This window comes from Lycorma delicatula, chromosome 13 (genome assembly GCF_047948215.1).
Source record: "Lycorma delicatula isolate Av1 chromosome 13, ASM4794821v1, whole genome shotgun sequence".
NCBI classification, from domain to species: domain Eukaryota; kingdom Metazoa; phylum Arthropoda; class Insecta; order Hemiptera; family Fulgoridae; genus Lycorma; species Lycorma delicatula.
Window position 1 is genome coordinate 52,871,829 of NC_134467.1, and position 243,793 is coordinate 53,115,621.

The following is a 243,793-nucleotide window of genomic DNA, read 5'->3' on the forward strand; positions in this document are numbered from 1 at the left end:
AGACACATCCCGAATTAATGTCCAATAATCGGCTAGCGTGTTAGCATTCCATTTCCCTTTATAGCGGCTTTCCGTCACCGAAATGTCTTGGTGGAAACGTTCACCGTGTTCGTCACTTACGTCTCCGAGGTCGTCCGGGAAAAAATCCAGTTGCGAGTGGAGGAAATGTATTTTCAAAGACTTATTACTTCCGAAGCTCTGTATAAAGTAAGAAGTCGATTAACAATATCGTGGCGATTGTCGGATTTTTGTTCGCCGAGAAAAATTTTGCAAACGTCTTTAAATGAAGCGCAAACTACATTACTTAACGTCGAGTTAAATACATCATCTTTGACCGACTATTCTTCTATAATATTTCCTTCGCTTACATTCGGAAATTTCTGTCAGATGTACAAAACTCCGGCGCTATGCTTCTTCATTGCTTTTACAGAATTTTTCATCGGTCCTGACTTGATATGGAGAGAGGGTAAAAATATTTTTTTGGGTTCAACTAACGGCTCGTGAATAATATTTTTCCCGTTTGGAGTTAAGTTGTCTCGTTTCTTCCGCTCTTTGGTAACATAATGTTTATCCCTATTTCGGCCGACCCGGTCGTAAAGAAAACAAATGTATTTAGTGTAGCCTAAATCACCACATATGTTGCAGCTATATTTTTTATAATTTATTTTTTCAAGAACGTCTTTCATCACATGGTACGTCTCTTTCAAATTAATACCGTAAGCGATCCATATCGAAGGATATTTGTAGTAGAACCGCTTTTAAATTTCACTTGGACAAATCTATGAAAAGGCGTCAGTCCTCAGGTTTATGAACTTGTCCTGAGTGCGACATAAGCTCATCAATATTCGAGCGATAAACCGATTATTTTCATCCGTAAAGTGCTGAGAAAGTTCTTTTTGTCGGCTTCGAAAGCCCGAACTTTTTGTATTCTTTTGAAGTAAATTCCATCCTTGCGGTCTTGATGCTAACAGTTCGGATGATTTTTTGATAAATTTAAATCTCTAACAAAGTCATTTAATTTACCTTGTGATATAAGATACGGCTTATCGGAAGATAATTCAAAATCAAAATCGTCGTCGTGTTCTTCAGTACTACCCGATTCTTCATCGCTGCTTTCGAAACATACATTCGCAGACGGCTCAGGAACCGGATAATTTCACCGTGAGGTACAGGCCTGTTTGCAGATCGCAACGAAGTATGTTTTACAGTACGTTTAGATTCTTTAGAAATTGCACACACACTTGCTAAACAAAAGTAACAATCGGTTACACGATCCTTTGGTTCAGCCAAACGGCAAGACAAGTACAAACGATACTTTTTTAATTAAAGGTGTAATATTTTTTTCTATTTGATTTTACGGTAAACTCACCGCATACATAACAAAAGGCATTCGCACCGTTTACACAACTTCAAGGCGTTATGACACTGCACCGTTAACAAACTTAAGATAGCAATAAGACTGAACAAAATTAATTCACTCCTAAATCCAGTGCTTAATACAAACAACACAGCGTGTTTTCAACTACATGATTTGACCTGCAAGACACGATTAATCTTGTCCATGAAGGCTCGCTCTTCATCAGTAGATATGATGCCGTAATATGATTTAATTCTTTGTCTAGTATTGTTTATTTATAGCTTACAAATTACGTTAACAAAGTTAAACGATAAAAAACGAGCTAACAACATATAAAAAAGGAGCTTAAAATGCTGACTGTACGTTGAAAACGGAAAAAATCCTTTAATTAATTTTTTTCAAAAACGGTGGGCGTTAGAAAGATTCTGAGCTCATATTCGTTTCCGGCATCAAAAAAACAGATTAAAATCACGCATCACGTGTTATTTTTTGAAAGCTCATCGATAAAATAATGAAATCGCTTCAATAAGAAGAGCGATCGGCGTAATTAAATTTAAAATAAATAAGCGAAAAGGTTATTTAGATTTATCAGAATTTATTAAAACCTTCTCTTGTACGTCGAAGTAATTCCTCTGATTACACAAAGCGGGGCCGTTTTCCGGTCTGTATTATTATTTTTAAGAATAAGTGACCGATACATATACATTCAAATTCATTAAATATCGATCGGTTGACGAGCGCCAAACTGCAATCCGGCAACCGGTTTAGTATCTTGAAAACTTATAATTTTCTGTGGAAGCCCCAGAGTCATTCGAGGCATGACTCTGCCAGGTCGAGCACATGCAAATAAGAATATACAAATATAAAAAAAAAAATGGTTTTATTTTCAAATTCAAGTACTGATAAAATAACTCGAGTTCAAAAATTATAACTTTCGCAAGTAATAAAAGCGTAACGTATAAAGCAAAATAAAAGAGCAGAATGCGATAAACAAAGTTTTTAATGCGATAACCGCCCGACACAAAGAGCCTCGTACACAATTTCGCCCGTCGACCGCTAACCGCAACTTCTAAAGAGTACATTTATTAAAAGAAAAACGTTAATATTTAATTTACTTATTCGCTTGTTATTATTTCCTCCGCTAAATGTAATAAAAATTATTAATAATAATAGTAATTATTAAAAATTATCAGCTCGCATTACGGCGCGCAAGCGTACTCTGCCGGGTTAATTGTCTGCAATAACTCGATCGTTTGTCCACGAATTTTTATAAATAAGGGCGTGATTTTGCGCAAAATAAAACGCTTAATGAATTTTGTAATAAGTAAAAATTCGATCGAACAAATAATCACAAAGGAATCGAAGATTAAAAAATTAAAACGGCCGCCGTTTTGAAATTTTTGAAAGCGACTTCAATTTTTTTTGTAGAATAAGACGCTAGTGTTAGATTCCCCAAATTTAATTAAAGTAGTTTTAACCGTTCCTGAGAAATAATCTTTTAGGTCATATCGATATAAACTTTTTTGCTCGTTTTGGTGTCCTGAATCGGTTCCTGAAGTTCGGCTATAATACGTCCCGGTAAACGATTAAATAATTATAACGGTACTACTAGTAAAATTCTTTAACGATTCTATCGTAAACGAATCGGTTCCTTACGGTTAATCCCAAAATAATCTAAACAAATAATATAAAATCTCATCTATTATCTAAAAATATATTTTTCACAAAGTTAAAGAAACCGGATCCCGTGAGAATTTAACGTGCAGTAAGGTACCAAAACGATAGATACTGCGGCAACTATAGTCACGACATCAAAGGCGTCGTCTTTACTTAGGCGTTGTAATTATACGCGTATTTAAAAATTAGACCGCTACAATCTAATCGAGAATAAATTTTCGAGTCCTCTTAAACCGTTATCTTCCTATATATATATATATATATATATATATATATATATATACCGGTGGATATCTTCCGATATAATCGCGTACGAAGAGCGTAAAGATACGCGAGAGTAACTACGGCCATACGAAATCGGCAAATCACGATTCGAATTGCCGCCCGGTGCACTTCGTTGTGACATTTCGTAAAGCCCCGTAATCACTCGATCGTCTTCGTCGGTACATCTGCGGCGAGATCAAGGAATCCGTAATCGTACAGCCGGGGCAAACTCTTCGTATGTGTTTCTGCGGTAACCCCTTAAGCCGAATCTATACGATCTCGAGTACTGTAGCTTATAAAACCCGATCTTGCCATTCTCATCTCCGTATATCCGATTATCGGTAGATTAATGATTAAATCGATGTGTTAAAAGACGACCCACCGATCTGATTATACTGCAGTATCGATTTTGTAATCGAGCATATATATTTTAAGAAAAACTTTGCCGATCCAAAGCGTTACGATAAAATCGGATACCGGCATAAAAGCTCCCCGCGCATTCAACTCTCGATTCTTTTAATGTTTACCCCGAAATAGAAAAATTCTTTAACTTTCGGTTTATTAATAATATTTATCGTCTTATTTATTTTATCGTGTACTCGTTAAATTCGTTTATTAATTTATTTATTAAACGCATTTCTCTCCTAGCGATGAAACAGCGCCAGTATATCCACCTGTTAAAATCGTTAAAGCCGCCCCCGTATATTAAATATTATTTAATTATTCGCAAGATAGCGAATATACGCTATATACGTACTATAATATCGATTATTAAAGATAAGATGTTTTTTTGTTTTCTTCGATCGCGCGAACGATCGAACTCAAACGCCGTCGTTTAACGTTTGACAAAATGCGAACGTATATTTTAATAGCCGACGACGTGTAAGGACGCTGGATCGACCGCGGTACTCCGGCATCACCGACTCCGTTATCACGGCCACCGTTAAGTCGCGATCTCACCGCACCGGACGATTCGTTATAGGGAATTATCAAGGCACGCGTATCTACACGTCGCTACACCGCAAATGCGTGACGCTGTGAGGGACTCCTGTAATGTAACACCAGAAATGCTCTGTCGCACGTCACAGAGGACGTGGCGAAGTATAGAATCGTGCGAGCAACACGAGGGCGAACACAAAGACCCGCTGGACCGTAAAAATTAGTACTACGTATCGAGCTAGTAAATAAAATAATTCGTTATGATATCGCGTTATTCGTTTGTAAGTCGTTACAAATTTTTAGTTCTAACTTTAGGGAGTATACGTATTGCAGAGTGTAAAAAATATATATCGGGGTTTTAAAGCCGTATAATACCTTTTAACTCCGACTTACGTTAATCGATAGCAAAAAAAAAAAAAATGAAAAAGTAACTCGTAAGGGTTTTCCCTACGATTGTACGATGCGAGCTCCTTTCGTCACGCGGCACACGTTCATGCGATAGGAGAGTTTTATCCGGTATTAAAGCGACAGCCGCTTCGATCATACGCAAGATTCTGGTCTGGTCGGAAGTCTCCGCAAACGAGTTTTGTCATCGGGTCCGTGTTCATCGATCCGGCATGGGAAAACATCATTATGCCGGCGAGGAGGCGCACCGTCTTGTCGCCGAATAAAATTCCCACGCCCATCTTGCGGCGGAGAAAAGAGCCGTTTACTCTGCATACTCGAACAAGCGACTCCTGTTACGCCGACTTCGGCGAAAAAGAACGGCCCGTAAACTTACATTCGGAATATCGTACGAAAAACATTTAACTCTGGGAAATCTCTTTCGCGCTGTAAGAGTTCACGGGTTTTTTCTGATCGCCGAATACGGACGTTATGCGCGTTAACTTTTCCGCTACGATGAAACGTTGAATCTTCAATAAACATAAAACTATCGACAAAGTCGTCTTTGTGCCGCGACAATTCGATCGCAAGTCTGCACGCACAGCGTAATCGCTAGGTTTGAACGTCTGTAAACGGTATCGACTTACACGCAATCTTTTTCTTAAAACATTCCACATCGTCATCACTGGCATCGCTACAACAGATTTTTACGCAGCAAAGACACGAATGTGTCAACAAGTCGTATGTATACGACTGCGTACGTATACTAATATATATATTTATTTATTGTGTATTGTGAATATAATTTTTTGAATTATTTTTAGATGGAATAAAGGAAAATGCAATCGATAAGGATGTAAAAGAGATGGAAATAAAGGGAATATATCTAGCTGAATCCGGTGACTTAAAATCAGCAGAGAATTTGTTGACTCGAGCCATAGATAAGTCACCAAAGTACGCTTCTCTTTACAATAATCGAGCTCAGGTCTACAGATTACAAGGATTAACATCAGGTTCGTATCGACGGTACTTATAATTACATTTTTTTTTTACGACTGTAAAAGGCTAATAATGTATTAGACGAACTCGAATATAGGAAAGTATAGTTCCTACATTTAAGCTTCACGTTCCCTACGCTTTAAAGCTTCAAAACAGCCGTACTGTTAATCAGTACGGCTGTTAGGTAATAATAGGACTCGCTGTTTAAATCAAAATCCTATCCGATCCTATAAAGGGCAAACGAATAACACAATAACCGTAAAACATTAAGTTACAACCTCGCGCGAAACAGACACAACATTAACGTATACGTTGTGCGCTTCGATAGTCAACGCAGTGATAATCGTAATCGCTACACGATTACACGTAATTACATATAACCGCATCTGTTTAAAAAAAAAGAGTAGTAAATGAAGTACGAATTGGTTTTTTGTCGTGATATCGATAACGGACTAAATATCGACCGCAAAATAATTTGAAAACGTTAGAGAAAGGCCCGATAAAAAGACTTAACGTTCTGGCGTCGCTATTTAACGGAATGAATTTCCAACTGCGAAACGTCGTTAAAACGGAACGAAATCAAACGGTTTTTAAAACCGTTCGTTTTTTTTGCCGGCGATGAAAAACGGATCGCGTACAAGAATATATGGAAAAGATCGCGGCCGAAGAGAGTCGAGGCTCTATAAACGGTTCCGAGGCTAGGAGTGACGCCGAGAAAAGCTATGTCGTGCGTATGGTGGGGTTCGTAGTGCTACCGGCTTCTGCCGCCCGGTCGAACGATTTATTCTAACCTTTACCGTCAATAATCGGAAATATTACGCCGAGCGATCGAGATAAAGCGACTGGAATCGATCGATGTCGTCGTCTTCTACCGCGACGACGCCAGATCCCGCATACCTTCGGCGAAGATACCGGAGTTCTACGGCGGCAGGATATTATGATTTTAACTGAAAACCGGCGAGTTGTGGACGATCAAATCGGGACGTATTCGTTTTTATAAATTTCATTTGAATCGTACAAAAAGCAGCGTTTTACTTTCGCATTAAAATACGAAGAAACCTTTTCCCCCTTTTTTAAATAGAAGTATTTAAAACCGAACGTAAAACGCTAACGCTTTAAACGCGCTCTTGTAAGTGTGCGGTCACCATCCGGGTTCGGTTCTCAGTCAGAGTTTTATTCTCGGTTCGGTCACTACCCGTCACGGACGCTTTATCTTTCTCGCTGTTCCGCTTCATACTACGCATCGCCTCCACTCGATATCGGTTTCGGTATCCGCCTCGATCTCTGTATCGAAAAAATCGTGGACTGCGTTCGGGTTCCCGCTGTAGCGCTTTCGTTCTCGGTTTCGAGCAGGTCTGAAAACCGGTCTAGTTTCGACGAACGAGAAGGAAACAAGGCCGACGAGTCCTAGACGGTAAAGAAGGAAAGTCGGCCCGACAAAGAGAGCGAGTTGAAAACTCCGACCGAGGCGAACTCGCAGCCGCGATCTAGTGCGACAAAGAGACGGAGAACGTGACTGATGACGGGACCGCGAAGAACGCCGAAAGCGAGATGGGAAACGTAGCCCCGACCGAAAGACGAGTTCTACTCGGAGACAAAAACCGAAAACGATATAACGATATATAGAGTCCAAGATCTAGCCTTAAAACCGAGAGATAAATAAACACAGAGACCGAATTCAAGACAGAGGCAGCAACACCTAGTTCTAGCCGAGAAACAGACCGAGAACGAGAAGAGTCGTTTCGACCCCGATCGAAACCCGTTTCGACGCGTAGACTATTTGAAGATTTAATTCAAATCATAAATTCTGACCTATCGAATCGTATTTCGAACGTCGATCTACCGTGAATCACGGGTCTCCTGGCTTTTTCCTGGGTGAAAAACGTCAAAGGAAAAACGGCTTTTTCCTGGGCGTTATCGTCGACCGAAGACGATATATTTATGCGTTTCAAAAAACTAAACTTTCAAAATCCACAATTAAAAATTACATAAAAACGCCCGGAAAACAAAACGTGAAGTGGAAATAAATACAAAACCTAATAGAATAACAAAAATAAAAACCGAAATTAGAAATTTAATAACAAAATCAAAACAAACTAAAATATTAAAAACGAAGACAAAACAAAAAACTTAAAACTAAAATGTTAAGACGCAAAACATACAACTACTGTAAAGTATTAGCACCCGGGAGAAACAAAAACAGCTGGTCCAAAACTTCTTCCGAACAGGATATTTGTAACGATTATTTATAACGCATTAATTCTAATGAATCTCATTAAAGAAAGACCGATAAAGGGTTAATGTAAGTTTCCCGCCGATGCCCTGAGAAGTTTTTATTTCGAATACGCCGTAAATGTTATTAAATATTAATCGATTTACTTTTTTTTGTTTTTAGTTTTAAGGGCATCGATTGCTACGGTCAGCTACCCGAACGACTATTATTCAATATTTGGAGTGAGATCGGAAAAAATATCAAAACGTTCGATTAAACGTCGGGTTTGATCGAACCCGTCGATCGAATGACGACGCGGTATTAAAAGTATAATCGAGAAAAAGTAAAAGTTCTTTGTAAAAAATGTCCGATCCCGTTTGACCTGTTGCTCGACGGCCGCTTCGTGCTACATTTTTAATAACGTTGTAGAAATTAGAAACTTTTTGTAATTTGTAACGCCGTAAGTAATGCGGTAATATATTTTAAGAAAAGTACGTATTATGTTTTTGTGATTGCAGATGCGTTGAACGATTTGAACGAAGCGATAAAATTAACCGAAGGCGGTCAAGGGAAGTGCGGAAGTCAAGCGTTGTGTCAGAGGGCGTTGTTATACGGTAAACTAGAAAGAGAAGAAGAAGCGCTGAAGGATTGGTCAACAGCAGCTAGAAACGGCAGCGAATACGCAAAATCCGTGGTAAATAATACAGTTTTTCATTACAAGGAGGTAAGTCTTGTCATTAAAGATTACTGCGAAAATAACGGCCTTAACTTAGCCTTCTGCCGTCCGATATCGTATCGTTTACATCTTTTGTTTTTAAACGCGTACATATTTGTCACCGCGTTCCAGATTCGTAACTCCAGACGCGTAATTTTGTCGGTCGTTACGATATACGATGTTGAAAGTTATACTTCTGCGCGATCTATTTCCGGTGACGTCTCGATAAATATTAAATCGATTTTGACCCTCGCTGTTCTGAAGGTATGAAATTTGCTGTCACCGCCCAAAACAGTGGTAAATCCAAATATATCTTTGATAACTATCGTATTAATTTAATACAAAGCGCATTTTTTTTTGTATCTTTTTCTATGCAACTTTTTCTTTTTAATCTTATAAAAACGACGGATGCCAGAAAATAAACGGATCGTATCAGATAAACGTTTGAAAACCGTGCGTTTTATATTTACCGATGAACGTTTGAAAATATGTTATCTCTGCGGCCTTTCATACGGCGGTTTCGGGTCCGAATCCCGGTCAGGCGGAATTCCTTTTCCGAATTCCCACGTAAAAGCTTCTCTGTAAGTTTCCGTCGTCAACCGAGAAAAAAAAATTCACTGCACTATTGGTTAATGACCTTGATAACAGATTTCTATAATTCGATTTACACGGCTTCTTTTATATTACGCCGTATAAACGGCTTTATTTATTTATACATTTTATAAAGATTATCCGAACATTTTAATTTCTCATTCGAAGGAAAAATGACTAAACAGGTCGTCTTAGTACGATTATCGACGTAAAAATATGTTTGGCGAGCGAAGGATAAGTTGGTCAGATTATATTTATAATTATAAGCAATAATGCTTATTACACCTGTCTCAGGTACATTTGGAAGACCCGAGTTTCAATAAAATACACGAGCAGAAACAAAAAAACATACAAGACTAATCCTAGATAGATTGTTAATACGGAAAATCGGTCCTTTTTCGGCGAAAATGTTATTTGGTTATCGTTGTATAAATGTAAAATGCGCGTTTTTATTGTTATTTTTGAGAAAAATCAGTGGTACCCGCCTACCGAAAAAGGTCCGAAATAAACGAGTTAAAAGAAAAAATTATTGTGAAATCGTTACGTTACATCAGTTCGAGGACGACCTAGTCAGATTAGAATATTTAAGTATTAGGTCGAGGTTACACACCGATAATTAAAGCGTAATAAATATTTCCTTTACGATGCGTGTAATAGACGTCTTTTAAATCTTGAAATTTTTAACGATACGACTACATATCTATAATATTAAACGATTAAAATTCTACTGCGCGATTTGAAAGTCTAAAGAGATTTCTACTTTTTTCGCGTGTAAATGAGCCTAACGATCGTCTCCGTTTACATAACCGATGCGAACCTCGTACCTGGACATTCTCTGCGCGATTTAAAAAAAAATTCCATACTCGTATTGTTCGCTTCCTGATCGACAAAATACGAATCGCTTTAACATAAGTAGCTATTTATTTTTTAACCGTTACAACTGCAGAAATAAGGCGTCGCATTTAATCGCATTTTGTTCAAATATCGCATTTGTTTCATCTTTTTATCTTCAATAAAAAGATGAAACTGTTAAAAGCGGATCGCCAAAATTACGCGGTCTCATAATTTTGCATCCGTTTTAGCATACCGATTATTATCGGAATGCTGAATTTCTTCTATGGAAGAAATAATTTATTTTTTATTCCGTTAGCGAAGGGAATGAAAAAGGCGCAAACAGTGAAAAAGTTGCCAAACAGCGTAGTTCATTCGATCCGCTTTAACAATTTCAGCGATTTCTCCATCGTTTATCGACCGACAAACAATAAGAAAGGCTTAACAATTTATCTCGTAAAACATTATTCGATAAAACTATCGTTTACAAAGCGATTAGATTAACGATCGATAAAAAGTTTTAACGGCTGCCGTTTTCGAAGGTAAATTTAAAAACTTATTTATTTTGAGAAGATATTAAACGGTTTACGCGTACGAAATTTTATTCAATTATCTAAATCGGTTCTTCAGACGTAAATTTGTACAGAAAAGAAAACAAAATGAATGCGAGGTAAAACGAAAGCAAAGTAGGGCGTTTTCACGCCAACTTATCGTTTAATTTTGATGGATCGCATCGATCCCTTAAGTTTAGGCAAATCTCCGTGGCGCGAGCGGTAGCGTCTCGGCCTTTCATTCGGAGGTCCCGGGTTCGAATGTCGGTCAGGCATGGCATTTTTCACGCCAATTTGGTTTTTAAATTAATACTAATTTTTACTTTAAATAAATTTAAAGTAAGCGGTCGATAAAATTTACTTATTTTAACATAGCGTTTTAAACGGTCGCGATCGTATTCGATATCACCATCGAGCGAAACCCACAAACGTGTTTTTTCATTTTATAACAGTTAAATTTTAAAACTTTTCGTCGAAACATATCGACTTTTCATTAAATTATAATATAAAATCGTTATTACTCGTTTACGATATTACATTGTTTTATTAGTTCGTATCAACGACAGTCGGAAAACGGTATATCCAAGCGCCTTATTTCAAAATATAATAAGATATCGAGAGCGTTCGAAACGCTTTGAAAAAGCGTTTTTTACAGGACATCCTGAACTGCGAGCGGCAATCGGCAACGTACGTTAGAATTTCATAGGACCTAATCGAATGACTTTTCAAAGGTGAACTAGACCGTAGCGCTTCGGTTACGGTTTTGAAATAGTAAATAAAAAATTGAAATAGAAAAAGAACGCAAAATTAGGTTATTAATATACGGAACGCGATTAACTAAATATCAAAATTTACGACGGGTTAATCTTATTAAGCGTATTAATTCTTCTTAGAACTACATTCTTGTCATCGCCTAGGTCGGCCAGATCTCCCTCGGCGATTTAAATATGTAAAGTTTAAATTTCATAAAGTATAGACAAAAATGTAATCGTGTTATTTGTTTGAACAGGTTGTGAAGAAGAACCCGTATTCCGCTTTATGCAACCAGATGCTTCAAGTTATAATATCCGGTTTAAAAGAACAGACTGCTGAAGACGAATAAGTAATATTTATACGGCGTAAAAAAAAATTAATTATATCGTTTAACTTTGTAGAACAAACAATAAACCGGCAAGAGTTGCCAAAGGATTTTTTATTTTTTTAATTTGCTATAACTCGTTACAACTTCACCTTCACCGTATAGAATAAAATAACCGGTGCAACCGATATGTCCCCTCCGTTACAAGAAATGAAATGTAAAATTAAACTCTACCGTTACGGTCGTCGGCATCACAACACTTACATATTTATTTTTCATTATCGTCGCCCGAACGCAACATATTTGTTGTAAATAAAAAAAGTTAAAAATCGACAAAAATTAATCAAAAACTAAAAGCTAATTAAAAACGAAAAAGCCGTAAACGTATGCCAAAAGCGAAATAAAAACCAGAGCCGATACGACATTAAAAAACTAACTTAAAAGAATAAAAATTAGCATCCGGCGAACGTCCAACGGTACGGTAATTAAATTCTTGAATAGAGACGCACGGGCTTTATAAATCGCAATACGGTCGATAACATCGCTACGTCGCTCCCAGACGTATTTCACACCGGTTTGCACGGCATTTCTCCCGCCACCGCACCGTTCGGTCGCCCTAAAGCGTAAGACCGAAGAATGTCTGTGCCGCAAACGGCTACCGAGCCTCGAAGTATTTCGCACGTCAGCCGCTAACTTAAACTTACGACGCGATGTCGCCTAACAGATACGATCCACAATGTGCGGTGTACTGTTAGTCGGCAGTCGCAGCGAGCGCGAACGGATGCATCTCGGTCATCAGATAGATATCAGTGAGCGAGCCTGGTGTACCCTATTCGCAAACGGCAAAACCTCCTCTCTTAGGTTATTTCTATATATGGAGCTCCACGGTGTTCTTAACCGCATGAACTTAGACGTAACGTTAGAAGCAACGCGATCGGTAAAAGTACGCGGAAACAAGCCTCTTTTGCCGCAATATCTGCGCGCTCACCGCCTTAAATTACAATACGGCTGTGGATCCGGCAGAGACGCACCGTTGTAGATTCGCATAACAGAATTTCTTTACGTTATTTTCCACCGTAGCGCTAATTCAAGGATATTAATTAAATACACAAGTAACCGCATTTTGAGTAAGTTCTTTAATAACCGTTATACGTATAAGCGCTGCGAGTGCGATGCGTGTCGTTTGATATATAGACAGAATAACGATAGTTACGTTACCGTAATAACGATAGTAACATAAATACGATGTAACAATATAAGTTTGTTTACATTTATAAAAAAAAAATAGCAAACATCTTGATACTACAAGTAGAGATGAAATAAGCCACACGGGACTGACCGTACACCACTACCTGCCAAAAAATCATACAAGATTTTTTCTTCGTTTAAATTAAAATCAAATTGACAAGTAATAACGACGGTAAAAATAACAATTTTTGAATTTCAGGTTCGATATACGTATATCAAATAGCGTAGACGATGAAAGTAACAAATAAATAATCTACACGTTATCGACAAACAAGTTACGATTAACACCTTAAATGTAATGCAATAACATCACGCGATCGTACGTAACTAATAAAATCGTAGCGTTGTATTTATTAAGACAACAAAGTTACAAGGCGCATATTGCAAAGTCACAGTGTAAACGTCTAAATTCACGTTTACAACAAATTATGATCGCTCGTGAATCACAAATAGCGTGTAATAGTTACCTCAAAACGTAAATTGAAATTACATTCGCTTATTTAAATATACAACGGATCAAAGTTATACAATCGATTATAAGATAAATCGTAATGCTCGTAAGGAGATCGGTTTACGTAATAGGCATAAGTAATTGCCGTAACTCTATAAATAATCTGATTATCTTAATCGGTATGCACAGAGTTAGGATTTTTTATAATGGAGGATGGAAATTACGTGTACATTATCTGGGTAGGCTAGACCTCTATAGCGATTGTACCTAGCGCCACAAACATCTAGGATTTCTTTAGTAATGTCGTTTGTGAATGCTCACGAGTCAAGATATACCCGTTGGCCAGAGCAATCGCATGCCGATGGCAGATTGTACCTAGAGTCGCACAGCTCTAGGGTTTCTTTAACGGTGTTGTTTGCGCGGCCTGATGCGTCAAGATGTACCGAGCTTGGGAGTCCAATCCCAAGATGGATATACCATCTTGGCGCCTCGGTGCAACCAAAGCGGCTTGGGACTCTAACCTCAAGCGAATGATGAGTATACCATCTTGCCTTAATGCAAGCTAATTAGCCTTTAGGCTGGTAGCATGTAAAGAATAGCGTATATGTTTTGTATGTATGTTTGTATCTGTATGTCATACAACGGTCTCCGTATTGTACAGACGTATGGGAGCGATATGAAAATGAGAATTACAATTACATCGACGTAAGTATCTTAAAATATACATAATACAAAACAAATAAAATTACACGATAATATCGAATCGTAAATAACAAATCGAATAAATTATCGCTACAGTATCATTATGACCTTAAGAAATATGTTATTATTTATTATATCGTTTAATTCAATCGCTTAAAATAGGTAATAAACGTACTTTATAAATAGGTCTTTTTAGCATTTACATCGCCGCTCTTACAAAATAACCGGGATAAAATCGAGTGACGATGCCGTGCTTCCGTTGCGGTGGAGTGAAACGTTTGCCGGTGATCAAAACCAAATCGCTAAGATTTCGTTCGGGGAAAGCCAGTTCATATCGCTGTTTTCCCAGAGCCGTTCTACAACCGGCCTTTCCAGCGATTTGCCGATTACCGGCAAGAGGCTGATGGGTCGATAACTGCCGACCTCACTAGGATCCTCTCCTGGTTTTAAGAGCACCCTCACCAAAGCCGCTTTCCAAAAACTCGGGAAGCAACCCCGGCTAAGGCACCCCGTGAACAGCCTGCTAAGCGGCTCTTTTATGACAGGCTGCAGATGGTAGAATACAACCGGGTCAAGTTGGACAAACCCAGCTGCCTTTTTCAGCACCATTCGAGAAACCGCTCGGTCAATATCTACGGCATCCACAGCCCGTACGCCAGGGAAGGGCGTAGCCCCCGCTTCACCCACCGGAGCATCTGGAAACAGAGTATCTAGGAACGCCTAAGTCGCCACAGATGTTAAAGTGCGGTCACGACCGCCTAACCCGCATCGAATACCGGACAGCACGTGCAATGCCTTTGGCCGGTAACATGATTTTGCGAGCTGCGACTCGCGCATGGAGTCTTGCCGTAACACGAGTCTGGCTTCCTTGATGGCATGAACGTATTCATTACCGGCGCGCGCCGGTAGATTCGCAGATGTTAAGCGCGCACGTCATCAACGATAATCCCCGTTAGGGGGCGACGCTGGTATCATCTCCTAGCGGGCCTAACTCTTGCGCGCAGCACGCTAAGGTCAGAGGACCACCACTTTTTCTATGGTTTCCGCCTGCGTTTAACAGACGACGGCTATAGGCACTCCCCGATCGGCAGACTGGCCGCTTCCTAACGGTCCGTCTATTGCAGAGGCCCCTATCGCAAACAGTCTTGATGGCCCGGCCGAATCGTTCAGTCATCAATTTCACCTCCTCTCTGCGTTCCATGCACCATTCCAACCCCCGCAAGGCAGCCGCGCCGCAGCCTGTGCTGATCCTGGCCCCTTAGGTTAGAGCGCCCAGAATCCGGAGCTCTTAGACCGCCTCCGTAAACGATCTCATAGGTTTTAACCGTATGATCGCTCACACTGGCCTCGGCCAGACAGTCCAACTACTTGTAGTTCGCGGTAAGTCGCCCAACACCGAAGTGACGTCGCTGTAACTTTCCCCCAGATCGGAAGAGAAAGTCGGCGGTTGTTCCCCATCGTTAATCAAGCAGAGGTTCCTAGACCATCGCCTCTGGGGTGGTCTCGGAACTCGGGGGTAGTGAACCCCAGGCGGGAGACTTGGCATTAGCGTCCAGAGCAACCGGCACTCTGGTGCCTACCCAACTTCGCCAGCAAGTCATCGATACTCTATCCGATCAGGAAGTATCCCGACACTATAGCTGGAAGTATCCCAAGGGGTACGATCGAGCGTACCCCTCGTGACTCGCACGACGGTGAATTGCTCATCGGACCGACGGGGCAAAATTGACACGTAATAGTCTATGAAAAACAGAAAAAAATCAATTTTTATTATTGTTGTTTTTAGTAGAATAAATTTAGACCTTCAAAAATTAAAATACTTTTGTTTTACTGTAAAAAAAAAGAATTCTGTTTATATTGTATTAATTTTCAATAAATATTTGAATTTCACTGACATCGATGCACATTTCAACTCATTTACTTACACTTTCGGTCTCCAACGTAATGATATCTTCATATACTTTGATGACAGCAGCAACCAGTTCATCACATGTTCTCCCCCCCTTTTTGCTTGTATACCTCACAACATTTCACCCATCTCCATAAACAGTAATCTACAGAAATAAAGTCCTGTTATCTAAATGGCCAATTAAACAGCCCTCTACATAAAATCCATTTATTTACAGTATATTTTTCAACTAAAAATTGTCTTACCTCATTTGAGAAATGCATTTGTGCTCTATTAAGTCAATAGTACATTCAATAGTCAAAGTGAAATTTTCAAGAAACATATAGTAATATAAAAAATATGTAAAAAATACATATTTTATAAATTCCAAACAATTTCTCCCCTTTGATGTTTTTTTAATATGAAAGTGCTAATAACCAGTCATAGATCGTGCCACACCAAATATCATAGCTGGAAATTTGATTTGACTACAGTATGTAGGTTTTCTTCAGACCGCTGTGAATTAAACAAGTTGTTTATGCAAAAGACGGGTAAAAGTAGCTTTGTTTGAAAATGTTATAGACAGAATTAAGCGGTAATTATTGTTAACCCGTTGATGAAACTATCCATATATAATGTTCTCCGTATTGTACTTTATGGAATGTTCAATTGTGCAGAAATTCTTCCCACGCTCATGTAGGCAAAATTGTATCGCCTGAAGAATGTTTTCACTTTCATCACCGCGTACCGGTATTAATTAATTTCAAAGGATACGATAAGCGATGAAAACCTAATTTTTCAAAGATTAAATTTATAAATTTAACCTAAATTTATTGCGCTAAAAACAGCTGTTTTTAATTTTCACAAATTTTCTTGTAAACTTTATTAAATTTTCACAGAATTAAATAATCGATAAGTTTTGATAACAAAATTTACGCGTTTATTAATCGTTCGACAAAATTGTTGTACTTAAAAAATGTGTTTTTTCATCACCAAATTTTACTGTTTTACATCGGATACCGTGACGAATGCATTAGATACAGTTCCGGGACCTATTTTATTTGATTTTTCAGGTCAAGAAATATAAGAGACCGTTAAGTTTACCCCCTTATAATGCCATAAATGTTTCAGTATCATCTCATTTCAACAGGAAAACTGAAATCCAGGCAAAATATTTCACTAGGCATAACTGAATAAAGCGTTTTCAGACATATGTTTCTTTTTCCTTATTTCCAGCTCAAGAATCAGTTCCCAAATTATTTCAATTCCTCCTGAATCAATCAATCTCTCTCTCATTATTATTATTATTTTAAATGACCGCATAGGATCACTTTAGTCAGTCCATTATCCAAGTCCCTTTGATGGGCCGGTGTGGGCCTTGCGGTCCTGCTAGGAGTTTTTCATAGGTTCTGATATTTATGCCCTTTCTAGTGTTGAAAATGATCGTGTTGTTAGTGTGACGACTGTTTTTGTTCTTGATTTCCTCGTTCAATTTTATTTTATCTGCGGTGTCTTCTGGTGTAAGGCCGATTTCCTTCAGATCCTCTCTTATTTCTCTGATCCATCTGCATCTTATTTGTGATTTTCAAATTTAGATTGTACTTACTAGATGTTTCAGAAGTCTAGAATTCTGCATCCTCATGATACGTCTAACGAATACCTCTTGCACATAGTACCATATACATATATATAAGTACATTTGCCGAAGTAAAAATAAACTTTTTGACAAGGAAGTAGATAGTAATGAACACAACGAAACTGAAGAACCGTTTCTTCTGCCTTGTAACCTAAGAAACTGATGAATCGTAAGCGCCAGATCGGGGAAGGGTTTTTCATAAATAACTCAAACTAAAAATCTTAAGTAATCAATTTTTTTTGAAAACTAGATCAAATGCCCGGTAATTTTTTTAGAACTTAAAATACTCTGCTACTTCATAAAAAAGGGAGAAGTAGTTTAAAGAAGGTGGGTCAACTTGATCATAGTTAGGTTTTATCGGGAACTTAATCTAGTTTTCAGAAAAAAAAATATTGATTTTAGATTTCATAATTTTTAATTATTAAAAAAAACCCTGCACGGCACTTAGTATTCTTCAAAAGAAAACATTTACCCCTAATTAGTTTCTTTTTACACCACTATGTTTTCTGCTATCGCTACTGTACTAATTGTTCTAAAGACATATCTTTTTGTTGTCGAAAGCAAACCGCTCTGATCAATCCCGATCAAAGGTAGGAAGTATCTGGGGATAACCCAAAAAAAAGAAGAAGTAAACCAGCACCTATCAGGAAAAACTGGGTCTCCTATTCCTGATCGATCGATAAAATATTTAACGGGATAGCATTTCATACCGATTAAAATTTTAACTATCCAGTACGTCTTCGCTCTAAGACATAACACCCCCGCTTGCTCATTGACGACCCCCTTCTGGAAAGAAAAAAGCTAAACCTGCTCGCTTTTTGATGAAAAATTATTTACATAGGATAAAAATCATTTCAACAGACAAAAACAAAATTTTAAACAACTTTACTGTAAAGCATTCCTTTCATAATGAACAAGAAGGAAGGTTTTCTTTCTTCCTTTTGGAAAACATATGTGTGCATTACACCGGAACCAGATCAATTACTTAAATGTCAGCCTTGATTTTATTTATAGCACACCGTTCAAACTTAATTTCAAGGACATTTCAAGTACGGCAAAGTTTATAATTATAACAAACAGTTTGTAAATTGTGGTAAAAAGTACTGTTTTAACAATATTGTAAAATCCCTTTTGACCTCAATTTTTGTACTAAAACTTTACACTTTATATTCTTCTGTGTTTTTTTATGAACCGGATACATCAGTTTTATTTACAACTCACCTCAATTAAAGAGTTATCTTTTCAAGACCTTTTTTTATTGTGATTTATTGTCAACTTTTTTCATATTACTCAATGCTCTTAAGTTTCGTTTATCATAATTTATTAAAAGCATAATCTTAACGCATTCATACAGTATAACCAAAATGAGAAAATTTTTTTTAAAAAATTGGCACTACAGAAGCATATGTAGTAACAATTACTTTTAAAAAGTCTGACAAGTAAAACTGTAATCATTAATAATGTAAAAATGCAGGTTACAGGGCCAACAACTACTTTTTTGAAATACTTTTAAAAAGGATTTTAGGAAAAAAAGCGTTAAGAAACTTCTTGTTAAAGAATTATGTAATAATTCTTTAAAAAAATTAACAGGACTTTTTCAAGTTTTTTTTTTGAAAGATTAATAATAAAATAGAATAATTTGTTTCAAATTAGGTTGTGTTTGTTTTCTTTTGTAGAAAAATATACAACATTATGAGAAACAAATATCAACGTAAATATTTAATAACAAAACCTACATTAAACTGATTTTTATTTGTCACGAATATCAACAAACCTGATGTATCTTTAACAATAAAAATTTGAATAATTTACAGACGACAAAGTACCAAAATGTAGATTAAGAAAACAGTCAATTGCATAACTATACAGCACTTGGTTCAATAGAACTTTTTTTTTTGAACGATAAAAAAGAGTTGCATACCGGCAAACTGTAACTGAGATACCGAATAATGCTCTTTGAAAATATTAACTCTATATTAAAATATTAACTTTCATCAAATTAATACAAAATTCAAGGCGGTTTTATAAGCGGTTGTTTTTGTATTTTTTTTGACATACAATTATAAATTTCAGTGCTTCGAAAAAATAACTAAAGCTAAAAACTTTTTTCAGTCAATTTTGAGCGTATGGAGATAGAAATATTTAAAAAATGTTTTTGTTTAAAAACAGCCATTATTTTTACTGAAATTTTTTCCTTCTGAAATATTAAGAAAAAAGAAAGAAAAAGTGGTCCTGTTATTTTGATGATAAAGCTATTTCCTGAAGCATTATAGAACCATATGATTTCTTAAACGTGTATTTCCATATTCAGTCCTGAAAAAATAACTGCAGACAATTTCATTTTTATTTTAAGAAATTTTGGTTCGAGTTATAATTCCACATAAAAATTAAGTAAAAGTAATCGTATAAATATCTGAAAATTTTTAATAAAATTGATGAATAAAAATAGAGATACTGTACTGAACTGTACCGCTTGGTGCAACAAGTTTAACAGCAAAGTGCAAATCAATGCAAATCTTATGCTGCAAGTTGCATTCTCAAATTTTAATGGAAAACAATTTTTACAATTTATATTCTTTTTATACCGGCTGTATAACAGTATCGGTGGTTACATATGTTACTACTCTCATTTGCTGTTGTCAGATGTAAATCGTTCACATTTCATTCGTTTCATTTTTTACAGTTATGTTTTCATAAATTGCTTTGCTTGATCAAGGAAAGGATCAGGTTGCTATATCGGAAGCTCATCTGCATTCAGGATCCTTTTTAAGAAACGGGTCAAATATTCACTAGCATTTGGAAACCAAATGCTTGTATCTGAGAGGCAAAGAGTAGCACGTTTCGTGTAAAGATGGTGTACAACGGGGTCGGTTTTAAGCACAAAATAAAATTATCAACCTTTCTCCATTAAATTCCACAGGCCATGATGGTATTCAAAGAAGAATTTCTGCCGATCCAAAAAATCTGTATGCAAGTTATCGCAACAAGTGATGTAAAATAAAACATCATGCTGCAAGATTTTTACAATTTAAATTTGAAACCGTACCATATAACAACTGAGCAACAACTTAGGAGAACAGATAATCCAAAATGTCTTAAATTAGAAAAGTTCTGAAAAACATTATCGATGAACAAATAGACCCGATGCTGTACTTGCTGACAGACAATTCACAAATTCATTTATCTAAACTTATTTAATTTCTCACATCTGGGCATCTGATGGATGAAAAATCCTCAATAGATGTCTTGTGTCCACTTCACAATCGGTACGGTACAGTGTTTCTGGAATCATATAGCAAGATCAATTGTATAACAGCCGATAGCAGGATCATATAACAGTGATCGACTGTTAAGACAGAAAATTATAGTACGCTAGTTTAACAGTGAAAAAGAGTCCAGCTTCCAGCAAGATATTTACAAGAGTAAATTAACAACTTTGGCGCTTTTTGTGTCTAAAATTGTCTGCATAAAGACTTATAACAGTTCCAGAAAAAATAAAATCCATTAATATCAATTTCTACTTAAATATATCTCTCTCTACACATGCTATCAAAAAACAAGACCTAAACATTAACAGAATGAAAAACAACAATTTCATGCTGAGCAGTACATTTATAATCACAGCACAGAACAGATACTGGTCTGTTTAAACACATTTCCAAACCGGTAGCAATCACCTGGAGTAAATCATGCTGCTCAGAACCGCTACGTGATCTGATACCTAACAAAATGATGGCACGATAGCGATTAAACAAATGAGAAATTTAAGGCCAAAAAAGAAATAATAATGAAACAAAATGTGTTTCAGTGCTAACAAAATCTGTGAAAATTCCTTTTCCTGTAATTAAACATTAAAAAATTAAAGATAACAAATTGTAAAAATAGTAAGGAAAACATAACAATTATAACCAGAAAAAGAGTTTATAAATTAACAGCTAAATCGTTTTATGACTCGTTAAAGAAAAACACACTGAACATTTTGAAAGCGACCTTAGATTGTCATCAATTATTCCCTACCAAAGCTTAAGACTACAGCCAAGAAATCTTTTAAACAATCTTACATATCCTATGTTTTATCCAACGATGTGTTTAGGAAAAGAGCCAATTAAAATCTACTTGAATCCCAAAATAGTGCAGATACAGTCCTAAAATTTTGTTATGGAAAACAAGCGTAGATTTTAGAAAAAGAAATCACAAGTCGCAGCAGAAAAAACATCAATCATCTAGGAAGTGGCATTTTCATATAAAACCGTGCAAACGTACACGCTTGGATTTTGCTATCAAATAACAAAAATATTTTAATTCAAGAATGAACACATTTATCAAGGCTAGGAACAAGTCCAGAGTATAATCAAACAAAAAAAAATAAAGTTTTGTTGGGGTATGGAATTGTGAAACAAAAGAAAAAGAGCAATACGGGTAAACAATCCGCTGTAATTTTATAAAGATATTATTAATAACAAAGGCAGTCAAGAAGTAGATAATTATTATTAGTAATTAATGATAAACATTATCATTAATCATTACAGTTAAAAATCTAACCTATCCTTCTTGTTTTGGTTTCCAAAATACTAATCGATTATGTCTGTGCCAAAAGTATCTGTGTACATAAATGTAAATCGTTCAAAAATTAATTGCAAAAGTTGCATTTTCCAATTTTTTAAATGAAATCACTAGCTCTCCTATAAAAGGATCTTTTTAAAATTTTACAATATCTATTTTTAGTGAAGGTAAGAAGAAAAAAGAATTACAACAACTTTTTATTTTAGTTTTGTTTACTTCTGTGAGTTTCAACCGCCGATCTCAAAACCACTAAAACTAAAGAATGTGACTTTACAATGTAACATATACACTAAAATTTCAACTATAAAATTCTAAATGGTCAAAAAAACTCTGCAGAAAGGCAATGGTAGCACCGCTATAATTATTCAGGCCAAAACATAAATTGTCTGTCACCTGCTTTATTTCGATAAAGATTAATCCATAATTAATTTATAAAGATGAGGCTAGCCAAGATATTTTTATAGATCGATTCAGGTGTACATTATACAAAAGTATTTTTATTTATCTTTTCCCTTTAATTTTTATTAGATATTTTATAAATGACTGGCCCAGAAACATCTGGATTAACGGGATCAAAATAAAATTATTTATAGAAATATACACGAAATAACAATGTAGAGAAAACAATAAAAATATTGTACTTACTTTTGTATATAAATATATATTGTGTGTTTATTTATAAATACGAATATTTATATACTATTTATAAACGAAAATATATAAATACAGTAATACAATACATAATTTTAAAAAAAAACTTTGCAACAACAATGACAGTCACTGTTAAGATTCTTGTAGATCGGCTTTGTCAACTATTTCAAAATCTTTACCAGTCTGTGACTGTTGACTGCTACCTTCTGATTCAGTTTCGGTTTCTGAACCTCTATCTTCTGTATTATTTGTATCGACATTGCTATTATTAACATCGCCACCATCCTCACTTTTTTTATCATCGTTTGACGTTTCATTACTTATACTAATTTCCCTGAAACAAACAATTTGTTTCTATTAATCGTAAAATAAACAGAGCTTATATTTTAAATAATGTAAAAAAAGAATTAAGTAACATTAGGCCGGTGAGATAAAAGACCGATGTAATGTTGCGATCGTAATCGACAGATTGTGAATCTTAGATTTTTGTGTACAGCTTATGTTAACAATCCGCATATGTTGTACTTTGTCAACAAGGTTATTGTTTCTCAGAATTTCTATATATATATATATATATATATATATATATATATATATATATATATATCAATTGAGAATAATTTTATTCAGCGTTGTGAACAATGCGATTGAAAGCCACTATTAGTTTGCATTTATCACAAACATTATTGTCGTTCTAGTTTTCAGTTTTGATTGTTCGACATCAGTTAGTTTAAATACAGTAATTACTTCATTTTAAAAGATCTTAGAAAATTATTTTATTTTAGAGTCTGTGTTAAGTTCATGTTGTGTTTTAGGCTAAATGTATTTCTTATATTTTACATGTAACTTTAAAGTGAAATACAACTAACTTGAAGACAGAAATAAGTGTTCTACATTTTTTAAATATGTGTAAATGAAAATTGTTCTCATTACTGCTCTGGTAAATCAAAATTTATACGGTAAACAGAGTATTCTCTAAAAATAACCTATTTCAGTTTTACAAAAATGAGTGAATAATGTAGTCTACATACAGCGCATAAGTTTCTGAAATATTCTGAACGTATATCGTTGTCTAACTTCATTTTATATTTGTATAATTCACATCAAGGCACTTCAGAATAAATTAGCTCGACTTTTAATGAAACTCCGCAAGACCTCTTCAAAACAGACTTCTTACTCAAATGTATCAGATTCTGTTTTGGGGAAGTTTTACTGTATAAAATTCCTTTAGAGACTTATATACTCTAAAATTGATAAAAAGAATTTAATTTTCTGATAAACACAAGACAAATGTTCTTGTTCCAATAACATTAATACTTTATATTTGAAGATGATATTATATTTATTTCTTCTTTACAAAATGACTGTGTATCTCCCATAGTTATTTCTCCATTTTTACAACATTAATTATTTAAGAATGTGACTATTTTAGTCTTTCTAACTCTTAATAATTGAACTTGAAATTATAAACTACATAAATTTATAAATAATTATTAAATATAAACAATCAAATCTAAATTATTGTGCAATAGTCTATAATTAATACTAATCAATGTAAAATATAATCTAAATAAATAAACTATCTAACTTATAAAGGAATTGTTTTCTTTCTTAATGTATCCAGCACCTCAAGGTACAATATATTGCCGATTGACTAAATTTGAAACAAGATTCAATAAACTAAACTTATGTTAGTGATTATTATCAAAAACTGATATCAGTAACACAATAACACAGTTAGGGAAATGCAGCAAACAGCGAACATCTGCAGAAATTAGTTTTCCCTCATCAAAGGCAACCATTTTTATTTTTATTTTTACTTGAATATGGTGTAATATTGAAAAATAAGTACATTTCTTATGTCTTCATATAAAAGCTTGTTCTATGATTAAAAAAAGGTTTATTTTACGATATGAAATATAAAAAAAATGTATGTTAACCACCATTAATGTAATAAATAGAATAACCCACGATTTTTAGAGCATCTGAAAATATTTAAAAAAAAAAACAAAAAAAATTAAATTTTAACAGAGGACCTAAAATCTTTTATCAGATATGATTAAAAACTCTCTTACTTGTTAAATGAAGATGTATCGCCAACTGCGGTTTCATCTTCATAGTCATAATCATCATCGCTCTTCTTACCTTTACATTTACTTTTATTACTTTTACTGCTGTCATCTCCGTTATCGTCATCGTCTTCATTGTCAGAATCTTTTTCTTTTTTCTTTTTTTTACTGTATTTTGTTGTCGAACCACTTTTTCCTTTATACTCGTACTAAAATAACAAATTAAAACAATAAACAAATAAACAGCTGTTCAATATAAGACCACAATAACTATACCGATACTTAAATGTTTCATTTACCGAGAGGTATCCTAAATTTTAAAGTAGACTAAAACGGAATACATAAAATTATTTTTTATTTCCTCGGTCAATCAAATTGACTTTTGGGCTATTTAAATGATTACAATCTAAGATAAAATCTAGGATGAGTAGCTATTCAATACAATTTTGTGGACAGATGCAATTTGGAGAACCAAAATTCACATGTTAAAATAAAATAAATTGAAATTACTTAAGAAATAATTAAGGCACATGTTAGGCAAAACATTGTGCCAGAATTCAGGACTCCCATCAGTAATACAGTGACAAAAAATTAAGTCTAAGTGAAACCGTGTGGCTAATATATTCAACAAAAAATTACAGTTAAAATCTTATGCATTTCCCTCAAAGATTTTCCTTCAGCCGCTAATAAAATACTTAATGATTTCATAATTTACGTACAAAGATCAGTGTTAGCTATGAAAACCAGTAATATTAATAGGATGTCAACAGCAGAAATGCTAGAGCTATTCATAAACTTGTGATTTTGTAAATTTTTGATGAAAACATCTAACAGCCGCTATCTACCGGTCTTAAACACATTAGATTAAATATTTTATTACATTTAAAAATGAACTCTAGTGAAAAACATTAGTTTATGGAATTTAATAATAACATTTTTTCATCAATTCCTTAAAAATTAAACAGATTTTTGTCATGAAAACATTAATTACTGCCTGCCGTCAACTGAACCAAGCAGCAGTGCTTGTTGTTTTTGTATAATGGACAATACATTTCAATGTTAATAAGTTTGACTGTAATTTTATATAATATATATATATATAAATAAATGTTTTTTGTCCCATATGTGTTCCTATACCATTCATCCAATTGCAGTGAAACTTTCTGAATTAGTTTCCTAGTAGACCTACTAGGAGGCACTGGGAGTTGGTATTTCAAAAAACTTTATTTACGGTCTGATTTGGCTCATATTCAGAATATACATTAGTTACATGAAAAGAAAATTTTCTGCAAAATTTTATATGACCTGCTAGGCGGCAGTGTCATATTGATATTTACAAAATATCAGTGGCACTGTATGAAATAAACATAGAGTTTCTTCTTCTATATATGTAAAAGTTCATATGTGTGTGCCCACTATAGACTAAAAAAAACTACTGGACCGATATTTACATGCGGGGAAAAGAGGAAAAGTAAAAAGAGAAAATCAAGAAATTGAAAAATAGAAAAGGAGGAAGAGGGGAAGAAGTGGCAAGGAAAAAGGGGGAGTTTAAAAAAGGAGAAAATTGATAAGAAGAAAGTGACATGAAAAAGGGAAAAGAGAAAAGGGGATAAAATGAAAGGTTAAATTTTGGGAAGTTCCGTAATGTTCATTTTTTTCTGTTTTATCAAACTTTCAATTTTGTTCATTTAATCTATATATAAATATTCAAATCCAGCAACAACGAAACATTGCTGGGTCTGCTAGTATTATATACTTATGTCGGCCTAACAAAATATTACTTGTTATGTTCCATTAACTATATATATATTAGTATTTATAAACCACCAGATACACACATATAAAGCAAGATTGATCTTACCTTCAATCTAATAAGGCCTTTTCAAATCCTATAGATTCATCATCAGTTATTAAAATACCATAATTATCATTAGCATCGAGTACTTTCTCAACCAATTCGTGAAGATTAATTAAAATTATTAGTTAGATGTTAAAAATCTATTATACAGGCCTACCAATTTAAACAGATCCTGCTAAAAATTTACCCGGTGGTTTATTAAATTGTAATTGTAATTTTTATATTTATAAATATAATTTTCTCAAAACGCTCCAGTTTGTTTTTAACGTTAAAAATTTCTATTATTTTAACATTATTTACTAAATGTGTAATTTTATGTACATTTAAAATCAAGTGATCTGCCATATTTGAAAAGTTTTTCTTTTTACTTTTAAATACTCTAGCTGTTTCAAGAATCTTGCTTTAAATGATCTATCATCAGTTTTACTTATATATATGGAACCGGTCTGTACATTTAATTTTATATATGCCAATTTAAATTTATCCTTGTCATAAACTTTGGTTATATTTTAAACAATACTATCGGTATAAGAATATTTTAAGTAAACATTATCAACTTTCTGCATGTTATGCATCGGTTTTAAAGTTGTTGTGCTATTAAGTTTTGATATTTGTTTTATATATATATATATATATATATATATATATATATATATTATCAATTAAATAGTTAAAATCTGAACCTGCATATAAAACTAACAAGCACATAATAAAATATTTATACAATTTATGTGGGGTTTATACGATAAAGTATAACGATTGTGAGGATATTTATATAGGTAAAACCAATAGATCATAAAAATAAAAATAGTTTAAAAAATAAAAAATTTGGCTTTTCTAATGTTGCGGATCACCTTATAAATAATAAACGTTCTATCTCTGCTGTTAATACTAATTTAGAAATACTGGAAATTAAAAAAAGGAAATATAAATAAAAATTTAGATATTTTAGAAAAATATTTTATACATAAATATAAGCAAAGATTCAACTTAACCTACAGACAGATTTTGAACAAGATATATTCATAAAAGCTGCATTAGATAGAAGCACTTTGCTAGAACATGAAATTTTAATTTATTTAAATTGCACAGTATTAGTATTTGGCTAGCCACATATAGGTTATTATATATGCTTTTATTTTATTTTACTTAATGACTTCACATGACTGCGTATATGTATATGTAATTTTAATTTTTTAATATTTTGTGTTTAATGTGCAATTGTATACAAATTTTATACACGACTGATGATGTGGGATCTCGCAAAAGTACTATCGTAAAAATTATGAAAATACCAAATAAAAATAAGGAAAGAGTTTTCTTATTTCTGTACTTGATTTATATTTTATATTTAAATTATCAGTGCAGAGGTGACACGGGTCTTTAAAGGATTGATTTTAAATATATATATATATATATATATATATATCAAAGACAGAAGAATAACACAGTTTTCCACCAACAGTACCGAATCCAATACAATTCCTCCTACTTTGTACCTTATGCTTATTGTTTTTCCATTTTAAGAGCACTTTCAAGGGTTTCCTTCATCATCAGTTAATAAAAACTTTTTAAAATCACACATTTAACTCAAAAACATTAAAATTGTCGCATATTACAAAAATATGTAGTCAAAAAACTAAAATGAAATATTTCAAGCGGCCAGCCACACATACGGTACTCTATTAACATTACTTAAAATTTTTATTTAATTAATTATACAAATGGGCTGTTATCTATGGCAGTTTTGATAAGAAAGTCCTTATCAAATTCTGTCTGTACATTCATCAAGTTAACTTGCATATATAATAGTTTATACTTGTATATATAATATTTTTCTAAAATATTTAATTTTTATTATTATTATTATTATCACATCCTTTTATAATTTCAATTATTTTTAAATTTGTACCCGAGTTTGTGATTGAATGTTTATCGATTATTAAATGGTCTGCAAGATTGGAGAAACCTAACTTATAAGATCTTAAGTGTTCTACAAACTTAGCCCTAAATGATCTACTAGTTTTGTCAATATAAATTTTGTTGCGATCATTGCACGTCTAAGAGTATTTTATATAAATGTTTTCATCATCACATTTATTATTTATAGGTATCAAAGTCGCATTGAATTTCAATTTGTTTTTTATAAATATTATCAATTAATGAGTTATATCCATTTTACTGCAATATATTTTATATCTATTTCTGCATTTAGTTTTTCTTTATTATTCTGCGTGTGTATCGCTCTATTTAACATGTTTGTAAATGTATTGATTTTATGTGCCCAAGGATGACTTGATCTTCTGTTAACAGTTAGTTATTTTACTAGTTGTTCGTTTCCTATATACAGATGTTATAATTTTATTAATTTTACTAATTTCTATGTCAACATCTAAAAAATTAATTTTTCTGTATTTGTCTGTTTCGAAGGTAAATTTTAAATTACGATAAGAATTAAGTTTTTTTTAACATTATTAAACGCTGATTATTTATAACAGGTTCATAGAATACCAAAATATCATCATGTACCGAACCCGTAATCGAATTTTATGAATGCGGGTAGTAATACCATAAACCATCCTATTCTCAAACTTCTGTAAATAAATTTTGGACATAACAGTCGGTACTGGAAATCCCATGGGCAAAGTACTATCTTGTGCGTAAGATTCTTGTTAAATTCAAAATAAATTCGACATATATTTCTAATGATGGTTATAATATTTTATTGTTAATTTTAGTAATAAAATAACAAGGCGCGGTTTTCAAATTAATTAATGGAAGCATTGGGTTATCTTGCTTATATATTTTAGGAAGACCAGAAAGTTTGGGAACAAAAGGTTTAAATGGATATAATCTAGTGTGATACCTCATATTATAATTAAAAATTGCATTATAATTTGTTATTAAACTTTTTGTAATTTTTTGAAATTTACTTGTCGAGTATTATTTTTGTAAAATTATTTTCCCTTTATATTTTTCCATTAAATTATTATATTTATCAATTAACATATTAACTAGCGTGTTTTGTTTTGTGTCTGATTTAATTACAATACAATTATTTTATTTAAATTTTTCTTTTAAATTACACACTGCTTTTTTTCTGAAGCTTTCTGTGCTTACACTCCCAAGTCGAAACAAGCCAGTATGTAGTGGTAGGCAAAAGGGGAGGCAGCCCCAGTGAAAGCCAAGACTTTACTATCAGCCGGCAAGGTTCTTTCAACAGTTTTTTCGACGGCGAGGCATTTTGCTCCTTGATCTTTTGCATGAGCAACACACAATCAATGCTGCTTACTAGTGTGAGCTGTTGAACAAGGTGAGGGCTTCTTCACCGCAAAAGACAAGACCAACCGATTCAAGAGGCCATCCTCCTCCACAACACCGGGCCCCATTCTGCAGCTCTAATGGTCTCAAAACTAGAAGAAATGCACTGGACTCAACTTGAGCGTTACTTATTTTTTTTGTTTAGAGAGGATTTTAGCTCTTGTCTATATACGAGGTGTGTTTAAATTAAAAAGTAACAAAAAATTTGAAATTTCGGGGACTGTATTAGTCCAATTCTTGGAATTTGTTGTTGTTATATTGGTAAACATGTCTGAAAAGTATCTGTATATTTTTAGCCATATTGGATGTTTAGTCTGTTGTCAACTGTCAAAAGGATAACATGTGTTTTGGTATGATCAGCAATTTTTCATTTGTATAAATAATGGATCAGAGAATTTGTATTAAATTTTGCCATAAGAGTGGAATAAAGTGTAGTGATATTTAAAAAAAGTTAAATATTGCTTTTAGTGAGTCTGCTATGAGTAAAGCAAGGGTTTACGAGTGGTATAAGTGTTTCCAAGAAGTTAGTGAAGACGCTGAAGATGACGAGCGCCCAGACGCCCTAACACATCAACAACCGATGAAAACATGGAAAAAGTGAAAGAAATGATTATGAATGATCGCCGAATCACAATCAGAGAAGTCGCTGATGATATTGGGATATCAATTGCCTCATACCATGAAATTTTTTCAGATGTTTTCGGTACAAAATGTGACAGCAAAATTTGTTCCGAAGTTGTTGAATTTCAAACAAAAACAGCGGCGAATGGAAGTTTCTCAGATGTTGCTAAATGAAGTCAACAACAATGCAGAACTACTGAAATGAGTCATAACAGGTAATGAAACACGGGTTTACGGATATGATGTCGAAACTAAAGCTCAATCGTCCCAGTGGAGGCATTCTGAATCACCAAGACCGAAAAAAGCTCTACAAGCACGGTCAAAGGTGTGAAGGTTATGCTCACCATGTTCTTCAATTTTAACAGCACAGTGCATCATGAGTTCTTGCCACAAGGTCAAACAATCAATTAGGAGTATTATCTACAAGTTCAACGCAGTTTGCATGAAACAAGCCAAAAAAATGCCCAGATTTGTGGTGAAACAATTGATGACTTTTGCATCATGATAATGCACCTGCTCATACTTCATTGCTTGTTCATCAATTTTTAGTCAAAAACAATACTGTAATGATACCCCAGCCACCATATTCGCCAGATGTGGTCCCATGTGACTTTTTTCTATTCTCAGAAATAAAGAGAACCTTAAAGGGCTGTTGTTTTAGAAGCACAGATGAGATTAAAGCGAATAGCTGAAAGAGCTAAACACTATTCCAAAGATCGAGTTTCAGAAGTGTTTCGGGGATTGGAACAAGCGCTGGCATAAGTGTATAATATCTATTGAGGACTATTTTGAAGGGGATAACAACATTAATGTATACAAATAAATAAAATTCTTTCCAAATAACAAAAATTCTCGTTACTTTTTGAACACCTCATATATTAATATTAATCCTAATTAAATCCATTATATAATTAAACATGACATTACCTAAAATTTTTAATAAATAAAGTTGTGTATTTATCTGTGTATTTGTGTATCTCTCTGTGAACATTTTTGTTTTGGTTAAGGTTTTATTACGTTGGGAATTCTTTATATACATTTCAGCTATGCGGTTATTATATTTAGTTTTAAACATGTTTTGTTGAAATTTATTAGACATATAACATTTCGTAATTTAATGTGCAATTTATAAAAATAATGACATATTTCACTGGTCAGCATTTATAATTAACTTAGCAAAATAGATTATTTTTTTATTTGTCCATATTACCTTCTGTACCAATTATGTCAAAGACAAAAGTATAACACAGTTTTCCACCAACAGTATAGAATTCAATTTGGTGAACAAATATCGCACTTGATAAGGATGAACAATTTATTGCGGCTAATGCATATAAGTTTAATCTAACAAAAAATGATAACGACATTCAAGAATATTGTAGTGGATTTTTAAAGTAAATATAAATAAAGCAAACACTAATGATAAAGATATTTTACGGAATACCATTAGTAATAAAATTATTGATGTAAAACAAGGAAATATAAATTACAAATCCTTTATTAATAATAATAAAAAATAATCTACAACCTAAAAAATAAATTAAGTTATAATAGTAGCATTATTTTAAAATCTGATAAAACCAATACAATGGTCATCATGTATTCTTATAAATACAAATATTTAATGAAACAATATATAATAGATAATGGTTTAAAAGAAATAACTGACCCTATTAACAAATTTTTAAGAATTACTAAATTTAATAATGGAATTTTGTAATATTTTGAATTATAAAAATAATTTAATAAATACTACATTGATTGTACCCTTATGATCAAAGTGCACCTATATATTAACTGGGTTACCTAAGTTACACAAACAGGGTATACCTACGCGTCCTTTAATTTTAAAACCGCTCCTTACTACATTATAGCTAAAATAATAGATAAAATTCCCATATGTAAAATAAAGTTAGAGTATAAATGTAATATAAATAATTGTTACGAATTGCTAAATAAACTAAAGTTCTTAAATGTAAATGATAAAACTAGGACTGTTAGTTATGATATCTGTAATATATATCCTAATATACCCATAGAAGAAACTATTAATATATTAAAGAAAAAATTAGTAAAAAATTATGAAGATCCCTTATTTATTGAAAATATCACTGTTATTATAAGGAACATACGCAAACAAACTTATTTTGATAACAAATATTACACCCAGGAAAATACACTACCGATGGGTTTTCCTTTTTCATCCGTATTGTCTGAGGTTTATTTACAGGATTGAAGATAAGATAGTTTACAGGATAACACATATACATGATATTTTAATGCGGACTAGATATGTTGATGATATTTTTGTAGTCTGTAATCCGGTGATAAGTGATGAACATTTAATAATCTTTAAGTTCAACTCATACTGCAATGATTTAAAATTTATGTTTGAAATTGATAAAAATAGAAAAATAAATTATTTGGATGTTAGTAATGGAGTTTAGAAAAATAATCTATGTATAACTTCAGTATATAGGAAACCAACATCTAACAAAACCACTATACATGAGCTTCAATCACCTATGGTCACATAAGATTAGTACTAATACAAATATGATAGATAGAGCGATTAATAATACGAAACATAATGTAAATAAAAATGAATTAAACATTAAATTAAACATAGAATTAAATATTATAAAACAGATTCCTATGTATAATGGTTACGACAGTAGAGAAGTAGATAAAATTTTAAATAAACAAATGGTAAAAATTAAAAATAAAACAAAAAATTGACAACATATATTTAAAATATGTGTATGCTGATAAAGTAGTAGAACGCATTACAAAGGTTTATGATGATAATAAGTTTAAACCTGCATACCAGATGAATAACCACATAATAAAACACCTAATAAGTAATAAATGTAATAATACTTTTGATGTATACAATTGAGTGGTATTTATATAGATTATGATTGTCACCATACTTATATTGGTAAGACTACTAGATCTTTTAAAACCAGATTCACGGAAAAATTTAGAAGTTATAAAAATGGGTAACTGGGTTTTTCAAATGTATCAGATCATTTGATTAAAAATAAGCATACAATGTCAGATATTCAAACTTAAAAATATTTTAAATTAAAAAAATGCAATATGGATAGCAATAAGGGTTTTGTTAGAAAGATATTATACATATAAACGTAGGAATAAATTTAATATGAAACACCTTCATACAAAGTATGACGATGACTGTATTATAAAGGTTACGGTAGATAGCACCACTATCTGTTTTCATAATAATGTTGAGTAATTGATCTTCCAACCCGGTTAGTAAAGTAAATTCAGTGAAATGGATAGCATATAATTTTTCTTTACTTAAGTTTTTGATTTTACTTTAAAGGTTTTTAATTTTAATTTATTTGTTTATATTGTGTCATGTTGTTGACATACGTAAAAATTTTTACATTTTAATTTTTTAACTTGATTTTAATTAATTAATATTTATAATTTTTAAACAATTTTATGTTTTACATCTTGTGATTATAATGTTTAATTTAAATAAGTTTTTTAAATTTTTGAATAAACTTTTAATGATAAAGTAAATTTAAATTTAATTTGTTTAAAAAAATTTCAACATAAAATATAAATGAATAAGCGATATGATATTATGAATTGCGAGTTTGATGTTTTTTGAAATATATATATAAATATAATGCAGCTGATGATGCGAATTAAGTTCACGAAAGTGCTTCTGCTTATGTAATGAGATAAGGTAAGTCATCTTATTTCAATTATTCTGTACTTCGGGTGAGCTATTAAATATAAATTAATAAATATATACACACACACATATTTTTATTGCTTCACATATAAGTCAGTCTTGGGTGTTCCAGAAATCATCTTCCCTGATAAACTATGCTTCTTGTAATGTCACAAGGTAAAGTAAATGGTTTTTTTTGCATAAGTTCAGATAAGTACACCATTAATATTTCACAATTCAATATTCTTTTCTTTTCTCTTCAGAATAAATGGTGTTTAATTCATTTTTAATATCTTTTGTTCTTATTCTATCCAAATGCCATTTACTGTGCAAAGAAAGCTCAACTCTGTTATCCCAATTTCATTTCAGTTTCCTCTGAATGGTACCCAGATCTCATTTTCATACAATGCCACCAGAACTGCACTTTTACAGAATTTTATTCATTTTTTTTTTCACATTTCCATAATTAAAAAACTATTACTTCACCCTTTTGGATGATATTTTAACCTAAACACGGTTCATATATTTTTGTATAAAGCACACTCTCTCTGAACCAAATCTTCAGCCTCTTGTAAAATAGCATCGGTTACACGAAAAATAATATTTAGTTTTATCTCAAGAGATAAATCCCTCCTGGAGTCATAAATATGCCAACAATATGGAATAGGAAGTTACAGAGTATTTCACCACAGATGATGAACTGGAGGATGTAGAGAGGTTGTGAATCGAGGAAAGATTGTCAGTATTAGTCTTCATTGACGGAATGAAAACACCGGCTCATAGTCGGGAGAAATGTGTGGCTAAAAACGGTAACCACATAGAAAAGTAAATTTAAGTTTTTGTAGCAATAAAACATACTTCTACGTCTTATCTGTTTCTTAAAAATATCTCTTTTCATTTGTGAATTATGAGCTACTGTGAACTACATTCAGCAACAATAGTCTGTGAGATTGACAATTTCATTTTAATAACCGCACCACTATCATAGAGACAAATAGTTACTGCTTCTAGGCGTTAGTAATTTTGATACACGTATATGCTTCATTCTTGTTCAGGTGAAACAGTTAATGATTGAAATCGGTCGTTTAACTTTACTCTGCTTAGTTTTGGATGATGGTTTCCTCCATAGGAATCCTGGTGCCACCACACTAACAGCAATTTCTACTTCTTAACTGAAGAAATTCATGCGGTAATCAAAAACCAACAACCTCTCATTGAAATCCTCTTCACCACCTTGACTGTAAACTTCATGCAAAATTCTTTCAATTTATATCCAATTGTCTGGTTTGATATCTCGAAGGCTTTTTTCGTTATTCATAACTATAACAAAATTGCAAACCAGGTACCGATTGTGATGTAATTCTACAGTCTGTCTTAATTCTACATGTCTTCCATATACGCACCTTTGGCCCTGAAAATGACGATTTGATTTGCCAGGTGGATCAGGGACGTTGTAGCCATCACAGATACATACACACTTCATTGATCGACTTTCTGGCAGCCGGATGAGAAGATGGTGCATTTTCTTCTAAAGTAAACTACACATATTTGAATAATAAATAGTGAACAGATAGAGTTTTTGGACATCCCTGTTGTAGATATTTATGTTGGCCTAAAATAAAAGATTTTAATACAGCTTCCACTGGCATTTGCATACAATAAAGTGAAAACATGTTTTCTTACCTTTCTTCCCATATATGGCTTTTATCAGTGTTCAATCAATTAACAGTCTCCAATAAAGGTTCAATAATTTGAATGACTGCCAATAATTGAAAATTTACTTTCTTCCTGTGGATCAACACAGTGAACTTCATACAGTATAGTGGGTTCATGCCCAAACATACATCAATCACATGATACGCTGTATACAAGTTCCAAAACTAGCCTTTTTTATTATTACTTTTAACATTATTTTTTTTTTGTTTTTATTATTCACTTCATACTAAGATATATATCTTTTTCATTCACATTTACTTTTATAGGCAAATGCTGTTATGAAGCAATTTAAAAAATTTAGGCACTCAATAATAAAAATTTTCAATCTTGTATCACATATACATCAAAAAAATTATTTTAGCAATTGCTGCTTACTACTGTGATCCTATGGGCGCTATTACAACTTAGGAAACCACAATTTTACCGGTTAGTTTTAAATACCAAAATATTTAGACACGATTATACATTGGCTATTTGTTTGATACTTAACTATATTTAATAAAATAATTTCATATAATTAGTGTTAACATAAATAGACATCGACTTAAAAAATACAACATACCTGATAAATGGGCCAAAATGATGCAAAAAATCCAACATCTTCAGTCAGATTTGGGAACAACCATAAGTGATGAGCGCCTAATGTTAACAACCAAACAAGACAAAATATAATAAGTCGTATGACAGCCAGTGCGATAATTAACATAAGAAACCCAGCTGTGGCTACGCTAAGATAATAAACACCCATTCTGACAGTAGGAGGCCATAACGGGAACATGCATATCGCTATTGCACCTAACACCAATAAAAATCCACACAGCCAATAGTAAACAGGAATGGGATCATATATCCAAACGTACGCGTCCAGACTGTCGACAAAATACTGGTCAAGATGCATTTCTAAACGTATTTTGCGTTTCTTCTTTTCCCTTTCATCCTGAAACAAATAATTCAGATAAATAAAATTAAATTAATCTGCACAGACAAATAGAAGACAGAAGGAAAAATAAATATCTGAAAAGTTACATGTAAATGCGGCAATGTTTTTTAAGGAGTAAAGCCTGGTTGTAACCGAGAGGTTCTTTAACCACTACAGGCTAATTTTTCTCCTATAAGACTCCCTGAATCGGCTCACAGGTCGATTCCTTCCTAACCAGATAATGTGCTCAATACCCAGGCTAGATTAGACATTAATTTACTACAATGAATACCACTAATTACTAAAAAAAATTTATATATATCATATATAAAAGAAAAAGAAAAAAAAAAGTGAAACCGTATTAGAAATCAGTTTATTTTCTCAGTGTTGTTATAATAGGTTGTTATAACTTTTATCTTCTACGAACAGGTAGTTCACAGATCCTATGTTTAGTTAGGTCCTTTCAGTCTTACTGAAAGTAAGACTAGTGTTTTGTTTTGGGTTCATTAAATAGCAGTACACCAATGGGAATGGCACTCATGGCATTCGCATTGGTGGGATCCTGGCCTAGGCAGACTGGAATATGTCAAAAGCCGAGATTTCGAAGATGACCTTCAAAGTTCATAAAGGCTAGGAACAGAGGGGCGGCGAAGGGTATCTTCCCCTATGGAGATCAGGATGTTTACAAAAAAAGCTTTCAACAGAAAGTTTTAAACAGAACAATAGATTATACTTGTTTACCACCTCTAGTTGAGAGGTGAAGTTTTTTATTCGCTTTTATTAATTGTTTAATTATTCACTAAATAAGATGATAAAATGATGTAAATAATAATAGACTGAATAAATTCTATGCTGAATTTTTATCGACATTTGCTTTTTGTGCAGAATAACTAAAGAATCAAGGATCCTCACAAAGACCGATATGGCATTCTTTACATTTCTATCTGGATTCTTAAGTTTTCCTAATGATGGTTTTGGCCAATTATTGGTAAAAACTGCTACAAAAATATCACACATATGCACACAATTATCAAAATATAATTTATCAATATTACAAACTAAATTAATAGAGAAGAAAATCAGACAAGTGAGGAAAAAACATGATATAGGATAGATAATAATATGTTATAAACAGATTTTATGTGGTCAAAATAGTTTTGAGCCACTCGATCATGGTTTCATAAAAACATCTTTTGCACAGATAATCTTATTCCTTTTGAATTTAGTTGAGAATGTTTTCCAAAAGAAACTGAAGACGAAAAAATCAATATGGGATTTGTTCTTACAATGGACAATTTAAAAACAAATACACTCAAAATTACTTTTATATATAATTGGATTAAGATAATATTTTTCTGCGTAGTAACAATTTGTCTAAACGCTATAATTTTCCAAGCTATTACAAGAGACCAACAAATTTTTGTTACTATAATCATAATTTTTGCAAAAGGCTATTTTTTATCTGGAAGGTTCTTATTCAAAACCAGTTAAGGTTTGGCAGTTTTTCACATTCTACAAAATTAATCTCTCATCTATCATAAAAAATACCTAACTGTAATTGTGCCTGATGCGCAATATGATTGCTACACAAATAAATCCATTAAAATAACTTTAAAAATTCAAGAAAATTATTACATAATATATATCCTAAATACTTGGCATTAATAGACCTAGAAAAGGCATTCAATAACGTAGACTGGAATAAACTGTTCAGCATTTAAAAAAAATTAGGGTTTAAATACAGAGATAGAACAATTGCTACATCTATAGCCCAAACAACAGAAATTGAAGAACATAATAAAGAAGCCGTAATAAAAAAGGGAGTCTGATAAGGATGTTCCCTATCATGGTTACTTTTTATCTTTACATAGAACCCTAGCAGTTGATGTTAAAGAACAATTTAGATCCAGAGTAACAGTACAAGGTGAAAGGATAAAGATGCTATGATTTACTGATGATACAGTAATTCTAGCAGAGAGTAAAAAAGATTTAGAAGAAACAATGAACGGCATAGAATTAACACCTATGCAAGAATTAACACATGAAAATAAACAAGAACGAAACAAAAGGAAAGTAAGGAAATGTAGTAGAAATAACGAAGATGGATCGCCGCTGAATGTAAAAATAGGAAGAGAAAAGATTATGGAGATAGAAAAATTTTGTTATTTGGGAGTAGAATTACTAAAGAAAGATGAAGCAAGAGAGATATAAAATGCCGAATAGCACAGGCAAAACAAGCCTTCAGTCAGAAATATAATTTGTTTACATCAAAAAATTTAAATGTCAGGAAAACATTTTTGAAAGTATATGTTTGGAGCGTAGCTTTATATGAAAGTGAAAAACTTTCGACGATCAGAGTACCTGAGATGAAAAGATTAGAAGCTTTTGAAATGTGGTGTTATAGAAGAATGTTAAAAATCAGATGGTTGGATAAAGTGACAAATGAAGAGGTGTTGCGGCGAATTGATGAAGAAAGAAGAATTTGAAAAAATATAGTTAAAAGAAGAAACAGACTTTTAGGCTACATATTAAGGCATCCTGGAATAGTCGCTTTGGTATTGGAGGGACAGGTAGAAGGGAAAAAGTGTCCAGGCAGACAACGTTTGGAATATGTAAAACAAATTGTTAGGGATGTAGGGGGTACACCGAAATGAAACAACTGGCAATAGATAGGGAATCTTGGATAGCTGCATCAAACCAAATGACTGCTGAAGACAAAAAAAAATATTCTAAAATAGTAATATTATATTTATTTACATAAATGTACACATAAGCCTATGTGCAGTGTTCATTAAGGAAGGGAATCCTTAAAATAAATGTTGAATTGTTCTACATAGAAAAATTAAATTTAACAAATACATCTTCAAACATTGTGTTTTTTTCAATATGATAACTATACCCACAGCAACAAGGGCCCTGTGAGGGACTAGTCAAAATTTGAAATGGAAAGAGTAGGGTTATGACACATCATCTTAAAAGTTCTCAAAAACAAAAATTTTGTTCTAAAAATCTTCAGACTACAAAATGATCTAAATCACGGCTATTAAACAATTTTCAGAGTATTTCAAAAACGGTCTACATTAACAATCAGTACTCAATAATGAAATAATAAAAAATAAATGTATTAGGGTTTCTATTTCACAGCAATCCAATTTTTTTACATACAGCCTGTAGTTTGGATGTTTAATAGGTCATTTTATGATCAAATTCCTAAAACTTCTATTTGTTTTCTATTCATTTTATTTATTTTCTCAAAATAATTTTTGCTTAGAAATTTTAAATACTACCCAGATCCACCAATGAACGAAACAAAATATTTGATATAAATTTCATGAAAATCATCAAAACCTGTTTAAAATAATTTAACATCTTCTGAGACTGCACCAAACTCAACTACATTTTGATAAATCACCAATTTTTTGGTTCAAATATCATGATATGAGCCTATCAAAACACTGCACTCATCTGCTAGCTTCTGCATAGTTAACCGGTGTACATACAACTTCTTTTGAGATATAAAAGGCATCTATAAATGCTGGCAGAATTCCCACAACATAGATAATTAAATATTTTATGTCAATTTTTAAATTTTGCAAACCACTAGCTCATAACACACCTTATAATAATCATTGCTATAAACTTGCATTAACAACTAATGCATTCATATACCTCGCTCTTTATAAAAATTAAAGAAAAACAAACCAACATACTTGGCGTTTATAGACCTAGAAAAGGCATTCGATAACGTAGACTGGAATAATTATTTAGCATTTTAAAAAAATTAGGGTTCAAATAAAGAGATAGAAGAACAATTGCTAACATGTACAGGAACCAAACAGCAACAGTAATAATTGAAGAACATAAGAAAGAAGCCGTAATAAGAAAGGGAGTCCGGCAAGGATGTTCCCTATCTTCGTTACTTTTTAATCTTTACATGGAACTACCAGTTAATGATGTTAAAGAACAATTTAGATTCGGAGTAACAGTAAAAGGTGAAAAGATAAAGATGCTACGATTTGCTGATGATATAGTAATTCTAGCCGACGGTAAAAAGAATTTAGAAGAAGCAATGAATGGCATAGATGAAGTCCTACGCAAGAACTATCGCATGAAAATAAACAAGTACAAAACAAAAGTAATGAAATGTATTAGAAATAACAAAGATGGACCAATGAATGTGAAAATAGGAGGAAAAAAGATTATGGAGGTAGAAGAATTTTGTTATTTGGGAAGTAGAATTACTAAAGATGGACGAAGCAGGAGCGATATAAAATGCCGAATAGCACAAGCGAAACAAGCCTTCAGTAAGAAATATAATTTGTTTACATCAAAAATTAATTTAAATGTCAGGAAAAGATTTTTGAAAGTATATGTTTGGAGTGTTGCTTTATATGGAAGTGAAGCTTGGACAATCAGAGTATCTGAGAAGAAAAGATTAGAAGCTTTTGAAATGTGGTGCTATAGGAGAATGTTAAAAATAAGATGGGTGGATAAAGTGACAAATGAAGAGGTATTGCGGCAAATAGATGAAGAAAGAAGCATTTGGAAAAATATAGTTAAAAGAAGAGACAGACTTATAGGCCACATACTAAGGCATCCTGGAATAGTCGCTTTAATATTGGAAGGACAGGTAGAAGGAAAAAATTGTGTAGGCAGGCGACGTTTGGAATATGTAAAACAAATTGTTAGGGATGTAGGGGGTATACTGAAATGAAACGACTAGCATTAGATAGGGAATCTTGGAGAGCTGCATCAAACCAGTCAAATGACTGAAGACAAAAAAAAAAAATAAAAAAGTTTATGAAACGATAAAATGCTAAGTTTCATAAAATTCTCAAGACGTTATCATGGCCTAAACGGAATGATGTAAAACTATTGCCGAGGGAAGGATATTGAGATGGGAGCAATTGTGTGGCTATCCCGCCAAGAAATATTAAGATTTTCAAGACGTATTCTACAACTGAAAATAAATTATAAAGTTCATATAAATATTAACCTAAAAATGTTTTGTTTCAAGTTATAGCCTATGAAAAATGTTTATCCTTTTTCTTCTCCAGAAATTATATAGCAAACCCAAATGAAAATTCTTTAAACTAACATTAAGAGATAAATTTGCTTAAACTTTGTTGCAAACTTTTATTTGTTTATTGACAACATAACAAAGTTATTATGTCAAATTAAAAAATTGTGTTTTGATATACCAATTTTTTGTTTTATAATAACTTACTCAAGGAGATTTAGCCTTGAGACCATTTTTATTCAAATTTTAAGTCAAAAACTATATGAATTTTATACCTTAATTTAAGTTACATGAATCTCAGTATGTTTCATGCATGCGTAAAATAGAAATCAGGGCTAGTTTCTTTAGAAGCTATTATTTTTAAAATACAAAGATCATGTTAAACTGTTTTATTTTAATATTCACTTTTTATCATATTCTGGAATGTTTCACATTACACACACACACACACACACACACACACACACACACACACACACACACAATTACTTTAAAAATCATTACTTTAAAAATAAGTAATATGTAGTAGCACAAACAAAAATGATAAGAATATATATTTACATGCAAGATATTAATTTTATAACTTACATGTGTCAGTGCTTTTCCACTTTCAGATTCTTTACCGCCTTCAGCATGACTACTCTCGGCGGTTTCCTCTTCTTTTCTTTTTTTTATTTCATCTTTATCCTTTTTTTCATCTTTATCCTTATCTTTTTTCTCTTTTTTCTTTTGTTTAGCTTTTAATTCCTGTTCAGAAACTGGCACCTTCTTAGCACGGTGAAAAAATTTATGCCGTAACATCCTGTAAACAATTTGAACTTTAAAGGTTTCATTTAAAAAAACAAAATTTTCTCAATGTGGCAAAAAATACCTTTTAATACAGTTTACTCCAATAACAGCCTCCATACACCTAGTATCAGAGAATCACATACAGTTTGGTAGAATCATGTACACTTCTCAGAATTTTCAAGATTTTAAACTTTGTGTTGCTTATACACACCGGTAAGTAAAACGTATTAATTTTTTTTTTTAATTTATAAAATTTTAACAAGGTTGCATCTTTGTAGGTAATAATAGATTCTATGTTTATTTTATAAAATCCACACATCAAATGATTTATATTAACATTTTACATTATTCACAACAAGGATGAAATCATTTTCAAGATTACAACAGTAGGTAAATTGTAAAAACAGAAAGCAAACTAAGATGTTGTGAAATAGGGGATTTACTATGATATAATGAAAGCAACTGAATTACAGTCTGCCAAGTAGTTGCAGACTATTCTCACACTCTACATATAGGTTTACATAAGCATGTAGCTCAGAATGGTCTTTCTTACAATTAATTTGAATTAACTAATTTTAACTGTGATTACATAGTATTTTCTTCTATTAAATAATTTTAATATTACGGGTATAAACCGTGCTAAATTAACAACCAACAGTATATAAAAGTTTTCTCCTGAATATACTACCTAAGTTCTATGAACGATGTAATTCATCGGTCAAAGAGTATCAATAATTGAAGAATGTGTATTACAGATTACTTATTTTTGTAATTCGTTTTTATTTACTGAAATTGTTAGTATATAGTCCTTAATACTTGCATTATCATTTTAGATAAATTTTATACATCCCTAATGACAACACTACATGCACGGATCTAATGCAATTTTCTGAATTTTAATTACATTAGGCAATTTGAGCCAAATGTTTGATTTGTATATTAATGACAAAATGAGAAAAACTATAAAATCACTTAATTCACATTTACAAACCAGAATGATATTTTACCAATAAAATCTCATGACTCTTACTCCGCTTTTTAATATTCACAGTCATCACTTTCTAATATCACTGCATTTAAATTTTAAAAAACCGTATGATAAATTGTAAATAAGTTTTTATACATCTGTAACTTAAAGTTCTTCTAAGTCAATCTTTGAAGCGATAGGAGGTTCTATTTTAGTTAATGTTATTTTACAATAAATAAATAAATACCTGTCCAAAAAATCAGATACATCTTGCCTGGTAGCAAACATAGGTTCTTCATTTTCTGAAGATTGCTTAGCCCACGGAGATGTAAGAAGAGCATCGACTGCTTTTGAGCCTGAAATTAAATGGAAAACAGATTTAAAATAAAAAATTTGATTAAAAATTTCAAAACAAAGAACCTGTGAACTTTACTCCGGCATATACCTCAATAAAGCCACAGCACATTGCCTAATACCTATCAACATATTTAACACACTCGCCGGTAAAATTTTCAATAATTTATTTAATCCACCAACTCGATTACAACATATACAAGGCTGTTCAAAAAAAAAAAGTGTATAATAGAATAGCTGCTGTATTTTTTTTGTATTAAAATACAAAGGAAAAAGTTACAACACACACAGTTTCTTCATGCTATTTTAAAATATTCTCCAACTGCAACCAACAATCTGTGAACACTTTTGACCACAATGCTGTATATTCTTAGTGATGTCTTCCAGAGCAGCCACAGGCAGATTGCTTCACAAATTTTTCAATTTCATGGCCTACTTCCACTAGTGACCGTTCCTTCTTATTAAATACTACAGCCAAACTTCAACACATGACGCCGATGGGATCGGATATGTTTGTGGTAGCAACTCTTCCTAGGGTCTGTAATAGTAGATTCTTTGTTATTAATTAAAGTTCTCTTATGGTCTTGATTTTTATAGGTTTATACAGGTCGGTTTGTTTTATATTTTAGGGATCCAAGTTAATTTTTATTATTAAATTTTAGGATTTTGGTTTTTGAGTGGCTTATATGCTGGCTAGCTGCGACTACTTTGGAAGAGTGGTTTATAACTTTTTAAACCACTCCCTAGGACTGGACTGCGTCTGTTATTTCATTTAAGTTCTATTTTATAGTTTGATAATTTGTGGTATTTAATTTCGATTTTTTATTTATTTGATATTATAGTCTACTCAAACAACAAATGAAAATTTGTTGTTTGACATCTTGTTTTCATTGGTTCCTTTGTTTACAATGATTTTGATCGGTTCATTTACTTTGTTTCAATTGGTTCATATTGTTGTTTGGATGGATGTGATTGGTTAGTTTAGTTTTATTTTGCGTTATTTATTTTGTTTATTTCTTTGTGTTGTATTTTGAGGAGAAATCATTGTATTGTAAAAGATTTTCATTGAAATTTTGGTTAATTTGACAGACTCATAAATATGAGCAGCTTTAATGTGTCTGCTAGGAGACGAGAAAATCGTATTAAAGTAGAGCGATCTGTGGCATTTCAGATAGCAGCGGGCGAAAAGAAGGAGATTGATAAGCGAACTAAGGCTACAGAGGCCGAAAAGAAGTTGCAAAAAGAGCAAAATTGAAATTGCAACAATTCCTCATCTGAGGTTGGCCGAAGCTGCTGAGAGTGATAGTGACATTGTAAGTGTGGCCAGCGCAGCATATGGGTCAAGTAGGAAACAAATGTGGGAAAAACTTGAACAGGGTGTGTCAAAGAAGGAGATTTCTGGCTCTTCCGCAACTCGGGTTAAACAGTTAGGTTAAACAAGCCCAGGTAGGTACATGTTATACAGTAGACAGTGGCAGCTGTTGATGTGGCTGACATAGCCTGTATATTGCAGGATAAAATATAGGAGAAAAGCATGAGACACAAGGAGGAAAAATGGATTCTGGTTCGGACTCGGATGATGGGCTCATGGAAGAGTTGTTTGGTCCTGTTGTGGGTCAGACAGTCTGTCTTGCTTCCTTTGAGTGCCTAAAGGCCGAAGTCGCTTCTTTGAGGTGGTTGGAAACACAATTAGCCTCCACCTATCTGGTCTCCAACAAGGTAGTGACTGAGCTGGTATATATGTTCAATGGCTTATGTACTGAGGTTGAGGAGTTTGCAGGAAACTTAACAACATTATAGAAAAAAGTGCCACCTACAATCTGTCTTGGATGCAGTTCCTACATTTGCTGACTTCAAAAAGGAACGATAGATTATAGGGGCTTATCGAAGGGGTGGCTGAGCGGGCTAAAACCAATCTGTCACAATCCTCTAATAAGCTGGTCTCTGAAGTAGTTCGATTCGATCAAGGGTGTCAAAACCGAAGATTTGATAATAGACAAACTAGTCGGTGTCACTTATGTGGCCTTTAAAGGCCAAGTGGTGGAAAAGTTAAGAAGCCAAGAAAGAAGGTTTGAGGATTGTTAGCACCAGATACACCTACACGAGTAGGATCATAGCAAATGATATCGACATGGAATGTAGCATCAAACATAATGAGGGGATCAGTCAATATCCCATTAAGACGGTGACCACCATGTCATTGAGACCACGTATGATTGTATATAATATTCCTCGTGACTTGGGGGAAGAGGGATTTTTGGAAGCAGTACGGGTCCAGAACACATAATATTCTGCAGAAAAATTTGCCACAAAGATCAAGATGATTTTCAGAGCTGGTAAGAAAGAAAACAGCACAGTTCATTACGTCATTTAGCGAGATAACCAGCTGCTAAAGGTTGTTTTCATAGATTTTTCATCCTGTAAGATTAAGAATTATTTGAATGAAACATGGTGTTTTAGTGTTGTGGTTTGGAGCATTTGGTGAGAACTTGTTCTGGTAAAGAGCTCTGTTTGCATTGCGGCAAGGAAGGCCATTATGCCAAGGACTGCCTAGTATGGAAGGACGGGAGGTTCACAACTCTGTTAAAATTTTTCATGTTAGGAAGCCAGCACAGCACAATTGTAGATCAGACGAATGTCCAACGTGCAAGTACGCATGGGAGGCGTTGTGAAATTAAATCAATTTATAGATACAGACAGTCCTGTAGAAAATGGCAGTGGTTTTTGGTTCTTTGGTTAGCTTTTAGTTATTGTTTTTGTTATACATTTTTCATTGTTTTGTTTTTTCTCTTGAGAGTTGTTTTTTCTTGTTTTTATAGGCATTAGGGTTTTTTGTTTTAGAATAGTTGTTTCGTTTTATATTTTTGTTTGTTTTGCATTTTATGTTTCTGTCATTTTTGTTGGCATCAGTGTTATCGTTATTGAAATAGTTGTTTATGGTGTTATTAATTTGCCTTCTGGATTATTTTGTTGTTTTCCAATTTATGTTTTCTGTGTTTATGTTTTGGATATAATATTGCGTTCTGATGTTTATTGTTCTTGGTAGTTGTTTTTCTTGTTAGTGACTTTCTTATTAGTGTGTTAAGTTATTGCTTATGTTTTTGATTGGTTTTCTTTCAGGTGCTGTTGCAGGTTTTCATCTCTGCTTCTCTTGTTGATGTTTTTGTTTTGGGAATAATTATTGTTGGCATCAATGATTTGTTATTTTGGTGTTTGATCTTGATTTATGTACTTATATTATTTTCATTATTTTTCTATAAGATTACTTTGATTGTTTTAGTTTTATAATGTTTTGTTGTCATCTTGGTGGTTTTGTTATTTGTTTTTGATTAATGCTATTGTTATGTTTTTGTTTGTGTTCTTTATTTTTAGTTCCATTTCTATTGACGTTGTGTGTTGGCTTAAACCTTTATGGTAGTCTGCGATGATTTCAGCTTCATCGGTATAGTCTTGTTTAAGACTACATTTTGATAGGATTCAGTAATGTAGGATCCATTAGGCATTTACACCAATGGTAATGTCATACGGGGCATTCGCATCAGTGGCATCTTGACTGTGGCCAGACTGCAATATGTCTTGAGGCTTTGAAGAAGACCTACGGTAAAGGCCCTAAGGGCTAGGTATGGAGGAAGGGGCATGATGATTGGATCAATCACATGGCAGGTGTCTTCCCTTCAGGGTCAAGATGTATACTACATCTATGATGATTCTCCACAAGTAAAAATCTATGACTTAAATCAAGTGTATGGGGGCGGAGGCACTAATCAGGCCCCTTTAAGCTATCCAACATCCAAGTAAGCAAGCACATCTGAATGAAATTGTGGCACAGGGTGCCACCTTGTTAATAAGAAATGGATCACCAATCAAAGCCCTAACTGATGGTAAAATTAATGCATCCAACATCCCATGTATTCGTGTAAGCCCAGCCGGTAACTGTACCTTGGAAAAAGAACGGTCCAATTAGTTCCCTTAATGATAGCCCAAACCAGACCAGCGTTGGAGAAACGACTCCTTAGGTGTGTCAGCTGTTCAGTTCCATATTCCTACCTACACTGTCATTCACAGGCACTCTCAAGCTTATGATACTGCTTTAGAATGTTTTTTTTTGCTTCTTGAATGACAGCAGTGTTTGCACTAACACTGTGTGTTACTGTTGCTGAACAACAATATTACATAGTGAACCGGTAACCGATGCAAATTGAAGTATACCATATGTATGATTTAAAATGTATACATTTTCTTGACCCGGTACATATGAATTCGGATAATAATGACTTGAAATAAATGCAGAATACTTTTAAAATTTTACAGACTGAAACTTCAGGGAGTCCCTCTTCGTGTCCAATTGTGCAGATCTGATGCTAATATCATTAAATTTAGGACAAGGTCCTCCCTACAGATATGGAAATAGGGATCCACAAAGTGAATCCGAACATCATGGTTTTTACAAAATTTGTTTAGTTAAGATCTTAACAGTCTCTTTTTCTGTTTAGCCTTTGGAACCACTGTAAGGTATTACTTCAGAGGATGAATGATGATGATATGTATGAATGTAAATGTAGTCCTGTACAGCCTCAGGTCAATCGTTCCTGAGATGTGCAGTTAATTGAAACCCAACCACCAAAGAACACCGGTATACACGATCTAATATTCAAATCCGTATAAAAGTAACCTAAAGCATCATAAAATCTAAACCTAGATGGCAATTTTGGTCACAAAACAAACATCAGTAAACTCTACAGAAAAAGTATCGATAAAAAATAAATTGGCACGTGAAAAGCACTAACAAAACACTTCAAAAAAAAACTTGTCATTTGAGTCAATCCCTACAAAAAGTGTAAATGAAGCTCAATATCTAAAGCACTTAACACTTTCTACCCCAAACAAAACATAAAAGAAAAAGAAAGGGAATTCTAGCTGAAATTGGACTTTGGATGCCACATAACATTCAGACTAATCATTATTAATATCTATCAGTTATATTCACTTTCAATAATGATTTTTTAATTTTGATCTCTTCTTAGTTTTAATTTTTTTTATATAGCGTTCTTTCTATATTTATAAAGTTGGACTTTTTTTTTTTCAAAGAAAACCATTTGGTTTGTTAATTTAAAAAAATAAAAATAAATAAAAACACTAAAAAGAAAACAGAAAAATATTTTTTTTTCACACAGTGTAAACAGTTCCAGCCATACGTAGGCAAGTAATTCTTTATTATTTAAATAAATATTTTTAAAAATTGGCATTGCACAAGTCAAAAAGTCTCTTCAATTAGATGGGTAGGAAAGCATTAAGCCTCCAATTCAGACTGCCCATCAAAATTTAATGCATACCTCTCTTATAAAGGTCAATCGTGAGAAAGATAAAGATTACATGATCCTTAAATGGAACAGATATCTCCCTCCATGAACAAAATTTAAGGTAAGGGTTAGCAGATTAATGTTCTTACAATTGAAACTTAAACAAAAAAGTGTTAATAATTTTAATTTAATAAAAATAAATTTTCAATAAAATAAAATACAGCAGAAAGATAGCAGTAGGCAATAAAGACCTGACAGATAGAAATGTCATCCAAGTTGTAAGGTTTCTTTTATTATAATCTGTATAATATGTAAAAATGTTTATCATCCTAGTGACTTTGCAAAGTTAAATAATAAGAAATACATAAGCTTGTGATCTGTGATGAGCATCAGAATTGTGACCGACCTCAAACAGGGAAGAGGATATACCTAAATGAGGCAATTAAAAGAATCATTGCATTGACAAAAAGGCTCATGAAAACAGTGATAAACAAAAAATACTAGGTGATAAAATGAAATTATTGAATACTAGTGAAAAAGATAAGCAAGAAAGTAAGACTGAAAACAATTGCGATAAAAAAATTCTGATAAGTATATAAAATGAAAATTCTTTGTTAAAAAACTAAATACAGTACTAGAAGATAAAAACTTAATTCTAAGACAGTTATTAGAATACAAATTGAAATTAAAAAATAATTAATTAAATAACGTTATTAATTATAATTAAATAATAATTTAAAAATAATATCTATAAAAAACTTTTGCTGAATTGTGAGAGATGAAATCTATGCAACCACGTGTTCCTAATCTAATTGAAGATAATAAAAATAATTACGATGCATACAAATGTGTAAATGCATCATGTTGGTAAAAAAAAGAGATTTAACAATTTCCTGTGCTAATCAAAAAGACATAAATGAAACTGAAGAAATTTTAATCAAAAAACTAATTAAATCTTTGAATATAGAAAGAAAGGAAATCAAGATGTTATATGTCAAAGTAACTGGAATGGAAAGTTGGACTGCACAAATTTTTAGATATATGACTATAAAACCCACCGGGTTGGTCTAGTGGTGAACGCGTCTTCCCAAATCAGCCGATTTGGAAATCAAGAGTTCCAGCATTCAAGTCCTAGTAAAGGCAGTTACTTTTATACAGATTTGAATACTAGATAGCGGATACCATTGTTCTTTGGTGGTTGGGTTTCAATTAACCACACATCCCAGGAATGGTCGAACTGAGACCAAATCATCGTCTGGAGTAATACCTGAACGGTAATTCCCGGAGGTTAAACAGGAAAAAGAAAGAAAGAAGTACGACTACTGAAAATGACAGTCAAAGAAACTGCTTAGTTTCAAACGTGATGTTAAACGGGTATAAATAGATGAATCAATAATCACATACGCCATATGCCAGAAGGTCCTTCAGAGATATAATCACAAATAAAGATGAATAAAAATGGGGTTTCGCAGGTTATCAAATTTTCTCAGTTTATGATGAAATTAATATAAAACCTTCCTGCTTTAAATGCAGTAAATTTGAGCAAAATCCTAACAAATGTAAAAATCAAAATGAGTGCATTAGATGTGTTGGTAACATGCTGCAAAAAACCTGTAATAATCAGCAGAACATTAAACGTACAAACTCCTCATATAGTAATGAGTACCATACAGATTTCAAAACAAATCATACAGCTTGGCTTCAAACTCTAAAAAACTGCTCTATACTAAAAAGCAAAATAAACAAAATTATCAACTCAACAGATTTCCCGGTAATGTCACACATATCTGACTGTCTAGGATATCAGAAATCAACCTCATCATCCAAATCAGAATTCTAAATAAAAGACTGTCGACATTGACCCTCTTGATATCACAAGTTATTACTTCAGATATATCTGAAGTATAAGGTTGTCACACTCATTCTGAAAGTAAATGAATATTCTGGACCAGGTATATAATTGTCCCAGGTAGAAGGTATTTGAATCTGGCGTGCCGAATTCATTTGATCTCAACGATTTACTTGACAATTTGGTATTTTTGGTTAATATTAGAAACCTACAAGGAAATTATGGAAATTATAAATTTTTGTTCAAAACTGGCCTTTCATAATCGTTCAATATAAGCCTTTCATAATTATTTGTACTGAAACATAGAATTTAAATCGAGGGTTACAACATTTAATGATAGGATAAGTTAAGAGTGACGGTGTAATTGTTTGTGTAAATAAAAGATTTAACGTGAAGGTAGCATCGGATAAAGTGGATAACATAAAGATTATAACTTATGTAGTTTACACACAGAGTTCAAAAGTATGGAAATCCCTCAACAACTTTAAAACCGTTCCAGATAGAATACTTTCAGGATAAAGTATCTAAAGTCAACTACTTTACCTTACAAGAGAAATAGAATTTCAAACCCTTCTTGTATGATGAACCAGGGGTTGTAAGTCAAATATTTTAAATGGTAACACCCTTTGTGTGAATTTATTATTTTAACGGTCTCTTAAGACAAGAAAAACGATATAAATAAAAAGTTGGTACAATGTCTGTACCCAAAATGGCAGCAGGATAAAGTTTGGATTTTGAAAATTACTAAATTTAGTTAAGTTCAAAAATAAAATTAAATAAAAACAAATTAAACCGAATTAAAATAAAATTTTTAAAAACGAAAACATTTTTATTTTTTAACACAAAAAATTAATAGAATGAATTCATGTTGATTTATATTTTATGATAACTGAATTAAACCAAATTAATTCAAGCAAAGTACACAAATATATATATTTTAAGAAAAATGTCCCTTACAAGATATGCATGCCGATACTAGCACTTCAATTTTTATTAAATGAAAAAGTAACAAAATAACAATATTTTCATATCAGATTATCATAGGGTATAAAAACACTGGAAACAAACGTATCCGTCTGAGTGTAGAATAACCACAACTGACTCGCTTAACTGCTGGAGGAAAGTATAGGAGTTCTGTTATAATGGCCACTAAAAAACTTTGTACACATGTGCGACCAAGTGCATGCAAGGAATGACAGCCAAGTCGCTATATGTACGCTGTGGTGTATGTAAGAAGAACCGGTTGACATTGCATGCTCATTCTTGTTAGACGAAGTGATATGCATAATAAAATACTTTTGTTTTGATAATACATTAAAATAGTCTGAGAACCGCTGATCCACTGTATTAATGATAATAAATAAATACTAATAATAATAATAAATATCTCTGTTTTACTAATAATTTTGTATAACAATTATAACACAAAATTTTTGTATTGTTAGATCTGTTTGTGTAAAACCTTGAGAAACTCTGCGTACCATAGTAGTATATGTATCACAGTTTGAGAACCACTAGTTTATAACACATACTACATTTATGTTTATAATTTCAATTAAGTTTTATTGTTATTAATTAATTCCATTTTTGTTGGTAGTTTTAATAGTAATCCTTTAGTTAACTTTTTTTAAGCAAGACTGATCTTATATTATACTAATTATAATTAACATTTTTTCAAAAACTATTCAACCATGTCTTCCAAATTTTTACAGCAGTTTTATTAGGGATTTATAGACATGCTGTTTAAAATCTTATCACTTTTCCAATCTAGTTTGTGTGTTTTGTTTCTAATTAAAGTTGAACTTATAAACAATTTGTGTTTAAAGTTAACTAGAAATTTTTATTTTCTTAATGGTTAATTAACAACTCCATACCTAAGAAAGTGTATTTTGTGACAAAACTTAAGCGAGACAAAAGGTGCGAGACCTTCAATTTCTTAGATCGCATATCATAAGGAAGTACCAAATTACCCTTGATTTGTATACAGAAAAATTTTAATTTTAGTACAGTTTAATTTCACAGAGGAAGAAGAAAGCAGGGTTAAATGTTTCGTGAGCTGAAACTCTCTAACGAAAAATTTTCTGACCTATGTTTATACAAACATTTTCTCTTACTTTTGGCTACAGAATCACCTCCTGAGATTACTGTCAAATTTGGAATCACCCAGTACATATTATATGAAATATAAACCTTCAAAACACAGTAATTAGATAAGTTAAACTTACCATATTAATTTCCAATAACCAGTTTTCACAGTACCTTGTTATCTTTAGTTGTATTAAATTATATGTTTATTACATTAAAACATAATGTAATCAATCCTTATCTATCAATCCTTTTTTCAAAATTATGTTTTATATTGTGAAACTTGAAACGATACTAAAATATATTCCAGTACTGGACAAAAAATTACACATAGGCCTACACTATCATTTAAAATTCGACAATAAAAAACAAAATTTTTGAAAAACTGACAAATCATTAAAAGAATATGTTTTAATGTAATAAATATATAATATAACACTAACTGAAGATAAGGATACCACAAAAACTGGTTACTGGAAATTAATAAGGTTTCTTATCTAATTACTACTTTTTGGTGATAATATTTCATATAACATTAAATTTTATTAACAATGTGATCAAAATTTTAACAAGTTATTTGAATATTAAATATATATATATATATATATATATATATACACACAGAAGTGTAAAATATTATTTTAATATTTAATATCATTTTTTATTTTTTATTGACAACAAAGTTTGTTCTAAAAATGTTAATGTATCATGTATTTTAATATGTACATATAAAAAAGAAAAAATTAAAAAAATTACTGAAGATGGGCTTAGCCCCAAAAGCACTTTTAAAAAGTGAGGTAAGAGTGTTCTTTAATTCTATACTTTGTGGAGTGGCTGATTAAGTTGTATATGTATATATACAAACAAATATTTATGTAGACCAGAAACAAACAGATGAAAAATAATTTTAAAAAGAAGTAGAGAATGATATCAATGGCAATAATTAAAATTAAGTGTAAACTTTATTATAATAATAAAACTAACAGAAGTAGAAAAAAACTACTAATTTACTATTATCAATTTTAGGAAGCAAACCTTGAAAATGTTATGATACTAGTAATTTTCAAAGTATGACCTAATTTCAAAGTAAATTATTGTACCACCTTAACTATTAAACAATTTTTCTTAATTATTATTAAAATATATAAATTTTCTGCAAAGATTGTCACAATTTTTATATTGAGGATAATTGTCTACCTTTCTTAGCTTGGTCATAATTAAATCATGTTGACATATTTCAAATATACTTGGTTTTCAAAACTCAAACTTTCAAACTACTGTGAATTTTGAAAGTGTAGTATATCTGAAACTCATTCAACATATGATTTAATTATGATGAAGCTAAATAAGGTAGATAATTGTACTCTAAATAAAAATTATTTGTTTTTAAATTTATCTTAAAATCACGTTGAAAATACAAAAAAGTAAAATATCCAAAAAAGAAATAAATTTCAATTCTAAAAATTGCAGTGAATCTTAAAAACCTTAATATTTTACAAAAAAATTACTGTACATAATGCAGTTTATTACCGAGGAGCTATAATAAACTGACAAATTCAATTGCAACAGTCAAATAAAAATAAGATACCTGTACCAATTATGAGGATTTCACATCAATCTGCATGATAAATCACAATATAAAATATTTTATTTTTTTAGCAAAGGAAAATTTAAAAGTTGTCTCAGAAATTTTTTAAAAAGCAATAATTTTTAGTTATCGATCGACTTAACAATCGACACATATACACATAAAATATAAAAAAAAAAAACAATTTCTAAACGCATGAAAATGTTAATTCTCGCACATCATCATTTAGATTTATCACACCCAGAAGCAAGTCCTTGGCACTGAGTATTTATGGTTTACGATACCTTTCTTGTGTGTATTATAAACTAAAAACCAAAATTATGATTATAATACAAGCAGATACCAAATACCAGGAATCAAACAATTAAAAGGTTAATATGCTCTAGGAACTCTATAACAAAGTAGAATATTTTGATTGTAATGCGGTCATAGAGAATTTTCTTTTAAACTATTAAAACAAGATAAACCTTGCGAGCAGCAGAGCAAGTTTGTTATACAGGATGAGCAACATAAAACCCCGAACCCATAAGTAACCACCGTAGAATCTGTAGGTTATTTTGGGATGAAATTTTATGAATGATATGAATAAATTAAACAGGAAAACCATAAAACGTAATTTAAGTGTTGCATTTATTTACCTTATTGTTACAAAAGATGTTCAAAATGACCACTGTGGACAACGATGCACTTTTGTACTCAACTGATCATATTGAGTCATCTGACACAAAATATTGTCAATTGCGTTGATTTCTCGTTGAATGTTTACCTTTAGTTCATCAATATTGTGGAGATTAGATGCGTAAACTCTCTCCTTTAAGTAGCCCCAAGGAAAAAATCACAAGTATACAACTCTGGGGAATGTGGAGGCCACCATCCTCTGCTGACAGCTTGTTCATTTGTGAAAGCTGCATGAACGCAATTCTGTGAAACATTTAATATGTGATCTTGTTGGAAGAATCTGTATTCCTTTTTCATTTTCGGTTTATTGCACATAGAATTCATAAAAAATGGCATCTTTTGACAATTGTCAAAAATGGCATTTTGGCAATTGTCTCTGAATGGAAAGTTGGCTATTTTGTTTTGCATCTGAAACCGAACCAGTTGTATGCCATTTTTGAATTAAATCGTGTATGCTACTCTTCACTGGGATACAGGCATTCAGAAATTTACAAATACTTGACGTGATTCATCAAACAATCCAGAACGAATATACGCCTCGAACTATAGTTATCCTCTCCTGGATTGAATAAGACATTTTACACAAACACAACTGCACTGCAATAAAACATATACTTTCTTTCTTTTTCCTATTTAGCCTCCGGCAATTACCGTTCAGTAATACTTCAGAAGATGAGTGAGGATGATATGTACGAGTGTAAATGAAGTATAGTCTTGTACAGTTTCAGTTCAACCGTTCCTGAGATGTGTGGTTAATTGAAACCCAACCACCAAAGAACATTGGTATCCACGATCTAGTATTTAAATCCGTGTAAAAATAACTGACTTTACTAGGAGTTGAACGCTGGAACTCTCGACTTCCAAATCAGCTGATTTGGGAAGACGCGTTCACCACTAGACCAACCCGGTGGGTAACAAAACATTTACTGCACTGACATATAACCACCTGACAAACAGCAGCAACAATCAGTAGTAACATATACATCCACTAGTCTCACTAGTTGTGTGAGTCTTTCATAAATAGTGTTGAGTAGCGGTTTCATTATGGGTTCGGTTTTATGTTGCTCACTCTGTATATAAATGCACCTCTGATATATATATTAATTTTTTTGTTAAAATTTTTTTACTCAATAAAATGTGACTCTCGTATACTTGTATACTTTTATCCGATCAAACTCAGTTTAAATCTCAATTATATAATTAAAATACACTTAACTAATGTCCTTAGTTTTGCTGCAATTTTTTCCTACTACATTTTTCATTCTGTATATAAATTATATATACTGTTACATATTTTATTATTATATTCACATATTACATAAAAATACACATATATATTTTTCATAAAACGTATAAATCTATCTTCGGTCTAAATGTGAAAGTGTGAATAAAAACAAAAATAGAGAACACAGAATACCTTGACAATATTTTATAATCTCACTGAACAATCATGCAAACAAAGTTTGAATTTAACAAGTTGTTTATATTACAATATATACAAATAAAAATTACGTGACCTCAACCTGTCACTGTGCAGCTTAACATTAAATAAAAGTGTGCTGATCAGAAGCCGACAAAAACAGCTGAGCAGTATTATGAGAAAAAAGTCAAACTGAAATTAACAGATATGGTAATCCAGTTCCCATGTAAGCCAAAATGCTCAAATTCAATCTACTTACTAACAGCTTACTTCGTATTACAGTTCATAACAGAGTAAATACATTATGTATGACCAATGACTAGCGCATTCTCTGTACCAATAGACTCCATAGGTACAGAGTAATGTACATCTAGCCAACGGATTAATCACCAAACAGTAAATTCTTCAAAGGTTAGGAAAGAACCGGCAACTTCAATTTCTAGCAGTTAGAGTGAGATCAGTTGATCAGCCTATCCGGCTACTGATCATACATACAGATATATCATTTATCGTGGATTTATTAATGTTATTTTCAAGATTCATAAAATTTGATGCAATTTGAAATATTTAAATAAATAAAAAACCTTTACTGCCATAATAATGTAGCATATATGGAATTATCTTTTAAAAAATGGCAATTCCAGAACATGTCTATGTTTTAAAAAAAAAAAAAAAAAAAAAAACAGTTACTGTCACATTCTTATGACAGTCTATCAGAATGTAAACGCTTACCGGTAAAATATTCAACATTGTGATTGAGAAATTTTGTTCTTTTCACGGAAACATTTTTTCTCAGCCATTTAGCGACAGCATATTCCTCCTTTTGAGGTTTTTCAGCTTTTTCTTCTATCACACCTGGATAGTCCTGTAATTTTAAAAATACACAATGTAACAAAAAAAAGAGAAAAAAAAGACACACACGTATATAAATATGAGCATCTGTAAATCTACTTTGGCATCACTACTGAAAGGTAATCACTTTTAAAAGAAACTCACAAAAAGTTAGTAAGAAATAATTCTATTTTTATAAAATTTTGGAAGTTTTTATCCGAATGATTCTTTTAAATAATACACTTAGCACTTTTTACCATTTACAGTAGTTGTGCTGAGGGATAGAAATCACACAAAGAGTAACACAACATGATCATCAACCTGATTATTTTAATGCATCTTTGGAAAGAATAGATAAGTTTTTTTTATGAAATATGAGAAAATAGAAAAATTACATATGATTTCTAACAATAGAATTCTCAAAACTAATAAAAGCTTCATGAATATTAGATATAAAATTCTGTTTTGCCAGTTGGATCCGACCACAATTAAGACACTATTAATAAAATTTGAAATTTAAAAAAATTTATATCATATTGTTACAGACATATTTATTTATTCCATATTATGAAATTCATAATATTAATTCACATACTCATTTTAATTAACAAATTTATTGAAAATTTCACATTAATTTAATTTTTTTTTAATACCTTCATAATTTTATTAAACATGTTGTAATTAATAATTTCTGACAAAAAACCATCAAATTAATAGCCGGCTCAATAAACTTATTGAATCACACCATACATACGTTTTGAATTCATATCATCAGTTACATAAATATTATCTCAGATAATGCAGTGTTTTTTGATCTGTTAAATGCGATAGCTGTCAGATCAACTGACTTAAAATCGGTTACAATTAAGCCTGCTACTGAGACAGGAGTGTGCCGATTTAAATGTTACATTTGTTATCATTATGTTTACGGGTAATAAGTTATCAGCAACATTTGAAATATGTCTTCTTTCATTTATCTATATTTTCAAATGTTCTAAACACACTGTTGAATGGATATGTAAGTTTTACCAATGTATATTCAATACAATTAATTTTATAGATGTCACCATTTTTAAATTTATCCCGTGATATAACTTTATTGTTATTCAGATATTTTGCTAAACCATTTACCACTCTCTAAGAAATACTTCTAAGACATTAACTATTTTATTTCTACTTTTATTCGTACAGTTATGTCATACATAATGTGTTTCACAGGTTTAATTAAATTTAAATCTTTTTTCAAATGAAATTAATGAAGTTTATTTTTGATTGTTTTAATCTATTTGAAGTAATCTCTATAAAAATAATATATCTAAATTTGTTTTAATTTATTTACTTAATTTTGTTTTGTTTTATGTAAATCTGTGTGCTTTATTTATCGTACAGTAATAATATGAATTTTATATTTTTCTAAAAAACATTTCTGATTTTATTTGTGAATAATAATATTTTTTTATTATTTGTTGGTATAAGTATTATGAAGAGTTATTTATCTGAAAACTTCAGTATTTAAAAAATCATTTCATCGTTTTCATTCCTACATCCAAACACTTTATTCATTTATTGATCATTCTCTAAAACAAATTTTTATCTATTAACGTACAAATTTGATTTATTTAAAATGACTGAATTTTCATTAAAGTAATTTATCTATACTATTAAATAAATTGGAAGTAGGTTTATGATTGTTCGGGATAACCAAAAAAAATAATCTATCAGTAATAAATTTTTACCCGTGTTTCTTGGCAAAACTGAGAAGGTTTTTGGATGTATTTCATCTCCAAAAATCAGTAATATATATATATAATGTAGTAGTGGAGATTTACCGGTTGAAGTACAAATTTTAATGAATTTTAAACTGTGAGCATCTATTACTTTATGAGCTAGGTTTGTACTAATTGATTATGAACAACTAAAAATCAATTTCTAGATTTCTGAGTTTCAAGGGTGAAATTGATTTTTGAATTTTTTTTTAAACCCTGTTATTTTTTTAATTTCTCAGTAACAAATCAACCTGATTTTTGGTGACTGTAATCTTCGTGTCAATAAACCAATTACTACACTTTTAAAATTCAGCCTTGAAAGAGGAGGAAGATTGTTAAAACATTTTGAACAATGATTGTAAATTTTTCCAATTCAGATTACAGTAAACAGGATATTCAGATTTGGGCTTGCAAATTCTCTTCAGATAAATATTTAAAATCAGTTTTCGGGGTTTTTTTTAAATTCTGATTTGTTTAAGGGGTGCAGAGATATATGGCACTGTGGCTCAACCAACACAGCCACTCCAACCGTTACTGTATATGTGACTGGCTGCATCTGCCTCCAGTTAGTTATTTGACTATGTATGTGTGACTGGCTGCATCTGCCTACAGTTATTTGACTAATAAACATATAATAAAAAAACTGACCGCGACGGGAAACACAAATAACCATTTAGTGCAAGTGATTTGCGACTGGGAGCTAGTAGTTATATATTACTAAAATGTCAACTATACATTATCCATAAAAGAATAGGACTTTAACTATATGTCTGTTCACAGAATGGATTAGCTTTCTACAGATCGTGGTATGAACTTTGACCTTTAACGGGTCACCTGTTGTCCAAAGCTTTCAATCATTAGATCTTGTATTTTCCTGATCATATCTACTATGATATGAATGTATGAACATTATAGAAGTTCATCAAGTAATTACTATCAATTACTCTGAAATCACAGAGAAACAGTTTACCGCGTGGTGTTTATATTCACAAGAAAATAATGAGGTGATAACATATATTTTTATAAACATAAAATCATTAATTAAACTACAATGCAGAATTCAATCGGTGATCGTGTAACTTAAGGGTCATAAAAATATATATTTATATATTGTTTGATCAAAAGATGTAATAACTACAAATTATTACTAATTCTTTAAAAGTTAAAATGAGTGAGAGCATGTAAAATGTATGCGAGAATCATCGATTAAATAACTATTAGTAAATATTCATAAAACAAAAATGATTCTTTAAAAATTCATAAAATGAAAATAGTAAACGATTATGATAAATAACATTATAACATTTAATATTAACACATTGTGAACCAGTCACGAGAATTCCCGCGATTTGTCTAGTTTTGTCAACAGACCGTTCACGAGAATCATCGGGTTTTGTACATTGGTAACTCTCATGCCATCTCTTATATTTTTTGTGAACTTCTTATTAGTTCTAAAGGTTCGTAGCCTTGACTGAATATTCTCTGAATATTTATACAAGTGTTTCATTAATAAATGCCCATTCATATTTGACCTTGAGATGTCATTCATATCAGCTGTGTAAGAGGGGATTTACAGCCAGTCTAAAAATGGCATCGCGCAAGAAGATGGATTTAAATCGTAAACAAGACAAAAAGATAATGAATTACGCGAATTACTTTATGATATACTATCAGATTGTCCTAGTGAAGATGATGACATGGATTCTAGCGATAGTGAAAGTGTTGTACAACAGGAAAGTACTCATAAAAGGCCGATGAAGTTGAATATTAATTCGGACTTGAAATCAACCGATCGATTTAGCGAATTTAAAAACTTTTGAGGGTATTCCAGGTTGGATTCTACCTACTAATAATGAAAATATAAATGATATTTATATAACTAATTTTTTTGGAAGATCTTTTTGGTATGATGTGTAATAAAACAAACAGATACCACCAACAAATAATAGGAGTACATTAGACAGTCACCTACAATTCTACAAACAAACGAAAAGTACAAAAAGACCACATTTGGACTACTGGGCCACTGACTCATATTGAAACACCAATTTTTTTCTAAAATTATGAGCAGAGGTAGATTCAAACAAATTTGGCAGTTTTGGTATTTTAGTGTCAATGAACAAGCAAGAAAAAACACAGACAGGTTGTATAAAATTACACCTCTTAATTCATATTTTCTGGATAAATTCAAGACTGTTTATAAATCCAAGCAAAATTTGTCTTTAGATGAAAGAATGATTCCCTGACGGGGTAGGCTGCGATTTCAAACATACAATCATACTAAAATTATAAAATATGGATTATTAGACAGAACGGTATGTGAGAGTGACACAGGTTACGTTTGTAACATGGAACTGCACACTGGGGAAGGTAAAAAATTGGAAGAAACTATTCTTTCTGTCCTTGATTGTAATTTTGGTTTATGGCATCACGTATACCAGATAACTATTACAATAGAGTTTCAACTGCTGAAAGGTTATTAGAAAATAAAACCAGAGTTTGTGGAACAACAAGGGCTAATAGAACTTTAGCATGCACTTTGAAAGCGAAATTGAAAAACTTGAAAAATGGGGAATCCACATTTGTCTGTAAGGGTGATGTGGTACTTGTTGGGTGGAAAGATAAAAGGGAGATCAGAATGATCTCAACAATCCACGGTAGTCAACAGAGCAAAAAAATTGTAAAAGGGACAAAAACAGGAGATGATAATTCCAAGCCTGTATGCATTTTAAAATACAACTATATGAAAGGTGTAATCATGCAGATCAGTACGTGTCATATTACTAGATTATGAAAAAGACAAGAAAATGGTACAAGAAGGCTCCTTCCTAATAAATTGTGGTCTTTTCAATTTAATCAGAATATACAACTGTTTGAACCCCCAAAAAAATATTGTATACAAGTTTTCTTTTGGCTGTGGCAAAAAATAGAAACACCAATAGTAAAGGAAACCTCACAAGATTCTGACAGCGTTTATCCAGGTCCTTCCCAACCAGCCAAACGTGCCCAATTTAGACCCCCCTACATAGACTGAGTGGTGACACAAAGAAACATGCTCTTGATATTATTGTTATTCTGGAGGGAAAAATATCCTACAAGAGCATGTAGTGTGTGCTGCAAAAAAACTTAGAAAAGAAACAAGGTATATTTTTAAGTTTTGCCAGGTACCTGGCAAAATTATACTATAACTAAATTATAATTCATTTATTATCCTACAACAGAGGATTTTAACAAAACCACCTACTACGAATTTACAGGGTAATTCAAAATGATAAGACTCAATTTAGTAACTATGTATTCAAAATTAGGAATTAATGACAAATGTGAAGTAAATTACATCTGATAATACAATAAAATTTTCAGATACAATTCATAAATGTTCAATGTGACAGATTTGATTTAAATGTTCAAATGACAGATTTGTTGGTAGCAGTGGTACGTAAATTTCATCTATCACAAACCCCCCCCCACAAAAAAAAAGTCACATGAGTGAGATCAGGTGATCTTGGAAGCCAGAACAGAAAGCCAGGTCTTCATCCCTGATGCATTCTATTCATCACTGAGTTAGATTCATTCAGATAGCATCTGAATGAATCTATCTACATGATCTGAATGAATCTACATCTACGTGCCAACGAGAGGAAGAGAAATCTTGGGAATCTTCACTTAGATGAGAGAAAAGTAAGTTTTTCAGCTTGTCCTGGTACGTTATCCCAGTTAACTGTATGTTCCACAAAAAGAATGATCCATAAACCTTTTTTTGTGGTAGGGTGCAAGACACATTAACCTTGAGGAGTCTCTCAATAGCAGTTCGTTATGAGAATTTTGTAATCTCCATATGCAAGGATTGTGTCTATTCATTTTTCCACAGAGAAGGAACGCTGCTTCATCACTAAAAATTAAATGTGAAAGAAAGTGTCATCTTCCATGTCTTCAAATCTTTGTTCACAAAATTCAACATGATTTTGATTTGTCACCTCCACGAAGAGCCTGAAAAAGTTGTAGGAGATATGGTTTGAAAACTAAATGACACCTCAAAACACGCCAGACACTCGGTTGACATTCAAAAGTTCTATGCTTGCTCTATGGGTTGACTCTCTTGGGCTTCATACAAAACTTTCTTCAATTCATGCCACATTCTCCTCTACCACAAGTGGTCCACCCATGCTCTTGCCATTACACAGACGCCCTGTTTGTTCAAACTAGTGAAACCGACAACATATGCTCTTCCTTGTTGAAGGGTTAATGTTAAATCAGAGACAAAATGCACACTGCACTGCTGTTGCCAACTGAGATTTCCCGTACTAAAGAATACAGAAAACACTGTGTAGCCATCTAACAACTGACACATGTCAGCAAGCACTCTAACATAGCAACTGCAAGCACTCTAGCAGTCATTTATACAACAGTTTGTACTCTAGTAATGTTATTTAAATCTTTCTGATCAACTTTCTCAACCGCTACATAGATCAGTCAGATACATTTGTAGTTCAAGAAATATTTACTAAATTGAGCCCATCATTTAGAATTGCTCTATATTGTCAGCAAGCAATTAATTTATAAAAAAAGAAAAGAAAATCTGTAAAATAGCATGGTAATTTGCACACTAAACTCTGCAATACAAATAATAAAGCCTTATCACTGTTTGAATCAGTTAAGTGATAAAAGAAAATGAGGCTGTTTAAAATAATGTTCTGTGACATGGTTTGACATTAATAGCAAAATTATAAGATTTTAATAAACCACAGCTACTAAGGAAGTCGCTTAATGTATACATCAATATTTCCTTTGTAAAAGGGTGTGACAGCAGTAACCAGCGATTTAAATTGGTGCAAAAAACAAAAGCCAGTAGATAAGCACGCTGATTTCTTTGTAGATTTATACTTTTTTTTTTTGTCTTCAGTCATTTGACTGGTTTGATGCAGCTCTCCAAGATTCCCTATCTAGTGCTAGTCATTTCATTTCAGTATACCCTCTACATCCTACATCCCCCAACAATTTGTTTTACATACTCCAAACGTGGCCTGCCTACACAATTTTTCCCTTCTACCTGTCCTTCCAATATTAAAGCGACTATTCCAGGATGCCTTAGTATGTGGCCTATAAGTCTGTCTCTTCTTTTAACTATATTTTTCCAAATGCTTCTTTCTTCATCTATTTGCCGCAATACCTCTTCATTTGTCACTTTATCCACCCATCTGATTTTTAACATTCTCCTATAGCACCACATTTCAAAAGCTTCTAATCTTTTCTTCTCAGATACTCCGATTGTCCAAGTTTCACTTCCATATAAAGCGACACTCCAAACATACACTTTCAAAAATCTTTTCCTGACATTTAAATTAATTTTTGATGTAAACAAATTATATTTCTTACTGAAGGCTCGTTTAGCTTGTGCTATTCGGCATTTTATATCGCTCCTGCTTCGTCCATCTTTAGTAATTTTACTTCCCAAATAACAAAATTCTTCTACCTCCATAATCTTTTCTCCTCCTATTTTCACATTCAGCGGTCCATCATAGATTCATACAGCACTCCAAATTTTTTAGTTGCTGTGAAGCATTTTGCGTTTGCCAGTTTTTCTTTTTTTTAAAAAAAAAGACGATTCAGCAACTGTGACATGAATTTAGACACCATTTCAACAATAGAAGAAATGTTAGTCACAAATGATAAGACCCTTTAAATTGAAGGAACATGTAAAGGGTGTGAGTGGTCAAACAGTGATACACTCATAGCAATCAAAATTGTTTTATGCAACATAGAAATTCAGACCTACACCCAAATAAGTCAACAAGTTTAGGTCACCTAAGAAAGAGAACGCAACCTCATTTCGGTCTGTGCATTAGCCAGGGGAAAATCCCACACCCACACCCGAACCCATCATGGTGTCTCGCGTGGCATTACCAGGTCACAGGACTGCCACCAGCGGAGGAAAGCCACACTCCCGGTCGCACAGACCACCATACCACGGCGGCACAGCCACCCCCACCAGCGAAAGCCCCACATCAAATCACAAACAATATCAATCCACCATACCACAATCCACAATACCTCCAACCAATCCAATGCCAAAGCCGGAACCCTACCACCATCAAACTCCCTATGCAGACCGACACACCGCAAGGGAGCGGAGAAAACCAACCACTATAGACTACTCGTGGATCATCCAGTTGGTACGCAGATCCAGAAAGGACTGTATTCTCTCAAGTTCCCTAACAGCTCATGAATGTTTGACCTCATATCAGGGGCAGACAGAGAATGTGGTCCACTGTATCATCAGTCCTGCAATCTGGGCATTGACTAGAATCCACTAAACAAAACCTAACCAAACTCGACCGAAAGGCACCATGCCTGGAGAGAAACTGTACGATATACTGATCAGGGGAGACCCATCTAATCGCACCTAAATTAGACACTATGGAAATATATCATACGTGTAGCGACCTGTGGGGGATTCATGACCTGACCTGTTAAGATGCAAGGCCCAGGTCCTCAATCTCCTGCTTTCGTTTTGACGTCAATAGGTTATTTACCTTGGAAATGTAGCGTCCCTTATGCTCATTAGCCAAGATATCTATTGGTTTGACTCAGACTACAACACAGACTCCCTCCTGCGAGACTGTTCTGTAACCGCCTGTAACAGCCAGAAAGAGGAGTTGCTGGGCCAGCAGCAAAATGTCCACACAATACCTAAAAGCCATGTGGTGAGCCCAGACAGGCGTAGCATACAGCATGTATCCTCTAGAGGATACGCATGGTACAGTAATTCAACACTCAATTGGGATGAATGACTCTACGGATTCCACAAAAAGCATAGTAGCCCTTTTTGCTACATACTGTAGATGTTCCTTGAACCAAAAATTCTCATCAAGGATAACACCCAGGTATTTTTGAGTTGTAATATACCAAATAGGGAGGCCAGCCATCCGAACCCGGATTTGTCGGGAAGCAACCAATTGGCCCTTAAGTAACATCATTGTGGTTTTCTCTGGACTGAAAATCATCTTATGTTGGAGACTCCACAGTCAGAGTGTCGCACGAGCAGCTCGAAATTCTACCTCGTTACGTGAATCCCCTTCAGTCAGTAGGAGCGTGTTGTCAGCATAAGCGATGACACGACAACCACATGGCAACCTTAAACGCAACATCGAATCAAATTCTATGATCCAAGGAAGGGGACTCAGAACACTGCCCTGAGGGCATCCTTTAATTAAGGTCTTACAAACTTCCGAGCCGCCATCAAGCAGCATCTGATGTTTGAAATACCACTTCTGGAGCACTTCTAGTTAATTTTGTGTACGATTACGCTTCTGCATCTGAAACAGGGCAGGGACCACCATAAGTTGTTAAATGCCCCAGATATGTCCAGAAAAATCCCTAGTACATATTTACAATGGTCATACAGCGAGTACAGTCTACAATGTTCTGCTAAACATTCAGAAATATTATGCACATCAGATGGAAATGTTTGAATGATGTTACACATGGCTGTGCATTTTCATCCATTTAAAATTCAAATGGTACAAGAATTACACTGCGTTGAGATTTGCATCAGTAAGTAGAATTTTGTACAAAGTTCTCAGAAATAATTAAATGCAACCACAATTTCCAATGAACTTAATAACAAAGACGAGGCCCATTTTTATCTAGGTGATCATGTCAATAAACAGAATTTCAATTACTGCAGACAGAACACGTATCAATCTCCTCCACGTATCAAAAAAGTATCAATGTGTTATGGAGTTAGTGTATTTGGAATTTTGGAACTGTATTTTGTTTTTAAGGCAACAATGGCAGAGCAATAACAATATAATAGTGGGTAGCAATCACATATGTGCTTTTCTACAGTAATCAAGCCACTGATGTTTGACCACTTGATGTAGAATAACCTTTAAAAAATGACACTGTATGCAAAAAGCTTTGACAATAATTAATAATAATGTTGAAAATATCTACCTAGGATACACAATTCATTGATGTATACTGTCATCTATTAACACTTATAAAGATAAAAATAAATAGCAATTATTTAAAAAATTTTAGACAATGGTCTGGCATGAATCATAACATTCAAAAAGATTGCGATTATCAGAAACTCTTGGTTATTAATTCTAACCTGATATCTAAGTATAATATGTAAATGATTCCTATTCAAGATCTTTTTCATCAATTTAATAACTAAACTGAAAGAGACAAGAGTGAAATACAGCATTTCTTGGATTTCCTAACAATTATTTTATGAAAAGTATAACATGGAATTCAGTTGTGGAGTGCTTCTAGTCATCCAGAAAGGGTAGGTATTTTACAGAAATTTATTATAATTATGCATTCTCACAAACTCAATTCATGGCAGCAGCAACTGTTCAAGATAATGCGAATGATTATTTCTACAACCATGAAAATATAAAACAAATTAAGCTAAATTTCACCAACAGTAGAAGAAATGAAACCAAACACTATTGTAACAAAAGAAATAAAGGTAATTTATGTAGTGGATATTTCAGAATTACAAGGTGTGCTGCTACTAAATAAAAAGTAAAAAAAATCTGGAAACACTACATGAACTACATAAACCACTAATTAAGTAAACCTCCTATGAAGTGATAGTAAAATGGATAAATAATTGGCTAACCAGTTCACATAACATCAATGACTGTTAAATTATCATTTATTCATCAACTTAGTAAAATAGCAAAGGAAGAAAATGACTAACAATCAATAAAAACATAATCCGATAAAAAAACTAGAAATTTAACTAATAAAATTATTAATAAAGACACAAATCTGACAAGGTTATTATAAAGCTAGAACAAAGTTACAATTACTGATACACAGAAATCTATACTAATAATTTTATTTAAGAAAATATGGCAAATGAAATAAAATAATGGCTTATAAACTTAACTTCATAAACAAAAAAAAAAATCATGATTCAATACATAGGTAGAGAAACAAAATAAGTTTATAAGACTTAAGTTTGACGACAACTATAAATTAAATAAGGCTGGTGGTTAGTTTTCCTTCTGATATACATCAAAACACTGAAATGTAACATGGTTAACAATTAGTAAACAATGTTAACTAGGCAAAACATCAACGACAACTGAAAAGGGAACAAACATACGGAAATAACAGTTCATTTAAGCAGACAGAAATTTCAGGTAATTATGTAAAAATTATATCCTGCAAAAGAATTGACAAAAATATATTTTAAATGAAAAAGGAAAATTAAACTTTCGAATGTTACAATGGTTACATAATTTTCACCAGTTTATGTTTATAATTAATTAATACACAATGAAACTAAATCAACAAATACAACACTTAATCCGTCCCAGAACTTCAACACAAAACGCCATAATGTTTGATAGTTTTCACTTCAGGTATTAATTTCAATACGTAATAATTTTACCGTTAGAGCAAGCTGCTGTCGGTTCATACATTACGTACAGATCTTGTTTCAAATTATAAAAAATGGTCGAGAAACCAGGGAAATAAATTTATACGGACTTAGAATAAAGAAAAAAAAAATCAGTTCATACACAAACATTTCAGTATACAACAAATAATTGTAAATCAAGTTACAAGCCAACGTCACCGTTTGCTTTGTTCAAGATTTTTTTTATATAAATAATTCTTAAAAACTAAAATAAAATCTTTTTAACACTAACAAAAATTTACTTTTTCTACATAAAATTAATATTAAAAAGAAATTCAATATTTACAAATAGCAAAATATCGTAACTTACATCTTTTCTTTTCTTTCCTCGCTTCTTATCAGCCATATTGCTACCAACATAACTACGTTTTCAATTCCTTACAAATGTAGTATTTTAGAAAGTAACAAGCCATTTGAAAACATTGATATAATTTAAATTTTCTACGTTAACGAAAAACCTTATATATTTATTTTACCCAAGAATTAATAAGCAAGATACTTTTATAATAACAATTTAGTGGAAAAATAAGAATACGATTTTAAAGAATGTGATATATCACTATACATTTTGATAAGAATAGCAAAAATTATTCTAATTTATTTAATATGTAGAACTATTTAATAAAAAAAAAATAAAGTTATTTTCGAAAATAAAGATTTCAGAAGATACGAAACTTAAATAACCTTTAATCTTCACCATTCAACACGTTATAGTACAGCTGACTACATTTTAATGTTAAGTTTAAAATAACGGTACATTAGTTAAAAAAAAAAAAAATTAAGAGCTACTAAAAATTAATCTATTCAAACGTATCAAATATATTCTTGTAGATTAAAGTTTTATATATATTACAAGAAAACGTTAAACTATTACAACAAACAAATATTTCATTTGCACTTCAAGACATTATAGCAAGTCTTAAGTTTTGTTAAGTCGTCTGCGGGTTGGAAGAAGTATTTCAAAAGGGGGTTGGAGAACATACGGTTCCAGCGCTAGAGTTAGGCGAAAACACACGCGGCGCGCGCTCACATGAGCCTGTGCGTTCGTGTATGCCTCTGTAGGCAGCAGAGTGAACATTGCCTTATACTACACTCACTGATACTTACCAGCACTGATCCAGTGGCAAAGAAAATAAACTTCTGTGTGTCAACCAGCTACAACTGCACTTACAAAACTTAACTATTTGTACGTGTAATGCTCGTACAACATTTTTACATTTTATGAACTTAGAACACATTCTAAGACGGTACAATATTATGGATAAAATTCTCTCATTTTCACCCAGCAGTAATATGTCAAGAGAATTATGTTTTTATCAGTTAATATTCACCGGATGATTCTAAAAAGATTTTACAACTTTAAAAGCATATAAAAATTTATTGAGATAACTTACAGATTCAGTTGAGGTCTCTAATGTCCTATTATTAACAGGATGAAATATCTGAGATCTAAGCATTATAAAATATCTAATTGTTAAGTATTAGTGCAGAAATTATATTGAACATGTCATTCAATGGAACTGAATAAATTAAAAATAAATCCAATTTTATAAGATTTAAAAATAAGAAGAAAAGTATATTAATGTCATATTTGGTAATAATAATACTGTGTAGGTGAAGTTAGGTTATGCTTCAATAAAACTGGTGAAGTTTTTAGGTTAACAAAATTGATTATATAATCTTGGAATGATGATGTAAATCACACGTGGAAAACAAAAAAATAAACTTATACATTATTGCTGTAAGACTAATACTTAAACTTTATGATAATAATTGATAAGAGCAGCTTACCACAGATTAATAACATTTCACATTCAAGGACTTTTATTGGTCATCGTCAAAATACAATTTATAATTTCTATATTACAAAAGAAAGCTATTAAGTGTAAAATAAATATGAAACATATAAGCAATCTTTTAAAGATGGTTCCTTCATTATTTATTTATGAAGTAACAATCAATTGTTGATAGATAATTTTTAAAAGAAATTTAAACAATCATATTAATAATAATGAAAGATTTGCAACAAATATGTTTAAAAAGGTACACGAAACACTAAGTTATTTGAAATAAACAATCCTATGTTCAGCCAAGGTGCATCAAAAATACATGACATTGATTTAGTTACGATAGAAAATGTTTATGTGAACAATATTTAATTAAAGAAAATTTTTACTTTCTGTCGCCAATCCTAAGTTGGGTAGTCACATATTTAGCATTAGATTAAATTTAACTTTTGATTGTCCTATATTTGTAAAAAAAAAATATATATATATATATATATAAAATATTTTTGATGCGACAATTGGAACAGTAATACAGAAAGTTGACGTTCAATTGATTTTAGTCACTCAACAATGAATCTTCTGATAATGAAAATTAGTTAAAAAAATTCATAATTTTTAAAACTACTCATAGATTCTACACATTTTTTACAGTGAATGAAATGATGGAAACCATACCTCTCTATATTAAATTTTTTTTAAATTTCGATTTCCATTCCCATGTACATCAGAACTATTTTGTCATACATTATGATGAACCACAGATATGTACAAAAGTACTAAACAAAAGAAAGTGAAAAAATTATTATGAATTATCATATTTCAATTATTGTCTTTTCGCTTAGATCACTTTAGTCAGTCCATTAACCAAGTCTCTTCAGTGGGGTTGTTTACACCTTGTGGTCCTCTGAGTACTTTTTCCATGATATGGAAAATAAAAACAATTATATTTCCATTATAAATAAAGGAAACACCAATGATGTTTACACAATCTTTTTTCGTATATTTTTGTAAAGCATTTTATTCCAGTCCCTTGAAATCAGCTTTCAAAGAATTTTTCTCAAATACAAAGAACATTTATATCATTGTTACAAGCTATAATTAATTTACTTATCTTATTTTGTTCATCTAGTTATACTTTTATCTCATCGATTGAGGAATGGCAAGATTCAGTAAATCTAATAAGAAATCTTGTGCCAACATGATTGTTTAAACTTCCAATTCAAGATTTCTAGTTTCTTTATTACAAATTTTAATTAATACATCATTTTCTTACATCAGATCAGTCCCGCCATACCACTACTCTCTAACACTTTTATCAGACAACAAACCAGTCCTCGTTTTATTACTGTCCAATCTTTCATGGTAAAGGAAAAAATAGCGATTACTGCCCCAATATATAGCCGTGGATATAATATAACATTTAAATTAAAAAACTGCATTGTCTAAACCACTACACTGGCACTTTTCAATCCATTGAAAAATATGAGTATTTATCACTAAAAAATCATAATATTAAACAATTCATTTCTATTATATCCCAATAAGACCAGCAGGAATGAATGATGATGATGACTCCTGTAAATGTGTTGAATACTTTTTTAAATGTGGTATTTTTTCTTGATATATATTTTGTGGGGAATACGCTGAATATTTCAATATTAATTTAAATTTTAATGTTAATGTAAATTCTCTATATTACATTTGTTAGTTCAGCGACTAACAATTGAGACGGTTACATAATTAATTTATCAGTTGTGTTTTAATTAATAGGGTCTCTTGTAAGTGACAGTTTCTACTTTATTACAATTACATCTAAACAAAAAGTCATTTTTCTACATTTTCTGTTTTTTAAGAGATTTTGGATTTATAGAAGTCTTATTTTTTGTGTTCACTATTTATCACTCTTTTATATTAATAATAAATCATCCATCATCATCATCATAATAACTGATCCTAAAATTGAGGCGTTTGATTTTCAAATTTTTGTATATAAATCTACTATATAATTACAGATAATAGAAATTATATCTCTACTCGATAATAAAGCTTTTTTGAAGCGTAAAATAATTTTAAATATAAAAATTTCTTTTTACTGTCATTAAATTGTTTATTGTATTAATGTCCTCATAATTATTTTCTTTTTACTTTACCATATCCTTTATAAAAATTATTTACAAAAATTTCCTTTTAGCATGTACCATTACAGCCATATGAGAGGCTGTAAATATGATAAGCTAATAAAAACAGTTTTGTGATTAAATTTATAAATATAACAAAAAATTTCATGTTGCAGAAAGCTTTTTGGACATTATAGTAAACAAAGCTCTTTTCACAGTTAAGATTTAATAGAATGGGAACTTTAATTTCTTTAATAAAATTTTCTATTTTATGTTGTTTATTTCTTTTAATTATTATTTCAGACCTGTTGGTTTTGTTCAAATAAGGAACTTCATAGTTATCTATTTGTTTTAATTTATTACATGTTATGTTGACGTTTTTGTTTATGTGCAACAGCTATAAAAAATTATTCTATCCAAAATCATCATAAAAGATTGGTAGGGTTTCAGTACCTCAAATCAAGGCAATAATAGGACATCTTGAAAAATTATATTGGTAGCACTAAAATAGTCCAACTGAAATTTTGTGTAACAACCATTTTAACCACTGGACCAATCTATATTATTGTTGAGGTGTGTTTCTTTGTATTCTATTCAAGATAAAAGTGCGTTTGTGGTAAGCTGAAATGAAATCAGTAATTTTATTTTAACATGCATTTCAATGTCGTATTATATGAAAAGGAATCACCACATCAAATCGATATACATACAATACCAGTTCAAATAAACAGTATTTATTCTCAAACAGAAACTGCCTGAAAACTCACCACTATGAAGAAAGTATCAAACAAGTTAGTAATTCTTAAATTAGAAGTACTGCATTGCTCATCTAAGTTAAAAATTCCAATTTGATTTATCTTTACTGTTTGTAAAGTTCTATGTAAAAGATTGTTGTGTGCATATAAAACTCAACTACTGCAAGAAATAAAATATCTGATACAGAAAAATGTTTCTGGTTCACTGTAGTAAAAAAAATTTATTTATTTATATTTATTAAAAACGAAGCTACTTTTCACCTCAATATATATAAGTTAACAGACACAATTCATCAACATGGAAATCTGAAAACAGACATAATTTTTTATAAAGCACGTAACACTCCTAAACTAATGTTTGGTGTGGTTTAATAAAAAAAGACATAATCAGGCATTTTCCCTTTGCTGGAAAGACTATTAAGAATAATATTTATCTTGATATATTAAATGACTATTGTTTTCCTCAACCAGATGAACTCAAAAATGTTCATCAAATTTATTTCCAACAAAACAATGCTCTTCATCGTACACTTTAATACATCATTAGCCAGGCTTTGAATGAAATATTTGCATGCAGATGGATTCAAACCAAGAAAGCCCTATACCCTGGCTTTCAAGAAGTCAGCATCTAAGCTCTTGTAATTTTTTTTGTGGGGATACATTATTTACTTGCAAAAATTATGTCACCTGAATCAGTTAAAGAAGCAATGACTATCATTAAAGTTGTTACATCATATATGGGAAACAAACTTAATATAAATTGGTCAAATTATGAAGGGCTCACATATTAAAATTTATTGTTTATGTAATAAAACTGTTTGAGGTGGAGAATTTGACAATTTGCAAGCAACAGAGGAAATTTGACAATTTCCAGTTCAAATGACAGGGTATAAAGTTTCTTTGTACTTTAATACAAAAGTTAAACAATTTTTTTATATTTCAAATGAATTTATTAAATAAAATATTTTGATATAAAATGCCGAATAGCACAAGCTAAACGAGCCTTCAGTAAGAAATATAATTTGTTTACATCAAAAATTAATTTAAATGTCAGAAAAAGATTTTTGAAAGTATATGTTTGGAGTGTCGCTTTATATGGAAGTGAAACTTGGACAATCGGAGTATCTGAGAAGAAAAGATTAGAAGCTTTTGAAATGTGGTGCTATAGGAGAATGTTAAAAATCAGATGGGTGGATAAAGTGACAAATGAAGAGGTATTGCGGCAAATAGATGAAGAAAGAAGCATTTGGAAAAATATAGTTAAAAGAAGAGACAGACTTATAGGCCACATACTAAGGCATCCTGGAATAGTCGCTTTAATATTGGAAGGACAGGTAGAAGGGAAAAATTGTGTAGGCAGGCCACGTTTGGAGTATGTAAAACAAATTGTTGGGGATGTAGGATGTAGAGGGTATACTGAAATGAAACGACTAGCACTAGATAGGGAATCTTGGAGAGCTGCATCAAACCAGTCAAATGACTGAAGACAAAAAAAAAAAAAATTTTGATTGACCACCTTTTGAGGTAAAATCATATTTTGTTGCTATAAAAGTATGTTTTCTGGACAAAAAAACTCTAAATGATTTTCAAAGGCCTTATTGAAGCCAACTTTATTCTGTTGAGAAAGATTTTGTAGAGACCGAATCAAATGATAGTCTGACGGTGCAAGGTCAGGACTGAGCGGTGAATGCATCAAAACTTCACAGAAAAGATCTCTTAATTTTCACCTAACACATGTGGGGTCTGGCGATGTCATGATAGAAGATGATATTTCTAGTCACTTTATTTCTATTGTTTGTACTCTTTCGGTTGTTGACAGTAGAGGCTAGATTCAATTGTCCGACGAGTCGGCAGCAATTTATAGTGAACAGTAAAGAACTGTTCACTATAAATTGCTGCTATAAAGTGAGTTAGGATTGGAAAAGCCAATCCTAACTCACTTTTCTTGGTGTCAATTCAGGCTTTGCCATTGTTTGCAGTTTCATCTTCCTTTGACCACAATCTTTTCCATACATTATTATCACATACGATTCATTTTTCATCATCTGTAATGAGCCGTTTAAAAAATGGTTTGATTTTATTGTAACGATTCACAAATGGAAAGTAATACAATAAATTTTTCATTGCTCAATCGTGTAGCACCCAAGCATCAAGTTTTTTTAAAATTCAGCCTTCTTTAAACAGTTTAAATTGTTCTGCAGTTGCTGTTTGGTTTGTTACTGGTACCATGACTGCTAATGTGCCAGTCTTGCTCAAATTTTTCAATGATTTCATCAACTTTCTCAGCCATTGGCCGACCAGAGCAAGGTGAATCATAATCATCAAAATTTCCAGATTGAAAATGCTTGAACCAGCTTTGTGCTGTATGTATTGATACTGCTTCATGCCCGTAAACATCACAAATTTTTAAGCAGCCAGAGTTGCAGTGTTTCCTTTTTTGAAATAAAATTTCAAAATCTATTGTTCTTAATTTTCAAGAGTAACATTTGAGTTTTTAAATAAATAAACTAATATAATCTTTCTAAAAATGCGTTCAGCGATATGTAACCTTTCAAAAGAACAAAAGTGCTGCCGAATTTTTGTTAATATTACCAGAGTTGTGCAATCCTAAAGCCATATATCAAAGAATATGAAGAAACATTTTCCTCAATCCCAATGTAATAATATATACAATACATATTACAATCAGCACAATGACCATATCCTCTAAATAATTATATTAAAATTTTATGTTTCGAGATTTTTTAAATTTGAACACAGCAGAATAGTTATGACCCTTATTTACGGTATATAAATTATCCTATCAACCCCCTTCTCCTTAAGAACATGAGAGCAATGCATAAATTTTAAACGGAAATGTACCTCCTTTGGTGAAACTGTCTGTCGACAGGTATCAAGAAACAGCATTCTCCATGATAGTTTGTCCTGAGCTTTTTCTTTTAAATTATATTATCCTCGTCTCACTTTCAAATAATCCAGTATTCCCCTACTCACCATCCTCTTCCCTTCAATTATTACTTTTTGAATACAGCCACGTCTTAGGATGTGGCCTATACAATTAGCTTTTCATTTTTGTATTGGCTTAATCATACTCCTACTCACGTTTATATTTGTCAAGACCTGATCATCAGTTGATACCCAGAATTTTCTCCATAGCTGCATTTCAAAACTTTCCAGTTAGACTTTCTCTTTCCTTCATAATATGTTTCTGTACTATATAATACCAAACTCAAAAAAAAATCTTGAAAATCTCTTTCTCAAATCAATAAGTATAATTTTATTGTAAGCAGATCTCTGACTTTGCTCAATGTCATTTTACCATAGGTAATTCTGCTTCTACTTTCTTTAGATTTCCTCAGGGCAACTTTCATTAAACTTTATTGCGTTTCCAAGGCATTTAAAACCACCAACCGTTCTAATTGTTTCTCCTTAGTAGTATTCTCTGTTGCATTGTATTCCCTTGATATTTTCATTACTTTGAATCTATCAGCATTTATTTAAAATTATATCTAAAATATACATATTTTAATTGTATGGAGGCTATTTGGAAAGTAACTTCAGATTTGTTATTAAAAAAAACAGTTTATTATATACATCTTATAGTTACTTTCCTTCAAAATTTCCCTCCAAAGTAACGCACTTATCATAACAAAAACAAGTTTCTGAATACCCTTGTCATAAAATTTTGCTGTCTGTGAATTAAGTCAGGTAACAACACTGTTTTTCAACTTCTCATCATTTTTAAAATGCCGAGTCGCTAACCATTTCTTCATTTTCAGGAAAAAATTATTATGTCTGGGAGCCAAATCAGGGCTGGGTGAAGGATGGTTAAACAACTCCCATATGAAACTGTCAATTTGGCGTAACGTGGTATGCAGACTAGTGTTGTCATTAAGAAAACCGGTGCATGAACTTAGCATGCCATAATGTTTGTTTTTTGTGGCCCTCTTGATCACTCGACATCTCGCAGTAAATTTCAGCATTAATTGCCATGCCTCTTTCCATAACAGAGATCACATCTTTACGGTCCCAAAAGCTGACGCCATCAGCTTTTTTTGAAATAAGTGTTTAACAGACCTTTATGGGTTTTCGAGGACTGGTGTGCTCCCATCGCATCGATTGATCTTTTGTTTCAAAACATTAACAAATTTTAACCCGCCTGATCGCCTGTTACGATGTGGTGAAGGAAGGTTAACGCTGACCTCATCCTCTTTTTTGTGTGTTTGTCAGAAAGAATTTTAGGAATCTGGTGAGTTCACAAAATTTTTGGAAGCTTAACTAATCGGTTATCATTTCATTTAGCGGTGTTTGTGATATGTGAGGAAAGATTTGTTTAATTCCGTTATCGTGAATCGACGATTTTTCTTGAATTTTCAGATTGACACTTGCTACAAGTTCATCTGTGACAATTTAAAGTCGACAATTTCTTTCATTGTTGAACGTTTTTTCAACCTTACTGAAACATACAGTACAATTGTCTCATTGCACTGTCACTAATGATGTTCCCTACATATACTGCACAAAGTTCACAAGAATTTCAGCAGCTGACATTTTTTATGCAGGAAGCACTTCACAGTCAACAGGATTTTCTATGACAGAAGCCATTTCGAACAAGTTTTACAGGTACAAACAAGCGAGCGATATTTAAAACAATACTCCTAGAATCGGACTGAACTGGGCTATTCAACTGTGCAAAGATAGAATCGCTAACCCAACTCCTTCACATGAGGAATGGAAGTTAATTTCTGAGTAGCCCTTGTATTAATGAGACAAAAATATTAATAAGCAAGTATTATGTTTTTGTTAAAAAAAAAAATTAATAGATTTGTACATTACAAAAAAAGAAAACTATTTTTACAGTTACTTAATATTTTCTTCTTGTTTCAATTTTCTGAAATTATTTTTATAAGGTATTATAAATTCATAAAAACCTTACCTACGTGATTTTCAGCAGGACTCACTACAGAAACAAAATAATGTACAATTTTCTTTTAAGTCTGATAAATTAGTCTGGTTTTACTATCAACAAAAAAAAAGAAAAAATGCTCAGTGCATCAAATAAATTGAAACCAGGATGAACAAATCTTATTGAAAATTTAAAATAACATAAATGAATACCAGTTTAATTTACTATTATTTTATCATGATGAATAAGTTTATTAATAGATGATAAATATTTCCTATTATTTTTTGATAAATAATATATAATTTAATATTTACCGATGAATTTCTTTTTGGACATTTCAAAACTTTAATTCACATAAGCACCTATTTTTTAGTTTTTGTGATAAACACCAAAGTAAAAGTGTTTATTGCTTTCATGACATTATTATAATGTATTCAAATCTGAAGGTTGTAGTGAATCCAAATGTTTAAAGCGACATTTCAGTTAGAATTATCTGAGCAATGATTTTTCTTTTTTTTTCACGGTCAAAAAGACGTATACCTCGCTAATAGCGTTCATTTAAAATCAGTTACCGCCGATAACTCCTTCTCTGAGGGGAGAACATATGGAATTAATAAGGGCATACTGTATAATTATTATTCTTTTGTTGGTGATTTTAACCGACAGTTAAATTCATTTTCAATTTTTATATAATTTTCAAACTCGTGTGATGCATGAGAAGTCAAGGCCGTATGGAAAGTGCTTTTAGATTTCTAATGAACTTCTGCAACTCTTGAATCATTTGCTTTTCTGAAGACAATTAAGCATCAACATGAAAAAATATAATTTTCTGTGCGTGTTTTAAACTCATTTGAGTTCAATTTGCTGCTGCAATTACAATAATTTTGCGATTAAGTGATTTGTGAAAAAACAAAAGTTCCAAGAATGGTGGATCATAAGTTTTCTCACAAAATAGTATAATGTTTTTCTTTCACTACAAAATGAGATGATCGACTGACTGCATTCGTTGGATTTACAAAAATACTGTAATAAACATTTGATATACCCTCACCTGCAGCTTGATATATCCTCAAGCTAATCAGAATAAATAAGGAAACAAAATGAGTAAAAGTAAGGAAAACATTTTATTCATGGTATAATACAAAATAAAAATTAGAAAAAACAAGCAAAATAAATAAATTATAACAAAAAAATTCATAAGTAACAAAATTATATAAAACTAAAAAGAAACATTAGAATCCATAAAATCAAAGGCAAAAAAAAAAATACCCTGATTAAATAAATGTAACAGAACACATTTGTATAAATATTTAAAAAATTAAACATCATTACTATTCTATTAAATATTGTAACGGATTAGAATTCATCAACTGAGACATCTTTCAATATCTAGATCATCTTTTTATTAAATATCAGTTTTAGATTACTTAATATTGTCAATGCGAACCAAAAGTTTTTAGGAGGTTGAGATTAGGTTATGACAAATGTTAATTTGTGGATTTTATGGTGAGTATGTATGAATGCATGTGTGTGTGTATTTTTTTTGATTTTTGTATATTTTCATTTTTTCCATTTTCTTCTTGTGAAAATATACTACATATATTGTAGTTTTTATTATTTTATTTTTTGTCGACGATCACTTACTGTACGTGAATTGTTATCAACATTCAATATATGTATTTTTTTATAGACGCATGCTTTACTTTCAAAATAAAAGTAAAATTAAAAAAAAATATACCTTCCTGATGTGCTATAAATTTTTTTCATAATTGTAAATGATCGATTACCAACTTGGCGAGTTTTATTATATGATGTTGCAGTAATCTTTTGTTAATGTTTTCCTTTAACAATAAATACCTTCTTCTACTAAATATTAAATGGCCTGTGATCTGCCTTACATGAAACGGCTTTTTCTCTTGCAAATTCCAAGCCTACTTCTTCAATGTAACAAAATTTCAACACTCTTGCCAGAATTTTTTTCCTTTCTTCATTCTGTAATATTTTAAAGTAAATAATATTATTTTTCTTCTAACGCTGCAATCATACTTTATTCAACAAACTGGTTAACATTTTGTGTTCTTCCATTATAAAAAACTGAAGCATGTAAATTAAGAAGGCAGCAGAATTAGGCAGGAGTAAGGTGTCACATAGCTATATCACAAAAGAATGTAATCTAAAAAAAAGGAAAATAACCTGAAGATATACTAGTATAACTGTAATAATTAAAGTTTTACGAGTTCTAAAGAAACTTGAGAAATTTTTAACAATAGTAAAAAAATAACACCAAATTTAAAATGCACTGATATTTTAAAATGAGAATTCACGATAAAAGGTGTATTTTAAATTTTATGGTAATTCGTGCACAAAGAGGAAAATTATTTAAGTCTATGGAATATCTAAAGATTTTTCAAAGCAAACAATATTAATTTTGTCAGTTCACAATGAGATGTAAAACACTTCTTTTAATGGTAAATATTATAGTTATGATTATTACTGTGTTGATATGTTTCAGTTACAGTATGTAACTGAAATTATTAAAGATTGAAGGTCTAAAGATTGAAAGACATAATCTCCAAATCAACGAGTTCTTTTAAGTTACTTTATTTTGATGTTCATTTATTACAATTTCATTTAAAATAATAAATTAAACAAATAAGTAAGTGATGTTTTAAAAATGTTATTTACATAATGGTTTTATTTTTAATGAACGAATAGCAGAAATTAAATGTTTAACAAAACCTGAGATATTTATGTATAACAAAAAATAAACAATACACCAGAATGTAAGTGATAAAAACCGTATTAATATTGTTCTTAATAAATAATCTTAGCTTCTTAATACTAGAAATAATTAGGAAAAATCAAATCATAAAAGAATATGAGAGACAAACAAGTAGTTTAAAAAATTATATATATGGCAACAAATTTCTGTTGAGTTATAGTGAATAAATAAGATATTGAGAAAAAGAACAACTGAACAATTTTTTTTGTAAATAATTTGCATTTATTAGAAAAAGTTTTATACTTTAATATTGTTTTTTAATAGTTAACTAAAATATTACTCCCTAAATCAAGCTAAACAGAACAGAAAGTTACTGGTGTAATATGAATATAACAGACTTTATTTCAATAGAATGATGATGTGGCTTTCACCGACAAACATTTTTTTGTTTTATCATCTATAATGATAAGATTATAATAGTTAAGGTACAACTGTTTGCAGCAAAGGAATTGCATATTAGTTTTTTAGATTTTAATTACTCTAGGCCAGATTTGTATTAGCAATCTTTGGATCACTGGAAGAGCATTATGAACACGGTTAGTTTAGAAAGCAAATTCATTTACGCAAAACAGCATTCACATAAATAGGATTAATCATATCCTATATGCATAATTCATTAAATCCATAGTAACTTTAGAAGAATCAAAAGAACAATTACTTTTTGATTGTGCTCAGCACACAATCTAGTCGAAATTATGTATACGAGGTGTAATCAAAAAATACGGTGAATGAATTTTTATAGCAGTAACTGCTGACGCTACATCCATATGCTCTAATTTATCCAATAGCGTGATCAACTGAGACAGGCAGGGGCAAGTTGTAACACGTTCGAGCTTGCCAGTCAGCTGCCAGAGCCGCTAGAGTGAGGTTGTGTTTATAGTTTCTGTCGCGCAACATGGATTTTGAACAACGCATTAACATTAAGTTTTGTTTTAAGTTGCAAAAGAGTGCCAAAGAAGCTCACGAAATGTTAGAATTGGTGTACGGCGATAATGTGATAACTTTGAAGACTGTGTACAAGTGTTATGACCGATTTAAAAACGGAAATGAGTCTGTTGAAGACGAGTAGCGTGCGGGACGTCCAGTAACCTCAAAAACAGTTGAAAATGTGCAAAAAGTGGAAACAATGGTTCGTTCAAACAGGCGAATGACTATTCGAGAGCTATCGGAAGACCTTAACATCTCATACTGATCCGTTCAAAGCATTTTAACTAATAAATTGCAAATGAGACGAGTGAGTGCAAAATTTGTTCCCAGACTTTTGAGTGATGAACAGAAGGAAAATCGTGTGTCAATTTGCACGGAGTTGAAGGGTTGTCTTCATGCAGATCCGGACTTCATGGCCAAAATTGTAACTGGAGATGAAAGTAGGGTCTATGGCTATGACCCTGAGACCAAAATGCAGAGTTCCCAATGGAAAACCAGTTCATCTCCTCGCCCTAAAATGGCACTTCAGTCAAAATCCAACATCAAGGTCATGCTCGTTATTTTTTTCGATAGTGAGGACATAGTGCGATCAGAGTTCGTTCCAAGGGGAACAACTGTAAACTCTGAATTTTATAAGGGTGTACTGCAACGTTTGCGACACGATGTACAAAGAAAGCGACCAGAAAAATGGACCAATGGCTTCCTTCTTCATCACGACAACGTGCTGTATCACACCTCGCTTCTCATTCGCGAGTTTTTGGCTGAAAAAAGTGTTCCTGTCTGTCCACAACCGCCATACTCACCGGATTTAGCACCATGCGACTTTTGGCTCTTTCCAAAAATTAACTGTGCTTAAAGGAAAACGTTTTGACACCATTGCTGACATTGAGAGGGCCACGACCGAGCAGCTGAAAGTCCTTCTGAAAGACGCCTTCCAGAAATGCCTCCAGTCATGGAGTCAACGTTGAGATAAGTGCATTGGTAGCCAAGGACAGTACTTTGAAGGAGATTAAATCGAATTCTATGTAACCTTATTACTTTTTTTAATAAAAAAATTATTCACCGTATTTTTTTATCACACCTCGTATATATATCTGTGTTGTAGTGCTAAGTACGTTATGTTCAAAAAGAGGTAAAATAAGTTAACAGTGTAACTACGTAGAAAATGTTATGGGCTTCATGTGTGTATAATGTGTTTCGACTGATTCCACTTCTGAACAAAGGTATTCTCAGCGGCAATTACTTTAATTGAAAAACTGGTGAGGGGGAATACACGGTAAAGAGTATTAGTCTTTAACAGAGGCATATCACACTATACATAGTAACATACTTAGGCCATATCATTATCAGTGAGGATAGAGTGTTACGTCATAAATTTTGTCTTAACCCCCTCATATGCAGCTAAAATCCTGTTTCAAATATATTGTTTACACGTAAGTCACAAATATTTAGGAATTATTTTTTATTTTAATCTAAAACAGAATAAAGACATCGAGTACATTATAAAAACCTAAATATTTAGTCTACATTTTTCATAAAATTTCTAAGTTTATGCCAACAGAAACATTAAGGATGATATACTACTATGCTTTTTTCCATAGAATAATATCTTAGCGTGGTGTACATATAAATGAACGGTATCTATTACAAGATTTATGAATAAGGGAATTAAAAATTATAAACAAAAAAAATTTTATCATCAAACGCAACCCGATGAATTTGGAACAATTTTTATTTTTGAAGCACTAAAATATCATTACCCTAGCCTCAAAAACCAATTCCTCACATCAAACAATATAACAAGTCTAATATTACCTAGAAATAAGAAAAAGTTTAGCAATATATTTAAAAGCGGGAGCAGTAGATTTTATTTTGTTATCGCTCCGTGATATGTATGGACTCTTTTCATGTAGTAAAATCTCTTTGCTTCTCCACAAGATATTTATGGAATTTGGCACATTCTCTCTATAAAATGCAGGTTTATAATCTGTCTTTGTCTATTGTTTTCAACCAGTTTTTAAAATTTATCTTTTGCCACCGCTATAGTTTAACATTAACCCGTTTATAGTTCGAGAAATTAGTCAAGATAATTTTCTTGGCTTGTACTATTGTTTACAAGTGATCTCCAGCTATGCAAAGACATTGATGAAAATATTTTCAACTGACAAGAAGTAAAATGGCTTCGGCGTAGAAAGCATGAACCCGGTACGCTATAATTTAAAAATCTTTAAACGAAGTTCTGGACTGATTTCTTTTAGATGAAGAGGAAAGGTTTTATATACTGCACCTTGAACCCAAGGCTGCAGTATAAAAAACCGGTCAAGATAAAGCTACTTTCATTTCACCAATCTTTCACTGATACAATACTGCAAACATCAGATAGATTTGTGTATCTGCACCCTGATGATAATAGGGAAAATGTAAGAATAAAAAGAAAGAACAAAGATGTTACAGAACAAATAAGAGTTGTTACAGGAGAGCTGAAAGAAGAGTTGATGTTACAAGAAGAGTGGCAAGATGAACAAGTAAAAGAACTATGCCTAATTAAAAATTTTTTTTTGAAAGTTATTTTCATTTAAAATTAATTTGTTTTCAATATTGTACAGAGTGATTTTAAAATTTTATTCTTTTTTCAACAAATTTTTTTTTAATTAAATTTTATAAGGTTATTTAATTTTGTTTTAATTAACCTTATTAGCTAAATCTAATTTAGCTTTTTCAGTTTGTTTTATGAACAAACTGTATTTTCAATATGATTAAATTATTTTCAATTTTACTTCTTTCATTAAATAAAATGAACACTTATAGTAAAAGACATATGTTTATTAAGTCATTTATTACAGGGATTAATAAAAATCAATTGTGTTAACCGTGTTAAATTTAGATAAAAAAAAAAAATTATTATTTTTTATTTAGAGTTAGTTTCCAATTATTATATTTTAATGGTGTTGAAAGGTAAAACTACATTCTATATTTAAGGTAAGAACCAACTTTTGAGTCAAAAGTTTTCTCTTAGATGAAAAATCTACGTTTACATTACAAGCTCAACAATCAAATCTAATTTTCTTATTGTTAGGTTTTCTGATATACTTTACACTGTAAACACAGATATATTTATAACGCCACATCACGCATACAATAGTTTAACGGGGCTGAGGCTCTAATGTAAAATCTCATTTGGTATAATTGACTTAAAAACCTTAAATTATGTAATGTTAAACAAATATATACAAATAACAATATACAACGTACCCCACTACCTGAGTAAGTATTATACTACTGTGTTGTACCACACAGAAATTAAAATGAATTTCTCTTATTTAGACAAAGAATGATAGTTTATAAATAAAATGCATGAGCCCATCACAACGTAAAGAATATTTGGATACAGTGATTTCATACTGATTATGCAACCAATTAATTTCCTGTAGAAATAACAACTCTCAGCCAAATTCATGACTGTAAAGATGTTAATACTTTTAGTTTGAGTATTCAAAAAGCGTGAGAAAATACAGGAAATCCCATCAGATCTGATATTTGAAATGCAAACAAACTTTGGAATGGAAAAGAAGTTTAAAGCTCTGTCGAGATTTATAAATAAATGCAAGAAAAGAACGGTAATGAGGTTAAGAGATGAGTATGAAAAAAATATTGCATCATATTCTACAAAGAAAGATCGAACGACATTCATTAAAAGATTATTCTGGACAACCAAGATTTGTAATTGAAGAAAAAATCTACAACAATGTGTCAGTATCAAAGTATTATACAGATCATTTCCTCAGATTTCAAGGTCACTTTTACATATAATCGTCATTAGCAAATACCTAGTGTTCAAAAATATTTTTGCCGGGACACTTTTCAACCGATATAAGCAAAAATGGATAATTATCTTAATCGTATCGTTGGCGATGATGTAACATAGTTCTCTCGTTTACATAAACACTAATCAATGAAATGGCATCATTTAGGAGCTCTAACTTTCAAAACAGAAGAAAGCCAAGGAAAAGAACTCTAATCATTTTCTGGGTTCCTAAAGGCCTCTTATTAATTCTAAGGTATACGGATCAAAAATAAATGACGCGTTAACATTTTTATTCACGATAATGCTCATCTACACTCGGCCATAATAACTCGAGCGCCAGTTCAAAAATTTGTTCAGGGAGTAATCAAGCACTCGCTATCGTACAGATCTGATTTTGTGCACGATTATTTTCATATACTTCCAAAACAAAAAGAATTTACAGCAGTCATGATTTTAGAAGTAATGACAGAAGCAGCGGGTGGCTAAAAAAACTAGCGATAGAATACGATTAGCGTTAAAATTTAAATGGGGGCTACAGAAATAGTTTTGTTTTTTATCAGACATGCCAAACGAATATTTTTATTACGGTTGTTTGTTTTATTTATTACAGCCAAACATTTTTACTTTACTTTCAGAATGATTCTCATATATATAATTAAAACAAAAATTGTAAGCGCTAATTAAAATAATAATCAATAAACAAAAACAAATAAGATGTTTCTTAAATTAGAAAAGCACCAACAAAATGACTAATGAAATTAACACATTAATTTTTAATCACAATAGTCTTTATCTACTGCTAATTAAAAGAGATATCTAATAAATATAAGTACGATACGTAATCATTTTGTACAAAAAAAAGAACTTAAATGTGTACTATACACTAATTCAAAAAAATTATTTTACAGAACTACTGTAAAATCTGTGCATATACTAATGTTGGTAAATGTCACAAAATTACGATCATGTAAGTAGCCGACTAAAATTAATATTCAGTAAGAAATAGGAATTCTTGTACAAGGAAACCCTGATGACTAACAGTAGTAGGAGTAAAACTGATTCCAATTTTAAAACGGGATGGGAATACAGATCACCCAGGTGACTACTTTTATAGTCAAGTAAAGCAAGATGTATTTGATCTGTTCAAAAAGTGTTGCACTTTAGGAACAAAAGTAGGTTATTTTCCAGATTAGATGCTACAGATATTATCTAGCGTTTCAAATTTTAAAAGATTAACAATTCAGCAATATTTTATATTATAAATCTGAAATAAAAAAATAAATGAACTATTTGACGATCTACATACAAGATTTTACTTGCACAATATATTTCCCCAGTGCAGATAAGAAATTTCTCCAGAAAGTTACTTTTTACTCCACCTCAAATTTTAAGAAGCTGTCTTTATAATGAAATTAATTCTATGACAAATTTTTACAAAACATAACTGCAAAACCGGTTGCTGAAAATATTACCTTGGATTGTTTGTAATTTATATCGTGTAAAAGTAAATGAATACTGTAACTGTACAATATTTTTTAATTTTTCAAAATATCTTTTATTTTAAGATCTCAAGTTTTCTTTTGTGCGTGTTGAATGAGATGTAAAGAATTAGTAGGAAAAGTCAGAACCTTGTCAAGAATCGATCTAGATACAGTAATAGTTTAAAAAACTACAAGATAATAAACAGTGATAATAAAATACAAGATAACAAAAATAGTGAAAAAAACTACATATGAAAAGCACTCAGATTTCAGCATATTATTGGTACCATTACTGCTTTAAATTTTTAAAAACGTAGAGTACAGATATGGAATTCGCTACAATAATAAAGTGAAGCTAATATTTTCCTTTTTATGTCAAATATTTATAAAGTCAAAAGATTTCCATTTATGAATCGGGTTAATGATGACAATGAAGTATCCATTTTTTTAATAAAATAGATGTGAACCGGCAGAATTCAACGCTGGATATGTGAAGCGTACCATCAATGCAGTATAATGAAATGTTGAGAAATTTTGCTGGCGAGTTTCAGTAAAGGACAAGAGAAAGTACAGTGAGAAGCAACCGGATGTCTGTCAGTGGTGATACGGTAAAGTTTTGTACTTTTCAATCTCAAAACTTTACAAGAGCAAACAGATCAGAGTTTCATCTCTTGGCTTATCTTTTCTAGAAATGGTAAGGATCATTTTATGAATCTGTTTCATAACATTTAAAATATGTAAGTTGTGCAGACATCTGGAAACATACGTACTTTTTGAGAAGCATAAAATAAATTTAGATGGCAGTTTGAAATTTCTGATACGATACAAGGAGAAAGGTGGATTGATCGAGTTCTTACACCGATCATCACTGATGACACAACATGCTGCCTCATGCGACTTGTAGTATCAAAGTGAAATTCTTTACAATAAAGACTCACAATGCTGGCATAAATTTAGGCGGACAATGTTGACCTGCAAGATCATAAGTTGTGGATTTTAGGACAGGCAAAGAAATGGTTTTCCATGTTAGATTATTATGAGGCTTGATCATTAATGCTGCCTCTTACGAAGATGACTTAAAGAAATCGGAAAGAGTAGGTTTTGGGAGGTCCTGTAATTAGCATCTGAATATAAGCATTTTATGCAAGGCAAAGTTTATGGAGAAATGCGTTATTAAAATCTGTAATAATAAAAATTTTTTTAATAAAATTACTTAGGCGGTCTTTAACTGAAAAATATTTTATACTCTACTGAAGATTTTCTTTCTCTTCAGTAATAAGCTGTTTGTGTAGTTGTAAGTTTAGGATCATCGGTTTTAATTTAAAATTCTGACTCATTATTAGAGATGGTATGAAAAAATTACATCAGACAATTCAGAACCAAAGATAGGGTGCTTAGTCACAGACATGTTACTTCCTTACATTACTGCTAAAACTTAATAACTAATTTTACCAAATGGCTGAAAATAAACATTCACCCTCTATTGCTCAGATCTAGTGTGCAGACTGATTTTCACTGTTAATGAACTTAAAGAGATATTTTCTAGTTTGTGCTTTGATAAGATAACTATACCAAAGGAATATGAAGTCGGTTGTCTTCACTCCAGGTTTGTTATATGACCAAGGAATACAAAATCTTTTATGATAAATACGACTATAATGTTGGAAGCTAAGCTGAAAAATAGTATAACATGTCGGTAATGAGGTAAAAATAAATCAATTTTTTTTCAATTTTAACATGATTTCTGACCATGCAATAAACAAAATGTATGCTATATGTATGTATGCTATATCATAATTGTTTTGATTAAAGCGATTTTATTTCCAAATGTTATGGATGAATCGGATAATAAAATAATGTATAAATAATGCCGGTCTAAGCGATGTATGTGTACAAGCATAATTTGCTAAAATCATTAACCACATTCTTTCCTGTATTTTTAATTTACGTAAAATTTGGCTTGAAATGACAAAAGAGGACATAATTTTTGAAAATTAGAAATCTGGAGTGGATGTTATTTTGGAGAGATTTCACCATCATTAAGGGCATATCATATACATAAGAATCGGAACTTGTGGATTGAAATTTTCAAGTATTATGAACATACTGGTACATTTATCGCTTAACTCTACACATGTACCGATATGTATCCTAACTTTCTCTTTCAAATGATATTCATGAACATCTGCTTTCTTTTAACACAGCTAGTACTATCTGTTATTTATATGGCATGATTACTTCTACTTTAGTATTATTAATGATACCAATTTTTATATTTTCAAACTTTTTCTTACACCTCAATCTGTTCAGTTGTTCTTTCTCAAAGTGTATTTTATGTACATCATTAAAAAATAATTAGTTTTAGTGGTAGTTGTGTTATTGAAGATATTTTATAATTGCTTGCAAAATCTTTTTGTGCTAGTGAAAGTGGAAATTTTAAATGTGAAAAAATTAATATACATGTCCAAAAAAACTGACCAAAACATTTTTCACTAGAAATTTCAAAGTAATCAATGCTGGCATCAAAATTCTTCAGAAACAGACTATTTTCAGTCATTTCTTACTTATCATTAATTCAGTTTATAAGAGATCAGACAAATGTTTACATCAGGTATCTTGTCAACAATAATAATTCTCAACATAAAAAAAAGTTTCACTCCTTATTTTCACCTCCCAAAAAAAAATTATTAATGGTTTCTTTCATGTTTTTAAAACCATTAAATTTTATGTTGAAATAAACATGAAATTTTAAACATTAGTGAATTATAGGCAATTTAAAAAAAAAGTTGAATGTATTCGTACAGGAAAGTTAAAAAAATTAATTAAAATAAAACTTGGAAAAACATTCAAGCTAAAAATGGCTCAGCTAGGTTTGAATCCTTAAAAGATTAATATGCAGTTAATTTTAAATGGAAATCACTTTTTTTTTGACAAAATGTGTTGCTCAGAAGGAATGTTGCTGAACAGAAGTCTTAAGGGATTTTATTAAAACAAAAGTAACATCGGTCCTCAGGAATATAAACAACTTTTTTCTTTTCTTTAAAAAAATCAACACTTCACGATATAGAATCTTACAAAAAATAAATTTCATAGTCATAAAATACAGGTAAAAAAATTGAAATCGTGTAAGCTGTATCAACTAGTTTTTGCAAATAATAATCAGAGTTTGTAAACAAAGATAGGCTCATTTTCTTGTCGGATGAATGAAATCAGCAACAACAGTCTGTCCCACCCACATTTACAAGGGATGTTTAATAAGTCCTTAGAAAATCCAAGACATGGTGCTCGTACTATTGAAAATGGTTTGCTTTTAGCAAGTGTCATTTGTCGCTAGAGTGCAGTTAAAGTTTCTGCTGTATCCATCAAGTGGCTTCATTGTCATAGTCGATTGAAGCAATGTTTATTTATAAAAATGGAAAAAAGTGAGTTTCAAGTGGTGATTAAACACTTATATTTAAAGGGCTTAACACTGAAAGAGATCAAAGCTGAGTTGTATGAAGTTCATGGCATATCTGCTCCTGTGTTTACAACTGTTTACAGTTGGGTAAATGATTTTAAACATGGCTGTACATCCACAAAAGATGAACATCGTTCTGGACATCCAGTGGAAGTGACCACCGCCAAAATGATTGACAAAATTCATGATATGGTTTTGAGTGATCGACGAATCAAAGTGGGCGAAATAGTTGAGGCCATAGGCATACTGCAAACTACAGTGTTTTCAATTTTGCACAATAAATTGGATGTTAAAAAATTTTGGCAAGATGGGTTGCTCTCAGTAGAGAATAAACGCAACCGTGTGGTCAACTCTGAGGCTGTTTTGGTGCTTTTCTGTTGCCATCCTGATGAGATTCTGCATCAATACATAACTGTGGATGTAAAATGGATACACTACTACACTCCAGAGACAAAGGAACAGTCAAAACAGTGGGTTTTTGAAGGTGAAAGGGCTCCGAAGAAGGAAAAGATGGCAAGGTGATAGACAGATTTTTGGGTTGCACACGATATCATCTATACTAATTACTTGGAAAACGGACAAAAAATAAATGGAGACTATTATCCGTCTTTATTGCACCGGTTGAGCAAAGAAATAAAAAAAAACTGTCCTCATTTTAAAAAGAAAAATACCCTCTTCTATCAAGACAATGCATGGATGTACACCTGCGCAGTTGCAATGGCCAAAATTATGAAATTAAAGTTTGAATTATTACAAATCCACTGTATTCACCAGATTTGGCCCCCAGTGATTTTTCTTATTTCCAAACTTGAAAAAATGGCTCGGCAGTCAACAGCTCATGTCGATCAAGGAGGTCATTGCCCAAAAAGATGGTTATTTTGAGAACCTTCTGAAATCCTACTTTTTGGACGGTTTAAAAAAGTTGGAAAAACGCTTGGAAAAGTGTATAGAGTTAAAAGATTATGTTGAAAAATAAAAAAAATTCTACATAAAATAATTTGTTTTTCTATCTTTTCTAAGGACTATTGAACAACCCTCATAATATATTACAATTTAAATACTAATTGTACTTGTACAATTGAAAAAAAAAAATATTTTTCCAATATTGTATTTTATATAAATTTGTCACACAATATATTTATAAGCTTGCTGACATTTTATCATTTGCCAATCGAGTAATAAACCCATCACATATATTTATTCCATTATGTATAATGCACTTTGGTATAGTGTACAGTTTGTAAATAATATTCTAATTTTTCTAAATTTTATTTGTTTTATTTAACTTATTTTACACCAATATGGATCTATCAAGACAGAAAACCAATTTTTCCAACTTTTTGGGTCCATTTCACTAGCATGGTCAAATATATAAATATATAATTTTTTTTATCTGTTTTAAATCAGATCTTGACTAGAAGTAAAATCAATGGTTTTTTTATTTTCTGAAATACAAATAATCTTATTATACATTATTTATCATCTTTGTTGTAAAGTATACCTTAAGTTTTTACTTAATGACAATACTAGACATAAAAATGACAAGAGTCGCATCAAAACGTTGTATTGAAATCATCACCTGGAAAAATGAAAATAAAATTATATTATCATGTTCTAACATAGAGCAACATCTTTAACAAAAGAACAAAATTAGATCAGGTTGCAATGGTGTAGGTATATTTGAAATGAGAACAGAGTTCAAAGGTAAAAAATACAAATTCAGGGAAATAGATCGTCTTTGATTCCACAAAAGTTGTCGTGTTCTTTGATGACCACAAGTCAGGTTAGTTATTCATTTGTACAAACTATAAGAATTATTATTATAGTACATGAGATAGACATAAAAAAGGTCATGTACATTAGCATTACAAAAAAATTAATGTCTAATGCAAAATAAACAGTGAAGTTCATTTAAAAACTTTCTACATTTAGTATTAAAAAAACTATAACAGAAATAGTAATTATGTTTGCAGGTGTTTACCATCCACATGGAGAACCGTTTTAAAATTTTTTTACAAGAGAGCAGTCCACTTTCTCACTCTGGCAACTCTGTTTTATAAAATTTCAAACAGAAACTTATATTTAAATGAAATTTCATAAAAAAATCATGAATTTTAGTGAAAAGAAAATTAAAATCACTCTATTCTTGACTCCTGTGTAACAAAATACAATAATAATAGAATCACATGATAAAGTTTCTTAAACTTCTTGTAATGTTAATAATTTCTAAATTAAAAGTGATCAAATCATTTATTAAAAAAAAAAAAGAAAAGAAGATATTTCCTTAATAAAATCTTCTTCATCTTTAAGGGTTAAAACTGTCGCCAAATTGCTTAGCTGAGACTGTGGTCATCCAGGCAGTGGTGGATTTTTAAATAGGCTAGCTAGGCTATAGCCTACGATGGGAAATATTTGAAGGCGGTAATGGGCCACACAATAGTGGCTCGGCGGTAGAGTGTGATGGCAAGTCATTCAACCTATAGACATCACATATGTAAATCCACCTCTGCATCCAGGATCTCTTGGCGGATGTCAACATCCCTGCTGAAGTAGTAGGTCTGGCCAGCCCAGCAGGTCCAGTACGGCTAATGCCAGGTGTAGCACCGAAGATGGAGTCAGATGAATGCTGCCTTGGACATGTCAGCGGAAGATAATCGACGCTGACTTAACATTTCAAGGCTCTGGGAGCCACTACTACAGTGGATGCAGTAGCAAGGATCCGCCCTTCTCAGGGCTACTAAAAAAATCCCAAACAACCCTTTTCAGGGTTATCACAAGGTTCTACAGTGCCATGTGCTGTCTGAGTAATTCAACAACAAAACATAACTTTAATTTAACCGGTTGGTATGACATGTGGCCTCTTATCAGAAGCTTTGAGAATTCTAAATAATTTAGTATAAATATAATAAAAATTGGTCAACCTATATTAAAGACATGACTGAAAATATATCAAGTTTTTTTTTGTTATGCATGGATTACCATTTGGGTCAAGAATTAACATTAAAATTTACTCAAGGGGAAATGCAAGTAAAGGAAACATTTTAAATCTTTATTGTAACATGTTATCTCAGTTAGAGTGCAATTTAAATGAGGAAAGCAAATCTGAGGATATTCATGAAAATTTTGTAAGGCAAGGAGGAAATCTATTTAAAAATTAATATCAAACATATCGTAAAGTGTTTCAGGGGAAGGCTTCATACATCCTTCTATTATTCTGCTTTTTAAATCATCCTGGAATAGTCGCTTTAATATTGGAAGGACAGGTAGAAGGAAAAAATTCTGTGGACAGGCCACGTTTGGAATATGTAAAACAAATTGTTAGGGATGTAGGATGTAGAGGGTATACTGAAATGAAACGACTAGCACTAGATAGGGAATCTTGGAGAGCTGCATCAAACCAGTCAAATGACTGAAGACAAAAATAAACTAAATCATTGTTTTGAAAATCACCAATTTCAAAAATATTATCCCCATAAAAAATTGGAATTAAATCTCTCATAGTTGCTTCCCTTTTACCGATTCACTCACCTGGAAATTAACATTTCCATAGCCAACCAAGTAGTACATAATGAGGAGAGGCTTCATCCTGTTGATAATGGCAATGCTTATAATAATTAATAGATATGTATTTTTAATGGCTAGTGTTTATCTTTTAAATTCAATTTTTAGGTCTCAATTTTTGTTTAAACTAACTTATATTTCAATTTGACCAATTCAGTAGACACTTTTTTGTGAATCTTATATTCAGTAGCAAGAGAATCAATAAATAAAATACACCCTTTTTGTTGAAGGCCATGTACGTATGTGAGATTTTGTTTCAAGATGCTTTGCATCAAACAGTTATCTGGTGCAAACAACCAGATATACTTACTTATTCTTTGATCCATAAATAAAATTAATCTTTGTTCTTTCTCAAAATGTGTAATCAATCTTTATGAGATTCAATGACTGATTCTGATCTCTGTGGAAGAGCAGTAGCAGCCTTTCAGTTTCAGCCTTTCAGTGCAGTAAGTTTTGACAAGAGTTGTTCTGAAATGCGTCAACAGTAGACAAAAGAATGAAGCTAAGAACGGTAAAAGGTACTAAACATATAAACTAACTATGACATCTTTAAAAGATTACACATTAATGCAAATAATGATGAGAGATAAAAAATTAAGAAAAAAAATATTACAAGCCCAAGGGAAAAAATGGATGAAATAATAAATATAAAAAAATGATAAGTTGTTTAATTACAAGCTTACTATATCACCTTTTTGATATAACTGCCAAGCAGTCCATTGGAAAGTCTATAATCATATCTTTGATATCAGTTGACCGATTGCTCTTCTCTTTATATCAAATTACTTAGAACTCTGAGGGTTTTCCGATGATAGGTCATGCCATCCCATTAAAAGATTTAACGCTTAAAAGGCAAAATGTATTTTTTCATTATTAAAAAAAAGGTTTTACAGCATAGTAAATGATACAAAGGACAGATTTTTAATCTTCTTTTCATAAAAATTATGATTTTTGCAGGGTTTCATATAATTTATAAATTGCCATTTGAAATTTTTAACATGGGGCTGGTGGTGTGGAGGGTGGCTTGCCTCCCTTTGAGGATGATTTTAAAATAGTTCCCTGATACCCAATCTTCAACCCAAGTTAAGGTAGTTTGATCATCTGCAAATAATCCATCACTGCCCTCTCACACACCTCTTAATAAAGCATGTAATATTCTTTTGTCTTCTTAAAACTCATGAATAATAATTACACAATTGATCAATAAATCAAAGTGCTCAGCGTTAGAGTAAATATTGTGATCTATTGGTTTTTGGAAATTAGTGGAATTAAAAGATAAATGAGTTAATAGATTTTACTTGATTTCTACAAAAATATACCCTGCAAGAGGCTAATTTTGATGTCATATTTGTATAATTATTTCTTTTCAAATTCATAAGAAAAAATAAGTCTTAATAATAACATTAGGATTTATCAGATTAAGATTAATCTTAAGCTTTTCTTAAGGTAAGAAAAGATAAACGTGTATTATTTTTTATTTTATTTTTTTTTTAATTATAAAAACTCCTTTTCCCATTTTGTGTGACTAGGTCACAATTTTTTTAACTGAATATGCACAAAACATCTTAATCTTACTATCCAGATATAATTCACAGTGGTTTCTGGTCGTCGACAAAGCTGTAACTGTCACTTAACATGCTGAGGACATCTATGTAGACTTTGTAGCACAGTAACCTGGATTAAAGATCAAATAATAAGACTGAATAATATCTCCCTAGCGATTGTACTGGTACATTTACAGTAACAGATTGATAATAATACAGAAACCATATCAACAATAACATTAACATGTCGATAATTAATACTCCATAGAATCAATTCAATATTTCTATCACCTTAAAGAATAAACCTCTTGTCATAAAGACTACAGGGCAGCACTTCTATCGCAACAATTGTTATGAAATCCTTTTTCAGTATAATGATTTATCATTTTCTTTAAGTACTTATTAATTTCTTGATATATTTCCTTCTTGGTGACTTCATCTAATCTGTATGTCTGACAATATGCATGTATAGTGAAGTTTGCTGAGCTTGTATCAGGTCTGTAACAAAACAAACACTAATTAGAAGAAAAACCATACCGCATCACAAACCATACTACAGCGAGCAATTGCATACGTTAGCACCAGCTGTATTGACTATCCACAAACAGTGACACTGCTATACTTTTCAATAAGACTGCTGTTACATTTTCTATTTGAGAGAGCTATAAAAAATTTACAAAAGAAAATAAAAGCCTTGTGAATAGAAAAACTGATAAAAGCGATTAAATGTCTTAATGAAGAAAGATTACGATAGACATGGTGAAACCATGTATTACAGTCTACAATAGTGGGGTGCAGGCAGAATACTTTTTAAAACCAACTCTGATTCTCAAAAAGTACAGTGAAGTAAAAAATTAAGATTATAAAATAGTTTAAAACAAATCAGAAAGGGAAGGGTGATAAATAATACGATCGGGCTAATAAAACTATCATGAGAAGTACAAAGAAGTAAAGGAATCCAAGTGCATGTTTTACAGATATGGAAAACGCTAGATCATGTCAAACAGGGCAGATAAAAATATTAAGAGACTAAAGAGCAGATTGATAGAAGATTATTAAAAAAATTGAAATTATAAGAATTAGAAAAAAATAAAATAAAATAAAGAATTAAAATAAACAAGTGACCTTACTAGAAGATGAAGAGATCAGCATAGAAGGAAGGATAATTAACTGTAAAAAGTTTACGGATGACATATTTTTTTTTATGCAAATTAAAAACCCAATTAAATGATTTTAAATGGCGATTTAAAAATCAGAAGACACTATGATGAATACAGCATTAAATACATGTTAGTAAAACTACGGTAATGAGAATAAGAGACAAGAATATTTATTCAAAAGAAAACATTCAGACAAGAAAAACAGTATAGTACTAAGATACTACTGTGTCAATATAAGATTGTGTACGTGAAATTGAAATAAAAATTAAAAAAGTGAAATCTATAGCAGCCTTCAATAGAAAAAGAAACAATTTTACAGTAAGATGGAAATGAGGATGTATTTCGTAAATAGTTCTGTTCGCAACCTATTTCGGTACAAATGTGAACTATGAGCAGAATGACAAAGTAAACAGAAAAGGCATTTGAAATGCAGACATGGAAAAAATTGGAAAATATTAAATGAATTGATAAGAGAGAAAAATGAACAAAGATTCAGAATAGGAAAGCTAATCTCGATCAGAAAATATCAATTAATAAGAAGAATCAATTAAAACTGAGGTGGAAAGCGTGAAAAAAGAAATTAGACAAAAGTAAAAATTGTAGACTATGTAAAATGAAATGGGAGCTAACAGGAACTCAAAATTTTATAATATATAACAGAGAAGAATGTAGATGGATATGGTGCAACAAACTTGCCTCAGGCACATAAACATACGATAATATTAAAATAGTATATTTTAATTTATACCATTAAATACAAATTTTCACATAAAACTACATAAACAATGAATTCTAATAAAATTCTCCTTCAACACATCCATAAGGTGATTCATTTTGAGATGTATTAGTTGTAAGTTAAATGTGAAACAATATTACAAACTATACATACGCACACGCACACACACACCCATACCTGGTTTAAGCTCAAAGCCATTGGATCAGACTATTATCCCCTCATGATCTCTATTACCCAGTATTGTTTCTTTTCCATCAGTTCTCATAACAACATATTTTCTTCACATCCCCCTCAACAGTCTAACATGTATGCAGATCGACTATCAAAAACGGCCTTTCTTACATTTGCATCTTTCCATTTTCTTAATATTCTCATGCTTTCATCAGCGTTACATTTCTCAATCTTTTTATTATATTCTTTACAGTCAATACATTATTTCTTATGCCGTCCCTTCTTGTTTTGCCCGCTAACTGAATTTAAAAAAGTTTCATATCTCCCGTTTGAACCCTACTCTGCTCCCTTTCAGACATTTACAAGACTCTTTCACATATGCTATTACAAGAACTATTAAATTGTGATATGGGCATTTTTACTTTCTTTGGGATTGATCTATCCGTAGTAAATGCAATCTGGTTCCTTTCACCATCTCTTCTATCTCATTACCCATTGTTCCATCCATTTAATACCTGCCACTGAAGTAAGGAAATTTTTCTACATTTTACAAAGCCGTTTCCTCCTAAGTTGCATTCATTATTAACAAATCTTTACTTCCTACTCATCCCTCCTATTACCAACTAAATTAAATAAAATGTCCTGTGAAAGTGTCAATGAGTTCCTTAAAGAGCCAAATATAGAATGAAACTGTACTTAATGGCTTATAAGTTTATCATTTTTTTTTATATTTATAAATATAATTCTATTCTGCTGGTTTTAATTTTTAAAAAAATAATAATAAATATATATACATAGAGCATACATAAAGTAATTTTCTCCCCTATTCTTTTAAATAATTGTTAACTTTGATAATCCAGACAGATGTACTTATTTTGAACATGAACACTATTTTAATTTATTCTAAAATATTGGATTCTACACATTAGCCGTACAACACATCATTTCCATGCAAAATATTACCCTGAAAACCGTGCACTGATTGATATCTCTATCTGATTTCAAAGAATTAGCCATTAAAAAAATTACTAACTGAGGGTGCTTTTTAGGACAAAATTCTGACTTAAAAAACCAATACTAAAAAAAAATATATTCATGAAGATTTATTATGATGATTGATTTTTTCTTAAAATCTTTTGAACTGTTTTAAATAGATATTCGATATTTGTTTAACAGATGGTATTTTATACCATTGCAGATTACTTTGAATCTTTACAATTAGTAAGAAAGCGACACAATTCCTTTGTTACTGTTGTAAGTTTTAATATAAATTGTAATATTATTTAAAGAGTTGAATACAATACGGTGGAAACAAGATTGCGGTCAAACTATTAGAACAGGTTACAAAAATAGCATTTATTTCCAAAATGTGTATTATCAGAATTTAAATTAACAACTGTAAAACAAAATAGGGGCTGGAATTTATTTTAGATACAAAATGTGTATTATATTACATGCATATACACAGACACACATACAAGGTGTTCAAATTCATTTGTTTTCTTTGTCCTCTTGCTTAATGTAAACATCTCCTGTCATCATCTTTTTTCTTATTTGTTAATGAACCAGCTGATTTTAATTATTGTTAGAATTAATTATATGAATTTACTTTTCTTTAATATGTTTTAGCAACAACATCGCTAAATCTTTATTGTTCGCTAGACATATTTAATATATATTTAAAATGTGAACTTAACTAAAAACATAAATTATTATAACTCATTGCAGTGTTTAATTAGTGAAGTTGTAAATTTAGAAAGTAAATAAAGAAAATAATTATTAATAATCGGTTATCAGGCATTACTTAATGTATACGTTTTACACAACCAACGAATTGCTCTGCGGCTGAAATTATTGTACACAAGGGTTGTTACACAGAGTGGCACAGGGAAACGGGAAATTTTGAAAGTAGTAGTGGCAGCCCTGAGCAGATGGTAGGAAAGCAGGAGTGTCATCTTTCTGAGCACAACTACCTGCCATTTAGTAATCACGAACCAGTGGGTCGGTACACAATGTGTATTTGCCATGAAAGTATTTTACAAGAATGGTAAGTGTGACCGCTGCTCAAAGGGAATTATGTAATTACAATTTAAGACATTATGGTCGCATTCCATCTTGCCACGCCATCAAGACATGAGCTGAGAATTTTCAGAAGATGGGTTCAGCTCTAAAAAAGAAAACACAGGAGCTCAACAAACTCAACAGACCCCAGAAAACAATGAAGCAGTTTGGGCCTTAACTGGAAGGAGCCCACGGCAATTGACAAGGAAACAGAGCTGCTTTGAACCTAAACTGAACCGTCTACAGAATATTCCACAGTGATTTGAAGATTCACCATTACAAAATTCAATTTGTACAGGAAATGAAACCATCAGACTACGTGGTCCCATGAATTCCCATGGAAGTGTTTCAAAGTGCTATGCAAAATCTCAGCATTCACTTTCAGGAATGCGAATGCGTGCACTCAAACTGCCATCATCTTAAGGACAATGCTTTTAGAAATTTAGATTTTTTTGTTGGGGCACTAAATGACGTAATTTACTTTTTGTTTTCAACAATAAAACTTGTAAATTCATTTTTATTACTTTTGTGAGAGTTACTTCAAAATTTCTCATTTTCTTGTGCCACATGGTATAATTAGAGACAAAAAGAAACAGCAGCAAATCTATAAGAGAATAAACTGAAATTGTTTGATACTCAAGTCGGCATCCCTGAAAAAGAAAGTATCAGCTTTTCAAAAATATTTCCACTATAACATTTTTGCTTATTTCAAAATGTCAGCTCTGTTTGAAAAGTGTGCTGTGATAAGATTTTAATTTTTTTAAGGTGTGAACTAGCCAAAATTCACTCACAGATGTGAGAACTGTATAGTAAAAAGTCATACAAATTTTTGTAAGTGTTTTAAACTGTTTAAATCATCTATGTCACTGATTTTTACTGTAGCCGGAGACTAATGGAAGTTTTGACTGAAGCTTTACAATATTGGATTAATGATCTTATTTGCAAGAACAGACTCATAATAATTTGGGAATGCTGAAATTTGTAGGGCAAGTATCGACATTGTCTACTCCATTGTAAATGTTAAACTGAACATGCAAAACATATTCGAAGTGGTTTTCAAGTCGGTCAACTCAAGTCACAGATGTTAGGGCTGGTGAATAAAAGGTAGTAAGCTCTTATACTAGGAAGTATCTTACTGTTTACTAAGCATCAAGCGAATAAAATCCTTGAGTAAACATTCAAGGTCATCAGTCTTAGTGTATGCAGAGTAAGTTCTACCGTGCTAGTACTTCCTATTTTTATACTCAATTTATCTTAGTTTTTACTAACCTTGGGATGAATAAACAGCACAGATTGCTAAGCAAATTTAGTTAGTACTAGGCAATTCTGTAGGTAGGTTTCGAGTAGACTAGAAAGAATCGGTAACCTACTGGGTTGGTCTAGTGGTGAACGCATCTTTCCAAATCAGCAGATTTGGAAGTTGAGAGTTTCAGCGTTCAACTCCTAGTAAAGGCAGTTACTTTTATACAGATTTGAATACTAAATCGTTGATACCGATGTTCTTTGGTGGTTGGGTTTAAATTAACCACACATCTCAGGAACAGTCGAACTGAGACTGTACAAGACTACACTTCATTTACAATCATACATATCATCCTCTGAAATAATACCTGAATGGTAATTCCCGGAGGCTAAACAGGAAAAAAAGAGAAAGAATCAGTGATAAAATCATTGTAAAAAGTGGCTGCTTTTATGTAAGTACGCAATGTAAAACTTACAAGGAGATTAATCCAAATAATTCAAAGCAACTATTACAGTTTGAATCTGATAGCATAGACATTTTGTGTAACCACTTATTGGATGAAAGTGCTGAACGTTCAAGGTGGAGTTCCATCACCGCAGGATAAAATGGAGATATTTCTTCGTTATATTAGTGACCCTGATTATAAGGCGATGTCGGGGAAGAGTTCCGGGTGAATCGCACAATTTTCAACTTTGTACTTAACAAGATTGTTCGAAAAGCACACGAATGGATCACATTTCTGCAAACTGACATCAAAATGAATCCACCAAACAGAATTTGGCAAACACATTTCCAGATTCCTATTGTCATCGGTGCAGTACACTGCAATCATATAAAAATAAAATGAACAAATCGATTTGCTGATCGGTCCATTAACAAGAAAGGATTTCCAAGTATTCATGTGAACAACCTGTGATGTAACAGAAAAAAATTACAGTGTAGACATACATTGGCCAGGTAGTGTACATGACAGCAGGATCTGCAGGTGAGCAGAAAGCTGTTGGAGTTTAATAGATTTTTGTCTTCTTTGTGACAGCAAATATAGCATTTCTCCCTGGCTTTAGACCATTCAGAAATCCTAGAAACCATCAAGAAGAAAGATTACTTGCCGCATGCAAAGTAGAACACAATAAAAGAATGTATTTGGATAGCTGAAAATGTGATTTCTGATAATAAAAAAATGTTAGGTTATCTAATGAAAATATACCTACACTGATATTATGTTGTGGAGTACTGCATAATGCAGCGAAATACTTAAATGATGACTTTCATTTTGAAGAAGAATATTTTAACAACGATGAGCTTCTGGACTATGAATTTCAGGAAAATCAGCACGATATATGGCTTGCTGGTGAACAAAAACGCAAGAATATAATGGAAATCCTAACTCTTTAAAACAGTCCTTTTTTTCTTTCACTTATAAATGTAAATAATCATATTTACAGTATTTTGTAAATGTATTTATTAAATTTATTAATTGAATTTTTTCAAGTTATTTTTTAACAGGAAAATGAGGGTAGGATTACTCTTTATTTAAAAAAAAGATAAAGAAACAATTATTTATCAAATTGAAGATATGGTGCAAGTTCTGTAAAAATTGTTTCTTCATTTCTTGCAGTTTTGGGAAAAACAATGTTTGAGAATGCAAAAACTGATCTTTTTCAATTTGGATTCTTGCTGTCTTTAATTGCTCCCATAATACAAGGCGCTGGAGCTCTGGAGCGGAGAGTTTTAATATTTCCTCAGTTTTGCTGTCGTGCCGTGCTTTTCTTTTTGTTTGCTTGGATTCTGTTGTATGAATCGCTTTGTCAATTGACAAGGAGAATCAGAACCTGATTTTGTTGAACCCCTGTTATAAGTTTCCAAGCCTACTGTAACAAAATCTTCAATTTTAGAGAAGACTGGGTTTTACTTTTAATCATCTTCACAATTTAATAATTCCAAAAAATCTTTCTCCCAGTCTTGCAGTATTATACATTTATTTCCCATGGTGTTTGTTTCAGTCTTCTTTTTGATCTAAGATTTCATGTTGTTTAAACCTTTATCAATTGCCCAATCGTAACAATTTTTCCAGTCTTTAATATTCTATTACTATCTCTCCAGGCCTTCTCTTTTTCAGCTACTACCATCTGCAATATTGATTTTTTTTAGAAGAGCACAATTCTCATTTAAAATTCTAATACATTCCTTTTGATCAATGTTTTTCCCTAAATCATCACTAATGGTGAATAAATTAAGCGCAGTATAAAAAGCAGAAGTCTGATCAAATTAGCTACATACATGTGTGGATATGTTACGTGGCCAAAAATGTTGACTAATTATGACGTCATCATCTTAAAATGAAAATGACATCATGAAGTGTGTTCTATTTGTGAACTTCCAAGAGTTTACTAATGCCACTAGTTAGTGTGAACTAATTAATACTAATTTTTCCTTAAAAGTTACTATCTAGTATCAGTAAACATTTATTCACTTGAAATTAAGTAAATACTAATTTGTTGTTAGTGTACTTTTAGGCTATACTTTACTAGTACGGACAACTACTTAGTGTTCACTACTTTTTATTCATCACACCAATCATATTATTTTATTCAATTAGAAAAAAAATCTTGCCTGGTAAAAATAAATCACAGATTTCTTTCAATTGAAATAATCTGTAAAAACATGTTCTGCTGGTGAAACTAAAGACAAAAAGTTCATATCAACATAGATTTCGAAATGCTTCATTATTGAGTGTCAGCTGGTGAAAGATTTCCATCTGATGTCTATGCCTTTGGTAAAATTATGCCAGACTGTAATTTTTGGACCTAAATCAAAGAGTAAATTTAATAATTTTAGAAGAAATCTGACCCAAACAAAATACAAAGGTCCCAAAACTACTTTTATTAGTTTTTGAGAAATCTAGGGTAAAATACAAAAGACTGGAGTCAAAAAACATTATATTATTATTTTATATGTGGCATAAAATAACTTTGTTGAATAGATAATAAAAGCATAAAAATGTTGCAACAAAACTTGTAGAGAATGTGATTCTGAGCAAAACTGAATAAAGTCCACAAAAACTAAATATAAATGTAAGCATTTTGAGATTATTAAAAACAAAACTTATCAAAATGTGGCAGATTTTAATTAGGTATTAAACAAAACAAAATTTTCAAAATTACAAAAGAAAAGAATTAATTATTTTAGAAAAATAACAATCAAAAACGAAATAAAATCAACTTATAAACGATTACATACAGCTGAAAATGTCCACCACCACAGCGGATACATTACTCTGCCCAAAGAATAAAGTTTTTTGGTGGCTTTCAACAGGGTTGTTTGTATTATTGTATCACACTGAGAATTCTAATAACTTCCTCTCCTCTATTGTATTACACTTTTGTTCATATATTAATGATTTCAAGTGTCCTACAGGTAGTTCAGAGCTGTTGTCAGTCGACTTTGGAGGCCAGTCAATAGGTCTACAAAGTCTAATCCACTTATCTAAAAAAGTCACACTTAAGTGTTGTCACACCGTTAGAGAAAAGTGAGGAGGTGCCCCATTGTGCTGCAAAATCATCGGCCTTTTTTTTTTCAATAGGTCTGGCAAATAATTGCGTAAAAAGTTAAAGAATGAAGCACCTGAAAAATTCTCAACAAAAATAAATAATCCCAATTTCTTGTTGCCTACAACACCGCGCACCAAATGTTTAAAAAGAATCTGTTTATACAATTTCTACAGATGTTACGTGTGGATTGATTTACATTAACTCCATATGTGACTGCTTTATGAATTAAAAAATTCCACTTTGACTGAATGTGACTTAGTAAATAAAAATATAATTTATGTTAATTAACACTGTCCAGTGACTAAAATTTAAACACGAAGGGAGAGCTCAAGGAAATAAATTTCGTACCTTTTGTAAACTAAAAGGGTAGGGTTTATCTTTTCAAAGTATTTGCCATACTTAACTTTACGTTAAACCAGTGTAGTAAAAATTCTTCTGGTATTGATGCCCCGACATCAGTATCATACTGTGCTAAATTATGTTTTCTACTTCCCTGACAGGATTTTGTTCTTCCTTTCAGCAGTATATGAAGAAAATGCCAATGACCACTGTATGCAAAAACTGAAATACTGAAGCAAAGGTACTGTGGCCTGGAATCTTCCTATTTGGAAATGCTTGATAATATTTTTGCCGTGTAGCTCATATAATCCCAATGCAGAACACATAAACAAAAATGTCATATTCTTCATTGGAAAATTTATAAGGCATTGTCACATAATGACGTACATGTATTATTTCATTCACTTTATTTAAATGCAATACAAAACACTTAATTATTTGGATTCAGCTTTTAGTATTTTGCCAACTTATGAAATAAATTATTTCAAACAATTTAGATAAAATTAATTTTTAATTAGCTCTAAATATGTCTAATAAATTTTTTTTTACTGATGTGCTGTATTTAATTTTTATTATAAAAATTTTGATAGCTTATTTTTTAAAAATATCTAATTCCTTTTGTTTCGTACTGCAGTGACTTCTTAGTGGGTTGTAACTAATACAAAACAACCCTATTGAAATATGGAAAACCAGCAAAAAAAGTTGTTTGTTGGGCAGAGTAATGTATCCACTGTGGTGAACATTTTCAGCAGTTTATTTAATTGTTTTTAAGTTGGTTTTATTTTGTGTTAGTTATTTTACTAAAATATTTAGTTCTTTTCTTTTGTAATATTGAAAATATTGTTATGTTTAATATCTCATTAAAATCAGCCCCATTTTGATGCGTTTTAATAATATTCATTGTTTTTAATAATCTTCAAAATTCTTACATTTGTATTAATTTTCTGTGTCCTTCATTCATAACATTTTACTCAGAATCAAATTCTCTTTACAAGTTTTTACACGATCTACAAATGTAAATCTGTGAAAAGTAAGTCAACAGCGAACAAGCATCTTTTATAAAACGGGAATAATTTAAAAACACGCTCCTGGAAGCCATAGAGGAGATATCTAAAGAAGTACAGCAGTCCAAAAGCAAACAAAACTGTCCGACTTATAGAGGAACAAGGAAGAGTGAAAGGCAACCACCGGTCAGTCCTCAGCACATTAACAGAAATTATCAGCTGAAATCCAAAAATTCTTGGTGATAAAACTTCATACATCCAAGAAACCTGGAATAAAATTGAGAAGTTGCACAGGAATAATGAAATGCAGCCTACGTTTAAAGAAATAATAAAACTTATGAACACCTTCAAACCAAAACCTCAGGTTATAGACGACACAAACTGTAAACATTTTACAGACTATCAAGAGATTGGAGGAAAACAGAAAGAGTACTGCTGCAACCTTTACTCTGACGACCAAGCAGAGCTCACAGAAGCAGATTCAGTGCCTGACAGAGAACCATACATTCTCAAAGAGGAGGTGCAGAAAACAATAAAGAAGATGAGAGACAAATCACAAATCACTAGGCCCAATTAGCGTCACAGTGAACATGATCAAAGCAACTTATGAATTAGGTGTTAAGACTACGTACTAGATATATAAACACATATGGCTAATCAGAAAATAGCCTGATGAGTGGGCAACCTGTTTTCATACCCCAACATAAAAAAGATTGTATGCAATACTGAGAAAATGATAAAACTATTTCTCTGATTTCACGTGCGAGTAAAATTTTGTTGTATATACTCTATGTAACTATAGAGAAAGCCAGATAGTTCAATATTCCTCTTGTAATAAGCTTCCTAGGTTATGCCCAGGCCTTCGATTCAGTTAGGTGAAATATCTGTGGCAGGCATTGAAGGAGATCGCACTCCTGATTATTTGTTACCCTCATTCGGAACCTATATTTAAAAACAATGTGGTGATAGAGTCCTCTTATCTGTTGAGTGGAGTATGACAGGGTTGAATAAGATCAGAGAAAGAATACATTTCTTTCTCTGATCTTATTCAACATTTATAGCAAATATATCATGCAGAGGACATGTAAAACTGCCATGATAGTATCCGAATAGGAGGCCAGCATATAACCAATTTAAGGATTGTTGACGATACGACCCTGTTTGTATACTCTAAAGTTGAAGTGACGGAAATCCTCGATCATTCATCAAGAAAGTGAGGCGCTGGGGCTAAAACATCGGAAAAGCAAGAGTTATGATTGTAGATTGGAGCCAACAATCTTCCAGTCAGTGATATGCTGTGTGGTTTTGAAAAGGTGAACAATTTTATATATTTAGGACCACAATAAAGAATGGGGGTCATCAGCTGAAATATGAAGAATTATCTTGTTGAAGGAGGCACTTATGAAGTTCACAGCTATCTGGAAGGACAGGATAGAGCAGTCATGAAGAATACAAAGCTGAGACTGCTTCAGCTACTAATCTTCCCAGTAGTCAAGTACGGCATTGAGATCTGGACCACGAAGGTGGAAGACTGGAGGAGAATTGATGCATTTGAAATGTAGCCTGCAGAAGAACGCTCTGCATCACATGGACAGAAAAGAGGATGAAAAACTTTACTATAAAAAAACTGAGTGTATAGAGGAGGTTGCCTGTAATATGCTTCCAGTGAATACTCTGCTTAAAGACCATATAATCTGTGGCCTGGCAAAAATCTTGAGAAGCTAGTTGTATAGTTAAAAATCGAGGGCAGCAGTTCACATGGAAGACCGCCGAAAAGACACTGGACCAAATTGAAGAGGCAACTGGTGAAACTTTAGACACATTAATTTGAGTGGCAGAGAATTGTGAGCTATGGATATGAATCAGGTCATCTGCTCTCAGACATGAGAGGAGGGATCACTGATGTCACTGATGATTACCCATTTAACAATGTTATTTTACACCAAACATAAAGCAGTGTGTTTTTCAACCCCCAATATTTTTTATTTTACCCCAGATTTCTCAATAACTAAAAATACAGTTCTGGGACCTATTTTTCAGGTCAAATTTCACATAAATTCACTACATTTAGCTTTTATTTAGTTCCCAAGAATTACTATCTGGCATAATTTTACCAAAGGCACAAAAATAAGGTGAAATCTTTCAGCAGCTGACACTCTCTAGTGAAATATTTCTGAACTTATTTTTTATATGAACTTTCTTCTTCATCTTCACCAGTAGAACAAGTCCTGAAAGTTTGTTACATTCTATGTGAATCACCCTGATTTTATATATCTATACTATTACATAAAAAGGAAGAGTTTTTCTTTTGTTCAAAATAAACAAAAAAAAACTAACTTGGATCAATCACAACCAAATTTTTACCCATGTTTCTTGGCATAACTGAGAAATTTTTTAAATGTATTTAATCTCAAAAAAACATTAAAAAGAATAAAAAACACTTAAAAAGATAATGCTTTACTGCCTCCATAGATAGTATGTTCACTAGGCAGTGGATAAGTTGTGCACAGGCAACAGTGTTTTATGAAGTATATTAGCTCTCAGCTAGATGGCGGACATGTTGCGCTAAATTCAGTCTACTTAATCATGAGAGCGTAAGCTGCTGATAATGGATAATTATTGAACTTCAGACAATTTTAGTTCGTTTCTTGACATACATGCAGTAGTTAGGTTAATGCAGTTGTATTCGGTTTCTCAGGTAATTTGATGTATTGGTTCTGTGAGAGATGATAAATATTTGATTATTGAAATTTATAAAATTAAACTAATAAAATTAATAAACAACAATAAGTAAATAAAAATAATCTACGCTTAGAAATTAAGTTAAATAATCTGTAAATTAATTGACAAGGGACTGCTTCTAACGGGAGAGAGAGAAAAGTAAAGCTTTGCTTTTAGCATGGAGGGAACTGTGTGCAGTTGCCTGGTGCACCACCATTGGTCCAACCATGCACCATCATTTTTATAGAAAGTGAATTTGGTGGTATTTTTTCAGCAATAAATATTTGATTATTAAAGTTTATTTATTTATATCTATTTTGGGATTATTTGTCCAGTAATAAATATTTGATTGTACAAATTTATCTATCTATCTATTTTGGTGGTATTTGTTGAGTTCTTTTTCTAAAATCATGCTAAAACAGAAGAGATGGAATATCGGTAGAAAATCAAAACAGATGCGAGGCGATTGTCTACATCGCGTTTACATGAGACTATGGAAGAGCGTGAGGATCTATTTTATGATCCTATACAACATAGGAAAGCCGCTTTAAAGTTTGGATCTACTTTTGAATATAATCCTCATTTGGATTATATTAATAGTAAAGATTTAAAGATTTATAGTAAAGATAGGTGCAGTACGCAAAGATAATTGCAAATACGCAATTGTTTTGCAAAAAAATAGAAAGATGAAGCACCTGCCATGTGATGTTTTGGTGGGAAAGTTACACTTCCTACGATTAATGAGTTACCAGAACCAATCAACAGTTTAGTTTTAGGATCTCAACCTTTGTCAAAACATGATAATGTAGGAAAATATAACACTATTTCAGATGACTTCTTTTGGTGTTAAACCAATTGTAGAAGGGAATTTTATGCCTACATTTAGTGCGTTTTTAACGCACAGGAAGTTTATTGCTAGCAGTTGGTGTTGATCACCAATTTTGACAAATTTACTTCTTTTCTGATGCTGATCAAACATCTCTTCATACTAACTAATATTGTTCTGAACTTGAAGAAGGAACTAACAACAGCAGTCCAGCAAGTTTTGGTAAAAACATAATAATTTGATCAGAGTTTGAATGCAATACTGACAATACACTTTTGGTTAAGGTGGACGATTTTAAATTAAAAATTCATGCTGATTGAGTACCTGTTAATCAGCATAGGGGTCACTATAATGCTCCAACTACTAATGAAGTTGCTGTTTTACTGGTCGATGAAGATAAAGGGCCTAGATATATAATCTTACGTAGTCATGACGGTCAAATGCAACGTGTGTCTGAGCTTCATCGCTCTTATGATCCTTACAATAACCTCTTATGTTTTTGAAGAGTGAAGATGGTTATTATCTAACTACACTGCTAAATTATAATGAACAAAATAAAACAGTCACTTGAAAGCAATTTTATGCCAATTGACTTATGGTTCGAGATAACAATGGGAATTTTTTATATTATTACAGAAACTTGTTTAATCAATATTCTGTTGACATGATCACTGAAAGATGATTTTATTCGTAATAAAAAAAAAATTACATGCTGATGATTACAATCATCTTCAAGATATTGTGCAACAGACACATCAATGTTAATGCTAACAACATGGGTCATAGTGTCGTAGTTCCCTTATCTTTCACGGGTTTACTATGGTATATGCTTGAGAAATCTCAAAATGCTATGACAAAAGTGTGTACACACAGGTGTCCAGATCTATTTATAATTTTTACGTGCAATCCTGAGTGATCAGAAATAAAAAAACGTATTATTCACTGGTCAAAAATCTACTGATGCACATGATAATATATCCAGAGGTTTCCAATTGAAAATGAAAAAACCCCTAGACCTTATTAACAGAAAAGAAATATTTGGTTCGGTCAACTGCTATGCACTGTGTCAAGTGGCAAAAACGAGGCTTACCTCATTGTAATATATTGGTACGGTTAGCAACTAAAATACAACCTAATGAAATTGATACAATCATATCTACTGAACTCCCTGAGAAAAATGCTGACCCATTATTACGACATTGTTTGTAAACATATATGTAACGGACCATGTGATTATATAAATAGGCCATCTCCATGTATGATAAATGGAAAATGCTCAAAAAAGATCCTAGATCCTCGAATGTACATTTGCAGCACTCAAACTGCAGATAACAGTTACCCAACTTATCGCAGAAGTCCAGAGGACAGAAGTCATATGAAACTTTAAACATGCAAGGTAACATAATTGGTATTTATAAATAAATGGATCGAACCACATTGTCCACTGCTGTAATGTTGCTTTAATGCCCACATAAATGTTGAATTTTGCAACTCCATGCATGCGATTTTTATATATGCAAATACATTACCAAAGGTTCAGATCAAGCAACTTTTTCGGTTGAAAATCAAAGAGATGAATTGAATCAGTACATTAATGGTAGATATATGTACATCTGCGACTGACTGGGAATTTTTTGACTTCCCAATTCATCTATGTTATCCCACTATTGTTCACTTAGAAAACTATCAACATATTTATTTTACTGAACAAAATCTCTAATGAGTCCTTAAAAGTCCACAGAAAATCAGTATTATTGCTTTTTTTGAGCTTTGTGAGTCCGATGATCGCTAAGACACTGTTATATCCTAAATTTCCTAGATACTATACCTATAATAATAACAAGTTTTGCAGAAGAAAGTGCAGGACTGACATTGAAGGATTTCCTGCAATCAAAATGGATGCTGCTCTGGGTAAAGTATATACAATTCATCCAAACCAAAGTGAATTCTTTTATCTGCATATGTTATTACATAATGTTAAAGGACCTACATCTTTTGATTACTTGAAAACTGTTGATGGTGTACTACACCATACGAATAAAGCTGCTTGCGCTGTACTTGGCTAACAGGAAAATGATAATCACTGAAAAGACACAATTGGTGATACTTCTACCCGTCAGTCTTTGCCTAAACTGAAAGGAATATTTGCAATTATATTAGTTTTTTGTCATCCTGCCCAACTGGACGTATTGTGGGAAATGTTCCAAAAAGATTTTTGTAAATATATTTTATATCAAATCAGACATCAAACTAATAATGTTCAGATTACAATTTCAGATGAAATATTGAATATTGAAAGGTCTCACTGAGATTGAATATATTGTCGTTACGTTAAGCGAGAAATACTTATGGGATTTCAGTTTACCAACAACAACATATGATAATCAAGAAGCTATTAATGCTTATGATACAATGATAAGACTTTCAACGTCGATGAACAGAAAGAATTTGTAAGTATTAATCTTCCTAAATTAGTACCAGATCAATCTCAGGTGTTTGATGATATAAATGGAAGTGTTGCTAGCAACAACCCAAAAACTTTTTCTTAGATGCTCCTAGAAGCACTGGAAAAGCTTTCTTAATCAATCCACTTCTTGCTCAAGTTCGCTCAACTAAAAATATTACAATCGATGTAGCATTACCAGGAGTAACTGCTATACTTATAAATGGTGGGAGAACTGGACATTCCACTTTTAAGTTACAGTTAAATGTTGCATATGGGCAAGAATCTGTTTGTTCTATTTGTAAAAATAGTCCATTTTGACAAATTTTGCCACATGCTAAACTTATAGCGTGGGATGAATGCACGATGAGTCATCGAGCTCATATTGAAGTCATTGATTGAACCCTTCAAGATGTTAGATCATGCGGTAAATTAATGGGTGGTATAACTTTCGTGTTTGCTGAAGATCTTCGGCAAACATTGCCTGTCATCACGAGGAACTAGGGCTGATGTTGTTCAGGCATGCCTTAGATCATCACCCTTATGGAAATTTATTCTCACTATTAACTTAAGAACTAATATGAGAGTTCATCTTGGGGGTGGCAATGCTAACTTCCCCTTACAACTACTAAACATTGGAAATGGGACTCTTCCTCACAATGATGGTTACATTTCTGTCTATGAAAACATTGATACTATTGTGCAAACAATGGATGATCTCATTTCCAATATTTATCTACAAATTATTAAGCTTTCACAAAAACCATACGAGTAGCTTTGTGAAAGATTTATCATAACTCTCAAAATATTTCTGCATTGGAAATAAATAACATGATTTTAGAAAAAGCTGAAGTTTAGCCACAAGTTTAAGAAGGAAGTTTTATCAATTTAATACTGTTAGAAAATGGGTTGGCTACATTTTATTCTTGGGGGCAAAGTCGAGACAGGGATGCTATATATATATATATATATATAAAAATAACATGTCATGAGTGATCAATGCCCAGAAAAAACTACTGAAGATAAATTGATGAAAATTTATAAACACTTTCTCTTTACAATGTAAGTGCAAACTAAGAAAATCCACTTTGAAATTCTGAGTTTAATAGGTTAAAATGGAATAACAATGAAAAAGTTTTTTTTGTTTTGCTTTTTAGTAAAATACATAGATATCAACTTAATTTTTGATGTGTGTAATCAAATATGAACATATAAAAAATGATTTGTACAATTTTTTAAAATTCAGAGATTAAAAGTGTTAAAATGGATTTTTTATTTTTTTTGTTTCTCGGTAATAAATGAAGAAATCAACCTGATTTTTGGTAAGTGTAATCTTCATGTCAATAAACCATTTCTAGATTTTTGAAATTCGACCTTGAAAGGGGATGAAGAAAGGTAAAAAAATTTTGAACAATGATTATAAATTTTTTCAATTCCAAGTATAGTAAACTAGATCTTCAGAAGATTTGGGCTTGTAAATACTCTTCAGATAAATATTTAAAACCATTTTAGGGTTTTTCTAATTACAATTCTTTAAGGGGTGCAAAAGTATACAGTGCTGCACCTATCTCTGATTACTTGACTAAAGGACATAAAATAAAAGAATTGACTGCTGCGAGGAAACGCAAGTAACCATATAGCACAACACAGGTGATGCTGCGATGGGTAGCTAGCATATATATATATTTATTATATATCTGAAACAAACTATAATGAAGTACATTTCTCACACTTGAGACCTTCAAACACAGTGAACATATTTGTGGCCCATCTAAACATCACAAAAAAAAAAAAATAATAGTTTACCATTAAACTTATAATAATGGTAAAATAATATGTGATAAATAATTTATGTAAAAAAATAAAATTAAAAAAAGATTTGAAACAGAAGATTAGAAAACAATTAAAATTTCATTTTTTTTTTTAATTTTGGGGATCTTTCATTGGCTTCATAACTATCTGACACTGCTGAAAAAAACTTTTCCATCCTGATAAGCTCATTTAAAAAAATCAATAGAAGTTTTTAAGTAATCTGTCTATACAGTCAAAATTTAGATAAAGAATAAGTGTTCAATTTAATAAATTGATTTTTTGAAATATTTTGTTATATTAATTATATCCAATTTACAATGAAATAAATAGAAATCCACATACAATGAAATAAATAGAAAAACTATAATTCAAAAAGTAATATTGATACTTACATTTGTAAAGGAATTGGGTCAGCCAGACTGCGGACATCAATGTTTTTTGTTTCTAAAGGTGCGCTACAGTCTCTTTTTTTGAATAAGACCACTTTATTCAATGAACTGCTAATGTGATGGAAGAAATCCAATTTAATGACACAAAATCTTAGCACATGTGGACTGTATTTCATTTCATACTCTGATAATAATTTCGCTTTAAGAGCATGCACACTAATATTCTGAAAAGAAATAACCGAATAAAGACAATGTTTTCACAAAATCTGAAACTTCAAAACACACTCACACAAATCAGTTTATCTAATATCCTTACCCAGATTGCAAATTTCTGTCATTAAAATAATTTTTCCAAATTTTGCAAAACATCAAGAATTAAAAATTCTACCTCCAACTATTTATAATTCCCTCTTAGGTTATAGTAGAGTATTACTCTAAGTTTGCCTATTGAGAGGCTGCTGAAAATATTTTGTCTTTTTCACTATTCATACACACAAAATCTAATTTAAAAATTAAAATCTTACAAATATTTTAATCTAATAAGATTAAATAGTAAATAACCGTTAAACACAATAAAATAGTTAACAATCTTAAAAATTAAAAACATAGAAGGAATTTAAGTGATTTATGAATTTAATATTTATTGTTTAATTATAATTCAGTTTTTTAATCTTTTTTTATATCGGTTAATATATTGAAAGATGTAGTAGGAATCAGTGAGGTTCAATGGGAAGAGGAAAACGACTTATAGTCAGGTGATTTTAGAATAATTAACTCAGCTTCAAATAATGGGCAAGCAGGAGTAGGTTATGTAATGAACAAGAAGATAGGGAAGAGAGTAGAGTATTTCAAAATGCATAGCAATAGAATAATTGTAATAACGATCAAATTGAAACCTAAATCGACAACGATTATTAATGTCTATATGCCTATAAGTGTCCATGATGATGTCATCAATTTCTTTGTATACACACTACCATGAGGTAGTGTGTATACGAAGAAACTGATGAAGCAATTAAACACATAAAAGGAGATGAAAATTTAATAATAGTTTGAGATTGGAATGCAAGCATTAGAAAAGGCAAGGAAGGAAATATAATGGGTAAATATGGGCTGGGCAAAAGGAATGAAAGAGGGGGCCGACTTATAGAGTTTTGCATGAAGTATAATTCAGAAATTGCCAACATTCAGTTTAAAAATTATAATAGAAGAATATACACATGGAAAAAGCCAGGTGATACTGCAAGGTATGATGGTTAAGCAAAGATTTAGAAATCAACTCATCAACTGCAAAACTTACCCTAGAGCAGACACTGATAACGACCATAATTTAGTGTTAATGAAATGTAGACGGGTTTAAAAACCTGAAGAAAAGGTATCAGATGAATCGGTGGAATTTAGAGAAGCTTGAGGAAGAGGAGGTAAAGAAGATTTTTGAGGAGGGTATTGCAAGAGGTCTGAGTAAAAAAGATAAGGTAGAAAATGTAGAAGAATGGGAGAATGTTAAAAAGAAAATTCTTAAATCAGCAGAAGTGAATAGGCGGAACAAAGAAACTACTAGAAAACCTTGGATTTCAGATGATATATTGCAGCTGAACTTAGAAAATATAGGAATGCTAGTGATGAAGAAAGTAAAAGGAACTATAGACAAATAAGAAATACTATAAACAGGAAGTGCAAACTATTGAAAGAAGAGTGGATTAAAGAAAAGTGTTCAGAAGTGGAAAGAGAAATGAACATTGATAAAATAGATGCAGCATACAGGAAAGTTAAGAAAATTTTGGGGTGCATAAATAAAAATCTAAAAATGTGTTAAACAAAGATGGTATACCGATATATAATACGAAAAGCAAAGTCGATAGGTGGGTGAAATATATTGAAGAGTTATACTACTGGTAAACTTATTTAATGGTTCTCTTAATTAATTTCTTAATTGTCGATGATTCCTTTTACTTTCTCCATCACTACCATTCTTATATTTTCTATGTTTATCCATCAGCTGCAATATATCGTCTGAAATCCAAGGTTTTGTACTAGTTCAATTTGTTCCGCCTAAGTTCACTTCTGCTGATTTAAGCATTTAATGGACTTCTGCTGATTTGAATGGACGGAATACCTGTAGAATTACTGAGCAGTGCAGGTGAGGAAGTGATTGATAGATTATACAAACTGGTGTTTATTATTTATGAAAAAGGGGAAGTTCCATCAGACTTCAAAAAGAGTGTTATAGTCATGATACAAAAGAAAGCAGGAGCAGATAAATGTGAATACAGAACAATTAGCTTAACTAGCCATGCATCAAAAATCTTAACTAGAATTCTGTACAGAAGAATTGAGAGGAGAATGGTAGAAGGAGAAGACCAGTTTGGTTTTAGGAAAACCAAACAATTCTATTAATAATAGAAGGAAGATTAAATAAAAACAAACCAACATACTTGACATTTATAGACCTAAGGCATTCGATGACATAGACTGGAATAAAATGTTCAGGATTTAAAAAAAATTAGGGTTCAAATATACAGATAAAAGAACATATGAAAGAAACCGTAATAAAAAAGGAAGTCCGACACGGATGTTCCCTATGTCAGTTACATTTTAATCTTTACATAGAACTAGCAGTTAATGATGTTAAAGAACAATTTAGATCCGGAGTAACAGTACAAGGTAAAAAGATAAAGATGCTATGATTTGCTGATGTAGTAATTCTAGCTGAGAGTAAAAAGGATTTAGTTCTGTAATTGTTTTGATTACATTTTTCTGTATGATTTGATACGTTGTAATAATAAGTTTATTAATTTTTAATTGTACACTATGTTCATGAAAAATACCAAACTTTTTTAATTTTTACTCAAACACAATCAAGTTGCCCCTCTTCAATAATCCGTTTATATATATAAAATTAACTACGGTAAAAGGATTTAGAAGGAACAATGAATGGCATGGTGAAGTCCTTCGCAAGAACTACTGCATGAAAAGAAATGAAAGTTAGTAGAAATAACAAAGATGAACCACTGAATGTAAAAATAGGAAGAGAAAAGATTATGGAGGTGAAGAATTTTGTTATTTGGGAAGTAGAATTACTAAAGATGGACGAAGCAGGAGCAATATAAAATGCCGAATACCACAGACTAAATGAGCCTTCAGTCAGAAATATAATTTGTTTACATCAAAAATTAATTTAAACATCAGGAAAAAATTTTTGAAAGTATATGTTTGGAGCGTAGCTTTATATAGAGGTGAAACTTGGACGATCAGAGTACCTGAGATGAAAATATTAGAAGCTTTTGAAATGTGGTGCTATAGGAGAATGTTAAAAATCAGACAGGCGGATAAAGCGACAAATGAAGAGGTGTTGCGGCAAATAGATGAAGAAAGAAGCATTTGAAAAAATACAGTTAAAAGGACAGACTAATAGGTCACATATTAAGGCATCCTGAAATAGTCGTTTTAATATTGCAGGGACAGGTAGAAGGAAAAAATTATGCAGGCAGGCAACGTTTGGAGTATGTAAAACAAATTGTTAGGGATGTAGGATGTAGGGGTTATACCGAAATTAAACCACTAGCACTAGATAGGGAATCTTGGAGAGCTGCATCAAACCAGTCAAATGACTGAAGACAAAAAAATATACATTGAAATCCCAAGGAAGGTGGAAGGATTGGACTGACACACATTTAGGGCGGCTTCTTTTCACAAAGTCACATATGTGTTTCTGCACAATCTGAATGGTGCCACCCTGCAGCTTCTATTTTAATGCACAAACTAAAGTTGTTTCACGTAAGTTTACTTTTGATAGCTAGAGAACTACAGAAACCCAAAATTCTCCCTACATTTTGTTCCCTTTTAAGATGCAATGCAGTACTCTTGTAATTTCAGTAAAGATATTACCCATCCCTTGTTGAACAATATATACATAAAGTTGTCTATCGGTTAAAAAGTGAATTATCTGAATATTCCAATCGAGTAAAATTTTTCTCAAAGATTGTGCAAATCTGTATATTTACATGATCATAGGCCTTAAACAAGTCAAGAAAACAACATCAGTCAAAAGACGTGACTTTCCAAAACATGTACAATTGTTTCCACTGGTTGTATTAATGCAGTCAATAGATTAATAGTTAACAGATTTTACATTTCTACAGTATGCTGATTGTCTTGATGACATTATCATCTGAATGTTTTATAATATGTCTATAAATTACTTTTCCCGATAATTTAGGTTTAATAAATTAGTACAATTTAACTATCATTTTTTTACCGATCTGTTAACCTCTTTAAAACTCATTTTTGCAATTTTTCATTTCAATAATTAGGGAAATTTCATTGCATCACCGATATAACAATGCGTAGCAAAGGCTTACTTGTCATTAAAGCATCTTTTAATTGTAAAATAAGACACTCATACATTTGTTATCGGTAGTTTTTTATTTGTCAAAGTTCTTAGATTATCTTTTAGTTCTGTAATTGTTTTGATTACATTTTTCTGTATGATCTGATACAATGTAATAATAAATTTATTAATTTTTAATTGTACAATATGTTCATAAATACCAAACTTTTTTAATTTACAATCAAACACATTCAAGTTGCCCCTCTTCAATAATCCTTTTATATAAATAAAATTAAATACGGTAACTTCCCTAATTCTACAGAAATTAGCTTAGCGTCACGATCTGATATGCATGCAACATGTCTGCAAACAATCATCAGGATTACAAATGTTTCTTTTATTTGTTAAGTACTCGATTCATAGGTTACTTGTATGTTTATATGAGGCCTGTTCAAGAAATACATAGACTGTTTGAATTGCTCAGGTCCAGTTGGTTCCAGTCAAATCTGCTTGGCGTCACCATGTTCGTACAGATCAGCTGATTACAACACAGTTTTTCGATTGCAAATGTCAGTACAGGTTGCTTAGCTATGCGGTTGTTTGTGAAGTGTGTTTTTTCATTCGGTGGATTTTAGAATGAGCGACTTGAATGAGCAAAGAGTTACAGTGAAATTTTGTGTTAAACTCAAAAAATCTGCAAGTGAAACTTTTGATATGCTCAAGACTGCTTACGGCGACGTTGCTATGAAGCATGCGATATGTTTTAAGTGACATGGACGTTTTAAAGATGGTTGTCAGTCGATTGCAGGTGATGAGCATCCTGGACGTTCTTCCACATCAACTGACGACTCACAAGTAGACAAAATCAACACCCTAGTTTGGGCAAATCGACGTCTGACCGTCAGAGAGCTCGCTGAAAAGTGTGGATGATATCAGTTGGACCATGTTATGAGATTTTTAGCGAAAAATTGAAGATGCACCATGTTGCTGTGAAATTTGTTTCACACCTGATGACGGATGACCAAAAAACCCATCACGTCGGGCGATGAATCTTGGATCTACGGTTACAACATTGAAACAAAGGTTCAATCGTCCAAGTGGGTGGGTGAAACATCTCTCAGACCAAAAAATGCTCGCCAAGTAGTTTGTTCCAAAGTGAAGGAGATGTTGACAGTTTTCTTTGACGCTCAGGGCGTAGTCCATCACGAGTACCTCCCCTAAGGCTCCACAATGAACCAGACTTCCAGACAATACACTGAAGTTCTCAAACGTCTGCGGGATGCTATCCAGCAGAAAAGGCCAGAAATGTGGAAGAGTGGTGACTGGTTTTTTCATCCCGACAATGCTCCAGCCCATTCAGCACTCAGAACTCATGACTTTTTGGCCAAACTCTCAATCACTGTTCTTCCTCACCCACCCTCCTACTCACCTGACCTCGCTCCCTTGTGACTTCTTCCCCAAACTCAAAAGACATTTGAAAAGAAGAAGATTTGAGACGATTCGCAAGATTGAGGCAAATGCGACGAAGGAACTGAAGAACATCACAAAAGAAGCGTTCCAGGACTGTTTCCACACTTATCCCAATGTGTGCGTCGGGGAGGAGAGTACTTTGAAGGGGACCCAGACAAGTAACTTCTAAATACAGTACTTTTTTTTTTTTTTTGTCTTCAGTCATTTGACTGGTTTGATGCAGTTCTCCAAGATTCCCTATCTAGTGCTAGTCGTTTTATTTCAGTATACCCTCTACATCCAACATCCCTAACAATTTGTTTTACATATTCCAAACGTGGCCTGCCTACACAATTTTTTCCTTCTACCTGTCCTTCCAATATTAAAGCGACTATTCCAGGATGCCTTAGTATGTGGCCTATAAGTCTGTCTCTTCTTTTAACTATATTTTTCCAAATGCTTCTTTTTCATCTATTTGCCGCAATACCTCTTCATTTGTCACTTTATCCACCCATCTGATTTTTAACATTCTCCTATAGCACCACATTTCAAAAGGTTCTAATCTTTTCTTCTCAGATACTCCGATTGTCCAAGTTTCACTTCCATAAATACAGTACATTTTGTTTTATGACATTAGTCTATGTATTTTTTGAACAGACCTCATTATATTGTTATTGACAATGGTATACATGTAATTCCATGTTTTCAAACAAATAAATTATTATTATGGTGAAGTACGCATAAATATCCTACTTTAATGAGATGTAATCATCACCAAGATTTAAGCTTCAAGAGTCTCAATCGGATCAGAGTTTGTAATGAGCCTGAGGTTATATTGCAATTTCAGCAGTATAATTCCTGAATCACAGACCAAAGAGCCTGTGGATCTTCTTTGTCGACTGGACCTTCAACAGCCTCTTCACTAATTGAATTACTAAGGATCAAGAAATGATTTAAGCGCTTCAGTCAGCCTATTGTGAGTTTTGTTTATCTTCTGCTTTACTGAAAATATACTGATAATCAGTATGAGAAATTTTTCAATCTCAATCACAGTATGTTCTGGTATTTTGTGTTTGTTTTTGTAATTTAAATAATTAACTGTGTATTCTTGTTCAACAAAAAAATACGATAAAGTCCTATTTACATCTATATTAGTAATGTGATCTTATATTAATGTTATCTTTTACTAAAAATATCAAATTCTATAGAGAGAAACAAAACAATATTTTTAAAGCAACTAAAAAATCATTTCACTTACTACTCTTACTTTTTATTATGATCTCCACCAAGAACTTTCAGAGAGATCTCTACTTCTTCAGAAAGTTCTTTTTTGTACATTACATTTTTTATTACAAAATCTAATATTTCAAAATGGTCATCACTCATCAAGAAGTAGTTTCTTGGTTCTTAATTTTGTCATCAACGAAATGTAAATATAATCAAAAAAAAAAATATTTTTATAGTCTTACCACCTACTAAAGTTACTAATTTGAATCGTGTAGCTGTGTAAGTGTAAAATCTGCTAAATTCTGGATTCAGATGGCCTGAATGAAAAAAATTGGCGAGCCAAGATATCATTCAATGGCACCTCTAATTACAACTACGTTCTTAAATGTACATACTGTTTTTATATTTTAGCATTAGTTTTTTAATATAGAACTAGTACTCAAAGCCTAGACACCTTGAATTATAAAATTATTTCACGTAATCGAAGACATTATTGTAAATAATAAAATAAATTTTATTAAAACAATTACAAATGAAACTGATAAAAATATAGAATTTTGTTGCCCGTTCAATTTTCAGAGTCATATTCTTATTTATGAAACAATTTATTTCATAAATCTATTTACTCATTTCCTGGAAATTAATTATAAAATAAAAATAACTAATATTATAAAAATTAAAACGATTACCTGCTGTATTTTAACATGGTAAGTACCGATATATGTATACAATTCCCGTTTCAATATTCTTGTTAATAGTGTTTTAGTCTTATGTAAATCTGGATTCGTATCGTTTAATAATGTAAAAAATATATGATCAGTTAAAGTTGAAAATGCACTCATATCTTCTTGGGTTTCAGATAATTTAAAACTGTACGAGAAAACAGAAATAATAATAATTACTATTTTTAAAGATACCTTCACATTTCCCCATTTTTTTAATCATGAAGCGACCTGTTCTATGCAGGGAGCAAACAGACCTGAGCAAGAGTGTGAAAACACTGTGGGCCTAAGCCCAGCAACAAACACTGAAACGGATATTAATATCTTTATTATACATAACGGATATAGACAGTATGTCTGAAAATTTCCTGAACTGAATTAAATAAAAATACAGATTTAAGGGTAAACAAATTTACTCACACCAGCCCTCTACAACAGAACTCTTTTCTAGTTATACAATCGTTGCAGTGCTGGTAGAGCCCATTAAACGCTCTGAAGAAATCACCTTGCGGGATTGCCCTCAAATGCACGATGCAAGCCCTTTGGAGGGCCGGAATGTTGTCGAAAAATCAGCCTTTCATCTTCAACTTGAGTTTTGGGAACAGAAAATAGTCTGCTGGAGCCAAGTCAGGTGAACAGAGTGGGTGGGATAAGAAGGTGATTTGACTTGCGGTGTAATAACCTGTTAAAACTGCTGCCATGAGTTCCGAGGCATTGTTGTGCAAGAGTCCAAATACCTGGATCCTGGTACTCAAGCTAGATTCGATGAATCAAGTGTTTCATTACTTCCAAATATAATTTAGAATTCATGGTTTGATTGGTCGGGACAAATTCATGATGAATCAGGCCCTTTGAGTCGAAGAGAATGCAATCAATATTGTTTTCATTCTTGATTTTTGCTGCCTGACTTTCACTGGTCATTGTGCTCCAGGACTCAACAAAGTAGTGAATGGATGCTTCATTTGCGGATCATATATGAAGCACCAGTTTTCATCCCCGGTTACAATTGCTTGCAAAAAACTTGAGTCACTATTGGCAGTTTCAACGAAGTCTTGAGCGTTTGCACTTAAGACTTAGTTGAAACTGAAATGTACGTACCGTATCTTTACCGATGTTTATCTCTTCCGCTATAGCCTGAAGGATAAGATGAGGTTGTTCAAGCGGGAGCATGCGGACTTTTGCAATATTTTTGTCGTGAACAGCTGTTGACAGCCTCCCACATCAATCGTTGTAATCCAACGATTCTCTATGGTTTTTAAAATACTTTCATCATGTGTATGTTGTAGCATGAAATGTGGCTTTATCACAGATGCTTGGTGTATCATAGAATTAGTTTCAACAAAAGAATTTTATTGCGCTCCTCTGGTCCATGTTGTGAGCTTGCACAAGATCAAATGAACACAACGTATGCGGCCAAATATAACTTGAGACTGGAGTGACAAAATTTTGAACACACACTTGTCGGACATCGTACTACACAGTTCCTTGGTTGTTTGAGAGATAGTGCTACTTGTACCGACTACAGAAATTTAGTTTGGGAACTTTTCAGACCTACATGTAGTATACTTATAGGTATGATAACTAATTTTAAAAACAAAGATCAAGTTTATACACATCACAACTAACTATAAATATAAGACAATATCAAAAAATGCAGGTCTACGTTTTGTAGTGTGCCAACCAATAACAGCATAGTAACAAGCCCAGCTTCTAAAACTGTATAAGTGTTCTGATTTTAACTGCTGTGTTTACATTGGAAGTTGATAAATTAGTATTTTTGTGATTAAGTATGTGTAATATGGTGTTACGCCACGGATAAGAATTTGGAACAAGCTGATGTGAAGTTTTGTATTAAGTCAGGGAAATAGATTACAGAGACATACAAGTTGCTTCTCAGAGAGTAAGTGTGAATTTAATGGATCGTACATAATATTTTAATTGGCACGCATGCGCCAATAACAGAACAACCCTGAAGGATGAAGAACAATCCAGAAGACATTCCACTAGCATAGTCTTAAAATGTGAAAAAAATCAACCCCTCAGGCCAGACCATCAATAGAGAATTTTATTTTTGAGTTCTAAGGTGCTTGAAGGAAAATATTCAGCAAAAGTGAACAAATCTATGGTGCGAGAAGAACTGGATTCGCTATGATGACAATATATCCTGATACCAAAGCAATCCTTATAGAACATCATATTATTGCTTCTGCACTTGCCTTAAAACTTAGCTTCTATAGACTTCTTCCTTTTCCTGAAGGTGAAAATGGAGATGAAAAGTTGCCGCTTTAACACCATTGCTGAAATGCAGTGGAGATCAGTTTGTCTCGACTCGCTTACAAAAGATCAAGGCCACATTCCAGAAGCTGCTGGAACACTGGGACTGGTAGATTAATGTGCAAGATGATACTACTACTTCAAAGGAGGTGATATTCAAACTTAGGTAAATAAAGTACTTTTAATTAAGTAGAGCTTGTTTAGGCATTTTTTGATATAGTTCAATATACATACATCCAAAAATATAATATATTTACAAGCTTGTGTGTGTGTGTGTGTGTGTGTGTGTGTGTGTGTGTGTGTGTGTGTGTGTATATATATATATATATATATATATATATATATATATATATATAAATAATATATAAATTCATCTGCATGAAAACACATACATCTTTATCCACAAATTATCCATACATTTTATTCCTGTAAGAGATTAATGTTGGTAATATATCAAAATTGGAGCTTCACAACATATATAATTTAAAATCTTTTTGCAACTGCCCATCGAATTCTGATCACCTCAATCAGCAAACATAAAGAAATCAGGACACCTATTAAGTTAGGGAAATCGATTACAGAGACATTCAAGTTGCTTCTCAGAGAGTACAATGTAGAGGTAATGGATCGCACATAATAAATCTTACAAGTTTAATTCCTGACTTACCAGCACATATTTAATTATTAAAAGCCTTTTAAGTAAAAAGTGCATTATAAACAATCTTTTAATTTTTTTCCCATGAGTTGCAATACTGAAGCGATTACAAACATCAAGAAATTAAATTTCATGTTATACAACAAAAACAATTTTATAAGATAAAAATTTAGCGATGAATAGTAAAAATTAGAAGCATAAATGATCATGAAACTAATTAATTATAATAATTACAAAATAAAATTAATGCGTAGTATAAATTTATACTTAAAACATTATTACATAAATATTTACTATTTATGTTAATTAAATATTTAATATTTATTTAAATGGTTAATAAACATATAAAACTATAAACAAAGTTGTAGAGAATTTAATTTTGAACAAAACTGTGTAAGATAAGCAGAACTAAAACAGATGTGCAACTCATTCCTTTGATCAGAGTAACCTTCATTCATAAAATTTGAATTACGCTCAAAGTAGATAAAATTATTGTAGCTGTTGACTTTCCAGATAAACATTGCTTAATTTAAAATTAAAATTATGTATCGACTACAAAGACCAAAATATATAATCACAATTCCAGTTTTATCATAACCGCAATGTTTTAAACACTACTTCTTATATAAATTTACTGGGCCTTGAATTTTTTTTGGTCAAAACCAATTGCTGTTAAAATGACAGAAAAATTATGTTAGATAGTGTAATATAATATTAGTGTTGCTGTAGAATGTCATTTACAATGACATGAATCTTTTAACAGCAACTGGTTTTAGCCAAGGAAAATCCAAGTCTCACCAAATTTACATGTATGCACATATATATATATATATATATATATACAATATTAAGTGTGCATTATATCTGAGTGTATCATTATCTTGGTCAATGAACAGCAGAATAGTTCATTTTATATAAGTGACTGAAACGATAACTATAATTTCAAACAATGTGAAAAATTAAAGCAAAGATAAATTTTAATAATTAATTATATCTGCTGCTAGGATGATATTTGCTAAACTGAAATTAACATTGCATTTTCTATCAGTTTCTAGTTTTTATTAAAGTTTATAATTGTTTGTGAGTGTGTCTTTAAACTTAATAATTCAGTTTATCCAAATGATCAGAGTGATAAATAAACACGCCTGAATACAAAATGACATTGAAAGCATCGAGTATAATGACAAAATGAGATAAATTATGATGAATGAAAATCATTAAGATGAGCATAATCATGATTATGATGATGAATGAATCTCATATGATTAGGTTGTCTGTAAAACATAGGAAACAATTAATGGTGTGAAATATTGAAATTATGTAAATTGTAATTCTATTTTAATGGTCCTTTATTACATTAATAGCAGAAAGAGATATTCTGTAGTCTGTTTTTTAAAAGTGGCTCTTATTAAAACCTTCTTTCCATTGTCCTGTGAATTTTATAAAGCATTTTTATATTAACTGTTTTACTAAAACAGTCTCGGCAGAGCAGGTTAAGACGTAATCCATCAAACATAAAAAAAGATGGTCCTCCTCTTATATTTTAATATTATGGGAAAAAACAATTTTATTTTTTCATTGAAATTAATATAATATATTTATTATTATTATTATAATTATTTGTGTATTATTACAACTTAATTATAATTAATTAGTAATAATTTTATATAACTAATAAATAATAATAATACAACTAAAAATAGAAGAGGTTAAGCATCTTGATCAGATCATGCTGTGACTATTTGACTGAAAAATTGAACATGCATCGAGTTGCAGCAAAGTTTGTTCCTCGTTTGGTAACTGAACAGCAGAAAGAACATTGAATGGACGTTTATCAGCAATTTCTTGAACAAGCCAATGACAATGAAACATTCACACAAAGGATCATAGTGGGAGATGAAAGCTAAGCTTACGGCTCTGTCATCGAGACAAAAGTTCAATCATTACAATAGATCGGCAAAGGATCTTCACGCCCAAGAAATGCGTCAGTCTCGACCTGATGTCAAAGTGATGCTCACCGTTTTTTTCAATTTTAATGGAATCGTGCATTTTGAATCTTGGTTTAGGTGAAACAGTGAACTGTGCGTACTATCAAAGTATTTTACATCAGTTACATGAAAAAATCCGCAACAAGAGACCAGAGTTGTGGTGAGAGAACTCATGGTTCCTTCACCACGATGATGTGCCCGTGCACTCAGCTTTGTTAATTCATCAGTTGTGGCCAAAAATCAGATGACTGTCCTCCCTCAGCCTCCCTATTTGCCAGACCTGGCTCCTTGCAATTTTTTCTTATTTCCAAAATTAAAATTGGTGATAAAAGGACACTGTTTTGAGACTATAGATGTAATTAAAGCAAATTCTTCATGGACCTTAAAGGCCATTTCAAACGAAGCTATCCAGGAGTGCTTCATGAAGTGGAAACACTGCTGGAATAAGGGTCTGAGTAGGGGTGGGGAAGGGAGTACTTTGAAGGGACAAGGACCAATAATTTGTAAAATTAATAATAAAGGTTATAAAAATAAAGTTAGGTAATTTTCTGAACAGATCTTGAATAAATTTAATACTAAATTGGGTAAATTAAATTAAGCAAACTATTATAAATATAAATACACATACAGACTTACACTTTATCTCCAACAGAGAATTTGTAAACTTTATTAGCTTCTACAAAAGCATCAATATACCTGAAAACAAATAAATAAAAAAAAGTAATAATGTGCATAAGTATGTACAAATTTATATAGGGTGTATAAAAAAGGTCATCCAACATGTTTTTAGTTTAATACTGGTATACATTTATTATAAATATGGGTCTAAAAACACTTCTTTCACTATCTGTCAACCATTTTGTTTTTGGAAGGAAAATTCATACATTTACAACAGGTTGAACTACTTATTGAAATTTGGTATTATCTTTTTAAATTATTTTCTGTAAAAAAGTAGACATGGTGATTTAAGAGTTTTAATTTTCAAAACAGTGGCCTCCTATAATATTACAAAGTAATTGTTTATTAGCTAAAATTGTAAAGACTTCATCGTGAACAAAATGGAACTTCATTTTCCAAATCAGACATCAAACAGCCACATTTAACGGAGAATATTAGTCTATGCCCGGTTTAGAAAATAATTTTGTTCTAGTTTTTATTTCTTACACTGTGTATATTAATTAATATTACTCAAATAGTATACCATTAAACCAGTGAGTGACATCTGACAAAAGCTCAATAAATTTTGTAAAAATTTAAAATAATTATGACAAAAGCTGTAGTATTTTAACAATACAATATAAATTTAATTATAGACAAAAAAAAAAATTACTGGTTATCAAAAAATATAAAATAAAACATTATTTCTGGAGATTTCATAAATTTAATTTTTCACTAAAACAATTTAATGCCTTAAAAATGGCATGAAATAATCAAAGTAAATTTTCATTGTGTTATAATTTATATTGATGCAGCACTCAGCTTGTCTGGTCATTGAAGCTTGTTCAATGAAGTTCAAATATTATTCTGATTTGCTGACAATTATATCAACACTCAATTCATTTTAAGCATTTACCCGCACAGAAAACTATGCGCTTCAACTACCCCAGCTGGAAAAAGTACAATGGATTTAAGTCTAGTGAGGGGAAACCCAGGAAAATAGACCATCCATAACTCTTGACCCAGAGCCAAGAAACTGATAAGTATTTAAAAACTGTCTGATATTAATAGAAGAATGTGTAAGAGCACAAACATGTAAAAGCCAAATTTGTCATACAAATGCTAGAGGAATATTTTTAAGACAGTATGAAATACGTTAGTGAAAAATTTGTGATATGTTTCTCCAGTGTATCTTTTAGGCAAAAAAATAAAAACCATTCAGTACGTTCCTAAAGACACCTACCCAAACACCAACAAAAAAATATAGCACATGCTTTTGCAAATGTAGCAGTGATATGGATACAACAGCCAACTTTCAATCGATGCAAAGGCCATGAATATCTTCCTGAAAGTTATTCTTCTGCATAACAATCTCGGTCGATCTTCTTCAACTCTGTCCAAAACCCATTCCTTTAATTCAGGTGTGAGGCCAGACTTCAGTCTACAGTAAACATTCATCAGTGATTCAAATGTACTGATCTCAAACCATAGGTGGATTTTGATAAATAGTTTACCAGAAAGATGTCTGCTTCAGACATCTCTGAGATAAAGTGTAATTGCAGTGTTGCTTTTGCAACACTCCAATTACTTTCCCGAATATTAAATGCGAATTGACTATTTCATGATTTATTTATAAATTTTTCATATCTCAAAGAAATGTTGAAGTTATAAAAAATAATTGTAATGCACAATAATCAGAATAGTGTGTTTTTACTTAACTCAAAATGCAGGATAGCGAACCTAAAGAAATAATGAATTTGGAGGACCATAGAAATTTTGGGTATATTTAGGAAAATTAAAATAAATGTTGGGTTTAATGAATGATACCACTTAGGTATAAAATTTATGTTGATTTGGTGGTAGTGGACTGTGTAGAATAATTCTAGGGCTGGAAGAATCCCTTGGACTGGTATGAGAATGAAGATACTTGATAAATGAGATAAACGATATTTAATTTACAAGATTCACTAAACTACACATAGTAAATGCACCAAATGATACCTCGCAGATGGAACAACCTTAGCAATGCGGGCAGAGGCGATGTTGCTCTCGACAAGTGCTAAAATATGACTTCTCACTGTTAGAGCGAAGACAATGTTGCTACCAACAAATGCTATGCACAACTGATTTAAATATCGGTTACAACCAAACCTTATTACAAGTTCTCCCACCACTTTTCAATGTCCAACACAAAACACAAGTAAAACTGTATTTTAATTGCACAAATTTGCAAAGACAATTATAAATCAGCTGACTGTAATATATTTTACCAATATTCAGTCAATATTTTTGACCGAGTCATGAAGCTAACATCACTGGTTTAAAGGTTCTGTTTAGGTAATTTTTATCATATACACAGAGCGATTCCAAATTGCGCGGCAATCTCTTGGGAGATGATTCTATGGCCAAAAATAAGAAAAACATTCATATAAACATAAGGCAGAAAACGGTTCATTAGTGAGTTTTGGCTCACGAAACATTTAGCCCTGCTCTCTATTTCCTCTGTGAAATTAAACCGTACTAAAATTCTTGGGATACAAATAAAGGGGTAAATTTGGTGCTTCCTTATGGTTTTTGATATAAGATTGAATAGAAGCGGTCCCAGACCTCTATTTCACTTAGGTTTTAAGAAAAAAGAGGTAGTACTTCAAAACATTCTGTCAAAGAATACACTTTTTTGGGTTTGGAATAAAATAACTTTGTTAATTTACCGATACACAAAAAATTCCTAGTTAACTTTTTTGAGAATTTAATTATGAGAATATCGATGTAAGTAACGTCTATTAAAATTAAACATAAACTTGGAGAACTTCAGGAAGGATCAACCAAATAGTAAAAGAGGTTGGTGGAATGAGAATACGATAACGGAAAAGAACAAGGGATGGAGAGAATGATGGAAAGGCAAGAAGAAGAATGATGGGGAGGAGATAAAAAAGAAAAGCATATATGAAAACAAGAAAAGGGAATGTAGAAGAATAATAAACAAAGAGAAAGAGAATGTATGGGATGATTTCACTAAAAGGTTAGAGGAAGATGTAGAGGGAAATAAAAAGTCTTACATAAGATGATGATGAAACAGGAGAAAACCTGCTGAAGGCAGGAAGTCTCCATACTGCCAGCAGTATGGAGACAGAAGGAAGGCATGGAAAAGCTATTTCAATAACTTTTTAAATGACGGTGAATAGAGAGAAGATCAAGCGGATGTAAGAAGCTGTGAAGGCCGAAAGGGGAACCGGCATCTTGGCTGGAAATAGAAAATGCAATGAAATCAGTGAAAGATGATAAAGCAAGTGGGATAATAATGGTTGAACAGAATGATAAGAAAGGTATGGACAGAGGGTACAGTACCAATCGACTAGGTAAAAGTAGATCCTAGTAAAGCCAGTTATTTTTACACGGATTTGAATACTAGATCGTGGATACCAGTGTGTGGAACCACACATCTCAGGAATGGTCGAACTGAGAATGTACAAGACTACACTTCATTTACACTCATACATATCATCCTCATTCATCCTCTGAAGAATTATCTAAATGGTAGTTACCGGAGGCTTAACAGGAAAAAGAAAGAAAAAGGTAAAAGTAGAAGTAGTACTGATATTCAAGAATGGAGCAGGTGACTGTGTAAGAATTACAAAGAAATTACGCTGATGAGCCACTGTGCAAAATTGTTTGAAAGAATAATCATGAGCAGAATCAAAACACACATCAATGGGATATTGAGTGATGAAGAATATGGTTTTTGGCTAGGAAGAAGCACAATAGATCTGATTTTTTTCAGTAAAGCATACAATTGAAAAGAAGTGGTAATTCGGGAAGAAAAACTATATGGTATTTCATCAATATTTGGCTTACAATATGATGAATAGAAATATATCTGGCAAAATGTGAAAGAATTGGGAGTAGACCTGTACATAATAGTATGGATAAAAGAACTAAAGTAAAGTGGTGCAGAGTGAGGATTGTAAAAAGGACCAACAAGGTGGTTCGAAATTAAAAGAGGATTAAAGCAAGAAGGGATACTGTCACCTATTCTATTCAAGTAATCGTGGAAAGGAAGGTAAAGGGAAAAAAAGAAATAAAACACATGATCTTTGCAGATGATATGGTAATACGGGGCGAAGAGATTGAGCAGGTACAAGGGGAACTGGATGAATGAAATCAGCAACTTAAGCAGGTAGGTCTTGAAATAGGCAAAGAGAAGACAAGAGGCTGAAAAGAAACATTCGACTAAACAATATTCTGAAAGAAAGATTTACTTATTTGGGAACTGAAATAGGCAATATGGTGTAATATGAAATTACAAAGAGATTGGAAAAATGGAGAAAGCTGTTCCAGAGTGCTAGACATTTGATCTGGGACAATAAAATACAAAGAAAATCAAAGGAGGTAATGAACAAAATTATGTACCAATAGCTACTATATACAGTGGAGACACCGGTATTGAACAAGAAAGATTGGAATAGATGATAAAGGCTGGCGAGATGAAATTCATGAGAAATATAGCAGGAAAGACTAGGATTGACAGAGTAAGGAATGAAGACACCAAGGAGATCAGAATGGAAAGTCTGAGAAAGAAGGTGGAGAAGGGCAGATCGAGGTGGCTGGAACATGTGAAAAGAATGGATACCAGTAGGATCCTAAGAATGTGGGCAAAAGAGGGAAAAAGGCCTAGAGGATGCCCACGCAAAAGACAGTTGGACGATGTATAGGACCAGCTACAAAAGAAAGACTTTTCACAGGAGGAAATTTGTAGAGAAGAGACTTGGAAGAACAAAAGGAAAAGGAGAGGTTTAGTCAATACCTATACCCAGAACGGTGGAACAGGTCCGGCTAAAGTAAGTATGTAAATATATAATTATAACCGATCAAAGCTGATGCATCAAAATTGAAAAAAGAAAAATGTTATAAAATGTTAATTGTCATTAATAAATAAAATCTGCTCAACTCATAACTACTAGAACAACAAAACGCAAACAATTTAGTGAACTATTTTTTCTAACAGCGTTACCAACTCTTCTTAATAAGCAGAACAACACTCTCATAATCTGGTGGTTCATAAATTTATCTTTACATTTGTAAATGTATTATTTTTCCAGATATTTTTTGTAACAAATAAAACATTTAATTAAAAGATACACAAATCTTCATCAAGGATATAGAAAATTTAAAAAATTGTAAATAAAAATGACCTTCTAGAAAAAGTAAACATTTACAAAATAAATATAAACATAAATATTTTAACTTGCAGCTGCTTCTATATAAATACAGAATATTATAAGCAACTGAAATTACATGAAATAATTCTTTTTTCTATTTTAGATTATAACACCGATAATTTAATAATTAATGATTATTCTGTAACTATTCGTGTCTTTGTTTTATTTACGTTTACAAATTAAATTCTTTGATGTTAAATAGTTTTCTGATTTAAATTACTGAAACAAATCTTGGAAGAATTAATATTACAAAATTTCAATACAAATGATAATAATGAGTATGAATGTAAATGCGATTTATTATATTCATTAGCGAGGAAGTCTAATTTTACAATAAGATCCATCCACAAAAAGAAGTTGAAATTTTTAAGAATCAGAAATAGAAATAATAAAATTTGTAAAGGAATGGAAAATGCTAAGAGAAGAAGAGCAAAAACTACAACATCAAGCCACAACTCAATAGCTAGCTAAGTTGGATTACAATACCTTTTTATGTTTAGTATAAACCTTCTTTTTTTTTTTCACTCTCCTCCCCTGGGTCAGATAGACTGGCTGATATTTCACAATTCAAGAGAGTGTCCATTTTACTCTAACGGGCCTCCCCACCTACCGGCTTAATATGCGGCATGGTAGGTCAGCCCGCCGGTCGGCCCTTTTGAGTTATCTTTGCTTGCATTATTGACATCACGCCACCATACCTTGTTTAGTCGTGACGTGTGTTTTGGCTTTTCTCTTTTGTTTAATACCTACTATCCCTTGGAGTCCCCAACGGATCATTGTTATCGACACACCTCAGCATGCCGACTCTCACCGCTGGGGCTATCCACCCTTCCCTAATCTACTTTAAAATCCCTATTGCCTTTCACCCACATCTTTTATCTTTAAGATCTTTCTTATAAAGTCTGCTGTTTATTCCATTTCTCTTTGCTTTGTAGCATATATGCAGTTACTTCTCCAATACTCTTATCTACGATGCCTGATTCTATTTTGTATTGTTCCCATTTACTGCAAACAGTGAACGTATGTTCAGCATCGTCTTCATGCCTGCAGTACATACTTGCAGGTTCTTGTCATCTGCCTATCTTATATAGGTAATTATTAAAATTACCATGACCCGTATAGTACTGCGTCATATAGTAGTCCATTTCTCCATGCCTCCTGCCAAGCCAGGCCTGTAGGTCTGGGATCAGTTCATTTGTCCTTTTAGCCGGTCTGTCCTGTCTCCATCTGTCCTGCCATCTGGTCAATAGCCTATTCCTTGCTTCCTGTTCTGTTAGCCCTTCGTTTCTATCCACTCTGTATTTAGCCATTAGGTCTATTGGAGGTAATCCAGACAACACGCACAGTGCCTCGTATGACACTGTCCTGTATGCTGAAACCACACCTATCAACATTCTTCTGTGTGTTCCAGACAACCTCTTGCAATTCCTCTTATAACCTATTGAGGACCTCCTTACTGCTGAGGCTATCACTCTCCTCTTTGAAGCCCTTGGAGCTCGCTGAGAGGACATGATTACATTTAAACTTTTAATCATGTCCTCGGCCTTACCACATATGCTGTTAATATGTTCTGTGAAGCGAACATTCTTCTGGAAGGTGATACTCAGATATTTTAGGCATTGCACCTCCCTGATTACTTGGCCATTGATATTTATATTCAGTGGCTCCAGTTCTCTTCTTTCTGATAGAGTGATATATTTGCTCTTTTTAACCGATAGCTCCAAGTCTCTTGATTGGAACCATTCCTTTATTTTTTTCAGCATTGTGTTTGCTATCTCTTGCACCTCCAATATTGTTTTCCCTTGGACTAACACGGCTAAATCGTCTGCATAGGCTATTACCTTGGATACTCGAACTGCAGGATGCCATCAAATGCCAGGACCCAAAGTAGCGGGCCGAGTACAGACCCTTGTGGGACTCCACCGTACAATTCAAACTCAACGACCTCCTCCTGGGCACTGATTTTGCAGGTACATTCTGAGAGATATTCCCCAACCTGTCTCTGCAAGTATGCACTAATCCTTTTTTCTAGTAATGCTCTATTTATAAATTTCCATTTTATTGTGCCAAATGCGTTTTTTACGTCTAATGAGACAAGAAGGGGAATACCTCTTGTTCTCCAGGTCCCTTGTTTTACCTCATTTGCCCATTCCATTACTCTTGTCACTGCCTGGACAGTGGAGCGCCCTTTCCAAAATCCATACTGATTAGGACTGATCCCTATTACCTTCATTTATTTCGTTTATTATTCTGGCAGCTATCATCTTCTCGACTACCTTTCCCATAGTGCTTATGAGGCTCAGAGGTCTGTACTACCATCTTCATTGAGGTGGACACCATCTTCATTGTTTCCCTTGGGCAGCAAAACCACCCTCGCCTCCTTTCAACACTTGGGAAAGGTGCCGCTCTCCAGTCCTTGACTGACCACATCTGCAATTTGCCGTGGAGTTTTCTTTACTAGGCCCTTGATAAGTGCTGCCGGTATTCCATCCATGTTTAGTATAAACCTAAAAATGTTTTTTCACACTAGTGATAACAAAAGCAAATATAAATTTGTTAAGGTAACATTAATAAACATTAGTGATAGCACCTCAAAAATAATTCAGTAGCAGGATTTTTAAAAATGTTCAATGATAAGAAGCGTATCAAAATGTAAACGAATGAATTTATGCGTTTAATTTAATTCAATTATAAAATATTCTTAATTCTATTAATTTTTTTTGTTGGTAAGATTTAGCAGAATTCTGAAATATTTAACAAAGTAAAGCATGAGTTATTGATAAATCAATCTGTATGATATTTTGGAAGTTCTCTCATATATCTAGTCCAACTTTGTTAATTTGGGGGCTATTTGCAAGCGCATCCCTTCTTCATATAAAAAGTGCAGCTTTTCCTTGCTAATCATGGATCGTTGGATCAAGCCATGCTGATAATTAAAACCTTATGACAAAATGACAGACAGGAATCGTATCAAGGAACCGTTCAAATAACTGGTTATTAACCGTCGTATAATAAAACATAACCGATACAACCAGTATTCAGCTTTGAACTATTGACCGGCTATACAGGATGGTTGATCCTAACCGCGTCAGCCATTCTAATTTGCAGAGGAATTGATGATACCGCACATTTTTTCTATGTTGTTTGGGAGAGTAGGACTGAACATAATAAAGTAATATTCATTTGTAAAGCTGGAGATGAACCTTCATATATCAGTAGGATCATTACTTTTTGCCATATCGGAGACAACACAAACAAATATGAGAACTGCGATTTAACTTAAACATTTCACGCTTAAAATGATTAACAAGATTAATTTATAGAAGAATAGATGAAAAATCGTAGGATGACCGATTAATTCTTTTTTTTATAAATTTATTTTAGAAAAACATTATTGGAATTTATAGATTGTAAAAATGCATTTGAATGTAAATGAATATTTAATTTTGCCAAGGACGATAGAAAAGAACTTAAAAAAAATCAAGAAAAAATAAATTCAATAGTAAACAAACTTATTCACATTTTCTACAAAAATAAGTTAGCTATAATAAGAGTAGAAAATAAAAAGAGATCTTTTCGTAAATCAAGCTGTAGCACAAAAATGAATACAAGGATCTAGCTAGTCCCTTTACTTTTTAATTGTAAAGAGAATAAACAATAAATGACTAAAAGAAAATTTTAAAAGCAAAGGAAGAAACTGGGAAAAATAAATTAAAAATTTTTTTAATATTTCCTGATAATAATGTTAAACTAGGAATGAGTTTAAACTATATACATTCGTTAACAGGAAACTATTTTTATCTGAAAGTAAACAAAGGAAATGCTACAGAAGAATAATGGAGTGGTAATTACTACACTATACAATAACAATTATCAGGAAGTTGTGGAATTTTCTTATTTAGACATAAAACCGCAAAAGTAAACAAGATACATAATAAATATGTAAATATAAGTGAATATATATGTTTCTGATGATATAGGTTTAATATTCACGATTTTCTTCAATAACAAATCTAACAGGTAGGTTTCTTCTTTGATCAATACAGTGAAATAGGTCTTGTAAGCACAGGCTCATTCATATTCCTCAGGCAGTTATCTGGGTGAGTGAATATCTTTCAGAAATTCAAACACACATGCTTTATGGTGTCATACTATGAAATTTTCTACAGTCCTGCTATTCTACCATTACTTGTCTGTTGAATCAAATTATTTCTTCTTCCTACTTGGCCATTTGTCACAATCTAGGTATCACCGGGTTAGTCTTCATAACAACTTTTGGCTTTCCTTAAGGGAATTTATCAACCTAGTCATGTACTCTTTGAAGCGGCAAATATTTCTCGTCATAAACAGGAAACATCCAATTATCAGTAACCGATGCTTTAGGAAATCCTTTGAATACAAAAATCCATGACAGTATGCACGATACTGTTATGAATAGCCTTCAAGTATGATCATAATTTTCAAACTGAGCTGTGCATGCGCATCAGACACCTAATGACTATTGAATGAACATCATAAAAGTCAGATTTTACTGCCATTACATAACACCTTTAGAAATCATTCATTATTTTCGGCTATTCTACATCAGTTTTTTATACACTAACTTATTTCCACTGATACCTAACATTGTGTAATAATACTATTACGAGTTTTTATCTCTCAGATGCGATTCATATAACAAATAAATAAAGGTAGGGAGAAAGCGTGGATAAAACAACCCTATGGAATCAGTCAAGCATCACTTATTCAGAGTTAAAGAATAATTATAACACCATTATAAATTTAAATTTAGCTTTTAATTTATTAATTAAAACCTTTTCCTAGCTTAAATAATGTTCAATAAATTTGTTATTAAGTTTATAAGACCATTTTTCAAAATAGTTTTTAAAAATACTTGTTAATGCGATGTAGAGTAGCTCAGAAAAGGTTTTGCAATAAGTTGTACTCTATATTGGGTTGCACAGAAATATTATTTTACGGTGAAACTTTTGTCTTATTTTCCCCTTAAACTTTTCATCATTTAAGTTTTAGGCTTTAAATTTTCAAATATCGCTACAATTTGAAGAACTAACTGTTTTAATTGTACAATAAATCGATCTCTTTTTGTTTGTTCAATGCCTAAAATTAAGCAGAAGCAATAATGATTATAATACATATTTACAACCGAGAGAAAAATCCCTATTTTATTTCAAAAAATTACGATAGATGAAACGCTTGTTTTTTACATGGTGCTAAAGCTAGAAGGAAATTCTGAAAGTCAGCATGTGGTATGGGTCAGTTGGTAGAAAACAGATTAACTGGTTTTAAAAATGTTAACAATCTTCTATTTCAGTCACATTTTTACATAAAATACTGGAAAATCTCCAACCCAGTTTTAATTTTTCATGCACTATCTATCTCATAAGTTACTTTTCAGTTTCTCAATTTTTTCATAAAGCACATAAATTTGATGTATTTATATTGTTTATAAATCTGTTTAAAGCGGCTGAGTACAGGCTTCTTTAGGGAAAAATTGAAATTTCTATGAAGCTAGGAAAAAATTCCTTTGTAGCAAAAAGTGACAATACATTGTAATCACCATGCAGTAGGGTAATAAACCAATTTTTTAACATCAACTGATTTTAGTACATTTGATAAGTATATGGTTACATAAAAAATAAATCATAGCAAACAAAAGTCTGTGTTGGGATGTCAAACTTCTATATTTATATTCTATTTTCTTATTTAAATTTTAAAGACTTTACTCTCTTATCAGTCATTTTCCTATTTAAAGTTTATTATTATAGTAGTACTCACATAAGGTCAAAATTTTTTACCACACGATGCTGGTAAGCACGTCTGTGTAAATCGTCTCTGACTCTGAACATATCGAACAAATTGGTCTCCTCTTTATCTCTATAACCAATCACTTGATTATCATTGCTGACGTTGTTAACAACACAACAAAATTCTAAAAGCCGGCGATAATCAAATGTAATTTTAATATTTAACTGGAGTCCATCTCTTAAAAAATAGTCCCATTTATCAACATCTATATCGTTATCTTTATTGGCAACAATCTATAAAAAAGACAAAACCAACAATCAAAATAAAAAAATACAATTATTGTGCTAAAACTACATAAATTTTAAATTACTAATAAGGACATTATCTGCAGAATTGGAAAAATAGAAGTTATCAAACCGTAACTGAACTTCTACACACCAAAATTGGTGAAAATCATGAACGATTGAATATACAAATGAATTTCCTTCAGAAGCATGTTTTACCATTAAACATAAATGCATTGTCTCTGCCATGGTCTGACAAACACAAAATTCTTTTTTAATAAAAAAAAAATCATTAACAGGCCTAACAGGATATTTGTCAAAGGCTTCTGAATCTATTTTGACGAGAGGGAAATCATTTTTTGCATCAAATAGTCATATGTGATGAGGCACAGGTCCACTGTCAAACTTCCAAGTTGAAACTGGTGAGTGGTGTAGGAGTGGAAGGACCTTGCCCTGTAAAGGTGAAAAAGTCCTGGCAATTGTCTTTTGAGATTGAAAAGGCATATCGTTTGTTGAGCTCCACAAATGTCATACTGTGAATAATGCTATATACTACTGTCACCTCACTGAGAAAGTGAAAGCCACCTACAGGAACAAAAGCGCTATCAGCCAATCGGAGATACGATTCTACTTCATGATAACACTAGCCTCACCCAGCCATTAACACTTGGGATAAACTGGACAAAATTTATCTGAAAACCTTACAACATTCTCTGTGCAATCTAGATTTATCATCCTGCAATTTTTTGTTTAGATCATTGAAGGAGACACACGGGAGGACATCGATTCCAGATTAAAAACAATGCAGAAGAGTTCATGTGCGAGTGGGTCATGACTTCCTCACTCATTTTATGAAGGAGAGATCCACAGGTTCCCAACATGTTGAGAAAAATATGTAGAACTTCAGGGAGACTATGTAGAAAAGGCATAAATTTGTTTTGTATGTTTTTCTGAACTAATAAATACTAAAAACAAAAGTTTAGTTTATATTTGACCGACACTTGTAAATTTACTGGGAAAATTAAAAAAAAATGTTTTACTAATATTAACTTAAATAAAAATTTCATTCTAAGAAAGAATGATGTTCATTGAAACTAAATTTTAAATAGAAAATGCTCAAAAACCACCCACAAAAAAATAAAAAACCGGATGGGCATTTAGGCTACTAAACAATTAGTACACACAAGAAAATTACTATAAATATTAATACAAAAGAAATATTTACAGTAAAAAATAAATAAATAACACTAACAAAACACTACAAAAAGAGTATTTATTTTTGTGTTTATAGTTTAAATAAAAATATATTACTAATAAAAATAAGTTTTTTTTAAAAAATAAATCATACAGTATTGTTTCAGACATAAAGGGAAAATGTACTTAATTACAGTCTAAACCATTTTAACTCCCCCATTAAGATATAGTCTACCTCCTATAGAATGGTGACTGAGGGTTGTGTTAACAGATATAGTAAAATAATTTCAAAAGAGACAAATGGCAACAGCAGAAAAATTATTTATTAGAATAAACCAAACTGTCTGATGACAAAGTTGGCATCCCTGATGTAGAAAATATCAGCTGTTCAAAACAAATTTCCATTATTATAACTTTTATACTTTATTTCTAAAGTCAGCTCCACTTGAAAACATGTACCGTGAAAGAATAGTGAGTGAGCTGTGGTAAGATTTTTATTTTCAAATGTGAAACTGGCTGAAATTTACTCACAGGTGTTAAAACAGTGTGGTAAAGTGTGTAATAACTGGAAATCTTTATAAGTGGATCGAACAATTTAATTCAGACAGAACAAGCATCACCAATTTTCACTGTAAAGGAAAACCAGTGAAAGTTTCAAATGAGATTACACATAAAAATTTGGAATTTGTTGAAATTTTTAGTGCGAATATTGGCCCTACCCATTACATTATCAATGACAAGCTGAATTAATAAAAAATGTATTTGAGCTGGATTCCAAGATATTAGACTCAAAATTACGGCCGAATTCATTTGTATGGAACCTAAATGATGGTTATTAGCAAAAGGAAATGCTTCTTTAGATAACATAATAATATCTCATTAAACTTTGATTTATCATTTTGAGAAATTTGAACATAAGAGAACTGAAAGGAAACATCCAAGTTCCCCACCAGGAAAAAGTTCAAAACCTTTGTGTCAGCTGTTCAAATGTGATAACAGTGTTTTGGAACTATAAATTATTTGGAAGAACATCAAATCAACAGTGAATAAGCAGGAAACATCCTGGTTCTCTCTCAAACTACATAATTCTTCTGTGTTAACGCCTACCCTTATACTACCCAAAAGAAAAAAAGGAACCTAATTAAAATGTCGGGATGGGAAGTGACACTGCATCCACCTTGCAGTCCTGTTATTGCATCATCCAGAAGTTTCTTATTTGGTCCTTTCAAAGAATTTTTATATTGCACAAAGTTCAACAATGAGCAGGTTACAGTCACGATACAAGAATGGCTCAAGACACCAAGGTGAACAATTCTTTACTACTGGAATAAGAAAGCTTACAGATAGACAGGACAAGTACCTAATATAGGTAGGTATGTTGAAAAGTATTAGTTTGTTTCATTTTCACCACATAAATAATTTTTCTTGTCATCTCTCTTTAATTATCGAATGACCCCCCCATATCTCCAACTTTCCCAAGATAAATTTTTATCTTATCACACTCTACAATATAAGGAGGATTAACTAGGAAGTACAGGACATTCTTGTTTGCAGTGGAGTTTGTGCACTGATTGATCCTCAGAGATGCCAGCAGTAGCATAGCTACTTGTGGGGTTTCCTGCACTGAATCTGTAAAGATTGGGAAATTTACTGAGCGTAAGAGTGCTGGCAAACTTATATTTTTTCTGTGTCGATCAATCTACAGATTAGAAGCCTGATGATTCTTCAAATTGCAGCTATATGTGTGTCAATCTTCTTCTGTTCGGTGTTCCAGAGATGAAATAGCTTCCTTTAAGATCCCAAAGGAGGCATTATAAAAAATTGTAATAATCAAACTCTAGAATGGATTGAAAAAAGATGGAAAGAAGTTATGGACAGCCTCAACATAAGAACTCTTCTATAAACAGGTAAGTTAGAAAATCATATGATTCTGTTAAATGATGCAAGAAAGGAGGAATAAAGGCGATTTTAAAACAGAAAAAAGATTAAAATTGACTGTATGGGAAATATAAAATGGAAATGCACAATAATCATTTGAAAAAAAGAAATAAAAATACGCATATAAAGAATTTACTTTTAAATATATGCATCTATGTTAAAAAAAATATAAGTATAATATGACTTAAATATTTATAATAAATAAAAAAGATTTTAGAATAGGAGGACCAAGCCAAAAAAAAAGTACAAATATCTATTAAAAATTATAAAAGAAGGCTCTACTTTAAAATCACCAGGATACAAAAAAAGATTATCACACTGACTTTTTTTTTTGTCTTCAGTCATTTGACTGGTTTGATGCAGCTCTTCAAGATTCCCTACCTAGAGCTAGTCGTTTCATTTCAGTATACCCTCTACATCCTACTTCCCTAACAATTTGTTTTACATATTCCAAACGTGGCCTGCCTACACAATTTTTCCCTTCTACCTGTCCTTCCAATATTAAAGCGACTATTCCAGGATGCCTTAGTATGTGGCCTATAAGTCTGTCTCTTCTTTTAACTATATTTTTCCAAATGCTTCTTTCTTCACCTATTTGCCGCAATACCTCTTCATTTGTCATTTTATCCACCCATCTGATTTTTAATTCTCCTATAGCACCACATTTCAAAAGCTTCTATCTTTTCTTCTCAGATACTCCGATTGTCCAAGTTTCACTTCCATATAAAGCGACACTCCAAACATACACTTTCAAAAATCTTTTCCTGACATTTAAATTAAATTTTGATGTAAACAAATTATATTTCTTACTGAAGGCTCGTTTAGCTTGTGCTATTCGGCATTTTAAATCGCTCCTGCTTCGTCAATCTTTAGTAATTCTACTTTCCAAATAACAAAATTCTTCTACCTCCATAATCTTTTCTCCTCCTATTTTCACATTCAGTGGTCCATCTTTGTTATTTCTACTACATTTCATTACTTTTGTTTTGTTCTTGTTTATTTTCATGCGATAGTTCTTGCGTAGGACTTCATCTATATGCCGTTCATCATCCTTGTCGGACTCCCTTTCTTATTACGGCTTCTTTCTTATGTTCTTCAATTGTTACTGTTGCTGTTTGGTTCCTGTACATGTTAGCAATTGTTCTTCTATCTCTGTATTTGAACCCTAATTTTTTAAAAATGCTGAACATTTTATTCCAGTCTACGTTATCGAATGCCTTTTCTAGGTCTATAAACGCCAAGTATGTTGGTTTGTTTTTCTTTAATCTTCCTTCTACTATTAATCTGAGGCCTAAAATTGCTTCCCTTGTCCCTATACTTTTCCTGAAACCAAATTGGTCTTCTGCTAACACTTCCTCCACTCTCCTCTCAATTCTTCTGTATAGAATTCTAGTTAAGATTTTTGATGCATGACTAGTTAAACTAATTGTTCTGTATTCTTCATATTTATCTGCCCCTGCTTTCTTTGGTATCATAACTATAACACTTTTTTTGAAGTCTGATGGAAATTCCCCTTTTTCATAAATATTACACACCAGTTTGTATAATCTATCAACCGCTTCCTCACCTGCACTGTGCAGTAATTCTACAGGTATTCCAGGAGCCTTTCTGCCATTTAAATCTTTTAATGCTCTCTTAAATTCAGATCTCAGTATTGTTTCTCCCATTTCATCCTCCTCAACTTCCTCTTCTTCCACTATAACACCATTTTCTAATTCATTTCCTCCATATAACTCTTCAATATATTCCACCCATCTATCGACTTTACCTTTCGTATTATATATTGGTGTACCATCTTTGTTTAACACATTATTAGATTTTAATTTATGTACCCCAAAATTTTCCTTAACTTTCCTGTATGCTCCATCTATTTTACCAATGTTCATTTCTCTTTCCACTTCTGAACACTTTTCCTCCGCAGACTGACTACATAATGAATCTTTCTTTTTCAATTATGCACACTGACTACATAATTGAAAAAGAAATATTCATAACTGTGACATAAAAAAAGGTAAAAAGATTGCCAGGGGCTAGTAATGTAATTAGAAGAAAATAACTAAATAGAATTTGTAACAAAAAATAATTGGAAATGTGCAATACAGAAGATAGCTCAAATGATGGAGGAAAGAAGACAGAGGTGCAGACTACTACAGGTGAAATCAATTATTTTTACACAGATTTGAATACTAGATCGTGGGTACCGGTGTTCTTTGGTGGTTGGGTTTCAATTAACCACACATCTCAGGAATGGTTGAACTGAGATTGTACAAGACTACACTTCATTTACACTCATACATATCATCCTCATTAATCCTCTGAAGTATTATCTAAAAGGTAATTACCGGAAGCTAAACAGGAAAAAGAAGGAGACAACTACAGGTGAAGATGAAAAGTCCATAAAAACAGCAGCCCGACTGAACGACTTCATTAAGGAAAGAATAATAAAAGAATCGCATGTTAAAAGAAGCAGTTAAAAAACTGAAGACAGAAAAAATGCAAAGAGCAGAAAGGATAAAAAAAGGTAAGAGGTCGACAAAAAATTAAACATAGAAAAAATGGATTGCAGCCAAATGCTTAGACATAAAATATTTAATAAGAAATAGATGGATGAACTAATATAATGAGAAGGTAAACATGTGGTAAGTCAAGAAAGAGTAGAGATATTAAAAAAGAAAGAGGTGCTTAAAAGATGGAAGGAATATAAGGAGGAATTACATACAAGGCAAATATTCTCCTGACAGAATATATTATTAATTTATAAACACTGATTTTGTAACTTTTTGTAAGATTTTACTTGTTTCTAAACTGTACTATTTTTATACATTTTTTTATATTTATTGGACAACTGACAAACCAGCTGGCCCTAAGCTCTAATCTTAATGGATGTTATTTGCAAAAAAATTAAAATTAAATTCATTTCGAATCTTCTCTGTTAAAACTCAGAAATAAATTTATTTTGATAAAGATGTTCATTTTATCTCTGAAGAATCTCCAATTAGAAAAATACAAGTACCAAGTAGGATTTTACTACAATTTAGTCACAAAACAATTTGAAAAATCTATTTTACTGCTTGCTTTCATGAAGATTTCGTAATAAAGGATATTTGCAAGCTGTGGTTGGATTTTATAGAAAAATTTCAAAGCAAAAAAAATTTTGTCAGAAATTAGCTTTTTCATATTAACTACTATTTTTTTCTATCCCTTTGCAAAATACATTTTAAGATTAAACTTCTTCATTTTTAGCTTTTTTTTTTTTAAAGTTCAGTCATCTTCTAACTGAACTTTAACTAACAAATGTTAAAAAATCTGTAATGCTTTTCTTTTTGTCAGGAATATTTTTTTTTTAAATTCTCATCTAGGAACCTTTATAGTTCCTATAAAGGATTTTATTTTTATATTTTTACGAGATTAATAATTAATAAATTTGTTGAAAATTCAATTTTAACAAAACTGTAGTCCATTTCAAAAGTTTTTAACCGATGTAAATAAACTGTTCCAGAATCTGAATGGAGTGGCGTCTTAGAAACTGGGGGATGTGAACAAGAATAAAATGCCAATTTTTTTTACTGAAGAAAGATCTAATTTTAATTTCTTTTAGATAAATGAAAATAAATAACAGTGCATGGAGTAATTGGAATTTTATATATATATCTGATGATCAAAGCAGTAATATCAATTTAAAAATAAAGTCCTGGGTAAGTCTACACATTGCATTCCCTTTATAACATTTATAATGTTAAAAATTAAAAATGTATTAAGAGAATGTCCTGATTGACCGATTCATCAATGCTCAGCAAAAACTACTGAAGATAAATTGATGAAAATTTGTATAAATGTTCCTCTTATGACTAAGAAAGGATTTTTGAAATTCTGAGTTTAAAGATTTAAAATGTAGTAACAATGAATTTACTATTTTTTTTTAATTTCTTGATAACAAATAAAGATATCAACTTGATTTCTGGTGTGTGTAATTTTCATGTAAATATCTAAAAACCTATTTCTAGATATTTTGAAATTCAACCTTGAAAGGGGCGAAGAAAGGTAAAAAAAATTTTTTAACAATGATTGCAAATTTACCCCATTTCCGACTACACTAAATGAGATATTCACTAGACTGGGGCTTGCAAATACTCTTCACATATTTTTTTTTGTCTTCAATCATCTGACTGGTTTGATGCAGCTCTCTAAGACTCCCAGTCTGGTACCGGTCATTTCATTTCAATACACCCCTACATACTACATCCCTAACAATTTGTTTTACATATTCCAAATGTCGCCTGCCTGCACAATTTTTCCCATATAACTGTTCCTCCAATATCAAAGCGACTATTCCAGGATGCCTTAATATGTGGCCTATAAGTCTATCTCTTCTTTTAACTATATTTTTCCAAATGCATCAATCGTCATCAATTTGCCGCAGCACCTTTTTCATTTGTCACTTTATCCACCCATCAGATTTTTAACATTCTCCTATAGCACTGCATTTCAAAAGCTCCTAATCTTTTCTTCTCGGGTAATTTGATCGTCCAAGTTTTTCTATATCTACAGGTTTTAGACATACGAATCTCCCTACAAAAATATCCATCCACGTCAACGAAAGCTTATTCATGGAAAGACGAAAAATTCTCGCATCATGTAAGAAGATGAAAAACGAAAAAGGGTTTAAATACTTATGGATTAATAAGGAAAACAGAAGGGCAGCCAGTCATTGTGCTTAGATATCTTTCTGATTTAGATAATTTACTTTAGTTGGCCTAAAATTTTATTTGTTTTTTTTATATATATGATAGTTTATAATCAGATGGAATGACAGAAAAAGATTTATGTGTAGTTTAACAAAATATTATAAGTATGCATGAGAAGTTTTCATTGTTTCTACAAGAACTATTATTACAAGCAAAAATGCCTGAAATATCGACTTTTGAAGAATTATTTAAATATAAAATATATAATATATAATTAGAGACTATAGTTTTATAGTCTCTAACTATAATTCTAGTTATAAAGCAGGAGGGATTATTGTGTATATTACAAAAGGAGCCTTTATCTAAAATAGATTTTAAATCCACAGGTGGTGTATAAATTGAAATTAAAGTGATTATGTTACAACTTAAAATTATTTTGCTCAAGTTGTAATGTAATCACTTTTTACAGATTTAATTCAGTATCAAATGATATCTATTTACAGGAATTGGAGAATTATTTGAAAGCAACTGAAAATGAGAATGCAATACACGCTGGCAATATAAATAGTATGACTGATGATAAATAACCGATAAATATTTACTTCTTTTGTAAGGTTATGGTTTTAGTTTTAAAACGAATACTCCTATAAGACATATATTTGGTATGGATGTAGACCATATTGCTATCAGAATAAGGAAACCATTAAGTTGTTGATATGGAAATCTTCTCGATATAGACATGACAGATCATTCATCGATTAAAGTAATACATTATTATAATTATTTTTGTCTAAGGAATAATAAAATTAAGGATAATGTTAGTAAAGTTTACATGAATACTGATAAGTTAAAAGAAAAACTTAAACCTATAATTGGAGTAACATCTTCGAATCAGATGATGTGGACAATGTATTTAACTCATTTTTTAATGTCTTTTTTGTGTTTAAATTCAGTAAAAAATACAGGTACATGTAAAAATAAATATAATCCTTTAAAGCCACGGATAAACATTAATCTAGTACGTAGAATTGAAAAAAGGCATATACTGCCGAAAAAGACAAAACAGCATCCAAATAATATCAAAAAGTATTATATAAAATTATATTAAAAATTGATTTAGAAATCATTAAAGATACATATTTCACTGATCTTACTTCAAGATCCAAAAATAATGCAGAACAATGGATGTGCATAAATAATTTATTAGGAGAAATAAGCCGGATTTGAAAACAGTGAAACAGAATCTTTAAAACTTATCGATGTTGAGGTTATAAGAGACGAATGCTTAACTGTGAAAAAATTGAATTATTACTTTTTAACAATAATGGAGGAGATTAAGAAAGAAATCGAAACAAGTGATATGCATTCTGATAATAAATTTAAAAAAATATTTTTTCTCTGAAGAACTACAGTAGTCATTTTTCAAACCTACAAGTAATGAGGAAATAATTAGTATTATTAAACAATGAAAAATAAAAATTTAACGGGAATAGTCGGAATAGGGATTAATATAATAAAAGAAGTTAAGGATCTTTATTAATGTTTTGACTCATTTGTTTAATTGGAGTATGAGCAAGGGTAAATTTCCCTCTATATTTAAAAAATTTGCTGCAGTATCTAATATATTTAAGAGCGGTGGTTGACAAAATATTAGTACTTACCGACCTCTACCATTATTACCAGTGGTCTCAAAAATGTTTGAAAAATATAAAAATTAGGTTAATTAATTTCATAGAAAAACAAAATTTTTCACTAAAAATCAATAAGGTTTTCACAAAGGAAAAAATACTGAAGATGCTCTTTTGAATTTTATGTCCAATATAATAGAAGGTAAACAAAGGTCAGCAAGTAGCAGGTTTGTTCTCAGATTTGAAAAAAGCATTTGTTGCTGCCGATCACAACATTTTGCTTGACAAACTATGGAAAATTGGAGTAAGGGGTCAATTCGATAAACGTTCTGAGATGTATTTGAGGGAAAGGTTCCAATAGGTCAAATTAAGAGAAGAAATGAGTTCTCAAGATAATGTTAAGTACTACAGTATTCCACAGGGTTCTGTACTTGGAACTATTTTATTTATTATACACATAAATGATTTATGTAGTGGAAAATTTAATGGAAGAGTGAAAACATTTGCAGATGACACAGCATCAAAGCTAAAAGTGTAAACGACATAAGGAAAAATATTGAAGAAAACCTTATGAGAATTAGGTGGTAGTTAATCAAAAAGGGCAAAGTTTAAATGTAATTAATTAAATAATTTTTTAATTAAAATATCTGTCAGAAATGTTATACGGCTTACAATATCACAATTTAAACTGTAATACAAACATAAATTGTACATGCCAAACTGTACCGCAAGTAAATACAGTTAAGATCTGGGAGTAATTTTAGATGTGAATATGTCTTGGAAGGTACATATAAATAAAATATAAAAAGAAATTGGATTAAGTATATATAAATTTTATTTCCTAAAGAATTTTTGTACAATAAAGTTATATAAGATGTTATTTAACTTGTTGGAGAGGTATGTATTATTCTAACATAAAGACACTATCGGTAGCACAAAAACATATAATTAGAATGATTTCATATAAAAATAGATTTAGCGAATCTTTTCCACTTTTTAAAAAACTTAACATATTGCCCTTAAGTTATGTTAGATATGTTTTTAGTCCTAAAAATCTGTTATAAAAGGTGTAATATAAATAGAGTAATGCACACAAATGTCAAGATTAATTTAAGTAGGAATGATAAATTTCTGTTACCTTTACCAAAATTAGAACTGAATAGATAATTTTATTCATTTGCGGCTTCGAAGGTGTATAATTTGTTACCTAATAATAAAAAGGAATCAAGAGACTTTAGAGAATACAAAGCTCTGTTAATTGTATTGTTACTAGAAATGGATGAAATTAAACAGTTATTATTCTAATCTAATGACTGAAGATAATGTTAAAAGAAATTACTATTTTAGGATTATAATATTTATAGATTATTATTTTAAGTTGCTGGTGGTGTATCTCAGAGTTTCTGTTTTACTTTATAAAATGTTATAGTGATGACAACATTTGACATGGTCACTCGTCTATAGCGGGCGGGTACCTAAATTTTCATACAAATTACATATGTTATGTTATACTGCAGAAATTGTTTTATTGAATTTTCTTTTTTTATATTAGTATTACGGTTATTATTATAAATAAAATATGAAATTGTGTTATTGTTTATAACTGTGTGTGAAAATAATACATAAATAAAAATTAGAAAGATATTTTAAGAACGATTACTCAGGAAAAGTTACACTTAATAATAAGTGGAATCAACTGGCCGCTAAAGAAATCAATTTGGCAATAAAGAATAGGCTGTTCATGAGCTATATATGTAGAACCAGCACTGTATGGGTGGTGAGACCTGAACGATCAGAACAGAAGAACAAAGAAGGCTAAAGGCAATCAAGATGTGATGTTATTACAAAATTTTAAAAATACCATGGGTCATCAGGGTCAGTAACGAGATTATTACCAGACTAGGTGAGAAAGAAAGATTTGGAAAACATCAGAAAATGAAGGAATGAACTTATCGATCATATTATATGCCATGAAAAAATTTTAAAAAGGCAATAAAGAGGAAGACCAAGATTCCAGTATACACAGCGAGTAATTAATAATGTGAACTGCAATCGTATATAGACATAAAATGGAAAGTATAGTTGATCGATTTGGAGTGACGACTGAAGAAGAAAAGAAGTGAAGAGATAAATTTTGAAAACAATGGACTGTTTATATCGACACCTGTTTTAATGATTGCTGGGTCTGATCGTAACCAATATTTAATTCAGTTGATTATGACACTTAACAGTTTTATCGAATGATAAAGATAATGCATTGCCCGAGATGATATTTTAATAACTGGTTATGAATTTAAAAAGAGGTTTTTATAGAAATCATTAAGTTTGTCTTGAGTTTATGTTAATCGGTGAGTTTACGGATGAAATTTTTATCGGTGGTTATCGATCGCTATACACTGTACATGTTTAACAAAATTAAGATACGTATTCATCTTACCTGATATAAAAACCTTTTTTCGTTCGGTAGAGTATCACCTTCACCCATAATTAATTCTTTAATTAATTTGAATTCACGTTCACCAATGCCGTAGTGTTTAAAATCTTTGATCAAATTATTTTTAACGATTAAATAATCAAAAAGGTCAACAGATCCCTTTTCATGCTGTTAACAATAAAGAAACAAACAGAACAAAATTCAATAAACGATTAAACAATTCTTAATGAACAAAATGTAGTTTCATGTTCTAACAAAATTACAATATTTATGTCTTTTTAAACTCATCGTTACAGAATTTGTAAACACTTGTGCACCAGTATTATTACTTGACCGGTTTGTAAATATAAATAAAATGAACAAGAGGATATTTTTGTAACCTTCATCTGGAGTCATCTCTTTTACTCACAGGCAATCACTACTACGTACAGATACAGTTCACTCGATGCTAACTTTTCTGTATCCTATTTTATTATTTCTATCTTTTGCATCGGCTGCACATCATTATGTAAATGATCATTCATTCATATTTCTAAACATTGTACAGTATTTTATTACTACTTTTCCTACGGAGTAATATTAATTAAAATTTAAAAAAAAAATAACAAAGTTAATGGAAATTACTTAAATTATATATATTTTGTGTGTTTGAAGCCTAATAATTTGATTCAAAGTAGATGTTGTAAATTGATGATGACACAGATGATTTTAATTTATTTACTAATTTTTTTTTTTCAATTAACAAATGATATTTCATTTCATTATTAACAATTGTCTTTAAAAAGTTAAAAACTAAAAACATCTTTTGTTTTTTAACTTTTTTAAATTGTTTAAATGTCTTTTTAACCTAACTTGACTAAAGCCAACTTTTTTCATTATGCTTGTGTAAAAAGAGAAAAAATTATAAAAATACTTACTGCTGAATAACTAACATTTTTCTCATTTTCCTCACCAAATTTGGGTATTTTTGAACCGATAGTGTGCTGGTTTTTAAGTTAATAATGTAACAAACATTTTTATTCTTTAAAACTGTTATAATAAACATTTGTATATTCATCCTTTGATTTAGTTTTGGCTAGAGAAAATTCCTGTAAATTAATATGCTGAAAATTGTTGCAATGTACCCATCGGATATAATACAGTTTGCTTCTATGGTAGTATCACTCACTGTTATAGCTCTCATTTTTAGACGTTTTCATGTTTACTGGTGTAGTTTTTACAGCAGTCAATCGGATGTGAAATCTGAAATATCAATAACCCAATACCATGAACGACCCACAGTAGTTATTGTTACTACTGTGAAAAAAGATAGAACAAAAGTAATATTCTCAATTACTCTCTTACTGACTACAATCATTAATAAATAACAAAACTTAATTACGCGACATTTAGAATGAGTTAACTGTTGAAAATATACAAAGTATAAAGGCAAGCAAAACAAATTTTTTATTTAAAAAATAGGAAATGACAAATTTCTTGTTTCATAGCATAATTTTTTTCATTACGTTAAATTAAACACTGAAATAAAATATTCATATACCCTTGACAGAAAATAATTTGTTAGAAATATATATGCTTGCTAAAAAATCTTTCATTATATAATTAACAAAAGTTTTCTTAATAAATTTCCTGGATTGTGCTAAATCTGTTTTTATAATAATAATAATTATTATTATTGACTCACCTCCCATTTTACGCCGCATTCATACAGTATTTGTCCCCAAAGATGTGAAAAAGGCCCATGACCTATGTCATGACATAAACCAGCAATTTTTACACACAATTCTTCTTCCTGTGTTATAATATCATCACTCTTTGCACAGAGATCCTTATTACTGCTAGTAGAATAGGATCTGATTAAACTTTTGGTGTTATCTCTTAAAGCATTAACCATACGTCCGGCCAAATAACAAACTCTGCAACATAATCATTACTAGTGCTATTGCAACAACAATTTGTATCACAACAAATTATTTCTTTTATAAGAAAATCATCTTAATACTTTTGACGATTGCCATATAAAGCAACACCACAAACATATTTTCTCATGAGTTAATACTGGTATAAAGTAAAGAAATTTTTATTATATTTTTGACAAACTGCTTCACAAAAGTTTATTAACTTTCTAAGCTTTTAAAATGTTAATGAGGGAAGACACCCTCCATGTGACTGTTTCGGTTGCCACGCCACCCTCTTCGAACCTAGCCCTTATGGGCTTTACTGGAGGTCATCGTCTGTACTTTGGCAATGAGATCTTTCAATCTAGCCTCAGCCAGGATGCTACCGATGTGAATGCCACAAGTGACATTCCCATCGGTGTACTACTAACATAAAATCCAAACAAAACACATCTAGCCAAGTCTCAAACAAGACTTAATGACTTTCTAAGAACAAAGAAACTGAGCTCTACCTACCCGAAAGGTAAAAATGAGTTTAACACACAATGAATCATAAAATGCAACACAAAAACACTAACAAGACATAATAACAACAATAAATAATTTAACATAAAACATATAACTAACGAAAAACAAAACAAAAAATCTATAACCAGAAACATAAACAGCAACGGTTTAGCAAACCATAAAACAAAATAACAATAAAACCAAACATAAATACAAAGAAGTAAAGTCCAGGTGGAACATCACACCCCTTCAGCAATCCTTTCATTCACCAAATGTAATAAAACTTTCCACAATCATTCATTCGGCCCGGCTTTTCCAATTAATACAGAGATCAAGTGTTGACTCAATAATATCAATGATCTCCGTGCACACTAAGTCACATATTCATATACCACATGATAAGTATCGTCCAATAATTTGCGTTGCGAACAGACACCAGAGTCCGCCAGGCCGAACTTTTGTAGTCTGTCCTGAAAAGCGCCATGCCCTGAAAGGAATTGCACCACATATTTGTTCGGGTGTACTCAAGAGGTGTCCCGCAAATCAACATTAGGGAAAAGATCTTGCATATAACGCTCAGACTCAGCCTCATCCCATCTGGCCTGCCACAGGGCGACACTATGCTCTTCTATCTGCTTTATTCTCTTCAAAGTCAATTCACCTGACTTCTTAGCAACATAACGCTGTTGCCTTTCAGACGCGATCAAGTCTATCGATTTCACATCTGCAATCATCGAGATCACCACCCGTTATTGTTAGCAATATAAGGCATTGAGTCTGTAACAAAATATACAGATAGCTTTTAAATTTTAGTCCATCTGCCCAAACAGGCACCGCATATAGCATAATTGCCTCGCAGATGTCCTTATACAAGATACTCATAGTCTTAAAATTAAGACCCCGATCAGGATTAACCACGAATTCCAAAGAAGGCATTACTGGCCTTTCCCATGACATGATGAAGGTGCTTCTTAAACTGTAATTTCTCATCAAGAAACACCCCGAGGTACTTTTGAACCTGAAAATATGTAATTTGTTGGTCTGACATCAATATGCAGACTATTCACCTCACAGCCAAATGGCCTTTGAGGAGTATCATCGTGGTCTTTTCCGGACTAGACATCATCTTATGTTGATGTCCCCATAGCTTGAGTATCCTGCACATCTGAGTGGCTCAGAATTCAACCCCCTTCCATGTACCTCCTTTGACCAGCAGGAGCCCATCATCAGCATAAGCCATGATGCGACTTAAACGTTCACATCCGTACCAATAAGAATTGGATTGATACCAGAGAATCATAGGATTTTATCCCATAAAATCCTGCTGATGGTCATCTTGACCATCAGCAGGATCTCTATATTGAAAATATGAACTTGCAACATACAGATGCAAGTTCTGAACATCTACATGGACAATAACATGATGATTGTTAGACAGCTGTCGAATGATGACACAGTCAAGTTTCCTTCTGCACAGTACAGCAGACATACTATCATAACCAAAATAAAACCTTTCCCAATGAGAAAAACCTGGCAGTTCACTGGATACAACATACAGATGCTCCAACAAGACAATATCCAACCCCCTACATATAGTGATCTCGCCAAGTTCAATCTGTACAATGTAAGAACCCTGTGCATTTAATTGTCCAATTTTAACCATCTAACGATATTGAATTGTAATACATTGTGAGAGCCCTCTGATAAACAATCCTTATTATCCACAGTGTGCTTATGGTCTTTTCGAAGGTGCCTGCTGTTAATACAAGTTAAGACTTCTAACTTCTTAGGACATTCCTATTGTTTGTGATCCTCATCCCCACAGTGGAAGCACACTACCACCAAATGTTTACACAGTTTAGCTAAGAACATCTACATATTCTTTGACCTTACACAAAGAGAGGTCTTTAAACAACCTGCCCTCAGATACGAAGCCTTTAAATAGATCAGGACTCACCTTGAAGACACTGTGATAATGCTCTGCCTCATGCCTACCCATTTTGAATAACAATCGGCAATCGGCCTTAAAGGCCACCTCAGCCATAGAGTGTTCTGCTCCCGTATAAGGGTCATTAACTCTTCCTCAGATAAACATCGATCAATATCAAACACGATGACCTTCAGACGCCTCTTCCTTGAAGAGGCAACTTTCATGTCAGTTTTACTGATCTCGAGGAAGTCAGAAATAATTTTAAGTGTCTCCATGTTGTCAGCAACAACAACTAGTCCCTTCTTCATCTCACATATATTTTGAATTCTCAGACCTGACCTCTTCTGTTAAAAGACTACCTGAAATTTGTTCTTCATTTCCTTGCTAGATTCTGCAGATATCCCTTCCTTTAAATTAATGAAAACAATCTGCTTTCGACAGACTGGCCTCCTGTTTCTCCTTCAATACCTTAGAATTAGGCTTATGTTGAAGCACCACAACTTCCTTTTCCTTTACAATCACCTCATGCACCTCTGGTGGCCTCTCAACCAACTTAGCATACCCTTCTACGATGGCAGAAATATTTGATTTGAATTCTCTCATTCTGGGGATAACCTTTATGCGTACCTTAGCTAAACTGCTCCTGGAACTCTCTAAGAACTGCATAAGCATTTCATGTAGCTCGTTAAATTTCCTTACAAATGAAGCAGAACTCCCCACACACCTGTCACTTGAACAAAATCCTGCACTAAACTCTTAAACCGGGTAGAGATATCCAATTCCCCAGCCCTTGGCTCATCATCTTCTGATGGGGAGGAATCAGCAAGCCGCGCACCTCAACTATTATTTTACCAAGAGCGCATTTTGCCCACCTGGAGTTACTCTTCTTACTCCCTCTATCAGACATACTCAATATTAATTGAATATAAACAAAGACTATTAAATTAATTTAAAGTTGTTCAGTGTCAATAACAAGTCCAATAAATAAGATGGCAATGTAAACAAACGAAACACCAATCAAATCAATGCAAGATGTCAAATCAAAACACAACGACCAATCACAAAGAGCCAGTATGGCCATTGCCAATGTAAACAAAATCACAACTGATTAATTAAATTTATTTTAATTATATTAAGTTCAAACAAATAACTGAATTTTATCACAAAATACACCAAAACAAAAAGAAAAGGCACTCAGAAGGGTGACCTAAATAAATTACACCATGCAACTATCTTATAGCCCAGGTAGCCTAATGACTATCCAAGCAACAAAATTCAAAATAACCAATTACATAGAAAATAATATTCCAAAATAATGACCAAATAAAAAATTAAACTCTTACTAACAAGCAAAGAACAAAATTCACGAATAGTAACATTAAAACCGCACAAATAAATATATTTGTTCGAAGCAGACTAAAAACACAACCTATCAATATGGCATTGTGTGTCAAACTAATGTTAAGGTATCTGCATCCCAACCCCATAGGGGAAGACACCCACCTTGTGTCACTTCCGGTCGCCACCCCTCTCCACAACCTGTTGGGCTTTAACGGGAGTCGTCTTTCGCCCTCTAACTTTTACATCTCATAGTAATAAGCCAGGCCTCGTTGGGATACCACCGATGTAAATGCCTCGGTAGACATCTACATCGGTGATTTTTAAACTCAGCTTTTGCCTTCGCTGTTGGCCTCGTCCAGACATCTTGAATGTTCTACATCGTTGCCCTCTGAACTAGCTAACTGAGCTTGTGGAAGCATGAACCCCGTGCCTAGTTCTACTTTTATTGAGCCAATTTCTAGCCAATGTATCGCAATTCGAGGCAAATTAACAACATACCACCAAAAATGTTGTTCACAACAATGAAATTTAGTCCTAGTTCCCTTAGTGAACTCTACTTCAGTTCATACCCGTGACTTTAGGTTAATTTATGGACTCCGGTCTGGTCTACAAGGGAAAGGCAGACAGATCTCCTACTCCCACTCAGCTCCCATCGCAGAGTCCCACGTGACATTACTTTCTTCAACCACCGTCAACATGCCGCTACACCTCATGGCTGCATGGAATCCATGCCCTCGGCAGTGCAGTCGCCATCCCGCCAACAGTGTTGTGTGCTCGTTCAAAACTGCCCTTGTCAAAATGGCGCTTCACCTTACGGCTGTATGCCCAATATACCCATGCCCAATGTTGAGGTATAAAAAAAGTCTTAAAAAATATTTCACCATAAAAAAAAACAAATGGAACTTATGATTTAAAATTTAAGGGAAAAGAATTCAAGAGATAAGCCACTAAACATTTATTGACTTATTTAAGTAAAAATGAAGTTAATAATAAAAATCCATTCTATAAAAGGATAAAGCTTCATTTTTAACAAAAAAATTTTAAAAATGATGGCATTTGCCAGCATTTTTAATTTATTAAACTGCAGTTTTTTTAAAATGCATTACTTACTCTATATAAAATTATTTTTTTCTGAAGCTATTATATATACAGGCGATTCAAAACTGCACGTCAATACGTTACAAACTTTTTTTGGAAAATATATGTTGGAAATATTTTGTTTTTGAAATACAGCTAATAAAATATATATTCACCTCGATTTCTGTTCCAACAGTAAGATGAAATCAGACTGAAACTCTTGGAACTCAAATTAAGAGACAAATCTGGTGGCTGTATTTGCTTTTTAAACTGAAATATTGAATAAAACATCCCAGAATCTGTGGTAATTATTACCACAGATATTACCAAGAAAATTATTACAAAGCCAAGAAAATTGGAGGTGAAATAATACATTTTTAGATTTGTTCTAAATTTACCTAAACATATCATCAATTTTAACTTTTGTTAAATAAAGAAGGCTACGAGGGCTGAAGGCTCTTGGCTCTTGGAAGGCAAGGGCGTCAGATCTATTCATACACCATTTTTTTTTCTAAGGAAAAACACTGTTCTGATATTGCAATATTAGTTTTTGTTAATTAAGGGAGTTCAGGAGGCAATAAGACCCAAATCTCTTCTTTCACCATTAGTTTGTTAATTTTTTTTTTTGAATAAAAAAAAAATTTTTGTTAACTGAGGGAAACAAAGTATTCAGACACTCTAGGGTACAATTGTTTAATTTTTTCTGAAGGTTAAAATAAGTTTTAAAATTGTTTTGATGTTACAATATTTGTTAATTACCTCTTCAATTTTTATTAATCAAGAGGCCTACGAGATATCAGCCCTTCGTGGAGTGAAGAAAACATAAACCTCCTATTCTCACATATGATCTTATTAGGACTGTTTATTTTATTGTAAATTTTTTGAAGGTTGAAAACATTTTGAAAAAGAAAAATTGAATACTGGAATACCTCACTTTTTGCTGTTTTGGGAAAGGGGTAAAAGAAACCTAAAGAGACCACAAAAATTTCTGTAAAATATAAGTTGATATTTCAGATTTTTCAAATTAGTACTAGAAAAAGTGAAAGATGTTAAATACTTATAAAGATTTTCATGTTAGCATGAAATGAAATCTTATAAAGATGTCGTGGGAGCCGAAAGACAGGTAGAAAGAAAGAGAAGAACCAGCCAAAGATGAGCAAGAAAAATATAAGTTGTAGACGAGGAGAAAGAAAATGACTTGTAAGCTTAGATAAGAATGGATTTCAGTATAAAGGGCAGATTCTTTTAACTAACTGGAAGTAATCATTTCTTGAGTGTAATAACAAGAGAGTGGGAGCAGGGTTAAAAGTCTCTTGCTCAAAAAACATTCTTTAATCCAATAATCTACATTTATATACAATATATTTGTAATACAGAATAATTATTTTGTTAAGATTAATCTTTTTAAGATTCATATTACTCTTCTGTACTACTATATTATATTTTAAATTCTATTAATATAAACCATCTAGTATAGAACATTGAGATAAGGTAAGATAAGTCTTATTTTACGTATCTGAGATTTATAAGAGATATCTTATTTCAATATTCGTACTAGATCGTTAATATTAACAAAAATTAAAAAAATCTAAATAAATAAAAATAAATCTATTCAGACCGATGAAGAAAACCCTCATCGACTCATTTTCACTAATTCTGCCATTTCTGAAACAGGTTGAAAACTGAAATCCAGCAATGTTATTACTATGGGGAGAGGGTCTCAAGAAAAAACAAAGGCTAAAATATTTCAGTTAATAACTCTTTAGATGTTAAATCCAATAGGAATTGAAAGAAAAAAGAAATTCCAGAAGAAATTCGTAAATCAAATCGTAAATCCTTGAGTCCAGAAGAAATGAACATAAGAAACTTGACAGATATATTTTTCTATCACTCTGAAAAGATTTTTCCTAAACTTACCCCTAAAGGGAAGTAAAGTACAGCAAACTAATTGCTATAGCCGAGTGAAAAGCTCTCGCTAACTTGGTTATCACTAATTCTCTCACTTTCTGAACAGCCTGATGGTTGAAATTTGGCAGATCTATTTTAAAGGTAGTCCTTTGTAAAATTATAACAATTTTGATTAACATACCTAAAACAAAATTGGAGGGGAGGTTATAGTTGCATTCACTGATAATTATGTATCTTTTGAAGTTAAAACGCAGCTCAGATTACAACTGTCAAAAATCAATGAAAATAAATTTACGACTTCCATTTAAAACACTACTGTGAAATGGATTTCACAGTTCTCATACATTTTACGACACAATAATATTACAGTTCAACTCTGATCATAACTCCAACAATATCAGGAAAAAAAATCAGGCCCTTTTAACCATCCTGAAAGGGTGAACTAGGATAAGCATGTGCTTATTCCCGGCGGTTATTTCTAACACAACTGAAAAGAAGTCAAAATTTGGCATGCATAGTAATAATAAAATTCTTTGAGAACATATCCTGGGAATTCCTTACAAACCATCCTTAAGACAGTGAAACTGGATCGTGAAGTTTCATATTTCTAGTTTCACAAATCAAAGAAATCTTATTATGAACATGGAAGGCCCTAGCTGATTCATACATCTCAGATTTTTCCAATCTCCAGAATCTGTATAAAGTTGAAATTTAACAGTATTATTCCCAAGATAGTCTTTTGAAAAAAATAAGCAAAATATGTTTTCATTAAGAATACCTTAAGGTTTGAGTTTTCCTAAGGGATAAATGTAATTAAAAAACAAAAAATCCATTATTTTAAAATCCAATAATTAAAACCGGTAGATTCTGTTATGATAAAATAAAATTGTGGAAAATAATTTATTACACAGGAAAGAGAAATATTATCTTCTTAATTTTGGAAGAATCTATGGATGGATACAATATAAAGAGGGATGAGAATGCAGTATGAATCAAAATTAAGCGATTAGCAACTTCATAACAGGGGATGGAAATAAAAAGGGTACACATCTAAAAATATAACCTTCACAAGGGTACAGCTTATCCAAAATTCACTAAATCCTTTGTAAGGATATTGCCCACCGGAATACCCAGAAAACGAACGATTAAAAGGAGGATTTTGGACCAGTAACTGCAAAAGGAAGAAGTTTAGGATCAAGATGAAATGAACATGGGGTTATAGGAATTGAGAGTAGGAAAATAACAGAGAAGAAAGAAGAAAACTGGTGATACTCATAACTAGATGGCCGATACAAGTAGCCACAGATATTATTTAATTTTGTATTCAAACTCTGACGATAAGTTATATTTGAACAAAGAACAATATCCCTGTTCCAAAAATATTATATACATGAAATTGAAGTTTTACAGATAATAAAACTCAAAAACTTTTTTCTCATCGCTTCTTTATTCAATCGGGTTAAAATAATAAATAAAACCACTTACCCTAACGAGTGTTCAAATCTGTTGTTACAAGCACCGGGATAAACTAGGTAAGTTGTGCCGAGTTGTTTAATATTACGAAGCCGTTGAAATTCAGGTGTATCAATTATTTTGACACATAATGGATGTAATCTAATATGGCCATGTACACAGTCGTTAAACACTTTATCCACTACAATAAAAAAAGAAATAAAAAATGTTACAAATAAACAAGAAATTAAGTAATTCGCTGATTAATTATGAGAAAAGTATCTTTACAAAATTAGAAGAAAATAATCAGAAAGAAAGTTCTTCTTTAGATACCCTTCTGTAGCGCATTATTTTGATGTTTAAGTAGAAGGTGAATTACTCTTAATTATTAAGAAACATGATTCTTCATTTAAATAAAATTGTGTAGTTTTTGCAAAAATACTGTTTTATTTTTCCTAACATGTTAGATTCAATTAACCACATGTCTCAGGAGTGGTCAGTCTGAGTCTGTACAAGACACCTCATTTACCTGTCATACATATCACGCTCATCTCTTTGGGCCATGAGGGGGTTACTTACTATTCACTAGTTCTACAAATCGCAATGTACACATTAGGAGAAATAAAATGATAGCTTTGAAAAATCTACAATTTTTACTTAAATGAAGAATCATATTTCACAATAATTATCGTTAAACAAATCAAATACAAAACTATAAAACACAAAATATGATATTACACTAAAAAAAGTGATAAACGATTACATATGGGTTTACAAAACTGGGTATGCAGTCCATTCTACATAGGTGAACCCAAACAAACATAAACCTGTATAAAGGCAACATCGAAGAGGTTTGTGAAAATGTTTTGAACATCCATACATTAACAAGCATTCACTAGCATGAAGTGTCCTCAATGATTACTGGATACACTCTCAGGAACGTAAACTATGTGTTTGAAGTAAGGGTTGAGCGCACTGCTGTTACTGTTACAGCCTTGAAATAAGCAAATTTGTCAAGAGGATTGTCGGTGTAATTTAAATCCAATTAACAGCTCTCTTTTTAATCTTCCAAAACAACCTGAAAATGAAGTTTTACTTATAAAATTGGAATTTACATTTGTTTATGTCTCGATTCCGTTATCGTTAAAATATATTATGATTTATTTTTAAAACGTTAATACCTAAATGAAAAATCATTAGCACAACAAAAGCTGTTCTATCTTGATGCGAATACTGAAAATTTTTATCCGGCGTAATATAAAGACAGTGAATACAGTCAAAAGGAAGTACCAGACTGGAGGTTATTATTTGTTCTAAGGAGAATAGAAGTATGTCTTTGATATCTGCCGATGAAAAAATTCACCGCTACATTACAGAATATTATTAATGATCTATATCGTGACATCTAAAGAATGTTGTATCGGTTAAAATGTTTCTTAACATATTTAATTCGTGGTTTGATGAAATAAAGAACAAGATCGAAGCTCATGTCAAGAAGATAATAAAATTGAACTCAGGAAGTGAGACCTAGTGTTACACGAGTTGAAATACAAGTAGACAGCAACACTAAACGGTTATTGAAATAAATTGGAAAACAAGCCAATGTTCAAAAAAAAATTTACAAAAACGTTTATTTGAAATCAAATCTAGAAGGCCTTATTGATTGTTATATAATTATTATTAAAAACACACACAAATAAAATATGAAAAAAGAATAAATAAAATTATTATTATAATATTTTTTGTCTTCAGTAATTTGACTGGTTTGATACGTCTCTCCAAGATTTCCTATCTAGTGCAGGTCGTTTCATTTCGGTATACCTCCTACATCCTTTCATCCCTAACAATTTGTTTTACATATTCCAAACGTTACCTTCTTTGGCCTGTTTAGCCTCCGATAATAACCGTTTAGATAATACTTCAGAGGATGAATGAGGATATGTATGAGTGTAAATGAAGTGTAGTCTTGTACATTCTCAGTTCGACCATTTCTGAAACGTGTGGTTAATTGAAACCCAACCACCAAAGAACACCGGTATCCACGATCTAGTATTCAAATCCGTGTAAAAATAACTGGCTTTACTAGGACTTGAACGCTGGAACTCTCGCCTTCCAAATCAGTTGATTTGGGAAGACGCGTTCACCACTAGACCAACCCGGTGGGTTTCCAAACGATACCTGCCTGCACAATTTTTCCCATCTACCTGTCCCTCCAATGTCAAAGCGACTATTCCAGGATGGCTTAAGATGTGGCCTATAACTCTGTCTTTCTTTTGGCTATTTTTCCAAATCGTAACAATACGTAACGCACAGCGTCTACCTCCGCCGCAATGAAATGTCCTTAACACTTGCTCGTAAGTACCAACCGAAACCGCGAACGGAGGGGAGCCCACCCCGCGCCATAGATATCTCACTGGCCGGCTAGTCCCGAAACGAAAATTTGTTTTGAAAATAATTCAAAACTACAGTATGTCGGTACGTGAACTAGCTAGATCTTGGCCCTTGGAACTTGGCGAGGAGTCGGTGTGGCCCTTAGGCTAAAAGGTTTGGACACCCCTGTTTTAGAGCATAATCGCATACTTACACGCCAAACACATTCAAGCGCGTGTGCATATTGAATACATATTGATTACATTTAATAGTTACACGAAGAGAGTTTAATTCGACTATTATTATCGATAAAATATTTTTAGGTACAATTGAAAATAAAATGTATAAAGACTTTTTATCTTTTTTATAACGATTAAAAATTAGAAAAAATACAGATCGAATTGATAAAGTGAAAAAGTAAAACGCCAGAAAAATTTATACTTTTTTATTTCAGGGATAAGAGGGTGCTGTTGCGGTTTTTCAAAACTTTTTAAACATTATCACTCGATAAAGTTATAAAACTTTTATTAATTTTATTTGATAATTAATTTTTTGGCCAGAATAATTTTCAGCCAATAATAATCGGCAGAAAGAATTATAATTTGATTTTTTATTATTTTTAATGAAATCATATCTGCATATACAATCTATAGCGGTCTAAGTTATAAAGGCGACCGGATGTAAATAAACAAAAACATACGAGGAAATAAATTTTAAAACGCGTTTTGTCATAAAAATCCAACTTTACAGTATAAGCAAAATACTTATATATTTTCTTATAACTGCGATAAAAAATTAAAAGCCACCACCTTCTGTTTAAATAATAGCCAAATATAACATTTAAAACCTGAAACTCTGTATTTTAATAGGTATTGTAAAAAGCGAATTTTCTTTTGGACAATACACTCTTTAAAAATGCAGTCTTAATTAATTAACAGCGACTTCTGTAAAAGCGTTCAACACGATCGTATTTATTATATAGTCTTTAAACGTTACAAACTACCGTCTCTTCAGGAGCATCTGCAGTCGGTGTATGGAAGATTATATTTTTATACAGTGAAAGCCGCGGATCAGATGATTCAGCCCAGTCGTTCCCAAACATTTTTTTCAACGGTTTGTCGGTATCAGTTTTCTTTTCTTTTGTCACAACATGACTGAGAGTAACTTTTTTAGTCGAACGTTTCTTACATTATTTTTTCCCTTTCGTTCTCAAAGATACAAATTTATCTTGATCTCCTTCGAACATGTAGGTTTTTAAGCCTCGTACCGATACAATTTTTGCGAACGTTTTGAACTTGTTCTTCCCTTTCAGACGACTCCATGTCCTTGTAAAACGGTTTTACTCTTGGTATCAAGCAGGTCTCAATCTCTTTCCGGCTCCATCTGTTAGTAGATTTCGAGGTACTTTTCTTTAGTCAAAATTATCGGCTTTTTTGCTCTAACGTTTTTCTGCTCGGCCGAAGACACGGTCAGCTGGAAGAAGCAGTGTCCTCTAACCGGGAAAAATATCGCTTCAGTATCCTTCAACAGATGTTGATGTCTTTAGTATCGCTTCAACAGATGTCCTTTAAGCGTCCAAAAAATGAACGACTATTCTAAACGCAATGTTAATTTTGTTTTGTGCAATATATCCATCGCAAAACAGTCTCTGCATTTTCTTTCCCTTCCCGAAGAGAGCAGAAGACATTTCAACACTCCCCTTTCCTGCCCGTTCGCTCCGTACTTAAAAAAAAATGGCTTCGTAGTTTTTAAATCTACGATACGTTATCCTACTTGGCAAAAATAATAAGCCTCTTGGATAGGGCTTTCAGGCAAGTGTTGCAGTCTGTAGATAAAAACATAAACAATTTGACACTTGTTCTTTCAAATACTGGTGAAGCCTTAGCTCTGCGTACGCACACGTTTTTGTACGGTTAGCTGCATTTTCTCTGCAAATTGAGGAGCGTTTTTAATTTTTTCCTGTAGTAAGCAAAAAGTACTGCAAGCGTATGAAGCGACAGATTTAAATCCTACATTAAATAAATATTCGTCTAAACACGAAGGGCTTTACATGTTGTAAATCAACACTACATCGCTCGATATACATTTTTTGAATTTTGTTTATACTCGGGTCACTTAACAAGGTGGATCTGCTGTAATGAGACTCTTTATCCCTTAACTTCTTATTACTCTCCTGCCGACTTCTGTTTTTAAGGCGTTTCGATTATTTGTCCTATCCATACTCCGCCATTCCACAACGCATGTACGCTTTCCACAATGTACATATTTAGTGATATTTTTGAGCCTAGTTCACCCGACTCCAGTAATTTGAATAAAAATTTTTGAACTTGCGGGAACCTTTATGTTGTCGGTCGCGGGCTACAGATAAATTACGCACTACTTGCGCTTACCTCCGGGCTTTTGGTTCTTGTTATTGTCGCTAGGCCTAGGTCTACGACGTTTAACAGCGACAGGTATGAACCGATCGAGAGAGATTACCTCGTCGGACTTCAACTGGAACTTCGTAACACCTGTCTTTTAAAGGCATTTACTTCATCAGGCTTGATTTTTACGAAAAACATTTGTTACGTTTACAAGGAACAGATAGTAATGCTCTCCTGGAAGCTAAATACATCTTCTTTTATTTTAACGCTTTATTTTTCCCGCTTCCAGAATCGCGCTCGCAACAAACAATCACGGTATCATCTGCACCATCCGTTTTGTGAATTTACTGTTAAAATTAAACTTTTATAGTAAAAGGCGCTCTCAAACATTAAGCTCGAACGTAACCTGCAAGTAATAACCGCAGGTGTAATCTCAAGTCACACAATCAGTCAGCGGCACTCGTATCGGTTACACGGACAAAATCCCGTTTGCATATTTTCTGCGGACAAAATACGATTTGCACGTAATTCTAAATTTCAATATCCTTTTAATACGGAACAAAGATTTAGTCGAACGTTAAAAACCGCTTAAAAGAACATATATGTAACTGTATTAAACAATACGCGATATCGACTTTCAGTAACAAAACATGTTTTGCATTTTACCTCGTTTAAAAAGAATTTGATAACCTACAAATTTAGTATTTTTAAATTAAAACCGTACAAATATTTCACGTAATACAAACACACTCAAAGTAGTTTTTTCCTGTTAAAAATTATTATTATTGTGCGCCTATAAATCAATTTTTCTGTTTGTTAATAATTACATCGACTGCTGGACACATAATTCATTCTTCTTTATTGTAAATAATAACAGAAGTATGTCCGATAAACCGACCTCGTTTACGCCATAATTATTTAACGAGTAAAATAAAGAAGACGATTATCATCACTTCAATAGTAGATACCTTGTTTATACGGTAGTCGCAAAATTATTAAGAAATTTACAAATCTGTTTACAACATGTAAATGTTAACGCTAGTAATTATACAATTTTACGACGTAAACATTTATTATGCACATTAAATATAAAAACTTTTGCGATAAAAAAGTATATGTTCATCAAAATTATTAAAGGGAATTTCCAAGAAACGATTTATTTAAAGAGCAAATAGGTTTTATATTATAGCAGCGTTATGATTTTAGCTTCTTATCGCCTTCGTCCGATAAAAAAGTATTCAAAGAATTTGTTTTTTTCCATCTTTTGTCGTGTGAAAGTATTAAATTAGACAGATTCGCACATTATATCGACGGTCGTAGTTTCGATGCAAAATAAATTCTCTAACTACTGAAAGCAGTAACTTTATTTTAAAATACGTTTTATTTACACGCAACAAAAACGGCCGATACTTTACAGCGTAGTTTTGCGACTAGTCCGAAAGGTCTCCGTGCAAAATTTCAGCAAAATCGATAGGGGAAAAACGACCAAAGACGAAAACGTTTTTGGAGCGCGTTTCAATAATAATGTCATCGCTTACGCGTATATCTAACAGAAAATAACTCGACCGAGGACGGATCACAAATCGAAAAGGGTTTATCGTATTACGGAAACATATTTTGCGCTGCTGATTTTAGCCTTCTTTTTTCCTACATTAAAGAAGGAACTTTCTAGATATTAGTTTAATTTCCATAAATGCCGATCGTTAATCAAATTAGATTTTCATTCGTGTATTAATAGGTTTTAGATTAATTTTCCTTCGTTTTTTGTGTTATGCGCCTCTAAAATATGCGATCCCCCGTTTGCTTACGGAACAGTCATTTATGTTTTTAAAATATAATGTTTTTAATTTAGAATAACACGACAGACCGAAGCGTTTCACTTTTCCGGGTATTTTGTTTATGCGGATTTTTAACCGGTAAACCGTTCGCTACGATTCCTCGGAAGAGAAGATTCGAAGAGGTCAGAAGGCTGATCAAAATCGAAGGTTTATCCGTAATAAATAAAACAAAAATCTTACTATTTAATTTATCTATTTTTTATTTTTAAATTTATAACTTCTCCGAATACATCACCGCGTCTAAAATAGCGGTATACCGCATAAGGTCGGGAAAAAAAACACGGTCCTTCCTTGACCTTCTGCCTTGCTTTTAAAATTTTTTTATACCGTATACAAACACCTAAACGGCACACGCAGCAAAACCGACTCTCAACCAAACACGCAAAATAAACATTTAAACAGAGAAAAAAGCTTACGCTAATACAAACTAAAAAAAAACATATACATTGAAATATATTTATTTACGAACATAAGAATATAACTTATACGGGTATTATCATAATTTACAAATAAATTAAAAAAACATCGTACAACTCGCAACAAAAAGAAACATAAATTTATATATATGTTCGTACACGTACACGCACACACACGTACGTTTATCATTTAACGTACCGAATTTAATTAATTCGATGCTATTTTGAAGAAAAGATTTTTTTTCTTCGTATAAATATTTTTCCGTACCTTCGTTAAATATTACATCGCAACTTAACACAAAATTTTAATTATTCGACCGAAATGTTATATTTGTTTGTTAAAACCTTTTCTAGAAATAATTCAAGAGCTTTGTAATCGAGGATGCGACCGTTGACAAAGAAAAATAAATCGATAAAGGAGTCTCGAACTAACAACTTCGCTCAACATACAGAGACGTTTTAACAAAGACAGGTAGGTTATTTAAAAACCTCGGGAGTTCTTCGGAAGTCCCCGTTTACGCGTACGCAGGTTTTTGAAAACGCATCGGAGTATTAACAGATTAGGTCGCAATGCGTCCCCGGCAAAGAAACGCCTACCGGGTCGAGTTTGAGGGGCATTACCGGCCGAGGAACCGATTCTCTCCGATCGGGATATACTTTACTTATCCGTTCGCGTAAATTAACCCTCTACGCCGTACGGTCGGATTAACGATTTCGTTAATACCGAGACGTGCGCGATACCGCAGGATAATATAACCGTTGTCAGGACAAATTTTACTATGTTAGTTTCTCGCATCGGTTTTCAACCGATACGCGGATAATCTGCGGTAAAAAAATTATTTAAACGCTTAATTCACAACGCGTAGAAAAGAAAACTCCGATTAAAAATCAGTAATCTCAAAAAGTTTTACGAGCGGCAAAGCCGATCGTTTTTTTTTCATAGAATTATTTTGGCGGTTCGTACGATATATTTTAATAAACTAAAATAACACGCGCGAATAAAATTTTCATAAATTTAATTAACTCCTTTCGAAAAAAAAAATCGTTTGAAATATTCCCACCGGTCCGATCGACCGTATTTATCCGATTATATCCCAGCGGATCCTCCGCGTATGAAACATTAATAAAAATTATATTTTATATATATATATTAGATCTTATACTTATTTCTCGGGGAAAATAAGTTGCACATCAAGAGGTTGGAGGATGACCGTTACCGGGTAAAACGGGGTTTATTCCTATCCGTTAAATATAATTCAAAGACGTTTACGGATAACAACCGAATAGGTAAACTGCACCGCAATTTATTAAGGCGTCCGGAATTCGGCTTATTTTTTATACTGTAAGGAAGTGTAAATTATAAAAATAGTGAAAATATTATGACACCGCACGAAAAAAATATTACAAGATACCGGAAGTAGCCGATACGCAGAGATTAGATCGGCGCTTAAAAAAAGAAAAATCGAGAAGCGTATATAACCTGTCAAACGTCTAAACGAAAATATGTAAAAAGTCGATTCGAGTATTATCGTCCGGGAATGTTAAAAGTAGTTTTGAAAACGGAGGCGTTTCGAAATGCGTCGACTACAAACGTTAGAGTGACAACGCTAGGAAGGGCAGAAAAAGCACTCGAATCGATAACTATAATCCTACCGAAATATAAAATAGCGTGAAAAAAAGGAAAACGTATTCGATACAAGAAATCGTTACGCGTATAAATTTTGAGCGTTATTAACCCGGATCGTTTAGATTAACTGTACCGCTTAAAGAAATATTTTCGCGGTAGTTAATAAACGATAAAATTACTGATGCGGCGATTAATAATTTATATCGTGTGCGATACATCTACCTAATCTGCCGAAGAAATTTTGCATATCGATAGAAAAACATTAAAATAATGCGATTCTTTGTTTTGTTATTATCGATTAACCGATTGTTTTTCGGTTATTATAGAAAGAATAACAATAAACAAAGATATCGTTCGACGTAAACACTTCTGACGTAAGAACAAATCAAATGCGTAAGGCGGCTAAAAAACATGTAAACAATAACAAAAGTATTAAACGTAATTTTTTTATACGGCAGTAAAAAACTCACTCGTTTGAACGATAAGCGGATATACAGAATTAAAAATACAGCGCAGTTCGTCTTATTTGATAGTTTTCTATACAAAGTTATCTATCTATATTCGGTCGTCGTGGCACGCAATCCAGACAAACTACTCGTAAATATGGCCTGACAACCTTACTTTCATATCTCTCAACGTTTTCCCGGTGTGAATTCTGAATTAATAAACGCCAAGCTATAAAATTCTATACTGACGCATTACCGTCACTATACGGCCGTGAAATCCGGAGTATTAAATATATTGAAAGGGACTGAATTTATTAAATTTTGAAAAATCTAATGAAACGGCGATTATCGATTAAGAGATGCTATATCTCTAACGAGGATACGCTATGTATTTCGGTTTACAAAAAAGATACCGGCGGAAAACTTTTCGATAAAAAAATAATCTTAGAGCACGATTATTATAGTCGTCTAACTTTCTATCGTTTTTAATACGGTTTCCTAAGAGAGAGATATCAGGAGAGAAACTGTTTTCGATATATATCCAAGAGATCGGTTGGCTTGGCATTTCTCCTACCTCGACCCCATTCGATCGCCCTAAAGCATAAGACCGAATTGTCTGTGCCGCAAACAGCTACTGAGCCTCGAACAGTTTAGCTACCGGTATCCTAACATAGCTCTTAGAGCTCACCTAACAGCGTGGTGCCATACACCATCGCCTTGCGTGTCCCAACCGCTCGCTTGTCATATATTTACTAAAATAGGTAGGCGCATCTCGTCAACTACTAAAAATACATATGATATCCGTAATAAAATTTATTTCGTCTAGGCAGCAATTCGCTGCCACGCCTAGATCGCTGAATGTCAGCAAGTACCTGTCCATCATATTAAGGCGCTTGTAGCCTTAATTGGCTGGTGGTCAGCCGTATATCTCTAGGTTAGCTTCCGACAGTAGTGCGGTAGGAATATTTCCCTTAAGCAAAGTACGGATGCCGGTTGAACAAAGCAACCGCATCTGGGATCTCCCACGCGGTCCGACAATGCGGCTCTCGTCACACTGACTCGCCGCTTATGAGCGGCCAATTTTCCCTAACCCCCGCTACTTCTGGAAGCTAATCCGAAGCACCTGGAAACAGAGTATACAGGAACGCCTGATAAGTCGCCACAGATGTTAAAGTGCGGTCACGACCACCAAACCCGCATCGAACACTGGACAGCATGTGCGATGGCTTTGGCCGGTAAAATGACTTCGCGAGCTGCCAGCGGTTGCGCTCCAACTCGCGCAGTTGCCGTAACATGAGTCCCTCAGCGGGCACGTAATCAACGACAATCCCCGATAGCGGGTGACGCTGGTATCTTAACTAGCGGACCTATCTCTTGCGCGCAGCACGCTAAGGTCAGACGACCATTCCAACCCCGTAGGGGGAAGACACCCGCCTTGTGACGTTACCGGTCGCCACACCACACCCTCCGTTCTGAACCCTGAGGGGCTTTACCGGAGGTCGTCTTTAGACCCTCTAACCAATCACATCTCACAACCATCAACCAGGCCTCGGTCGGATGCCACCGACGTAAATGACTCGGCAGACATTAGCATCGGTAAAATACAAATCAAATTTTTCCTTCACGTAGGCCTCAAACGGACATCTTCACATCCAACCTAACGTGATTCCCTCAAACTACCTAACCGAAAACGTGGAAGCGCGAACCCCGCGCCTAGTCCAGATTTGACAGCACCGTTCGTGACTGTGAATGCCTTGGAAAACGACCGAGTTTGAAGTTAAATCGGTGCTACACTCATACCGATCAAAATTATGTTTTACGCAACACAGAAATTCAGACCTATAACCAAATAAGTCGACCGATTTATGTCACCTAACAAGGGGAATGCAACCTCATTCCGGTCTGCGCAGAAGCCGGGGACAAACCCCGTACCCCCACCCGGTCTCATCATGGTGTCTCGTGTGGCATTATCAAGTCACGATCAGGACCGCGAGACTGTCCTATAACAGCCAGCAAGAGAAGTTTGGGCCCGCAACAAAATGTCCGCGTAATACCTAAAAGCCATGCGGTGATCCAAGACAGGAGCAACATACAGCATAATAGCTTCGCTGACATATTTGTAAAGGATACGCATGGCACGGTAATTCAACTTCCAATCGGGATGAATGACTCAACGGATTCCACAAAAAGCATCAGCGGCCTTTTTTGTTACATACTGTAGATGTTCCTTGAACCGAAAATTCTCATCAAGGATAACACCCAGGTATTTTTCAGCCGTAACGTACCGAGTGGGAAGACCAGCAATCCTAATCCGGATTCGTCGGGAAGCAGCCGATCGGGCCTTAAGCAACTTTATTGGGTTTTCTCTAGGTTGAAAATCATCTTATGTTGGAGACTTCACAGTCAGAGTGCCTCACAAGCATGAGCAGCTCGGAACTCTTACCTCGTTACGCGAATCCTCGTCAATCAGTAGCAGCGCGTCGTCAGCATAAGCGACGACACGAAAACCACACGGTAGCCTTAAACGCAACATGGAATCGAATTATACGACCCAAAGAAAGGGACTCAGGACACTGCCCTGAGGGCATCCTTTAGTTAAGGTCTTACGAACCTCCGAGCCGCATCACGCAAGCAAACATTCCGATGGCTGAAATAACTTAAGAGCACTTTTAATTCTTTCGTGTACATTTATGCTTCTGCATCTGAAACAGAGCAGAGGGCCACCATAAGTTGTTAAATGTCCCGGATATGTCCAGAAAATCCCTAATACACATTTACATGGACTAGAAGAAGCTATATCCATCACCTTTAGTATGGCATCCTCAGTTGCCCGGTCGGAAACCATACTGGTTGTCCATTAGCAAATGATCAGTGGCCAATCTAACATTAATACGCAAATATAGGACCTTCTCAAAAACCTTGCCAATCACAGGCAAGAGCGTTAGTGGACAGTAAGAGGAACTAACAGTAGGATCTTTGTCGCCACCTTTAAACAACAACACCAAGTCTCTACGCCGGAAAGTGGCCGGCGAAGGACAACCTATTATATATTCTAATTAGAGGACCAAGACGACTGGAAGCGCTCGGAGGAGGACCACTACTTTTTCTCCGGTTTCTGCCTGCGTTTAACAGACGGCTCCAGGCACTCTCCCGACCAACGGACTGGCTACTACCTAAGGGTCCGTCAATTGGGCGAGGCCGCCGTAGGACCCTATCGCAGCCAGTCTTCATGGCCCGGCCGAATTGTTCAGCCACCAATTCTACCTCCTCCCTGTGCTCCATACGCCATTCCAACCCCTGCAAGGCAGCTGCGCACTCGCACCGCAGCCTGTCCTGATCCAGGCCTCTCAGGTTATAGCGACCCGAATCTGGAGCTCTTAGACCTCTTTCGTAAACTATCTCATAGGTTATAAGCCTATGATCGCTCACACTGATCTCGGACCAGACAGTCCAACTACTTGTACTTCGTAGTAAGTCACCCGTCACCGAAGTGACGTCGGTTTAACTTTCTCCCATTTTGGAAGAGAAAGTTGGCGGTTGTTCTGCGTCGTTCATCAAGTAGAGGTTTCTGGCTTCAACGAACTGTTAGAGACCAGCGCGTCTCTCAAGACGCGCTGGACTCCAAGGTTGCCGCCTTGGAGTCCCTCGCATTTTAATGCCAGACCCGCAACCATCAAGCTACACTCGCTTAAAAAGGAGTCGACCATCTGCCGAAACTCCAGTGCCACAGGTTACTCTTTCTTAGAGGAGACTTTGGACCGTTCGGACCGCATCTCCTAGATCCGCCCCGTACAGTCGGATCCGGAGCTCACCTGGCTTCACCTCGGGGACCTCCTGCACTGAGAACCGATCTCCACATCGCCGGATTCTACTTTTCCCGACATTGTAGGGAGCTATCTAAGAGATGAGAGAATTTTTTTTAAACTATCATTTGAGGGAAAAATTCTTTCACAAAATTGGTAATCCGGTATTATAACGTATATCAGGGCCGTTCTAGCAAGGCGCTTTTCCTCTACTTATAGCCGTATATCTGCTCCCATTCGCAAGCGCCTTGCTATAACTGCTCATATATATATATATATATATATATATATATATTTCCAAATCCTTAAGTTTGAAACGACGAGTCTACAATATACAATAATGGCTTAAATTTATACATCCAGCAGTACTGAAACCTAGACCCATCAGATCGATCTAGCGGTTAGCTCATCATCGTAAATCAGCTGATTTCGAAGTCGGAAGTTCTAAGGTTGAAATCCTAGTAAATGCGGTTACTTTATTCGGATATGAATACTAGATCGTGATACCGGCGTTCTTTGGCGGTCGGGTTTAAATTAACCACACGTTTCAGGAACGGTCGACCTGCGACTGTACAAGACTACATTTACATTCATACATATCATCTTCATTCATCTTTTGAATATCTTACGGTGGTTCCGGAGGCTAAACAGAAAACGTAGTAGTAGTAGTACGTAGAATATATATAGCGCCATCAGTCTTGATGGCCGAACAAAAGCGTGAATTAAATGCAATATATCTGGTTACAGACCAAGACTACCGTTTAATTCATTTCTTAAAGCTAAAATACAATTCATTTATCTCCAAAATAACTTAAAATTATGTATTACAGATCGTATTATCTGTTATTTAAATATGGATCTTATATAAAAAAAAAGAAAAGTAAATCTTATTTAACAAGTTCGCTGCGGTACAGCGCACATATTAGCCGTAATAGGGAGTTACTGTGTGCTTGTCATTTGCGTAATTCCAGTACAGTGCTGAACGGTAAGTTATTTAGCCAATTCTTGTGCTGTACGGGCCTCACTAACGCCGTATTGTACTTCACGACTGTGCGTTAAGGCACATAATGTGTCGTACCTAACGAATATTTTATTTCTCTTTACATCTAAAAATATTTTTTTAAATGATTTTATAGTCTACGATAGCTCTCAGAAAACAGGTGAACTAACTCTAGTTAAAACAGTTCTTTTATACATATTCTCGTATTTAGCGACTATTCGTAACAATTATTAGCGGTAACTTTGCTGGCTTGTTCCGCGCCAACATCATTTCTTTTATTAAAATACGACAAATTTTCTATAAAAACTTTTTTATTGTAATTTATAACGGTATATAATTAATTTAATAAAGAAGAAAAATAAAATTAAGAATTTCAGACTATATAAATGACAAAACAGTGTTCGATATTTACGAATTTAAAAAAGCTTTTTTCACAACGCCATCATCACGAAATATTTTACGTTGAAAAAAGTAATTAATCAAGTCAAAAATAAATCAATTTATTAATTATTTAATAATTTGGATGATGTTTATAAGCGAGCGTATAAACATTTTACGTGAAGCGATTCAGACCCGATTATTTGGAAATAAATTTTACGTTTTTATTTTGTTGTCCGTTGTTTTTTTTTTAAAGAAAAATAAATCAACGTTAATTTCATTTAGGAAGATGTCAAATCAAAACAGCGAGTAATGGATTAGGTAACGTAATACATTTAATAAATAAAACCGGCATTTATAAGATTAAGTAATATTGTGAATGTTTTATCGAATAACTTGTGACAAAAATATATGAAAGGAAATAAATTGTCAGAAAGGGATAAAAAAACAAATGTGATATTCGGTACGGCGCAAATGTATATCGAACGAAAATCCAAGTCGTATAAAGTTAATGCGTATAAAAACTATACATAAAAACTTACATAACCAAAGGACGGGCCAATATGCGCCGTAACGCATAGTAGGTAATTACTATACGGCATCATATTTGCCCGTACAGCAAGACGGTTAAGTTCCCTATTTTATCTGCCGCAGCGAACGTGTTAAGTAACGTTTAGGAGGAAAAATGTTAAAAAAAAATATTTTGCCCGTATGCATATCTCTGTGTAACTGAAACGTGAACGGTGGTGTTTTTAAAAAGAAGCATATCGTCGTTCCGTATACAAATAAGATAAATCGCAAGAATATCGGACGATTCCCGTTTTAATACGTTGCTTTCGTTTCTCTCATCTCGCTATTATTAAATTCTGAATACGAATTCGGCTAATTATTCGTCTGCAACCCAGATAAATGCCGGCAATATCCGATTTAGTGATGAAAAGCTACGGCCTTTATATCTTTCAAAATATGTACGCGTTAGTTACCGGGGTCGTTCGGAAAGTTCTCGGCCTGAAATAGAGACGGCGCAAACGCGACAGAATGAGTATGATATTTGTCAAGAGTGCATTCAGTGGTGGGGTGCATTCAGTCGCCTGTTCGTAACGATCGAGTAAAGCAAACAGTTTTGACGTTTTCTGAAATACGGATAAAATTTAAGTCGGAGCTGTTATAGATTACTTTGTTTTAAATTATATTACCCTAATAGACACGCTAAACCTATGGAGATTTCACTTCAAAGGATTCTTTCTCTTCGATTTTGACGGTAAAAAAGCGGGCTGCTGAATTTAAACGCGATCGTTCGTGTCGAACTTCGGAACGTCCGTAAACCACTACGACCGGCAAAATAGTCACAGGAATCCGCGGCGCGATGCCGTATTACACGGTCGCCGAAAGTTCACGAGCTTGCCGACGTCGCAAACATCTCGACAGATGTTAAAATTAGCGGACGCGAAAAAACTTTCCGCCGGACTGGTGCGGTCGACGAAAAACCGCATTCGTCTGAACGTTCCTGAAGGATTTATTTAAACTCTATTCGATTAAATTTTTTCGACGTTTTATAACGGTAACACGGGTTCACCGTTATACGTCGCAGAACGAATGGCAGTCCAAACGGTGGATAGGAGCAAAAGAAAGTGCGCCCGAGAAAGCGAAACCTATCCGTATGCAGGAAAATTCACGACTACATTTTTTGAGATTCTCTTTACGGTGCTCGTAAGCTCCCTGAATGATGCTACTATTCAAGGTAAACGTCGACAACCGGTCAAAAAGAAAGCGCTGTTACATCACGATTTTTTTTTTTTAATCCCTACATCCCTGGGCCGGACATCCAATTAAGTATACTCGGCCCAGGGACGTGTCCTTCCGACTCTAAGGAGGTCTCCCCATCGACCGGCTTAACATCCGGCACGACAGGTTAACCCCCCCCCCCGGTTCTGGATCTTTTGTGACTGCCTCTAATCCCCGACGGGGGAAACAGGGCCCGGCTATGCCGTCCCACCCCCCACCAGGAACCGGGTCTCGGTCATTATGCCTTGCCTCAAACCAAAGGTGCCAGCACCAAGGGCGCAAGCACCCCCAGAAAACCAACACCCTCGGCCTGGTCTCGGCCTTAACTTAACCGCTCGCGAAAGCTTTCCCGTGGAGTCCCGGTCCCCTCACAGGTACCCGTACACCTAGGCATACGGGTCCTCCGAGACGGGGCTGTCCTTCCTTCCCTACACTTAGCGCTCTAGTAACCCCGGCGTCCATATTCCTCCACCTTCGTACGGAGAACTGTACTCGCGAAGTTTGCGAACCATTTCCAGTTATTTTCAGAGGCCAACATCCACTCCCGTCACAATGCGTTCATCTACTAATCGTTGGCGGTGTTGCGCCTATCTATGGCACTCGAACGATGTATGTTCGGCGTCATCTACGCCCTGACAATATTCACAAACAGGCGACTCCTTCTTACCGATTCCATTCAGGTAGGTGCTGAAACAACCACGGCCAGACATTAATCGGGTAATGCGGTAATCCATATCACCGTGACGCCGGTCCAGCCGGTTATCTAATTCACGTATTAGTCGCCTGGTCCACTCTGCTACTGAAGACTCGGTCCAGACCGTCTTCACTCATTCCTGACCACCACTTCTGCCTCAATTTTATTATGACCAGCCGCCCTTAGCCTCCTACCTTTGACTTGTAGGTAAATTGGCGGAACCGATGCCAAAACGCATAACGCGTTGTACGACATCGTACGGTAACCTGCCGCTACACCTAATAGCGCCGCCCGATGCACACTTGTCAGTTTTTGTCTGTTTCTTTGTATATTTACAGCATCAGCCCATATTGATGCCGCGTATAGTACAGACGACACCATCGCAGACGTGATGAGCCTCCTTCTAAACGTTCTAGGTACTGCGTGTCCAGCAAACAGTCCCCTGATCGCTTTTACTGTCGACGAAATCTTCTTGCATACCATCTCAATACGCCTGCCAAACTTTAGATTCTTATCTAGCACAACCCCCAGATATTTTGTGCTAGTAACTTCAGTAATATCCTCTTCACGGATCGCAATATTCACACCGCGAAGTCTCCGTCTACCCGTGAGGAGGATACACCACGCACATCGGATTGCCGCTGCAAAACTTCACGACTTTCGCTTCGAAGCGTTTGTCGATCTGAAGAAGCGGGTCGCTGGACGAATATTTACTTTAAATGATGATGGGGTCAAGGCCGAAACGACCGCTTATTTACCAGAGTCGGACTACTTTTTAATACTGACGGTATTAAAAAGTTAATACGAGTCGTCGGTCAAATCCTATCGAATGGAAAACTTTCTGAAAATGTTTTTTTTTGTTAAGCCGACATCTTTCCGAACGACTCTCGAAATATAAAGATTACGAAATAGTGGAAATTCGCCGGAGTTTCATATGTCAACACGTGAAATAACTCGTATCGAGTGTAACTAGTTGTTTGTCGTTAATTTGTGTCCGTGAATAAGACTGCGTGCACGAACACGCATGTTATAGAGATGAACTTATATTCATCGCATCCGTAAACATCATTTTATTTTGTTACCGTTTAATAAGCGTTACAATTGAAAAATATATCTACTTTTGTTTTGTCCGAATAACGTTTTAATTTTCAAAATTATTTACTTTTCTATTTCGTGTGTTAATAGAATATTAATTTTGTATTTTCTTTCATTTTTTTGTTCTTGTTAGCGATACTTTTTAAACGGTTTCAAATTTAAGATTCTGAATCGATTCTTAACTATCAAATTCCATCGACCGAAGAAAAAGAGTAAAATGAAATTCGTTAATTAACAAATTTTCCTTCTATAAAAATCTGTATTTTCTTACACATAATATTCCTTTTTACCGACCTTTCGAAGAAAAGTACGGTATTACTTTCGGTCACACGGTGGCAGTAAGGGGTTAAAATAAACTTTTAATTTATGAGGCATGTGGAGCACGAAAATACCGTTTACTTAAATTGGGGTTTCCTTACGTATCTATAGATGCGCGTGTAAAATTTTACGGCTCAAAAATCTCCAAAATTACTAGATCGATTTCATTTAAATTTAGATACGCTGTAGTAGGATATCTGAAGTTGCGCAAGTGAAAATTTGATTAAGATCGGTCGATTAGTTCATCAGTTACGTTCAAGTTAAGGTCAAAAAACTCTCAGCGCGGCAAGGTAGAAGCGCGAACCCACCGGGTCGGTCTAGCGGTGAACGCGTCTTCGCAAATCAGCTGATTTCGAAATCGAAAGTTCCAACGTTCAAATCCTAGTAAAGGCGGTTACGTTTTTACGGATTTGAATACTAGATCGTGCATACCGGTTTTCTTTGGTATTTGGGTTTCGATCGGTTAATCGAAACCCAGAGATGTGCGGCACACATCTCAGAAACGGTCGACCTGAGACCGTACAAGACCGCACTTCATTTAGATTCACACATATCTGAAGTAATACCTGACGGTGATTTCCGGAGGCTAAAACAGGAAAAATGTTAGAAGCGTGGTTCCTTACGACGCAGCAATTGGGAATGTTGATGTTTCTTTATGTGCGGAGTTCTTTTCAAGAACTGCGCAAGAAGTTTTTGTTTCTTATAATAATAAAGTGAAATTTACACCGATCTCAATGGTAAAGTGTAATTCTTTCACTCTGGAAGTTAAGGGTTCAAATCCCGGTCTTTAGAGTTCATTAACCTAGTAGGACAGCGTCAAAAAGGGCATCCAGTGGTGATAAATATACTGCCGAATGTCTTTCGCCTAACCTCACCTTAAAAAAAAACGGGGGAAATATGGACGTAAAATTTACGTTGTCTATATCAGACTTCGACTAAAACCCGAGAAAGAGAGTAGGCACGGACGGAGGCAAAAAAAGTACGAGTAAGATAAATTTCGCTTCGTTATAAAACGAATGAAAAACGAGTTCGGAGACGAACTCACAAAATTGACATTTTTATGTTTATTCATTTTAGTACGTTAATCGATGATCGTTTAGCTATTGAAATGTACTATTTATTTGGTTATTCGCTTTGTTTTTCATGCTAAAGAATAAATACGTAAAAAACGGTTACGCTTTAAGGAGTTAGCGAACAATGTCTGCTTGCTTCGATTTACATGAAAATCTACTCGATCTCCTTCAACGATCGATCCTCTGTTTCTCTTTTTAATTGTGTGTGCGTATCTAAATCGACAAAATATAAAGGCTGTTTTAGCGTACAGTAATAAATAATTATTACTACTTACATTTTTTTTAATAGCGATAACAAAATATGGTATCTGTTTTTTACGCTTGAAGAGTTCAACAAAATTAAAAACCGACCTTTGAACAAAATCTAATAAAAACAATAACGTAAATTTTATTATCGGTATCGTAAGAACGATTAAGAAATACACGTTAATAAAACAATAACGACATCAAGAATCATCATAATTAATAATAATAATGCATGCAACGACTGTTTAAAATACATATTTGTTAGCAGTTACATCAGTTATCCGCGTAAATAGGGCAATAACAGACTAATTTTACGGTATCTGAAAGTCGACATTTAATTGTAACGTTCTGTCAATTAAAAATATGTGTATGTTAATAAGCGGATTTAAATAAACGTGTGTGATATTTTTATTATATCACGAGAAACGCTCACCGTCCAACATAAATTCATAAGTGATAAAAGTGTTATTTCATACATATAAAAAGGTACGTACACTTAACATTATTAATCTACATCGAATTAAAAACTTTTATCGTAACCTACCGGCTCTTACGACACACAAAGACCGACAATCGCAAACCCCGTTGTGTTCACCACCGACACAGTCGATGAAAACATTTTAAAGTAATTACAGCTTACTTTAATTTTTTTAAAAACTCCGTCATACAGATGCTTACATACACGTACAAAAAACTATCAAGAAGTTCTCCCGGGACATTCATAACCTATTCTACTCGTGAAAATAACGTATAAAGTTCATATAAATATATGCCCTAAAATGCTTCGTTTGCGAATTACGGCTACTAAAGATTTCGCTAGGATTTCAGCTATCCAAGTGAAATGAATTCATCCAAATACCTAAAAATTTTTAGAACGTTCTAAAAATTTCGGTACGACTTCGATTTTATTGTATTATTATTTTTTTATTTTTAATGTTTCTTATGGTTTTTGATCTGAAAACCCGAATAAAATAGGTCCCCGAACCGTCTCTGGGTAGTTTTTGATAAATCTTCCAAACTCAGGCGATTTGGAAGTCAAGTGTTCCAGTTTTCAAGTCCTAGTAAATTCAGTTATTTTTACACGGATTTGCATAAAGATCGTGGATAGCGGTGTTCTTTGGCGGTCGGGTTTCAATTAACCACACATCTCACGAACGGTCGAACTGAGACCGTACAAGACTACACATTTACATTCATACATACAATATCATCCTCTGAAGTATTATATGAACGGTAATTGCCGGAGGCTTAACTGGAAGTTTGACGTACAATAACTTTGTTAAACGGGTAATAAACACCTAACACATTTAAAGAAAGATTGTAGAGGATTTAATTATGAACAAAATGGTGCAAGATAAAGTTGCAAGACAAAGAAAAATTAGAAAAATTCCAATTTTATTTATAAACGGTACATTATTATATTTGTAAGAAAAGTACTTATTTAATGTAAAAAAAAACAAATTCTTTTATTGTGACGTTAAAAATTTGTAAAAACAAAACTTTCTGTTAAAAATTGCCGTTTAAATTGTTTTTTTTTTTTAATTTAAAAAAGTGGAAACTACACGAATGTAAAATAAAAATTACTTTTTATCGATGACAGAAATACAATAATAAATTATTTGAAAAATTATTATTTCAAAGTCTGCAATAAATAACAGCCGATCGAAAATGCGGACTGTATTAACGTTTAAATCGTTCTTTATGATAAATTAAGTATATCGGGAACTGTAGACTGCGCTGTCGTAAGCGAAGGTTTTTTTCTGTGAAGTTTAGTTTGAACGTCAACGTTTGCACGTCTTCCTTGTACGCCTATAAAATTACATCTAGACATATTTTTAAATGAAAGGTACACAAAATTTTATTTCATTAATATCTTCCGATATTTTTTTTACGGTTATTATTGAATTATTATTTATCGTAAACGGTTTTTTACAATCGGAGGTTAATAATTATTAATAAATCAACAAATTTAAATTTAAAAAAAAAAGGAGATGAAGTCTGATTCGAACCGACGAGTCTTCCCCTTCTACGATCCAAATATTTCATTAATTAAAATTTAATTTGGCTATAACTCTGGAACCGCTTACGATAATATCGTTCAAAAGCCTTCAATGAGGGCTTATTACTGCAGTTAAGAAAAAGTCCAAGTTCCAGTTTTTTTTGGACTTTGTTCTTTTTTGGTTCAGTTGATTGTAATCAAAACGGGAGTTGTACAATTAGATGTTACAACAGTCCTAAATCCAAAATGTCAACATCATACGGCTAATCGGTTTTGAGTTATGAGAGATACATGCATACGTACAGACGTCACGCCGAAACTAGTAAAAATGGATACTTCCGTTGAAATCTGAAAACCGAAATTTATCGTCATCGCAATATTTCTTTCATTTGGTACAAGGAAGTAAAAAACAAGTTTCATCCTTATCATAATGAGCCGGTTCAACAACTACAACCAGGAGATGGTCCGTTTTGCTTCAAGTTCTGGAATTGGCGGAATACAATTCGACAACACTGCAAGTATGCTTTGTTTACCGACGAGGCAAATACCATTCGAGATGGCGTCAACTTACGCGATGAGCAAACATCGGCAGAAGTAAATCCTCATGAAACGGTGGAAGACAATTTTCAACACCGATTTAGAGTAAATGTATGGTGCGGCCTTCTTCACAATCGGCAGTTTGGATCGTTCATATTACCTAGCGGCTTAAATGCCGAAGTCTACTTGCACTTTCTTCAACAATTGCCGCGGCTGTTTGAAAATGTTCTTCTAGCTTCGAGACGCAAAGTATACTTCCAACACGATCGGCCTCCCCGCTTCTCTCGTACCGTTTTCATTCAATTAAATCATTTTCCTGAGAAATGGATCGGTCGTGGAGGTCCACGTTCCTGGCCACCAAGATCGCCTGATATAACAACACCTTTATATTCTTGCGTCTGGGGACGGTCTTAAAATATTGTATCCAGGACAAAAATACATTCTCGTGAGGAATTAATTCTCCGCATAACGGCTGAGTAACTTAAGAACAGCCCTGAAGAACTAAAAAAGGTAACGGAAGCAGAAGCGTGCCAAGAAATGTGTTGAAAATGGGCTCATTTTTAACATTTAATATAAACCGGTACTTATAATGCGTTTTGGTCTAGTGTACCGTTTCTAAATAAAATTCCAAGTTTTCTTCGTTTTATTCATCTTATCTTACACCAATTTGTTTAGAAGTAAGCGCTCTGTAAGTATTTGTTAAGTATTATGTGTTTACTACCCGCTTAAGTCATTATACGTCAAACATAAAAAAACGGTTTCTTACCCCAATTTACTGATTTTCACCACAAATTTATCAAAAACTACTGCAGATATGGTTCGGAACCCTATTTCATTCAATTTTCAGGTCAAAAACCATAAGAAAACACTAATTGTGCCCCTTAATTAAAGTCCTAAAAATTTCAGTACTACCTCATTTCACCGGGGTAGCTGAAATCCAAAAATTGGCTCATAACCAAGTCATTTGCCCTGCAGCAGGTGTTAAAGCCCTCGGTAAACAAGATTATGTAAACAACCCAGTTTTTTTACTTGCAAGCACTTTTGGCAGTTTTTTCCTAAACCGTTTCTAATATTTTAAATTTTAATTTTTATGAGCTTAACATCTACCTCTAAGAAATGCGTTTCACAAAATATCACTAACTTTTGTAAAACCTCATTTTTCAAACTCTTTTAGAATATTCCTTTGATTTAATCTACTGGAAATGTGAAAACGATTTGTATAATTTTATCTATTCCTCGATAAAAACCACATATCCATTTTTTTTTATATAGACAGTGTAATATCGACTTATCTGCTCAGACGAACCATACATCCGTACAGCCGAGTGCTCTTTAATGTGTGCCTATCAAAGTCATGAACTCTATGCTTGGATGGTGAAAGGCAAAGTATGACGTGTGAACTTTACAGTAACCGGAACAAACAGCGATGGGTCAACCCTGCTGCATGAAAATACTGATCTGTGTTTATATTTATTAAAAATCCCAGTACTTGAAAATTTAAGGGTAATAAAAAATATGTGCTAATGATACGGCACACAGTTTTTGCAAATTTCAGCACAGAAAAGTACTTGATATACTACCTACGCAAGTCTACAGTTAACATATCGATAACACAAATTACCTAGTCAAATTTTTCACAAACTAGTTCTTTTGAATTTGATGAGCCAACAGTTTTTTTACAATCTGAACTTCATGTATGAACAATAAATGTATAATGTCTTAAAAAACACATGTAGCTTACCGGTCGATGATAGGCTTCTGTATTACTGTGCCGCTATTTTACATTGATGGCGACACAATACTCTTTAACAAAAATGAAAAAAATTATACACGGAAAAACTACAAGAGGATTCTTGTTCAGCTGTATCATTCATATGTTCCATGTATGCTTAAACATGGTGTCATTTTCGGGAAGTACACCATTTTTTTCACCATATAACAACTATTATAAGTTAAAAAATGTATTCATTAGGGTAATCGCATTACATTGTTTATACACCCAGGACTTTTCCATTCAGATATTAATATCCTAGAAAAATACTCCTTCATTTTTTACAAACTAAGTGGCAATTTGGGTGGAATTGTAGTCCTAGCCCGTAAAAGCTATACAACTAGAGAACAGGGACAATTTTTCACTTGAGCTTTTCATTAATAAACTTTACTTATCTACAGGCTAGAATTTGTAACTTTCTACCCGATCTTTTGAAAATTAAATTTTGGCACTATACATAGAACAGTATTGGTGTTGAATGAAGTGTTTTCATACATTTTCTTGGTTTAAGTAGTACTATATTATTTTATATACAATAATATTACCCGCTTGTATAAAATAGTTTTAACTTTATAATTCTTCTACTTCTGTTTTTGTCACAAAATCACAGTTCAATAGAGTTATAAGAAAATTATTAATACCTAACAATTTTGAGATGATGGAAATGACTTTTAATTGTAGCTAAAATCTATTTGCTTGAATGAGAAAATCCTAAGAGACCAGATTTAAATCTGGATTGGTGCAGGGACCTGACAGAAAACTATTTTTTTTTCTGAAATTATCCTGGGAATTTAAAAATAAAAACACGTATGAAAAGTTAAATAAACCGAAAAGATAATATATAAACATGCAAATATTTCATCTAATTTATCACATTTATTGGTAAAATTTTGAATTAATTAAAAAACATAAAGAAAACAATAACGACATTATTTAAGTTTCTACATTAATTTAGCTACCCCGCATAAGATGAGGGTCTTTTCAAATACATCTCTGAAGTATGCTGTTAAATTGAGTACTGCTTATATTCTTTTCACTAGGATCATGGCATGGACATCTTCAAACTTATCTAATAGTAGAGATTAAATATAAAATCCGTAAACATTTTTCATATATACACTTTACTATTAATAAAACTGCCTTCATAAAACACATTATGTATTTATTTCTCATTTAACAGCACGTTTCAGAATTTAAAAATATTTTTGTTAATTACCTATGATGAAATCCCTGACAAAACAATTCTGTCTAATCGACTATCTTTAGAATGTAACTGTTGGTATAAGGCATTGATTGGCCTTCTTTCCAACAAGCATTTTATTACAAAACTTGGAAAAGTAATATTTTTTAAACATAAAACCATTCATAACCCGTAATTAAAAAATTGGATTTTACGCAATGGTGTCTATTAAAACGTAAATAATAGGAATTAAATATTTATTTAATTATTATTTAATAAAATATGTTATATAAAAAACAATATTTTTTGCGTTTCATCAGTTTTATTGCTGTTCAGTTGCACTTTTTAGTAAATAAAGCACAAAAAAAGTTAATGTATGGCTGGATACATACTGGTCACGGAGGTGTTGCACATAACAGAGCTGGTAAATAACTAAACAAACGAGCAAGGTTAAGAATCTTCACCTTGAAACCAAGCCAACTTGCATCACGCTTCCACAGAGTATATACATATAAAAGTATTCGCAACAACGATAATACAAACCCTAGCTATTAACAGTGTAAACGCATTTGCAAAAAATAAGTCCACAAATTACCATTAATAAAACTGCGATAAAACATAATTATTCGCTTTTGACAACTCTGAATATAAATATGGTAATCAATGTCCGGTTTTAGTAGCGCTATACTTATCCTGTACATTACATTATCTGATAAATTCACGCAGCTTATATTAGCTGTGATAAACCTTAACTTTTAAACTAAACATTTAATTTACAGACTGTTTAACGAAAATAACTAACCTATTACCTACCTTCCATTTTAAATAGCACAACTTTTAAGGTAACTCAACACAGCCTACGTTTAATAAATGACAGATGTCTGTTTAACCCATGAACAATTAAAAAAAAAAATTAAATTAAACTTCAAATCATACTTTAAATCAAAACATAAACTTTATCGATTCTAAACTTAAATGAATCGAAGTACGAGATCATATGTGTTTATCACGTTAACCAACATGACGTTCGAAATTCATATCACGAATTTTATCAGTTTGTGGTTACGATAGTTTCTAAACTGCATGTTATGTTTACTGAAATGAAAATGTTAAAAAACATGGAAAACGTATTCATTTTACAATGTAAAGAGTTATAATAGGCTTATTTATGTTAATTTGTTTCCTTAATAGATACGTCAACCTAATCGATAAAAATTAATAGTTATTTAATTTAAAATAAAAATATGGTGTTCAATAAAAAAAGAATGCAGTTTTTTATTTTTCCGCTGATCAAGTACAGCTGGTTGTAGGCAAACCCTCTGATTGTTTAGTGTTACATTACGTTATCTAAGCAGTTAATACGCTCATAAAAAACTAATATGAATTATTTCGATATCTGTGAGAAAATCTTATTTTTTTTAACTACTACGCTTGTAGATGGGTGATATATCAACTTTACCAAAGACAGACTTTCCTGAGACACTAAGAAATCTAATTTCTGGCCAAAATATTATTCGGGCTTTTATATTTTTATAAATATTAAAAATCTGCAATTCAATTTTGTCTAAAGAAATGGCAAATTTTTTCTGCCGCAGACCGAGTATAAATGCATAGAAACGTTAATCTATACAGTAATCATGATGTGTTTGTATTTTAAATAGAAATAAATCTCTCCTCCCAAAATTATTATTTATTTCTACTGGGGTTTTTAAAACAGAAAAACATCCTGAAAAAAATAGGCAATGGTGTATTCGTAGATATACACCATTCAAGAGTTGTAAATGTTACGGTACTTGTTTGATCTACCAATCCTTTTTACTTACCGCCTTAACATGTCAAACTAGCGAGCGCCCATAAGTCGTTCGAGGTTACGTAAAACTTTTCATTTATAAGGTATTCATTATTTTTTGTATATTTGTATGTATTTTGAAGATTAGTATGAAATTACTAGGAAGGCATAATTAAGATTCAAAATTTCGTCGATTCTGTTTTAAAATGATAAGGATTGTTAACGCATAATCGCTGAAATTAAAATTACGTTGACACCCTTACATAATACTAATAATATTGATTTTGTAATGAAAATTATATAATATAAATGTTAAAAACAATAACAACCGGTCAGGTTATTAACTTTAAAATTAGTGTTTTATGGTTGAACTTCAGTATCCGTTATGAAAACCCAAGAACATCGATGACATTTTAGAAGTTTTTATAAGTTAAATTTTACCTTTGGTATTAATTTTGATAGAACATAACTTAAGAGATAAACAAAATGTGTTAAATATTCATAATGATTAGCAAATTAATACATTTAGGATTAAGCATTTTATTGGGAGGACTAAAGAGATTTTAAATGTGAATTTCATCTTCTTTCAGTTGATAAGTGGTTGGTATTAAATTTAATTCTGACGTTCGGAAAAATAAATTGTTTTTTAAACCTGTTATAGACAATTTAGTACAAATTTTTGATATGTTTGAAATAAGTCTGTTAAATATAGTGTAATTGTAATTTCTAATCTTATGATTTCACCAAATTATCTGCTGGTTGTACAGTAGTACCTAGCTCAAGTTCATCAAAGTGTGTTTTATTTAATGTTGTTTTTAATCACAGTAAATAGTATAACATAATTGGTAACTTGTTAGATCATAGACATTGTGTATTGAAAATTGTAAAAGCAGCATAAGGGATCTTATAAATACAATGTAAATTATATTACTTATAGCTTAAAAAAATGTTTGCTGTTCAATCATAAATTATGCTATTAAACTCTGGTGGTAGAAATGAAAAATAGAGTTTTTTTTAAAAAATGATATAAAAACTCGAAACAAAATGGTACGGTGTTTTAATTCATTTAAAACTGAACATTTTGTTCTCATTGCTCTGTTAGATTAATCAGAATTGATGAGATTACTTTATTCTGTTGTACACAATTATATATTAGATACAGAATTTGGGTGGATTAATCTTGAGAACCATGATATCAATATGAAAAATAACTGAACCATTTTAAAAATTGCTCCTTCCCTAATGTCATAGCGTATATAGCGATTACATAACCCTCTGATTTCACTCTGTTTCCCCTGCATTGCAATATGATAATAAATATAAAAACAAAATGTAGTCTGATCGTGTGAAAACCATTTATCACAGATCTAAACTTTATAACCTGATCTACAGACCAAAAGCATACCATCAATATAATTGAAAACATCCCTGTAATTCCACTCCAACCCTATTATTATAAAAAATTTAATTATTATGATGTGTATTTTTTTTAACATATGTTCTACTTTCAGAAAAACTTGTTAAAGGAGAACATTGCTACTTTTCTTCCATTGATGTCTGTCCCCCATTCTTCCAAATTGACAAAACCGTATTGTAATATTTGATATTTTTCAAAATGTGTTCTGATTTTCAGGAAAAAAGATCAAATATATAAGGGAAAAAGAGGTTCAGCCCTTCTTGCCCCTAAAATTAGCATGTTCTTACACCTTGGACTAACAAAAATTTTAATATTGTAACACTGAATCCATTTTTTTAACTTCAGAAAAACAGTGGTGTCCTAGAGGTTATGAATCCTTTGCCCCCAAGGATCTCTGGCCTCTTAGCATTCTTTATAAATAAACCATAGTATATAGACTATTCTGTTTCAGAACCATTAAAAATGAAAGATTAAAAGAAATATTAAAATACATGATGATATTCAAGAGTTTAGGGTTCCCTTATCTTCCACGAGTCATTATTCCCCAATCCCTCTAAATTAACAAAAATTAGAAGCAGCATGATATTATGACCATTGTTTATCAAGATGTGTTTTACTTAAAAAAAAATGAACGAAATCATTTGGTTCTTGTCCTCCAAACAGTTTATATCACTTCAGTTAACAAAAATTTTATTATTGGAACCATACTTTTTAAAATTGGGCTCTAAAAAAATTTTTTTTTTGCTTTAAAAAAATTGAAAGCATAACGTTCAAGCAGTAAATTTTCCAATTCCTTCTAGAGTCTCCAGTGGTAATTAAAACTGAAATCATACGATATTTAATTTTGTATTCGAAGCGTCATATTTTTTGGGAGTTAGTAAAAACGTTATAGAAAGTTTGAGCTGGGTTACCCACCAAAAATACTTTTCATGTACCTTAAGCTCTTTTGTTAATAAGAAAAGTAATGTTTATGATATTCAGACTTAATTTGCTAACTATGTAATTTTTCATGGACGCAAAATCCTTATTAGTCAAAGAAATTAGGGACTTACTTGTTGATTCAATTCATTTACATTTAATTAAAATTGAAATTAATTATTTCCTGCCTTCAAATTATGAAAATAAAAAAAGTTTTCATGTCTATAAAAGACATCTTGAAGATGTCTGTCTAAACATTATGTTGAAGATCTTTATAAAACTCAGTTGTGTCAGTGGCATATTTGGTCTTCCTCTTCCATTACCCTTTAAATTTGAAAATCTGATGGACTTTACAATTAACTTAAAATTAATTACGATTAAAATCACAAAGTAACCTGTAAGCATTTAAAAAAATGTTTCGGTCTGTACATTTATCCACGATTCCACTTGGAATCATTTTATGGAACGTACCTCTCTCTGGCAAGAAATACAACTTTGAAGCCACCTGTGATTTCTTAGATTGAGATTTGGAATACAATCTGAGTGAAGCGATTGAGAAATCGGTAAAAGGATCTTTTGTTAAAAAAAGTTTTGCGTTGTTGTATTCTATGTCTAATTATATATTTAAAAATTAAATTAAATTTATTGTTTATTAAAAGCTTAAAGAAACATTTTAAGTATATCATTCAACACTTAAGGATACAGGAGTCTAGGTGTATGTGGTGGGTCTTGGAGGCTATTGTTGAGAATCAAATAATGTTTGCTGTGAAGTATAGTTGTCAGTCAGGTTGATTTTGATGAGCGGGGAAGACTTTTCGGCATTTTAAAGAAAATTAATAAGGATAATTATAGAATGTGGGTATTCAGAATTTCATTTATTTTATAAGGAACGTAATATAAATCTGGAGGATAACGAGTAGGAAGGTGATGAATGCGGGTGGTGTTTCACGGATGTTATATTTAAGGCTACAAGCTTGGTGCTGGCCTGGAAGGGAAAGGGTACAGCATCTCAGTTCATTGTGTTATTATCGAGAAGCGGAAAATGTAATAGATTTTCTGGGGAGCTGTTTGGTTTTAAGGGACATAAGAAAGAAGTGGTTATATAGGTGTAGTCCTAGATGTGGATGAAATTGTAGGGTCTTGAATGGAGGACTGAATTGGTGAGTTATGTAAAGGAGGGGATGAAGAATAGGGAACTATTCATTAACTATAATGATTATAGTTAAATGTAATTATTAAAAGAAGTTTTTTCTCTCTTTTTTATGTAATTTATACAGTTAGTGATTTTATTTTAATTTTTGATGTACAGTTTTTGCTGCTATCCAGACTGATGACCAAGGTGATCATGTCCTGGTGTGGTATATAATTTTTTTTTCACGGTTAGGAGAGTTTCTTATTTATATTTCATTGCTGATGCTTATTTCTTATTTATATTATGTTTTGTTTTTGGGAAAATAAAAAACTATTTTATTGTTGTTATTATTATTTCTACATCTTGTAACGTAATAAAAAAAAAATTTAGCTAGTACAGTACAGAGAAATAATGCAATAAAAAGAACTTATAGCAATTTTGTAAACATTTCATCGGAATATTAGTTAATTATTGGTTGAAATAATAATACCCTAACTTATTAAATAAACAGACAGATGAAATTTAGTTTGAATATTCCTGCTGAATATTATTTGTACTACTCCTGTACAGGAATAGTACATATCATCTTTGGTTCCAGCTAGAAAAACGAATGTTCAGAAGAGAACACTACATTGTTTCTATGTAGTGAACAAATGAAATCTGTGTATAGAGGCTTCTTACTTAAACATTTAAAAAAATATATATAATTATTCTTGTAAATGCTCCTCCAGAAAACCTTTTGGAGTTGTGGTTTTTTCATCAGTAATTTGGCTGGTGTTGCTGCGCTTATAGCAATCGACTTGAAGCAGTTAGGGAATCTGTTTAGAGTTCACTTGAATATGTTATTGGGATTTGTATTTTATTTTTTAATGGTTTGTAAACTTCTAGTTTATGTAAACATAATTGAATTTTATTTTTGAAGCTTTAGAAGTAACGTAACGTCATGATGAATGTGTTGCTACTCGGTAGCGGAGGAAGAGAACATGCGATCAGTTGGAAATTATCACAGTCACCGCAGGTAAATTTTACATTTATTTATATTATATTGTTGAAATGTTGTAACGATAATAACAAAAGTAGTATTTATATTGCCTGCAATACAAGTTTGTGGGCGTCTTTTTAGATTATAAATTTTTACATAATATGCGAGTAGGATTCATACCTTTCACTTTAAAGTCCTTTAATCGGTCGCTAAGCTCGATATTGTTGTTAAACACTTATTATGTTTAAATACATTCTCATCCAAAATAAAATGTACATCTTGGGGCTATTTAGAAAAGTCAGAATGAGTTTTCAGGACAAAATGGGATGTCAGATCTTTGTTTAATGCCGGTAAATATGATTTATGTAGACTGATTCTTAGTAAATTAAAAATGTTGACAAAAAAATTAGTCATTTATTTCTAATAAATTACAATCTTTGCTTATATCAAATCGACTAATACAATTATTTTTGCATTACGCAGCATAATATTTTGGCCTGTGAAAAAGGACCATACCCTTCTTTATTTCTGTTAAATTACTGACCATTCAAAAATATTTTCTGATCAATTAATCTCATTATAGATTTCTTTTTACAGAAACAATATTACTGTGCTGTTGAGTTTTTAAATGATAGGTACCAATTAGATAGAACTAACTTTGGGTGGTTAAATATGTTCAGAGATTTAAAATGTTGTTGCTTTATATATTTACATACTTTCATTACCAATGAATTGTTATTTTTATGTATTGTGGATTATAAGTAATTCTTCTCTTTTTTGTTTTTTACTTTTTAATGATACATTGATCAAGGTATGTCTTTGGCTTTAATTGATACTTCCAGGCAATTGCTGGAAAATTTGCTTTTTATCATCTGGGTAATAGTAAATTTACCATTCCTGACACAATTTGTAAAATACATAATTGTGTTATGATCTAACAAAGTATTTTGTGTTAAGATGTCACCATTTTTTGTGTATGTGTAGGATGTTAAGGTGTTTTGTTAGCGTTTAAGTTCTGTTACAGTAATTTTCAATAGTAACTGTTGGTTTATGCTCAGCTTAGTAGAAAAAGTAGGATTAAAATTATTTTGTATTGTTGCCTTTTTCACAAAGTTATACTGGAGAATATTAGCTTGCTAGGCCTGCTGTAATTCAATTCTACATGTGAGTTGCTTTCACTCTGTTCACTACAGGATAGGCTGTTTTTATGAGCAGTTAGCAGATGTGAAGTTTATGCTGCTTATTAGCTTATGTTGCTTAGTTTATGTGTTCCTTTTTGAGTTTTGTATTCTTTTTTATTTGTAATATTTTTGCCTGTGTAAGTCTCGGTGAATATTATGTAAAACCATTACTTTCTAATGGCAAACAGAACCAGATTTATTTAGTACATTGATTCCCAAAGTGATCCAGGTGGACCCCCAGGGGTCCACGGGAGACTCGACGGGGGTCTACGTTGGCGTGACAAGAAAATGGGGGTTCACAATTCGTAAGCGGGGGTCCACGAAAATTCATCTGGTTTCGATAGTGAAGAACTAAAATATTGGCTTGACCTTGCGTATCAATCTAGGCAGATAATGTTTTGAGAAGCTCAGCGACTGTTAATTGAAAAAACTTGCATATCCATATTCAGTACAACGAACGTGTCGAGACTTGCAAAGTGCCGCCGCCGCCGTCCGCAACGCTTGTTTAGACGTGCAAAGGGACGAAATACGACTTGTGGTGTGTGTGCTAGCAATCTTGCATGAACTTGTTTGATTCTTCACTAATATAAATACGATTGCCAAGGATAAACGTTACTCGTTTGTTTCTGGAATTTCGAAAAGAAAAATAAAGTGAATAGATGTTAGCGTTTGCCAGTGTCGGAAAAAGTATTAAGTACTTACCAGCTTTTTTGTTATACTTAGTTTTATTTTATTTATTGTTTATTTATTTATTGGACAATTTATTATACAAGTCAGTAAACAAAAAATGCACAAATTACAAAAAATACGTTGGTACAAAAGGCGAGGCTTATTCCTAAAAGAAATCTCTTCCAACCCACCTGCGATAAAGATATATTTATGTTGTAATAAGTATATTTGTAATGTTTGCGTGTAGTAGGTACGTATTAAAAATTAAATACTGAACAGAGCCATTATTAGAAACTTCCCTAAAAGAACAGAAAGCTGAGAAAGGTTGAACTTTTTGTCCCTATTTTATTAGTAATATTTTTTTTACCCGACTGTGGTGGTTCACTAATAATTATATACATTTATACAACGTGTTACAGAATAAGGGTTACAACCGGGAAATGTTATGTTCAGGATCAGTTTTTAAGTCGATTCTAATTTTTTGTTTTTATATATCTAAAAACAATTTAGACCAAAAATTAATAAAAAATCAGTAAAAAGTGGTCAAATCACAATATTGAAACGTCGCGCTACGGGGGCTATGCTACCTACGCTACATCACAATATTGTAATGCGACCACTTTTTACTGTCTCCGTTTAAGGATTTATTAATTTTTAGTCTAAATTTTTTTTCAGATATATAAAAACAAAATATTAGAATCGACTTAAAAACTGATCCTGAACATAACATTTCCATTATAACTCTTATTCTATAACACGTTGTATAAATGTATTTTCCCAGTTTTCAAACTTGACACAGGTAGAATAATGCCTTGATGAGGATATTCAGACATACGTTCAACATTTAATTGCCCTGCATGATGACTTCAAAATCAGATTTGAAGATTTAAATTTCACCTTCAGCTCCTCATTAGTGCTAAGCTCAAGTAGCTCCTCTTGTAATATCACATTCTCCACTTCCGTTTCATCAAATGGATTTATGATCCGTGGTGGTATTTCCATCGTCAGAATAAGAGGGTATCAAACATTTTGGCTGCAGGCAGAAATACCAGAAAAATATCCTGGACTAGGGATAAAGAATACATTAAATTCATTAATCGCTATTAATGTTTTAATCGAATGATGTATTTTTAATCGACCTATATCTGTTTCGATGGCTACGATAAAGCTTTTGACGGAATACAGTACTTTGATTTAATATCTTTACTTTGATGTCAAGGCACTGAGGAACGGACAATAAACACAATTCAAAACTAATACTGGAATCAGAAAGTCAGAGTAAAGACCATTTCGAAGGAAAAGTTTCAAGTGAAATTTATATATATCCAGGAATTAGGCAGGAATGTATTCTGTCCATCTTTTTTTTATGTTAAGATGCAGCTCTACAGCAAGTCATCGTAAAAGAACAATTGGAGTAGTATAACCGATAGAAAAATCATTAATAACATCCATTTTTTGATGATAAGGTTGTAATTAATATCAGCTTTAATGGTTTGCAGCTCACGGTGGAAAAGGCCAACAATAGTAGTAATATTTATGGACTTAATATAAACTTTAAGAAAACAAAATTTACAGTAGTAAGCAGAGAATTGTTTGCTGTATATCAGTCACTAGTCATTCACAACGTAAACGCTGAACACGCGTGTGAATATCTGAACCGAGAGTGTAATTGCACTGATGAAATTAATACACATGTAGAAATACCAAGATCAGCATTCCTGAAAATAAATCTGTTACTCACCGATAAGAATTTGAATTGAAACGTGAGAATTACTTTGATATACCGTTATATATTTTCAGTTTTGCTTTGCGTTACAGAATTTTGGAAAACAATATGAAGAGAATCTAATCGCAGATATGTATGTAGGTGTGATGGACTATAAATACATCATGGAAGGTAAAATGATAGGACATAGATCTTCAAATGTATAATAAATGAAAAGAATTTTGTATTTAAAATTTAAAAGAGAAAGCCAGAGAACTTTTTAGATGTCAGGCACCAAAATATGAAATGCTGCAATTACTGCAGGGTGAAATTGATGGTAAAAAATCTATAGGAATAAGGTGACCATCCTGATTAAAAAATTTTGTTAATGGTTTCAGTGTGCATCGATAAATCTATTCAGAAAGGTGGTTTCAGAAATGCGTTTAGCCTTGTCCAACCAAGGCTACACACATTTCTGATACAAAAAAAACAAATATCTGATACACAAATTTCTGATGTGGTTGGCAGCAAAAGAAGAAGAAGGAAAATGTATATAGCGATAATTTTATGAATGAATAAAGTGTGAGATGATTATGCATCCATGTTCTATGAATCAAGATTATGCCGAGACTGGCCGATTACTTCTTGACAATAAACTTACAAAATAATTCAACGATGGATTTCTTAAAGCGATGGATTGAATAGCTCATTCCTTCAGATAATACAAAATTGTCATTTAACATCTTAAATGTAAAACAATTTCTGTCAGATATGTTCCAAAATTATTGTTTGGAAAAGACAACAAAAAACAAATGGGAGCTGTCTGGAAATTTTTTGATTGATATAAGGAAAAGAGCGATGAATGTCTAATCATATTGTAACTTTTACGATTTTAAAGCTGCATGTAGATTGCCGTGAATGGTAACTAAGAAAATTTAAACGGGATATAGGTTTGAATGTAGTCAATACCAGATAGAGATTGCGTATAACAGTGAAAATATATATCTGTGTGAGAAAGAAATTTACAAAATTTTTTTTGTTTTGAGACCGAGTAAAAACATTAAAGAATGAAAACAGTACAATAACAAAGGCAAAAACTGGACTTTTTCATGGAATGTATCTTAAATTGGTATTACAATTTTCTGTCATTTAAGGATATAAAGTTATTTTTAAAGCTGTGGTTTGAGTTTTTAAATTTAAATTATAGCCTTTCAAACCAGAACTGTGTTGATTATGCTCTTTGTGTAATCTTAAATGGAAGTATGTTTGAGTTTGTTACGATCTACCAGATCTTAAATACATTCAGACTAGAATATTTTAATAAATGAGGAATGTTTTTGTTTGATATTATTTTGTATTTCATTTCTGTGGTTTTTTTTTTTTGGATATGCTGATGTATTCAGCATACATTACAATGTATGCTGATGTATTATACATTACAATGTATGCTGATGTATTCAGCATACATACAATACATGTATGTGTTGGCTTTCTTTAATGAAATGTTATTACTTTTATTATTGTTACTGCTAATAAAATATAAAACATGGAATGTATCTTAAATTGGTATTACAATTTTCTGTCATTTAAGGATATAAAGTTATTTTTAAAGCTGTGGTTTGAGTTTTTAAATTTAAATTATAGCCTTTCAAACCAGAACTGTGTTGATTATGCTCTTTGTGTAATCTTAAATGGAAGTATGTTTGAGTTTGTTACGATCTACCAGATCTTAAATACATTCAGACTAGAATATTTTAATAAATGAGGAATGTTTTTGTTTGATATTATTTTGTATTTCATTTCTGTGGTTTTTTTTTTTTGGATATGCTGATGTATTCAGCATACATTACAATGTATGCTGATGTATTATACATTACAATGTATGCTGATGTATTCAGCATACATACAATACATGTATGTGTTGGCTTTCTTTAATGAAATGTTATTACTTTTATTATTGTTACTGCTAATAAAATATAAAACTTCCTTAAATTTACAGAAAGTAGATGTAATTCTGATCGATATTATTTAACTGTTCAATATCCTTCAGAAGCAAAGTAAGTCAAGCAAATTCTGAGCTTACAGATAGCAGTGGCATTTTGTGTAACCAAAAAGGCCTTTTACTCATCTAATTGAATAACAATAAATTTGCTTGTTTGCGGCAAAATATTTAATAGATTTCATCGCATAGTATAAACAGTATATTGTTATGTTTTATGATAGCGCTTAATTGCACTCGGATACAAGTCAAATGCTGTTTCACAAATTTAGCTGCGATATATTTGAGCACCTACTGTATTCCAGATCTGGCCTCTTGCCACAAAAAGCGTATCAGGATACTTAGAAACCGGTATGAACAACAGAATATTAATAGATAATAAACTCTTACAGATTTATAAAAAAAAAGTGGCAGGTATTGTCTAAAAACAGCAAATTAATACCATTAATGACCGCACTGTTCATTATATATGTACATCACATTTAGAATAATATGCACATCTAACATATTATTAGACAAAAAATTACTCAAATTGTTAAATTCAATTTAACAATACTTGTGACAGAAAGAGGACATAAAAGAGTTTCATTGCAATACCAAATCTACTTCTATAAACTGTCTTACATAGTGTGAAGTCATACACATGCACGCATGTAAACATTAATCATTAACAACATGAAAATCTCGTGTATGCTTATTAACGATAAAAATTTAGACGCTTAAACATCTTTAAATATATAAACTTGCAAAAACACAGATATAAAATTTTAAATGAACAAACCGGTTTAATCAAATACATCGTTAAAAGCAAACATCTTTTAAAGCTTGATTCAAATATTTATACTACTTGCCATCCCACAACAAGAAAACATTCATCCTGCTTCCTATGGTTGTTTCTGAAGAAGTTCAGTTTAAAGCAAAAGCTTGCTTATTATGGTAACATCATTATAACTTTTATTTATAGTATGTACTACTGTGTAGTAGTCATTTATTGGAATTCAATAAAATTTGATTCGGGTTAAAGTAAGTGAAATTGATGTAAGGTGTTGTGAGTTTGATACAAGATGTATCTGTCCCTGGATATGATGATATCATTATAAAAATGCAATTTGTTATAATATCAAAGTAGAATTTGTGTTTATAAAATTTTTTGGAATTTTTTTATGCAAACAGTACAGGCTAATGAAACCCTCCATCATTCTTGTTATTTTAAATTAATCTGATGATATTTTTTTGAAATAAATAAATGACTATATTTAGTTTTTAGTGATTTTAACTCTTCTTAAGTAGTACTATTTTAGATATTTTATAATTTTCTGAACGTGTTGTGATAGCTTTTACTATAAATTATTTTGCTCGTGATTGTATGTGATAAAAAGTTATAAAAAAATTATTTTTAATCAAAAACAAAAATTTATTTTAAGTAAACATATTGACTTCATTACAGTTGATCATTATGAAAGAGTAAATGCTGCTGTGATTTTTTTTTTCTTTTCTAGTTGTTTTACATATGATGGTGAGTATATTATTGATATTTTTTCTTCATTATATTCCGTGATGTCTTTTATATATGTGCAGAAAATTGGCTTTTATACAAAATCCTTTGTATATTTATTAAATGCACTTATTTTTTTAAGGATATCAGTTTCCCCTTTTTATTTTTTGTTGCACAGGTAAAAAAGTTATTTGTGGCTAATGGTAACGCAGGAATTTGTACACTCGATAAAGCTGAAATTATCTTTTTGGATCTAAATAATGTTAAGGTAAGTTAAAATTTTTATTTTCTTAATTAAAAAAAATTACGTTCTAGCATTTTCTCATAAAATTTAATACATATCATCTTCCTATTAAAGTATGTATGTATGTATGTATGTATGTATGTATGTATGTATGAACATAGCATTTTTGAGAGTATAATATTAAAAAAAAAACTTTATTTTAACAAGTAATTAGCAAATAATTGCTTATTTCAATAACTGATTAATATATATATATATATATATATTTAGATTAATAATCTAAATGCATATTTGTAGTAGTACAAATCCTCTGTGCAATAAATGCTGTTTATTGTTACTTTAGTAGTGTAATTTCATTGTTAATAAAAATAAATTTTTTAATAAAAAATTTTAGAGTAATGTGAAATAAAAGTGTCAAATTTTCCATAGATTACATGTATTTACATATATGCGATTATACTGTTATTGTTAAAAAAATAATAATTTACTCTGTAATTCATATTATTGTTAAATGTTATTTTTAATTTTGTTTAATTCTGAAGCTATGCCATCATTTTAAAAGAAATTATATTCATTAATATTATTTTATTAGCTTCATCTGTATTATTGGTTTTTAAGTTGTTTCTGTAAACGTTTTGATAATTAATTTATTAATATATAATTTTGCTCCCTCTATGAATCATGAGACCTTGCTGATGATGAGGGGGCTTGATTACTCAGTGATCAGAGTAGCTGGACTGAAGGTGCAACCATAACGGAGAGGTATCTGTTGAGAGTCAGACTAACGAATTATCCCTGAAAGAGGGCAGCAGCTCATTCAGTAGTTATGAGTGTAGGTTAGGACGACTTAAACAGCTATATCAATATCACTCAATCCTCGTGAGTACTGCGCAGCTGAAAGCAATGGAAAACTACAGCTGCTTTTTTTCCAAGAAAATGTAGCTCTCTGCATTTTCGTTTAACAAAGATTGAGGCACCTTCCTCGGAGTTTACCTCCGGAATATCCCCCGTTCGGATCTCTGGGTGGGGACTACTAAGGAAGGGGTCACCAGAAAATTAAAAAATAACATTCTATGAGTCGGAGCGTGGAATGTTATTAAATTGAAAATTTAATAATAATTGGAGATTGGAATGCAAGCATTGGAAAAGGCAAGGAAGGAAATATAGTGGGTGAATACGGGCTGGGCAAAAGGAATGAAAGAGAAAACTGACTTGTAGGGTTTGCACGAAGTATAATTTAGTAATTGCCAGCACACACTTTAAAAATCATAATAAAAGAATATACACATGGAAAACGCCAGTTGATATTGCGAGGTATCAGATAGATTATATCATGGTTAAGCAAAGATTTAGAAATCAACTTGTTAACTGCAAAACTTACCGTGGAACAGACATTGATAGTGACCATAATTTAGTATTAATGAAATGTAGATTAGGGTTTAAAAACCTGAAGAAAAAGTATCAGATGAATCGGTGGAATTTAGAGAAGCTTGAGAGGTCTGAGTAAAAAAGATAAGGTAGAAAATGTAGAAGAAGAATGGGAGAATGTTAAACAGCAAATTCTTAAATCAGCAGAAGCGAACTTAGGTGGAAAAAAGAGAACTGGTAGAAAACCTGGATTTCAGACGATATATTGCAGCTGATGGATGAACGTAGAAAATATAAGAATGATAGTGATGAAGAAAGTAGAAGGAACTATCGACAATTAAGAAATGCTATAAACAGGAAGTGCAAACTAGCGAAAGAAGAATGGATTAAAGAAAAGTGTTCAGAAGTGGAAAGAGAAATGGACATTGGTAAAATAGATGGAGCATACAGAAAAAGTTAAGGAAAATTTTGGGGTACATAAATTAAAATCTAATAATGTGTTAAACAAAGATGGTACACCGATTTATAATATGAAAGGCAAAGTCGATAGGTGGGTGGAATATATTGAAGAGTAATACGGAGGAAATGAAATGTAGGAAATGAGGTAATGAAATGTAGTAGAAATAACAAAGATGGACCGCTGAATTTGAAAATAGGAGGAGAAAAGATTATGGAGGTAGAAGAATTTTGTTATTTGGGAAGTAAAATTACTAAAGATGGACGAAGCAGGAGCGATATAAAATGCCGAATAGCACAAGCTAAACGAGCCTTCAGTAAGAAATATAATTTGTTTACATCAAAAATTAATTTAAATGTCAGGAAAAGATTTTTGAAAGTGTATGTTTGGAGTGTCGCTTTATATGGAAGTGAAACTTGGACAATCGGAGTATCTGAGAAGAAAAGATTAGAAGCATTTGAAATGTGGTGCTATAGGAGAATGTTAAAAATCAGATGGGTGGATAAAGTGACAAATGAAGAGGTATTGCGGCAAATAGATGAAGAAAGAAGCATTTGGAAAAATATAGTTAAAAGAAGAGACAGACTTATAGGCCACATACTAAGGCATCCTGGAATAGTCGCTTTAATATTGGAAGGACAGGTAGAAGGGAAAAATTGTGTAGGCAGGCCACGTTTGGAGTATGTAAAACAAATTGTTGGGGATGTAGGATGTAGAGGGTATACTGAAATGAAACGACTAGCACTAGATAAGGAATCTTGGAGAGCTGCATCAAACCAGTCAAATGACTGAAGACAAAAAAAAAAAAAACGGAGGAAATGAATTAGAAACTGGTGTTATAGAAGAAGAAATTGAAGAGGATGAAAGGAAAGAAACAATACTGAGATCTGAATTTAACACCAGTTAAATTCAGATCATTAAAAGATTTTAATGAGAGCATTAATTTTCAGAGAGCATTAAAAGATTTTCCAGAAAGGCTCCTGCAATAGACGGAATACCTGTAGAATTGCTGGTGAGGAAGTGATTGATAGATTATACAAACTGATGTATAATATTTACGAAAAAGAGGAAGTTCTGTCAGACTTCAAAAAAAGTGTTATAATCATGATACCAAAGAAAGCAGGAGCAGATAAATGTGAAGAATACAGAATAATTAGACTAACTAGCCATGCATCAAAAATCTTAATTAGAATTCTGTACAGAAGAATTGAGAGAAGAGTGGAAGAAGTTTAAGAGAAGATCAATTTAGTTTCAGGAAAAGTATAGGGACAAGGGAAGCAATTTTAGGACTCAGATTAATAGTAGAAGGAAGATTAAAGAAAAACAACCAACATACTTGGCATTTGTAGACCTAGAAAAGGCATTCGATAACGTAGCCTGGATTAAAATGTTCAGCATTTTAAAAAAATTAGGGTTCAAATACAGAGATAGAAGAACAATTGCTGACATTTACAGGAACCAAACTGCAACAGTAATAATTGAAGAACATAAGAAAGAAGCCGTAATAAGAAAGGGAGTCCGACAAGGATGTTCCCTATCCCTGTTACTTTTTAATCTTTACATAGTCTAGCAGTTAATCATGTTAAAGAACAATTTAGATTCGGAGTAACAGTACAAGGTGAAATGATAAAGATGCTACGATTTGCTGATGATATAGTAATTCTTGCTTAGAGTAAAAAAATTTAGAAGAAACAATGAACAGCATGGATGAAGTCCTACGTAAGAACTACCGCATGAAAATAAACAAGAACAAAACGAAGGTAATGAAATGTAGTAGAAATAACGAAGATGGACCACTAAATGTAAAAATAGAAAGAGAAAAGATTATGGAGGTAGAAGAATTTTGTTATTTTGGAAGTAGAATTACTAAAGATGGACAGAAAAGGAACAATATAAAATGCTGAATAGCACAGGCGAAACGAGCCTTCAGTCAGAAATATAATTTGTTTACATCAAAAATTAATTTAAACGTCAGGAAAAGATTGTTGAAAGTATATGTTTGGAGCATAGCTTTATATGGAAGTGAAGCTTGGACGATCAGAGTACCTGGTAAGAAAAAATTAGAAGCTTTTGAAATGTGCTGTAGGAGAATGTTAAAAATCAGATGGGTGGATGAAGTGACAAATGAAGAGGTGTTGCGACAAATCGATGACGATTGAAGCATTTGGAAAAATATAGTTAAAAGAAGAGATAGACTTATAGGCCACATATTAAGGCATCCTGGAATAGTCGCTTTGATATTGGAGGAACAGTTATATGGGAAAAATTGTGGAGCAGACGACATTTGGAATATGTAAAACAAATTGTTAGGGATGTAGGATGTTGGGGGTATACCTAAATGAAATGACTAGCACTAGGTAGCGAATCTTAGAGAGCTGTATCAAACCAGTCAAATGACTGAAGACAAAAAAAATGTAATTTTGAAAATACTGTGTCATTTTTTTAAAAATATTCATTATAATCTATCTTGTACATATATTTCTTGACTTGTATGTGTGCTGTCAGTCTAATGATTATCGATAGGCTAATGTCATATAAAGAAATCTTCACTAGTATTATTATATGTGTTTTTAATTTTGTTTATTTTAGATCGTATCGGATTGGTGCTGTAGTCACTGTATCGATCTAGTTGTTGTTGGACCAGAAGCACCTTTAGTTTCTGGGATAGCAGATTCCTTGAAATCGAATAAAATAGCTTGTTTTGGACCTATCAAAGATGCTGCACGTATTGAGAGCGATAAATCATGGTCTAAGAGCTTTATGGATAAATTTAACATTCCTACCGGTCGTTGGAAATCATTTAATAAACGAGATAATGCTGTCGATTTTATTAATAGGTAGGTATTATCATTTTTTCCATTTATTCTTATTAATTTATTTTTATTTCTTATTATTTATTTTTATTTTTTTTTAAATTCCTATTTATTTACATTTCTTTAATGAAGTCTATGAAATGCTATTGTATAATCATTATTTTTAAATATTTCAAAGGTGACTATAAAAAACTTTGTTTTTGAAATTCAGCAACAAATTATTTAAATATGCTTTGCTATGAACTGTAAATTCAAAATATTTTTGCTATAAACTGGTTTGCTTTGAACTGTAAATTTTTTATATGAGCTGTACTTAAATCTGTATTGGAAAAATGTGATAATATTCTAATTATGTGATGGTATTACTTCACTGAGTGGTATATATAGGGTATTCTCAGAAATATTATTAATAGACATTTGAAAGTGATGATAGATTCAAAAGTGATTTGGGTCAGATCATTGATTCCCAAAGTGGTCCAGGTGGACACCCAGGGGTCCACAGGAGACTCGACGGGGGTCTACGTTGGCGTGACAAAAAAATGGGGGTTCACAATTTGTAAGCGGGGGTCCACGAAAATTCATCTGGTTTCGATAGTGAAGAACTAAAATATTGGCTTGACTTTGCGTATCAATCTAGGCAGATAATGTTTTGAGAAGCTCAGTGACTGTTACTTGTAAAAACTTGCATATCCATATTCAGTACAACGAACGTGTCGAGACTTGCAAAGTGCCGCCGCCGCCGCCGTCCGCAACGCTTGTTCAGACGTGCAAAGGGACGAAATACGACTTGTGGTGTGTGTGCTAGCAATCTTGCATTAACTTGTTTGATTCTTCACTAATATAAATACGATTGCCAAGGATAAACGTTACTCGTTTGTTTCCGGAATTTCGAAAAGAAAAATAAAGTGAATAGATGCTAGCGTTTGCCAGTGTCGGAAAAAGTATTAAGTACTTACCAGCTTTTTTGTTATACTTAGTTTTATTTTATTTATTGTTTATTTATTTATTGGACAATTTATTGTACACGTCAGTAAACAAAAAATGCACAAATTATAAAAAAATATGTAGGTACAAAAGGCGAGGCTTATTCCTAAAAGAAATCTCTTCCGTTTAAGGATTTATTAATTTTTGGTCTAAATTTTTTTTCAGATATATATAAAAAAAACTGTTGGAATCGACTTAAAAACTGATCCTGAACATACCATTAACCGGTTGTAACCCTTATTCTGTAACACGTTGTATATTTTCATAAATTGTACCTTCTTTCTTTTTCCTGTTTAGCCTCCTGTAACTACCGTGTAGATAATACTTCAGAGGATGAATGAGGATGATATCTATGAGTGTAAATGAAATTGTAGCTGTCTTTACATACTCGTAATGTGCATCAAAGTAATAAATAAATGATTAAAATCGCAGAGTTGTTATATCAAAATATTGGTTATTTAAAAGTTTTTTCTATAGAATTTATAGAAATATATCAAAATATAATTAATGAAAAAATGTTTTACATCGCATTAAAATCGGTTCAGCCATTTTCATAAAACTTTATTATGGATCTTACCGATTTATTGCTTTTAATAATTAGAATCGGTTTGCCGCTGGTACTTTATTTCATTGCAATAATTAATTAATCCTATTCTGTTAAAATAGTCATATCCTGTTAAGTAAGACCACCTTGAGATTACTAAAACAAAGTTTTTTTTTTATTTACCGGTAGGTAACCGATACGAAACACGGCTGAATCTAAGAAGAAATGTCGACCGTACAGTGTTGATTATTTAAAATTTGGATTTCTTCCATCAAAGGCAGACAAGCGATTGCCTATGCCTTTTGTGCAGCAAAATTTTGAGCAATGACTCTATGAAACCATCGAAGCTCGAAGATCGTCTAAGAAGGTGGCATCCTGATAAGATAGGTAAAGATTTGAAATATTTTCAAACATTGAAGGAAAAATATGAAAAGAGACCTACCGTGCACAGTATGTTCGCTTCAACGTCTGAAAGTAACGATGATGGCTTGCGGGCATCGTACAATATTTCATTACTTATAGCGAAATCTGGAAAACCGCACACCATTGGAGAACAGTTAATTTTACCCGCTGTTGAAGAGGTTTTAAAAACTATTCTGCACAAATCTCCATTTGACATACTCAAAAGAATTCCTTTGAGTAACAACACTGTACAACGACGTATTGATGAAATGAGCTCTGATATTGAAAGTTTCTTGTGTAATTATCTGCAAACAACTCATTTTTCTATTCGACTGAACGAGTCAACTTTACCTGGTAATGAAGCATTATTATTGGCATATGTTCGATTTGTTATGGATGAAGAAATTCATGAAGAGCTACTATTCGCGAAAACTTTGGAGACGGACACTAAAGGTGAATCAATATTTAATGTCCTAAGTGATTTTTTTAACGAAAAATCAATTCCATTCACAAAAGTCATCTCGGTGGCAACAGATGGAGCTCCTGCCATGGTCGGGCGATATCGTGGGTTTATAAGCCATCTTAAAAGAATTATACCAGAGGTAACTGCAATTCACTGTTTCATCCACCGACAACACCTAGTAGCGAAAAATCTGAGTGATAGATTGCACCAATCGCTTCAACTTGTAAGTAATTTTGTTAACAAGATAAGAAGCAATGCATTGAATACGTGCTTATTTGCCCAATTGTGCGATGAAAATGATGAAGACTTCCAACGACTGCTCTTACATACTGAAGTACGCTGGTTGTGGAAAGGTGCATGTTTAACAAGATTTTACTCAGTTTTTGAATCAGTTTTAGAGTTTCTGGAAGGTAAAGATTCAGATTTAAAAGCAAACCTGATCACTTTGAAAGCTGACATCGCATATTTGACAGATTTGTTCAAAACATTTAATGACATTAACTTACAATTACAAGGGGACAGTCTCAATTTAATAAAAACAAAGGGTGTAATTTCAGCTTTTCTTGGAAAATTGAAATTTATGAAGCAAAATATTAGTCGGCGCGTATTTTCCCAGTTTTCAAACTTGACACAGGTAGAATAATGCCTTGATGAGGATATTCAGACATACGTTCAACATTTAATTGCCCTGCATGATGACTTCAAAATCAGATTTGAAGATATTCTGACGATGGAAATACCACCACGGATCATAAATCCATTTGATGAAACGGAAGTGGAGAATGTGATATTACAAGAGGAGCTACTCGAGCTTAGCACTAATGAGGAGCTGAAGGTGAAATTTAAAAGAGGGTATCAAACATTTTGGCTGCAGGCAGAAATACCAGAAAAATATCCTGGACTGTGGGGAATTGCGAGAAAGCTTTTGATAGCATTTCCCTCGTCATATCTTGTCGAAAAAAGTTTTAGTGTCGTTACAAACCTTTTATCAAGTACATCCCTCCCATTAAAATTGTAACTATTTTGTGATTGTCATTGTAGAAGTTACATTACTTTATTAATGTTTAATTTTAATTATATTACGACAATTTTATTATATTACATTGCAATATGTTAAGAATAATAATTAATAGTGTAATGATTACATATTTGAATAAATGCAACACAAAAAATATACTATTTTTCTTTTGCTTTTTACCACTCTGAATGGGAAGTTTTCTAAATAAAATAAGTGAGAATCGATTGCTTTCTTGTGCAGTGAGTAGATGTCAAAAATGTAAAGTTGGATGGAAGCATTTTTTTTGATCGGCCAACTTTACTTTTTTGACATCCACTCACAGCACAGGCAATCAAAAATTAACCAATCAATTCTCACTTTTTTTTTTCAGGAGCTGTTAGTTCGTGGAACTCAGCCGTAATGCAAATTTTCATAATTAGATCTAATTTTCACATTTTCCGTCGACTGGAAATATAGTAGAAATGTAGCTGCAGGGGGTCCACTGGAACCAGCAAAATTTTGAAAGTGGTCTATGAGAAAAATAAGTCCGATTAGATGATCAACCATTATTGGGTCAGATGATCAACTATTATTAAAAGCTTAGAGCTCAACCTAGAAATGTACACAATGTTTTATAATTTTAAAAAAATTTCTGATGTAGTAAAGAGAAGTTCTCTATAAGTATAGAAATATACTCTGCAAGATGGATAATGTAATTTATCTAATTGACAAAGTTAAAAACAAGTATTATTCTACAATATTAGTATTAATATAGAAGTAAGAAGAATTTGGAGTTAAGATGAGTGGATTATCACATTCACTTTTAATATTTGTATTTATATACTGAAAGTAAGAAAAGGAACGCTCCTGCATATTTAATACATAATACCTTTTAAATCAATAAAATCTTGTTAGTAAAATCTTATTAAGAATTTGAAAGGCAACCTGCAGAGATATCCCTATAATTATGTTGCAAAAATTATTATTTTGCATAACCAACTCAACTGTACTAGGGCAGTAGGTTTTATTGCATTATTACATATTAAATTTATATATTTGACTATTCTTGTGTTTCTGTTACGTCTAAAATTTACTTTACAAAAAACATTTTCATATGCAGTCTGATACACTGTACCACTTACACTACGATTTTGTGTATTATGTTTTTGTTCATGTCTGTGTGTTACATATTTCCATTTTATTTTTTTCAGTAATATATTTAATGGTTATGTGGTAAAAGCATCTGGTCTGGCAGCTGGTAAAGGTGTGTATGTTACAAATAGTGTGGCTGAAGCAGTTGAAGCGGTTGATATTATCTTAACAAAAAAAAAATTTGGCTCAGCTGGGAATACTGTTGTCATTGAAGAAAAACTTGATGGACTTGAAGTGTCGGTTAGTTTTTTAAAATTTCTTTTTACACTTATTAAACTTATGTAAGTACTAGGATTTGAGTATAGATCTCAGCTTTGTTCTGGGTCATACGAGATGACCACAAAAATAATCACTAGGACTAATTCCTTATAGCGTGTAGAATAGGTGTATAGAAAAAAACAAGGAAATCTTGAATGAGCTGCAAAATTGTAGAGAATGATACTGGAATTCCCACTGCTATTGAGCCCAATCTGGACAGAGGTGTTTTGCAGGACATGCTTCAGCAACCACTTGAACAGGAAAGTCAGAGGATGATATGTTCAATGTAGTGAATGGACACTTCATTTCTGTTACCAGGTAACCGGTCAGGTATAAATTTAATAGGATATGAACATTCCTTTATAGAGTTTTTATATACAAATACTTAGAACTCGGCTTTATAATGGCAACAAGTAGTCGATTGAGTATGTATCATAGTGAAAAGCAATAAAATACCATTATCAGAGTTGGAACTAATAAAAAAATAACCAAGCAACTACTGCCAGAAGGCAGATTTGTGGATGAAGAAACAAATTTCAAGAAAACATACCTTCACCTGAACACCAGAAACAAGAAGAATAGAAAATAAATAACAGATGTTAGTAACGAGAAACAAACTCAACAAAAGAAATTGAAGAAATATCTCATCTAATCTATTTAGACTGTAAAGGTAGAAAGTTAAAATGGACAACAATAGCCCATTCATGTAAAAGACAGAAGACAATTGACAAACAGCAACAATCATTCATGTAAGTTCAATCATCCAGAACAAAATTAATAACTAATGACAATTTCTAATGTACACAGGACTCCTGATAACCGCAAAAGTACACACAAAACAGAAAAAAAGAAGAGACAATGAAACAAAAAATGTACAAAACACCAGTCTGATAATGTAGATTACACAGGAAAATAGAAACACTGAGAAAAGAAATAGGAAAAAGCTAATTCAGTATCATCAACTGTAAGAGAAGGCAGCAGAAGTAAGTTGAGCAGTTAGATACCGAAAAAAAAACCTTAAAAAATCAAGCAGTAGCACAATGTCTTAAAAGGTAAAAAAAGTAAAATGGAAGAAAGTATCAGATATTCAACCCGAGTCAAAGAAATTTTACCATACAATGGAAAACACAGAACAACCAATCAGTAATTCATGGTGTATGAAAAACATTGATTAATTTTGAACTGATGTGTGATCTGTGCTGATATAACACAATAGAGGTGACCAAAAAGAGAAGAGCAGCACAAAAGGAACTCCAGAAATAATCATCTTGTGGTGAACTCGTCATTGCAAATCAGTTGATCTCGAAGTCCAGAGTTTTAAGATTCAAATCCTAGTAAAGGCAGTTACTTTTATACGGATTTGAATACTAGATCACGGATACCAGTGTTCTTTGGTTGGGTTTCAGTTAGCCACACATCTCAGGAATGGTTGACCTGAGACTGTACAAGACTGCACTTCATTTACATTAATACATATCATCCCCGTTCATCATCTTAAGTAATAGCTTACGGTGGTTCTGGAGGTTAAACAGGAAACGAAAGAAAGAGAAATAACCATCAACACAGGAAGTGCTAGAGGAACAATATTGTAAACATGTAACTGAAAACAGAAGACATGAATAAGATTACATTAAACATACACTAGATTAGATTAATTTTTGGTTAAAGAAATTCTCATCTTTTTGTGCATAACTTGTTACAGTATTCAATTATTACATTTTTTATCTGACCGCAACCACTGCTACCCTAATAAGAGGTACGACATATTTAAAACCTAAAAATGATGCAGCCCAATAAATATTATACATTCTTCTGTCTGACAAAAATAAATCTTTCACAGCAAAACTACACAGAACTTTTCACATGTACTGTTGTACATGTGATACTGTTTACTGTTGTGAACAGTATGACACATGAAATCAGAAATGGATTTCGAAAGAGAGTGAGGAGATATAAGGAATTACTAATAATAGATGCAGAAGATTATGATGCTAAAATATAACAAAATCTCTCTACTTTGGATTTGTAGATTGCCAAAAGGTTTATAACTGTTTCCGTGCTTGCCTGAAAGAGATATTTCATTTATATGTAGTCTTTCCTGAGCGATTACAGTTTCTGAATGCTACCATGAAGAGCTAGAAAACCAGTTTAACAATCCACACAAATATTGTGTGGTATCCTCAATCAGACTGATGATTATGAATAAAATATTGTTGGCTCTCATTCATACGAAACTGTGCACTTGTATGAGTGATATCAGAATACTTTCATCAATAAACCTACAACTGAATTGTTTACTTAAACCGAGGCATTTGGTACGGTACAAAATGTTTTTTGGAATAGATAGATTTAAAATCAACAGCATAGTCAAAGGAAAATAAACAAATTTCACAACATAAAATTTGTTAAAATGAAATGTTAATGTTTGTTATTTAAACAAAAAATAGAAACAATCGACACGTAATAGGAAGATCTAATATTTTAGCTAACACGTTCAGAAAGAAAATTGTTTCCCTATGTTTGCTGTCAAATAATCGTCACTTTACACCAGTTATTCCTTATTTATTATCTCTCCAGGTGTCATTAGGTGCAATGTGGTTTTGTTATTTACAATTTTTTTGACTGTAAAATGTTTAAGACAATCAAAAGACTTGTTGATTGTGGAGTACAGTCTGTTATTTGGTTTTTAAACCCAAGAAATGTAACACTTGCAAAACTTTATTGCCAGATTAGTTTTGGGTTAGACATAGGATATAGGGGGTATACCAAATTGAAATGACTGGTACTAGATACAGAATCTCGGAGAGCTGCATCAAACCAGTCAAATGACTGAAGAAAAAAAATAGTAATCATCGTGATGACAGAAAGCCCCTACTCCTAGCTTCTTTATGCACATTTGTTCATCCTAACTGCCGTAAATCTGCCGAAGGCACATTATAAATATAAGTTAATGGACAGATGCCCACAACCACTGATATTTACATCAGAACGTATTGAAAAGTAGCACCAAGCTATATTGGTACAGAACATCATTCCAGATGAAAGAACTCCATGTAAAACACCAGTCATCACTCTCATAATAAAACCAACCTAGACCACTTGCCTTGTGGAAATGTCCCAAACATATGGAAGAAAACAGGAGAGAAAATAGAAGAAATACTTATAACCGACTTACTAATATGTGCCGTTAGGACAAAGTAAAAGTAGTGTCATCTCAATAGCTGGAATCATACTGAATTTACTGCTCTTTTCAAGAACTCCTTCCAGTCAACTGTATACAGCGGCCTAAATCAATCGATGTAGACACTCGCACAGAAATTTCCAAATTATACAAACACACATATGGAACAATCTGACTAGACTATATCTTGACATTCATCTACACATTTGTGTAGGAACATCTGAAATTTCACTTAGTTTTTTTTAATTATTATTTCTGTTCTAACAAATAACTACTACTGTAACTTTAATAGTATAATTTATTGAAATTTTCAATCGGTGACTATAGATTATGACGAGTAGTAATTTATTCCTCCAATCAGTCAGCTACAACATTACTCTCATGGTGTTTGCTCCATACCAGAAAAAAATCTGGTTGAGGCTGTTCAGTTGAACTTGGGAAGTGAGCTAGCAAGCTGAAAGAAGAAAAAAGTTCTCTGCATAACCTATCTACAATGAATTCTTACATGTACTCTTATTGCTCATTTTGTTTAATTTAAATTTTTGTTTCTTGGAATAAACATAAATTTCTATTAATTTGGAATAACAGCATCATGATGCATTTATTTAAGTGTGTTTTTATCGCTTCTAAAATAGCATTGTTTTAAAAACTGTCTAAACATATAGGTCATTTTAAAGTAGTATTGTAACCTACAATTGTTTAATCTAAATATCTTCTAAGATTTTTTCATCCGCTATGATTTTATTCAAACATTACTGCTTTCCTGATTTTCAAACTACCACAAATTTGATCTTTAATCACATAAAATGGAACACCGTAAATACTACTTTCTTAAACTGCCGAAGAAATGACTCGAAATTGTAGGAAGACATATTATAGTAAAGTTACGTGACACTAGAGCAGTAAGGTTCTTGATTTATTATTGCTGTATATAATTTAGTAAACGTGTTTATATTTTACTTAAAACTTAGCTTTTGTTTGTTGAAACATTGTCTTATTCAGGGCCATACTTTAAATAAAATTCAATAAAAAGTGCTCTAAATAAATAAATTTTTAATAAGTTTGTTTATTATTAATAGGTGTTAGGCTTTACCGATGGCAGTACAATTAAAATAATGTTACCGGCTCAAGATCATAAGAGAATATTTGATGATGATAAAGGTGAAAATACTGGTGGTATGGGGGCCTATTGTCCCTGCCCATTAATTACGCAAGAACAGTTGCATTGGGTCAATAATTATATTATGGAACCAGCAATTAAAGGGCTTAAAGAATTGGGAACACCATTTGTAGGTAAGCATATATATATATATATATATATATATATATATATATTGTTTTTTTAAATAATAATTGTTATGTTTAGTCATGGAATGTGGATCCTGCCTTCTTGAAATTAACGACATTGTTTTCAAATTTTACCTACGCACATAAAATTTGTTTCACAAGCGTGATAGATTTTTTTTGTGATTTCTGCTGCAGATTAATTTTTGCCATTAAAAAATGAGTTACTGCTCAAAATGTACACTTGGTGTGAATATTTGGTTTACCGCTTGTTATAATTAGGATTTGCACAGCTGCTGACATGATTATGTCGACTAACGTTGTTGCCATTGGATGACTACCTATACAGATAAACATGCTACATGAAAGTTGTTTATTTTGAAAGTATAAATCGGAGGTGATCCGTGTATCTATAATTATTTTGACACTATTCACTGATGATTTAATGTTTTAATGATTTAAATGCCACCTATGCTGATTTAGATTTTAAATAAAGTGTTTTGTAAATGACTTTTGACTTCTTGTTTTTTCAGTTTACTTCAGTAACCATTTATTTATACCTCAGTAGCAGTTTCTCAGTATTTTTAGTTAGCAGGAGGTTAATTATTTATTTCTTTTTCTATTTTTAATGTCACCATTTGCCATTAATATTTAAATTTAAATTCATGTGTAACCTTAGAAGAAGACACTTATGAACATAAAAAAAATATTAATGAAAGAACAAAAAAATATATTGCATAAATAATGACCCAAATGCTCTAAATATGAATGCAGTCATTAAAATTTAAAAAAGAGGTTACTAATTTGATCATTAATAAATTTCAAATCTGCAGCTCCATCATACAAATTATTCAAGGACACCGTAAAATACTTAAATGAAAAATTAAATAAAAAAAGGTTTTTTCATAAAAGAAAAAACCTCAATAAATAAATTAAATAATATTAAAATAAACAAAACAAAAGCTTTGAATTCTTTGAATAATCATAATTTTAACAACCCAGGTAATGATTCTGTAAATTATAAAAAGTAAAAGAAATGAAGACAAAGTTAGGTTTTGAATGAGATCAACTTTATTTAGCATATTTTTTTTTAAACTTACTTTCAGAATAAAATAAAAATAGTATGCAATTTTTGTAAAAAAATAAATAAATTAGTTTAAAAACATCCAAACAATTAAAAGCTGTGGTACTGAAATGCACTATATATAAATATCCTGTTTCAGTTAGTGCACAATAATGTGTTACACAAATCATACAAAAAATGGGTAAGAATCCTACTAAATACGTAAAAAAGGAACTGCCCTAGCATTTGTGGGATTGATTAAGGAAAATCATGGTAAAACCTTGATCAGAGAAGAAAAAAAATTTACAATTAATTATAATAAAGAAAAAGTAAATACCGATGGAATAAATAAAAAATATATACCTGAAACTTGATGTACAATAATAAAAAAATTGGCAAAATAGACAACCTTTGAAACCTATCAATAATATAAATGGTAACATAAAATTTACGAGTACAAAAGATATAAATAATTCTATAAACTTATGACTAATTAAAAGTAATGAAAATATAGGGTGTAAAATTTCCAGAAAACAGTACATACAGACATAATTAAAAAATGCTCAAGCAAATGTTTACTACAATAAAAAATTAACAGGTAAAATAAAAAATAAAAATCACATAAATAGAATATGAACTAACAAAATAAGTATTGAATACTCTATATGTAAATAAATATCTTATTCTGATCGATGAATAAAGTGCTTATAATCATTAACTGTTAAGTGTGCTATTCTGCAGATAGAGAAACTGTCCTGACATTTGACCATATAGATCAAGGAAAGCCGTTGTAAAACCTTGATCAGAGACCGTCACAAAATATACAATTTATATTAAAGTAAATAATAGAATTATTTAAAATCCATGTTAATAAATATAAATATATTTATTAAATATATTATTGGTGTTATTAAATAACACCAAACTTTTGGCAAAATTTTATAATGTCATTTGACATATTCTGTTTGCACAAAATAAAAATGAAACAAGCACCTGTTTCACTAACAAACATGATAGCTGCTGGACTACAATCGATGTGCTGTATGGAGTTTTAAAAAACACAAACCTGTAAACCCAAGATGTTCCAAAAACAATAGACTGGTAAAACCACTATTTAACAGAGTCAACGTATTAGGAAAGAAAACAACCTTGTGATCTAAAATTGCTGTTTTAACTTACAAATCCATTTTATAATACGTTAATTTTTATCGCTATTTAATTGAAATGAGATAATAATGCAGTTTTTATTAGGTGATTTTTTATATCAAACAACTTTTAAGCTTCATGGATTCAAATTGTAAACTCATATTTTTCTAATTATAGTAATTTCCTTCTAGGAGTGTTGTATGCAGGTTTAATGATAACTAATGATGGAATTAAAGTACTGGAATTTAATTGTAGATTTGGTGATCCAGAAACTGAAGTCATATTGCCATTATTGCAGACAGATTTGTATACTATAATGGAGGTAAATTACACTATTAATCTGTTTTTAAACATATTGCATTACTTACTTGTTTATAGTATCCCTTCATATATATTTTCAAAACTACATCTTGGATGTCTAGAGAATTTTAGTCTATGCTTGGCTCCAGATTTCACTGCTGTACTTGGTATCAGTTTTGTAAAATTGTTTAATGCGTCAGGCTCCACTGTAATACGATTTTACAATTTTACTAAGGCTCCATTTACAATTTTATATTACTTTTCCTTTCCTTTCCTTTAAACGGTTACTTAAATTTTTTGGAAGGTTTAAAAGAGTGAAAATTATTCTGTTCAAATTTTCACCTTTTAAAGTAGTAAATTTTTTAAATTTCAATTTATTTTGAATAACTAATTAAAAAAAAAATATTTATGTTACTATCACAAACTATATATTGTAAATACTAGAATTATCATAACTTTAGCAAATCAAATTGGCTTATTATGTGTAATCGGTTGGCGATAAGCACTTCCAGTTTTATAGAGCAGATGAATTCAAATTTCTAAAAAATATGTAATTAAGTGTAGTTATACAAAAATTCATTGTAAATAGAATGAATAAAGTTTTCAGTAGCAGTGACACAAACTTTTTAACGTTATCCATATTTTAATGCTATCATTCATCGCCTATCGACAGCTTCTGTACTTTTATTGTTTATTGTCTCTCTATTCCCTAAATTAATTTAGTTATATAGTTATGAGATTTAATCATCATCGATTAAAATAAGTCGTAATAGTCAAATTTAATTCTTAGTCATCTACTAGATAACAATTAGTTGTAATTAAATTCATGTCTTCAAAGATATTCAATAAAAGAGGAGCCAGTACCAAAGTTGAACCTGTTGTACAAGAGGAACTGACAAAAGACAATTTATCACAGAAACAGAAGGTAAGCTTTTCTATTTATGACTAATAAAATTAATAAGTTAATGATATAAATAAGTGAATACGTATTGAATAATGTGTTGAACAATGAACTTTTTTCAGTTAATTTTTTCTATGTTATTAATGCATTAAAAATGCCAGCAAAGGGTTGCATAACTTTCCTGGCTTTGCCCGTGGCAGATCTTTATTTTATAAATATTTTTTTAATTATTTATGAATTATTTATGCAATATTTAGAGTATGATTGCACAAAAAATCAAAATGTTCAATGAAAAAATGTTGGGTCCCATTGAGTCCTTTGACTGAATGATGTTTTTATCCTCAAAATTATTCTGTATTTATAATATGAGGTTCGTAAATAAAGTAATGAGACCGGTTCAGAAAAACTTTTTATTTACAATCCAATTATACATAGACTCTATCACATTCAAAATAGTTCTCTTGGAAACCCACATTACGCTTCAAACGGTTTTTCCACTCTTCATAGAAATGTTAGAACTCAGAAACCGAAATATCCTTCAGGTGGTCGGTTACATTTTTTAAATGTTTTCTACTGTTCCAAAATGGTGTCCTTTGAGGTATATTTTTTAAAGTTGGGACCAGCAAAAAGTCACAGGTCAAGTCAAATGAAGGTGGTTGAGGAATTACAGGAATGTTTTTCTTTGCCAAAAACTCATTAATTGAGAGTGCAGTGTGACAAGGTGCATTGTCATGATGCAGCATCCAGTTGTCTTTAATGGCTGGTCTCATTTGGGCAACTCTTTTCCGCAGTCTTTCAAAAATTTCTCAGTAAACATATTGATTTACAGTCTTTCCTCTAGGCAAAAACTCCTTATGGACAATGCCATTACTATCAAAGAAACAAATTAGCGTGGTTTTGATTTTTGATTTGCCTCATTTTTGCTTTTTTGGGATGTGGTGAGTTTGAAGTGTGCCATTTCTTGCTCTGGCGTTTTGTTTCTGGGTCGTACTCAAATATCCAAGATTCATCACCAGTAATAACTTTTTTTAGAAAATCAGGATCAGTTTCAATTCGCCCTAGAAGGTCGCAGCATACTTTCACCTTGTTGTTTTTCTGTTCAACAGTGAGGTTTTTTGGACCAATTTTGCACAAAATTATTATGTGCAATTTGTTTGTTAAAATTTGATGGACTGTAGTATGGTTCAAATTCAATTGTTTGCAATCATTCTGACAGTTAATCGCCGATTGTATGATATCAAGTCATCAACATTGACACTTTTTGACGTTAACAGTGTTCCAGAGCATGAATCGTCTGCAACTGATTCCCGACCATCTGAAAATGCGTTAAACCACCTGAAAACTGGGCTCGTGACAGAGCTTCATCTCCATATGCCCCTTTCAATTTTGAAAAAGTTTCAGCAGCATTCTCACCAAGTTTAACACAAAACTTGATTGCACAACATTGCTCATAATTAGTATCGCTAATTTTTGTAACACACACAACAAAAACTCATTTCATGAAAAGTTTGTTTACATCTCATGTGGCAACAATAGACTAAAAATATTAATACCTAATATAAATCTGCTGTTCATATAACCAATATATTTACTAGTAATTTTACAGTGTTGCCACTTTGGCTGCCAAAAAAAAACTAGTCTCACTTTATTTACAGACCTTGTATAACTGCTATTGGGTCCTGTTTGATCTTTGACAGGTTCTACACAGCACCCTTGTTTTTTGGGCTTAAAAGTTTATTTATTGAAGCAATTATTTAATTGTACTAGTTTATTTACTTAAAAAAAGTCATTGTTTTCCAGTCAGGTGGAAAATCAGTCTGAAGCTTAGAGATTTTTCCAACCCTTGAACACTTCTGGAACTTGATCTTTGCAATAGTGTTTAGCTCTTTCAGCTATTCGCTTTTAATCTCATCTATGCTTGCAAAACAACAGCTCTTTAAGGTTCTCTTTATTCTTGGGAATAGTAAAAAGTTACACGGGACCATGTCTGGTGAATATGGCAGCTGGTGTATCATTACAGTGTTGTTTTTGGCTAAAAATTGCCGAACAAGCAATGAGGAGTGAGCAGGTGCATTATCGTGGTGGAAAATTTCAAGAATTGTTTCGCCACAAATCCGGGTGTTTTTTTTGGATTGCTTCATGCTAACGGCATTGAACTTGTAGGTAATACTTCTTATTTATCGTTTGACCTTGTGGCAAGAATTCATGATGCACAGTCGATCGTGCTTGTAGAGCTTTTTTTGGTCTTGGTGATCCAGAATGGCTCCACTGGGACAATTGAGTCTTAGTTTTGACATATCCGTAAACAACTCTCTTTATGTTTCATACCTGTTTCGTCACCATATTTCATCACCTGTTATGACATGTTTCAGTAGTTCTGCATCATTGACTTCATTTAGCGACTCCTGAGCAACTTCCATTCGCCGCTGTTTTTGTTCAAAATTCAACAAATTTTGCTGTCACACATTTCATACCCAAAACATCCAAAAAAATTTCATGGTATGAGCCAGTTTATATCCCAACATCATCAGCGACTTCTCTGATTGTGATTCGGCAATCATTCATAATCAGTTCTTTCATTTTTTCCAAGTTTTCATCGGTTGTTGATGTGCTGGGGTGTCTGGGGCGCTCGTCAACTTCAATGTTTTCATGACCTTTTTGGAAACACCTTACCACCCGTAAACCCTTGCTTTATACTAATAGCATGCATTTTAAAAATTTGTATTACTTATAATTTCTATAAATTTACATATAATTTATAGATTGAAAATCAGCAGTGTGGCACCGATTACGATATAGTTGTTACTTTTTAACGGTTAAGTAAGTAAATCCAAAATTTTTTTTTCTCTAATTAAATAAATACAACAAAGTAAGAAAGATAGTAAGATAACATTTTTAACTTTTGCTTTGACAAAAGATGCTGAGTAAGTTTCATAAAATCTTTGGTATCAATTTTATTTATTCTTAGTCATCTTATTTTTTTTGAAAATTTCATCAAACAGTATCTGGTATCAATTTATGTTAATCATAAAGATAAGTGATATTTTCTGATATCAGTGTGATTTTAATTTTGTTATAAATATTGTAACGCATGTTTTTTTAATTAAAAAGTATAATTTTGTATGTGTTAACAGATACTGTACATATTCTGTGTTGAGTATAAAATTACTTATTTCTAGATTGATTATACTCTGTGGGTACTATCCTGAACGGAATGTCATGAACAAAATACCGCTTTATAATATTCATTCTAATTGTCACAGATATATCTGTGACAATGGTTCACATGTTAAATGTAATTATCTAGTTTCAACTAAATGTCATCATCATCAACTGTTGGTCTGTCTAGCGGCAGGTCCCTTACAGCACAGCTGCTGCTATCCATTTCTGTCCTAAGTCTTCCTCTTTGAGGCCTTGTAGTTTCCATTCTTTACCTTAACCATTAAATTAATCATCTTCTTCTATAGAGGAAGAGTCCACTTCCTCCAGCCGCATGTCCTAACCGATTTCCTTTTCTTTTTTGCACTTCCTGCATAAGTGTTCTTTTTTCTTTAATCCTGTTTATTACTTCTGCATTTCTCAATTTATCTGACTATCTTATTTTCTCCATCCTTCTCCTTAATTCATATTTCAAAAGCCTCAATATAGTCCTTCTCCTTCTTCCTCATTGTCTGTGTCTAAATTTTATTATAGGTAGTAATTACGGTTTTTAACATCTATTTTTTTTAGGCATGTTGCTGCGGTAAATTAGATGAAATTAATTTGGAGTGGAATATGAGTAAGTCAGCTGTCGGTGTTGTTATGGCGAGTAAAGGTTATCCAGAATCTTCCAGCAAAGGAGATGATATTAAAGGTAATTTTATTATTTTACTGCAGTCATTAGGGTTCGATTAATAAATGTTATTAGATCATTAGAAGTACGCATCTAAGGTCACAGGTGATCTGAAAGGCAGAATTAAGATCGATCGGCAACCGACTAGAAAATTTAATGTAATATGATTGAAAATTCTGTAAGCGACAGGAGATTTTTTTACTGCATATTTTATTTATATACTAGGGAAAATACAAGTGTAGGATTATTTGCGTTAGAGGAACAGAATATAACTTTTTCAGATGTTACTGCACGTCAGCAGCGCTGAAGTTCTTTATTTGTGTTTTCTAGTTAACCTTGCGATGCTAATATTTATTCATTTTTTGTTCAAGAAATTCAATGTAACCAACAAAATTGCATGCCCTTGCACGGTGTGTTGTGGTTTTTATATACTCCACATCGACAATAATCTCCATGTGAGTGTACTGTTGTCGAGGTTACTTTTCCATTTTTAAATATAGACAGTAATTGTATGTATATATTTTTACTGAAAAAATATTTTTGAGTTATTGCAATCGTTCATGTATTTTTTTTTTTTTTGCTGCTTTGTAGAAAATAATCACTAATTTCCAGTTTATTAAATTTTATTACTATACCTTAGAATTTTCTATAATTAGAAATACTAATATAGGAATCACAGGATTTTACTGTTATAGGAGAGGATTTTACTGTTCAATCGAAGTACAGTAGTTCCTTAATTTAACACAGGAGTTTTTTTTTTTGTTAACCTCCAGGTCTGCCGTTAGGCATTGCTTCAGAGGATGAGATGAATGATTTGTAGCATGTGTGAAAATGCCATGCCTGACCGGGATTCAACACAGGAGTTACTGTGTGCAAAAATAAATTTTCAAAAAATAACTCAGAGGCACAAATTACAATTAAAAGTTCAAATAAAAGTTTTTTGTAAATATTTATTATCAAATTAAGTGAGAAAATTCTTTTCAGAATGCGATAACATTAGATATAAGATAATTTAATAAATTTCTAAATATGTCATTTAAAGTTAAGAAAAGATATTTTTTAATGCGAAAAATGCGCTAAAATAATAATACTTTTAATTTTGAGTCGTATTTATTTACAGGTATTGAAGAAGTTGATGGGAAAGAAGGTGTAATAATATTCCACTGTGGTACTGCAGCGGTCGATAATCAGAATGGGAATTATGAACAACCGCACAAATATATAACAAATGGAGGAAGAGTGTTAGCGGTTGTAGCTGTATCAGATACATTAATCAATGCTGCTGCACGTGCCACTTATGCCTGTACTAAAATTAATTTTACCGGGGCACAATATAGAAGCGATATTGCTCATAAAGGAATCACCAGGTACTAATAGAATATTTAAATGTAAAAATTTTAATACTAGGTGTGGCAGAAGTACCTCTTACATTTAAAAACATCACTGTGCAGTACACAGTAGGGATATCAAGAAGGATGGAGTCTTGCTAGTTAACAGCAGCCTTGCCATTTAGTTACTACTATAGCTCGGACAGGAGAACAAGGCAAGTTTTGCATACGCTTCCGTCTCAGACGTGCCAGCGTTCTGGATAGGGAAACAATTTTGCAATAGGTTTCTAATCTTTGTGGAACTGGATCATCATTGAAAAGAAAACCATCCTGCAGACTTTGGACTGTTACATTGTCAGACAATTTACGGGTGGTAAAAGCATCTGTCAAGCAATCTCCAGCACGTTCCGGATGTAAACATACTATTGCACTCTTGGTCCCGTGAAAGAGATCAATGCTGAGCTGGATGAAGTTCATGGCACATCTGCTCCTGTATTTGCAACTGTTTACTGTTTACTGGGTAAATGAGTTTAAACGTGGCCGTAATCCACAAAACATGAACATCATTCGGGATGTCCAGTGGAAGTGACCACTTCTGAAATGATTAACAAAATTCACAATATGGTTTTAAGCACTCGATGAATCAAAGTGGGTGAAATTGTTGAGGCGACAGGCATATCACAAGGTGCAGTGTTTTCAATTTTGCACGAAAAATTGAAAAAAATTTCAGTAAGATGGATGGATGAATGGCTGTGTTTGCCCTCAGTGAAGAATAAACGCAATTGTGTGATCAACTCTGAGGCTGTTTTGTGCTTTTCTGTCGCAATCCTAATGAGTTTCTGCATAGATACATAACTGTAGACGAAACATGGATACACTACCACATTCCAGAGACAAAGGAACAGTCAAAACAATGGGTTTTTGAAGGTGAAGGCAGTGAAATTGGCCGGGAAGGTGATGGCCACGGTTTTTTAGGATGCACATGTTATCATCTACACTGATTATTGGAACGAGAACAAACAATAATTAGAGAGTATTGTGTGTCATTTGTTGCACCGGTTGAATGAAGAAATCAAGAAAAAAACATCCTCATTTGAAAAACGAAAAAGGTCCCCTTCCATTAAAACAATATACGGGTGCACACCTGCACAGTTTCGATGGCCAAAATTATGGAATTAAAGTTAAAATTATTACAACATCCACCGTATTCACTGGATTTGGCCTCCACTGATTTTTTTTATTTCCAAACTTGAAAAAATTGCTCAGCAGGCAACGGTTCACGTTCACGAGTAGCTCATCACCCAAAAAGATGCTTATTTTGAGGACCTTCTGAAATCCTACTCTTTGGACGGCTTAAAAAAGTTGGAGAATGCTTGGAAAAGTATATAGAGTTACAAGGGGATTATGTTGAAAATCAAAAAAATCTACACAAAAAATTTGTTTTTCTATTTTTTTCTTAGGAATTGTTGAATGACCCTCGTATGTAGGATTACACAATAGGTATGTTTCACATTTTTCTGTTCAGGAATGAGTGATTCGCGTTTAGGCCATCCTTTTCTGATGAAATGTTTTTTCTGTCCCTATTATCCCATTCGCACAAAAAGCAACAGTACTTTGTGTAACCAAGCTGCAGACTTCAACTTAGACGGACCTTCAAATCACCACAAATATTCCATTTATACAATGCATATTGAAGCTATTCCAATGTAGATTTAAAGTTTTTATATGTTTCTTTCATAGTAGCAGAGCGAGCCACAGGTACTGATGGGAATTTATTGCCATTATGCAGAAGCACAGCTTTTAAACTAACCAGAGGAATCAATGAAGCGCCATTCTGTTGGGTTACGTTCATTACAAAGTGTCTCCATAAATGAAGAAATGTCATAAAATACTAAGCCATTTTCTTCAGAAAAATAGTCTTTAAATTCAGAATGACAATAAGTACATATCTTTTTATTCTTTTGAAGAAGATTCCATCCTTTTAGCCAGGAAGCAAGCATTTCAGACTGTTATTTGGATAACTTTAAATCTTGTATGAGATCGTTAAGATTTTCTTGAGTCTGTAAATGAGGCTCAGATGAACTGCTTTGTTCAACATTTTTATCACCAGAATCTGTTTCTTTTTTCCTTACTCTTCCATCAGACTCTGAGCTCTCTTCATCTAATATCACATGTTCTGGAGACTTTGGTACGGGCAATTCTTCACGATGTGAAATCGGTCTCATTGCAGATTGCAAGTTAGGGTACACCGCTCGCTATATGCTTTGATTTTTGACGTGATTACGTCAAACATTAATCGATTATGTTAACAAACATTAAAGCGATTGCTTTAATGTTTGTTAATCAGAAATAACAGAAGAGTGATGTTCGGGTTTCTCCAAATCATAGGGATAGCAAATGACATATGGTTTTTCCATTTTTCCATGCATTGAGCAGCCTAAAATACAGTAAACAAGAGATATATGGGGCCCAAGCCCTTGTTTGGTCCTCCTACTGTACACTCAAAATAAAGTTCATAACACATTTTTACAATGGAGTAAGTTTTCACATTTGGGACTTGAGCGTTACTTCACCGCATACATAACAAAAATTGTTAGGATGATTTAAACAAACTCTAGTACTCTAGGTGTTTTGTAACTAATGACTAAATAAAAGAAAATATGTAATACCCATTAATTCAGTTGCATAAAGCACTCACAGTGACGTGTTTACTGGTTCACTACTACTTCACAATCGGCATCGTTCTGATGAAGGCATGCTACACTAGATCACATTTGTACATGTCTATACACATCTAAACCTGCACAGCAGTAGCATTGCTAGCCTTTGAGTTTGCTCATTTGGTATTCAAGAGCTTTTACTTGACAATGGACATAAAAATGTTTTAAAATATTTAAAAAAATTAAAATAACAAAAAATGGTGGGCCATCGCCCACTATTTTTTGTATTTGGGATTTCTCCATCGAGAAATTCCAAATACATATTTGAAAACAGAATAAAAAACTACATTATGCACACCCGGTACACATGAGACAAAAATCATGTTGACCAGTTGTTACCGCTTAAAAATAAAAATGCAGATTTAGTTCTTGGTCTTTGTCTCTACTTACCCTTCGTTCTTTTATTTATTTATTCAAAATTAACAGTTCAACATTTTGATATAAAATTTGGAAAGTTTTTACAAAAGGAATCGATAAGGAGTTTAAATTTGATATATATTTTACCAACAAGTAGGATGTGTTTACATATATCTTATTTTTTACTCCTAGTTTTTACTGACTTAGCTGTAGAGAAATAGTATTTGACTATAATCTTTATAAATGAATTATTTTTTTATTGTAGACTATGCTTATTTATTCAAAATTTTACAGTTTTGAAATACTGCACTCAAATATAACCCAAAATCCATCGGAATACTAGTGAAGAATATTTTACAGGTTTTCTAAGCGTGTTTAATTATTTACTTGGCAAGGAAGGGTTTTATATTAAAAATAATTGAGAATTAAAATAAAGTTATAAAATTTGGTACTTCTGTTATAAACGATCACACTGTTGAAATTATATTTTCTTATTTATTTTTATACTAATTTGGTACAGAAAGAAATCTTTAAAAAACAATTCCAATATTAAACGATCGCTACTGTATGTGTATTTTAATTTTTATGTTAGAAATATTTGATTAAAAAATATTTGATAAAATAAATTTTATTTGTGTAACATAACATTATCAACAAAGAAGCGTAATTTTAAAATGTTATTTTAATTGAGACCAGTACTACCATTTACTGCAACATACTAAACATTTTATGACTGAACCGATGTTTTTTTCAAAATAAATAATCAAAGGTAACTTTTTTGTTTTTTATTTACAGATCTGTGTTGCAGTCTGGCAGATTGACATACAAACACAGTGGAGTTGATATAAATGCCGGCGATAATTTTGTTAATGAAATAAAAAGTTTAGCAAAATCAACAAATAGATCTGGTGTTTGCGGTGGGCTTGGTGGATTTGGTGCAATATTTGATTTAAAAATGATTAAAAGTGAAGTTGAATACAACGATCCATTAATTGTATCGAGCACAGATGGTGTCGGAACTAAATTAATGGTATTGTGTTAGAGTAATAATAGGTATTGTATTATATATTAATAATAGTAATATTTAATAATTTTTTTACTATTTTTTCCTGCAGTAAGATACCCGTTATTAACAATAACTCAGTCGACTACTGTAGGGTCAAGTTAAGATATTCAACCCTGCAGAAATTTTGCTATTATCATAAAAAAGCAACAAAATTTTTAAGAACATAAAATAAATCCAAGAAATTTTCTGATTAATCTCTTTTATATTTCTGAGTTTTATTTAACGTACATTCTTTGTATAACAAGATATAAAAAAAACCGTTATAACATTTTAGGAGAATCTTCATTAATGTTTGTTTAGTTAAGAATTTTTTTAAATATTTTAATCGTTATTTGTCGGTTTGTTGTTTTATTTCACAGATAGCAGAAGTGTGCGGCAATCACACAACGATCGGTATCGATTTAGTAGCGATGTGTGTAAATGATATATTGGCACAAGGCGCAGAACCATTATTCTTCCTCGATTATTTTGCCACTAGCAAACTCGATATACATTTAGCTAAAAATGTTATCAGCGGTATTGCAGAAGGTTGCCGCCAAGCTGGGTGCGCTCTTGTCGGTAAGTTGACATTCTTTTTTTGATCTCAAAACTGATACGGCCTCAAATAATTCTTAAATTTTTTTTAGTAAATAAAGGATGACTTTTGAAGAGAAGTAAGGCGAGAAGGTGTTCTGTATATATTCGACCTCAAATAGAAAAATTCAAAACGAGTTAATTTTTTGAGAAAATATTAGAAAAAAATTATTGTATATTTTGTAATCGCCTTGTATCTTATAATTAAACATTTTCCTATTATTTATTTATATAAGAAATAAAAATCACATGTCAAATAGTTTGATCTGAGTTATAAGAAACTAAATTTAGTAAAAAGAACAACCGTGCCTGCTGGGTCGGTCTAGTAGTTAAACTCGTCATCACAAATCAGCTGATTTCAGTCCACAGTTCTAAGGTTCAAATTCTAGTAAAGGTAATTACTTTTATACAGATTTGAATATTAGATTGCGAGTACCGATGTTCTTTGGTGGTTGGGTTTCAATTAACCACACATCTCAGGAATGGTCGACCTGAGACCGTACAAGACTACAATTCATCCTCATTCATTTACATTCATACACGTCATCCTCATTCATTCTCTTAAATAATACCTTACGACGGTTCGGAAGACTAAACAGAAAAAGAAGAGATGGTTGCAAGCATTGAAAAAGAACAAGTTGAATTTTTATGAAGACAATTAGCATTATATGTTATCATTACAGTTCAGTGTGTTTTTTAAAATAAAATAACACATCTGATTATACTCCAGAACAGATTTACCAAAAAAGATACCCTAACAGAATTGACCGATATGACCTGTAATAAATTTTTAGATTGTCATATTATTTTTTTGGTTGATGTAGTTACTGGTAATCGATTAATTAGCATTTCTCTTGGAACACCTAATCGCATACATCCAAAGTTTGTTCCTAGAAACTCTTAATATTAGTCTATGATCATTTTGTTATTGAAGTGAATGTAAAACTTTTAATACATTAAAGTATAAAATAGGTTAGAAAGTGGATGTAGCCTTCATGTCTGTGATCGAGTCTGCATCCATCACCGTTGCATCAATTGAAATATAAGTTATATTCAAATTTTTAAAATTAAAACTAAACAGTAAATACAGTATAAAAAGTAGTTAAGAATTTAAAAACAATAACACAAAATAGGTTACAAAATTATAAACTTTTTTTTTCTAACATAAGTGGTATAATTAAGTTATGCAGAAAACGTTAAACAATAAGTTATATATAGAAACTGTCAACAATTTAATAATTCTAATCTTTAACATACATAATTAGAATTACTTTTACCTTGGTATTATGGATTATAAACTGGTTGATGGTTTCTACCACAAAGTCACTTTTCCTGCCACTGAAATCAGTAGCGGTAATTGGAAACGACAATAGGTTCACGATGAAGACGTGCGGTGCATTCCCCCAATTTCATGAGTTAGTTACTCAGTAATATCGCATCATGCCAAAGTTTTATTATTAATAAAGTTTGTTACAGAATTTGTAACAAACAAATTTGTAACTTGTTGATAAATTAAACAAAAGTTATTTTGTGACCGTCAAGAAAAATATATGAGACATGTCTTTCAGAAAGACAGTACATTTAAACAAAATAGTTATACAAGCGATGTGCACCGATCAGTATCAGGTACAGTGAGGTGTAGTAACGGGCAGATACACTTGTGCAGAAGATTAATGTACTTTGAAACATAGAGTGGCTTAGTTCATGATTATATGTGTGCTAATTTTTAGTGCTTTAAAAGATAATTTATTTTATTATAAATCAATATAAAAATGAATACGGTTTAAGGACAACAATAATTCCAAGTTCTATATAAACAGTAGAAAAGTTCAGTAATTCTTTTGTTAGCTTCTATTAATAACCTTGCAAAATTCTCTTGTTTTAATGTCATAAAGTTTCTAAATCGAAAAGTTTAAAATTAAAGTTCAAGGATTTAGTCTTAATAAAACAAAATATGAGGTCTATTCCAAAATTTATTTACAGTTGCTTGTTGAAAATGTTAAAACGGTCACTATAGGAAGGCGATTGTATTAAGATTCAGTAGGTGTAAAGGGAACTTTTTGAGCGGCCCAGATCTCACACCTAGTGGCTTTGCTCCAAAGAAATGTTTCTGTTTCAGTACTTCAAGGAGCGGGAGTTGAAAATGATGATGCTAAATCAACTTGAAAATGGTAAATTTTTATGCTCATGGCGAAAACTTAATTTTTGCTCAGACATAAGAAAACTTATATGAAGTAGAGATGAACAATATTGACCAGGCAAAAGTTTTTTTTAATTTTTTATACATATACTTTATATTGAAACAAGTAACAATGCATTAAATATTAAAAAATTGGGCCAGTATAGAAAGGAGAAATGCATTCGATCGGATGAGTACTTGATGACAAGCGAAACATTTCTTAAATTAATATGAAATTAATTTTTAGTGACTAATTTCTATTTGTATGATTATGTGTTTGTAGCCCCGGCCAGATATCAAACATTAAATCTCGTATACATCTGTGGAGTGCTGTATACTGTTTGAGAAAAATTGGCTTTTTTATGAATAGATTTGTGTACATTGTATTTATTAAGCGAATTATAATATGATTGTTTTTGTATTGTTTTAATTAAGGTGGTGAAACAGCTGAAATGCCTGGTTTATATTCTAACAATGATTACGATTTGGCTGGATTTGCTATCGGTATTGTCGAAAGAGATTCATTATTACCACATTTAAATGCAGTCAGTGATGGTGACATTGTTATCGGGCTTCCATCATCAGGTGTCCATAGTAATGGATTCAGTCTTGTAAGACAGATTATCAGTAAATCAGGTCTTAATTATGATAGTCCAGCACCTTTCAGCCGAAATGGATTTACTATTGGTATGTATATGCATCTATCAGTATATACACTTACCCTGGCTGGATCCCATAAAAGGGAATGCACCTTTGTCAAGATTTTATGATGACACATTATAACATTTTACAGTGAATTTCTTAATCATCTAAATAATCTGAACGGTATCTAGTTGTACTGTTCAGGTATGAAGCGCAAAGTTTGAAGCATAGAGAGACTGTCAGGTAGAAAATTAGAAAAAAGGATAAACTTTCATTTTTTATATTAATCACTTATATATTTATCGGGGCTCTACTAGTCGCATACCTTTCAACTAGTAAAAGCATATGTTAGACAAGTTATAGGATAATGTGTTTTGGACATAATGTACGTACTATGTTTGTTACACTACAGCCATAATGCTTATTGTACAGGATAAGCAATTAAAACTTAACCGCTACAGACTAAACACAGTTGCGATGTGAAACAATTTATGAATAAAATTTAAAATTGGAAACGTACATTACATTAAATTTTGTACTTATGTTAGCAAAAGTTTACATATTTACCATATTTTTAAAGAGATGTTCAAGGTGAGCGTCCTGCACTCCGATGCACTTGTGTGCTCAAGTGATAGTTCTGGTTTCTTATTGAATGTTTGTCTTTAGTTCATTTATAGTTGTGGGTATTTGATTCACAAACTCTATGTTCAAATAGCCATGAAGGGAAAAGTCACAATTAAACAAATCGGGAAAACAGAGGCCACTGCCCCATTGACAGTTTTTTTTTTCTGTAAGAGCCACATGAGCATGAACGTATACTAGTGAAATGATATTTAAGACATTGCCCCATCTTGTTGAAAGAAACTGTACTTTTTTTACTGTTATCTTAACCGAATGTAGAATTCTTTCATTTAAAAATTGTACGGTACTCATCTGTATTGACAGTAGTAAAAAAATATTGAACCCTGGTATACGATTACCAAAACCGCACACCATATAACAATTTTCTCAAGCGGTTGCTGATATATCCAGTGAGAATTTTTAATCATCCAATACTTGGTGTTGTACAAATTAACAAACCCAGTTTTAAATGAAACCGTACTTCATCTTACATCAAATACAACATCACGTCTATCTGTCCATCAATAATGTTTTTGAGAGCGCAGTCTGAATAATTAAGATGTTTCATCAGTCTGTTTGGTCTCTTGTTGTTGCAGAGTTGTCACATAGTACGTACAGTTTCAAATTTAAATCGTGAGAATCTTATGGCAAATGTGTATTTTACACTGCTTTGTAGAAACCATAGCCGATGTTCAAAGAATTTCTGCCGTGGTTTCAGGAGTCCTAACAAAAGGTCAGAAAATTTAATTTTACATTACATTTGAAACCGACTCTGTTGAGTCGGTTTCAAATGACCTGTAACAACGGGTCATTTTTTAACTGAATGCTACTCTGTGCTGAGATACAGGCATTTAGAAAATTTTCTGCAAATATCTGATGCAATTCTTGAAAGGATCCAGAATGTACATAGGCTCTGCTGCAAGCAAACCTCTTTATAAAAAAGGCATTTTAAAAAACACAACTATAAAGAACAAAAATAAACCGGATTGAAACATAAACAGTATATAAAGAACAACATAGGCAAGAGTAGTAACATATACAACCGATGGTGGCACCAGTATTAGCAGTTTTAAACACAACTTTGAGTGCAGTTTGAACAATTTAATTCAATTTTAAGTCGTTCAGCCAGGATAATCCTAAAAATATTTGTCATTGTTTTCTTTAAATGATGTTTATTATTTGAATAGAACAGTTTTCAAACCTTCTCTCTTAAGTAGGGATAAATTTAATATTAAACGAATAAAATTTTATTATATTCTATTCTCAAATATCCCATAATACTGTAATTTGGGTATTATTAAATGAATTTTATGATGCCATAGACGGAATCTCTTAGCAGTGGGTTGAATTGATGTGAGATGTTATACAATTTTAGTAGTTTAATAAATCGCTACAGAATTTTTTCCCCTTCAGAAACAAGTAGGTCGTAGAGTATTAATTTCCACCACATTTGTTTCATTCCACATCTTATTTATATGCTTTATGTGTTCTACACATTATCTCCCCCCAACAATTTTCATACTTCCTTCCATTCTTAATTACTTATAACTACCTCTAACTACTTTACGTTTCTTTTTTTTTACATTGTAAGGTAGTAAAAGTATGTAAATAAGATTTTAAGACCTTATTTACATACTTTTACTACCAGATCCTTCTAATTACACACAAAGAACATAAATATGAAGAAGAAAACTGGGCATAATGACAAAGGTTTTAGCGGAAGTATTTGGGCATAATAAGGTTCTCTGTTAAGAGGTTAATAGTGAAGAGATGAAACACAAGAAATTCAGTGGTGAATGAATGTGTAGTAGGGACACACGTCTCATTATAGCGAGTATATGAGCGGATAGAAAGTTGTTAAATGGTGTCAGTTCTAGCATAGGTAAGCCCAGATTCACCTCATAATAATATCTATATTAAATAGCCAGAGAGAGCGAGAGAGAAAAAGAGATATTAATTTTTTGTTTTAGGTGATGAGTTGTTAATACCGACTAAGATATATGTGAACCAAGTATTACCTACATTACAAAAAGGTTTAATAAATTGTTTGGCTCATATTACTGGTGGAGGTCTTCTTGAAAATATACCTAGAGTTTTACCTGATAATTTAAAAGTTTCATTGGATGCAAATACTTGGTATATTCCTCCTGTTTTTGCTTGGCTTTCCATGATCGGTGAGTGAAATTATTTATATTTTTATAATTTATTTATGCCATTTTTTGAGGGTAATGTGAGCTGACCACTAACTTGCTTACAATTAGCATAATGTACTGGCCAATTACACTGATAGAAAAATTGTATTTACAGATCTGTAATGTACACAAAAAAGCAATTCAATAAATGGTATCACACTTAGAAAAACATTAAAAAATGTTATTTTTGTCTATCAGTGTTATTGTACATCAGGGTAGGGTATTACAGTTTCTGTTATCTGATGATAATGGTTAATCTGACTGTCTTTTGATAAGGGGTTTTTAAGAGAATTATTTTTATTATTTTAATATAATTATTTCCAAAAATAAGAGTTATAAGCAACTTAAATTTTTCTGTAAATAACTTTGTAATGAAGAATTATCTGCATACTTCTGTTAAATGGTGTTTCTGTATGGTACGGTATTGATTACATTACTTCGACTTATCATGGAAAATTACAAACTTATCAGTTTTTTATGATAAAACTAATCCAATGTTACTCTAAAATTTTATGATCTTTATTTAGAAATTATAAAATATGTAAATGTGAGTATAGAACTTCATAAAAAAAAAACAGATCTTCATTAGTTGACTTTCTGAATATATCAAATCATATAGAAAATAATTAAAAAGGTATGCCGATAAGCAAACATGAAAAAAAAAATTTTTTATAAATATTAGTTTTATTTAATGAACTTGTTGAATTTAAGTACAAAATAAGATTAGTACATGTAAATTTACTTATTTTTAATAAAATTAAATAAATTGTGAATGCAAAATAGGATGGATATAAAGCAATTATTTTTTCAGGTGGTGTTCCGGAATTAGAAATGGTGCGTACATTTAATTGCGGTATCGGATTAGTATTGATTACTAGTCGTAATAATAAACAAAAAGTATTGGATATGATACCAGAAGCTTCTGTTATCGGTACTGTTAACATAAGATTAACAAAAGGTGTGTTTACTATTGTTTCTACTTAGCGTTATCTTATTCATTTTTGCCTTTGCCCGATTCATTCGGAGTCACATCTTTTTTAATTCAAGGATCAGGCCTTTTATCGTAGAATTTTACTGAAACAAATTAGATTTATTGGAATTTAAAGCTAAATCTGTAAATCTATCGACACAAGTAAAATATTTCTTAAGAAGCACATTCTTGTTTAAGAGTACACAGTTGCTGAATTCACAATAATTAAAGTGAATTTTTATTAAATATTGTGAAACATACGGTTACAGTAGTGGATAATGTAATGTGTACATGTGAAATTTATGAGTGCGTGTATTGTCTTTTCACTTTCATTGTGATCAGTAACCATGTTTACCAAGTAGGTTAAATTAAAACAATGAAACTTACTTAGATATATTAAGAAAATGAACTTACCTAATTTAAATGAACTTACAGAGTAATTTCTGTTAATCTACGAAATAATGAATTTCACACTAACAGTAATATACGTACAACTTCCAGCAGGAGGGAGCAACCTCTTGTTTGATATAATGACATATCACATAATTCTGGGCAAAACCAAAGGTTTTTTTTAAGAAAGCCTAATCCTGTTCTCCAGGGGCTGTTTAATATTTGGAGAAAAGCGATTTATTGCATTTAGATTTGAATCATCAGATTTATTTATTAGAAAGTCAATTTTCTCACACCGTGTATAGATATCCTGTTCTCCTGAAAAGAAACCGTAAAGCAGTCCTTCTGGTTTTTCTTGTTTTGGCTAGGTGACTGCTGGATCTTTGCTAAAAACACTGTAAGTATGTTGAGGTCCTGCATCTTTGATATTCATGGTATCAGATGGAGGTCATCTGATTTTTCTGAACAAAAATCTAAGCTTGGGCTGAAGTGTCGATTAAAATTATACTTTGCAATGCAAGTACACAACAGCATGTAATCTAAGCATAAATATATTATAATTGATATAAGAATTTTTATTGTCTGATCATGAAAGTAACTATCCATACACTAAGTAATTTTAGATTGGTTTAAATAACTAATTTGATTGATACAGTTCCTTTTTATGTACGATTGTATTATTATTGTTGTGCATAACTAAAAGGTTAGGTTCATATTATCAGTAGATCGATTGAAAAGAACAAATTAAACTTTTCTGTGTAATTAATGTTTATTATTATGATTAATATACACACAAAAATAAGTTTTGCCTTATTCACATAAAAAACTTTTATCTACCAAGTGTAAAATTAAACTAGCCTGAAGATTTTAGCAGTACAGGAGTTGATAAAATTGCAGCACTTATATAGAGCATAGAAAGGTAGTATAATGTGTTTTCTCAGATTCAATTGTTCTCTTCATCAGAACAGTGATAAAAAAGCAGTACTATTCTTTTTGTGGCATCATCTCTAGTTAGAACATCCAAATATTTTTATTTTATTTTCATTATTTGCAGGTAGGAAATAATTTGTTTTATTTTAATAATTAAATGAAGGGTTGAATTTTCCAAGGAGTCCCTGACTTTTTTTTAATATGTATATGTTCATGAAAAATGATGTAGATCGTAAATGAAGTTCATAACTCAAAATTTATTTATTTGTTAAATGCACTTCAGGTAACTAAACAGTCCTGAGCCGGCTACAAGGCTCAAAGTTTCTATATCAGTTTTTTCTGGCTCTCAAAAAGTGTAAAATTTTAAAACAGAAAAGATTAAATACCACAAGATATCAATTCTGAATTATACTGAGTTAGGAAATCCCTTGGAAATGTGACATCTTGTTTTTTTTTTTGAGAAGGTAAAATAAATTTTTAAAACAGTTGTAATTGTTTAATATTTGAATTTTTGTTACTTGAGGGAGGTTAGACAGGTATTAGCTCTTTAGAGAGCACCAGCCTCCATGAGTGGTAGCGTCTTTGCTTTTCATCCAGAGGTCTCAGGTTTGAATCCCGGTCAGGTATGGCATTTTCACACACGCTACAAATCATTCATCTCATTCTCTGAAGCAATAACTAACAGTGGCCCGGAGGTTAAAGAAAAAAAAACAGTTCTTATGTGTGATTTTTATTATTTTGATAAGGAACTGTTTTATCATTTTGAAAAAGTAAAATTCAGTTATTGTAACACTTCAGTTTTTATTGATTAGGGGTCCACGGGATTAGAGGTCTGATGGGGAATAAGAGGCCAAATTTTTCCTGTTACAAGGTATTTTTATTTTTTATAAGCGTTTAAGATCATTTCAATGTGAAGTATAGAATATTTCTGGTCCTATAAAATCAGATTCCACAGTTTGGCTAATGCAATCAGACTTCATTTTTACTATCCATCATTGCATAGTGTGTATAGGGGGCTACATAATTATTTTGATGAAGAAGGAATTAGCATTAAATGTACATATTTAATGGTTTTTGATACGTTTGTTTAACAGTGTTTATTTATGATCATTTATTTTTGTAATAAGTGTGGTAGAAAAAATAAAAATTTGAATGTTATTTCTAGTAATTTTCTTCATAATACATAAATATCTGAATTCCAATGACAATATCATTTAATGCAAGTAAAACTGAATATCCAATTTTTAACAAATACAATGTTTATAAAAATTTTTGCACTGAAAATAAAATATTATAATTTTTTTTATGTAGAAAGTGTCAAATAATGTAAAATTACGAAGCACTATTTACAAATTAACACAGATCAAATATTACAAAGAGATTTTTATCAAATATTATCACATCTTAGTTAATAATATAGCTGAAGAGTGGTGGGGTGCATCTTGTAGTAGTAAAAGATCCAGCAGCTGATTTCTGCAGAAATCAGCTTCCGGATCTTAGACTATAGTATTAGAAAAAAAGGTCATAAAAATTTTCACATACAAATGTTACAGTGAGAATTATTTAAAAACTATAGAATAATCTTAACAATATCTTAACTATAGAATAATCTTAAATGTTTGTAAATTAAAAATTTTAACCAAAAAATTAACATTAACACCAGACTTAAATCGTAACAGTCAATAGATTTCTGTAGGAAAAAAACCAAATTATCTTTTAATAGTGTTCTAATTTGGTTGGGGGGGGATTATATTTTTAATGAAATTATATTTTTGGCTTAAATAATTAAAAATAGATTTGGCTGGAAACTTCTATTTCTCAGTTTATAAAATAATGAATCTATTTTTTATGACTTAATGTTACATATATTACATCAAAAAAGTGGTGTTGCGGAAAATTGATGAAGAAAGAAACATTTGGAAAAATATAGTTAAAAGAAGAGACTATGACTAGAGACATGTGACTTAGAAGAGACTAGAGATATGTGACTTATAAGACATTTAAGGCAATATACAATATCTGTATATTTATTTGTAATAAATCAAACTGGTAATAAAAAAAATTATTAGGCGATGGGGATATTTTATTACTGCTTAAAAATTTTATCTATTTGAGAACATGCAAAATCCTAAAGGAACAACCCCTCTGCCCATCCCTGCTGGAATCGTTGACTTGCGGAAGTATGTGACTGACCTATAAACAGATTATTTTATTCAGATGGTGAGTTCTGCCGCTCCTTTTTTTCATTTTCATGGTACGAAATAACTGTTAATATATATTAATAACAAATTATATTTTTTCAGAGGAGCCTAAAGTTAGAATCCTAAACTTTGCTGATGCACTTTCTCCATTGATGCAACAGTTTGTTAAACCATTGGTATCAAGATTAACTCTGTGTAAACGTGTAGCAGTTCTAATATCGGGCAGCGGTACTAACTTACAGGTATCATTAACATGCTTAATTTCTTTGACGTTTTCTTCCTATTTTTAAATATGACCGATTTTCTAAACCGTTCATAGCATATAGTCTACTGTTAGCAGCACTGACTGCTTATGTAGTAGTACTTATTTCTTTACTGTATAACATTCTTGATAAAATATGGTTTGTTTTAATTCATGACTATCAGTACTGAATATAGTAAATTTTTTTCATGTTGAACTGTATAAACAAATATTTATGTATTAATAAATATGTGATAGCTGTTTTTTTAATATCTCATTAAGCAAATGTACAACTTTTTTAAAAATTTATTTCACCCGATCAAATACTACACACAAATCAGAATTTTTGTCTTTATGTTTGTCGATTAAAGCTAAAGAATCAGTGGGTTGATCTTAATTGTTCTGTTGTCATTTATTTAGAGAGGATAGTATTTTTTAAGGAATGTTTTAAATATAAATTTTTCTAAATAACTTCTACTGGTAGAATTTTACGTTTACAGGTGAACTATTTAAATTTTACAATATGTATTTTTTAATAACAAATTTTATGTTAAAATATTTTTTAGGTTATTTTCACTTTCTTTGAGAAAGATTTAAACCTAAACTTATTGCAAAACCTCTGTTATCAGTTAAAGAGTTCCTTAAATAAAGATAAGTCATACTTTACAGTATGTATGATATTTTTTAGTCTGAATTTTCTTTTTCATTTATTAAAATTGGGTCCTGTTCTGGTTAAATATGTCTAATTCTTTTGTGGCAGATTTATTTCACTTTTATAGGAACCATATTTTTGTAATATAGAATTTATTTATAATTTAGATATGAAAATTGTATGATTTGTCCATTGATTGTGAAGAATATGATTTTTCCATTAGACATGAATACAAAGGTAAGTGTAATATAATGAGTAAGCTGTCATCAGAAAGAATGAGATGAGAATTAGTTCTTGCACAATTATATTCTCATGTCAATACAACAAGCTTTTGAAGCCTAACCCTTATTCGTTAATTGTGATGAATGACCTAATGATTATTTTTTTTTTAAGAAAGTCAATATTTATATATTATAATCATTTTAATTGGAATAATTTTCTGATCTTTGTTATTTATCTACTGTACATAACGTTATGCATAAAAAGTTATGAAAATTGCTCGTTACTTATCAGCAGTGCAAGTTTTTTATTGTGAACAGACAATTTATAGAGTATAATTTCTCAATTGTTCCAAGTTTTTATTCCAGGTTTCTGCACAGATTCATAAGGATCTTACTCATGAGGTAAAAGCTTAAACCTAATATACAAGTAATAATCTTTATTTAACACATCTCATTTCATGCGCATCAAAAATTAATTTGTAAATTTTTTTGTTTCAGGCATTGATCGATGGTACATTTGACTGCCCTTTTGTTCAAATTGTTTTAGTTATATCGAATAAACAGGATGCTTTTGGTATAAAAAGAGCAGAAAATGCTAATATTAATTGCACTGTTGTCAAGCACAACACGTATGAAACCAGACGACAATTTGAAGAAGTTATCGATAATTTACTAAACAAAAACTGTGTCGATATAGTTTGTCTTGCTGGATTTATGCGTGTATTAACCGGTTGGTTTGTCCACCGTTGGCGTGGCAGATTATTAAACTTGCATCCGTCATTATTACCATCATTTAAAGGTGCACATGCGATAAGAGATGCGATCGCTGCACAAGTAAGAATCTCCGGATGTACTGTCCATTTTGTAGAGGTATTCCTTTTTGTTGTTTATTCTTCTTTAATCGCTTTCTTTTAATGTTCTAACACTTTAAAGACTGTTAATAATCTGACACTTATAATTCATTTAAGCATTTTATATTTACGTGTAATAATGTATTATCCCACCATCTTCCGTTAAGTTTAGTTACAAATATTATGTCACTTAAAGGTCCATGTTCACAATCAAACCTGCCTCTTACCTGTATGATTTTGTATTACCAATGTTAATAGTGGCAGTTATATAATCGCATTATATTTTAATGCATATTATTATTTTATCAACTGATATAGCAAGAAATAGTGAAAATATTGTTATCAACCAAAAAAAAAACCTTCCAGATTTTTTATCTTCCTCAGCTTCATGAGCTGAAAAATGAACCACTCCCCATATCCAAAAATAGTAAATTTTAGTTACAAAATTAGATTCACATCTGAACGTGTAGTGTAATTGGTTTTACATTTTTATAATTTATATTTTGTGCTTTTAAAATTTGGGCTTAATCAACATTTTATTCGTGGATGTTTTTCACTTTTGATTATTGACATACCGACTGAAAATTGTTATACTATTTTGCTCTACATCAACTGATATCAGAGCAGAAACCTTTAAAATCCTTGTTGATGAACAAGAAATAAATTAATTAGTTCACAAAAATCTATCTTTTTAAAAAGTTGTTTTTAAGTCTTAAAAACTGAACTTTTAATAACCAAAATAATGTCCACAGTGTTAATAAAGTTTAATTTTCAATTAAGAAGCGATTCAGTCACTAAAATGTGTTAAGTGTTGCAATCAGATATAGTATTATGTCTGACAATTTTATCCATAAAACTGATGTTTTTTCTAAATTTCACAAACAGTATACTCATCTGTCTTAGTATCTAATCTTTAACGACACTTAAAGTATCTTAATACAAGAGAAACATTTTCCATAACAATTACAGTTCAGAATAATTAGTAAATTAATAAATGTATGTTTAAATTATGTTCCATAATTAATTACTTATAGAACGATTAACCAACATTATTAGGCAGTGTCTCGCAGGCTATTTTTTTTCTTTATTGATTGTTAAATTTATCATAGTTCCTTAATATATCGCAAGTTACTCAAATAACGTAGTTGTAATTACTCTGAATATAAACTGAAGATATTTAATCTTCTGATCAAATACCCTGAATCTTTTTACTGTAAGCATAAACAGAAATATACTAGTATCATTCACAGCAGTTCTATACACGTGATTACATTAGAACCACAATGCAATAGTTTTATCCTTATTTAAAGTTAAGTTACAATCCATCTGGTTAATAAATTTTTGAACTGCTAACAGAATTTTCTAGTTCTTTAAATAATTATCATCTGATATAAATAAATACTGTTATTATCTGCGACAAGGGTAACAATTAATAGTCCCATTTCCATGGATCATTAATACAGAAGAATGGCAAGAAACCAGACACTTCCCCCTGTGGGACTGCTATTTTACTTCTATTTTACTTTGTGCATTCTTAACAAAAGAAAAAAAAAGTTTTTTTACACTCTGTAATGTAAGACTAAATTAAACCTCTTCTCCGATCACTAAGGTTTGTCATCATAAGAGATGTGTAACTAAATCAAAACGCTTTACTATGCAAAAAACAGTGCTGAAGTTTCTACATTTAGTACCGCTTACCTTTCTTTTACCACTTGACGCGTTTTGGAACCGCTCCATTGTCAAAACCTATTATACTCAGGTACAATAAGTTTTGACAATGGAGCGGTTCTGACACACATCAATAAGTGATAAAAGAATGAAGCTAAGAAAAGTAAATGGTACTAAATACAGAAACTTCAGTGAACTTAGCAGATAATAATAATTATTATCTTAACAATTTCAACAGTGCTGAAGGTTTGTCAATATATTATATACTAAGCATTCCATAATTTATTTTTCACCATTCTTTTCAAATACTAGAAAATATGAATGTAATGATATTGGCTGAAAAAAATGTTTAAATTAAGTGCAGAATCTTTTTTTAGGGTGGAAATAAAACAGAAATCTTAATTTCCCATTAAAATTGGATTAGTATTTAAAATTAGTGGTAAAAAATTCCTTTACCGAAACCACTACAAAATGAAAAAGAAAATGATTTACACATATAATATAAAAAATTAATAATTATGTGTAAATAGTTTTTTTTTTTTTTTCATTAATACAATCTATTCTTTTTTCATAAAAATGTAAGACTTATTTTAAAATGTTGCATATCAAGATTTGGTTTGCAATTGACAGTTTGTTTACAATTAACCCGATGTTTTTTTGGTTTAGCATGTCGTTATCAAATGAAATTTACATGCATTAAAATGTAATATTTAGCAAAATCAACAAATTTGTATTTATCAATTATTCTTTCTAAAATTAAAACATTTATAAATACATCGTAATTATCTCATGAAGAACGATTCAAAATACACATAAGTTCTATAGTATATCTTTCAAACAGAAAGTTGCATAATATTCAAGTTTAATTTTATTCGCAAAAATATCTCCATTTCCAATCACATTATGCATCCATTAATTTCCTGTGTGCTGAATTATGATGTAACATTTTTTCATCTTTAAACAATACTTTTGTTTATCATATGCTTTTACTTCTCATTCGTATTTTCAACTGATAATTTACCAAGCGTAATTGTTATAACACATGTTACTGTTCGATAATTGTTAAGTTAAAAAAATATTTTTCACGTTTACAGGAAGACATTGATGCCGGTTGTATAATTGGTCAGGAAGCGGTTCTAGTAAAGCCTGATGATACTGAGCAAACGCTGCTAGAAAGAATACATAAAGCTGAACACAACTTATATCCAAAATCATTAATACTTGTTGCTTGTGGAAAAGTCAAACTCGATTTAAGTAATAATAAACTAATTTGGTCGTGAAACACACACACTCACATGTATGCCATCATTTGTATTTTTAATTATTAAAAGGTCAATTGTTTGTAAGTTTTTATATTATTTTTTATAACGTGCTTTGTTATATCAATATTTTTAATATATATTTATATTTTTTTCTTGTGTTTTACTTCACCAATAATTTTCCCCTTTACTGCTATTATAATTTTTTTTCATATTTAAGGATAGTCTAAATCATTTTGTTTCAAGGAGTTTAAAGCCGCATAAAAAATAAACAGTCAAAAATTAGAAAAAAAATTATACAGTGTTCCAGGATGTATTAGCCGAACTTGAACCGATTCTTTGCGTACAGTAATGCATGGTGATAATTTTTATTAATTTACTATTATTATTTATTATTAATAATTTTTATTACATTTAGTGGAGAAAATAAAAGCAGGCAAAAAATTATCAGCTTGCATTACAGTGTCCTAGCGTACTGCCAGATTAATTGTCTGCAGTTAACTGCATTGTTTTACAAATGAGGTGTCACTTTGTTCAAAATAAAATGCTTAATAAATTTTATAAAAGTAAAAATTTGATTAAACAAATAATTTCAAAGATATTTAAGATTAAAAAATTGAGATGGCTGCCCATTTTGAAATTTTTGATGGTGATGTTTTCAAAATATTTTATTTTGTAGATCAAGACACTAATCTTAGATTTGCCAAATTTAATTAAGTAGGTTTCTGAAAAATAACTTTTTTGTTGAAAATCACAAAATTGTCTCCAGAAGGAAATCAAAGCAAAATAGGATGCATGCTGATATGAACTTTTTTGCTCATTTTGGAGTCCTGAACAGCTAATATGTCTTTGATCACTATATAGCTAATTAAAATAAAATTTAGAAAATGAAGGATACAAAAGTGATATTTTAAACATTAAAAATTATAAAAGAAAAAAATGACAACATCCATAAGAAAATTACAGGTACCTTTCTTAAAGCAATTCTTGGATCATGACAATCAGCCAGCAGCTTACTTCTCAACCTATATTCTGTTAAATGACTTTCTAAAAATTAATAGTTTGTTGCAGCAGCTTGTTTAGAGTATAACAATTAACTTTAGTTTTGAATGAACCATAGAGATAACATTTATTTTTTTGGTCGATTAATTCACAACATAAGCTTCAAGCTTGTGCATGGAAACGTGAAATGGAAATTTGTATCGTGAAAAATGCCATGCCCGACTGAATTTGAACCGGGGACCTCCAGATTAAAGGGTAAGATGCCACCACTCTGCCATGGAGATTGGGCGTTTAAAACTTTAAAAGAATATTTTAAATGAAAGAGGATCCATCTTTTTTGAGTAGTTAATACAAAATTATGGCTATAAAATGCTTTCTCTTTTCTTTCAATTTAAATAATTTAAGTCATTTAAAGTGAGGAATAATGTAGAAATCTCTCCTAGCATCAAAAACAAATCTCAAAGTGTAATTCAATATTCATCATATCTTCAGAAACATCTGTTACAAACTACAAAACAGTTGTATAAATGAAATATTAGCGCCCTAATTGAGAAAAATTGATGCATACCAATAATACAAGATTACAAATAAAAGTGTGAGTTCATTTTTTTTTTAGAGAAGATTTTTGTACTTCTATTAAAATGCAAACTCATTTCAAAGTGAGAGAACTTAGTTGCAACAAATTAAAAAGTCGATATGAATAGCACTTAAAGTACCAAAATCAAAAATTTTAGAAAATTGTTAATGCCTTTATATTAAAAAGGATATTTTAAAAAAATATCTATTGTTATACTCGTCTACTTTTTAAAATATTATATTGTTATTTATAGGTATTTATTCAACAGAAATTAAATACCTATAACTTATATGAAATTTTCATTTTAATCAGGAAACTTCAGGCACTTTTTTCCAGAGGTTTATATCCACCGTTAAACACA

General features: G+C 32.1%; 5 protein-coding genes across 8 annotated transcripts in view; 3 read left to right on the plus strand and 2 right to left on the minus strand.

The window, feature by feature from the left end:
- LOC142333646 (tetratricopeptide repeat protein 36) overlaps positions 1-11,708 on the plus strand; it is a 12,321-nt gene extending 613 nt beyond the window's left edge. The window contains exons 2-4 of the mRNA XM_075381025.1: positions 5,446-5,634; positions 8,351-8,526; positions 11,530-11,708. Coding sequence (XP_075237140.1) covers positions 5,446-5,634; positions 8,351-8,526; positions 11,530-11,622 — 458 coding nt within the window. The 3' untranslated portion in view covers positions 11,623-11,708. The remainder of the gene's footprint in view (positions 1-5,445; positions 5,635-8,350; positions 8,527-11,529) is intronic.
- An 11,019-nt stretch (positions 11,709-22,727) lies between these two features.
- On the minus strand, positions 22,728-69,472 carry Trp1 (translocation protein 1). The gene is made up of 7 exons (XM_075380846.1): positions 69,347-69,472; positions 57,733-57,865; positions 43,974-44,082; positions 42,559-42,772; positions 36,594-36,968; positions 24,813-25,015; positions 22,728-23,071 (listed from the first exon to the last, which is right to left on the minus strand). The coding sequence occupies exons 1-7, from the start codon at positions 69,380-69,382 to the stop codon at positions 22,870-22,872; spliced, it is 1,272 nt and encodes a 423-aa protein (XP_075236961.1). The 5' UTR covers positions 69,383-69,472; the 3' UTR covers positions 22,728-22,869.
- Positions 69,473-87,054: 17,582 nt separating this feature from the next.
- On the minus strand, positions 87,055-187,115 carry fal (SAM and HD domain containing deoxynucleoside triphosphate triphosphohydrolase falten). 3 transcript variants are annotated; one of them, XM_075381446.1, is made up of 10 exons: positions 186,930-187,115; positions 161,211-161,379; positions 152,749-152,980; positions 151,068-151,232; positions 138,932-139,194; positions 127,896-127,955; positions 122,310-122,490; positions 114,618-114,838; positions 96,450-96,656; positions 87,055-92,632 (listed from the first exon to the last, which is right to left on the minus strand). In XM_075381446.1, exons 1-9 carry the CDS (start codon positions 186,934-186,936, stop codon positions 96,479-96,481), a joined length of 1,476 nt encoding a protein of 491 aa, XP_075237561.1. In that variant the 5' UTR covers positions 186,937-187,115; the 3' UTR covers positions 87,055-92,632; positions 96,450-96,478. The 3 variants fall into 3 exon arrangements, with proteins under 3 accessions (XP_075237561.1, XP_075237560.1, XP_075237562.1); XM_075381445.1 differs by lacking the exon at positions 186,930-187,115 and adding an exon at positions 186,509-186,633; XM_075381447.1 differs by lacking the exon at positions 186,930-187,115 and adding an exon at positions 184,907-184,965.
- Positions 91,009-91,575, plus strand: LOC142333607 (protein GVQW3-like). Its single transcript, XM_075380929.1, has one exon. It carries the CDS (start codon positions 91,009-91,011, stop codon positions 91,573-91,575), a length of 567 nt encoding a protein of 188 aa, XP_075237044.1.
- Positions 180,842-242,006, plus strand: Gart (trifunctional purine biosynthetic protein adenosine-3 Gart). Of its 2 annotated transcripts, none has more exons than XM_075381443.1 (17): positions 180,842-181,115; positions 192,295-192,390; positions 199,582-199,671; positions 204,062-204,309; positions 208,887-209,067; positions 213,346-213,559; positions 215,951-216,081; positions 220,690-220,813; positions 221,913-222,159; positions 225,993-226,227; positions 226,623-226,821; positions 229,451-229,702; positions 232,249-232,452; positions 233,282-233,428; positions 237,064-237,203; positions 238,574-238,945; positions 241,689-242,006. In XM_075381443.1, the coding sequence occupies exons 2-17, from the start codon at positions 192,316-192,318 to the stop codon at positions 241,872-241,874; spliced, it is 3,045 nt and encodes a 1,014-aa protein (XP_075237558.1). In that variant the 5' UTR covers positions 180,842-181,115; positions 192,295-192,315; the 3' UTR covers positions 241,875-242,006. The 2 variants fall into 2 exon arrangements, with proteins under 2 accessions (XP_075237558.1, XP_075237559.1); XM_075381444.1 differs by lacking the exon at positions 180,842-181,115 and adding an exon at positions 187,939-188,009.
- Positions 242,007-243,793: the final 1,787 nt, after the last annotated feature.

What these genes read in the sequence shown, in the direction of transcription:
- Trp1 (XM_075380846.1), bottom strand. Translation starts at nt 69,382, where the DNA reads ATGGCTGATAAGAAGCGAGGAAAGAAAAGAAAAGAT. An exon ending in CAATGTTGAATATTTTACCG is followed by an intron (nt 44,083 to 57,732) that starts GTAAGCGTTTAC and finishes ATTTAATTTCAG; the next exon opens with GCTCAAAAGCAGTCGATGCT. An exon ending in GTATCTGATTTTTTGGACAG is followed by an intron (nt 42,773 to 43,973) that starts GTATTTATTTAT and finishes AATTGTTTACAG; the next exon opens with GATGTTACGGCATAAATTTT.
- LOC142333607 (XM_075380929.1), top strand. Translation starts at nt 91,009, where the DNA reads ATGGAAAAAAGTGAGTTTCAAGTGGTGATTAAACACTTATATTTAAAG.
- fal (XM_075381445.1), bottom strand. Translation starts at nt 186,530, where the DNA reads ATGTGCAACACCTCCGTGACCA. An exon ending in AGATTTGAACACTCGTTAGG is followed by an intron (nt 152,981 to 161,210) that starts GTAAGTGGTTTT and finishes ATTATGTTGCAG; the next exon opens with AGTTTGTTATTTGGCCGGAC. An exon ending in GTAAAAAATTTTGACCTTAT is followed by an intron (nt 127,956 to 138,931) that starts GTGAGTACTACT and finishes ATTTGTTTTCAG; the next exon opens with GTATATTGATGCTTTTGTAG.
- Gart (XM_075381443.1), top strand. Translation starts at nt 192,316, where the DNA reads ATGATGAATGTGTTGCTACTCGGTAGCGGAGGAAGAGAACATGCGATC. An exon ending in AATTATCACAGTCACCGCAG is followed by an intron (nt 192,391 to 199,581) that starts GTAAATTTTACA and finishes TTTGTTGCACAG; the next exon opens with GTAAAAAAGTTATTTGTGGC. An exon ending in GCTGTCGATTTTATTAATAG is followed by an intron (nt 204,310 to 208,886) that starts GTAGGTATTATC and finishes TATTTTTTTCAG; the next exon opens with TAATATATTTAATGGTTATG.